This window comes from Triturus cristatus, chromosome 8, assembly GCF_964204655.1.
Source record: "Triturus cristatus chromosome 8, aTriCri1.1, whole genome shotgun sequence".
Classification (NCBI taxonomy): Eukaryota; Metazoa; Chordata; class Amphibia; order Caudata; family Salamandridae; genus Triturus; species Triturus cristatus.
In genome coordinates, this window is record NC_140591.1 from 1,419,845,194 (window position 1) to 1,420,133,551 (window position 288,358).

The 288,358-nt window shown below is 45.1% G+C and overlaps 1 protein-coding gene across 2 annotated transcripts; it reads right to left on the reverse strand.

The window, feature by feature from the left end:
* Positions 1-63,691: 63,691 nt before the first annotated feature.
* EED (embryonic ectoderm development) lies at positions 63,692-198,298 on the reverse strand. 2 transcript variants are annotated; one of them, XM_085623153.1, is made up of 13 exons: positions 198,114-198,298; positions 177,449-177,601; positions 175,774-175,866; positions 170,905-170,970; positions 169,088-169,213; positions 165,856-165,937; positions 162,510-162,601; positions 160,051-160,184; positions 159,377-159,457; positions 141,289-141,394; positions 133,069-133,227; positions 78,889-78,962; positions 63,692-63,987 (listed from the first exon to the last, which is right to left on the reverse strand). In XM_085623153.1, the coding sequence occupies exons 1-13, from the start codon at positions 198,219-198,221 to the stop codon at positions 63,861-63,863; spliced, it is 1,401 nt and encodes a 466-aa protein (XP_085479279.1). In that variant the 5' UTR covers positions 198,222-198,298; the 3' UTR covers positions 63,692-63,860. The 2 variants fall into 2 exon arrangements, with proteins under 2 accessions (XP_085479279.1, XP_085479280.1); XM_085623154.1 differs by having other exon boundaries at positions 177,511-177,601; positions 198,114-198,251.
* Between the last annotated feature and the right edge of the window lie 90,060 nt (positions 198,299-288,358).

Here is a 288,358-nt window from a genome sequence, read left to right on the forward strand (position 1 = left end):
ATTGACGAGGTAATATGGTTAAAGCTTCCATAGGTATTGTACATTTCTACTGTAGCCGTTTGGCCTAATCTGTTCCTTCCTAGGTCCAGGCATGCTTTTCGTTATGGTGCATGATTTAGCATAATCTCAGGAATGTTGTGGTGAAAAAAACTATATGTAACACCCAGGATGACACCATTATACTGCATCATAAAAACGAGATGTCTGCTTAGAGAAATAAACTATTGAGGGAGCAGAGAACAACTCGAATGATACGCAGTGCCAATGTAATTGAGCCAAATGCAAGCAGCATTTCTTTTATTGTCAGGATTGTGAATAAAGATTCACATTTGCAAATTGTGCCTGTCACAGGAAATAATCGCCTTTAATGGTTTATATGTTGTTTATGTAGAAATAATAGAGGTGTTTTGACATTTGACAAAATTAAAGTAGATTTCCTTAATAATAACATGAGGCAAGAGAATCCTTCCAACATGGCCCCCAAACGTTGACTAAGTGGTAAGACAAAACGCAGACAAGTTTTTCAGGATGTCAGATTTGGTTCACAAGATGTTGGAGTAAATCTTTTATGAAAGTTATATTAAGAGAACAATTTGGCAGCTGCTTGCTTCCCAAACCAGTTAATCTCTTTCCTCAGACTGCAGTCTCTGTTTGGATGCTGCGAAGAAGCTCTCAAGCAGAAGATGTGTTTCATGTTATCTTGGTTTGTAACATTGACCCCAAGACCCATGGTAGAATTGTTATGAATTATTTTTGGCACAGAGCTAAATGTGTGAACCTTCAGCAATTGGAACAATACTTTTAAACCCACGATATCTGATTTCATGAAGCACTTGTTTAAAATATAAAGTTATTTTAACTAAGCTGTCTGTACAAAAGTGAAATAAACAGGACAAGAAATTCCTGATGCTTCTAAAGCTTCATTTCTGTCTAATTAAGTTAGATAAGGAACAGCAACACATGTTTATTTTGTGAACATTATTTAGTTAGGATTTTTTTTTACAAGGTTCCAAAGGTCATAAATCTAGACATCTGGAAAAAGACTGGATGGACTTACAGATGAACTTTTTTAATTTGTGAAAGGATTGCAAACCTTAATTTATTGCATTTGGAAGGACAGTTAATGAACTTAAAGCCATTGGAGATATATTTAGAACTATTCTGTGCTGACTCTTGGAAATTTCCATTTGAGGAAAGAATTATTTTTTTAACAGATTTTGTGTTACAAACCTATTCTTTTCTCTCAAATATTCTTGGCATAGAGGTGTGTGTAAACACAATTACTGGCAATTTGAGTGTATTCAAATATGTTCACACATCACATGGGTATGTTTATTTGCAGAAGGACATATTTGATTAATAAAATAGAGAAGAGATAGAAGAGAAAATATATGTAAAGCCACAGGCATAGCAATGTTTCGAGTGAGAGAATTTTCCAAGTTACAGTACTACGCTTTAGTAAAATACTGTTCACTTATTTTAGATTTTCACTGAAGAGAGAGACTAGAAAATCAGCACTCCAGTGAGACATACATCTGAACCAGCTGTCTATTTTCTCCTCCAAATCCCCTTTTAGCCCCCGGGACTCCACCATGCCAACAGTGTATTCCTTTTGGGCGGTGGATTCGGGTAGGGCAAGTTGGAAGGTACGGCAGAGGGTGTGGCATCCCTACAAGACAGGTAGGAACATCTTAATTTGTGAAATTTAAACAGGCACTGATTAAATAACTTGAAAAGTCATTTTGCGTTAACTCATTTGTACAAGCAGAACATTCAGGTAAATTGTGAATGCAAAATGCATCTTTCTTTTATTATTTTTAGGTTTTCATAGAGGCATGGATGCCATTTGGGAGTAGTCAGTGGTTGCAGCTGTGACCTCTTCTACCTTGCTCCGTGCTACTCTGGGCACTTCTCTTGCGAGCCCTGGCCTCAGAGGGGGCAACATCGTTGCCTATTCTGAGGCCATGGGTCACAAAGGAAGCGTCAGGAGTAGCAGAGAGCAAGCTAGAGACCACAGCTGCAACCCCTGGCTACTCCCACATGACATCGATGCACAGAGGCAGAGGAAATGCTATAGAGAGTGAATATCAACTTCCTCTGCCTATCCTGTAGACTTCTTCCTGTGCTATGTCCAGCCCTTTGTAATTTTGAATTTGGATTTTGGAGGAAAACATCACGCTGTCTTTGTTTTCATCTCTGCTGCACCAACCACCCTTTTGAAGTTGAAACATTACTTTTTGGGAAAATCAAGTCAGTTCAGTGCACTGCTATTTACGTTCCTTTTTTGTTTTTTTTCATCGTGTTTGTTTGTTGCTGATGGCTTGAAGTTTAAGTTAGGGAGGGTGCAGATAGGCCCAAGTGAGATGAAGGGATAGTGGGTTTTTTTGGATGGTGGAGGGTGGAGGTAAGAACAGTTCCTCTTTTTCCTTGTGTTTTTTTTAGAATGTTGTCTATATTTGTCTTCTTACAGTGATATGTGTTACTTTTTGGGGCCTACTCTGCTGCCAGCCCTGAATATATATTTTCACATTCTCACTGCTTTTGGACTCGAGATTTTTTTTTTTTTTAGGGGCTAGTGGATGGCCTTATAGAAATCGCAACATTTTGGTTATTTTTGTCTGCATGTTCCTACTGGTTGCTAGGTTCAGGATGGCCCCAAGATACCAGGCCCATGTAGCCAGACATTTCCTTTAATCTTCCCCGGGTTCTTGCCCACCTTTTTGCATGAATTTGTATTTGTGTCAAATGGTTGATTATTGTTTTTTTCAATTTTTAAAAGAATTTTGCATGGCAGTTGTTGCCTTGTACTGTTTGTGTTTTGGGCATTTTAAGGTTTATTTTTCTTTTCTCACTGTTTCCATTAAGCTCTACTGTTATTAAATTTTTTCTTTGTTGGATCTCCTTTTCCATTGGTGTCGCTGCTTTACTGGTGGTGTACTGAGGCACATTAATAGGGCCAGTCAATCAAATTTTGGGTGAATAATAGTCCAATCCTTTCCTTCAAATCCTAAAAGCTTTTCCTGGTGGAGGGAGAGAAAGGGTTCCAGAAAGGGTAGGACAGCCATGCTCCCTTTATTTTCCATGCTTGCTTCTTTGCTGCTCATGCTTCATTTACCATTTTATGGCGCCAGTGCAGGTGTTGAAGTCGTAGGTGACCATTTTGTCTTTTCTCTCTATGCCGCCTTTGCTGGCCATGTGCTGAACAATGACCATTTTACGGAGTCAGTTTCTGTCTGTGTGTATGTGTGTGATGTCCATTTTGTTTTTGTTTTCCATGTCTCCTTCTTTGCTGGCCATGGGGGTGAATGAGCACCATTTTGTGGAGACAGTGTGTTTCTAATTATTAATCATTTAATAACACATTTACTATGAGCATTGACAATAAAAGCCCAGTTTTCCTGATATATTTCATTTTATTTGTGGCTAATTGTGGTAATTTATAGCACACAGTTGTTGGTTTTAATTTATATGTTACCTGCCTCCAAAAGGGCTCCCATTGGGCCTGGAGGTACACCATTTATTTTTATATTAACTTATTTCATTTATTTTGCTCGTTGTAGGGTAGGAGTAAGGTTGTTTAAGCGCTGTTCCGCAGCACACACATATGACAAGATGTTGAAAGACATAATTCCATAATGTGATGCTGCTCAGCCTCCGGGATGTGGGCTATAAAGCTGTGTAGTATGAATAATATGGCTGAGCTGCCGGCTCCAGGGTTGTAGGCGTATAGCTGTGTATTCCAGTGATTGTTTTATAATAATTTTTTTAAAAAACAACAACTCTGGAAAGGATACTTCCTCAACCAAGGTTTTTACCGGCTTGAATAACAACTGATGTTATATAGGCTCTCGTTCTGTCTAAGAGGCATTTATCCTGTTTAAAATAGTGATAATTATTGAACACTCATTATTTGTCCTGAAGAAGGTGATGAGAATTTTGACTTTCACCGAAACGCTGCGTCGACAGTCTCGATACAGATAGTTCTTAAAGAGTTTTCTTGGAACAACAGTTTTTATTAATATGTCATGTTCTTCTAAATAATGTTTGATAATTGAAAAAGATAAATAAATAAATAAATAAATACATTTTTTTTTTTTAAAAACGTATTTCATTTGTACCTTCTACCCACCTCCCATGGGGGCGCATTTGGCCCTAGGCGGACACCACGCATTTTTAAATCAATTAGTTCAATTTTGCCCGCCCCAGCCTCCCATAAGAACCCCAAGGGCCCCGAAGGGACACAGGGTATTTTGATATCAATGTATTCTAATTTTTCATGCAACCCTCCTCCATGCCACAGTCTCTCATAGGGGCCCCAGGGGCCATGGAGAGATAAAAGGTATTGTTTTTATTAATGTAATCAAGTTTGATACTACTGTTATAATGATGAAGGTGATTACATGTATTGCACTGACAAGAATTGCCAAGTCTCAATCTCTTCCTTCTTCATTTTTATTCCCTGCAAGCGCACAAATACATACTGACTAAGACAAGTCTGTGAATTAGCGGGCATGGGAGTCCAGAGACCTTTCTGTTAAGTACTTCTGCTCATGCTGCTGAACGATAGAGGGAGTAAAGAAGATGGCACAAAGGAAGGAGGTTCCTGCCAAGAAAGTCACAAGTGAGAAGTCTATCGCCACCACTAGCATTTGAGTCCTCATCCTTTTTTCAGTAACATGTCATACCTGCTGACCCTTCACTGGGCAGGAACAAGCTGGAAGGAGAATAATCCCTAGATCAACAATAGTACCACCATCACCAAGATTGAAGCTGATGTCTCTCAGCTGTGCGGTGACTGTAGTCATGGCTGCGAGAAGTGAATTTGAAATAGATTTTTCCTAGCGGCAAATCGAATCGTCTTCAGAGGAAACTCTACAGCAACCACGGTCTGCTACACCTTATCTTCCATAGGTAGGAGCAGCGCTGACAGGTGAGCTTGCTGCAGAGAACGATGTTATGACTTCTCTTCCATAAAACACATCATCTTCACTATCTCCTGCAAGGAAAATGAAGAGCAGTCCCCCATCTTCTTCAAGCCCCCTTCCGATGAACTTGATATGGATTGGACTCCAAACTAGACTTGCTATGAGACAAAGGAAGGTTTCCAAAAGCCTTGAAAATAAAGAAAATAATGAACCAGCGATTGTCTATGTGGAGAGTGCCCCAGAGGAAGTGCAGATCACCTCTATTAAACCTTCTCGGAGTCATGTAGTACCACCACCACCACCTGCTTCCATCTTTTCAAGAACCTAAAAACCTGCAGCAATCTCTATCAACTGCCTAGCACCACCTTAATAAGTTCTGCAGGCATAGGCTTGGTAAAAAAGCTCTCTTTGCCAGTATGATACTTTTTTACAATTAGGTCATGTACGAAGCACATTGCAGCATGCTCACTTTGCTGCAAACCAGTGCATTGTAGTAAGCCAGGTGGGCATTACGGTAGTGGGAAGCCACCTGCCTCATCTGAAAAATTAAACGGCAATCGTGTGGGAAGAGCACTTCCAAAAGATAGCTACTGGTTGGAGAGGAGAATATATTGAACTGATTGGAGGTGGTGATGAGGAGGAAGAAGCTGTCATCAGGCAAAGCAGCCCTGTGATAGTTGTACATAGTTTGCAGGAAACCTGTCCTAGGATGCTTGTTTCCAGTCCAGGGAGGACCTGGCTTGGCAGTTCGGGCTGCACTGTTCCCATGAGGCACAAGGTCAAGACTGATTTGCATATGGCTGGGTTCAAACTGGAATGGCATGGTGAGCAAAATAAAGATGGATTTAGACCCACATCTCTGTACTGGGGTGAATGTATGACATTCTGTCCATCAACTGTTGTTTTTGCATAGTTTGCAGTCATCAGCTGCAGCACCTTGTGCATGGTAAAAGGAAAAGAGAGATAAAATCACCACCAAGCAGCTTATCTGCTATCTTTAAAGCAGTTATGAAGGTATCCTCACAAGGAAAACAGTTACAACACTCCACTATCAAGTTTATGTTACTCAAGGAGTTACTGTACCAACAAACCAGTGAAAATATCAATTTTATGCAGTGGGAAGCTGGCCAAAATGTTCGCAATTGACCTCATATCTTTTTCTTTGGTGAAAGGAGAAGCTTTTCGGAATTTGTGTAGACCCTCTGGCCAAATTGGAAAGTTTCAAGCTGGGCCTATTTTTCCACTTTTTCTGTGGCCAGGTTTTGCAAATGGTTGGTGAAACAATGAAAGAAAGCGTTTTTTTACGTCAATCCACCGCATGACAGAAAAGTGGACCAACAGATTACATGTGCATCCCTAATGAGGATGTTTTTCAAAGCATTAGGGATAGAAACAGTTTCCATGTTCTCCATGAAGAAAATACACTAGCTGTCAATATTTTTGAAGAATTTCATACCAACCTATACAAATGGTTTCAGTCCACTGACAATGGCAGTAATATTGTAAAATACATTGCTGATGGGGACTACTTCAGAGTCTTATGTTTAGCACATTGCATCAACCTAATTCTTCTGCCCTTCCCCAAAACAGTAGTAGTCTACAACATACTGGTTACCTGTTGAAGGATTTGATCTAATTCCAGTCATTCTTTGAAAGCCCTGAAGCAGTGCAGGATCATCCTTGCCAACAGAGACTGTGCAAATGCCCTCATGCAGGAGATGCCAAACCATTGGAACTACACCTTCTACATGCTACAACACCTGTTTGAAGAGTACGGCTCTATCAGAGATTACGTGCTACAAAGGAGAGGGCATGCATCTGCCAAAGCCATGATGATGGAGATTGACAAATGGTGACTAGTGGAGAACCTGATCTACGTGCTAGTACTTTTTGATATTTTGACACATGAAATCAGCAAGGAGGACAGTACTATGAACCAAGCGATCCTGTTGTTTCACATGCTGCAAAAAGATTTACAAAAGGTGGTACAAACAATTACCAATGTCAACAAAGAAGCAGCTGCTTTGATCAATAGCTTAATTCTTCATGTGAACACAAACCAAAAGCCACAAAAAGAGAATATGTCCTCCAAAGAGTACATCTGTGCCACATACAAGATCCATTATACAAAAAAACACTACCCACTTTCATTCCTTCTTCAACAGTGAATGTCTCAATTTATTAGAACTGGATCTTCAGAAAAGCAGGTGACCTAGAAAATGAACAATTGTAAATTTGAGGCAATTGCAGAACTGAAGTGCTGTCTTCAATCTCCGGAGAGCGTAATGTTGGCCCAGAAACATGTCTCAACTACAGCAGCGTCACCCACCAGTGGAAACACCACCAACTGTTAGTACCAATTCTACAGCAACAACAGCTTTACTCTTGACCAAAGATCTGACTTGAAAACTTAATCTACATATTGAGAGGGTAAAACCTTAACCATTAGACCACAGGTTATTCTTTACTATGTTGGCTCAAAACATAACTATGACATTTGGCTCAAAAAAAGCAAGTTAATGCAGAGCGTTAGGTGGGTTTACACTATCTTATATCATTTACAGAATAGCAGGCAGAGAGTGAAAAGTTAGGTTGTTTTTCAACTTTGGGGCATGATATGCTTATTAAATATATTTAACCATAAATACAAAATGAAATTCTCATTTAAATTGAATATTGGAACGCTTTGTAATGGACCAGACACGTGACCATGAAGACACCATGACTTAAAAACTTACGTTTTCTTGTTCAAAGTCTAAGACTTTAACCAATAGGCCACAAGTGACTCTTTACTCTGGTGGAATAAAACATAACTGTAAGAAATTGGGTTATTAGTTGAGGGGGAAAGAGTCCCTACCTCAAGTAATTATCACAGTTCTTGTCAGGGTGAACTACTAAAGTCACTAAATAAACCTGAGCTCAACCCCTAGTAGCTATGGCACAGAGCATACAGGCAGTGTGTAAAGTATTTATGCAGTATTAAAACAGAAAATAACTCTGAATGAAAAACAATCAAAATCCCCAAATTAGAACAATAGAGTGAAATCTAATAAACAAAATGACACCAAAATGGCAAACATCCAATAAAAGGGAACGGATATATGTATTTTTAAAGCTTTAAGTAAAAACAGTGCCAAGAAACACAAAGTACCAATGATAGTCAATGGTCGTGGTGGAACAGGGTGCAAATAGAGGCTGTCCGTGATGGAGCATGGGTCAAATACACAAGCCAGGTTCGTCCTGGTTAAAGATTTTGCCTTCTAAATTAGGGGGCCAATTACGATGTTGTGTGGATAGCCTCCAATCGACAGTCGGATGCTCCTAGACCCTGTCCAAACTCATCCGCCCGACTTGGTCGGATTCTAATCTGCCAGACCGATTACGATGTACACGGTCCGAAGGAAAAATGTTTGGTCATTCCAAACCGGTTCCGACCGGCTCTCAGAGAATCCGTGTCGGTCGGAGCCTCATTGTACAGCTCTATGGACAGCGTTTCCGACCTAGCGATTATGATGTCGGATTCCAACTGCCTTTCCTAGTCAGACTGTCCAACACAAAAAAGGCTGTTGGAAACTGACTTTGGAGGCCCCTAGCAGGCTCCCCTTCATCCAGAGGCCTCCGGTTGGGGGCCAAGAGGGTATCCATGGGACCCCCCTGTAAAACCATGCACTGTGTGGCAGGCACCATGGGGTGCCTGTGACAGAGTGGAAGTTTTCTGCAAACATCCCTTTTCCCCATAGGAGCCAGTGTTGTCAGTTGAAACACAGGCTCCCATAGAAGTCAATCGGTCGTGCAGAACTGCAGATCACGAGTCGGTTGGGACCGATTCCGAGAAGGAATCGGGCGGAAAGATTCCACCCAACATCGTAATGAGCCCCTTAGTCTTTCAAGTCCCAATCCACTACAGGAGTACACGTCTAAAGCCCCTCCAGGACCTCAAGAGAGGAGTTTAGATACTCAGTTGCTGTCAGTCAGTCCTTTAGTCCTTTCCAGGTCCATTTGCTGCTGATCAGCTGGGCACTTGCAGCAAAGGCCTCATGTAGCTTGATGTATATACCTGTAGCTTGAATAGGAGATCAGCCTTATGCCCCATGGAGCCCACTGCTATATCCTGGGTAGGAGAGAGAGAGAGAGAGAGAGAGAGCAGGTCCAGGGCAGCTCTTCTCAGGTTGCAGACAACAGGCTCACTCCTCTTCCAATCTTCCTCCGGTCAAGGAGTGTTCTGAAGTGGGTGCCTGGTGATGGCACATTTATGCCTGGCATGAGCTAGTGGGTGGGAATGACGCTTGGTGATGCCCTAACCAATGGGGTAAAGGTTACCGGGCCTCACCCTACCCACTTTGGGTATTTCCAAGATTGCAGAAGTCTTCAACCACACTAAACTTGGGCTCGGAGGGCTTGGCTGTATGTAGAGAGTGTACTGTGGTACTATCCTAGTGTCCTCCCACATCTAACACAAAATGCCAGTTTTGGGTAGTCCCTCTACCCTGCCCAAACTCATAAACAGAAGTTTGGTAAACCAAAAAGTAGGGCTTTCAGCAACCAGATAGTGGATACACAAGAATTATTTTAGCATCTGGTTTCCTTCTTTCAAACTGTGCCCCAAGTGTTATATGTAAAATCCCAGCAGACAATGTAGGATGCTGTTTTTGCAATACACAACATAATGTAAAAACCTATAAATGAACTGTATGAAGTTAAGAAAATAGTTTAGAAAGCAAAAATTAAGCACATTTTTTGTAATTTTGAAGTTTCCTGGAAACAGATATTTTAATAGGATCGAAAGAAATCAGGACACTTACTTGGTGATGCACAAATGAAAAATATTCACAAAGTCCCTATTTCCACACGTTATCATTCGTGTGCTATATAATTTTAGTAGTAAAATTGTATGTCTGTACAAATTTAGTGGTCATTCAATGGAGAATGTATTGTCTGTAAAAGACAATGGCCTACCACACAATGCTTTAGTTACATACAAAAATTGCCCGCCTCATGTCTATTAAAGGTTGGTCACAAAAGTTTGTTTTTCTAAAAAGTGCGTCATGGTTCTAAAAGGTTTGGGAACCACTATCTAGAAGATTTAGGCAAGCTAAAGGTAACTTTTCTGTAATAAATAGACAAAATCTGATTTTAACATTACATTGGATTTTGTTAACTATTAAAAGATATTCTTAAAATATTTTTCTAGCTTCTACCAATCCGAAATTAGCATTATGAGGGACGACCATGTAATTCAGAGATTCCCTATGGAAGCAGCCAGCCTTGTTACAGTGAAAATTGTTTATATGCTTTTTCATTTTAAGGAGATGTGGAATATTAAACCTCTACATGCTGTACTTTTAAGCACCATGCATCCGTCGGACCGACATCATCTAGGAATGGAAACCGATCAACTAGTAGTCGGCGGTTCTATCCAACAAATTGGGATGCAACCGTCCATGAGGTGGTTGGAAACATCCATGTTTCCATTGTGGCTTGTGCTGCGGCCAGAAAATGGCCACAGAACAAGCCGCATTGGAAAAATTGATGTTTGCAAATATCCATGCCCTGTGTGACAATTTTTCCAATGCGGCTTGTTCTATGGCCATTTTCTGGCCGCAGCACAAGCCACAATGGAAAAATGGATGTTTCCAACCACCTCATGGACGGTTGCATCCCAATTTGTTGGATAGAACCGCCGACTACTAGTTGATCGGTTTCCATTCCTAGATGATGTCGGTCCGACGGGTGTCCGACCAGCATCGTAATCAGGGCCTAAGTGTTGAATTTTGAAAGTGTCTCCACAAAGGGTCTGCTGAGGATTTCGTATGGAGGGGGGAGAACTGTGGCTTGTTTCCAGGCATCTGGGTAGATGGCTGTGGTGATGGAGTCATTCAGGATTGAGTCGAGTGTTGTGCTGATGGGGTCCAGTCATTTGATAAAGAGATGGTGAGAGCAGGCGTCCAGGGGTGCTCTGGAGTGGATGGATTGCATGGTTGCTGCGGTTTGCTCTGTGGTGATGGCGGGCTTGGTGGAAAATGTGCTTTCCCGAGTGGCGGTGTAGATGGGCAGAAATGCTGCAAGGTGGAGGATTCCGTTTCAGGGTTGAAGTTGCATAGATGCTGGTGTTCTTGCTGGTGGAGAGTAGGTACAGTTTATTACAGAGGTCCTGAAAGGGAGTGATTCTTGTGAATCTTGCTGTTGCGGAGGTGAATTTTTCTACTATGGCAAAGGTTTCCTTTGCACTGTTGGTGCTATCTTCATTGCGGTCTGTGAGCGTGGAGCAATTGGTGGCTTTGATCTGCTGATGGTAGTGTTTGAGGGCAGATTTGTAGGTGCCCTTGTATTTGTCATTCTGGCTTTGTCTCTATTGAACATGGCTTGTTCAAAGTCAATCATTTTTGGGAGGCGCTAGTTGTTTGTTTTTTGTTTTACTAGCGTGAAGAGTTCATCATATGTTGTGCTTTATTTGGAAGTAGGAGATATATTACTGGCACATTTGGACTGTGGTATTGCACACATACATTTGTGACAATACTGGGAACAAGAATTTAATGTCTCATTCATCATTAAGGGGCCAATTACGATGTCAGGCGGAGGCCTTCCGACCGACTTGGTCGGTTCAGTTTCCGACCGCCTAATTACGATGTCGGCGGTCAGAAACTTACCCGATCGGTTTTTCCGTATCGGTTCAGACTGACTTGTGGAGTCCACGGACCGCACGGAACTGATCCATAATATTCTATGGAGGTTGTTTCTGACATCCGTATTACGTCGGTTTCTCACAGCCTTTCCAAGCCGGGCTTTCCGACACAAAAAGACTGTCGGAAAGAGACTTTGGGGAGCCCTAGCAGGGCCCCCTTGCCTCCACAGCCTCAGGTTGGGGTGGAGGGTGGGGGGTGGAGGGTGGGGGGGGGAGGGGGGGGAAATACCTGCACTGTTTTTAACACATTTTGGATTATATACTTACATTTTGGGGCCGATTACGATGCAGTCGTAAATGACCGCATCGTAATATGTTGATCGGATTCCTTTTCAACAGCCTCATTACGACAGAGGCAGTCGGAAAGGAATCCGAACAGTCATTACGACTGGCTTCCAACTGGCTCGGAGAGCCCATCCGCCATTTGGAATGTGGACAGTAATCCTTAGGGCAGCTCTTTTTCCGCACTAGGGATTACGAAGTCGGGTTTCGGTAGCCTTTCTGTGCCGGTCTTTCCGAAACAGAAAGGCGGTCGGAACTCGACTTTGGGGTCCCCAGCAAGGTCCCCTGGGGTGCATGGCCTCCGATTGGAGGCCGAAGGGGAACCCCCTGTTAATCCCTGCACCCCGTGGCAAGTACCTTGAATTGCCTGCCACCGGGTGCAGGAATGAACGTGCAGTTCATCAGCTCCTATACTTTGCAATGGGAGCATGCATTTTGGCCGGAATACATGCTCCCATTGTAAAGTATAGTAATGCGACAGAACAGTGTTCGGTCGCATCCTAATTAGTCGGTCAGGACCGCCGACCGGGTGTTGTTCGGTCCCATGACCGAGACGATGTCGGGCGGAGGAAACTCCGCCCGACATTGTAATAGGCTCCTATGTCTTTTCTTTTGGCGGGGTGGACTGTTCCCATGAGGCACAGGGTCAGACTGATTTGCATATGGCCATGTCTGAACTGGGGTGGCAGAGTGGGCTAAACAACGGTGATGGATTAAACCCAGATCAGTTGACTGGGGGTGAGTGCTTACAATGTTCAACACTCCGGCCATCATTTCCTTTGGTTTTTGCTTTGTTCGCCATAAGTTGGCAGGGTATGCTGAGACGCGAGTCCCTTGCTCACTTTGCCACTGGATTCAAGCAAGCCTGGCTGAAGACGGCTGAAATGCCAGAAACCGGTCCTAGGAAGCTGGTTTCCGGTCCAGGGAAGACATGGCTTGGCAGTTCGGGGTGGACTGTTCCCATGAGGCACAGGGTCAGACTGATTTGCATATGGCCATGTCTGAACTGGGGTGGCAGAGTGGGCTAAAGAACGGTGATGGATTAAACCCAGATCAGTTGACTGGGGGTGAGTGCTTGCAATGTTCAACACTCCGTCCATCATTTCCTTTGGTTTTTGTGTTGGTCCTTCTGTTTCCATAAGGTTTCTTTTTTCTCCTATTGTTTTTTTTAGTTTTTTCCAATTTTACTGCGGGAAAGAAACATTTTATTATTTAATTTGTTTAAAGTTAGTTTTTTTTGTTATATTTTTAATGGTTTATATTTTCATTAAAATTTGTTGTATTTATCTTGAAGAATTTATTTGTGTTATTACTAGAGTTTTATAATATATCATGATTATATTGTGGTCGTTTTTTTGTTCTTGGAATTTTCTTTTTAATTTTCTGTGTTTTTCTTATTTTTGTTAGCTTGCTTTAGTATTCTTTACTCTTGGTATCTTTTTTTCAGATTGATTTATAAAAGAATTATTAGTGTTTAATCTTCATAATTATTTTTTGAAAAGTGGGCTAGTTTAATTTTAACTTATATCACTTTCTACTTACTTTATATTTGTTGAGGTATTTTCTGTTGAGTTTGTTGCTATCGTTTTCTGTTGATGTTTGGTAGGGTACAGTGTCTCCTCAGATGGCTTCTTCTGGAGCAGTTTGGTGCATATTTTCTTTTTCTATTTATATTCTTCTTTAATTAAGAAGTTGTTTCTATGTACTGCCTGTTTTCTTTTTAATTTCATTGATTAAATGTTTTGTTAACATTCACTTTTACCTTATAAGGTGTTCCCTAAATAAGTGTTTTATTTATTTATTTAAATATGTATATATTCTTTATTTATTTGATTATAGTTGTATTTCCCATATATATTTTTGTTTGCAATATTTTTTGTTATCATTGTTTAGGTAGTGTCTCATTGGCTTTAATGTGGACTCAATATTGTTGGGTTTCCATAGATATGTTTTTGATATTTATGTGTTTCTATATTTTGTGTGTCAATATTTTCGTAGTCAATACTGTATTATTTTCGTTGAGTGTACTGAATGTCAATATTAAGGTTTCCAATATTTTCTGGAGTTTGACTTGCTAAGCTGGTAACCCAGCGCTCTGTGCAGTTACTGCAGCTACCACATCAGGAAGCAAAATGTTTGACTCAAGCATTTAGGACTACGAGTTGGCTCTGAGAACTGTACTGTAGTTCCAAGAGGTGTTTAAATATTCGATCGGAATAGGTGGGGGAAGCAACAGACAAGCTGGGTGGGGAGGATGAGCAACAATGAGAGCAATGAGGATTGGAATTTGAGGACGGAAGAAGCAAAGAGCAAAGAAGGCACTTGCATGGAGTGGGGATAGAAAAACATAGTTCGCTGAATGCAAGAAACAAAGTGGCCCAATCAAAAGAATGATAAAGTAGCTATGCTCCAGACCGTAGGCAAACACATAATGAGATGCAAAACCAAAAACTAAAAAGCTAGCAAATGAAATTAACAAGAAAGCAAACCAAAGGTAAGCAATGGGCTGTCTCAAAGCACACTGTAATTATTGGTATGGTACACAATGGCTCTTCAACAACTGACAGCCAAAAGCTGCCTATTGATACGACATAAAACATTGCTGAGCTTGATACCCAACTGTTTAGGGTGCAAAATGAAAACATGTCAGTTACATTTATTGAATGATTCAAGAGGAAACAGGATCTTAATGGTCATGCTAGCTGAGGGGCTGTTGGGAACTCATGCATGCTGTGTAGGGTTTGAAAAAATTAGCTTTAACAGATTGAAATAAGATCTCACACACAAATCCATTGGTGCTACATTATGCTACAAATCGCAAATGCAATTCAATCTAATTCATTAATGAACTTATATTGTAGTATTTATATCCCAAATAGGAATTCTAGAAAGTTGTGACATTTTTGCTTCCTGTTTCACATACAATTAACTACAATAATCACTGACCTAATAAACTGTCAACTATCTTTAAATGGCATACTCTCATTGCATTTGTGTTGCCACCGTTCTAATGCATAAACAAAGAATAAGAAAGTGATTCCATCAAATAGGATTACTATATGATTGGTGTATGAAGTGAGTGTCTAACACCTTGCTATTATAGGGATCCTGAATTATTTTTGGCATGGGTTATGGGTATGAGAGAACTCATTCCAATGAAAACAATGGTAGAACGTTTGTACTTATGGAATATGGAATTTTGTGATTGTGAATCAAGTAGCAGGCCAACCTATTTACATTTTTGTTATTTGATGTATGATTATGTATTTGTTTTTGTTTGTGAAGGAATGAGATGCATATATTAATTTGTATCAAGCATTTCCTGTCAGATGATTAATCTTACCTGTTTTGTGTCATACATTGTGGTATTTCACCCTAGTGGTGATAAGCCTTTAAATAGTGTTATTTTAAAGTTGTGGCATGTGGCCCTTTTAATGATCAAAATAATTTTCAAACTGATTTTCTGAACAATTTTTTTGGGCTGTTTTACTGCAGCCATGAGGAAGACCGCCCTGTTGATTTGGACAAACCGTGTTGGCTGTATCTTTTATCCTGCTGCAAATATGAAATAAAGGATATTTTTAAATACATACCGAGTGTTGTCGACTCGCGACACCTCAGGATAATGTTGAATCTTATGACTGGACCTTATTAATTTGTTATTGTACATGTGGTGAGCCCTTTACATTTTTTTTAATTTCATTTGTGCTTGGGTTTTTGTTATGGTTAACCCAGGCCAGTAGAGCACCCTCTCTTGAGGACCGTCTATGTGCAGCGACACATATCACTACTGTCCAAAATCATAGTTTTATGCAAACAATGATAACTTGGTGCAGAATATTCATCAATTCTGTAAAAGTTAAATATCATATATGGTCTATAGTATATCTTTACAACACTTACAGAATAGCATGTTTGGCTCCAGAGAGCAGCATTATGCTCTGCATAGGCCGCAGTTTCAAAACCACTGCAGTGACACATGAGACGGAAAAGTCCTTCACCACGTATGAAACTTTGTATTATGTATTATCTTAGTCACCCGTAAGTGTGTCTTGTAAGCCTACACATGCTTACTTAATATATAAAATAGGGACATACTAAATATTAAGGAAAAACATGTCGCCACAGTGAACAGTTGCCAAAAGCGGTTTGTCAAAGGGTAGGCCTGTCTACATTTTCCCTGAGCAGGGATGACTGTGAATTAAAATTACAATTTAATATCTTAGTCTGGGGAAATAGTAAATATGAAACTGTCACTAGGAGCAGGAAGGCTGTCAACAGTGATGACTTAGCATGGATTATCAAGTTTCAAGTTTATTTCATTATTGTTCGGTTAATTAAAACCATTGCAAAAAATTCAAACAAACAATGCAAGACAATTATAAAATTCAATATTAAATAAAACCATGCCTCAAATTACAATATCAGCTACAACAGATGTAAATAAGATATAATATGGCTGCTGAACAAATAGGTAAACAAAGTCAATCAATCAGGATTTATAAAGCGTGGCAAATCCCCCGTGAGGGTCTCAAGGCGCTGGAGTTGCTAGCTGCTTCGGAGAGAAAGTAGCAAAAAAAAACTAGACAAAAGCAGGAGAAAGCACGCAGAAAATCAGGAGAGAGGAAGGAGAAAGCAGTAAAAAATGAGGCAAAAGCAGAATAAAAGCACTCACAAAAACTGATGGAAAGGACAGAGACAGCAGTAAAAACGAGGCAAAAGCAGGAAAAAACGCTCAGAAAAACGGGGGAGGGTAAGGAAGGAGAAAGCAGTAAGAAAAACTAGGAAAAAGCAGGAGAAAGCAGTGTGGGATCAAATGATGCAGGATGACATCCTTTAAATGGACTTGAAGATTCTTACAGTGGTTGCTTTTTTCTCTTTGTGGGTGTGTTACCATGGCTGTTATGCATGGCAATATTTTCTCTGTCAGGAAGGCTTTGTCTATTTATGTATCTCGAACTGCCCCTTGAAATTGAATTATTCGCTGGGGATACTGAGAAGATTTCTCTTGGTTTAATGCACAGCAGAGTTTTTTTCAATAGTGCAACCGTGTCTGCTGTAGCTTCCGCAGCTGCTCCTTAAGTGCATGCCTTGATTACCCATTCATCCTGGTAAGGGAATATTTGGCAACCTTTTTTCCTGTGATGGGTAGCTACTGGTGTCATGCATTTGGTAAAGATCATGGGAGCAGTTTGGAGGCCGAAAGGGACTACTTTGAATTGATAATGACGATTGGCTAATTAGAATCTTAAGAATTTTCGATGTGTAGGGTAAATAGGACTATGAAAGTACGTGTCCTGTAGGTCCAGATGTTGAAATCTCGGTCTTAGAAATTGCAGAACGTCCTGCAGTGTTACCATACAAAAGGTTTGCTTTTCAAATCTTTGTCGAGGTTCTCTAATCTAATAATTGTCTCCACACTTCCTGCATTTTAGAAACCAGTTCTATTGCTCCCTTCTTTAGCATGAGGTCTATTTTCTTCTGTACAGATGCAGGTATTGATGCTTCATCTGGAGCGGCAGGGTCGTTGGAGGTTTTTCTACAAATTCTAGCGTGTGACCATAATTTATCTGGTCTAAAATTCAGTGGACTAATGTAATACTGGCCCAAGTGTTGTAATTGTGAGAGATTAGGCTGTCTACTGGGGCAACTCTGCATCTTATAAATTCAGTTAGTGTGTCATTTTCTTCTAGAACTCTCATTGCCTCTGCTGTGGTTTCCCTCTCTTTTACGAAGGGCTTATCGTCGATAAGCTGCTGAAGGTGGGGCTCCATATTGTTGCTGGGACAGTTATATATATTTTTTTTAAGTTCAAAAGATTTTTATTAGATAAATAAAGGTGTCGATACATAAGAAAACCTAAAACATAACATCAATATGAGAGGTGGAATAGAACATGACTGTGGAAATAAACATGAGATTGAGAGATAACAAATAATTGAGGCTATATAACAGAAGCAGTACTGAAGATAATATGCAGTAAAATGAATTATAAAAAATGCAAAGGAACAAAAAGGTCAATCAAGGAGGCTTAGAGACCTCTTGCTGAAAAGGAGGCAAATGAGATGAGCGCTTAGCACAGATATCAAGGTACAGGGTCACATGAAGCCAAAGATCATGTCGCTTTTTGGCCTGACTGCGGGGGTAAACAAAGACAGTATCTAGCCTGTGATTATGACATACATTGTACCACCATGCTCTAAAAGAAATATTAGCAAAATGTTTTCCAATTAACAGTAATTTGCTGGAATGCAACAGCTAGCAATAAGTCAACAATTTTCATATTAAAATCAATATCTGCCCAACAGGGAGAGAGACTCCCCAAAAAAATATTAACGAAGGAGAAGGGATATGGCATTAATTTGAGCCCAAACTTGTTTCCAAAAATTGTGCGTAGCAGTACAGGAAAAAAGCATGTGAAAAAGAGTAGCCTTAGGTGTCGAGCAGGACCAACAAAGGTCAGGGATTAAAGGAAACATCTTATTCAGCATATGAGGTGAAAAGAGAAGTCTGTTATAGATAAAAAAAAAAAGGGGTTGTGTGAGAGAAGCAGCCCTGGACGATTTGCGAAGTTTGGTCCACATTTTATCCCAAAGAGAGGTGGGCCAAGAGATGTCAAAATCAGACTCCCATTGTTCCTCTACCATGGATTTTGGCCTAGGTGTGAGAGTCTTGTGAAATGAGTTGTAAATTGAGGAGGCTGTGGGATGAGTACGCAGCAAGGAATGGAGGTGCAGAGTAGGATTGGGAGGGTCGGGTTGGGTGGGAGAGGTAGAGAATTGGGTATAGGTGGACATAACTGCGTTCTTAAGCGTGAGATACTTACGGGCAAAGGAGTGAGGGAGATTGAAATTTTGGCTAAGAACGGAGAAAGGTAAAAAATCAGAGCCAGAGAAGAGATGGGATACCCAGATCAAACCCTTTTGTCTCCAAGATTTCCAATAAAAGGGCTTGTGATCAATGAGGATACTATTATTATATCAAATGGTGGTATTGAGAAATTCGGCTACAGAGGAAGGAGGGCTTGGGGAAGTGGAAAGAAGAAGTTTGGTAGTGAACTTATGGATGGGAGTGGAAATAAACTGGGACTTACGAGAAAATGAGAGATACTCAGCGAAAGTAAAGGGGGATAAAGTAAGACGCTCAATAACAAGCCATAAGGGGGAAGATTCAGCAGGATCCCGCAACCAAAGGGAAGCTTGTCGCAGAAGGAATGCTTTATGATAAGTGTGAAAATCTGGAAAGTTGACCCCACCCTCTGGCTTGGGAAGTCGTAGTCTGAACAAGGACATACGCGCTTTTTTGCAAGACCAGAGGAAAGAAGAGAGAATAGTATTGATTTTCCTAAAAAATTTAGCTGGAATAGGAACTGGAATATTGGAGATAGTGTAAAGCACTATTGGGGAGAGCATCATTTTAATCGTGTCGAGGCGACCCCACCAGGAAAGGTAAAGCGGGTGCCATCTAGAAGTGAGGTCGGACAATTCTGGGTACACTTATTAAGGCATAACGAGACAGTATCGGGAAGGGAGGGGGTAATGTACAAACTCAGATATTTGATATGTGAGGGACTCCAAGTAAAATTGGACGCAGCAAAATCAGGTTTGAAGGTAAATTTTGTAATGGGTAGAATTTCACATTTGTTGTTGTTCAATTTATAACCAGAAATTTGGGAGTATTCATGAACTTCAGTTAGAAATGCGGGAATAGAGATGGCAGGATTGGACATAAAGAGTAGGATATCATCTGCATAAGCAGCAAGTTTGATGTTTGTTTGGGTGATTTGGAAACCATGCAAATTAGGATTTTGGCGGAGTTTTGAGAGAAAGGGTTCCAAGGCCAGATTAAAAAGGAAGGGGGAAAGGGGACAGCCCTGACGGACTCCTCTACCTAAGTTGAAGAAAGAAGAGACTAGGCCATTAGCACAAACCGCCGCTCTGGGACTGGAATACAGGAAAGAAACAAAGGAAATAAAATTAGGACCAAACCATCTGAGGGCGGAAAAAAGGAAAGTCCACTCTACTCTATCCAACGCTTTTTCTGCGTCCAAAGCAATTGCCGCTAGCGAATCCTGGAACCGTGAGGATTTGGACAGGACATTAAACAGAAGTCTAGTATTATCTGTGATAAAACGACCTTTGACAAATCCAGATTGTTCCGGGCCCAACAGTTCAGGAAGAAAGGGGTCTAATCTTATGGCAAGGGATTTAGCATATACCTTATAATCAATGTTAACCAAGGAGATTGGTCTATAATTCTTGCAATGCTGGGTGTTTTTTCCTTCTTTGGGTATAATACATATGTGGGCGTCTGAGAAAGTGCCAGAGGAAGTACCACTAAGAATAAAAGAATCACTATATATTGGCAGAGCTGGGCCGGCTTAAGGAAAGCTGGGGAAGATTTAGCAGGACTATTGACTGTATAAAGGTACGGTACATACAGTCGTGCAGAATGCCGCCTCGACCCGCTAAAAATGACAAGCCGAAAGGGAAGGAAAAGGCGAAGGAGCAAACAGAACTCAGCAAACACCCTTCAAAGGATCTAATCGAAGAAACAGTACTGAACGCTAAGGAGCCAGGGGCGATTCGGAAAGTGGCATCGCAGTTAAACAAAAAGACGATTGAGACGCGAGGGGGGGAAAGGAATGCTACTGTCGGAGCTACGGAGACGGGCAGTCAATCATGCAGCTTCAGCGAAGTAAGGAACAAGCCACCTCCGAGATATGCTGAGAAGGCTGAAAGAACCGACAAAGGTGACAAATCTAAACCCAAACCCAGAGAGACCCCTCTCAGGCAGCCTACCTTGACAGAAGCATTTTCCACTCGCCAAAGAGTAACAGGCGATCGAACGTCAAACGAAGGCGGCAGCGATAGATCCAGACCCAGGATGCGTCCTCGAGGACGCTGGAGGCACGTCAATTGCGGACGCTCCTGCTGCTAGGCAACAACAGCAGCAGCAGGCACAGCGGTCCGCAGGAGAATACGAGCGGGAGAGACTGCAGATCTAATTGGGCTTGGCCTCCCCTACAGGTTTTCCACCGCTATGCACTGAGCAGGGTCAGGGTCAGGCTCAGTCAGGGCTAATTCCAGGTGAGAGGGGAAATGCGGGCAATAAGGATACAGACATGTCGGGTGCCATTATGGTGCTTGAAGCAGAATTGCTAGCCTCCAAGGCCTCCAAACCCCCCCTAGAAAAACCCTGGCTACTTGGGGAAGCTCCGCTAGCCTGATAATAAAAGAGACAAAGAAACAGAAACTACCTGACCCCAGAGAGGAGGAGGAGGTGATGGAAAAGGGCGAGGTGGGCTCGAGCGAAGGAGAGAGATTTTTCTCTCACAATGAAGATTCGGACTCAGCACACCCAAGCGAGGAGCTCTCAGAGGACGAAGATGACGACGATGAAGCATCGCTTTCAGACTCCAGCTCCTCTGGGGGGGGTACAGGCACAGGTAAAGATTCGACTCTGCGGAAGAGGCAGTCAAAGCCAAAGTTAAGCAACCCACAGACTGGGGCATTGGGAGGTACTGAAAAGGGGCTGCTCTGGGACTACTCGGGCACTTCCCAGATGTATCAGGTTGAAGACATCACTGGGTCACCGAAACAATCTGCTTCTTTTGACATCCTGTTTAATACATTGAAACAGATGCAAGCAGAGGCTAGAGCTGTGAGTCGGAAGGCAAGACAGGATGCTAAAAAAATACAATCCTCATTAAGAAAGACAAATAAACTGTACGAGGACTTTTTGGGAAGAGTCACTGAGGTGGAAGAACGTACAAGCAAGCTTGAAGATGATCACAGCAATTGGCAAAACTTTAAATCGGTTCAAGAAAAGATGGCAGAGGACCTCCAATGGAAAATGGAGGATTTTGAAAATCGTCAAAGGCGTAACAACATCAGAATTTTGGGTGTGGCTGAGGGAGCGAAAGGGCAGGACATAAGACGCTATGTGATTAACTTACTCAAAGGGGCATTCCCGGAGTCTCAGTGGCAGTGGGACAGGGAAGTCCAGAGAGTGCATAGATTTCCTTTTACACTTAAAAAAGTGCAGGGGGCTGACGGTGGAGGTAACGCGGCTTTCCCACATGCCATTTTAGTATATTTAGGGAATTTTTTGTTAAGGCAAGAAATAATTGAGGGTGTTGGAAGGGTGTGGGAGGGGGGTTCCACCACACGGGCTAAAACTTGGGTACTTTTTGGTTTTGTTAAAGCACATTTTTTATTTATTTCTTGTTTTGTGTGGAATATGGCACATCCAGTTTAGTTGGTGTAGACAATCTCAAAGGAATGTAGGCTTTTGTAACTATGTTAACTACTGTTTGGCTGACTTTGAGTAAGAACTCTTTGATACCCCTTAATGCCCTGCAAAATCGCCTCAATTAATGTATGTGGTCTCAATGATCCTAGGAAAAGGGCGAAGGTTGCAGGGTGGCTGAGATCTTTACAGTTGGACCTGGTATGCCTCCAGGAGACGCATATTGAAGCATTACAGTTATACCTTTTGAAACAACTGGGATTCGATGTATTAGCGGCAAGTAAGCAAAATACTAGAACTAGGGGGGTAGCAATATTAGGGAGATGTAGTGATCTAGTGGTGTACAGGAAGAAGGAGGATCACTGGGGTAGGTGGGTCATGGTGGATTTATGTTTCAAGGGGACACGGTTTACATTAGTTACTATATATGGATCCACGGAAGATGATCCTGATGTCTGGCAATTTATGGACATGGAATTGCCGCAGTGGCCGGAACCGATTATTTGCTGTGGGGATTTTAATATTCATGGCCCAAGAAGCTCCTTTGCAGAACCTGGGGGGAGGTACTTAGGGAGAAAGAAAAAGTCACATAGAGCCCTTGCTGCTATGGTTCAACATAATTCCCTTGGGGATCCGTGGATGAAGTCTCATCCCTTCATAGACGGCAGTACCTTCTTTTCCGTACCACACAAAGTATTGGTCAGGTTGGATTATTTTTTAATCTCGAACTCTCTAATCCCTCACTCAAAAATAGGGAAACAACCCAGGATTATTTCCGACAACAGTCCGCTTGTTTTAACGCTAAATACCACTCAGATAAATGTCAGGAAAACCCAGTGGACTTTCGAGCGTATTTTATTAAAAGATGAGGCGTATCGGAGACATATGGAAGGCTGGATAATAAATTTTTGGGAAGATAATAGAGGTACGCCATCCCCCGGCGCAGTTTGGGATTGTTTTAAAGCTGTGGTTCGGGGGGAAACGATGAGTTTTGTATTGGCAAGACGAAAAAGGGAAAGAAGGCACCTGGAAGATATAAGGCTTAAGTTACTTACAGCAGAAGAAAATCTGGCTATAGCTATAACGCAGGGAATCCCACTCGACCCTTATATACTTAGATTAGCTACTCTGAAAGGAGATGCTATGGAGGGTATCATCTCGAAAGCCGCTGAGAAGTATCTTGCACATAAACAGGATACCTACGAGCTAAGCGAGAGAGTCGGGCATATTCTCGCTGTTAGAACCAGACAGCGAACAGCAATGGCTGATATTAAGGAGATTCAAGATCCTCGGGGAAATCTAAGCACTGATTCAGATCTCATTAGAGAAGTTTTCCACAAGTTTTACACTAAGCTTTATTCTTCGGAAGATATGAGGGACCCAATCGATCTAGGCAGGTACCTTAGCGACATTTTGGCTCCTGTCTTATTGTCAGATGATAGAGAGTTGTTAGACGCCCCCTTTCAGCTGGATGAGATTAGAGGTGCGCTGGAGAGTCTCCCCTCGGGAAAAGCTGCTGGGCCAGACCAAATCCTGGTGGAATTTTATAAATTGTTTCAAAATATCTTGCTCGCCGAGATGTTTTATATAATGCTACATACGCAACGGGGAGGCTCTCCTCCGGAGTCCTGGGGGGGGGGGCAGATATTATAGTTATCCCAAAAAAAGGGAAATCCCCGATACTCCCTGCCTCATATAGACCTATCACCCTTATGAACTCTGACGTTAAAATCTACTCGAAAATCCTTGCGACAAGGCTTGCAGGGTATATAGAGCAGCTTGTAAGCCCGTCACAACATGGCTTCATTCCAGGCAAGGGAACCACCCAACATATAAGGACAGTTATCACAATGTTTGATGCCGCAGGAACCCTGGGCGACACTATTGCAGCACTGTTTTTAGATGCCGAAAAAGCTTTCGATAGGGTCGCCTGGGAATATCTCTGGGCAGTTTTGAGATGGTGTGGTATAGGGGAAGGCTACATAACAGCTATCCAAGCTCTATACAAAGGACCAACAGCTAGAATTAGAGTGAACAGAGGGCACTCCGATGTAGTTAAAATTTTTAGGGGGACAAGACAGGGTTGTCCCTCATCCCCCCTCCTTTTTGCGTTATTTCTTGAACCCCTATTACGGCGATTGGAGAGAAATGGTGGGATCCCTCCAATGGTTCTGAACGGTAGAACAGTTAAAATTCTGGCGTATGCCGACGACGTGGCTATACTAACCCCCGACCCTGATTTGGCTATAATAGAGGTCAAACGTGAAGCTACTATGTTCGGGCAGTTTTCGGGTTATAGTTTGAATAAATTGAAGACCTTGATAGTTAAGAACAAACATGCCGTTTGTACCAACCCCAGGGTGGTAACGTCAGCTTCGTATTTAGGCATAGTAATAGTAGCTAACCTGGATGCTATCGTTGAGGTTAATATGACCCCTATTTTGGCCAAAGTAAAAATAGACTTGGATAGAGTTAATAATTTACATCTTTCTTTAGTAGGCATTACCAACGTGGTGAAAATGACGATCTTGCCAAAATTTCTCTATCTATTTAGCGCAATACCACTATTTTTTTAATCTAAATGGTTTAACACACTGGAGGGTATCTTAAATAGGTCCATATGGGCGCATGGAAAAACGGGCAGAGCTTATAGATTTATGTCTCTACCTAGAGAAAGAGGAGGATGGGGAGCCCCTGATTTCAGATTATACTATTTGGCAACTGCCCTTCAATACATGCAGGGTCTAATTGGAGGAGGGGGGATCCTACAGAAAACTACCTCCTCATCTACAGATGTTTATGCAATTTTGTTAGGTCAGGAGACAGAAAATTGTATATTACAATATACTGATTTTGGGCGTCTCAGAAGTAAACAGTTTAAGACTTTAGCCGCAGCTATTAAAGTATGGAATGCTTTTTTGAAAAAGATGGGGTTGGGCAGATTCAACAGATACATCAAACTATATAACAATAAGTCTTTTCCCTCTGAAATTTTTTCAGATTTAGTTATGGCTGCATGGGATCAAAAGGGAATTAAGCAAATTGGGGACTTAAGAGATTCAAGGGGAATAGTACAGTTTAGCACACTTGTAAATACATTTGATTTAAGCAATAGGGACTTCTTTAAATACTTACAGGTTAGGAGCTTTCTGGTTAATAGACAGGGTGGTTCAGTAGGGTATAAAATTAATGACCTTCTGGAGACTTTAACTACTGGTGGCGTACATACGATTAGATCTGCGTATGCGTTATTAGTTAAAACTAAAGTGGATGATTTGGATAAGCATAAACCTAAATGGGTGGAGAAACTCCAAGGAGAACTTGATGATTTTCAGGAGTCGTTGGATCTGGGCTGTACTATACTGTGTTCGGCTCCACTGCAATCCCAACACTATAAAACACTATTCTTATTGTACCATACGCCAGCCATAATTGCTAAATGGGGGGGCACGAATGGGATTAGCTGCCCTCGCTGTAGCTCAACTGATGCAGATTTAATTCATATGTTTGATACCTGCCCTCAATTATACACGCTAATTAAGGACATTGAGAGTTTCCTGGCTAGGGCACTGGGGATACAGATATCACTAACCCCCTTGTGGATATTGCTGGGAATTGGACATGATGAGAACAACAGTAATTTAGACAAAGAGTTTTTGTTCATGACTATGGCGGTGTATAGATTAACCTTAGCGAGGGCATGGCTCGATAAGACCCCTCCGTCTATGCAAATATGGTTGGCGAATCTAATTGCTACATTTAATTTGGAGAAACCCATATACGCTAGAAAGGGAAGAGCAGGGAGAGCTCGAGGTTTAAGAATTTGGGAACCATTAGCACGGTGGAGGGACGGGATTGGGTAGAGGGATTTTGTGCTGGAAATGGGATTATGGATCGTTAATTATGTTGAACAAGTCCTAATTATGTGTATGATATTTTTGTTGGAAAAAGTGCATTGTGGAATCATTAACCAACTGTTATAAAATGTGCGCAATTGAAAGTATAATAAAAAATATATTTAAAAAAAAAAAAGAATAAAAGAATCAATAAGAGAATGTAATCTGGGTAGTAGTAATTTAGAAAAGTGCAAGTAAAATTCAACTGTAAATCCGTCCGGACCCGGGGCTTTATCCTTCTTGAGTGACTGAAGTGCAGTGTGTAGTTCGGAGCTAGAGATGGGTAGTTCAAGAATGGATAAGTCAACAGGAAAATTGGGAGGTGCCTGAATGCTGGAGAAAAAGGTAGCGAGGGATTGGGCAGTAGGGTGAGTTTCAGAAGAGTAAAGCGTGGAGTAAAAACAGGAAAATTCCTCTAAAATATCAACATCTGTGTGCTTTAAAACAGAATTAACATCATAAACAGACTCAATGTTCAATTTATGTTGCTTGACTTTTAAATAATTGGCTAAAACCTTCCCCGCTTTGTTCTTACCCCCGTAGAATTTTGAACTAGATTTCAACAAATATAACGAAGCATCATCAGTGGATTGTTTGTTAAATTGCATCTTAGCTTCAATAAGAGTAGTCAAACTTTCCTGCGAATGGGAAGTATAGAAAGAATGCTCCAGTTTTTTAATCGTGAGGAGAAGATCACTAGCACGCTTGCGAGCAGTCTTACGCTTTCTAGCCACATGATCAATGATGAAACCCCTGGCTGCAGCCTTATAAGCGTCCCAAATGGCATGCTTGGGTAGAGTGGGTGTGTCATTAATGGCAAAAAAGTCTGTAGTAAATTCAACAAAGGAGGTGGTGAATTTGGGATCAAGAAGTAGAGTATTATTAAAGCGCCATCGTTTTGGCCCATTGGACTTGGGTAAGACATCAATGTTAACCAGTACAGGGGCGTGATCAGAGAACAAGATGGGGCCAATATCGGCGTGATTGTGGGACTGAGAGATATGATGGGAAAGAAAGATGTAATCAATACGGGATTGTGATTGGTGGGATGGGGAGTAAAAGGTAAACTCTTTAGTAGTAGGGTTACATAAACGCCAGGCATCAATGAGTTTGTGCTGGGATATTGCTTGAACAAACAGTTTATGAGACTTATTAGGGATATAAGATGCTTTGGAGTGTCTATCTAAAAAGGGATCAAGGGGTAGATTGCAATCTCCTGCCATAATAAAGTTGTCATCAACGTATTCAGAAATACGGGAAGCCATTGTGCGCCAAAAGGCAGGGTCACCACCAGTAGGTGCGTAAATGTTGAGAAGGGAGATGGGAATACCCTTCGAGGAAAGTTTGACATACAACCATCTACCTTCGGGGTCTGACTCAGAAGTCAAGAGCGAATGAGAGAGAGATTTGCAAATTAACACAGCCACACCATTTCTTTTACCATCACCAGGGGCAGAGAACACATCACCTACCCATCCCCTCTTGAGCTTAGCAGCTTCAATATCAGACAAATGGGTTTCTTGCAAGAAGGCAATGTCTACATTCAACTTGGCTAGATGAGAGAGAATTTTTTGCCTCTTAATAGGAGAATGAAGACCTTTAACGTTCCAAGAAACAATACTTACTGACATTAAGGATTATTAAAAGAGTAATGCAAAGAAAAATTAAAACATCGAGAGAAAGCCTCGCAAAAAATAAGAACGTAGGAAAAAGAAAGAAAGAAATAAGAATAGAGAAGAAATGGAATGGACAAGAGAAAGAAGAATAAAAGAAGACTAAGAGATGCCATAAAGATAGAGAAAAGCCAAGGTGTTAAAGAGATCGGTAAAAAGATAAAATGAAGTCCAGAGATATTGATAAGTAAGGTCCAGTGAAAGAGAAAAAAGAACATGCGCAAAAAGACCAATGAACAAGCAAGACAAGAGAGAAGAAGGCCAAAGGGAGAAGAACGTAAATATGAGCCAAAGGAGAAGTGAAGTAACAGGGGGATAGAATATATAAAGAGAAAGAAGCATGACCAAGGGAGCCAATAAGTGATGAGGAGAAAGAAGAAGAGAAAAAGAGAAGAAGAAAAAGGTAGCGGAAAAGGTACTGACACCAATAAACCTGAAAATATGAAGGGAAAAATCAAAGTAAGGAGAAACAAAACAAGAACAGACATGTCAAAAAAGGGATGAGGAATACTTACAAGGGGTAACTTAGGGAAGATACGATCAGGAACAGGGACAAGCAAGAACATACGTGGAGGCGGGGGAAGGGAGGTAGTGCCAACTGGAGAAGGCAGGACACTCTGGGTCAGTGAGACGTCCAACCAGAGGAACAGGACGGAACGCGGAACATTGATCTATGAAAGAAGAAAGGTAACAAGGTTAGGCGACGGCAAACGACAGGGGTACAAGACAAGCAATGAATGGGACGAACCAAGGAACCACAACGTCAATAACCAATACTACAATGGAAAGCATAAACTCATCAAGAGAATATGCAAGTTTAAGAACATTGAATTAGAAAAATCAGCAGACATAAGAAACTGGAACATCATAATACAACTTCAGAAAAAGTCACGGTGGGAGAGAAGAGGAAGGCCCAGAAAGCTCCATGTCAGCCTGGCCGCAAGAGTTCAGGAAACTCCGAAGTCGCGTAGGCTCCTCATATGTCATAGTCTTATTATTGTAGGTGTCTTTGAATAAGCAAGGGTGGAAGAGACCGTATCTGGCACCAATGGAGCGGAGGTCTGGTCTCATGTCCAAGAAGGCCTTACGACGATTTGCAGTGGCTCTGGCGTAATCCTGCGCAAAGAACAAAGTGGAACCCGACCATGTGAGACGAGGAGAGGCTCTGGCTGCTGAAAGAACTTTCAGCAGATCTGTGTATTTCAGAAAATACATTATTGCACCTCTGGGCTTCACTGGCGTGGATAGAGAGGAGGAAGCTCGTCGAAGCCTGTGGGCACGCTGGATATTGAGCGGGGTATCCTCGGGCAAGTGTAGAAGCTTAGGAAGAAAAGACTTGAAAAAATTGATGGGATCACTCCCCTCGCAGCCTTCCACCAGGCCGTAAAGTCGAAGATTGATGCGTCTGTTTCGATTTTCCAGGTCCTCCACCTGCTTCTGGAGAGAGGAGATCTGCGCATGCATATGGGTGACCTTGGCAGCAGAGTCCTGAAGCGAGGAGACATCACGCTCCACCGACGACATTCTTTCATCCATCAAAGCCCAATTGTCAGTAAGAACCTGCAACTTAGCATTGGTTTCTTCCATGAAAGGGCGCAAGGCCCGTATTTCTTCAAGGAGTAACTCCATCGAAATGGTCGAAGAGGACTTAGGAGGCGAAGGTGGATCTTTTTTTAACCTCTTAGGCGTCAGTTTTACTGAAGACTGTGAAGAGGCTTCCATTTTCGATGTCGTCTCACTGGTAGGGAGAGACTGAGAGGCTTCTAAATGAGCCAGTTCCGTGAAAAGCTTGAAGTTTTTAATATAATTGCGCTTTTGGACCTTGCTGGAACAGTCAGCCATCAACGCGTCTATGAAGTGCAGGTTCACAGAGAACACACTGCCAGACTGGAAACAAAAACAGGTACTTTGCGGGATCCAAAGAACGTGGAGAATAAAAGAGGAGCAAGTAAAAGGAGTTGGCAAGAAAAAATGCTAGGCCAGAGAAAAAAGGCGACGCAGACTGAGGTCCTAAAATGGCTGCCGGATTTGAGGAGAGCAAAAAATATCAATTAAGTCCATGAAAAAGCCATATTACTTGATAAAAAGTCACCTAGAGATGCAGGTCTGTGACATCTGTGTCGCTGGGAGTGCTGCAGATATTGCAGGTTCAACGAAGCAGCCGGGAATCCAATGCGCGATGAAACGCGCTGTTGAGGGGATCTCGAGCAGACAAACAAAATGGCGGCCGCGGCTGATGCAGAGCCGCGACCAGGATTGAAAAGGGCAGCAGAATTGAAAGCAAGTCCGCCGCAGTGTCAGAAGTGGGCTCAGGACACGCCCGGCACCTTCCAACAGCGAAGGCTTCCCTCCATTGTTCGCATGGGAAGCGCGAACCACCGGTGAGCTCTGGTACGACCGGAGCTCCTACGCCGATGCCGCCATCTTCCTCGGGCGCCTAGCCACACCCCCCTGGGACAGTAATATTAAAATTATGATGTACCATATTGTTGGTATCTATGCGGCTGATAAGCTCCTCTGTAGGAACACATGCCTCTTCCTCGAACCCCTCAAAAGGACTGCGGGTACCTTTGTTGTATGGCACACAGAGATTTTGCAGTTTCCGTGCCGGATTTGATGGATTGTAATACTTCATCAATCTGCTGACCAAATAAGGCTTCACCAGAATAAGACAAGTCAATAATTCTACTTGGCACTTCTGGTGTAAAGGAGGTTGCTTTTAGCCATCCTGGTCTTCTCAGTACAGGTGCTCCAGCCAGTTGTCTAAAACCTGTAGATAACATTTGTGGCAACGTCAATGATTACCAAAGAGGTTTCTTCTTCTTGCAACATTGCTTTTGCCTCTGATTTTCTATCCTCCGGCAGGTGGCCAAGATACTGATCTTTATCGGACCACATTTGATGATCATATTTTGCTAGAGAATTCAAGGCTCTTATAGCATTGGCAGCAGTTGCAGTAAGACGCTTTACAATATTGTTGAGCTTTTTACCTTTTCTATCTGGTGGAGCAGTCCACGGTGCTGATGGATTTCAAGACCTTCTCCAAGCAGCCTGTGTACCAACAGAATCTGCTCAAGGGTGACAGAGTAGACATCTTGGGATGTTATCTGGCGCTTTCAATTTTTTGTCCAATTGTGGGATTACTGCTGCAGTTATGGCTGGTGTTTTCATAATCTTAAAACCCTCTCCTGGGGGATTCCTTGAAATCATAAAGAAAACAATCATTTTGGTAAATCAAACCACTTTGATGCCCTTTCAATGGGATGATAAAAACCACCTATGTCGTCTGGTGGAGAATCCACTGCTGGATGAGTGGTGTCATCAGGGGTGGTAGCCGCATACTCTGGGTCTGAGTATAGAGGGGTGTCAGGTAACTGCCCCTCTTCTTGAGTATCATCCATGTTTGGTGATTGTGGTGGAATGGAATGCAGACAGTTGTGGCGAGGACACAAGTAAGCTTAAAGAACTGCGCTGATGAAGGAGGTGTAGTAGGCCTGGTCTGAAACCAGATGGTGCTGTAGGCATTGGCGATTGTCGCCTAGAACTAACGGCTGTGGGACACATTTATAATAATCTAACACTATAAGGCGTAGAACTTTTAACAAGCCCACTGGAATTTGCATAATCTCTTCTTGCTGATGCTGGAAAGGCTGCTCTGTAGGCTCTATACTATATTATCATCCCTCATATTGTACAAAAGACTGATAGGTGCATTCGCATATATTGGAAGTGAAAACCGTATACTCTTATTTCTCATCTTCTTTGTCAGAAACAGGATCTTTTATGTTTAACTGGGTTGGGCAATAAGCCAGGCCAAAAGGACCCACTTCATTTCCTTCTTCTGTGTCAAACAATTGTCTTGGTGGATAAGGGGACATATTAATAGAAGAAGTCCGATTTGGCATTAAAGTGCCTGCAATTACAGCTATTTCGGATTTGTTTGAAGTGATAATAGTCTTTGTTGATGGTATAGTTATCCTAAAAGTTTTGCTTGATTAGCTTTGGAATATGGGCTAGTCTGAGTAGGCATGATTGACTGCATTTTGTTTGATGGTTTTCTTGCTAACAATGTGGTCTTCGATGCTGTTTGCGTTGACTGAGTCGTCATTGCGGACTCCTTCGCTGTCAGGAATGTCATTGACAACCTTGTGGATGGTGTGGTGATGAAGTCCATTGTCGACGGGATTCTTTTCAACAGGGATCGTGTCTTCGTAAACTGTAAGGTTTGTTGTAGATAGTCATTAGCGCAGTCTTCATCGGCATTGCCTTCCACAGGGATAAAGATTCAGACTTTGTCACTGGTAAAGATGAAGAATGCAGATTCAATGGTTCTGTAGCTATTTCTTTCGTGTTGGAGGTGCTGATGATATTTGTGAACGTTTTATTGACAGGTTTTAGTCAGCCTTATGACTTAGTTCTGGAGAAAGCAGTGTCTTCTTTTGATATTTTTAAGGGCTTTTCTATGAGGTCCTCCCACAGATTTGTTCCTTGAAGAATGTCCAGAAAGGGAATGCCACCTTTTAAAAGGTTTTGAGGAGGTTCCCCTGAATGAGATAAAGATTATGACTTTTGCAGCCATAACAAAACTCTTGCCTCCCTGTCTTTTAATGTTTTAGTAGCAAATGCTCTGCAATTTTTTTTCATTCCTCATTATTAGTAATTCCTTAAAATATGATGAAAGTTGATCGAAAGAAATGGCCACTTATCTGACTACGCAAGCAGTGCTCACAGGGACTCCCTTCACACATGACATACGGTAGATATCTGAACTGGTTAGCCTGGGTGAGGAGCGGTGAATGCTGTGCTTTGCTCTGATTGGCTGAGCCTGGGTGTTTTATAAACAGATGGATAAGCTACTGTCTGAGTATGTTAAAGTTATCAGCGCCTTGAGACCCTCACTGGTGAGTAGCGCGCTCTATAAACCACTGATTGATTGGGTGTATTTTTAACAATGTACTGCTCACTATGTATACCATGCGACTCCAAGCTCTACTACGGGGATGATTCAAGTAAATGAACCTATGAAAGATCCAGTACTCCAGAACCATACCTTCTAGTATCCCCAGAGCATGTCAGACAACTTACAAAACAAGGAATGATGCTGGGGCGCTAGGTGGCACACATCCATGATGGCCGCACACCTGTGATGCTCCGGAGGCTCGGTGAGGAAATCCGCAAAATATCCATGTATCTACCAGTAATTTCAAACTGCTGATGTAACCTGCCTACACATCAGATTCTCCTGCCACGCTGGGCAAAAGGCCGCAACTCCTGGATGCACGGCTGTGCTTTGACGGGCGTGGAGGCGAGCACTTAAGCTGGAGCCCCAGATCGGCAGCTGCCTCTGCGCAAGTTCCCCAGCTCCCACGTGCTCCTAGGCCTGCGGATTCCCTAGATCAATCTGGGGCCTTCTACGGGGTGCCGTTCTCCTGCCTGCTTTGCTCGTTACTGGCTACGCTTGGGACCATCGACCTACCAGATACTGAGGTGAGCCACTCGCCTATTACGGGGTTCCAAGAACGGCGGGGACGACGGAGGCGGCGCCATCTCCCCCAGGCCTCCCCCTCTGGTAGCGCAACGCTTTGGCACACCAGACTAGCCAGAGACTTCTGACTCGTTGAAGCCGTACCTATTTGTCCCCTGTACGGACCCTGCACAATGTGTATAAGTGGGCCGGAGCTCCAAATTTCTTCCGCTACCTCTGACTGACACTGAACCTATCTATTGTGGAGCACCTCATACCCGAGTGTGCGGACTACAATTATGCTGGGAGGGCCCTGCAGCAAATATCCCTCTCTGCACAGGTGTCCCGTCAGTGGTGCCTTCTTTGGTACAGCCGCGCCATTTTGAAACTGGCCAGAACCTTAACTGAAACCCACACGGGCCTAGCCCAAGTGATTGGCGAGTCTACGCGGTTTTCACCCAATTTACGAAGACGTTTCCCCCGCGCTGACTGGACCGCGCTGTGCCCACCTGCCATCGATCGCCCGAGGCCCGTATGAGTCACTCGCCAATACGCCGTTGGGCCCCAGGGCGCAAAATCACCTGCAAGCTGCCCCTTACACTTGATGAAAAGGAACTAGTCCTCACGTGCCTATATACTTGGATACTGACACCCTTCTCTTGCCTGGCACCTCAATGGACTACTAGCCTGAGGCCTGACGTCTCCTCACATGAATGCCACACACTGCCAGTACCATTCAGCAGCTTACCCCTGGGAACCTTTCTACTGGTGGGCCTTGGTCTCGGGTGCTGTCCTCGTCTTGGCACACGTCCTGGCCCAGTCTCATCTTACTCCGCCTCTGACTCGCCGACAGGTATAAACGCTGCATCCTCCTATGGCCCAGTAGTCGCTGCTGTCTACTTGTGCAATTTTCCACATGGAAACACTACACGCTTCTTGGGAAGCCTGGAGATCCTAGTCCACGCCAACATCTCCCCACTGTCTTGGCGAGTGACGCAACGCTATGGGGAAGCCTGACAACCGGCAGCCCAGACGGACGTTTGAAGCTAAAAAAGCCGCGACACGTTCCAATTCAGTAGACTCTGAATCAGTCGACATGAATCAAAGTCAAACGTCCTCCCAACTTCCTGGTGACAACGTCAAGACACTTCTTTTGGCTGTCCAGCATAGTCTTTCGGACCTGTCCGGGAAGATGGATACAATGAACAATCGCCTTGACTTCCTAGTACACAAGGTTGATAAACACGATGGGCAGCTTAAGGAGGCCGAACGTCACATCTCTGAGACCGAAGATGCCACCTCTCAGTTGCAAGACCAGGTCAAAAACATGGACAAACTGTTAAGTCATAGCGGCTAACAATGAAGACATTGAAGCTCAAAGCCGCCGTAACAACATCAGTTTAGTAGGCATACTAGAAAGCACCAATACAGGACGTATGGAGGAATATGTTGAACGTCTCCTGAAAGGATCACTTGGTACAGCCTCCTTTTCCCCTCATCTTGTGGTGGAGCGTGCACACCTATCCTCGGGCCACGTCCCCCGCCAGGAGCCCCCCCCCCCGACCCATTATTGCCAGACTTCTTAATTATAGGGACCGAGACATTGCGCTACAGAAAGCCCGTGAGGTCAAACCGCTGCAATTTGAGGGCATTTCGTTCTCCATGTACCCTGATTTTACCCTTGCGGTTCAGGAGGCGCGCCAGAATTTTCTCCCTGCAAAGCAAAAAGTCCGCAAGGCCAACATAGAATATGCTCTTCTATACCCTGCGAAGCTCCGGATTCTTCACGAAGACAAAAATCATCTGTACAACTCAACAGCTTCCTGAAAGCAGCTTTGAAACGTTCATCGAGATGAGACCATGCTTCTAGATCTCCCTCGCCACCTGGCAGCTCACTGGCACCATGATGCCTTTGTTCTGATTCCTCAATTGACCGCGACAAGACATTGCGAGATGTGAACTTCCTGTTGGACTCTGTTCCCTCTTCCATGGTTCCTTCGTTATTGTGCTGCTAGAGGGCCCATTGTTACTGCTGACCGGTCCTGCACAGATAAGTGCCCTAGTGGCTTTGAATATTGTAAACGTTATCATGATATATTTCAAACTGAGTTTATGTACAACTGGTAGATATCTTTGATGCATCACTGAGCACCGCCCCCTCCCCCCCCCCCCATATTGCTCGGTTCCCCTGCCTGGTTTCTTACCCAGGGGGACTACACTGCAGTGATGTCAGGACATGGGAAGGGACTACTGCCCACTTGTCGCGCCCCCCATGGAAACTCCCCCTTGTATGTTTGTTTTTTAGGTTGTTGTTTGCTGGCACAATTTGCTATTTTCTCGGTCTTACTGGGCTCGGGGACAATTACTGGCACACTGGGAATCATTGGGTGGGTGGCTGTATACCGGCACGATTGGGGTGGTTTTGAGAATTGACATGTGTTTGTGTCCGCTCGACTGGGGTTTTTTCTTGCTGGAGGGTGGGAATGTTTCTTATTGTTTCGTCACATGTACGGTACATGTCTATCAACACGACAAATTTTGCATGAATAAAGGTAATACCTTTAAACAATCACATCCACATCAGCCCCTTTTCCTATGACAGCACAATCTGATCCCCTAAGCATCAAACTACTCACGTGGAATGTCAGGGGACTCCGTGAACCTTGTAAAAGGAGGTAAATCCTAGCGTATTTGGATTGTATTCACATTCAAATTGCTCTACTTCAGGAGACCCACATGGACCCCCGCCGCCCTTCGTGCTATGGCAGTAGATGGGCCTCCGCACGTACATTCTCATCCTATTTGACGTACTCTCCAGGTACGCTCATATTAGTTAAGAAAAATACACCATTTATACTAGGGGGCACATACAGCGACACGTCTGGCCGCAGGTGCATAATGTGGGGTACACTGGGCACGCAATCGGTTACCTATTGTGTGGAGCCTATTGGAAATAGGCTCCACACATGTGCTGTGGGGGGGAGATTTCAACACCCAGCCGCTGACCGGTCTAACCTCTTACTGCACCACTACACTAATGCGTGCAAGGCTCTCAGGGATACTTGAAAAATATGGACTTGTAGATGCATGGAGGTACACACACCCTACCGATAGAGAGGGCACGTTTTATACAGCGGGTCATGCCACATGGTCTCAACTGGATCTGTTCGCGCGGAACGACCCCCTCTCCCCCTCCTCTCCCGCCCTCTCTATCTATATCTCTATCTATATCTATCTCTATCTATATCTCTCTCTATCTATCTATATCTCTCTCTCTATCTATCTATATCTCTCTCTATCTATATCTCTATCTATATCTCTATCTATATCTCTCTCTCTATATCTCTCTCTCTATATCTCTCCCTCCCTCCCTCTCCCTCCCTCCCTCTCCCTCTCCCTCCCTCTCCCCCTCTCCCTCCCTCCCTCCCTCCCTCTCCATCCCTCTCCCTCCCTCCCTCTCTCTCTCCCTCCCTCTCTCTCTCTCCCCCTCTCTCTCCCCCTCTCTCTCCCTCCCTCTCTCCTCCCCCCCCCCCCCCCCGGATATGATCTGTTTCTCATTTGGCCCGTACGTACTCAGACCACGCTCCTGTGTGTCTTGAGATGGCTCCCCCCAACTATGTTGCCACCCCTCGTTGCTGTAGGTTACTGCCCGAAACATTGCTAGATACGGTATTTCAGGCTGAACTAGGGGAGGAGATCGCGGACTTCGTCAGAAACAAGGGCTCTGTAGAGCAGATGAGCACACTGTGGGAGGCCTTTAAAGTTACTGTTCGTGGCATAGGCATGTCCAAGAGTTTCGGAGTACTTTGTGACATCAGAAGGAATCTGCAACGTCTTGAGGGCGAGATTAAACGATTGGAAGCTGATATGTGTAACAATACTTCCGGCGCACACCGGGCTTTGCTCCGTGAAAAACTTAGATTACACGACCATTGCAGACCGTGAGGTGAAGTTCTGGGGCAAGTATCTCATTGCCCGCCGCTATGGGGAGGGTGCAAGACCCGGACGCGCCTTAGCTCATGTTATTAAGCAACCCCGTTTTTCTAATTATGTGGTTGATGATGAGCGCATACGACATAGGGACAGTCACTATATACTAAAAATATTCACCACTTTTTACGCGAATCTGTATAAATCACAATGTACTTCCCCTCAAAATGTTACCTCTTTCTTTGGCGACATTAATCTGGGCTGGTTGGGTGATGCCCAGCACGAATTCCTAGCCACGCCGTTTGAGGATGATGAGCTGCGGGAAGCTATCATGCAGATGAAGTCGGGGCAAAACTCCAGGATCTAATGGACTACCCATTGATTTTTAGAAATCCTACCTTGATCAGCTACTCCCAATACTGAAGGAGGTTTTTCTTGAAGCTCATGAGACACACGTTCTTCCTGCCTCAATGAGGGAGGCCCTCATCACGTCATTATTAAAGCCAGTCAAACCTACAGACCGTTGTGAATCGTACAGACCCCTTTCTCTTATAAACACAGACATTAAGATTCTTGCTAAATTATTGGCAAACTCGCCTGTGCCTCCTACTAGATAAACTGGTCCTTCCTGACCAGGCGGGCTTCATTCCTGGGAGAGCGACATCCCACAACCTTAGAACCTTATTCTCCATTTTACAAACGGTCGATCCCAAACTAGCGCTGGTGGCAGTCCTTTTAGACGCCTCCAAGGCTTTTGATTCAGTGGAGTGGGATTACCTCTTTACTGTCTTGCGGTGTATGGGACTTCCCATTGGCTTCCTTTCTTGGGTTCGATTGTTGTATACTTCACCGACGACAAGAGTTATAATCAACGGGCACAACTCACCCTCCTTCTCCCTATCCCGTGGCACTCGTCAGGGATGTCCCCTTTCCCCTATTCTCTTTGCCCTAGTGATGGAACCATTGGCAGCAAAGATTAGGCACCACTACAACCACGTAGGCCTTCGTTGCCTCCTGCATCCTATTCTCATCTCTCTTTATGCGGACGATGTCACCCTCTATATAAAAAACCCTCGTCAGAATTTAAATCCACTCATGTGTGAGTTTGTTAAATTTGGCAGCCACTCGGGTATTAATATCAACTGGACTAAATCACAAATATTTCCACTGACCAGTGCTGCCACTCCCTTTGAAACAGATTATCCCATTGTGTGGTGCGAGGATGAGGTTAAATACTTGGGGATTCGCGTTACAGCAGACCGGGATGAGCTTATGCGTCAACTACAGCTGTGCGATGGAACACGTCACTGGCTGTATTACTCGATGGATAGCGCTACCCTTAACTATGGCCAGTCGTATATCCCTCATAAAAATGGTTATAATTCCCAAATTTTTATATTTATTCCTCAACATTCCTTATGATCCTGGCCGCCACTTCTTTCGTATTCTCCGAACAGAACTGATTAGATTGGTATGGGGCGGTAAACAGCCACACATTCAATGGGACACGCTTGTGCGGCCTTATGCCCAGGGAGGTTTTGACATTCCGAATTATGAATTATACTACATAAGCGCACATGCACACTTCGCTCACTACTGGTTTCATTCACCTTGTTACACTCCTCATGTCGCCACTGAACATTGGCTTGCAGACCCTATTCCACTGAATGGCATTTTACTCTCCAGTGTTGAGCCTCGTGGGCGTAGCCTCACCTCTGTGGACTGCACACAAAAAGCCTGGGCTCACATCTTGGAACGCATGTCCAAATCCTGCCTCTATTCCCCTCTTCTCCCACTCACCTATCACCCAGACGTGACATTATTGCAAGAAGGCATTTTGAGGAAGATGGCACGCACACAGAATATTAAATCCTGGGGAGACCTATATATCAAAGGCAAGTTCCGCACTCTTCAGCAGATGTGTCACGATCCCCCTCCATCTACCATGGACACCTTTCTATATGCTCGCCTTCGTCATGGCATCCAGGCATGTCATTCTACATTCCCTTCTGAACCGAACACTTTGACGCCACTGCACCAAATTTTGCGCGCAGACTCCGCTTCACACTTGGTGTCTACACTTTATCATACCTTGTATGTAGATAATGATCACTTGGCCTGCGCCTCGTGCTAAATGGGAGGCAGAGCTAGACCAGGTCCTAACCAATGAACAGTGGAGGTACTGCTGCAAGCAGACGGAGAAGGTCTCCTCCAATAGCAGGCTCCGTGTCATACACTACAGATTTCTCCATCGCAGTTATTACACCCCGGTTAGGCTTCACAATTTCGGCTTGCGCGACTCTGATAGATGCGACAGATGTCAGGCAGAACATGCAGACTTTTTACACCTAGCGTGGGGATGTCCTGAGGTGCTTCGCTTTTGGCGCCTGGTCCTCACGGCCCTGGACTCTAGGACTTCCGCACCCATCTCCAGACCACCACTTCCCACACTCCTGGGATTTACTAAACATATCCCTGTCACGTATAGGAAATTCGTGTCCTTCTGTTTAGTGCTGGCTAAACGTCGAGTGGCCTGTAGTTGGGGCCGAGGCCGAGCGCCCAAGTTTAAAGAATGGCTAGGCGACATGATCCTTTGGCAAGATCAACTCTGTACATACGCTGAACTACTCCCCCATTCCTCACGCCCCCATGACATTTGGGGCTCGCTGCAATCATACCTGTTAGCACACCCTATCATTGCTACTGATGAGTCGTAAAGCCTACACGCTGGGTGCATTTAGACACGACATGTCCCCCTCTGGAAGGAGATCTGCGATATGTGTCCTCTCCCGTTTTTTGTCCTCTATATTCCAGGATGGTCCCCTCCTGACTCACTGTGTGTGCATATGATTATTGTAACAACTGTACAGGATACCCTGACATTGCTATTTACAATATCAATATATGTTTGTAATGTATTTTGATACTCATTGACATCCACTTGCCCTACTTGTTACTGCTCTCTATTTCATGTATGTCTTTTGATGCTGCTCATAACGTATTTGCATTCCTACTGTAGATGCTGCTGTACTGATTGCATCCTCCTGACAGAAGTTTTAATAAAAAATATTTTTTTTAACTAAACAAGGAATGCTGCTGAAGAATACGTTTAAGTTTCAAGACGAACAAGCCAGGCCTCGGGCCAAACTGCTCCAGTTTGTAGCTAATCAGATGGTAAAGGGAAGGACCCGCAAGACCTAAAACCCAATCACCTGGGCATCCTTGATCCATCAGCCTGCCCTCTAATCCCACAAGCCGGCCCTCTGAACCTACCAGCAAGACTTTCAAGCCTATAACCTACCCACCTAACAAAAAGAGACAACGCACAAGTTTCTTATAGGACCTACAAGAAGAACCTTGTGACCCAATCAGCTGGACCTCAGGCAGCAATCATGTGGGCTTTAGAACCAAACTAATGGATGTTAGGACTCACACGGCAGCCCCCAAGGACCCAATAGATGGGACTCAAGACCTATCACCCACACCTCAGGACCTTTACAGAGGACACTGCCTGAATTCCTCCTTAGATGTCACTGCACCCCTCACTTTCCCTTTTTCCTTCACATCCACACAGCATATTCTCTCTGTCAGACTCTGAAGACTTTTAAACACCAGTGGCCGATAATACACCCAATATGACTTCTACTTGTGCTCTTCTGACCATTAAACTATGTCCCAAACTGCAAATTATTTTTAATAGCCTTCCGCTCATGTTTTAGAACAATAGCCGAATGTACCTGAAAACAATAAGTCATAAAAGGAAAGCTCAGCTGTGTTGACTGATGATTTTAGTTGGGTGAAGGCAGTAATACATGCACCAAATGAGGAGGTAACTGAGCTTGAAATAAAAAGAAAATACAGAAAAAACATGCATTCTAAGAGGGAATGCAAGCATAAAGGTTGTGCTAATGTGTCAATCATAGGAGAAACTAAATGGCCAAGTATGCTCTAGAGACTAAGACATGGATGACTAATAATACATTGAAGAACTCCCTAAAGCTAGGGCAATTGAAGTCCAGAGATACAGTGTTAAGTATGGGAACCACCATGGTAGGAGGCAAGACACTGAAGCACTTTCATCAAGCAAGCTCTGGACTGCCAGGGGTAGGAGACATCCATGCCTGATAGGACGCATACTGACAACATTTGGATCCCTCCCTTTCCCATAGTATAGGCGATGCGGAGGTCACACTCTGAATACAGAGAACAGTTTCCTCGATTATATTCACACTAGGGCATGATTGACAGTAAAAGAAAAGCTCGACAAGAAAACTCTCCTGCAAATACACGTGCACTTACCGATGTGTTGTCATCAAGGCTGCTCTTCGCCAGAGCCCTTGAAACAGAGACAGCAAAAGAACATAGAAATCGGAGACCAGGGAAGCCAGGACTTCAACAGAGAAGGGAAAGAAAGGATTGGAGGAGAGACCACCTGCAACTGTATGCAATAGGTGATAGGCATTTTCCTATTAACACCTCTTCGATTACTGGAGAAATACATTTCAGAAGTAGACTAGATAAGGCACAGGAATAATTCTACCAATGAGGAAGAAGGTAAAACTTTAAAAAGAATGCCAACCTTAATGAGATTACAAGACTTAGTTATTTCCAAGTCTGCTACGATGAAGATGCTCTAGGAGTAACTACCTGAATCTTCTTAATTTTGGACTAAGAAGTTACTTTATCAGGAGTGCCTTAACTGCCTAAATACATTCTTCTAATAAACCTCTTAAAGACTATTTACATCTTTATTTGAGAAATCCCTTATTACAGTGGTTCACTGTAATGACCACTTGTGTACAGCATACAGAAGACCTACTATATGCAGACGCGAGTTTGACCATCCTTTGGCGTATTAGATGCTGCATGCAATCAACATGGCCTGGCAAGGCTGCTGGTCACACTAACCTTTCTCATTCCTGTTCTGTGCAACCACTAACTTCCCTTTGTCATCATATTCACTAAACAACTGTCCAGAGTAATGGTTGAGGGACTTCACAACTCAAAGATATAGAGTGAGTAAAAATTAGGTCTAGAATATGTCCTGCTAGGTGGGTTGGACCATGGACTTTCTGAAATAAGCCAATTATGGCTAAATCTGCCATTAGGTTGGGCAACATCCTCATCTTGGGAGTCTTCCTCATGATAGTTGTGGTCTCCCAATAATAGGAACTGTTGGGAAGCCAAGACATGGGTTGCAATAAAATCAATAAGATGTTGGCTCAACTTTTTTTCTGGTCCAGCTGGTCGAATAATAGAGCTCCTCTCCAACATTTCTGGGAGAGTTCCAGCTTAAATACACATATTTCTGCCCAATCTGCAAAGAGAGAATCTATGAGTGAAAGTATTAGAGTGTCCTTGAAAGCAATAGCTATGCTGCCCCATTTCCTTCCCACTCTGGTCAACCTGAACATGCAATAGTTATCAGGGAAAGCAAACGCTATAGCAGGTAGAGAGGCAGGCCTCAGCTGGGGTCCGTTGAGGAAACAGATATCAGGTGATAAGGAGTTAAAATCGATCGCATGTTTGGGCAGAGATCTTACATGGCACAGGAGGTTGTTAAAACTTTTGGTGCAGGCCTTAGAGAGGGAGGAATTAACGAGCATGAGACTTTTCATAAATAAACAATTCCACCCCACTGAGTCATGCTGCTCCTAGTATATCATAATTAAAGGCCAACAAATTAGAAGTAAATCAACAGCAAACTGTAACTTAAAGAAAATCAGAGAAAGGAGACCCCCTTCCTTAATTAGTATACATGAAAGTAAAAAAATATCAGAAATTAATAAACCAGATACAAAGTGTGTGTAATAACTGGAAATACAGTAAAGTGCGCTCTAAACAATATAGAAAATACCAGCATACTCAATCAAAAAAGCTTGTTAAAACTAATAAATAACAAAAAGCCAAATTGCAATATGAGGTCCTAAGTAGAGAAGGAAAAACCTCTGTAAACCTGAAACATCTGATCTACCAAGGTTTTCACCCAAGAGGAATCATTCCTGCAAATCATGTGTGAGAGAATGAATGTACAATTATCCCACATGTACTTCTAATTCCTCATCTTTATTCAGACCTGTGGGATGTTTAGACTAAGTCCAGAATAGATCTTGATTCCAATTGTCAAAATCATCTGACTTTGTTGCCACCACGCATGGTCCTACGTACCCCGTAAATTCCAAAGAATAGTAGCTTTAATACATCTTGTTGGTGTACCAGGCCAAAATGCCTTTCTACAGAGTAAATAGTGTCAGCATTCCTGATGGCTCTCTGCGTTTAAGAGGAAAATGCAGTTTGCTTCTTCCTATCACAGCGCATAGTGCAAGGGAGAAGGCATTTTATTGGCACAAATGTAGTACCACTCAAAAAACAGTTTCCCAAAAGGAAAATGTTACTTACCCCGCAAGCATCTGTTTGTAATATGTAGTGCTGTAGATTCACATGCTCTATATCCTCCTGCCATCTGGTGTTGGGTCTCGATGTGTGCAAGTTATTTTTGTTTGAAGAGGTTTTTTTTTTTTTTGAAAAACCTTTATTGACATTGCAAATAAAGACAAGTATGGGCCTACAACCCTCGGGGCCGGCCGCTAAGCAGTGAAAGTAACAGCAAGCAGATTCTAATCACATGCAGCACCTCGGGAAGCAGATTCTCCATGCTAGTATTCTCTTATCCACTGAACAGCCCAAGAGGGAAACCAGGATATAAAAGGTTTTCATTTTACAATAAAGGATAGAAGGATCAGGTGCCAATCAAGTTCTCAGCAGCGAAAAATGGCAGGCAGAATAGTGAACGTCAACAATAAATAGCAATCTATCAAGTCAATGGCGCTGAAACAGGAGGTTCAGGATGTGGAGGGATATCACGAGCCGTTTGCGCCTGCAGTCTCCTGCCCTAGGACCCATAAAACCCCACGGAAATGGGGCACAAATGAAAAACAATGATTGGCCACGAAGGAAACCTCCCGCACTGACCCCAGAAAAGAAAGACGAAGAAGAATAAGAGAAGAAAAAGAAGGCCATAGAAACAAAGTAAAGGACTATAGAAGCCCCTCCCCCAACCCCCCACCCTGCACCTCTGCAGATGACTACGGCCCCCCCCCCCCCGCAGCGTGCCTGTCGCCCCAGAACCAGACCCGAAATATAGAAGAAAGAGAAAAAGGGGAAAGAGAGGAAACCCCCCCTAACAGAAAAGGGGAGAGAGTAATAATAAACTGGAGGAGGGCCTTCAACCATGCCCCCGGCTTCTCCCTCCCGCACAATATCTTCCTCCCCAACGCAAACAGTAAACAGCAAAAGTTCGGCCATATCTAAGAGAAATGGGGAGCATTATTCACCGACTACACTATTAGTTACATCGTGAAAGCACACAACCCCCAAGCCCGCCCGCCTATTAAATGACAACCTCTGAAGGATCAGCCTTATCCTTGGCCACTCTTTGCGAATCCACCAATGCATACCCATCGACCCATTATAATGTCCAAGGTTACAAGGAAGAGGAGCGTCCAAAGAAGACCAGGAAGGGACACACACATGTGGGGAGGACGTTTCGGAACACCAACACAGTCATCGTCATGGAAGATCACCTTTCCCAGTACTGCCCCAGGGCCTGCGCCGCACACGAGGTCCAGGAAGGAGGAATCAGCCAGAGCAGGCGACTGTCGCGTGAAGATTGCCTGGATCGCCGGAGGCCGCGCGTGGGACAAAGTCACCACCTTCCGCTCAAGTCCAAAACCTCCGGAACAGACCGACCCCACAGCCAGCCGACCACACGCTGCCACAGTGTCCAAAGTTTCCATCTGTCCCTTATTCACAGAGGCGGTCACGGTACTTTCCTCCTGTGGAAGGTGAGACAGAGCCTTATGTACCTGGGGACAGGCCGACCGCAATTGTTCCGACGCTGACGCAATACCATCAAGCTTCCTCCCCAAAACCCGGGCGCCGTGAACCAGGGTGGAATGAAGGGCTCCGAGAGCATCGAGAAGGTCACCGTACCCCAGCACGGCCCCCCGCGCTCGCTCCGCTACGCTCCTCTGCGCCACACACTCCCAATCTTGCTGCGACCCAGTGTACAGGATGATAGAGTCCATCCTATCAAGATGGCCGCAGGGCAGGGCCACCCCGGATGGGGACCGGGTCTCAGGCACAAGCGCATCAAGTTCCATGTCACTGCAAACAAGGGTCCGGAGGCAGGCAAAAAGTGTATCCAGTGTGTGGTCACAGGTGACAGTCGTTCTCCCCCTGGGCCAGTGTCTGCGAAAACCGGGAGCAGCCCGCGCAAATCGGGACGAGCCACAGGCCGCGTCCGATCAGTTCACTGGCGAGGGTCCAGGCGATCGCCGATAACCCCTGGAATCGTCACCCCGGGTATGCACCCGTCACGCTATTCTCGGTGATAGGAGCGACCACAGCGAGATTCAGGCCAATATTCGCGCCGCTTCGGTATTCCGACTCCACCCGGTCACCAATGGCCGCTGTTGTTGAACTGCAGCCCGGCCATGTTGTCCACCCGAGGTCCCAGCTCCAGGGCCGCACAGGCCGCAAACTTCAAATGAACATTTCTCGGGCGGTACCGCCGCTAGAAGCTTCAGGATCACACGATCGGTTGCCGCTCTCAATCACCAACACGGGCACGTAGCGCAGGCTGAGGATCTCATGCAGGATATCTGTGCGGGATGCGGAGATTCACGGAGCCGGGAGCCTACGCTGCCATCCCGGTCGCCATCTTGGCTCCTCCCCCCTGAAGAGGTTTTTTGAGTCACAAGGTATTGCAAAGACTTCCATTGTTGGTAATGTGCATGGATCAAACCCACTGTCACATTGTTTACCTGTACAGCAGGTGAGGATCAATGCGGAGTGATGCAACATATAGAGAGATGCCCATGCAAGAGAGAAGATTATAGAAGAGTGATTACTGCAACAACCACAGGTGTCTAGGGAGGAGGGTGGGCAAATGTGAATCTACTGCACAACGTCACAAGCAGATGCTTACAGGGTAAGTAACATTTTCCGTTCAAGGCATGTTTGGCCGTAGATACACACGCTCTGCAAAGAATGGAAAAGTAGTCCTCCCCAAAAAGCAGTGGCTAGCCTGTGGCTATTGCGGAAAACTGAATGTATGGAGTACTGCCTGGCCAATGTTGGTTTATTGGTGGGCCAGCACATACACACTATTGTTTTGTGAAGGTGTGTGGTGTGGACCACATTGATGTTTCACAGAAGTCAGGTATGGGAATGTTTCCCAAGAAAGCCATAGAGGCCCTCTTTTTCCAGGCACCCTGGGCTCTAGGAGGAATAGACAAAGCCCTATTAGCTTTTGAGTCACATGTTTGAATACATTGGAGTATCCATCTGGCTCTGCCTGATTTAGGTAGAGCCTTTTATGAGATTTGGAAAATGCCACAAGAGTAGTTGCGCCGTTCTGAAAGGTTACGTCCATACTACATAAGGGCTCATTTTACATCTAAGTGTGGAGAGCCTGTTCTGCAACGGAGTCAGGGTGTGGAAAGAAAATGGAAAGTTCAATGTACTGGTTATAGTGGAACAGGGACACCACCTTTGGAAGTAATTTTGGGTCGGTGCAGGGCACAACCATATTTTAGTGTACTTGAAAGAAAGTCTCTTCTAGTGTTAATGCCTGGAACTCACAAGCCTTAGTGAAGGTATGGCAACGAGGAATGCCACTTTCCTAAAAAGGAAATTTAAAGAGGCAGGAGGGGTGGGGTTAAAACAGGGAACCAATAATTCGCAAGAGGACAGTATTGAGATTCCATGGCGTGCAGGGGAGGACCCCCTTGATAGCCTTAATGACTGGTATTTGGAAGATGGAGACGTGCTGCCTGTTCTGAAGATAGGTAGTCACTGTGGCTAAATGAAGGCAAATGGAAGTGAATGCCAAACAATACATCTGCAAGAGGAGTAGGTAGAAGACAATGACTTGGACCCTCGTTATCAAAGGGTTGATATGTTTGGCACCTTATCAGGCGCATGAGGTAGGCTTGCATGCTTCCTTCAGGATGCTCATGCATTCGGGTGGTAAGTTAAGGTACCCGAATTCTAAGAGCTCAGAAGCCAGATCACACGATTGAGCAGTTTGGGTCACTGATTTCTCCTTTGTTCTGTGGGGGAAGATCTGGCTTCTTGGGGAGCCTCTCATGTGGAATCACATAGTTCCAGTATGGTTGTGAACTGGGGCTGGCGGACCCAAATGGGGGCCACCAGGGTGAGGGATGCCTGCCGTAGCTTCCGAACCACAAACAGAAGTATGTGGAGATTCAGGAAAGTGTAGTCAAATATCCCTGACCCGTTCATCCATTGTGTTGCCTATGGACTGTGGGTCGGGGTACCTGGAGGCGAAGCTTGGGCATTTGATGTGAAGAGGTTAAACTGCCTGAACCCCCACTTCTGGAACTGGTGGAGGTTTTGCGGTTGGAGCTCACTCATGCCGCTTCCTTCCTGAAGAGAAGCACTGAGACTGCTTCCCTGAGCAGATTTAGTTCTTGGGAGTGAGTCTGCAGGGTAGTATGGTGGAAGGCATGGAAGTAAGCTCCAGACAGTAACCATGTTGGGTAATGAAACACCCACTGGTCGTAGGGGACGATCCGCCACATGAGTAAAGACCTTTATAGATGCCACTCAACAGACGGTGTGATCCGGGGGTGGAGAAAAGAGGCAATTCCAGGCTTAGTGGCGTTAGCAGAAACCACCCATGCCTCTACCTTTAGCATTTTTGCCCCGGCAGGATCCCCTAAAGTAGCCTCTAGGTGAAGGCTGCTGGGCCTGTGGGTGGTGTAAAACCGTGGAGCTTCTGGGAGGGGGGCTTAGAACTCCACAATAGGATGTGCTACGAAAGGATCCAGAGCTTGCAGGGCACCCATAGCCTGTCACCTCATTTTTTCAAGCATTTGGTCAACCTACAGTCCTAATGGGTGTTGGCTATCAAACAGCATGTCGAGCAGGTGTTGCTGGACATCAGGCTTGAAGCTGGAGATATGGAGCCAAGTGTGCCTACGGAGGAGTACACAAGAGTTAAGGCCCACATTGGCAGAGTTGGCGGTGTTGAGGGCACATCGAATGGTGGTGTTTGAGAGGAGTTTTCCCTCAGACTTACTTGTATCCCCTCTTTCTATGCTCATGTGAGAGTTAATGGAGGAGCACCTCCATTTCATCCCTGTGGGCACGGTCGTAATGGAAAAGCTGATTGACTGCAATGCAACGCTTTTGCCTGCAGTCTATTCGTTTGCTCTTATTCTGTAGAGGGGTGTCACCAGTGCCCTGCGATTTCGCTTGCTTGCACGTAGTGTGGAATGGGGGTAGCTGGACCCCAATGTAGATGGGTCAGTTGGGGACACTTTATTCTGTTTCTCCAACGGGCTGGTGATCCACCTGGTTCTGACTGTGTCTTGGACGATATCAGGGGCTAGTCGCAACATTCCTTTGAACACAAGCATGTATTGGATTGAGTGGTAGGTTGTGGAGCGGGTTTCAAAAAGGAAATACTCTTCAAGGGGGTCGACAAACATGTTGACCTTATCTTACGAAGCTGTCCTAGCTACCAGCTTGTGGTTAAATGTGTAGTCATCAGGGAATGAGGACCAGGCTGGATATAGATCAGGATCAGTTTCCACTGGGGGCTCCAGGTCATAGGAGTCCCAGGCTTCGTCATGTAGAGCTGTATCATGGTATCTCCCGTGTGCCCCTATGTCGGAGTTCAGTGACCCCGGAGGTGTATATGAGAGGGGGCCAGGTGGTGAATCAGGCAAGGATGAGGAATGCTATGGTCTAGGTGGAGATGAAGAGGGTGGTGGTAGCTCAATTTCCAGCATAGGTTTTGTTGGAATTGTAATGTTGGGGGTCTCCTCGAAACTCAACTGGCGTTTGTGGGCCTGTGGAACATTCACCAGTGGGTGGGTGAGGACGAGGCCTATGAGTGGGTGAATCACAATGTACCATTGCCGTGCTTCAATATAATTAGCAGTTTTTGTAAAATTGGTTCGACGGTTGTCAGCACCGAGGGATTCAGAGCCGGCGCTAAAGTCTTTAGGCCTGGGTTTGATTTCAGCTTCAAAGCAGTGGGTTTCGTCTTAGACGGGTGGGTTGGTGTCAAGGCTGGACTAAGCGGTGCAGAATGAGCCAGCTTCTATGGATTCTTCGGCACTGAGCAGAGGCTGCCCATTGCGCTGGAAGCAGAGGTTCAGTGCCAATCATGGCTCGAAGGCAGCGATGGCCCAAACATGGTCTGTGGGTCCAGAGCGGAAGGATGCCCTTACGCAGAAGGCTGGTCAACATGAGAATGCTGTCAAGGGGGATGGGGAACTGTACTCCCGACCATCTGCTCCGGAAGGTCTTCAATCTCCAGATCGGAGCCAGAAATGGCATTGGGCGAGAAAGCCTCATCAGCAGCCGTCGGCTGCGCATGTTGTTGTCTTGAGGTCCCGAGTGCTGAATAGATCTGGGGTGTCTGCTCCACTCCTACACGGCATCGATGCGATGGGGCAGATGGTCACAGCAGGTGTTTCTCGAGCCGAAGGCGTGGCAAGTGTCCCAGGAAGCCTCTTCATGCTCAGGTGAGAGGCTGAGGTTTCAGGGATATTTCACGTGACAGCGAGGACAGTGTCTGAAGGGCATCTGTTCCACCACAGTCAGGGTATTGTCGAGAACAGGAGGAGACGAGATGGGGTAGGCCACGCATATGCCTTGAACATACAGCTTGCTGCACTTGTCTTAACCAGTGACTGATAGTCTATGGCACACTTGTGAAGACATATTGGTACTGAGATGGAAGCACTGGCGCAACATACCACAGATGCTCCATTTAACCACCACAAGCCACCTTCATGTACTCTCCTCTCATCCATGCAGATCATTTACCCCCCCCCCCCCACCCCCACCCCCACACAATCCAGTCTTTCTACACACACTGACCATCACAGGGATACAAACTGACCATGTAGTCAAGGTCTTCCTTTATCACAACAGAATTCTCTCCACTTGTACACCTCCACCCCATTCACCAACTCATTTATTCATCCACCTGCTCAGTCAGTAGTTGACTCATCCACCAGTCAAATCACTAATTTGCCTGTTTACACAATCTGTCAACGTTATTCATGCACAATCTAACACTTCACCTGTTCGATAACCCACTTAAGCATCCATGGAGGCCCCCCCCCTCAACTCCAACATATCCACCCATATGCATTTATCCATGCATTCAAAGGATTGACTCAGCTAAAGTCAGCCAGTGAAAACTGGGGTGGACTGGAGTTCATTCTCCTCTCCCAGTAATGCCAACAATTCATATCGTAGAAACAAGGACTTCTGTGGAATATATCCCTCCTCTGAAAATCAGATATCAAAAGATTTGAAAAAACAAGGGTATAAAGTTATATAGAGGACAACTACTTTGCTGCTGTTCAATCAAGATACAAAAGCAGGTGCATCTGATGCAGACTTCAAAAGAAAGTTCTGCTACCATCTGGGAATGTTTTAGTTCGATTCCACTGCTCACCAAGTCTAACATTTTGCTCTTAAGAGTCTATGGCTGTACATAATATATATTGGATATTCATCCAATCCTCACCAAATTCTAACAGTAGCTAAACATAACTTTTTTCCCCCTGTGTTTTATACAGCACAAACTTGGCCCGAAGGTCTCAGAGCGCTTTACATTAGCACCAGTTGCGTAACACACACATTCACTTTGTTAGGCACGGGTAGATTAAGTGATTTGCCCAGAATCTCAAGATGTTAAGCGTCCCTGCCAAGACTCGAACCCAGTTACCCAGCTTCGAGGTCGACCGCTTGTAGGAAAGAGCCCCTTTTTGCATGGTTGCCCCCACTTTTTGCCTAATGTTGATGCTCTTTGACTAAGCATACCCTGGATTCCTGCTAACCAGGTAGCCAGGGCCTATGTTCTTTCCCTAAAACTGTACCTTTGCAACCCCAATTGGCAACTCTGGCCACATGCAAGTCCCTTGTAAAAGGTACCATAGGTACCAGGGGCACTGTGACCAGGGAAGGCCCATAAGGACTGCAGCACATTGCGCCATCCTTAGGGGCCCGGTACCTTAAAAAACATGCACTGCCCTTGCAGGCTCCATGTTTTGGTCGAGAGAACAGTGAAGTCTCGACATGGCACAAATACCTGTGAAGAAATTTGTAGAATTGTGACTTACGTAGATCAAAGTTGGCCTGTAGCTGTTAATTTCAATGTGGTGCCCCGTAATACATCCCAGAGGGTCGAGATCCCCACAAGGTCCCACCCCCGGAACCCCCTCAAGGCAGCCACTGAGCGGAGATGGGTACCCTGCCACAGGGGGGTCTGCTGGGTGAGTTTCCCATTCCAGCCCATCTGTCGGGTTTTAGCCCGCCAGAGTTGTATCACAACTCTCCCCGCCGGTGGCAAGAGCTCTAAGTGCGCAGAACAGTACAATAAGTGAAGGAGAGGGACCTGCTCCATCGCAGCGTGTTCAATTGAATAAGCCGGATCTGTGGGGGTGTTATACCACCATTCGTTCACTACAAGGATATGAGACGCTACATAGTAAGAGTAAATATCGGCAGCTGCAATTCCCCACAGTACGTAGATTGTGTATAGGTACGGAGTGCAACTCTAACTGTACCACCATTCCACAGAAAGTAATTTTGTATGGCTGCAACCTGTGCAAACCATGAGCGTGGAATAGGGTATGGGAAGTTCTGATGGCGGTATAAGATCCGAGGCAGTGACACCATCTTAGAAATGGCTGAGCGCCCGTATAGGAAAAGGGGGAGAGAAGACCATATTGCTGTTTCGCTGTTGAGGCTTGGCAATAGTGGGGTGATATTATGCGCCAAGGAGACTTTGGGGCACGGGGAGACATATGCAGAGATATTTGAAGCCATCCGCTGCTCGGGAAAGTTGCGAAGTCCAGGTATCCCGACCTTGATGTCCACATACTGGGAATAATATAGATTTGGCAGGATTTGTATGTAGGCCCGTAGTGCCTCCAAATATCTTGAGAATTTCCAAGAGGCGGGGCCCCGAATACCAGGGGTCAGTCATGAAAAAGAGGACGTCGTCTGCGTATAACGCTATGCGATCAGATCTCAACTGGGACCAGTCGAAACCTCGAAGCACCGGGTCACTCCTGACCCATGCCGCCAGGGGCTCAATTGCAAGGGCAAACAATAGTAGGGACAGGGGGCAGCCCGGTCGAGTACCCCTCTGGATAGGGAAGGAACAGGAGCGTGTCCTGCAATGCAGACCAGCGTAAAATCTGTGTATAATAAACGTATATATGCCAGGAAGCGTGGCCCCAAATTTATCGCCTCGAGCAATTGAAATAAATACACCCAGATCAAAGAGTCGAACACTGTCGATATCTGCAAGGAGCATGGCAGCTGGCCGTCCCAACGCCAGGGCCGCCACCATAACGTTATGAACTTGCAGAATATTACGACGGGTGGCACTTTGCGGCATGAAGCCCAACTGATCAGGGTGGATCAGGTCTGTGACATTTACGCAGGTGAGCTGCTAGAACGTTCCCCAACAATTTAGGTTAAAAATTTATGAGAGATGGGGCGGTAGGAGGAGGGGTCGTCTGGAGGACGGCTGGGCTGGAGGAATAGCACAATTTCTGCGTGCCACCAATCCACAGGCAGAGTAGCAAGTTCGGTGGCTTCCTGGATGGCTGCCAACAAATGAGGCCCCAAGATATGCATGTTCGGCCGCAGGAATTCCATGGGGAACCAGTTAGGCCCAGGGGCGCGGCCAGGGTGGAGCGCTTTGATGGCCCGGTCAGTTCATCCACTGTAATTGGGGCCTCTAGTTGCTCGCGGAGATGATCAGGGAGTCGTCGAGGCAGAATGTCTACGAGGAATTCCGCTATGAGTTCAGCCAAAATCTGTTTGTCTTGTATAAAGGATTGTAAATTGCCTCGCGAACTCCTCAGCAACACCCTCCAGTGTTGTGTGCAGGGGCCCATCTATGCCGCGAATGGCGGGTGTGATCGCCGGGGAAGTATCAGCCTGGCAGAGCCTATGGAGCATCTTGCTTGACTTATCGCCCCATTGATAAATCCGGTGATGAGACGCCTCCCAGATCTCCTTGGCCTCGCCCGTTAGATATTGCCTTAGTTTGTTGCGCCTGCAAAAGTTTCCAACAAATTATAGGGCTTGGGTCTGTATTAAGCTGGGAAGCCAAGGTTACCTGGCATGACTCCAGAACCTCTAGTTGCTCCTGTCATGTACGTTTTTCTTTAGTGCAGTAGTCAACTTCGGCACCGCGGATAGTCGGTTTAAGGGCTTCCCACAAGATATCCCGTGAAGGGGCAGAGGGGTAGTTATCTTCCAGATAGGTAGTGATCGCTGAGTGGAGCATATCCTGATATGCAGGCCTCCGAAAGGGGGGTTTCCATGAGCAAGTGTGAAACTGCATGGCGACTGGAGAGTGGTCGGAAATTCCACGGGGCAGATACGTCACATGTGAGAATCTATGAAGACACACCCGGGGGACAAAAAAATAGTCCAATCGGGATTGTGACCCATGTACTGTGGACAAGTATGTGAAGTTGTGTTCTGTGGGGTGGTATTCTCACCACACGTCAGCCCAACCCAGGGTGGAGACCAGTGTATAGAATTGTTTTGCCCAGTAATAGTAGGCCGCCCGAGCTGCGTTGTCTGTCCAGTGGCCCCATGGTATCGTTCCAGTCGCCCCCCAGCAAGGGCAAGCCCTCAGGTATGTCACCCCAGACTCCCAACAGCTTATCTATAAAGGCAGTCCCTGTGTGGGGGGGAGGTGGGGAGGAGGAGCATAGATACTGCCTTTGGTAACCTGTTCCCCGTACATTGTGCCTGTAACAAAGAGAAGGCTACCTCAATGATCGGCTGTGTGTGTTGTATGTTGAAACTGGTCCCTGCTAAGAATATCCACTCCCCTGGAACCTCTAGTAAACCCCGCATGATATACATGGTGAAAGCCAAAGCAGGAACCATTCCCACCCTAGAAACATGAACACGAGGGGTGCAAGAAGTCTGTGGCTTAGAAGTCCCACGACCTAGCCCCAAGCCCACCCAGAGGAACCATAACAATTAGAGTCTTGAACAATCTCAGCACCAATTAACTTGCAATTTGGTCGCATGTAAAGCTCCAAAAAGTTCAAGGTGGCCGCTCTGGACTCGCCGACATCCTGCCTGATCCTGAACCCTGTTGTTTCTTAGACTTAATTCGCCGTGGCTGTTGACTTCGTGAGCTGCGAGAAGAGTCCGAATCTACCACAGGTGGAGAGTTCGATCTAAGCTGGGGGCGCTCATCAGTCCAAGTAAAGACTGCCTCAGGAGTGTCGAAGAAGAATGACTTGGGAGTTGTATATCACACGCATACGCTGGGTATGCCAGCATATATTGCAGGTTCGGATCTCGAAGTCTGCGCTTTACCGCGGCGAAGGACTGGTATTGCTGTTGGACCAGTCGTGTGTAGTCTGGAAACCCCATAATGGATCGGGATTCGTGTCGGATGCAGTCTTTGTGAGTCCTGGCATAGCGTAGAATTGCATCTGTCGACATAGTTCAGGATTTTGGCAATGACTGGCCTGGGAGCCACGCCTGGGGGAGGCTTTTGTGTCAAAGCCCGATGAGCCCGTTCCACCACGAAGGCCGAGGAGCGGAGATCTTTCGGTATGATGTCTGTGAGCCACCTAGTGATAAAACTAGTCATTGACACGCCTTCGCAGCCCTCTGGCAGGCCCACAGAATGCAGGTTATTTTGTCTCGCTCGACCCTCCGCATCTTCCAACCTGGAGGCCAGTTCCTGCGACACCACCGTGAGTTTATTCACCTTTTTATGAAGGAGGACACCGTATCTTCTGTCGAGACTCTTGGTTCTGCTTCTGTGATTCGACCGACAGCCTTGTGGAGGTCTTGGCGTAGAAATGAGACCTCAGACCCCACCGCTCCAATCTTGGCATCTAGTGTGTCTCGGGCATTGTTGATCACCAGGAGGGCCGCATTGTCTGGGGCCGAGCAGTTCCCTTTGCCGCCTGTGGCACCTCCAGTGGGCACTGTGAATTGGTAGATGGTAACCTGATTGGGGCATACTCCCCCAGGATTATCCTTGCCCATCTTGAGTGGCAGCTTAGGGCAGGGGGAGAGGGGCTTAGCAGCGCAGGATCAGACGAGCGCCCAGGGATGGGCAGCCCCACTGTGAGAGGGGAGCAATAGGACCCACGTGCGTGCAATCCCAGGCCACAAGGCTATGCCGCTGAAGCACAGAGGGGTCTCTAGTCCAGTCAGGAGCGTGGATTCTGCACAGCAGCCGTGCCTTGGCTCCTCGGGCTATGGTGCCAGTCTCCAGGGAGTTCCACCACCTCCTCAACGGGGGCCACACCAAGAGTAATCGGCGTGTGGGTCAGAGATCATATCGGAGGTAGCATCTCAATCGTGAGATCCCGCCTGGCCACCGCCAGCCAAGTGAGATATCTAGTGGGGCCCTAGGCAGGTCGTCGTCCCTACGTAGCAGCGGCACACTCTTGGCCCTATCAGGGCGATGTGGGCCCTATCTCCAGGGGCACCCAGGCAAGGTTGTCCAGCAAGTAGATGCAATCCCCCAGAAACAGCAGGCGCCCCAGTCCTGCCCATGTGGCAGCACGGGGGGGGAGAAGAGAGCAGACGGTGCCAGTGGTGAAGAGACAGCGTGGGGATCGGTACCGGCCGGGCGCTTACCTCTTGAGGCTGCGATCAAGCCCCAGCACCTCCCAGTCCCGCTCTGGCATCAGCTAGGCACTTCATAGTCTGACCACGCTCACACATCTGAGCCCGGCTGGCCCCAACGGTATGTAACTGGTGTCGGCAGGACCGCGATGACTCCGGAAGCCATGTGGCGAGAGGGAATCCGGCTGCCATCTAGGGAAGGCTCCGCCGTACTTTCGGCCAGGCGCACGGAGAAAATGGCGGATCCCCAGTTGAGGGGGAGGGGTGGCGGCACCTCTTCACCAAGTCTGTGTTTGCTTTGGTGCTTTTCGCTGCCGGCTCAATGCGTCGGAAGCATGCCTCACCTCAGTCTCTCCCGTTCCCGAACCGAACTCAGCCTCGAGCGCTGCGGCCACGTCTCAGGCCGCGGCCAGGACGCCAGGGGTGAATCCAGTCCGCCCGCACTGGAGCGTCCTCGTCTGACTCGGCGAACCCAGATTATTTGGGGGTCCGCCCGTTCTTCGCAGTCGTGGGTACCCGCAGCCGCAGTTATTTTCTCCTCTGGGCAGGATTAAGATAGGATTCGAGCCAGATTTTGGCGTGGGTGTACAGATCCTGCTCAGGCTGCGACCACCATGATGGCTCACCAAGCCACGCCCCAGCTTTGTGCATTTTTAAATATTTTCCAGTCTTCAGGGGTCAAGATTTGCAGGGGCAAGGTTCAGGTAAGCACAGAATGCACCACCAGCACCCCAGGGGTGGCCGGGTGCAGAGGTCAAATGCATAGCAGGACCCAAAGCGTTTCAACGAAGACTGGGGGTGCTCGGAGCCGCACTCCTTGCAGGTAGGTAAATTGGTTGCAGGGGCCAAGGTTTGGAGGTTAGAGCAAGCCTGAGGGGCACAAGGCAGCACCAAACATACACCACCAGTGGCTCTGAGGTAGCCAGGTGCAAATACAGAGCTGGGCACCTAATGCTTTTCAATTGAGAACTTGGTTCAGACAAACAGGCTGTAGGTGTTGCACCGGAGGTTGCAGGAGGGAGACCTGAGACAGCAGAGACAGTGGTGTAGGGGGTTATAGAGGCACCACTAGTTCAGCTCACCAATGCACAGGGGGTTCAGATGCAAGGGTGTTCCAAGACATTGGATTATTCTTACTGGAGCCGATCAAGGGAAGCTGGAGCTGCTGGATTCAGGCTGCAGGCGTCATCATGGAGTCCAGGAGGGGTCAGCCAACGCTAGATTTGAGGTCAGGATCGCTGAGGAACCTGCTCTGGGTCTGTGGGCAACCGGGACACAGGCCGAAAGCATTGGGTGCAGAGTGGGCAGGACTCGCAGATCAGGAAGGAACTGGAGTCCTTTGTGTAGGTTTCTTGTGGACGGATCTCCTGTCCCAGGGGTCTCTGGAGTTTGTCGAAGAGCAGGAAGTCTTCCTCAGGATCGAGAAGTCGCTGGCTGCAGGGCAGGTGTCATCTTTGCAGGGTCTTGTAAGCTGGAGACAGGCCGTGAGGGCTGGAGCCAAGTCAGTAGTTGTCTTGATGCTTCGCTGCGACGCGTTTTCTTAGGTCAGCCGAACTAGTTTCGAGGTCTGGGGGAGCCAAGTAAATACTAAATTTAGCGGTGTTTTGTGAGAAAGTGCCATCTTTCTTGCATAATATGCCCCCACTATTTGCTGAATTGCTGAATGTACTTTGACTAAGTGTGCCCTGGACTCCTGCCAATCAGGTGCCCAGGGCCAATGTTCCTTCCCTAAAACTCAAATTGGCAAACCCTGGCCACATGTCAACCCCTGGCAAATGGCACCCTAGGTACCCAGGGCCTTGTGACCAGGGAAGGCCTCTAAGGGCTGCAGCACTTATTGTGCCACCCTTAGAGGCCCTGTAACCTAACACAAACACACTGCCCTTGCAGGCTGAGTGTCTGTGTACAAGACAAAATGGAGTTGACATGGCACAAATCCCTGTGTGCCATGCCCACAACATACACTGCCCTGGCATACATCAGCCACCCCTCTAGCTGGGTGCCCTATGCCAGTGGTGTGGGCACAGGAGCATGAGCACTGTGCCCCTTCATTACCCAGGACCATTCCTGGGCAATGTAAGTGCAGTGCTGCCATTTAAGAGTATATGGTGCTGGGAGCTCGTCAAACACGAACTCCACAGCACAATGATGGCTCCACTGAAGACTGAGAAGTTTGATGTCAAACTTCTCAGCACATTAAACCCGCACTGATGCCAGTGCAGGATTTAATGTACAATGCACGACAGAGGACATCTTAGAGATGCCCCCTGAACCTACCCTATAATCCACGTCTGGTCTGAGGGGCTGCCTAGGCTGCCACACAGCAGACATGTAGCTGGACCCCTGGGTAGAGAGCCATCCGCTCTCCTGGGCCTGCAACAATGCACATCCTGGGCAAGGTGCTAGGTCCCCTCCCCCAGGATGGGCAGGGGAAGCTTCAAGGGCATGCCGCCTTTGTGAGCTTCTCCAGGCCACTTGCTGTACTCAGCAACTGGCCCCTACCGGTTCTAAACCCCCACTCTGGTGGGAAAACTGGCCGGAAACCCCAAGGAAGGACAGGGGGTGTGCCAGCCTCTGCCAACCCCACCCCTCAGGTGGGGGAGGCGAGGTGAAACATTCCCGGGCTCTCGCCATCTTGAAGATGTGTAGCCCTGCCCAATCAGGACTAGGCCACTGCCCCCCCCTCCCACAGGAGAGTGGCAGGATAGGGGGTGTACCTACCGGCCTGTCGACCCTCGAACCTGCTAAATCCCGGCACCTCCTGTGGCCAGCAACCTCACAAACCCCAGAGGACCTGGCTACCTTGTGACTGAGCACCTGGGACTCCCACGAGCAGTGGCTCTGCTCAAAGCAAGTATCTAATCCCTGGCATCAGCCCTGAACCGCGAAACCTACACACTCTGCACCTGCCAAGCCTGGCCTGTGCTGGAGTGGACAAAGACCCCGAGGACGCCCCCCCAGCGACTGTGACCCCAAATCCGGCACCCAAGGACCCTCCTCGACGCTCCGGACGCCTGCAGCCTCAGATCCAGGGACCCCCCCCAGAGAGATTTCCCAACACCAAAAGGCACCCCTGCGGCCCCCTGTGCCAGACTCCTGGGCACCTACCTATCCTCCAACTACCCAACTTCTCGAAGTGGTGGTGGCACCTGAAGAATCTTCGTCCCCGAGCTTGCAGCCTTTGTTCCTCCTTGAGCTTTTCCATAGAAATCCATTGAGCGCCCGAAGGCTCAAAAGCACCCTGCACCCAGCCGGCCGAGTGGCCCTGGCAGTGCAACTTCTACTCCTACCTACTTCCCCATTTGCCCTGAGCAAGTGACCAGGAGCCCAGCTACCACAGCTGCGTGGCCTGCTAGTCAGCAGCCACCAACCAAGGGCCCCCTGCCTCCCATAGGAGAACATTGGGCCTAACGCTCTGCACACGGCTGCCCCTGGAGTCTATCCCCAGAATCTTAACTCTGCCAGTCAAGTACTTACCCAAAAGCCGATAACTCACTTTTCTTCCATAGGGTAACATTGACTGGTTTCTCTTGAAATTTCTTCTAAGTGTGGAGTTTCTAAACTTTAAAATATTCACCTAAAATCAACCGAGTAACGAAAACGGAAATACACACCTGCTATTAGGAGAGATGCCGTTGCTGGTTCTTGGTGCCCAGCACTGACCCTGAAAAGTACTAATGACCGTGCTTACCACTAACTCAATTTTCTCCCATAGGAAACCATTGACTGTTTTTCTGTGAAATTTCTTCTGTCGATTTTTGCAAACTACAAATATTCTTTAAAAATCGTACCAACTGTGAAAACGTAATTGCTTACCTGGTTTAGATAGATGTCCCAGTAGTGAGCCTAGAAGCCCAGCACTGGATTACAAAAAGTAACGAGAACATACTTTACCCGCAACTCAAATTTTCTTCCATAGGAAACCATTGACTGTTTTTCTGTGAAATTTCTTCAGTGTCGATTTTGCAAACTTATAATTATTCCTTAAAAATTGCCTGTATAACTTAAACGCAGTTTCTCAACTGCTTACAGGTGATACACTAGTGCTGGATCCATGATCCAACACTGATCTAGAAAAAGTAACCATAACCCCACTTACCTGCTAAGTGAATTTCCTTCCATAGGATAACATTGGTAATTTGATCAGAAAAAGTTTCTAAGTGTCAACTTTTAAAATAGCAAAATATTGCTTAAAAATCACAGCAGTAACTAAAACGTATTTACTCACTTGTTTCCAAGAACTGTCCCAGGACTGAATCTAGGATCCAGTCCTGGAGTTAAAAAAGTAATCCTGAAAGTAATCAATTGCATATAACTTAAAATTCCCATTGAGCTCAATGTATTATTGGGTTTGAAAATGTGTTGCCTATTGCAACAAACTAACTATTGCATTTCAAGTAATATGCCTCTTGCAAAGTATTTAACTAAAGCATCTCATTCTGAGAAAGTATATTTTGATACCTATTGTTGGTTCTAAAATAAAACAACCATATGTTTTTATACAAACCATTGGCCTAGAGTTCAATTATTGAGTGTGTGAGACCATTTGCTGACTGAGTGTGTACAACAAATGCTTTACACTGTCCTCTGATACTGCCTTACTGCTTGACCAAGCAACCACTTTAGAGAGTAAGGCTATATCTAACTTTAGCCTCTGCCAAACCTCTGGGGACTGTGGACTCTGTGCACACTGTACCTATTTGGGAACAGTATATACAGAGCCACTTTCCTACATGTTTTAGGAAAATAGCAGGTATGCCAATGGGCACCTTACCTGGGGTGAGTAGACCCTCCATCATGTCACCCTTGAAGATGGGGTTTCCCCATCTTCAAGATGGTGGGGACTGAAAGATGTGCTTCACCTTGCCTCCCCATCTTTAGGAGTGGAGTTGTCAGAGGTGGGCACACCTATTCTTCTAGGTTTTCCCACCCAAACTGTGGGTGTAAACCGTGGCCTGTTATCTGCTGCTAGGAGCATAGGCTGGGGGTCGCATTACAAAGGCAGCAGGCCTTTGAAGCTTCCCTCTCGAGCAATGTGCTCATCCTAGGGGGAAGAGGTTTAACACCTCCACCCAGGATGTGCATTGTTTGTGGTCCCAGAGAGCAGAGGCCCTCAACCCAGGGGTCAAGAAACAGGTCTGTACCACACCAGGGTTGGTAGGTTTTCAGGGGGAGCGTCAGAGGTGCCCTCTGGGTACATCGTTCAATAAATCCCACACTGGCATCAGTGTGGGTTTGAGAGTAGTAGTTTGGTACAAAACACTTCTGGGTTCAGAGATGCCATCATGGTGCTGGGGAACGAGAGTGGTCAAATTTCCAGCCCACGTACTCTATGGCTTCCCTGGCCAAGAATTACCTTAAATACTGTAGGGCATATCTGCTCATGCAACTATACACACACCTGTGGTATAGTGCAACCTGCATTGGGGCTGGAAAGCCTGTTAGAGGGCTGACTTATCTATAATTTAGGCAGTGCTAGTTGGCATGGCACACAGGCAGTGTGCCATGTCGACCTAGCCATTTTATCTGCAACAGGCCATGCATCCTGCAGTGGCAGTCTGTATGGCCTAGGTGAAGGGTCTCTTCAATCCCAAATGCCCTAGGCAACCGGGTACTATTTCCTTGTCCAATTGTGGAATAGTTTTTAGGGAAGACGTACAGACACAGGAGACTTGGTTGGGAGGGACCCTGTGCACTACAATCTAAACCACATCCTTTTCCAGGCAGACAGTGGAGGCTAACTCTTGAAACCTAGAAACTGCAAAAAGCGACTTAAAGGGATCTACGGTCCTCAGTTAATATGATTAACATTAAAGTGCAGGTCTAAAATTAGGAAAAGGCTAAACAAGTGCACCTCTAAAAGTAAAAATAACCAGCACCTAAACATCCCACCTGTCTTCTGGAAAAAATATCCTGTGGATAGACAATACCAAAGTGGAGCAGTTTGCCAGCAGAGCTGGTCGAGCGAATGGCCAAGCACTCCGTCTCACCACAAGTATCTCATACCAAGTGTGAAGCATGGTGGTTCAAGTGTGATGATTCAGGCAGCTGCATGAATTAGACACCTCACAATTCAGTCTATTGTGCATTTGTCCCTATATATTGGCACATTCTACAGAATATGAGATCTGTTCAACATCCAAGCTCAGCCAAAAAGTCGCTTCTGCAAAAGAGGCATGATCCAAAAACATGTAAATCTATGCCTGAATGGATGGAGAAATAAAAGATATTGAATTGGGCAGGTCAGTCACAACCTCAACCCCATTCAAATGCTGTGGCGGGGCCAAAAGAGAGATGTGCAAGTGCGCTAAACAGCACCAAGCTTAAACATTTGTAAGGTGGGGGCCAGAACTCCTCCCACACTATGAGAACAACACTTAAAGGAGCTCTTTAATTGGAGATGCCAAATGGGTTTTACACTTTTCCCTCTAGGTGCACTGTTTCCACACAAAGCTGCTGACTGTAGCCAGATGTTTGTTTAATAAATAAGATTAAATTGGTGTTTCATTGGCTACATGAAGTTAGATGCATCTACTGTTACGACTCAATTAAGAGCAGAAAGTCAAATGTCCTGATACGTACAACCACTGGTTGTCTAAATGGCTTTTTCTTTGTTTTAAATAGGTCACTTTGATTGAGATGACAGCTAAGCTGCAAAACACAAACTACGTATAGAACAGATTATGAAAAGGTGATGAGGGAGAGCTGGCATTTCAGTGAAAAGGCTATGCAGTACACCAATTTGATTAATAAAGTATTTAATAATTTAAAATTGACAAATTTCTTTCCTAGTGCACAATACAAACATTTTATGGACACATTACAACAAAGACCACAAAATTGAAGAGGAAAAAAGACATGAATGACCGATTTATGTCTGCTTACGACTGTAAGGTAGACTTAACTGTCCAATAAATATCATGATATAACATTACATACGACAAGCCACATTAAAGGAGGAGTTAATTAATTTTCAACACCAGACCGTAACTATTTGGAGCACAGGAAGATTTAGGCAAAAGTGGTGGTGAGGGGTTGTAGTAGGTCAACAACAATGAAAAATATTTATGCGCCCTACAGGTTTCGCAGCATATCGAATGACAAAACCGTTTTTGGGGAAGGGAGAAGGTCCGCAGTAGGTAGGCGTGAAGAATTACAAACTGGATTATGGGTTTTTCCAAGTTGAAAATAAATCCACAGAACACCCCATCTTCTTCTCTACATAAATATTTGATAAGGAAAGCAGTGAATTTTTTTTGGGGTGGTTAAGGTCGGCATTACCGATGAAGGGTGAGCAGATCAGGATATGTATTTTGGAAAATGGGTTGTAGCTACATTACAAACGATAAAACCACATAATGAATACAACTTTAAAGGTGCACAATAATAAACAAATTGCACCATTCATCTTAAAACAAGCAGCTACCCACATATTCAATCCTAATTAAGGGTACTGTAGAAACACACATTTAAAAACGGGCTTTCAAAATACTAATTGATTTGCCAGAGCTGTCTACTACACTAGGGGAGAGAGCAGTCACATTCAGAGAAATATTTACTTTACCCCCAGCAACACCATCAATCTAGATTTCATATCTAGACACTCTCTAGGAGAACTGTGGTGTATCTGCAAGTGTAGCTAGAGAAAGGGGTATGGTCTTCATCCCCACCCATGAAAAACAATCACATTCCTCTCTGGAGTAGCGAAAGGAAAAAGAAATGTCAGTGTTATAATCCCAGGGCCTACAATTGTGGAGAAAATGGAAGTGGGGGCACACTGTGGTCTAGTAGTACATGGAACCATGAGATTCCACAAGTTTGAAATGCGCAGAAAGTTAACCAAGGAAATTATCAGTGTACAATTATGTACTACAAATAATTGGAACAGACAATATACAAACAGTTACAAAAATATGTATTCTTTTTTATTAAAAGCACTAGACCCAAGGCAAGCACAGAGAATGTAAACATAGCTATGTTTAGCACCAGATATTGAACACCGGAAAATGAAAATGCAACTATGAGCAGGTGAAAAGATGAGCAAAATGTATTATCCTGGACTGGTCTTCATCGCAATCTGTCCCAACGCCAGATGGTGGCATCATCACAAACAGCTATTAGGATGCTACTGTCTCTGCTGAAACTAGTCTGTCGTATGGCAGCTATGCACTTCGGATGAGTAAGTGTTGTACACCTGCAAAGAAAGGAAGAGGCGGCCTATATGTTAGTGGATATAAAGTACAATTGAACAGAAAATCTGTATGAACGATTTAATTACAATTTAGAAACTATGGAAGGTCTATAATGAAGGCTTCCTTGCCATCTGATTTTTTATTTTGAATAGAAACAAAAAGGACAATATTAAAGGGAGGCTTCAAAAGTGTATTTGTGTCTCTCTGCCTGGCTTTAATGTGTTTACGCTACATGTGCTAGCAGATTAAACTGAGAATTAATAACTTTTATACATCACTTGCTATCACGGTTAGCCATTTCGTGACCCAGAAGAAAATAAGTTACTTATCTGTAAACTGTGGTTCTCAAGTATTTTTATCGTTCATAGATTCACATGCTTGAATAATTCTCCGTCGTTAAAGTGGGAGTCCCAGGGTACATAAAAAGCAGTAAGTAATTACTCTAACATTAAAGTTAGAGCAAAAACATTCACTTGAATATCCCGTCCTAGTCATTAGGTATGGTCCAAACTCCAGGCAATCAGGCAACAGTACCCTCTAGAACCCTTTCCACAGAGGCTCCAGGCTCTCAGATTTTCAAGCACAAGTGTAGTATAAACCTATTAAATAAACCAGGGGAGCCACTATAGGGAGTAGGGTGGGTCGCATGTAAATCTATGAAAGATATCAATATTGGAGAATCACAGTTTACAGGTAACTATTTTCTTCTCCAGTATTGAGGTATCTTTCATAGATTCACATGCTTGAATCCAAATAGATATCATTGTATCACAGGTGTGCATGTCCATAAAAAGAGATCTATAGTACACATGTATAAAATCGTGTACCCCACCAAGTGTATAATGAAGTCTTATATCACTTCTTCATACATCTATATACATCTATATACACACATATATATATATATATATATATATACACACAAATATATTTTAAAAAGGTATACACATACTTACATGCATATGTACAGAATAACTGACATCAATTATCATAATAGCAATTGTCAAACAAAGGAAGGTGGGAAGGATAGAGGCTTACCTTACTGAAAGATTACGTAGCACCGCCTGTCCTACAGCTGTATAAACATAACGTGCAGCTTCCAGACAGTAATGCTTGGTAGAAGTGTGCCTGCTGGATCAGGTTGCTGCTCTGCAAATCTGCTGAATAGGCACACTGGCAAAGCCGTTGAAGAAGAAACTGCTCTCGCAGAGTGAGCTTTCACTGTTGAAGGTAGAAGTTTGCCTGCTTACTGATGGCAAAACTGGATCGCAGAAGATATCCAACGTGCTACAGTCTGCTTAGTGACTGGATATACCTTCCTGATTTTACCATAAGCCACAAAAAGCTGATCAGCCTTCCGTATGCAGGCTGTTTTCTTCAAGTATAATTTTATACATCTTTTTAGATCAAGGGAATGAAAAGATCTTTCCGCTGGTGTCTGTGGTTTTGGGAAGAAAGTTTTCAATATGACTGGTTCATTTAAGTGAAAATCTGATGGGACCTTGGGGATAAAGGTGGGATTTGTCCGAAGTATAACAGTCTTTAGTAAATTGGAGGATAGGGTGACGAGTAGTGAAAGCATGTACGTCGCTTAATTGCCTGGCTGAAGTAAGCGCCAGCAGAAGAGAAGTTTTCCATGTAATGTATTTTAGGTCAGCCCTAAGGATAGGTTCAAAGAGGGTCTTCATAAGTTACGCTAGTACAATGTTGAGATGCCAAGGCGGAGGTGGACTCCTAATTGGAGGGAACATTCTAAACAATCATTTAAGAAATTGTGTTATTACTCTTGATGACCAAAGCGACTGACATCCACTATGCCGCAGAAATATGGAAATCGCGGCAAGGAAAACCTTAATAGAAGAATGAGAAGGGCCAGATTTAGCCAGCTGCAGGAAAAAAGGCAATAATTCTTCAGATGAAGACTGAATAGGGTGCACAACTGAGCTTGGCACCAATGGCAGAATCTCTTCCACTTGAGTTTGTAAGTCTTGATAGTGGAAGGCACTCTAGCATTGGCCTGGACTTCGACATTCAACAAGTATTAGGTCTGTGAACTTAGTGTTCAGGAGCCAAGCTGCTAATCGTAGAGATGTTGGGTCCGGATGGCAGACCTGGCCGCAATTCGTTGTCCACAAGCTCTGTAATGGGCATAACAACCTGGGTTTGCACTTAGATAGAAGCATAAGCTCTGTGAACCAGAACTGGCGAGACCACCTGGGTGCTATGAGTAGTATTTGGCAGAGTTCTTTCCTCATCTTCCGAAGGAATTGGAGGAAAAGTGTAAGCAAAAAATCTTTGACCAATTTATCGAAAACGCATTCCCGTACGATCCTTGTTGGGGTAGCCAGCTGGCGAAGAATTGCCATTTGCGGTTCAGACTGGTTGCAAATCGGTCCAACCTCGGTTTGCCCCACAACAGAGATGTGATCCAGCGTTGGTTGGTGGAGTTCCCATTCGTGGTTGGCTGTAATTGACCTGATCAAGGAATTTGAAGTGGACTTTCTTTTTAGGAGTAAAGTCGCCAATTTGTGGATCTTTTCCTGTCTTTCCTGCGAGGCAAAAGACTGACTGATCGGTGTTCAAGGTTACTCCTAAGAATGTTTTCACCTTTGAGGGAGTTAACTGAGAATTTGGGAAACTTATGGAGAGACCCAAGGATTGGGAGAGAGACTTTTTTTGTAGGACTGTTTGCCTCATAAAGGCGAAATCCTTCGCAGTGGCGATCGTCCAGATCGCCATTGCTGTTTATCCTGGCACTAGAACCCCTTTTGCTTAGACTCAGTTCTTTCCTAGGCTGCAAGGGGATATTGCGAGGTCATACGACCCATGTTGTCTCTGCTTATGCGGATGACCTTATTTTCTATATAAGAGACATGGACATGGATTTTGATCCAATGCCCTCCACCTACGAGTCTTTCCAGGAACTTTCTGGCCTAGCTATAAATGCAGCCAAGTCTTATGCCTATTTATTTGACGGCCCAGCGCGGAGTGGACAGTTAACTTTTGGACACTGGACCTTCCATATAGCACCAAAAACTTTCCGATATTTCGGAATACAGGTATACCGTGATGCAGCAGATCTCCTGGATGGCAATCTGACTCGCGCGGTCACTGCTCTTAAATCCCAGGTTACATTCTGGACCATGCTGCCTCTCTCGGTGGCGGGCCGTGTCGCCATAACTAAAATGGTGCTATTACCAAGGCTGCTTTACTATTTCACCAATCTGCCTATACTTGTGCCTATGGGGATCTTCAAATTGTTGAACTCTTTAATGATAGAGCTAATCTGGGGCACGGGACGCAGACAAATTAGCCTAGTGAAGCTACAATTGGGTACAAAAACAGGGGGGGCTGGGAGTGCCGGACTTACGGGCGTACTATTACGCTAGCCAACTGCAGTGGCTGGCGTATTGGTTAGCAGGACGTAACTTACAGGAATTGGATATGTCACAGCAGGATTGGGACAGAGGGGTTATCCACAGGCTCTTATTGCCCCAGGCCCCGATTCAGACATCGACGCCCCACCTCTTACGGATAGCGATCACTTACTGGAGGAACGCAGTGAGGTACAATGGTCGGACACCACCATATGCCCCTACCATCCCACTGCTGGGTATCCCCACACGATCGGGGCTGGTCACTAATCGTACTCTGCGGGCATGGGCCGACGCGGGCATTACTACCATAGGGGAGTTCTTCTCGGAGGGTGTCCTAATGTCACACAACTTGTGCGCGAGCATGGGGCCCCTGATCATAGTTCCCTCTAAACTGCACGGCTGAGCGGGCGCTCACACTTGCTTTTCTCTCCGCGCAGAGACCTACAAACACCACGCAATACAAAGCATTCCTCTGCACTTATAAAGTGATTCATTCGAGCCTTTGACCCCCGTAATGATTGAGCGACGCTGCTAGATGCATTTTTAAAGACGTGTTTTTGTCTTTAAAAGTGCTAATCGAGGAAGTTGAAACACAGTCAGTGAAGGGCAGTCCAGAAGCAGCAGGAGTGCATTCACTACAGCCCAAGAGTGCAATCTGAAGGATACATTGGGAAGTGAGGGAGTTCTCAAAATTAACACACTCTAGAAATTGGCACACACATTCGCTCTTCAGGTGTTAACCAGCAGTAACATTCCAGAGGCTGACGCTGTTCGTTTTAAAACTCACTAGCTGAAAGAACTGCGTATTTTCATTGCTTAAACCTCCCTGGTTTTAAAGGGCGACAGATAGAAATTGTGCAGCAGGTGCAGTGGTGCCAGGTACCAAGTCTGCAATGTACCATCTGGTAGCTCCTAAGTTAATGTGTGATTTAAACCTCCTGATTTTCACTGCTGCCGATTTTCATAGTTAAAAAAATAATCAGTAAAATTAATCTTCACAGTCCAACTACTTAGGTAATTCTGTTTTCCGGGTCATCTATCCAAAGTAATGGATAGGTTACAGAGAGGAGTACACATTACTATTTCCTTATAGTCAGGGCCACTGGAACTGTGGCCAGGAAAGACCAAATTGTGTGTTAGGGTGGACTAAATTATGCGGCAATAAAAGGCAAATTATGCTGCACAATACAGCACATTTTGTGATCCTTATTTTGGCATTTTTGCACAGGTTAACACTGTCTTGAAAAAGGGATCTCCATATCAGTACCAGTTCAACTCCCAAACACAGAGAGAAATAAACTGAAGAGGACCAGTCAACCTTTGCAAAGGGCCCTCTGCTGTGTGACAACGTGTGTCGCCGCATATATTTGTGCTATAAACATTTTTTTGCTAAACTCTGATCATGCAGCAGATGATGGAGTATGTGGCAAATGCGGAAAAATCTATAAATATGCAGAAAATGCTGCAACCGTAAAAATCGCATAATTCCATTGGCCCTGCTTATAGTCTGCAAATGCTTAGGAAAACTCCAAGTACCAGAATCCTTTGCAGTGTTCTTTCTGATTTCTAATGAAATTGATTACTGTGAGAGAGAGTCAAATGTTTCAATCACATTTCTAATTCTATAACTTTATGCACACTGGTTAGGAGCTTTTAAACACTGTACAGGTTATGGTGTGAAGCCAAGGGAATTGACTATTGACCGGATTCATTCACTGGGAAAAGTTATGTCTGATGCCATACGTCTGATCTGTTTATTATAGAAAGATATGACAAAGGCAGTAGGCCTAACTAGGTTATTGTGAAAGCATTTGTTAAAGCCAATAGGTCTATCCTGGGGATTTTTATAGTATTTACATGAAATTTCACAGAATACTGTAGACCAGAGTTTTGGTACTGGCAACTTACTCAAATAAACTGTGGGCATAGAAGATTTGCACTGAAATGATCCTTATTAGGCCCTATTCAGGGGGGGATTTTTTATTTTCTAGACAACTTTCATTTTGTATATATTTTCAATTTTACTAGTAGTGCACAGTACAGTTACCCTGTCTATTACAGCAATTAGCCAATGACAAATGCTATGGACCCGATTAGTTCATTGGGAAAAGTTATTTCATACGCCGTAGGTCTGATCCATCTCTTTTGAAAAGTTCTGACATAGGCTGTAGGCCTGGTTTATTTATTATGAAACACACCTGTTAAAGCCATTAGGCCTTTATGGGTGGTTTGGTATTGCCTCCTGTTAATGCCTGTAGAAGTAATTTGTTACATGAAATCACAGATTCATTTTTAGGCAAGACTTTCTGCTTATTACTCTTTGGACAAACAGAGGTACACAATTTGCACTGCAATAATTCTTTCTAGAATGTCTTCAGAAAGTTTAACAGACTTAGTGGTCTGCTAGAATCTTGTAATGAAAAACATATGCCACTGCTATATATACCACTACAGTCATTGACTGTCTTGCCCTGTGAGTGACATTTGTCTGACCACATGTGCACAGTCACCTGAAAATGAGTGCATTTTCAGTGCAATGGCACTGGTGGGCCAGTCCTTAACTTTGTTTCCATGATCTAGTTACATGGCTCTTTCATTTCTTTCCCTCTTCTCTTTATTTTCATGATTAAAGCTGCTTGCTTGCCGCTCTCTGTAGTGTACTGCAACATGTACAGCCACTGCATCTAAACCACCTGACCACAGTGGAAGAATATTGTCCATAGGGTTTTGTTGCTTTTAACATTGCAAAATGGTCAATATGCAACTATAAAATAATACACTATATACAGTACCATTGAAAGACGACCACCTGCTGCCTTGTTTAAGTTTGTTACTGCATGTATACGTGTCATTTTTAGGCGACATTACGTTTTCTTTTTTCTGTTTTTATGCTTTTAATGTTATGCTAATGTGGTTGTAAATGAGTGAATATAAGAGTTACTCAGTGATGAATAGATGCATGAGTGCAAGGACGAGTAACAAAATGCATGTATGACGACTTATTCTGTACCTAAACTCATCAATGACTAAGAAAGCACTTTATATATAAGCCAGACCTATTGACATGGTCCGTGCTTTTCAACCTTCCAGTGGTAGCTAGTCGATTTTCCTAGTTGCACATCTCGTCACTCGGTTGCGCACGCAAGCTAGAAACGTGTGCACGCAAACATTCTGTTGCCGCACATGAGGAAGAATAATTAGAGGGAACATTGCCCCTGATACACTGTTCCTACTACATGCGAAAATATCCAGATTTATTCGCACAACATGGACACCAGAGGGCACAGAACCTGCTACAAATGCGCTGCTTACCATGCAATGTCTAATGGGACATGGAGCACGCCTGACAAAATGGTTGACTTACGGGATCCGCACTGAAACAGCGATTTCGTTACAACCACTCCGTGACAAATGGGAAAGGGACGCAGGCCGTGCATTTACAGACAAGGAATGGGATGCCATTATAGCTTATCCCAAGAAGGTGTCGCGCAATCCCAAATTTAAATTCATCCAATTGATGTTGCTTCACAGAGCCTGACTCAGAGTAGACTGTGCGCTATGTTCCCAGGAACAAGAGACATGTCCGCGTTGTCAAGCACCCAACGCGGGACTGATACACATGGTAGGGGATTGTCCGAGACTGGGGCACTACTGGACGGCAGTATGCAAGATGCGCAATGACGCAATGGAATATTGTGTACTGGGACCCCGTGGGAAGCTGGGTAATCCTATTCATAGGTTTGCTAACCATGCGTTTCTCCTGGCTAAAAGGGCCATTACCACACGTTGGAAGGTCGCCAGGGCTCCATCCCTACAGGATTGGCATGCGGAGATGGTCAGGTGGGGTAGAGCGGAGGGGGCTGAATTACGAAGAGAGGAATATAGAGGCCTACGTAAAACACCGATATCTACGGATTGGAATGCAATGTTGGAGGAATACGCTGTGATTGACATTATCTTATTGAGGGATCATACTAACACCTGCCTGAGCTCCAGACAATGGGTAGCGACCGCACAGGTCCATAATAGTAATGTTTTTTTTTTTTTAACTATACAGGGTGCATACAGGAATAACTGTGGAGGATATGTACATGCAGGACCATGTTTTGGGCATGTGAACCTATTGCTATTGGGAAGTTTTGGCCGGGCTTGCGGGGAGAGGGAGGGGCGGGCAAGTTTGTTATGGTAGGATAGTTATAAATAGAGAGGATTGAATTTGTAAACCGAATATGATCGTCTTTTTTCTGATGAAGGCGAATGTGTTGCAAATTTACATATTGCTTTGCAGAACAGGACCTATTCCACAGTTTAAGAATTCTTGCAGTGCTATTTACAAACTCTCAGATTCTCAGGGATATGGTTGAGACCTGCTGCAGCTTTAATGTAACTGTATATGACAAGTGCCGCATACGAAAAATGTCAATGTCTCGCCTTTCCTTACGAGGATAATTGTTGTGAAAAGTCAATAAAAAGATTTTTTTTTTTAAATGAGGCAATCGTCCAGATAAGGGAAGATTTGAATTCCTGCTTGACGCAGGTGAGCCACCACCGATGCTAGAACCTTGGTGAACACTTGAGGCACTGACCAAAGGCCAAATGCTAGGACTCAAAATTGAAAATCCAGGACAGCCACTCCGAAGTGTAAGACTTTCCTGTGCCTGGGAAGGATAGGGATATGAAAATAGGCGTCCTGAAGGTCTAAGGTAGTCATGAAATCTTCCTGATTTACCAACTGAAGCACCTCCTGAAGTGAAGTTAGAAATTTGTTGACAACGAAGCTTCAAAATGGGACACCACTCTACCGACTTCTTTCTTATGAGGAAAAACCCTGAATAGAACCCTGTTCCTCGCTGTTCACCTGGTACCACTTCGAACGTTCCCTTTTTAGGTCGAGCTTAAGACAGCGCATGCACTGTCTGCAAGACTTGTTGTATCCTATTCTATGACTTGTGGCACATCCAGCGATTCTTATTGGCTGTCTGTGTCAATCAGAAATGCAGCTTTGTTATTGCTTGTATTTCAGTCCCTCCTTTGTGTGCTTAGCTTTGCCTCTGGCAATTTAACTTAGAGAGATATTTTGTTTGGCCATCACACTGTGCAGCGTGTGACAGCCCCTCCTCCCTTTACAGAGGAAGGGGCAAAACAAGGTATTTCAATGTTGTTCGAGCACTGCATACAGCTTCATCTCATGGGACTCAGGAAACATTACCAGTGTTTATTACTGTGGGCTGTTTGTGTGTTTATAATAAAGCATCCTTCTTTGTTTTCTGTTCCGTGCTTTTGTGCATCTATTATTATGTAATTGTCGAAATACAGAGGCGTTTCTTTTTACGTTCTACAGTTATGCAACATGGGCACGGGGCGATTAAATGATTGACCACATTAACAGGATGTTGGGCAACGCTGAGCCTCGAACACTGGTCCCCACGTCTGCAGTCGGCAGCTCTGATGCGCCGACTTATTGGAGCTTCGGCAGGGTAGAGCCAGGGCTGCTCTGTGAGCTTCGTTCAAATTCCAGGCACGCAATTCCCCTCACTTAAGGACGTACGACTCCAAGGCATAAAACCTGCTGTGACCCGCAGACATCTGGACACCCAGGAAGATAAAGTCTGGGGCTCTGCCCTTGGTTTATGAGGCCTGGCTCTGTTTATTTATAAGAAACTTCGACAGTTTGGGCTAATAAAATGGAGGGAGAGCTGAATACTAAATGGAGATTAGGCAACATTCCGTAGCACAGCTGGGGGTTATCTTCAAAATATACACCTACGAGATAAATAATTAATGCTTGTTTTTCATCGGCTGCCTTTAGGGGATTGTCCACTTTTTAAAGCTTTAAGCGTTATATGTGTGGTAGGCAAAGAAAATATCAGAACACAGGCACTCGCTTTTAACATTTTCAGAGCTTGCCCTCGAAAACCATTGAGAACCCATTCTAAATACATCACGGAAAAAGTGATCCCAGAACCTTTTAATTGTGTGGAGACTTTGCTTGAGGATATTCAAGGACAGGGCCTAGTCAGCTGGCGTTCTAACTCCACAAAGACAGTAGTAATGCAAACAGGATTTCCTGTTGTAAATCCCAAACCAACTAGCCTGCTATGCATGTAATATATTTGATGCAATGTGACAAAGATTAAAAACTTTTGCCTGCCTTTTCTAGAAGCATGCCTCATTTCCTGAGAATGAATACATGGAAGAGGGACTACAAGTGACCTTTTCATATGGGAACACATCACCTACTCATATTGCCGCAAATAAATATTGAGGTAAAAATGTATATAGAAAGCCTTATTTTTTGTTGCTCTCTTCAGTTGATTAGACCACACAGCCCGTTTCAGTTTGACATGTCTTTGAATTCGCTTTTGCTCAGTGAAACTGGCCACAAGGTGACCACAGAGAAAAATAAATAACTGGCAATGAATGTGGCAGAGTGTGCAGATGGCCTAACCTCCTGCCTTGAAGGGGAAATACCTCTCCAGTTGAGCCAGCCAGCCAAATAATAAAGTCATAATTCATTTGGTTGAACATCTTTTTTGGGAGTTTTCTATAGCGCAAACTCGACCGGGGAAGGGGGGGCCTCTGGGAGGGGAGTTCGGAGGAATCTTCACAAATTCCAAAGTGTGACCGTTAGAAAGTAGATCTAAAACCCATCTGTCTGTTATAGTAGACCATTCAGGGAGGAAAAAGGAAATTCTTCCACCAACTTTGACAGAATTGGTGAGAACTGTGGCCTGCATTGGGTGTTTGTCACTGCTTCTTGGAGTTTACCTGCCTCTGAAGGCAGTCTTTCCTCTGTAGTGTTTGTAGGATGCAGCAGGAGGTTGTATAAATGACTTCTGATTTTGTGATGGGTATCGGGATGGACCATAGTATGGCTGGTACTGGCTGTAACCTCCCCAAAAGGAAGACAAACCAAATCCTCTTGCCCCACGAAAAGGCTGCTTCCTGAACTGTGGAGTGCCAAGAGCCTTTGCAGTATCTGTGTCCTTCTTGATGGTTTGAACGGCTTGGATGTAGTGGCCAAATAGGGATTCGCCATCGTAAGGCATGTCAATTACCTTTGTTTGAACTTATCTGAAAGAAGTAGCCTTTAGCCAGCTCAGATTCCTCAGGATCGCTGCCCCAGCTAATTGACGGAATCCTGTAGAAGAAACATCCACTCCGCAGTCTATAATCTCAGCAAAGATCCTTTCTCCCTCTTGTAGAATCGTAAGCGCCTCTGCTTTGGATTCCTCAGGTGACACTTCTATAAACGGCGAAAAGTCTGACCACATTTGGCAGTCGTATCTACCCAGAATGGCAAGAGAGTTGGCCGCTCGAACAGTGGTTGCTGCCATGGTGGAATTTTTTTTACCCATGGAATCGAGACACCTCATCTCTAACAGGAGGGGCCGAAAGTGGAGAAGCAGGATTTCTGGCACGACGTTGACGCTTGTGAAATCACAGAATCCGGCTTGGGTAGTCTGATAAGGCAGGCAGTCGAATTATCAGAAGCTTTATATTTTCTCCCCAACTTGGGCAATACTGCCGGAATGTTCATGACTTTTAAGCCTTCTTCCCATATGAAGTCTACTACGGGAATAGAGCGAACCGGTCTCCGTTTGATCCTTGAAGTCGTATCGGAAACAATCAGCTTGTTTAATTACCATGGGGAGCTGAAATCTTTGCCGCTCTTCCCATAAGGGTATGGAAACCCCCCTATATCCTCAGGTGGAGAGGAAGGCGGAGGTGTCTGAATCTTAGTTATCCCATTCGTTGGGAAGGGATACCTCATCCAACTCCCCCTCTTCTCTCTACTCATCAGTTGTACTAACCTCCTGTTGCTGCAGGTAATGGAGAAACAGGAGGGGAAGATATAATTAATAAAGAAGGCTGCGTAATAGGAAGCTGGGGAACTGAGACACCGGCTCTGAAGGAAGGAATCTGCAGTAGTAATTCTCTACTATACGCTGCAAGTTACAGACTAGAGAAACAGGCATTTGGATTATTTGTTCCCTTTGTCTATCCTGGTTGGGGGCCTGAGGGTAATACACAGTCCTCATCTTCCTCCTCCTGACATTCAATGAGAAGGTCCAACAGACTGTGAGCCATCACAAACATACCATCATCTTCGGATTACTGTTCATTTGCTCCGCAATTGAAAATTCCCTCTGGAGGACAGGGAGATACTTTACTTGGGAGGGGGGGGGGGGGGAGGGGGGGGGGGGGAGTATGAATAGGCAATATTACTTCCTGTGAAGGTGTTCTTCCGCAGAAGTCCTGTATCATCCTTGGATGTGGTCAAATTCATTGATGGATCTAGCATAGACGAAGTCAAACCAACCACCGAGTATGTTGTAGATGACGTTTTTGTCGACAGTTCTTCCGTCGACGGTCTCCATGTTGATAAGGATCGTCTACGAGGTTCTACATCCAAAGTCTGTCTATCGTCAACGAGGATACCGTCGACGTGTCTACCATCGTCAAGGACGTCACCGAAAGACTTGTTTTTCAGAGCCGCTGATAGCCGAAGCGGCAATGAAGTTTACGTTGATGATGGTCCTGAAAGAATTTTTCTTTTTCAACTAAGCGGATAAAGTGGTCGTCAATGAAGGTCACACCCTCACAAAGACGAACGAGAAGATGCAGACAACATGATCATCTTAGCCTGAGGTGAAGAGAAAGTAGACGTCGGAGCAACGGAAGTTCTAGTCAACAAAGGGGTCGTCGTCGAAGGAGTATCTTCCTTATGAGGTAAAAATATCTCTGGAAGAGACCTTGACGCCTGCTTCATTTTTGAAGAGGTTTAAGAAGGCGTAGCGAGCATAGACTGACCCTTGAGAGGCGGATTCCTTTTTTAAAGATGAAGGCTGATCTTTAGGTTTTGAGGTGTGGTGATGCTTTTTTAACACCTTAGCAGCCTTAGGAGATACAGCTCCGCCTCACTAGCCCTTTTCTTAGAAGCTGTAGTTTTTAGTGTGGAATCACTTCTAATAAGAAACAGGAATGTCTTTAGTTTTAAGCTTCTGTAGCCACAGAAGACATCCTTCTCTATCTCTCATGGTCTTTTGAGAGAAAGTCGTGCAAATTTTACAGTCTCACCTGGTGATCAGGGTGAAGGCAGTAGATGCACTTCTTGCGGAAATCATCTGAATGAAGTCTGAGTTTCCCACAAGAGTCACAATGCCTAAAGAGAGATCTCTTAGAAGACGACATGTTGAACTGAAGATCTGAAGAAACCCAGAAGGCCAAGAGAAAGTACTGAGGAGAGCTCAGGGAGACTCCCTTCACATGACATGCTGTAGAAAATCTGAGAGCCCGGAGCCTCTGTGGAGAGTGTTCTACAGGGTACTGTCGGCTGGAGTTTGGACCATACCTAATAACTATGGAGGGATATTAATGTGAATGTTTTTTCTCTAATAACTTTAATGTTAAAGTAATTACTTACTACTTTTTATGTACCGTGGGCCTCCCACTTTGACGACTGGGAATGGTTCAAGCATGTGAATCTATGAACGATACCCCAATACTGGAGAAACAAATTAACTTTACATTTATGTGGATTCCAGATCTCTCCTCCACAACTGGTTGGTAATTGTGTACACTAGTAGACAGGACTGGAATTACCTCCTTTAAAAGAGGGCAACTCTACAAAGGATTCCATCACTTTAAAGGTTTTGTAGCGCTTCCTTAGCATACATGGGTTCCTGCCAATCACCCACTTATACATTATTCTCAGACATTCAAGGTGACAAATACTGGAAACGCAGCAAGCTTAGTTCTTCCTTACACTGTCAATGCGCTCTCTCCTACTCAGCAGCTATGAATCCAACTTTCAAGCTGGTAATCTCTGGAGGTGGGGGAAAAAGAGATAGAGAACCAGAGAGGGACAGCTGGTTTTCACCTTTCCAAGTGAAACTCCGTGCTCTATAAAGATCTAGTTTATGTAATGCTTCTTCAGTTGAGGAAGTATTAGGCTGCAATTTGAGAAAAAATAAATCCTTTTGGCAAAAGAATAATCTTTCATTAACTACTACTCACAGTTGCCAAGACATGTCAGCCTAGTCAACCTGTGTGAAGGAGATAAATGAGTGAGCTGCTATTAATAAAAAAGGAGAAATACAGGTTGCTAAATCGTACAAAACAAAAATAAGCAATCTGCTCAACATAATCTTGAGAAAGGGAGAAAGAAATCAAGAGATTTCAGAGTTTGTGCTTTAGATGTGGTGAATATGGGCATTTGGTCAATAACGAGGAATGTGATGGCTGGAAAGCTACTTGCAAAACGTGTGGGAGAAAGGTTCATGGAACAAAATGTTGTAGAAGAGGGAATTATAAGAATACATTTTTGTGCATTTGGGCAGACATCTTTGTTACTTAAGTTTGGTCCTTGGATACGGACTTAATACAATCCAAGTCGTGGATGTTAACTGTACAAAGCTACGGGACAAGTGAATCCTCTACAGGTCGCCTCATGGTTTTGGTCCCCGGAACAAGATTGCCATCATACACTTAGTGTGGTTAGGCTACTTGATTTCTACACTGATATTCTTTCACAGCCTTGAAAAAGTCATCGAAAACAACGAAACACGTGTCGGCTGTTTAGCAATATCAGACTGCACAAGTAAGTGAAGAATTTAATAAAGCAACTGGAACAATTGGTCTCTCGTAGTAACTTTACCAAGTGTGGATTTCGTTGCACAAATTTGGACCTGTGACACTTACCGCTTGGTGGTGCTCTGGACATTTAATATATATCTTTTGTATATCGGGGAGTTGTTTCCTATATACTGTACACCCTCTGGGCTACATGGTGTTATCTTTCCATTGAGCACACTACTGTTTGTTGGACTAATTTTTTTCCTGAATATTGTGTATGTGCTAGCATTTATTACAGGCCACTGTCACCGTCACATTTTTGTAGTTATCCTTTTACAAAAGCAGTATTTCTCCAAGAGCAAGTGGCCTCTACAGAGTCGAGAGTCTGGTAGCTTACCTGGCGTTCTGTCATTCTGGCATAACAAACACCTGTGCACTTCATGATGCATGCGTCGCTCCACTGCCTTTCCTAACTAAATGATTTTAGTCTTAACCGCAGTTCATCCTATGCTGCTGAGCCTTACTCTCTCCACATCACGCTTCAATGACCTGCAGGATCTCTGAGTCTTTCAGATAACGCCTGCATGCTACTGCATTAGTGGCTCATTACTAATACAGATAGGTTTTGTACTGGACACACTCAAGTCGCTCATGTTCAACTCTGACAGCATCAGGAGGCTAAGGTGCATTCATAAAGAACAATCCAAATAAACACATTTATTTTGAGCACCATGACACGCCAATGCTCTCCGGGTTTTAGTAATCCACATTATGTTAGCAAATGGGGTCTTCAATAGTCATATCTACCACAAAGCTTGTAGTACACAATACAATCACATGATCTGGTTATGTTGCAAGGCATCAATTCACTTACGGAACTATATCATATTATGAGCCAGTATATTGCTCTCAAACCTATGTAAAGGATAACGTTTGATCAGAACATACTTAGCTTTATGAGGGTCTTCTACTTCCAAGTCCCAAACATACAGTTTACCAACTTGATTTCCCAGCGCCAACATCTTTAAAAGAAAGAAAAAAAGTTTAAAAAATAGTTTTTATCCACTATAGCAGTCAATCAATGTACTAGATTTACAGACCTGGGAATTTTTTGTAATTTGGTAATAGCTCTCTTCACACAAAGGACATAAGCCTGACAACAATTACAGTCTTAAACCACCTGTGATAAAAAATATCAAACGATCTTGTCTTGAAAATGGATAAGAAAAGTATATGTACTGCAATCTAGGGAACACGTCTCATTAGATTGACAAGCAATAATTCAAAGGTTTTAGTTTAAGTCACATTTAAAGACCAAAGCAATACGCAGTATGCACTAGCATTGGAGGAAAATTTAAAAATCTTCCCCTTAACTGTACTGTATGATAAATTAGAACACCACTTTACATGTTACACAATCAGCTACCTACTATGCATTATCACAAAACCTGCCACCAAAACGAATATCCACTTTCCTAAAACAGGTAAGATGAACATTTCCAACTGTAAACTAAAGGCAAGGGAGGAGGATGGACAAAGTAACAAAACTAGTTACTTACCTGCAATAATAGTTTTGCAGCTTAGACTTCTAGATTCACATACTGTGCATATTCCGCCATCTAGTGGTTGGAGTAAGAAAGTGCTTTGCTTTTTTAGGTCTCGGCTGCGAAGGCTGCGCGTGCGCAGTCTCGCTCCGAGATTTAATGACTTGGGAGAAGGGGCTTGAACCCGCCCCTCTTCTGCCCTGTTCTCCATTGGCTGGCCTCGTAAATGCTGGCCAGCCATTGGAGAAGAGGTCCCGTTACTCCAATCATGCCCCGTCCTTTTCGGATCGGGGGGCGTGTTTTTTGCGAAAATTCTCAGGGAGGAGACAACAGCAAAACACGCCCCCGAATCCGAAAAGGAGGCTGCCTTTCTCCGAGGCATGTCTGCTCTGCCTCGGAGAAAGGCGGTCGTGTGCTCGTCCGCTCCCCCTTCGTCCGGTTGCTGCTCTGGTCTTCTCACCTCTCCAAGGGTCTTCTTGTTTCTCTCCTTATCAGTGCTGTAATCAGGACGAGGGCTCCCTCGGTGATGTTCAACTTGCAATGCTTCTGCAGCTGTTTGGCTTGATGGATTACAAGTAAAGAAAGCGCGGGTAACTCAGCAGGGTAGATTGTCTTTGCTACCGTGCACAAATCCTCTTAAAATTAAGGCTCGTGATTTTAGAAATAAATACGTTCCATATTTTCTTTGACGTAAAGATTCCTCCATTCCAGTTCTCTTGCCATGTGCAGTGGCGTGCACAAAGAGCTCCTTGCCTCTTGTTTTCATCTAAACATTAATAGCATTAAACGTGCCAAATTACCAGATATTTTCCCAATAGTTTCATTTTCGTTCCTAATTGTCCTGATTTATCGCGTTGATGCAGAGAACTGTTGTAAGACATACCAGTAACAGAAGACATTTCACATACACAGGTTTGAAACAAGATCTGTACAAAGCCTGCGCACCCGTGTAAGAAAGGTAGCGTTATATTATAGTTATCGGACAGTTAGTTATTGGTAGGGTGGGACCCGTGGCCGCTGTCAGTGCCGCGGGTGTAGTTATCAATGGTGTAGCAAGTGCAGTGGCACCGGCCCTGGCGCACACTCAAATGCAGTTGACTGTATTTGATCATCCTCTGTGTGTTCTGCTTTTTTTGGAGTGGGTGATGGGCGTAGGCATACATGCCAACATTTCAGAAAAGCAAAGTGGGAGAAAAATCGGGAGAATGGGACCTTGAATCGGGTTACTGTCATGTATGGGCTTTGGAAGTGTGCTGCTGCAGGATCGGACATTTGAAACGCAAATGCACGTTTTTTTCTTCATGGAGCGCAATGGCAGGCAGAGAGAGGGTGATGCAAGTGTTGTGCACTGGCCTGGCAGGTTGCTGGCAGTGCATACACCAACACTCTTCCCCCCCCTCCCCCCCCTCCCCCCTCCGTGTGTGGCAGCCTGGGCTGAAACAGCTTCCCAGGCACCCTCACAGCGCCCCCAGGTACTTCACAGGTCTTTTAAAGACCATTTGCTTGTTAACGAGCCTTTGTTGGTTTTTCACCCCTTCAAGAGCCCCTGCATCGCTGCTCTGACTATTGCTGGGAAGAATTAGCACCTTACACAATACCAAGCCGTGTCAGCTGAAACCCCGAGGAACCGGGTTTATGGATGCTTGAATCGGGAGGCGGAAGAATAGCTTTGAAATCGGTAGTCTCCCGCCTGAATCGGGAGGGTTGGCAGGTCTGCGTAGGGTCTATCTCAAATATTGTGTTTGCAAACTGTTGCAATGTGTTTATCTGGCAAAGTGCTTGATTCGATCAATTGACATATTCATTCACCTTTGAGGATAATACTTCCGTGTTGTTTTCAGTAACCAGGAGCTCCCTGTTATAACCGGTAAACACAGGCGCGCCCCTCGTGTTGTCTATTATTTTGCATAGCAATGCTGGGCCTGGACTCGGTTGTGGTGATCTGCTGCTAAAATGTGCACTGATAAAAAGGGGTGCTTTGAAGGTTTTGATTGTGTATTATTTGATTTCAAAGTATGCAAATGTGTTGCAGATAGCTACAATCTCTACAAAATATTTTCTAAATCAAATAAAACATTTTAGGACCAAAACTTCAAGAATGTTTTATTCCCTTTGAGGCAAAACAAATAAAGAAATAACTTTCGATAATATGGGCAAAGTTGGATATAGGCCCTAAATAAATGCTTCTGAAATTGCCGATGGACTGCATTAGCTCTGTCTCATGCATCTTTCACCAGACTTTCGCTGGGACTGCCTCACCCTCAGTGATAGGGCCTGGGCTGACCCTGGAAAGCACAGTGTAATCCCATAGAAAAGTAAATGTCTCAAAATGAACCCCCTGGGTCTCGATCAGCCTTTTCAAAATGACAAGAGCTTGGTATTGTTTTGCAAAGTCGAGAATTTTCAGGAAAGTGGTCTGTGTTTTCCTGCGCTCTCCGTATGTAGATGTATCTGTTGAACACAATGAGTACTGGAGCGGGGCCATTGAGAGGGAAACCCGCCAGGCGAGCACCCTTCACAGAAAATTGACCCCACTCGGCGATGCTTTGTTTTCAGTCCATGTGTGAACTTGCTCGCAGCTGACTGGGGGTACATGCAAATCGCCTCTAAATAGATAATGACTGCACAGCTCTCACCCGCAGCGGTGCAAATGGCTTCCCAGATTCCTCATTTTGGGGGGGGGGGGGGGGGGGGGGGGGCAGAACGCACTTTTGGGGGAAAAGTTTGAATTTTGTCTAGGCTAACATGTTGTCCGTAGTCCTTTCCATATTAAATAACGTAAACGTCATAAGTGGACCCGAAAGAGCATCCGTGTTTGATTATTACATAAATATATATTGCTTTCTCCCATTTGAAAATCTCACCTTTAGTAACTGTTTTCTCTGGAGGAGAAGCGCTGTAGATACAATCCCTTAGAGTTTGCTGCCGTGTGAAACTGTTCACAGCATTTTCACAAGTGCCAGTAGGAGTACTGTCCCTGGCTGTAGTTTTCAGAGGGCCGGTTCTGATTTATTTGGACAAACATTGACAGTGTTTTACTCTTTCCTTTATAAAAAAAAAAGCATTTACAATGCAATGGTCTCGGCATTGGTAAAGTTAGAGCTATTGGCATTGCTCATGACATTATTTTTGTTTATGTTTTTAAAACATTTAAAGAAACGGCATTGTTATTTACAATGTCAATAGCTTAATCACTCTCAAATGCGAGACCTATTGCATTTGCACCCACACACAGATTAAGCTATTGACATTGTAAATAACAATGCCGTTTCTTTACATGTTTTAAAAACATAAACAAAAATAATGTCATCAGCAATGCCAATAGCTCTGACTTTAACAATGCCAAGACCGTTGCATTGTAAATGCTTGTGCTCCTTTCCTGAGAGCAATTCACACCTCCCTGCAGGGTGACAGATGGGTCGTATCGCAGAAAGACCTACTAGAAACTTCCTAAAAGTGGCATTTTCAAGACCGTTCTTTAAAATCGAAGTTTACCATCAGATTGGATTTTACATTTTTATTCATTTAAGTCCTTGAATTGAGGATCTGCCTAGTCTCAAACCAAAGTTATACAGGATAAGTTGTAAGAATGTAACCCAGTGCTTTTCTATGGGAGAACCAGCCTTGTTGCAGTGAAAAAAGACTTGAGATTTTTAGCTGCCACAACATGTAACAAGCATTTACAATGCACCGGTCTCGGCATTGTTAAAGTTAGAGCTATTGGCATTGCTCATGACAATGCCGTTTCTTTAAATGTTTTAAAAACAAAAACAAACAAAAATAATGGCATGAGCAATGCCAATAGCTCTAACTTTACCAATGCCGAGACCATTGCATTGTAAATGCTTGTTCCCCCTTCTTTTGGATGGTTGTGAAACCTGATCCCCGTGGTCAGGCTACTATCCCCCAGGGTCCGGCCTGTAGTGTTGGAGATTTGGTCCCACCGAGGGCACCCACTTTGTACAGTTGGTGACCACGAGAGGAGCCTCAAGGCCCCTGCGGTCCCTGCCAGCTCTCTGCTTCCTTTAGGAGCCAGCATTGCTTTGACTGAGAGGGAGCTGCTAACATGCAGCTCCCTCTCTGTCAAAGTAATGGAGCTCCGCTTTGAGCAAGAGATCAAAATGATCTCGCTTGCTCAAAGTAAGCACAGTCTATGGCTTGGCGGGAGCAGTAAAGCTCCTGCCAATCCATCGCAAACAGCTATATCCCAGGGGTGGGCACCCCAGGACGTAACAGGAGTCGGCCCTGGGGGGGATGGCGGTTCCCAGGGCCACGTCTATCTCCAGGAGGAGGGCCGCACGATCCCCCCTCCTTGCTTAAATTTTGCCGCAGGGAGGAGCAGTCCCCGGGGCACTACCGTGCACCCCCTGCATTATTTACACAAAGCCCTGGGGAAGTGGCGGTCCCTAGGGCTTGGGATTCCAAGAGTCCCCCCATTTATAAAAACGTAAGCCCCAGAGAGGTAGTGGGCCCTGGGGCAGCGGGGAGGACATATGGGCCTCCCCTGCATTTACCTGAAATGATGCCCCGGAGAGGTGGTGGTCCCCAGGGCATTAGCAAGCCCCGGGAAGGGGGGGGGCATGTGACCTCTTGTAATATGCAAATGCCCCCGGGACCTGGCACACCTGTTGGCTAGTTCATAAAGTACAGGAGACTACACTTTGTTTTGTTTTTTATTTCAGGAAACATTTATCAAAATGCTGTTTTGACCCTGAGGGGGTCCTGTGGGATTCCCTCCCCCTACCCCCCAAAAAAGGCCCACAGGGTCAGGGTGGTTCTACCCTGGCCTCTTGGTTAAGTTTTTTTCCTGTGACTCGGTTCAACACTTCCTGGTTTGAAGTGTTGGCAGCCAATCAGATCTCAGCACGAGATAAGGAGGGTTCGGTGATCCTCCACTTCCCCAGATATACGACTGCAAATTTCCTTAAATGTCTCCGCAACTACTGAAATGGACGTACACTTGAACGGAAATAAACACCAAATTTGACGGGAAGGTAGATGTTGGTCCAGGGAAGTGCCTTTTGTGCTTAACAGTTCGGGCTGTAGCCGTGACTAAACTTCCTATGGGGGGAAACATGTTTAGGGACCCCCCACTCCCTTTTTCTCGGTCACCATGTGACAAATCACTCCGGACCTTTCAAGACAGCAGCTAAATGGAGCAGCAAACTAGTTTGGAAAATATCGCGAGGATTCGTCAAACAGCGCCAAAGTTATTGGCAAATGAAAAACGCTCATCCTATGGAAACTAGGTCCTAACTAGCGACTGCAAATGACGTATGATAAATTATTTTTAAAAAACGTAGGGGTTAAGGCTCCACAGTGCACATTATAGCTTGCTTTGCTCCACCTTTGGAGATGAAGTAGCCCCCAGTTCAAGCCCGACTCAAGTTTATGGAAAACTGATCCATTTCGGTCATCCGTGACCAGCTCACTATAGTATGCCCTTAAATGTCCCAGTATATACTTGGAATGGTTATCACAGGCTGAAGTAAACGTATAGTTTACCAGTCTGTTTTGCAGATTGAAGAATTTTTAGATTCACATTCTGTGCATTAGTCCGCCATCCACTGGCGGAGTCCGGAATTGTTTTTTTCTTACTATTTTTAGGTTGAGCCAAGGCAGCGCTTGCGCTGTCGCTTAGCGAACTATAGTAACTGCTTTGTGGAGTTCCAACTCCACCCATTGCTTGCCTTTGGTTTTCATTTGTCTATGTCAGTGTTCGTTAAAAATCCTCCTTGCTTGGTAGTGATCATTCCTGCCTCTGTCCCTCTTTTTTCTCTTCGATTTCTCCCATGCAGCAGGGACTAAGTACTGTCTCATTACGCTACAGTTCATCTGTTCTGTGTGGGACTATTTTATTCTTGGTTTCCTGCTCGGTTACTGTTTGCCTGCGTTCAACTTCAGCACCGTAGCAGATTTCATTTAAATATAGCTTTTCTCCCTACCTCCTTTAAATTCCAAACTTGTATTAGTACAACCTCTTGTGCCATGCCTCTTGCTTCATTGTTTATATATTTTTAGGTTTTTAGCAATTTGATAGCAATTGTCTGTTGGGCTATTTTTTAGTCTGATGTTTGTTTGGTTCTTTGTTTTAAGGAGGATTAGGCGTGCATTTTTTTTATGTCAGACAGAAGGTTTTGAAATTGTTTTACTGTATGTATTCTGAAAGGTAGTGTGTGTTTACATTTAATAACTTCTACAATCGCTCCTCTTTTCTTGTAAGGCCATTGCTTTATTAAGAATTGTCATGTGTTTACATTATTTTTTGTGAAGGCACAGGGTTACCAAGCCGGAGACTCGAACCTGGATTCCCCAGGTCCAAGGTCGACAGCTCTGGAGATTAAACCAAATCCCCAGCACTGTCAAATGCCACACAGAGCAGGTAAGTCCAACGCTTGTTTGAGCGTTTCCCGTGATTCGCCGCACTAAAATTAATTGTCGCACATTATAGCTCCTCTGTCTGCAGGTCGATGTGCTCTGCTCTCAGTTCAGCATTGTGCACTGCCGGAGCTAATCCGAAAAATATTGGTACATTCTGGGCACTGCAAGCCAGGCCCTCAGAGGAGGTTACTGTGGAAAATAAAAATCTATGAGACCTATATGTCCCCATGTGCCCCCCCTCAACGCCTATGTGCGCATGCATGTAGCCTATGCATTTCCCCTCCATGGCCTTTCCTATCATGTTACTTATGCTATAACGTGGCCTGTCATCATTCAGTTCCCCATGAGAGAAACGACAAATCTGTATTGAGGCCTACACGTTTTGCACCATGGTTTCCTGCACCACATACAAACCCGTGTTTGTGGCTCAGCTAGACTCGAACAGAGGTTTCAGACCTCGGACGTTCAGAAAAGCTGCAGCTGCGTATCCTTGGCCTTACACACTTGGGCCTCAGCCAGAAGGGCCCTGCCTAGACAGTATTGAGCACGGTTATCTGCTTACTCCTACAGAGCCGCATTCCTGCCTGGAGAAGGAGGGATCAGGAGGGATCAGCAAAGGAGAAAGCCTAGCCTTTCTGTCTCTCTTTGTGAGATTGCAAAGCTCACGTCAGAAAAAAGCCCATAGCCCCCATGTAAGGTCTCTGCAGTAAATGAAGAAATATATGCCACATCGGCTCTTGGTGATGAGCAACCTATGTCACAAATCAGTCCCTGCTCCAGACATCAGATATCAGATAAAACAAGATGTGCTGGTCGTCCTGACACTGAAGGCCTCACTCACTGAAGGCCTCACGGTTGCATAGCGACCCTCCCTACGTCAGTTACACGTCATGCTCGAGTTAAGCACAAGTAAGGCAAAGTTCCAGTACAATTCCAGCAGATCACGCAACCCCCTCCAGGTATCCACCCACCTATGACAAATTACCCATTATCATCAAGTGGACGCCCACATGGACGCCCACTTTCACACCTACTTACACGCCCACATGCTCTTATCTCACTCTCTTTTGCTCTTTTCGTTTCCGATGTATATATACTGTACTCTGTGAATAATTGTTTGAGAATACTTTTGAGTCCCTTCCAGATCCCTTGTGGTGATGGTAATATTCTCCCTTTGACTCGAGTTATTGGAATAAAGCCCTTTTTGAACCCGATACCACAGACTCAGCCTCTTGCTTTATGCAGGATCCTATTGATATTCTGAAATACATAGAGCGTAATATTTTATTTACGACATAATGGCGCCCGAACAGGGACAATTCTCTTTCCCCACACGCCGGAGATGAGGGTCCAGCTTTGCCCCCTTCCACAGCCGTGACAGACTTCAAGTACGTACGTCGCGGGTCTTCCCGCCAACTCCCTCAGGCCAGCGGAGGAGACGGACTGTGACCAGGCATCCATACGAGGCGGTGAGGAACGCAGATTGTCCTACCCAGAGCCCACCTGCGAGAGAGCTGTGTCCGAGGTTTTCGGAGATCCACCTAGGTTACGCCATTCCCCGCGCAGCGTCAAGTTCCGGAGGCCTCCGATGTCAAGCACAAGTTTCTAGTTTTCAAGTTTTCAAGTTCCGCTTCCCGGTGAGTTCTCTCATGGGGGTTGCAATCAAGATGGGTTTTTACTTGTGAGACCCATATTCAAGTTCAAGTGCATGCTTTACGAGTAGAGATCTCATAATGTTCAGGGTGCACCAAAATAACTGTATGAATGTTATTGTCATAGTCAGGTTCAGTTAGGTTTGATTGTGTCAGGTTTTATGTATGTTTTATTATAGTTTTTGTATTTACAGCGCTATTGTGATTCTTTTGTTTTCGGCTACATTCCATCATGCCGTTATTTTCGAAACTGCGTACAATATGTACCAGAAAAGGTGTACTAGAGGACCCAGTTAACATTCCTCCTAGGGACACACCTGGACATTTCATGTACTGTAAGCATGGTTTAGATGCCGTGTTGTTCTTGGAACTATGGGTAGATTACACGAAGGACTTAGAGACAAAATATAGATGGCCTATCACGGGAACGTGGGATTCGGAAAGCATTATGAAAGTAGAGGAAGAGATATGTAAGAGAAAATCTAGACCTGCTCAGAAAGATGCCATTGAGTTATGGCGCAAGGAGTCACATAGAAGAACAGAAAAAGAGTTCCACAAATTAGAGAGAAGCAAGCAAGAATCAGATAAAGCCAAAGAACAGAACTTGCGAGAGGAAGGGGAACGAGTACAAAGGGAGCAGACTGAAAGAAAAATGAATACAGTCGTCGCTGGTATTTACCCCGTCCTTTCGAAGGAACTGGCAAAAGTAACTGCAGTAGAAAGACCCAGTAGAGAGCCTCCGCCAGTACCCCGAAAAATAAGAACAGCATCCGACAGGTTTATTGACAACTATCTGGAGGAATCCCCACCAGCCTACGTGGACGGATCTTTCCCTGCACAGCCAACAGCAGAACAGCTCCAGGAGCTCGATGACGGTGGGGAGGGGGGATCCGGGACAGCGTCAGGAGGGGTGTCGACAGTAAGAGTAGACATCCCCGAATGTATATATGATCCAGACCCAGGGAAGGGCAAGATGCTTGTGTTTTCACTACGGCTTAGAAAAGCAGTCACAGATCTGGAAAAATTACCAGATATGGATAAGCATCTAAAGAAAATGTACACATTCATAAGAACAGGGGAAGGTCCTGAAAGCATAGCAGATGCTATACAAAATAGAAAAGTGGTTGTTAAGAATTACATCCTTCGCTTCCTAATTACTTGTCTGATCAGAGAAAAAGACTAAGGAAACGGGGATGTAGACCATCGCTATACTGGTTGGAGTGATCGCATAGATGCCGGTCAACATGATAAATCAGGACAGACAGACCACATGTTGACCAAAATCAGAAAAACAATAATAGCATCACACGAAGCAGGACCGCACGATAAAACTGCTTCATCATCTGATGATGAAGCAGGGGATCAAGATAAAATACAATATGTAGGCCATGCCCGGAGATTCGAGAAACCGAAAGGCCTGAATTACCGTAAACAGGAAACGGCTATAAAACAGATTTTCCCTTGAAAATCTGTTCCAAATCACCGACAAAGCGGTGAATGAATGGTTAGGTAATGAGCAGCCCCTAACGCCAACCGATCTCGAATTAGCACGATCAGCCACTCTGTGGGTATCCCAATACGATTTATATAATAATGATGTCGTTGCACAGACGTTTTTGAGCCTTCCACCGAATGAACAGCGCTTAGCTGGTGTTTACATGGTCCAGCATTTAATAACGTTATATGAAAGTCAGTACTCTGATCCTGGTATATTGTATAGGTTGCTGGACGACATAATACTAGACAGATGGATGAACTTGGGTACTGAACTGATTAATGTCATCTTGGACCAGCGACACAAATATATAGTATATGTAACTAGATCCCTGCTTCCCGTTCCACCGCAGGTTAAAGGACAGACCTACGACAAACTGAACCCCCTACGAGAGGTACATCCCGTAAAGGATACAAACAATGAACTGCAACGGGTGTATGTCTACACCCCTCTGTCAAAATTAGAGATACTGGAAATGAAAAAAATGTTGCCCTCACATGACAAAGACCCGGGGGGTTTTCACAGGGAATTAAAGGACATTCTCCGCTTAGGGGAATACACATATGCGGACGTTCTAAAGTTATTAAAGGTACTATTGCCTGCTGGTATTTACGAAAAACTTAAAGAAAAAGACTGGGAGGTGGGAGAGAGCAAGATTAGCTGGGATGTGTTACAAACAGAAGAAAATGCAAGAGGTCCGGGGGTTGGTCTGGGTCCCCGAGCTAAAGAATTGCCTGAACTCCTTGTACAAGTTCTACCAAGATTATTAATTACCAAAAAGGAAGACTGGGATGCCATTTCGGCTTGTAAACAGAAGCCAGACGAGGACACTAGCAACTTTTATTCTAGGTTTGAAAAATGTTTCACTATCAACAGTGGCCTTAAGCCCGGTAGTGATTCATATCCCCATCTGTTTGTGAGCAAATTAGTGGAAAACTCCTCGCCTGAGGTAAAGTATAGAGTACTGAAAGTTAAAAATACTTGGCAAGCTAACAGCCCTTCCCAAATGTTACAGATGTTACAGTACCACCAGAACAGAATTAGAGAAGAACATGACCAAGAAAAGAGACGCATGAAAGACACAAAGATGAAGATGCTGGTTGCCCAATCGACACCGTCAAACACGAATACTAACACGAACAAGAATAGCACAAAACAAAATGGTGTCATTTGTCATTATTGCAAGAAAGCAGGCCACTTCGTAAATGAGTGCGCAGTGCTGAAAAACAATATAGCGCTAGGTAAAACGAAGCCTCGTCAATATCCTCCCAAGCCCGAGCTACAACACAAATGTATGAACGCGCTCAAAATAATTATCCTGAATACCAGGCATATTCATGAAGCTGCCCAGAGAGGGAATTCGACTTGCCCCTCATTCCAGTTCCCGTGGACCAAGCGGGTCCCTATGTAAATGCACGGTTACTGGGACAAAATAAAAGGTTTTTGATTGACACTGGGGCCAGTAGAACTACCATTAGTCATTCCGAGGTGCCCGGGGCACCCCTCTCAGGCTCAAAGAGTGTATCCCTGGGATTTTCGGGTAGACCTATCGTTAATGAAGTTTCAGAACCAGTCTCCTTAGGGGTTGGTCCACTGATACACACTACGGACTTACTACTTACTAAATCATGTCCGGAAAACTTGCTTGGTATAAAGACATTAAAAGAACTAGGAGCAGTAATATGTTGTTCTCCGGAAGGAGTGCGACTGTATTTACGTGATTTTAAGGGACATTTTGTTATGAAGGAACTTGACGGCAGGCTTCGAGATGTACCACAGCACCTATGGGCACAAGGCCCAACGGACGTAGGTTACATGGACATTACACCACACCAGGTCACCATCAAGGACGGTGTAGTGTTACCACGGATCAGACAATATAAAATACCACCTGAGGCCGAAGTAGGTTTACTGAAAATAATAGACGACCTGATTGCACAAGGGGTGGTGATCGAGACTGATTCGAACATATGTAATTCACCGGTGCTTCCTATTCTCAAAAGAACAGACCCCAATATACCACCTGTATATAGATTGGTTGTGGACCTGCGAGAATTAAACAAATGTGTGGTACCACAGTACCCTGTGGTCCCGGACATTTCTTCGATATTGACTGCCATTGATGCGAGTGCTACATTCTTTACCGTAATAGATCTGAAGAACGCATTCTTTAGCATTCCGATACATCCGGACAGCCAATATCTTTTCGGTTTTAGTTTAAAAGGCCGCAGCTTCAGATTCACAAGAGCACCACAGGGCTTCACGGAAAGTCCTAGCATTTATAGCCAGGCTCTGAAAAGACAACTTGATCGTATTGATATGCCTAGCTCTACGGCACTGATCCAGTATGTCGATGACATTCTTATCACTGCCCGTTCTGACCATGATTGTGAGGATGCTTCCTTAATGGTTTTGCATTTCCTGGCTGACAAGGGGCACAAAGTGTCCCCTTCGAAGTTGCAATTCTGTGAAAAGCAAGTGGCGTACCTTGGGCACTTGCTCTCCAAGGAGGGTAGGAGACTAACACCTGAACGTATACAGTTGATTTCTGGTCTTTCACAGCCCACTACACAAAAGGAGGTACGTGCATTCATTGGCCTCACTTCATATTGCAGGCAGTGGATTCCCCAGTATGCTTACATAGCAAAGCCCCTAATACAGTTGACGACACAGGAGGCAGCCTCTACTAAAGTCCTCCCTTGGACACGAGAACATACTGTGGCATTTGAAGAACTAAAAAGAGCTTTATGTCAAGCACCAGTTTTAGCAATCCCTGATTACAAATCGTTTATGCTTTTTGTGACAGAACGGGATGGAACAGCACTTTCTGTCCTAACACAAGATCATGCAGGAAAACACAAGCCCTGTGCTTATTTTTCTAGTACATTAGACCCAGTAGCACAGGCGTTGCCTGCGTGCCTAAAATTAGTTGCAGCAACGGCCTTAGCCATAAGACAAAGTGACTCGATAGTGCTGGGCCACCCTTTGACAGTACAAGTACCACATGCAGTGGAGGTTCTCTTGAACCGGACACAAACACAACACCTGACTGTAGCTAGATTGACAGGCTATGAGCTGACGTTATTTCAACCACACAGAGATCAGACGATGCAACATACTGAATCCCGCTACCCTTTTGCCCGCCAGTACAGAAAGCGTTTCACCACACGACTGTGTTGAAGTAATACATACCGTGACGAAACCGAGACAAGACTTGACAGACGTCGCACTTCCAGACCCCGACCTAACACTATATGTTGACGGCTCATGCATGAGGACAGGGGCGGGAGAATTAGTGGCAGCATATGCAGTAACTACTGATACAGAAATAATAGAGACTAAAAGAATAGACATATTATCAGCACAAGCAGCAGAGCTCATCGCCCTAACACGAGCATGCATAAGAGCTGAGCACCTGAAAGTAAACATTTACACCGACTCGCAATATGCATATGGGGTAGTTCATGATTTTGGGATGCTCTGGCGAGAAAGAGGTTTCCTGACCTCTCATGGGGCCAAGATACAGCATGGCCCCCTTATTCAAACCCTACTGGAAGCGATACATTTACCAACAGCCATAGCTATCCTAAAATGTAAAGCACATACTAGAGCCACAGATACCATTTCTCAAGGCAATGATTTGGCAGACCGAACTGCTAAACAGACAGCTCAGACCCCATTAGACATGACAAAGTCACAGGTACCATCAGTGTCCAAAGCCATGACAGTTAGGGATCCTTCCAAGGATGTACAAGACATACAGACACATGCTACTATGGACGAATTAAAGAAATGGTCGGAACAAGGAGGGGTACTGACTGATCAGGGTTGGATGACAAAGGGCAAATCCACATGGTTTCTTCCTGATTCGATGGTACAAGTGATTATAAATACCACACATAGTCCTGCACACTTAGGAGAGAAAGCAATGATAGATAGCTTACAGAATATATGGTTCAACAAGCACCTGCGTGCAGCAGCGAAACAAAAGGTTAGAACATGTATGATCTGTTGCCAATTCAATCCAGGTAGAGGCATTCCGATGGAACAAGGTGGATTCCATCCACCTGACCACCCTTTTGAGGTCCTCCAAATGGATTATATCCAAATGGACAGATGTAGAGGACACAAATATGTCTTGGTAGTAGTATGTTCATTATCGAGGTGGACCGAAGCCTATCCAGTCCCTGATTATACTGCTGTAACTACCGCCAGACAATTAGTACGAGAGTTTTTCCCACGTTATGGATTACCGCGTGTCGTATATTCCGACAACGGTCAGCCCTTCTCCTCTGAACTCATGAAACAAGTGTCCCTTCTGTTAGGGTATACCTGGAAATTCCATTGTGTGCGACATCCTGAAGCAGCAGGCCTTGTAGAAAGACACAATCAGACATTGAAAATTAGACTAGCAAAGATTTGCGCAGACAAAAGGTGTAGATTGGATGGTAGCCCTACCGGTTGCCCTCTTTTACATGCGAATGGTAGCTCATTCTAGAACAGGCTTATCTCCCTATGAGGTGGTCTTCGGTAGACCACCAAATATGTGGGGCACTCCAATGCCTAAAAGAATTACCGATGTTGATAGTAACATACTGACAGATTACCTGGCTTCCTTGATGTCTGCACTACTCTCTTGTCGTTCACAGGTTGCCGCCGCTTTCCCTGACAACACCCAGGTCAAAGAATATTCAATCGCTCCTGGCGACTATGTCCTGATTCGGAACTTTGACAGATCAAGTCCTCTTGAGCCGAGGTGGAAAACACCGAAACTGGTGTTGCTAACAACAAGGACCGCCGTGAAAGTCGAGGGACGGAAAGGTTGGATCCACCTTCACCACTGCAAACGCTATTTCGGGAATGACTGTACTTTTAAACAAAACACTGACTGCTCGGATTTTGAGCCCCCTTTATTAGAAGAGACTCCGCAGCAGAAATATAAAGCGAAACTCAGATCCCATAAGTCAGAACCCGTTTGATCGATTAAGTCCACTAGGTGGTGAAGCGGTTGAACATGCGTTCTGGTTTGTATGAGATCTCAAACAAAGCGAACGAGAGAAAGAGCAGGATGAAAAACAAATACTGTAAATTATAACGTGGTAGATGTATAGTTACTTTGATCGTTCTATCTCTTCTATGTATCACGATAATATGTATCAGCTTAATACTACATGCTATTTTTCCTCCTATTGCCTCACTTTTACATTCCTCCACTAATGATGCCACAAAACACACGTTTAGTGATCTACCATCCCATGAATTATCGTATCGACTTGCTTTACGCAACAATACCTTTATTCAGATGCTGCACCATTCACATCAGGTTAGCAATGCTACAGACTGCTGGGTCTGTGGCCGACTTCCCCCATATCAGAAGGTAAAGGGAGTCTTGCCTCTTTTTCCTTTTCCGTTCTCCCATAATGGTTCTTGCGGAGCATGGTTTGCCTTAATGACATCCATCAACGGTAATGCCAAAGAATGTCAAGAGGAGGATTGTAGGGGCGAGTGGGTATGGGGTAACTTGAATAAAGTCATGAACAAAGCATGTTTCCCAGATGAAGAGGGTCTTCCCCAAATGAAAGGTACAGATCTAGAAAACGAAGAGTATCTGCAAGGAAATGCGACCCTCGATTTCATAGTGTTGAACGTAAAGCCCCAACACATGTCAGGTCCGCCCTCAATTACAGTCCTGCCAGTAAAAAGGAACCTGTGTGTCAGAAAAGAAGGCTCAGTACATTTGGGGCACAGTGAGTGTGATACTATAATGGTATTCAAAGATAAAGGAAAGTCCCATTTCAGAGCATCACGACACACCTACTTTATTTGTGGCCAGACAGCCTATGTGCAGCTGCCCTTGGACTGGGGTGGGACGTGCTACATATCATTTCTTCTACCACCCGTTTTCTTGGCCCCATCGAGCTATCATCAAGATCTTCGGCTCACTCTTGTCAGACACAGACGAGGGCTCGATGCTTCCGGCATTGACCAGACTGAGACAGCTTGGGAGCAATATACAGACTTCAATAAAGGTTTCTTTTTCTTCATAGGTCCCGTCCAGAATAGTAAACTTATTAGAAGGCTAACAAGGATTCTGGAAACCGTTGCTAATGTGACTGCATCGGCCCTGGGAAATCTAACCCAGGAACAGTATGCTATGAGACTGGTCGTTCTTCAGAATCGTCTTGTTCTTGACGTCATCCTGGCGGATAGGGGCGGGGCCTGTAGAGTCATCGGTTCTAGCTGTTGCGTTTTCATACCTAATAACGCACCGTCTGTATACAATGCAATAACAAGGCTCCACAAGATTGCCCAAAGCATACATCAAGACCCAGGCACGTGGACATGGTCCGGTTGGCTCTGGGGATTAATATCGGCTTGGGGATGGAAAGTGTTGACCGTCTGTGGGTTGATACTATTAATGATATTCAGTTGTTGCCTGTGTCTGCAGTGTGGCCCGGTCATTTGTGGCCTGTGTGCTACTGCATGTGTTCCACATCCCCATTTACAAAGCATTGAAAATGGGAAAATAATGCTACAAGAACAGATCGACTGTCTCATGAAAATAGACGTTACATAGGGGGTTCACTAGGGTACAAGGAGGGAATGTGGAAAATAAAAATCTATGAGACCTATATGTCCCCATGTGCCCCCCCTCAACGCCTATGTGCGCATGCATGTAACCTATGCATTTCCCCTCCATGGCCTTTCCTATCATGTTACTTATGCTATAACGTGGCCTGTCATCATTCAGTTCCCCATGAGAGAAACGACAAATCTGTATTGAGGCCTACACGTTTTGCACCATGGTTTCCTGCACCACATACAAACCCGTGTTTGTGGCTCAGCTAGACTCGAACAGAGGTTTCAGACCTCGGACGTTCAGAAAAGCTGCAGCTGCGTATCCTTGGCCTTACACACTTGGGCCTCAGCCAGAAGGGCCCTGCCTAGACAGTATTGAGCACGGTTATCTGCTTACTCCTACAGAGCCGCATTCCTGCCTGGAGAAGGAGGGATCAGCAAAGGAGAAAGCCTAGCCTTTCTGTCTCTCTTTGTGAGATTGCAAAGCTCACGTCAGAAAAAAGCCCATAGCCCCCATGTAAGGTCTCTGCAGTAAATGAAGAAATAGATGCCACATCGGCTCTTGGTGATGAGCAACCTATGTCACAAATCAGTCCCTGCTCCAGACATCAGATATCAGATAAAACAAGATGTGCTGGTCGTCCTGACACTGAAGGCCTCACTCACTGAAGGCCTCACGGTTGCATAGCGACCCTCCCTACGTCAGTTACACGTCATGCTCGAGTTAAGCACAAGTAAGGCAAAGTTCCAGTACAATTCCAGCAGATCTCGCAACCCCCTCCAGGTATCCACCCACCTATGACAAATTACCCATTATCATCAAGTGGACGCCCACATGGACGCCCACTTTCACACCTACTTACACGCCCACATGCTCTTATCTCACTCTCTTTTGCTCTTTTCGTTTCCGATGTATATATACTGTACTCTGTGAATAATTGTTTGGGAATACTTTTGAGTCCCTTCCAGATCCCTTGTGGTGATGGTAATATTCTCCCTTTGACTCGAGTTATTGGAATAAAGCCCTTTTTGAACCTGATACCACAGACTCAGCCTCTTGCTTTATGCATGATCCTATTGATATTCTGAAATACATAGAGCGTAATATTTTATTTACGACTGTGACCAAGCATCCATACGAGGCGGTGAGGAACGCAGATTGTCCTACCAAGAGGCCACCTGCGAGAGAGCTGTGTCCGAGGTTTTCGGAGATCCACCTAGGTTACGCCATTCCCCGCGCAGCGTCAAGTTCCGGAGGCCTCCGATGTCAAGCACAAGTTTCTAGTTTTCAAGTTTTCAAGTTCCGCTTCCCGGTGAGTTCTCTCATGGGGGTTGCAATCAAGATGGGTTTTTACTTGTGAGACCCATATTCAAGTTCAAGTGCATGCTTTACGAGTAGAGATCTCATAATGTTCAGGGTGCACCAAAATAACTGTATGAATGTTATTGTCATAGTCAGGTTCAGTTAGGTTTGATTGTGTCAGGTTTTATGTATGTTTGTTTTATTATAGTTTTTGTATTTACAGCGCTATTGTGATTCTTTTGTTTTCGGCTACATTCCATCATGCCGTTATTTTCGAAACTGCGTACAATATGTACCAGAAAAGGTGTACTAGAGGACCCAGTTAACATTCCTCCTAGGGACACACCTGGACATTTCATGTACTGTAAGCATGGTTTAGATGCCGTGTTGTTCGTGGAACTATGGGTAGATTACGGTTTCTCGTGGTCCGGGGGTTGGTCTGGGTCCCCGAGCTAAAGAATTGCCTGAACTCCTTGTACAAGTTCTACCAAGATTATTAATTACCAAAAAGGAAGACTGGGATGCCATTTCGGCTTGTAAACAGAAGCCAGACGAGGACACTAGCGACTTTTATTCTAGGTTTGAAAAATGTTTCACTATCAACAGTGGCCTTAAGCCCGGTAGTGATTCATATCCCCATCTGTTTGTTAGCAAATTAGTGGAAAACTCCTTGCTTGAGGTAAAGTATAGGGTACTGAAAGTTGAGAGTACTTGGCAAGCTAACAGCCCTTCCCAAATGTTACAGATGTTACAGTACGTAGATGACATTCTTATCACTGCCCGTTCTGACCATGATTGTGAGGATGCTTCGTTAATGGTTTTGCATTTCCTGGCTGACAAGGGGCACAAAGTGTCCCCTTCGAAGTTGCAATTCTGTGAAAAGCAAGTGGCGTACTGTTATGTCTGGTTATTACTTTATGTTACTATGTGTGTATGGTACTTTAAATGGGGAGATTCTATCGTATGTTCTAATGTTGCCATAGGAACATTATAGTGGTGTTCTTTGCCTGGCAGATGTATGCTGGCTCCTGAAGGGATACCAACGCTATTCCTATGCTCCTAATAAAACATCTGTAATCTGGAATAACAATCTCTCTTGTTGACTGGACTTATTCATCACAACACGTACCTTGGGCACTTGCTCTACAAGGAGGGTAGGAGACTAACACCTGAACGTATACAGTTGATTTCTGGTCTTTCACAGCCCACTACACAAAAGGAGGTACGTGCATTCATTGGCCTCACTTCATATTGCAGGCAGTGGATTCCCCAGTATGCTTACATAGCAAAGCCCCTAATACAGTTGACGACACAGGAGGCAGCCTCTACTAAAGTCCTCCCTTGGACACGAGAACATACTGTGGCATTTGAAGAACTAAAAAGAGCTTTATGTCAAGCACCAGTTTTAGCAATCCCTGATTACAACAAATCGTTTATGCTTTTTGTGACAGAACGGGATGGAACAGCACTTTCTGTCCTAACACAAGATCATGCAGGAAAACACAAGCCCTGTGCTTATTTTTCTAGTACATTAGACCCAGTAGCACAGGCGTTGCCTGCGTGCCTAAAATCAGTTGCAGCAACGGCCTTAGCCATAAGACAAAGTGACTCGATAGTGCTGGGCCACCCTTTGACAGTACAAGTACCACATGCAGTGGAGGTTCTCTTGAACCGGACACAAACACAACACCTGACTGTAGCTAGATTGACAGGCTATGAGCTGACGTTATTTCAACCACACATAGAGATCAGACGATGCAACATACTGAATCCCGCTACCCTTTTGCCCTCCAGTACAGAAAGCGTTTCACCACACGACTGTGTTGAAGTAATACATACCGTGACGAAACCGAGACAAGACTTGACAGACGTCGCACTTCCAGACCCCGACCTAACACTATATGTTGACGGCTCATGCATGGGGACAGGGGCGGGAGAATTAGTGGCAGCATATGCAGTAACTACTGATACAGAAATAATAGAGACTAAAAGAATAGACATATTATCAGCACAAGCAGCAGAGCTCATCGCCCTAACACGAGCATGCATAAGAGCGGAGCACCTGAAAGTAAACATTTACACCGACTCGCAATATGCATATGGGGTAGTTCATGATTTTGGGATGCTCTGGCGAGAAAGAGGTTTCCTGACCTCTCATGGGGCCAAGATACAGCATGGCCCCCTTATTCAAACCCTACTGGAAGCGATACATTTACCAACAGCCATAGCTATCCTAAAATGTAAAGCACATACTAGAGCCACAGATACCATTTCTCAAGGCAATGATTTGGCAGACCGAACTGCTAAACAGACAGCTCAGACCCCATTAGACAGGACAAAGTCACAGGTACCATCAGTGTCCAAAGCCATGACAGTTAGGGATCCTTCCAAGGATGTACAAGACATACAGACACATGCTACTATGGACGAATTAAAGAAATGGTCGGAACAAGGAGGGGTACTGACTGATCAGGGTTGGATGACAAAGGGCAAATCCACATGGTTTCTTCCTGATTCGATGGTACAAGTGATTATAAATACCACACATAGTCCTGCACACTTAGGAGAGAAAGCAATGATAGATAGCTTACAGAATATATGGTTCAACAAGCACCTGCGTGCAGCAGCGAAACAAAAGGTTAGAACATGTATGATCTGTTGCCAATTCAATCCAGGTAGAGGCATTCCGATGGAACAAGGTGGATTCCATCCACCTGACCACCCTTTTGAGGTCCTCCAAATGGATTATATCCAAATGGACAGATGTAGAGGACACAAATATGTCTTGGTAGTAGTATGTTCATTATCGAGGTGGACCGAAGCCTATCCAGTCCCTGATTATACTGCTGTAACTACCGCCAGACAATTAGTACGAGAGTTTTTCCCACGTTATGGATTACCGCGTGTCGTATATTCCGACAACGGTCAGCCCTTCTCCTCTGAACTCATGAAACAAGTGTCCCTTCTGTTAGGGTATACCTGGAAATTCCATTGTGTGCGACATCCTGAAGCAGCAGGCCTTGTAGAAAGACACAATCAGACATTGAAAATTAGACTAGCAAAGATTTGCGCAGACAAAAGGTGTAGATTGGATGGTAGCCCTACCGGTTGCCCTCTTTTACATGCGAATGGTAGCTCATTCTAGAACAGGCTTATCTCCCTATGAGGTGGTCTTCGGTAGACCACCAAATATGTGGGGCACTCCAATGCCTAAAAGAATTACCGATGTTGATAGTAACATACTGACAGATTACCTGGCTTCCTTGATGTCTGCACTACTCTCTTGTCGTTCACAGGTTGCCGCCGCTTTCCCTGACAACACCCAGGTCAAAGAATATTCAATCGCTCCTGGCGACTATGTCCTGATTCGGAACTTTGACAGATCAAGTCCTCTTGAGCCGAGGTGGAAAACACCGAAACTGGTGTTGCTAACAACAAGGACCGCCGTGAAAGTCGAGGGACGGAAAGGTTGGATCCACCTTCACCACTGCAAACGCTATTTCGGGAATGACTGTACTTTTAAACAAAACACTGACTGCTCGGATTTTGAGCCCCCTTTATTAGAAGAGACTCCGCAGCAGAAATATAAAGCGAAACTCAGATCCCATAAGTCAGAACCCGTTTGATCGATTAAGTCCACTAGGTGGTGAAGCGGTTGAACATGCGTTCTGGTTTGTATGAGATCTCAAACAAAGCGAACGAGAGAAAGAGCAGGATGAAAAACAAATACTGTAAATTATAACGTGGTAGATGTATAGTTACTTTGATCGTTCTATCTCTTCTATGTATCACGATAATATGTATCAGCTTAATACTACATGCTATTTTTCCTCCTATTGCCTCACTTTTACATTCCTCCACTAATGATGCCACAAAACACACGTTTAGTGATCTACCATCCCATGAATTATCGTATCGACTTGCTTTACGCAACAATACCTTTATTCAGATGCTGCACCATTCACATCAGGTTAGCAATGCTACAGACTGCTGGGTCTGTGGCCGACTTCCCCCATATCAGAAGGTAAAGGGAGTCTTGCCTCTTTTTCCTTTTCCGTTCTCCCATAATGGTTCTTGCGGAGCATGGTTTGCCTTAATGACATCCATCAACGGTAATGCCAAAGAATGTCAAGAGGAGGATTGTAGGGGCGAGTGGGTATGGGGTAACTTGAATAAAGTCATGAACAAAGCATGTTTCCCAGATGAAGAGGGTCTTCCCCAAATGAAAGGTACAGATCTAGAAAACGAAGAGTATCTGCAAGGAAATGCGACCCTCGATTTCATAGTGTTGAACGTAAAGCCCCAACACATGTCAGGTCCGCCCTCAATTACAGTCCTGCCAGTAAAAAGGAACCTGTGTGTCAGAAAAGAAGGCTCAGTACATTTGGGGCACAGTGAGTGTGATACTATAATGGTATTCAAAGATAAAGGAAAGTCCCATTTCAGAGCATCACGACACACCTACTTTATTTGTGGCCAGACAGCCTATGTGCAGCTGCCCTTGGACTGGGGTGGGACGTGCTACATATCATTTCTTCTACCACCCGTTTTCTTGGCCCCATCGAGCTATCATCAAGATCTTCGGCTCACTCTTGTCAGACACAGACGAGGGCTCGATGCTTCCGGCATTGACCAGACTGAGACAGCTTGGGAGCAATATACAGACTTCAATAAAGGTTTCTTTTTCTTCATAGGTCCCGTCCAGAATAGTAAACTTATTAGAAGGCTAACAAGGATTCTGGAAACCGTTGCTAATGTGACTGCATCGGCCCTGGGAAATCTAACCCAGGAACAGTATGCTATGAGACTGGTCGTTCTTCAGAATCGTCTTGTTCTTGACGTCATCCTGGCGGATAGGGGCGGGGCCTGTAGAGTCATCGGTTCTAGCTGTTGCGTTTTCATACCTAATAACGCACCGTCTGTATACAATGCAATAACAAGGCTCCACAAGATTGCCCAAAGCATACATCAAGACCCAGGCACGTGGACATGGTCCGGTTGGCTCTGGGGATTAATATCGGCTTGGGGATGGAAAGTGTTGACCGTCTGTGGGTTGATACTATTAATGATATTCAGTTGTTGCCTGTGTCTGCAGTGTGGCCCGGTCATTTGTGGCCTGTGTGCTACTGCATGTGTTCCACATCCCCATTTACAAAGCATTGAAAATGGGAAAATAATGCTACAAGAACAGATCGACTGTCTCATGAAAATAGACGTTACATAGGGGGTTCACTAGGGTACAAGGAGGGAATGTGGAAAATAAAAATCTATGAGACCTATATGTCCCCATGTGCCCCCCCTCAACGCCTATGTGCGCATGCATGTAACCTATGCATTTCCCCTCCATGGCCTTTCCTATCATGTTACTTATGCTATAACGTGGCCTGTCATCATTCAGTTCCCCATGAGAGAAACGACAAATCTGTATTGAGGCCTACACGTTTTGCACCATGGTTTCCTGCACCACATACAAACCCGTGTTTGTGGCTCAGCTAGACTCGAACAGAGGTTTCAGACCTCGGACGTTCAGAAAAGCTGCAGCTGCGTATCCTTGGCCTTACACACTTGGGCCTCAGCCAGAAGGGCCCTGCCTAGACAGTATTGAGCACGGTTATCTGCTTACTCCTACAGAGCCGCATTCCTGCCTGGAGAAGGAGGGATCAGCAAAGGAGAAAGCCTAGCCTTTCTGTCTCTCTTTGTGAGATTGCAAAGCTCACGTCAGAAAAAAGCCCATAGCCCCCATGTAAGGTCTCTGCAGTAAATGAAGAAATAGATGCCACATCGGCTCTTGGTGATGAGCAACCTATGTCACAAATCAGTCCCTGCTCCAGACATCAGATATCAGATAAAACAAGATGTGCTGGTCGTCCTGACACTGAAGGCCTCACTCACTGAAGGCCTCACGGTTGCATAGCGACCCTCCCTACGTCAGTTACACGTCATGCTCGAGTTAAGCACAAGTAAGGCAAAGTTCCAGTACAATTCCAGCAGATCTCGCAACCCCCTCCAGGTATCCACCCACCTATGACAAATTACCCATTATCATCAAGTGGACGCCCACATGGACGCCCACTTTCACACCTACTTACACGCCCACATGCTCTTATCTCACTCTCTTTTGCTCTTTTCGTTTCCGATGTATATATACTGTACTCTGTGAATAATTGTTTGGGAATACTTTTGAGTCCCTTCCAGATCCCTTGTGGTGATGGTAATATTCTCCCTTTGACTCGAGTTATTGGAATAAAGCCCTTTTTGAACCTGATACCACAGACTCAGCCTCTTGCTTTATGCATGATCCTATTGATATTCTGAAATACATAGAGCGTAATATTTTATTTACGACTGTGACCAAGCATCCATACGAGGCGGTGAGGAACGCAGATTGTCCTACCAAGAGGCCACCTGCGAGAGAGCTGTGTCCGAGGTTTTCGGAGATCCACCTAGGTTACGCCATTCCCCGCGCAGCGTCAAGTTCCGGAGGCCTCCGATGTCAAGCACAAGTTTCTAGTTTTCAAGTTTTCAAGTTCCGCTTCCCGGTGAGTTCTCTCATGGGGGTTGCAATCAAGATGGGTTTTTACTTGTGAGACCCATATTCAAGTTCAAGTGCATGCTTTACGAGTAGAGATCTCATAATGTTCAGGGTGCACCAAAATAACTGTATGAATGTTATTGTCATAGTCAGGTTCAGTTAGGTTTGATTGTGTCAGGTTTTATGTATGTTTGTTTTATTATAGTTTTTGTATTTACAGCGCTATTGTGATTCTTTTGTTTTCGGCTACATTCCATCATGCCGTTATTTTCGAAACTGCGTACAATATGTACCAGAAAAGGTGTACTAGAGGACCCAGTTAACATTCCTCCTAGGGACACACCTGGACATTTCATGTACTGTAAGCATGGTTTAGATGCCGTGTTGTTCGTGGAACTATGGGTAGATTACGGTTTCTCGTGGTCCGGGGGTTGGTCTGGGTCCCCGAGCTAAAGAATTGCCTGAACTCCTTGTACAAGTTCTACCAAGATTATTAATTACCAAAAAGGAAGACTGGGATGCCATTTCGGCTTGTAAACAGAAGCCAGACGAGGACACTAGCGACTTTTATTCTAGGTTTGAAAAATGTTTCACTATCAACAGTGGCCTTAAGCCCGGTAGTGATTCATATCCCCATCTGTTTGTTAGCAAATTAGTGGAAAACTCCTTGCTTGAGGTAAAGTATAGGGTACTGAAAGTTGAGAGTACTTGGCAAGCTAACAGCCCTTCCCAAATGTTACAGATGTTACAGTACGTAGATGACATTCTTATCACTGCCCGTTCTGACCATGATTGTGAGGATGCTTCGTTAATGGTTTTGCATTTCCTGGCTGACAAGGGGCACAAAGTGTCCCCTTCGAAGTTGCAATTCTGTGAAAAGCAAGTGGCGTACTGTTATGTCTGGTTATTACTTTATGTTACTATGTGTGTATGGTACTTTAAATGGGGAGATTCTATCGTATGTTCTAATGTTGCCATAGGAACATTATAGTGGTGTTCTTTGCCTGGCAGATGTATGCTGGCTCCTGAAGGGATACCAACGCTATTCCTATGCTCCTAATAAAACATCTGTAATCTGGAATAACAATCTCTCTTGTTGACTGGACTTATTCATCACAACACGTACCTTGGGCACTTGCTCTACAAGGAGGGTAGGAGACTAACACCTGAACGTATACAGTTGATTTCTGGTCTTTCACAGCCCACTACACAAAAGGAGGTACGTGCATTCATTGGCCTCACTTCATATTGCAGGCAGTGGATTCCCCAGTATGCTTACATAGCAAAGCCCCTAATACAGTTGACGACACAGGAGGCAGCCTCTACTAAAGTCCTCCCTTGGACACGAGAACATACTGTGGCATTTGAAGAACTAAAAAGAGCTTTATGTCAAGCACCAGTTTTAGCAATCCCTGATTACAACAAATCGTTTATGCTTTTTGTGACAGAACGGGATGGAACAGCACTTTCTGTCCTAACACAAGATCATGCAGGAAAACACAAGCCCTGTGCTTATTTTTCTAGTACATTAGACCCAGTAGCACAGGCGTTGCCTGCGTGCCTAAAATCAGTTGCAGCAACGGCCTTAGCCATAAGACAAAGTGACTCGATAGTGCTGGGCCACCCTTTGACAGTACAAGTACCACATGCAGTGGAGGTTCTCTTGAACCGGACACAAACACAACACCTGACTGTAGCTAGATTGACAGGCTATGAGCTGACGTTATTTCAACCACACATAGAGATCAGACGATGCAACATACTGAATCCCGCTACCCTTTTGCCCTCCAGTACAGAAAGCGTTTCACCACACGACTGTGTTGAAGTAATACATACCGTGACGAAACCGAGACAAGACTTGACAGACGTCGCACTTCCAGACCCCGACCTAACACTATATGTTGACGGCTCATGCATGGGGACAGGGGCGGGAGAATTAGTGGCAGCATATGCAGTAACTACTGATACAGAAATAATAGAGACTAAAAGAATAGACATATTATCAGCACAAGCAGCAGAGCTCATCGCCCTAACACGAGCATGCATAAGAGCGGAGCACCTGAAAGTAAACATTTACACCGACTCGCAATATGCATATGGGGTAGTTCATGATTTTGGGATGCTCTGGCGAGAAAGAGGTTTCCTGACCTCTCATGGGGCCAAGATACAGCATGGCCCCCTTATTCAAACCCTACTGGAAGCGATACATTTACCAACAGCCATAGCTATCCTAAAATGTAAAGCACATACTAGAGCCACAGATACCATTTCTCAAGGCAATGATTTGGCAGACCGAACTGCTAAACAGACAGCTCAGACCCCATTAGACAGGACAAAGTCACAGGTACCATCAGTGTCCAAAGCCATGACAGTTAGGGATCCTTCCAAGGATGTACAAGACATACAGACACATGCTACTATGGACGAATTAAAGAAATGGTCGGAACAAGGAGGGGTACTGACTGATCAGGGTTGGATGACAAAGGGCAAATCCACATGGTTTCTTCCTGATTCGATGGTACAAGTGATTATAAATACCACACATAGTCCTGCACACTTATGAGAGAAAGCAATGATAGATAGCTTACAGAATATATGGTTCAACAAGCACCTGCGTGCAGCAGCGAAACAAAAGGTTAGAACATGTATGATCTGTTGCCAATTCAATCCAGGTAGAGGCATTCCGATGGAACAAGTTGGATTCCATCCACCTGACCACCCTTTTGAGGTCCTCCAAATGGATTATATCCAAATGGACAGATGTAGAGGACACAAATATGTCTTGGTAGTAGTATGTTCATTATCGAGGTGGACCGAAGCCTATCCAGTCCCTGAAGTTGCCGGAAGCATCGAGCCCTACGGTTTCTCGAATCTCCGGGCATGGCCTACATATGGTTATGGAAACAGACCCTTGTTACAATATGCACGTTGTGGCTCATTGCTGTGATTGGGTCACACTGCACATGCAATTGGTATGGTCGTTTGACTATTTCCTGCCATGACAGGATGGCGTCATATGACCCCCCCCCCCCCCCCCCCGGAAGGAAACGTGATAATCCCAGCGATTCACAGCAGTCCTTTGAGTAGCATGCAACACTACTCAGGAGAACAAGATTTAGAGGTGAATCCTGCAGGACCGGTCGGAGCCCGGCCAAGACCCAACACCACCTGAAATGCGGGGTATTCATTGTAATGATGAGAGTTCGTTCCTCCTGGTGAGAAGATTGCGTTCTTTGGCTGAGTCACACAACGGCATCCTCGCCTGCATGCCCAACTGTAGCAGGGGCAGTCCGTGGGCTAGCGGATTATGTAAATCTTTTGTTCCATGAGTCTATTCCCCATTAGTCTTCGTTCCTCTTACCCCTCCCACCCACCCCCGTCTCTGCAATCTCGAACTAAAAAGCGCTATGAAGTGGCTATAACTGGCTGCTTTATAGTACTTTAAAAAAACTTCTTGTGATCCACACCCACCAGCCCCTGCCCTGTTCGCACATTGGGATGGTTCTATACTATTGATGCTCGTAGCAGGGGGTGCCTGTGCCCCACCCCCACTGCAGCTTACCCCCTCCTTGCTTCTTTTTGCAATTTTTACAGAGCGACAAATATTGTTTGTGCCCCAACCCCCTTTAGCTTTTACAAACTGGCAAGGAGCGAGGACTCGAGTGACTGGCTGTGCCCCAGCCAGACTGCTGTATCGTGTAATCTCAGCATTTAATTTCAGCCCCGTCATGCCTCTAGGTCATTTGTCTTTCTCCTTCTAATTGTGTCGGACAGTCTTATGTGGAGTTCTTCAGATTTCATTGCACTGGAACATTTTTTCCTGCATCGCTAATTTCTGCTCACAAGTCGTTCCTGAGAATGAATATTCACACTGCCTTTAATTTCAGCCAGTGCGATATGTCCAGTGTTATTTTTTTCCAGCTCTCCTTGAAGGAGTGTGGCGTCCCCTCCCCCACATTGCCTATAATGCGATTGAAGCCAGATTTTAAAAAAACCTCCTCGCCCCCTTCCAGGACCTCAATGCATGGATTGGTTTGATTGACTTTCAAGGGACCGACAGTCATGCTTTGTGCTGCACGTTACCAATGCAGACATGTCCTGCACTTTAGCATTGCAATTAGAAAAGCAGAACTACAAGACCAAAAATCCAAAGTTTTGGCTGTGGGACGGTGAGGATACGGGACAGTGATGATGGCAATCCTGAAGGTTTTAGTTTAGCCTTCTTTTTTGGAGGACTCCGCAGCTGCAAGTTGCTACTTGGCTCCTCATTTCATTTGGATACCACTCCAAAATGGATGTGTTCTATCTTGGAACAATTAATTACATAAAAAATAAATGGCATAATGATAGATTCGTGCACATGCATAACGATGCATGCTTGCATCCACTGTAGGTTATTTTTGCAGATATTCCTCCACATCAGAAACAAAAGCATTTAATTCTTGTTTTTCATTTAATGCTAAAAAACGTTCGGGCTAGATAAGAGAAAATAAAGGGCAACCACGTTATGTGAACGCATGTAGGTTTCTTTGCTTACAGAATTTCAAGAAAATGGGACAAATTATTTTCGCCACACCATTATCGCCATCCTGCTTAGCAGCATTTAGCCTGTTTAGAACCATCTTTATGTCCTTCTCCCATCACATACTGAAGTTCATTAGGTGTGGAGTGAAGGTGATGTGTTCAAGATTTCCTGACCGTAGGTATGGAACACATTTTGGCCCTTACACCAACACTCCTTAAATCAGAATTCTCACAAACAGTTTAGTTTTATTTTCTGGAAAGCTTTAAAGCAGTGTGCTGAAACTATCCGTATTCCTGTAATGGATCACATGGTGCGCTATGGAAAATTAAAAGGCACAGGCAATTAAACCAGACATCATCCTTGCTCTGGTATTTCCCACATTGTTTTACCTTCATACTGCCTGCTTTGGTGAATTTGTGGTTTTTTTGGCTTTAGGACTGCGCACAATTTACCTATGCTAACCACTACTAAAGTGTTTGTGTTGTCTCCTTTAAACATGGTAACATTGGCTTACACCTAATTGGCAGATTTAATCTACTTATAAGTCCCTAGAAAAGTGTTATTACCTTAATCCATGGCCTGCAGTTCTCATTGTACCACCCACTAAGGAAGCTTTGACTAAGGCCTGCTACTGCAGCCTTTAGTGCAGTTTTAAACTGCCATTTCAATCTAGCAAAATACATCTTTTGCCAGGCCTACACCTATCCTTTTTAATGCATATTAGTCACCCTAAGGTAGGCCATAAAGGGACATAGGGTAGTGGGCATTGTATTTAACAAGCATATGCAATAGGTCTCGCATTTTTGAGAGTTTGAGCTGTTGGATTGTACAAGACAATGCCTTTTATTTGTGTTCTCAAAACTGCAGGAGGTACATAAACACTCACTTTGTACTTATAGTCGTTGCTTTTGAGAAGCAAGGGTGGCAGTTTCTGCGCCTCTTACTTCCAGCCTTGCTTCTCATTAGCAAGGACTATAGGTTCAAAGTATGTGCTTAGGCACAGCTTCCAAAACATAAATAAAAGGCAGTGTCATTTACAATGCCAATAGCTCAAACTCTCGCAAATGTGAGACCTATTGCAATGCAAATGCTTGTGTGTTGTTGGAGGACAACGATATACCTCTATTTCGTTAACTTTGTGACGTCATTGTGCTTCCTCCAGAAGCTCCCACCTTTTTTCGCCATCTTCAGATTATTATTTTTTCCCTCTTTTTCTTTCCCTCCCTCTTTCTAATCTTCTTGGCGGATGGGTTCGAAATTCTTCAAGCTGCAAAACTACACTGACAGGTAAGAAACTATACCTGCATTGAGTTAGTTGCAGTCTTTACTACAGTGGTTGTTGGGTTGAAGATGAGCTTTGATTAGCAAATGTGTTGCAAGACCCTTTGTGACCCACGCACGTAGCAGTTAGCGTCGCCTGGTTCACCGAAGTACCGCCCACGAGATGAACTGCTGGGGAATGGTTGCCGCTCCGATGTGACTCCGACGACTGAGTCTTGAACGGGGGTCTCTTGAAGCTCGAGGCAGAAGTTGAAGCTGAAGGCCTCGTTCTTTATTTTTTTCCCAGTAGTCAGCGCCTGAACTCTGAGTAAAAGCTCGGGGAGGCACTCTGAGAAGCGAGGCTGCGGCTGCGCTGGCTACACAGTCGACGATATGCCGAGCTGTGGAGTGGAGGGAGTGAAGGGGCCCAGAGGAGAGGCGTGCCACCCTGCAGAGGTATCGTTCATGCCAGAGCAGTTGGAGTCCTAGGTGAGAGCTTTCACATTGTTACTGGTTGCTGTTTGCCATCTGCGGCTCCCTGCCCCTCTGAGCTCCTGGATCCCGTGTCTCAGCCAGTCTATCCACCTGCTTTGAAGCCTGGAAGCCTTCAGCCATTGCTCATTTCCAGCACCTCCAGCATTGAAAGCCTGCTCCGCAGCTCCACAGCTTCTATGCTACTGCCGCCTGCCTATCTGCCCTCATGCCTGTGCCTGTAACCCTGCCTGTAACTTTTCAACTCTTCTACTCAGTAAGCTCCTACCATCAGAGCTCCAACACCAGGCAGCGATAGCCCCATAGCTTCTGCGCTGTTGACGCCTGCCTTTTTGCCCTCTTGCCTCTAACCCTGCCTGCACCTTTTCAACTCAGTGAGCTTCTACCATTAGTACTCCAGCACCAGGCAGTGATAGTTCCAACGCTGCTCCTCTCACAGTTGCACGATTGGCAGAGTCGGTAATAACGGAGTGGGGGTGTGAAGAAGAAAGCGCAGCGGAGGAGAGCTGGGAAAATGCCTGTGGGGGTTCCTTTCACTGCCTGCTCAGTGTGCTCAGCGTGTTAAAGTCCAGAGTGGCGTCCCCCCCCCCCTTTCCCATGTCCCCCTCCCCCCCCGGAGCTCAGCCCCTGAGGAAAATTCCACAGAGCTGGAGCGTTGGAGTCCTGGAACAGTGGAGAGCTTTGGGTAATTGAGCATCCAGAACTCAGGCACTTAGGGCAGGCAAAAGGCAATAAAGAACTAAGAAAATGCGTGGCAAACAAAATAAAGTAGGCACCAGAAAGAACCTCCAGAGCAATCGGGTTACTCACTGCAAACACCATCACCTGCCTCTGGAGGAGTACGGAAGGGGCAAAGAAACGCACAGCAAAGAATGGAGTTAAAAGCAAAGGCATTGGCACTGGATGAAAAGGATAAGCAGTCCCAACTCTCGGATGAGGAGGATGATCACTCATCTAAATTTTATCCAAGCTCTCTAGCTAGAGGTGGAGAAGACAGAATTGGTGATGAGCCTAATAGGGGAGAGGACAACTTGCTTAGTCCTTAGCATTATCCTCTTTTTAGCAAGCATCCCTCCACACAGAGTAAGCCACAAAGCCTTCCACACTCTAGCGCTGAGAGCCTAAGATTTGAGGACCCAATGGACCGATTAGATCAGCATACATTACATCCTCAAAGAGGTCAGCCTGTGCCACCTGCTCGTGCAACCCATCTACAGGCAACCCATCTACAGCCTCAATCAGCAATCCGAGACACCTCTCTCAGAAACATCTTTCAGAAACACCGTATCTTAACACTTCATTCCTTCAAGTTGACCAAGTACGCTTACAGACAATTCAGGAAGGGACAAGCGATACGCAAACCAGGACTGATGTGTCAGTGTCTGAGTTCTCATCTGAGTCAGAACAAGATGCCTTATCAACTGCAGGTGAGGAAACAAGACATAAGACATTTTTCAATTAAAAAAAAATGCTTACAACCATCTTACACGAATTAAGAGACTTAAAAATTTCCCACGCACTTGAAATCTCACAATTGTATGATAAACTTTCTTCAGGCTTTGACAGTCTATCAAATGTCCCTAAAATAATCACAAGTGGAGAAACGTGTCTCGGCCTTAGAGGATAATTCCATGGGTATGCAAAAGGAGCTCCAAGTATTGAAAAAAAATAAACACCAGATGAAGCTAAAACTTCAAGATCTTGAGAATTAGAACAGACAATCTATTTTGCGCCTGATTGGAATACCAGAGGGTACAGAAAAGTCTGATATGGTAAAGTGGTCCGAGTCGCTTTTGAAAACGGTAATAGAGCTGCAAGGAGATCTTACAATCACCAGAGCACATGGAGTTCACACACAGAAATATCCACGGACAATCTTATTAAACTTCTCGGATTATAGAGTTAAGGAAAAAAAATTAAGTACAGCAATAGCAAAGAGAATTTTCCACTACCGAGAATCAATACTTCAAAATCTTTTCCGATATATCTACAGCCTCTGCTCATAGATGAAAGGACTTTATTAAAATGATTGACTCCTTTAAGGCTAAGGGAGCGCAAGCATCAATCGTCCAACAGTCTAAATTGAAAGTCCTGGCCAAAGAATTTTTTTTCGTTTTCACGGACTAATAGGATGCTCAAACCTTTTTGGAAGATCTGAGCGCCGTGTAAGAAAAGGGATTTTGCAGACATAAGTTGCCTTCTGATCTTAATAGAAAGTATTAGGAGAACTGTTAATAATAGGAAGGCAAGGGCGGTTACGAGGTGAATTAGGAGTTGCAAAAGGATGGACCAAGATGGCATCCAGGAAAAAAAAGGGAGCTACATGTCATATAAATAGAGGCACTAGGCAAGGGTGTCCTCTTTCTCCGATTTTATTTGCATTATTTGTTGAGCCACTTGCAATAGCAATTAGACAAAAAAAAAGCCCATATGGCCCGCTTCAAGGTATGACCAATATAAAACTTTACACCGACGATCTAGTCTTTTTTTTTTTTTTTTTTTAAAACCTTTATTTATGTCAGTCTGGAACACAGCTATTCAGCAGACATCCCGGAGGTTCGGCAGCCAATTAAGTACAACACATGGAAGTGTCCATAGCTCTGGTACAGGAAAAAACAAAGGTTCCGTTTTTTAAAACAACCTAAAATAAATAACACAAGCAAGGCAGTATACACAATAAACTCGTGCCAGTTCCCGATGGGGGCGCGGCCCCATTCCCAAAATCAGAACAAAGCCACCGGTCGGGTGGATGAGGGAGAAGCAGAGGCGCTAACATTCTAGCATATAGTCATCATGAAAACCCCAAGTTGGAAGTGAAGCTAGGGGGAAAGTTGCTCCTCTAACGGTTCAGTGGCCGGGGGCAGACATATCACCCCTATACTGGTTCCATCGTCCCCATATCTTATGCCATTTCTTAGGCCGCCCCCGGGCACTATACACCGTTTTCTCCCTAAACATGCTCCAGTCCATATTATCCATCCATGCTTCCATAGCAGGAGGTCTCTGAGAACCCCACAGTCGCGCGATATCACGCTTCGCCACCATATTTCCTAGGGTCACCCATTGAGTCTGCGCCGCGTCATAGTCAGTAGGACCCCAGACATTCAAAAGACAGCGCCGTGCCTCTGGCAGCAGTGCAATACCCGTGACCTCCTGCATCACAACATGAATTTGCTTCCAGAACTCCGCGATCACACCACATTCCCATATGATATGTAGGAAGGTGCCCACCATCCCACAGCCCCGCTTACATAAACCATCCTCGGAGAAACCCATATGAATCAGTCGGGGCCCTGTGACGTAGACTCTATGAAGTATCTTAAGCTGGACCAGGCTTAGTCGTACGGGGATCGCGACCTCCTTAGGAGAGGAGATGGCGTACTGCCAGTCCTCATCATCCAGTTCAAGGCCGTCCCTAGTCCACTGATCACGCACCCCTAGGAGGAGGTCAGTCCGGACATTAACAAGCTTCTTATAAATTAAGGAGATTGTACTCTCCGGCATATGGCCATCCAGGATCCGGTCCTCCAAGGGAGAGGACTCAGGCACCGTCTCCCCCTCGACGAGGACGGACCGCAGAGCATGGCGTACCTGTGCATACCGGAAATATTCCGTACCCTCCAGATCGTACTCCGTCCGTAGCTCGTCAAACGATTTAACTCGTCCCTTAGCCAGCAGGTCCCCCACCCTGGATATCCCGATCAGATCCCATTTCTCGAATCCCTTCGTGTGCCAAAGTTTCCCCAACATATTGGAGTCAAACAGCAGAGTAGCGAGGGTGAGCCTATCCTTCCAACCCAGCGAGTTCGTAACCGCCTTCCACACGTGCACCGCCACCTTGGTTGGCCCCGTGAGGGACCCATCCGTTGACCTGGAGTAGAGTGCTCTAAAGTAATTACCCCCGCGCAGCAACCAACGGTCCATAGCGAAGCCGGGGCTCAGCGCCGGACCGTAGACTCCATGGTTGATCGCACTCAACTGAGAGGCCCAATAGTATCTTCTAATGTCAGGAAGCGCGATACCCCCATCGTACCACGGAAGGGTCAGCTTTGCAATAGCTATACGCGGTCGGCCATCCCACTGCAACGAGCGCTGGAGGCTCTCTACCTCCCGAAAATAACTGGCCGGGACCAGCTCCAGGGTATTCTGCAGGGCATAGAGAAAACGGGGAAGAGACATCATTTTGAACAGCACGGCACGGCCAAGGAGGGAAAGCGGCAGTCGCCGCCAGCCCGCCACATCCCGCCGCATCAACGGAGGGAGCAGGGTTCTCTCATATCGAACAATTGGATCGGTGGAGATATAGATCCCTAGATACAAAAAGCCCTCCCGGGCGATCTGGATCGAGCAATTCCGCGGGAGGACAGGGACGTCTCCACTCAGGGCATACAGATACGACTTCCCCCAGTTGATGGTGAGACCAGAGTTCCTACCAAAAGAAGTCAAAATGTCACAGACTACTATGAGAGACTTCCTGGGTGAAGTGAGGTATAGCAAAATGTCGTCAGCATAAAGAGAAATGCGGTCCTCATGATCTGGTGCCCATCGGATCCCCCTTATGTCTGGGTGCCATCGTATCCAGGCCGCCAGCGGTTCAAGAGTGAGAGCAAACGACAACGGCGACAGGGGACAACCCTGCCTGGTGCCCCTCACCAGCTCGAACGGACGGGACGCCCTACCATTGACCGCGACTTTAGCCAAGGGTCCTTCATACAGTAGTCTCACCCAGCCAACAAAGCCAGGTCCAAAGCCGAATTTTGCAAGTGCAGCCCACAGATATGCCCACTCTACCGTGTCGAAAGCCATCGTGGCGTCAAGTGCAGCCACAATGGTCGACTCCCGCAGCGTCCCCGTCCTTGCGAGCACGCCGTGGATGCGCCCAAGGTTCAACACAGTGTTACGGTGCGGGATGAAACCGGATTGGTCCGGGTGGATCAGGTCCCCGATAACCCTGATCAAACGGTTGGCCAGTATTTTAGCGAGGATTTTCGGCTCGGCATTAAGTAGCGAAATCGGCCTATATGAGCTGCATTTATTCCTGGGCTTGCCATCTTTGTGTATGACCACAATTGTCGCCAGGCGTTGGTCGAATGGAAGGCATCCCGTCTCCCGCGCCTCTACAAACATAGCTCGCAGATGTGGAGCGATCTTGTCCGGCCGGAGTTTATAGAACTCAATTGGCAGGCCATTCGGGCCCGAGGCCTTGCCCGGGCGCAGTGAACGGATAGCACCCGCGACTTCGTCAGCTGTGATGTCACCATCTAGATCTTCCCTGTCTATGTCAGAGAGGCAAGGCAGAGCAAGATCGCGCAGAAGTTCACACGAGTCCTCCACCGGCCTGTCCGACACAGAGGTATAGACCGTGCGGAAATAATCTGCGAAGCACTGGACTATGCCATTCGGCTCAGTGACAATAACGCCACCCTCTGTTACTAGTTCCGGCACCACACGATTGACCCGCTCTTTTTTATCCAGCCACGCTATTAATTTCCCGGCCTTGTCCCAGACGTCGGACAGTCGCCCCTGCTGCTCCCTACTCAGGGCTTTGGCCGCATTCGTCACCAGGGCCTTATACTCCGACTGCTTAAGGCTCAATTTATGCAGCGCTGCTGCCGTGACCTCCTCCTCCAAAACCAACTCTAGAGCCGCTATCTCCGCCTCGATCTGAGCGACCTCCGCATCCCGCCGACGTTTGGCTGCCGCTATCAAGGAAAGGGCCTCTCCTCTCAGCACAGTTTTAAACGCTTCCCACAAAGACACCGCAGACGTGACCGAGCCTAGATTTTCCTGGAAATAGCGATCGACCGCCTTCAGCACCGCGCTACGAGTCTTAGGGTCACGGAGATACCAGGGGTTAATCGGAGCCACCCTGCCCCCCACTCCTCTACCAACATCCATACAGATCCACACCGGCGAATGGTCAGAAATACCCCTAGCCATGTGCCTAGCCTCGGACGCAAAGGAGGCGTGTGCAGCCAAGGTAAGCACATAATCAATTCTAGAGAGACTGCCATGCGCCCCGGAGTGGAAAGTGTACTGCCGCTGAGTGGGATGCAGCAGTCTCCAACAGTCGACCAGACCAAGGGTATCCACAAAGTCTGAAAGCCATTTCTGCGCCCCCCCAGAGCTTCTTGGCGGGTGTCTGTCAAGCAATCCGGAGCCAACCGCATTAAAGTCACCACCCACCACCAACATTCCCTCTGGGAGATCCAACAGAGCCCTCCCCAGGTCCGCAAATGTGGAGGGCTGCAGCGCAGGAGGGACATAAACCGACACCAGGACCAGCGTCCTGCCCTCCCACCTCCCCGCCACAGCCGCAAATTGCCCCCTATCATCAACAGTGGTGGAGTCAACCTCAAACGGCAGCGAGGCCCTGACAAGTATTCCAGCCCCTCTAGAGCCCGAGGAAAACCCAGAGTGTGCAACGAATTTGTAGCCCTTCCTGTTGAGTGCGTAGCACGTGTTACCTATCAAGTGCGTCTCTTGCAATAAAACTATATCAGGGGAGCATCGCTTCAGAAATTGCAGGACAATCCCTCGCTTAATACGATCCCCTAAGCCGTTAACATTCCAACTGAGTATCTTTAAGCCCCTACCCCCCCATCCCGAAATGTAAGGAGACCTCCACCCCCCCAAAAAACAACAACAACTACTTCAACAACCCCATTCCACCCCCCACCCTGCACCCCTGCGTAAGCTTAAAAAGCCCCCCCAACTTGCAGTGTGCCTGTCGCCCTATTCAAAGACTAATCTACAAAAAGAACCCCAGAGGAGGAAAAAGCTCCCTTCACACCCCCGCCGCCCCCCGGGCTACCACCCTCCCGGAGGAACCGAAGACTGAGTCACTGTCCTGAGCAAAATCAAAATGATCTAGCACCCGAGCCCTCGCTCTTGTTCATCACGGCCACCTTCTGCTCCACCGGCATGTTCCCCGCTAGTCAGTCGTTGGGGCAATGTGTCCAGCCAGTCTCCGACCATGTCCGGTGATTCAAAAAAGAAAGTCCGCTCTTCATACACCACACGCAACCTGGCCGGGAAGAGCATGGCGTACTTCAGTCCCATCTCTCTTAACCTTCTCTTAACCGCCAGGAAGCTTTGCCTTTGCTTCTGCACCACCTGGGTAAAGTCCGGATAAAAACTCACTGTGGTGTTCTGGAAAGTCATCGGGCCGGACACTCGTGATGCTTGTAGAATGGCGTCGCGGTCCCTGAAATTAAAGATCCTGGCGACAATCTGTCTCGGAGGGGCCCCCACCTTGGGCCTCCCACCAGGGACTCTGTGGGCCCGTTCAACAGTAAAGAACTTACTGAGGCCTTTGGGCGCCAGATGGTTTACCACCAAGTCCTCCACGAACAGGTCCACCGACTGTTCCTCCGAGTTTTCCGGGACCCCAATAATGCGCACGTTATTGCGCCGTGCCCGGCCTTCAAAGTCCTCCAGGCGTCGGGCAAAGAGGTAGTTTGCGGTCCTCAAGTTACGGACTTCCAGCTGCAGGTCAGAGACATCTCCCATGAGGCCAGAGGTTTTAAGGTCCAAGGACTGAACCCGCTCATTAGTTTTCCCCAGGTCTGCCCGAATCAAGTTGACGTCAATCGAGATTGTGTCCACTTTATGTGCCAGGGTCTCAAATTGCTGCCCGATAGAGGACTGCATCCCCTCGATGGCCCCCATGATATCCTGCAGGGTTAGTTCCGTGGCGGGGGGCAAACCATCTTTCAAGGCTTCCAGTGGCCGTCCAGATCCGCCCGGTGACCCCTTCTGCTGGGCATAACGATCCATGTTGTTGGTTTGGGGGTATCCTCCCCGCCTGGTATTCTTGGGCTTCTGTTTTTCGGCTTCTGATTTGGTCGACATCGTGATCTGCTGCGGAAACAGTCCCCTTGCCCATCCAGAGAAGACGACCATGCAACAAGTGACCGGCGCGACTCACTCCCAGGCCAGGGCGCGATGAAGACAGGAAAGCGATGACACCGTCCGCCCGACGGCTCGCCCCTCACACGGCCGCTGTTGTTCAATTAGTGCTCGGGCACTGTGCCAGCGCAAGCCCCGGGCATCTTCCGGGGAGTAGGCCGCAAACTTCCATGTAGCACAGCTTCGGCCTCCGGTGAGCGATTTCAGTCCGGACAGCGACGATCACCTCAGCAACGGCTCGCCTCCAATATTCCAGGTGTTAAGAACAGGATGCTTCACAGGATATTTGCCGGAGGGAGCGAGGGTCTCGGGAGCTCTGAGCTCACGCGGCCATCTTGATCACGCGCTAGGCTCCTCCATAGTCCTTTTTTTAAACTCAAAAACAGACACTCAGTTAGAAATCATGAAGATTTTCTCAAATTTTCAAGCAATAGGAGGTTACAAAATAAATTAGACTAAAACCGAGATTATACAGTGTAATTGCTCGGTTGACTCTCTACTGCTAGAATTTAGGCATGTATATAATACTCGCCCAAAGAGATACCTAGGGATCTTTTTTACGGAGAGAATTGAAGATCTATTCCACTTAAACTATACTCCGTAGCTGAAAAAGGTGAAAGGCCTGTTAACACCATGGAACCAGCTCCCACTATCAATAATGGGTTGAGTAGCATTAATTTGCATGTCTATTCCTCCACTTTTTAATTTTCTCTTTAGTGCTGCCCTGTGCCCATTACAAGCAGCCATTTTAAAGAGATAGATAGCATGTTTTCTTCTTTTGTATGGTCTAATAAGATACCGAGATTGGAACTTAGCACTTTAAGGTACCCTGTTGCAGAAGGAGGGCTGTCCCTTCTAAATATTAGGAATTACCATCAAGCGACTTTTGCACATCAGTTTTAGATTTTTTCTATTGGACCATCGGGAGGCAGACAATGTTTTTTTTGAAAAAGATCTTAAAGGAATATAATATTAATGATCCTACTAGAATAACCAAGTACCCTAAAGTACGCTACAAGACCCTCCAATGGACACAAACAAAAAACCCAATTTTTTACATTTTATAATATATTGAGATTTAATCATTCAACTAGATTGTCCCAGTTTTTCACAGGGGAAAGTAATTTATAGAGCCTAGTATTTTAAAGATGTGGGAAGAAAATGGATATCTTCAGATTTGGGATTTCACTACAGGAAATTGCTGGAAGTCATGGCCAGAGATCGAAATGGGGCCTTTACACTCTAAAAGAATATTGAAGTTGTCATTCATCAGAATAAAACCCTTGCTACAGAAATTTGATATTAAATACACATCCGTTTGAGCAAGTCTAAGTGAAGCCTTTGATTACCCGATCCAACGGAAGATTAGTGCCTGGGTTAAAATTGATGAAAATAACACGCTTTCGATATACGAAAAAATCCGGGATAGATGGTGGCGAAGGGAAGGGATGCAGGTCTCAAAATTAACATGGGGTAGAATAAATAAATTGAATGCATCAACACTCAGGAGGTGCAAACTTCAAACAAATGCAATTCTATTCAAAATGGTTGATCTATAGAACCCCTTCCTTTCTCCATAAGATATACCCACAGATTGAGGATAAGTGTTTCCATTGTGCAAAAGAGGGTGGTGGCACTAACCCTGGGCGGACAACGTTTGCGTAGTTTGTGCAAATTCGCGCTACGAGAACTGCACGTAGCACAGTGCAAAATCGCATAGCGGGCATTCTTTGCTCGCTCGCGGTCCTCAACGTCAAGTTGGCGACCGCGAGCGAGCAAAATGACATCCCGGCGGCACTTTCCTCATTCGCGATCAGCAACATAAAGTTGCCGATCGCGAGCTTGGAAAATTAACCTCTTCGCGAGATTCTCAACGTGGGGAGGTCAGGTTTCTCATTGAGTGGTCGCGTATGCTCGCGACTGCTCGCGATGAGAAACTACCAGTCCGCGTTGAGAAAGCTGCCGCTCAAGTAAAAATCTACTTGAGCGGCAGAAAACGACAGCTCGCACTGTGGAAGATGCCGTTTTCAATGATTGGACAGTGCGGACAAGCATCTGGCACTGTGCAATCATCGCGAACAGCGCTCTACGCGTACTGCGTTGTGCTACGCGCATCTCGCGTAGTGCAAAGTGCACTTCGCGTAGCGCTACTACGCAAACTACGCCCAGGGTTCGGTGGCACCTGGCTACATATTGTTTGGGAGTGTCCGAAGATCAGTAGTTTTTGGGAAGGAATAGAAAATTCTCCCAGAACTATGCTGGACTCCATCTCCCTAGATGTAGATATTGCAGTATCGCAGTTCTGGGATGCTCTCCTAACATTACAGCACAAGAAGAATGCCTCTATATTGCAGCACTGGCAGCAAGATCTTTAATTTTACAATGTTGGCGATCAGATAAGGTACCTTCTTTTCAAGCGTGGAGAGCGAAGTTAAGCAAAATCAGAGAACTGGAAAAAAAAATATGCAATAAGATCAGGCTCCATAAAAAAGTATGAGAAACCCTGGAGTTTATTGGGAACATAGGTTATAGTTAGGGTCAGTTTCAGAATGTTGGGTTGTGCTCATCTCCTAGGAGCGAAGGTATTTATTTCTGTATTAAATAATGCAGTAATTTCCTTACATTTGCTTTATCCTTCATAGGCCTATGCCTAATTGTCCAGCACGTCGCATTTTTCAGATAGTACTTCTCTTTTGTAACTGGGTGTTGAGACCGTTGAGATATGTTCATTCCTAAATATTTAGCACTTTTGAAGGTTTTTAGCTCTGTATCAAATAATGTATTTGTGAGTATTCTGATCATTTTGTATTATGCATTCGTAGTCAACAGTCCTGTAATTTTGTAATTTGCACGAACTCTCAAAAATAAAAAATAAATTTAAAAAAAAGTCAGTTTGTTCTACTTGTGCTTCATTGTTCATTTGAATGTCCACACAGTAATGTTTCGCAAATGTGTGCACTGATGACCTTGTTGCTGCCATACAAATGTCTTGCAGTGGGTTATCACCTAGGAAAGCTATAGTGGCTCCCTTCTTCCTCGCGGAGTGTGCACCAGGACTCACTTGTAGTGGCACACCGGTCTGTTTTGTGGCATAATTGTATTGTTTGTGCAATCCATCTTGCGATAGAGTTCTTTGCGACTGGTCTTCCTAGGAAAGGGTTTGCAAATGACACTAAGTTGCTTTGTCTTCCTGTGAGGCTTTGTCCTCAATATAGAAGATTACTGCTCTCCTTGCATCTAGGGCAGAGTTCATCAATCTGTGGGGCGCGCCCCCCCCCCCAGGGGGGCGCAACACCATCTCAGGGGGGGCGTGCGCACTCCACCCTAAAATCTTAACTGTGTTGGTCTTTATCTGTCTGGGTGAACTCCGGTAACAGAGGGTCGGAGGGGGGAGGGAGGGGGAGATAGAGAGGCACGACCGTGCCCTTTCTTTGTCATGTTAAGAGCTAATCAGCAATATTTTACAAGCAGTACTGCCCAGTGACGCCCACTTTGCATCTCATTAGAGATGCAAAGCGAGGCGTCGAGAAAAAGGGTACGAACATGCGCTAATGCATGTTAGCACCCACTTGTAAATAGGGCGATAGTTTTATCTCTGCTGTTTTGGCTTTTAAAGCCAAAAAAGCGGAGATAAGGCCCTTGTTGATTTGCCCCCAAGTTTGTTACAAGATAAGCACATTTATTTCTTCCACCCTGATCCCTGGTTAATGCCATAATAGCAATAGTTTTAGCTTATATCTGAAACCCTACGCTGGAGTCAATAACATGCTGAGTTACTTCAAGTGTCAGGGAATGGACCCTGAATTCAGACAAATCGCTCCTCTTTCTCGCCCTTCACTTTCATGCTCACCCTGCACTGACAGCGATCACAATGCACTCACACTGATCACCATGCACTCACACCATTCACCTGGCACTCACAATGCACTGGCGCTGTTCACCCTGTAACTCACCCTGCAGTCACACGTGCACACTACTCAACCTGCACTCATGGGACACTTCACTCACCTGTCCCCTCACTGCTCAATCTGGAATTTCACTTAAATAAGCCCAACACTAACCATACATTCATTCGTCCCACGATGCACTTACACCCTCGCCCAAATTCATATGGTCACCTCACTCACCCTGTAGTCCCTCCTCTTACCCTACTCTCACACTGTCGCATGGGTCACCGTGCACTCACGTGGGTACTCTTGCCACCCACACAGCGCAGAGGGTTAATGTGCCTGCTACAAAGATTGTGTACCATGCAGAGCAAAGAACTGAGTGTGAGTAAACAATGAGAAGTGATATAAAAAAAAAATGAAATGTTTGCCAGAAAGGTGCAATAGAGAGATGAGGTGCATTGTTGGTGAGTGGCAGTGAGGGAATTCATGGAAAAGGAGGAAATGGGGGAGGGGGCGCCAAAACAGACTGTTGCACTGTGTGCGACCAGTGCTAGGGCCAACCACTGCTGGGAGTGTTAGCCCCCACCTGAACTTTGGGTCTAGTTGTGCCCCTGTACACAAGTATGTCCTGTCGTGTCCATCAAGGTTTTCTTCCTAAACTACAAAAGGAAACATTTACATGCACTGCAATCCAACCATAAAAAAAAAGTTTATTTTAGATCACAAACCTGCAGTTTACTAAACACTCGTGTTGAACATTACTTGCCAGATATGGCCCATGATATGCACGTGGCGGTTGATTGTATAATGTACCAGATTGATGAAATTTCTGTTAGGTGGTGGGGGGACCCATCATCTAAAAAAATTCAGCTGGGGGGGGGGGGCTCAACCTACAAAAGTTTTGAAGACCTCTGATCTAGGGTGTGTAATGTTTTCAGAATGTCTGCTTGAATTTTTGAAGAAACTTGGTATAGGAAAGTAGGATCTGCTTTCATGGTTACCCCCACTCTTTGCTGGTGTTATTCTGTTTTTCTGACTAGTCTGACTGAGATCCTGCTAATCAGGGCCCCAGTCACTCTGCTCTCTCCCTAAATTTGACTATGGTAAGTACTTTAGGACCTTTCCAATTGGCTACTGGTTTACCCTTGTAAGTCCCTAGTATATGGTACTAAGGTACCCAGTGCGTAGGTACACCAGGGGGTCTCCCTGGGGCTGCGGCAGGACTTAGTGTATTGGGCTGGGGGTGCTTGCCAGTGCCACCAGACTGTTTGGAAGTGTCATTTGGTGCCCTCTTTGCATGCTCTAGTTGGTACCACTTCAGGGAGCCGTTGGCTCCTGCTCTGGTGCGAAACTTGTCAAAGGACATGGGAGTATCCTCCCCTCAGAGGGATCCTTGAATCGTCCCAACCCTTTCCCTGGAGTACTTAAGGGCTTACCTGTGGATGGCTCTTGAAATTAGTCATGGGACGAGATTCAGATCTGAAACCACTTCAACCGTCTGGGGGCACCTTAGATCTCGCTGGACTTTGCCTGGAACAGAGACTGCATCAAGGAATACTCCTGCTGCTCTTGGTCTCGCCGTTCTGCCAGTCTGTGCTTCATGTGCTGGCACCGCAACAAAGCTGACCGGTCTGCTGCTCCTGAGGTTCCACAGACTCCAAAAGGCTCAGCAACAGGTGGTGGTTCTGCAACTCCTGCGGCCTGCACTGTCTTCTCAGCAAGTTTGAGGCCAGTACCCCTTGTCGGAACCGCTGGAACAGAACCCCTCTGCACAGCATTGACTTTCCGTTGCCATGGCTTGTTGACTATCTTCCAGAGATCTTCGGGCTACAAGAAGCTCCAGCATCTCTTGCTATCAAGATCTTCGTTCTCACCACATTCTCTGCACAGTGGGCCTGCATCCTTGGTGAGCTGCTAGAGGTCCTGTCACTTCAGTGGGCTCCCCTGCTTGCTCGGGGCCTGCTCTGACTCACCTGGCTTTGGCGAGTCCCCTGGACCTTGCTTGTCCCAGCACTGCACGGTCTTCATTTACCACGACTGTCTCTGCTGCTAAGGCTGGTTAGTGCTCCATTCAGACACCGACCCCCTGGTTCTCGACTTCCGATGTGGGAAAGCTATTGAATGGCTTCTTGTCTTCCACAGCGTCGCCTAGTCCTCACAGCTGCAGCGGCAAGCTCACCGTCAACTCTCCTGCATTTACTGTCATTGGTCTTCCGTGCCTCCTGGTCACTCGAGGGTGGCATACACTGTCCCCTCTGCTTGCAGGCACTACTTTTCAAGAATCCATCCTTAGATTCCACTGGGCTTTCACCTTCTTCCCCAGCTGCATCTTCAGTGAAGTCCTCCATTGTGGTCTACGGTGGTTTCCATAGTCACGTCGCACCTATGCACCCGGATTCCCTGGTGTCTCCTGGTTCCTCAGGTATCCACGGGTGGGGCAACTCTCCAACCCTCCATCTACCACAGGTTTCTTCAGGGTCCACTGCAAAGGGTCCTCCTGTTTCGAAACTGCAACCGGACTTTCCAATTGACTTGCATGGAGTACACGCTGCGTTTCCACTCTGCACACAGAAGAGCTGGGGACTCAAGGCAAGTACTCAGGAACCCCACGGAGGCTGAGTCTTCTGGGTCAAGTCTGGACTTTGGGCACAGATAACATTCCACTTCTAGTATATGGTTTGGTCATCCCTTGGAGACCTATGTGTATTTGTGCTTACTTACCAGTTTCCTTTTGAAATTGTGTGTATTGTGTCGATATCTCCAGATAGGAGATTTACCAATGCGTTAGTGAGAGAGTTTAATAAATATAACTATTTATAACTACACGGTGTGGTTCTTTTTAATTTAACCTACTCTACAGGAGTAGTTCTGATAAAAGAAGCTGCTCAACACTCCTTCTGGACTAAGCTTGAAGGCTGCTCTCCACATCTACCATTTTGAGCATTCTATGGTTGTCTAAGACCACTTAAATCACCATAAAGGTTGTCTGGAAGCGTATGAAAATCTCCCTGACCAGTTTGACTGTGCATTCCCAACTGATTAGTGGCACTGTTGTCTGGAGGCAAAGAGATGGCCTTTTGCATTCTGGGGAGTCACGAAGAGATTTATTTATGGGGGTTTCCCATTTGTGAAATTTGCCAGTATTGATCGGTTCAGTTCCCACTTGAGACCATGAAGCTTGTCTGCTGAGTTTGTCTGCCTCTGTATTGTCTTTCCCCAGTAGGCCCATCACCCCCAAGTGTATCTTCCTTTGGATGGCCCAGTTCCAGATTTCTTGTGCTAGGTTTGACAGTTGCACTAAATGTGTCCCCCCTGTGTTGTTCTAAAGCATGGTGGTTGTATTGTCTGTTTGGATCAATATTGATTTTCCCCAGCTCTCTTTGAAAGGCTTTTAAGGCTAGGAAAAAACGGTCTTTAGTTCCAGGAAGTGGATGTATTGCACTGCATCTCGGTCCTGCCAGACCCTCCTGAACTTGAGATTGCTTGTGTGCGTGCACCAGATTCCTTCTGGGAGGCGTCCGTTATGGTCACTATCAGTAGGCTGTTTACATTTCCTTCCATGTAATATATATGTTTTGTTCCACCATGCCATTTCCTTCTCTACATTCTGCATGACAATCACTAGATCTTCCCAACTTCCCGACGACTGACCATTGGTTTTGCAACTATTCCATATGCAGCCTTGTGTGCAGTATTAGCGGGATACAGGATGCCAACATACCAACAGCTTCCCCACCGTCCTCACTGTCGGAGCTTGCCCCTTCTGGTAGAGTTGTGCCTCCTTCAGGAGTGCCTCTACTCTTTTCTCACTCAGGAAGGCCTTCTGTTCTATAGTACTTCGTTTCACTCCCAGGAAGAGCTGTTCCTGTTCTGGTGAGGACTTCGATGTGAATGGAGAACCCTAGTGAGCATAGTGTTATCACTTGTTGCATGTGCTGTCTGCATTTTTGGTATGAGCTTGCTCTTACCAGCCTGTCATTCAGGTGGGGTAGACATGTATGCTCTGTCTCTTTAAGTGTGCTGCTACTGTTGCTTGGCACTTCATGAATACTCTTGGTGGAGATTTTATGCCAAAGGCCAATACCATGAATTGGCAGAGTTCTTTCTTCACAATGCATCTGGGGAATCTTTTGTGACTTGCATTCATGGGCATACGACAGTAGGAGTCAAATCGATTGTGGCCATAAAATTTCCCACTTGAATTTCTGGTATTACCTCTTGTAGTCATTATGAACCTTTGTCTCTTTATGAACCCGTTTAGAAATCTGAGGTCCAGGATTGGTCCGAGTGACCCATCTACCTTTGGAATCAAGTAGTATGTTGAGTAGACCCCCTGGTTTCCTTCTCTTTTTGGGACTAGCTCTGTTGCTGTTGTCTTCGACTCCTCTACTTTCTTGAGTAGGAGTGTTGTCTCTAGCTGATAGTGTGCTTTTTTTCTTTGGGGTCCTACTTGGAGGTGCCTTTGTTAATTGTATGCAATATCTGAATTGTATTAGTTTTAACACCCACTTGTCTGTGGTGATTTTCTGCCATTCTTTTTAGAAACCTTTGTAATCTGCCTCTTACTGGTAGGAAGTGTAGGGGTTCTTCTGTCTGCACCCTTGTTGATACCCTCTTTCTGATCTTCCGGGTGCCCTCTGATTTATGTAAAGTTACTCGCTACTACTCTCTTGTGGTAGTCCTCTTCCTCGAGGACGTCCAAGAATAGTTGTGAGAAAGTGCCATCTTTCTTGCATGGTATGCCCCCACTTTTTGCTGAATTGCTGAATGTACTTTGAGTGTGCTCTGGTTCCCAGGGCCTATGTTCCTTCCCTAAAACCCAAATTGGCAAACCCTGGCCACATGTCAGCCCCTGGTAAATGGTACCCTAGGCACATTAAACCAGCACTGATGCCAGTGTGGGATTTAACGTCCAAAGCACTACAGAGGGCATCTTAGAGATACCCCCTGAAACCTAACCTACAATCCACATCTGGTCTGAGAGGCTGCAACACAGTAGACATGTTGCTGGACCCCTGGGTGGAGAGCCCCCTGCTCTCCTGGGCCTGCAACAATGCACATCCTGGGCGAGGTGCTAGGTCTCCTCCCCCAGGATGGGCAGGGGGCAGCTTCAAAGGCATGCCGCCTTTGTGAGCTTCTCCAGGCCACTTGCTGTACTCATTTTAAAAGGGTGTTTAGGACAAATGTAGGTTTTTTGTTGATAGTTGTGGAGAAAAATTCCAAAGTCAGCAGTTGCGATTTTAGCATAAGGGAAGTTTTTCATTGCAGTTGCATGAGATATTTGTGAATTTTATGTGAACAAGCAACTAGAAAAGTGCAGCCAACACGTGTTTCACCCAATTAAGTTGGCCATCCGGCCTGGGTCTTCCTCAGGGCGTAGGTAAATCAAGTGGACTCGTGTCCCGTTAGGTTGAAAATAGAAGAGTTTCTTGGTCATCTATTAGGTGCGTCGCCTATGCGGTCAGGTCCTGATCGGTCGGTTTGTACTCAGCAACTGGCCCCCACCGGTTCTGACCCCCACTCTGGCGGGAAGACTGGCCGGAAACACCAAGTAAGGACAGGGGATGTGCCAGCCTGCCAACCCCAACCCTCAGGTGGGGGAGGAGAGGTGAAGCACATCTCCGGGCTCTCGCCATCTTGAAGATGGAAAGCCCTGCCCAATCAGGAATAGGCTACTGCCCCCTCCCACAGGAGATTGGCAGGATAGGGGGTGTACCCACCCCAGAGCAGGGACCATTTGGTCCCTGCCCTTTACCTACCTGTAACCCCCCCTAAATCTAGTATTTAGGGGCACCCTGAACCTTCCTTAGATTCCAGATTCCGAAAAAGCAAAGAAGAGCAAGATGAAAGAAGATCTGCCATGCAGCTGCTAAGAAGAGGAAGACACCCTACAGGCCTGTCGACCCTCGAACCTGCTCCTGCTAAATCCCGGCACCTCTTGTGGCCAGCAACCTTACAAACCCCGGAGGACCTGGCTGCCTTGTGACTGAGCATCTGGGACTCCCATGAGCAGTGGCTCTGCTCAAAGCAAGTTCTAACCTCTGGCATCAGCCCGGAACCGCGAACCCTGCACACTCTGCACCCGCCAAGCCTGGCCTGTGCAGGAGTAACAAAGACCCCGAGGACATCCCCCCCTCCCCCCCCCGGCAACTGTGACCCCGAATCCAGCACCCAAGGACTCACCTCAACGCTCCTGACGCCTGCAGCCTCAGATTCAGGTACCCCCCCCCCCCCCCCCCCCCCCTAACCGCGATCAACAGAGGGTAATATTTCCAGACATCAAAAGGCACCCCGGCACCCTGCGGCCCCTGTGCCCAACTCCTGGGTACCTACCTATCCTACAACTATCCAACTTACATCTCGTAGTGGTGGTGGCACCTGAAGAATCTTCATCCCCAAGCTTGCAGCCTTTGTACGTCCTGGAGCTTTCCCATTGAAATCCATAGAGCGCCCAAAGGCTCAAAAGCACCCAGCCGCCCGAGTGCCATGGCAGTTTAACTTCTACTCCTACCTACTTCACCATTTGCCCTGAGCAAGTGACCAGGAGCCCAGCTCCCACAGCCGCGTGGCCTGCTAGTCAGCAGCCACCAACCAAGGCCCCCCCCTGCCTCCCATAGGATAACATTGGGCCTAACTCACTCTGCACCCGGCTGCCGCTGAGGGTGTAACAACTGTACTTACCTGACCCTGGGAGATCCCCGAGTCTGTGCCCAGAACCTTAACTCTGCAGGTCGAGTACTTATCCAAAAGCCGATAACCCAATTTTCTTCCATAGGGTAACATGGACTGGTTTCTTCTGAAATTTCTTTTAAGTGTGGAGTTTCTAAAACTTTAAATATTCACCTAAAATCAACCGAGTAACGAAAACGGAAATACTCCCCTGCTATTAGGAGAGATCCCAGAGCTGGATCTTGGTGCCCAGCACTGACCGTGAAAAGTACTCACAACCGTACTTACCATTAACCCAATTTTATTCCATAGGAAATCATTGACTGTTTTTCTGTGAAATTTCTTCTAAGTGTCGATTATTGCAAACTACAAATATTCTTTAAAAATCGTACCAACTGTGAAAACGTAATTACTTTCCTGTTTTAGATAGATGCCCCAGTGCTGAGCCTAGGAGCCCAGCACTGGATTACAAAAGTAACGAGAACATACTTCACCCGTAACTTGAATTTTCTCCCATAGGAAACCATTGTCTGCTTTTCTATGAAATTTCTTCTAAGTGTCAACTTTTAAAATAGCAAAATATTGTTTAAAAGTCACAGCAGTAACTTAACAGAATTTACTCACTTGTTTCCAAGAACTGTCCCAGGACTGAATCTAGGATCCAGTCCTGGAGTTAGGAAAGTAATCCTGAGAGTAATATATTGCAAATAACTTAAAGCTCCCATTGAGCTCAACATATTATTGTGTTTAAAATAGTGTTGCCTATTGCAAGCACTTGTAACTGTTTACAAAAGTCAATTGCATATTACAAACGTATTTAACTAAAGCATCTCATTCTGAGAAAGTATATTTTAATACCTATTGTTGGTTCTAAAATAAAACAACCATATCTTTTTAGGTCTCGCCTTGCTATCACGTAAGCGATCGCAAAGAGAGACTATAGAATACGGGTTTCAAAAGTGCTCCCAAAAAGCGGATTGCATGGCTAGCACGCGCACAATCACGCGCATCGTGCCGCCATGCAATCCGCCTTTTGGGAGCACTTCAAAGGGTCCGCGCTCCCCCGCCCCCAAGCGCGCGCCACGCTCCGCCGGGCTGGTTTTTCTTTTTTTTTTAAACTTCATGCGCGAGGCGCGCGTGCGTCCAATGTTTGTATATATAAACCATTGGCCTAGAGTTCAGTTTGAGCGTGTGAGACTATTTGCTGACTGAGTGTGTACAACAAATGCTTTACACTGTCCTCTGCTACTGCGTTACTGCTCAACCAAGCTACCACTTTTGAGAGTGAGGTTATATCTAACTTTAACCCCTGCCAAACCTCTGGGGACTGTGGACTATGTACACACTGTACCTATTTGGGAACAGTATATACAGAGCCACTTTCTCACAATAGTTGCTTGCCTTGCCGATACTGCCAGTTGTTGCCTTGCTGTTGTTGGCCTGACTGTTTGCCTCCCTCAAAGGACTGTTGGTAACTTTGGTGGTACGTTGCTGCCTGAAACGAACCCCCTTTCGATTGGCCTTCTTAATGGGACTGATCCCCTTTGCATGTTTCCTCTGAACTGCAGGGCTCCCATTGAGATTTTGCAGTTTTGTTGTCTTTTTTCAGTTGGTTCAGGGTATCATCAACTGCGCTTCCAAAGAGTCATTCTCCATTAAAAAGTGTACTTTGTAGGTTAGCTTGCACCTCTGGTTTGAACCCGGATATTCTTAGCCATGCATGTCGCCTTTCTGTGATCCCAATCATCATTTGTCTTCCAGCAGTCTCTGCTGCATCCAATGCCGATTTTAGGCATGTGTTAGAGATGTTTTTGCCATCTTACACCAGATGACATGCCCTTCTCTGATATTGTTCTGGCAGGTGCTTCACGAGTACGCCCATCTCCTCCCAATGGTGATAGGATGACGATTTAGCAACTCACTGAAATACATTCTCCACTGAATTGCTGCACTTCTTTCTACTTACCGTCCCATGAGGTCCATCCTCTTGCTCTCCTTCTCTGGAGGAGGACCTAAAGGTGCTTGGGATGCTGGCTCCCTTCCCGGCTGTGGATGTTATTATAGAGTCTGCTGGGATGGTCCCCTTTATGTAATCAGGTTCTTTGGAGGAATGTTTGTATTTGTTCTCTGCCCTGGTTTCCACCAACTTACATGTCGCTGGCTCTGTGAAGGCTGCTTTTCCGTGGTCCAAGACACTTGGGAGCATAGGTAGGAACTGGCTCCTTGGTTGAGTAGGTAAAAAACTTTCCAACGTGAAGTAGGATTGTGGTTTTTCCTCTTCCAGTTGTAACCCATACTGGTCAGCAGCTTTCTTTTTGATCACCTGGTTATATATGCCAATGTCATCAGGAGTGGACTGTCTGGAAGGGCAGGTGTCCACATCCCCCACCCCTCTGCAAAGTCTGAGTCTAGCTCTTGCCAGTCGAATTCCTGATACTCAAGCCTCAGAGTACTGCTGAACCCGTCTACCATCAAAGGTTCCCTCCTCCTGCTCTTCTTGAGATGACGTCCGAGGCGGCTCAATTTCCTGGAGGTCTGCCTCCATTTATTCTGTGGACGAATTGTTCGGTATGCAGTATTTAAGACTTGTCGAATGTCTTTCTTCCTCTACAAATTATTAGCCATTTCGGCCTCGAGCCATCTCCTCTTCTAGATCTCCACCTTGTGGTGTTGGCTGTCAAGCTCTTCATGCGGTCGTTTCGCCAACTTATCCTTAACGTACATTGCGCTCGTCGAGCTGTTGTGTTCGGATTTCGACCCCTCCTGTTTTGACGTTGTGGTGTACCGTCCTCTACCGCCCTTGGACATCTTGGATCTCTCAGGGGTCAGTACTGCTGCTGCGTCCTTCTCAAAAGATTCGAGGGAGTCTCCGTCTGAACTTCATTGCGGTCCCCGATGGTTTAGACATCGATGCAGTTTTAAAGGTTTTAGCCTCGGTTCTCCTGGTTTTAGCTACTTGCTTTAAGGACGCTGTGTCCTTAACCTCCATTTGACGCCTTCTTGGATTTCTTCGATGTCTAGGATTTGAACCTTGGCCTTTACATTCCCTTCTGTTCCCTCTGTGAAGTTTACCCTCTTGTCACTATTAAATCCCAAATCTCCCTGGGATGTATATTGGCCCTGCATGGTATGGTCGGCCACTCTGACATGGTCTCACCATCAGAGTCATCAGTGTGAAAACCGCACAGGCATTACAATCTTCACAGCAGTTGTCTACGTGAAGGCAGACCTAGTAGACTGGGTGTTGGGTCTTTCATGGCAAATTTGTGATGGTAGTTTTTGCAAAACTGGAATGGTGACTTCTCTATCACTGAGTACAGGGCATTTTCCATGCACTTAAGATGTTTAGTGTCAACAAAACCGAGGCTATCCTCCCTTTAAAAGCCACAGCTAAAAACACAAAGTAGCTGCCGGATAAAGGGATTGAATACCACAGTGTCCCATGGACTTCTGAAGGCAGCAACTAGACACTCCTAAGACTGATAAAATAATTTACTGCACACTAAAATCAAGTTTGCCAGAAATGACAAAATAAGAGCCACCTCACACTGCACGGCCTAAAAAGGGCCATTGCTTTTGCTGGCCAACTCTTTGCATACAACAATAAATGTTTTGGGCACCAGATTCACTGAAGTGCTGGTCTGTGGGTAAATAAGCATCAGGCTAACACACGAGTGACGTTTTTCAACAATGAAATCCAACTTGAGGAATATTTGGGTGCAACAGGTAAACCATGGAGAGGCTGGTGGCAGTTGACCAGACATGTTCTGTTCTACCCTTACGGATGACCTCAGCCCAATGGTCCCACAAGTCGATCCACGGCCTTAGGTGATACATCTTATAACCTTCCTGGATGCTCTTCACCGTGATGCACTTGTGTCTGAGTGCAGATTGGATTAATCTGCATCAGGAAAGTGAAATTTCCAGTCATCTACCTAGATTCCATTGCTTGTCCTAGGAGTAACAGTGCAACTATTCACTTAGTGAGACTGAGATAGCCCCTAGGAACAGAGAGGTATTTGTCAAAGGGCGCAAGGTAAATACAAGCAATCGTCCTAAAATGCAGATATATTCTCCATTTGGAGAAACGTTAGTCTTGGTCGAACAAAGCGCCAACTGGAAGGAAAGTCAACAGACAGCTTAAATGATCTTCTAGTTCCTATGAGAAAATTACAACAAGCGGGATCGCAGAGTTCATTCACATTATGGGTCCTTTATCCTATAAGAGAAACATCAAGGATAAGTTGAATCCAGAGGAGTCCTCAAAAGAAAACCATGCTTGATGTTTGTCCAGCTTATTCAACAGGTAAGGCATTCAGTTGCTGAAGACAATATGACAGAGTACTCAACCAGCTCCAAGGTGCATAGTCGCGGATAACTCAATAGCAGAGGTTACATGTACAGAAAATACGTAAATACCATCAAAAAGACTTCTAGGCCCAGAAGGCATTTCATTTTAATGACATGGCCAGACTTAAGAACTGATTTTATAGCAAGAGAATCACTGGGATAGTACAGTGCTGAAGGCAGCTCAGATATGCAAGCCACCTTTTGCGTACTTATCAGAAATATTTTAGTGCATCAGAAACCTCAAACTACAGAGCTTCAATGTCCGTTGCACAATAAGCTTTGAAAGAAATGCACCTCAGGAAAAATGTGATATTTTGGAGGATACTAAGTGCATTAACTACTTTGGAGCCTATTTCATTCTTTAATAACTGATCTTAAAAAGGAAAATGAAAAACACTGCTTTTACAAAATCAAATACAAGTGATTAAAATGGTGATGGAAAGAAGCACACGTGCTACGCTCTCTAGCTGCATTACCACAGACAATTTAAGTTACAGATTGCTGGTGGTTTCTAATACACAAAGTCAACAAATACAGCATCTCACCTTCTGCCAGAAATCCATGGAAAACCTCATATACCAAATATCACATTGACTGTAGTCAAATCGTCCAAGGATGGTCACATTTGACTCGCTGGATCTGATATTATCAATGTCATCGTCCATTTTTCCTGGCTTCCAGCATACAATGGCATTTTCACAAGACTGCAGAGGGAGCACAAGAGGAAAGATTGCTTTCTTTGTACATTTAAGTTGCACATCAGCAGTGTTCCATTCGTAACTATAGGTTTGGGTTTTGAAAAGAGGTTGGTATGATTTACCAACGGCTTTTCAAAGGGTCTCAATGTAAATCACTGACATTTCCTAAAACATTTGGCTTTGATACATATGAATGCATTTTTTCATTAAGTCAACATTTAACCCCATTTGCATTTTTTCATTTAGCCAACTACCATTTTTTAATCTTTAGACATATGTGAAAAATGTAGGCGAAATAAATCATATGCTACAAATATTTTCAAGTGTTTCATCTAAAATAAGTTAAGGCAATTTAGGACAGTGTAATCAATCAAATATAAAAGCAAATGAAAATAGTTTCTTTCCTTGGCCATGTACTGTACCTTAAGCAAAAGAAACAATTGAAGTACTTAAAATATGTTTTTATTTAATTTCATAACAGGGAAATAGTTTGTGGATGGCTCAGATTTCTGTAAGCAAAGGAGTTAAAGGCTGATGCAAACACCGGAGGATCAGCTATTCCATTTCCTGACACATATGAATACTAAGTTCATTGACACATTATTTTGTTGGATAGTGGTCCTAAACAAAGGCATCCCACGTTCGACAAGGGAATGCATCTGTTAACCTACATTTGCTTTATCAAGCTTGTTTTATTCTTTTTTCAGAGCCTGCGTGCACTGTACCTGCAAATCTATGTATCATGATCTATGTGTACTTATAATAAAATGATTTAAAAAAAATTAAGACATCTAATTTGCAAAGGATGCAACTCAATTTTATTATTGCCATGAACAAACAGCCTGAAACCATTAGCTGTTTCACACAGTCTGGGGGAGCATGTGTTCCCAGATAGTGGGCCGCTGACCTGGCAGCTTGATCAAACTGTTCCTATTAAAGCAGGGCCAAGATGAATTTGCGTAGGGTTGATTCCCAGTCTCAGTGTGCAAAACAAAAAGTTGGACTAAATACAGCAGGCATGATTGCCAGTGGCTGAGACATTTGAACATAATACACCCATCACCTTTTGTTTTCCTTTGCAAGGGGATCACTTTACCTTCTGCCCAGATAAAAGGCTCCCTTTTTGTGGCTAATGCAATATCCAAGCAGTAATCATTTTCTGAGGACCACATTTAGAAAGAGTTTTTAATGATGCCTCAAATTCTATTCTAGTACAATTTTTGTGCTTCCAACAGGGAAGTACAGAAGTAGAACCTGTGGGTAGTGTTTCCACTCATGAACTTGTAGGTACAGCCTCCTGAGGAAGTCTTCAAATTCTGTGTCCACTTCCGCAAAGTACTCCGCCAGCATGTGTATCCAGTGGTGAAGTGTACAATGCCAAATGCTTTTTGCTCACACAGACAGCTGCAGCAAGTGCAGGCTGCCTTAGAGAGAATACATGACAAAATTCACAAATGGGCTGCAAAAGAGGCAGCAACTGCTGGAATTTCTGAACTCTTGTCCTTCTGGGGTGAGCCTTGCTGGTGACTATGGAGTACGGCTCCCAGAAAGGGTTGAATCTGAAGGGGATAAAGGTGGGACTTGATGGCATCCAAACAGAAGAGGGAAATAGTGGCCTGGCTACGAGCGAGACACTGCCGTTTGTTTCCACCATTGATTAGGCAATCGTCTAAGTAAGTGAATATTTGAACGTCGCTCCTTCTGAGATGGGCTGCTACCACAGCAAGACATTTCGTGAATACTCTGGGTGCAGTGGTAACCCCAAATGACAACACTTTGAATTGATACGGTTGACTACTTAACAAGAAAAGCTTGCGGTGATAAGCAGGATGGATGGGTTTGTGAAAGTAGGTGGTGTCCTTGAGATTAAGAACCATCATGAAGTCGTCTAGACTTTTGTTGTTGCCCGACAACTGCGGTTTATTGAAAAATACTGCGCAATGCCTCAAACTGCTGCCTGCGGGCCCCCTGGGAATGTGTTACCGACCCCCTGGGGGTCCGCAGACCACAGTATGGGAACCACTGTTCTTGGGCATTCTGCCATGGTTTCCTACAGGGCTCTCAGTTGATGACAGATTAGTGGAGGTGAGCCACATTATGTGTAATCACAATGTTTTACAGCGTTAACTATTGTCTTCACCTCTTTATCCCAAATTCTGTTTGTAACTCAAAATTTAGACTGTATGAGTAAATGCGGAGCGGTGGTGTGGGGGTGTGTTTTTCAGTGGTTAAGACCATTAGAACCATGTCGGGTGCCCTCTATTCTGCTCCTATACATACAACTGTATTATATGACAAAATCCTTAAATCTTGCTCATCAAAAGATTTAACCACTCTGTCTAATAGGAAATGTGTTCTTAATATAGCCTTAAGTCTTTTGGGGCCATGACACCATGAAGAGAGAGAACTTGTATGCTAGAGGTTGACTGGAGACTGACGTTGGGATTTCAGGAGTGTTGAGACCACTAATGGTGGGCCCATGTGCTTGTTTTCCAAAGCCCATTCATCTGGAAAAAATATGAGTTTTCAACGTCTTTTTTTTTCAATAGTTTGTGTTCAGTGGTTAAGACAATTCCACCATGTGAGCCCAAGGCATTGTCTTGATTTCTAAACATTCCACAAGGTCATCCTGTTGGTGGAATGCTGACCACGTACAGATGCATTTACATTGGTTAGTGGGAAAGACGCAGAGAGACTGGGTTGAGAGGAGGAGTGGGTTGAGTTGGACAGGTGAGGAGAAAGATTACTAAAAAGGCTCACATATGTGGGACACTGATTATGCAATGAAGTGTGGGGGATTTGGGAGTTATGATGAGGGAACATATGGTATTAGGTACAAACATGTGTTGCATAGTCTCCTCATAAGGGTTTTTAGAGGAGTCTTCTCCTTCAAGGCTCTGGCGATAACTGTTAGCAGCTCTATTTCTCATCGATCCTACTAACTTAACACCCTCAAAGCCTCCTTTTATGAGAATGATGTCTCACCTTCGTCCATCAAAACTCTCGTTTTGGACACTCTCACCTCCCTACTCAACCAGTCTCAATGACCCCAGTCGTAAGGAACCCTACATTAGACCCAAATGAGTTTGCCAATTACCTGCCCGTCACTCAGTTACCATTCACCATCAAGATCATTGAAAAAGCATTCTCTTCAACTCCAGGATCTCAATAATAATTTCTTCCACAGCTACCAATCTGGCTTCTTAATCACACTTTAGCACAGAGATCTCCCAACTACACATGAAGATGGCCCATCCTTTTTAGGTTGAGCATTCGAGGCCGCATGTATATACTTTAGTATATATACTTTAGTATATATACTTAAATGTGAAGGTATTTTGTGGGCTCTGGAGATCAGCCCTAGGACTTGTCTGCTTCCGCTTAGGGACTTTTTTTCTGTTCAACTGCCTCTATTTAACTGTCTTAATAGAAAACGACCAGTAGAGGTCAGTAAAATACCAGAATCACTTTAGCATGCTCTAGATTCCAGTCCATTGAAATTGTCCTCCACGAGCACCCAGACAATATTTTTTTCAAATCGAGTATTTAAAGATGTATGACCACTGAAGGCCCTGCTTTTATATTAAAAACAGAGCTTTGGACTATACCATTTCCTGTTGAAAGGCAATATTTCTCTCCATGAGTTCCCATATCTGGTGTGTCACACAGTTTGGTGCTTACTTTCCCTCCATGTTAAAGAACAGTAGATGTTTCAGCACCCAGGCTAATGTGCTGCATAGCTAAATACATATAAGGTCCCAAAGGCGAGACTGATTGCATTGCAGATGCTGGTTAACATGGCTAGTCCTCAGCTGTCTTTGACAGTTGAACATCCCCCCCCCATCATACACACCCTGGTGACTCAACAGGGATTCTCCAGCATGTCCTTTGCTTGTTCTCCTCCTATTTTACCAACTGACCAGTTTGTTCATAAGGGTTCCTTCGTACCCCAAAAAATCCCCAACATCTGCAGTGCGCCCTACTGTCCCATACTTTCTCCTGTCATCTTCAACTTGTGTATGAAGACGCTTGGTGCTCTTCCCACAGATCACAGCATCAAGATTCACCAAAGTGCCTATTATACACAACTCTGCTTGAAAGTCTACTCTTAGTCAGACATCCAATGCCTCAAACATTGCCTAGACACCATCCAGGCAGGGGTGTCGGGCACCTACCTGAAGTTCAACTCAAGCAAGAAAGAGTTGCTGTTATTTGCCAAAAAGTACAACGAACAAGAGAGAACAAACCTGTCCTAATGACACGAACCTTGAGGTCTTCGAACAACAAACAAAAATTTTCCCTGAATGCCAAGTCACACGGATTCACCTAGGACACCCTCAAGCAATGCTTATTCTTGCCCAACACGTATTGCCTGGTGTCGGCTCTTCTTTGAAAAAGAGCAACTATTTCATCCTGAAAGCAACTTCAGAGCTGCTGTTCAAGCCCTAGTACTCTTGTGTCTGGATGGTGACAACATCCTCCTCCGTGGCCTTCCAGGCTCCACACTGGCACCTCTTACTATCCTACATGCTGCAGATGTCTCATCAAGGGCCCGACGAAATATGATCACATCCATCGTAATAGAACTTCATTGGCTCCCCTTGCGAGTCTGCACGGTCTTCAAACCAGCTCTAACCTTTACAAAGCCATGACGGCTAGTTCCCCTGTTTATCTTGCAAAGAAGCTCACCATCCCTGGTTGCTCTTGGCGCATCTGCAGCCTTTTCAGTCTATACACCAAGGATCTAGAACAGCTGCCCCATATTCATCAGGGCTGCCTCAACACTCATCCAATTTAAAAAGTAGCCTCATTAAAGAACACTAAATCGCAATGCATTAACTGTTCATAACCCTGCCCGTTTTAGTGCTCCACAGCCTTTTGGCTAGCTTCGTGCTGTAGAAATACCATAAACATACACACAGGCACAGTGAGATCTTGAAACTGAAGAGATACTAAGTCAATTATGATCTGAAGCCCATGCGCAAGTATGTACAAATATGGACCCAACCACAAAAAAAGAAAAAAAAAAAAACAAGAATATCAGAGCTTTATGCCTACTATTATGCATTTTTCCCCCACCAAGCGCTGCTCTTGAAAATCTAAACTGATAATCGGTTTCCAAGAATGTACTTGGTATAACTTAAAAGTTGATTGCCCTATGTCCGTTGCACCTGTGTAGGGTTAATGAAAATGCAGTGGCTGTAGATACAGATGCTCTGCATGCACCTGCCATATAGTGTTAGATTGGAACATTTGTAACTTTTTTCCGAAGAAGTCTTTTGAGTCACAAGATTTAGTGACTCCACCTATTTATTGGCTCTGTGTTCAACACCTCATAGCACTACTCATCGTTGTTCGAGGAACTTCGACTCCTACGGTCACTTCAACTTCTTCTAGTTAGATGCAGAAGCAACTAAGTTCACCCACAAACTGGGAAAATCTCCACCAAGCTCCCACTGAAGCGTCAGGAGACTACCAAGGAAGAGGAAGTTTTGTCCTTTGAGGAGCAAATTGCCTTGCAAACCCTACCTCAATGGAAAAAAAATATTATATTATATTATATATATATATATACACATACACATACGTACGTACGTACGTACAGGGGGACTAGCCCACTCCCTGCTCTACCGCCTCACTCTCCTACATCACTGCCTCTACCATAAATGTCCTCCACCTTCACTGGAGGGGTCACAACTTTCTTCCTATGGGGATGGCAGCTCATTGTACCCAGTGGTATCCTATTATGCCCCCTATGATCCTGAACCAAGCGACAACTTGTGGGTCTACTGATATGGATTCTCCTCAGAAGAAAGACCTTGAGCTCTAACCGGCGAAAACGTCCTCACCTGTTAACACCACCTTGTACCACCAGGCTATGCACAGATTGGCTACTTTTCATAAAGTAGATATGCACTTCGTCCAGAAGAGGACTTCCTGGTTGAAAAACTTTCAGAAACCCAACTCACCCACCAGTGACTACCCATACTGAAGGGGATGCTCATGACAGCATCTGAGACCTTCAAAGTCGGTCATGGCCTCGGTCATTATACCCGAGATTGACACATACAAACCCTCACCCAGTGACCCACCCTACATCCCCACACAATTGTGGTCCACACTGTGCGGAAATGTGCCAAGGCTGAGGTTACAAGTGACGCCACCATCTGAAAAAGAGGGTAAATGGATTGTGGCAGTACAATATGCCACACACTGACTAATTGCTAATTCCATTGGCCTTCTCACCAGACACAACAGGGACATTGGGAGGAGATGGTGGAACTCCTCCAACACCTCCCTAAGCAGTATAGACTGCATGGGTAAGAGCTGGTAGCTGAAGGCAAAATAATCTCAAACGCCACCATCCGCTGCACTCTTGGCACAGCTCACACTGCGGCCAGTGGTAATACCAGCATCCTGGTCAGGCATCATGACGTCAGGCATCATGACAACTCAGTTTCTCTGGCTTGAAGCCAGAGATCCAACAGCATCTGCTGAACCTACCGCTCAAGGTGAACACCTCTTTGGACCCAGTTAGACTAGGTGCTTGAAAAGCTGAAAAGGCACACGGACACAGCCAAGGTGATTGGGGTCCTTCAGATATCCACACCCGCACAGGTCACAGCATAGGGGAGAGAGCAGTAAAACCACCAGCAGTCAACATGGGGGCATTCAAGAGGAGGTTACAGAGGTAACAGCACCACTGAGAGGCTCGGCTAAAGGAACTGCTTTCTGCAAGCAGTGACTACCTTCCACTGCCCCGATCACACTACACCTGAATCTTCTGAATCCTGAGTTTGTGCTTCTCCAGACCAAGCACTCTTAAAAAATGCATACCAGTGTGGATGATGTGATTCCTACAACTTGTAGTCCCCCCTACCTTATGTAACATTTTCTATACACCGATTTACACATGCATGATTCATTGTATGTGTGATGAAAAGTGCTCTGAAATCCTACATTGGTATGAGAGGTGCTAGAAAATAAAAGAACTACATGCAACAAGGGCTAAGGAGAGATGAAAGGCACTGTTGGAGGGTAGTAGTGAGGGACTCAACGAAGAGCCCCAACAAAGATAGTTGTATCCTGGTGCACAGTAAGGTAATGGTTTACTATGCTCTAAAAGCCAATATAATTCAATATACAATGACAAATGTGTTGTAGAATGCACCATTTTCCCGAAATGTTCCTGGGGGAGAGCCCCCTAAGGCCTCCTTTGTAGTGGCCAGGCTCACTCGCTGCACTTGATATGCACTGTACTAGGGATGGTCTGATAACATTTGCCAGGGCAGCTTTGAGCTCCCAGTCCAGCCCTAGCAAGAGCCTCATACCGCAATATGAAACCAAACATTAAAAAGTAATTCGCTGAGATGCAGCACCAACCGTCCCATGAAAAATGTTAGATTTTTGCAAACTTTTTCAATATCAAATAATAAAATATTTAGTAATTCAAGTATTTGTTTGGTGTGCACTTGTTTGTGTATTTTTTTAATGAATTACTGCTTTAATGTTTGAAATTTAAAATTGGGCAAATTGCTTGTGGGTCCCCAACTTCCAGTAGTGACTCAATGAGGGTCTTCAGGAGTCAAAAGGTAGGGAACCACTACCCTAGCACTTACTGCCAATATGATGTACCCTGGCTAGATCCCACGTACCCATGATACGTTATGGAGTCTACTTTCATCTTCTGCTTGGTGTGATTCATGGGGTTCCATGAATATATCTACATACCTTTACACTAACAAAGTCACATTGATTTTGTGGCCGTGAGGCGCTGTAGTGAGAGGACTGGACCCAAGTGCCCCATAGCAGGGCAAGCTTCCGACACTTTGGATAATGAAAAAAGTAGATCAGTCTAGTCATTTATGTCACTGGCCTCATTAAAAGACTAAACAAACGTGTCAATCTGCAAATTCAGGGACAGCTTTGTGAAATAATGAACTGAGTATACGCACAAACTCAGCATTAGAACAACTTGTAATAGTTTGCACTCCATATAAAAAAATGCACTTCAGATGAAAATATGTCATAGTAAAACCGCTTAAAAACATTAAGGGAATACTAAACCTTTGACAAAATAAGGTCTCCAAGCCACCGCACGCAGTCCACGTAATTCCTGTGTATGTCTCGTGTGGAAAAATCAGGAAAGTGAATCTTTTGAGAAATAAATGGCCTGTAAAAAAAAATTACACAAGTTCTTTAGTTACCTCTACAGTCAGTGGCAATGACAATAAATAGACAATTCAGTATGCTCCATGTAGGAAAGATTACAAATGCAATGAGCCTCTTCATGCCAAGTGATGAGCTACATATGCTTGTGGAAAAAGAATAGATTCGCCTCATTCAATATCTTTTCAAAAGAAGGCCATGTTACATTTGTCGGTAATGGAGCAAAACCAGGGTACTTGGAATATCAGGATTAATGTGCTCCTTCCCGTGGATATGCACATTTTTTAACACCAGTGACCGTAATCTCGTCTTGTGTATGGACAAGCTCAAAGTAAATTTTTACCATCTTTCATACGAAACCTTACAATTACAATCCAGAATGGTGATAATTTATTTGGTTTTACTTTTGATATAGCACATGTAGTCCAGTTTGAGAGTAGGGTCAAAAGCCTCTTTCTAGAAATAAAAGTAAAAAGAATACTTTAGAGATGCACGGCTGAGTGTGCATGTTGTAAAAATGTTGAATGTGGAAGCAAGTAGAATGTGAGGATGCAATGAATGTTGACTGCTGTGTGCAGTTAACTGCAGATGGAAGAGAATGGAGATATAGCAGGAGCTATGAGGCTGTGACCTAAGGGTATGACATGAAACTGATAACTTGCCTCCTGCCAAGGGGCTCCTGATTTGTGTGTGAAGATCATGCCCTCCAACTATAACATTTCGGAAGAGCCATGCACTGCGATGGTATGCACAGACCAGCTTTAAAGATGGAGATGGAGTCGGCAAGGAAAAGTAATTAAAATCAGGCTGGAAGCATGTGGAATTCCTGACATCTTATTTTTAGAAACTGAGAACTGCTCTAGTCTAGATTGACAAGTTTTAGTTGCCAAGTCGTCAATATCAGTCAGTGGAAAGGAAACATCCATTAAAGCTTCAAATGATGTGGACTAATTATTCCCTACAGTTAGTACTTAACACATTGTTTTGGCTTGGGAGCCATTCTTAAGATTGGGATCTCTTCTCAAATATTTCCTATGGGTCCTCCGGTGTATGGCTGTGACCACAACTACATCTTGTTTTTTGCTGTATCCTCGTTGCGGTGGTCTCCCAATTTATTATGTGACTGGATGCAGATCCCACATTAGATCATTGGTTGATTATACAACAAGCTTTCAAGAAGGCAGTGACGAAAGGCTGAATTAATTATAATAAATAGAATTTCCCAAAACAGAAATTTGACACTAATCAATGCTGTAGATAATTTACAAACACCAAAAGGTACAGCCTAGTAGAGGCATCACTGTTAAGCAAAAAGCTCCAGCTTGTGCAAACAACCAGCGTACAACGTGTTTGTACTACTACATCATTTACAATTAAACTCACTGCAAAGCTGCAAGAGATACAAAACCAGAATGTTCCTGACCCTACAGAGGATAAACCAAGTAAAACCAACAATAAAAGTATTCCACTGGCTTCTGTTGAAGACAAGAATCAAGTTCATAGTTCTATGGTTCCTACACAAAGTTAACTTGGGTAAGAAAACTTCTAGAAACTGCCATCCTATTATGCATCATTTAGGATCTGGTTTCTGCAGCAGAGCCTCATCAGTCAGCTAGTTCTCAGGAAGTTGAAACTGTAGCACTAAGCCCAGCCCGGGATGGACCAAAAAAACTCAACAGTAGGCTGACATTTCACAGGTTGATTTCTCAACTCAAATCTATAAAGTTTTGGAAAATCGAAAACTTGCTTTAAGGTAGAAAAATTGTGATCTTTAATTATTAAATGTTTCTCTTCATTGTGCTTTAATTTTCCATGCTAATTTTGAAAACAGGATTGTCATTTATGATTTAATTACGAACATCATTTTGCTTTATTGGCAAAACTGTTTGAGGCGCTAAAGTCAGTTTACCTAACAGCATGAGTTCTTAATCTAGCTCCGACAACTACGTTTAGGTAATTATTTCTTTCAGGGGAAATTACGAATGGTACTACTTAGTTTTGGACTACAGACGTACTAACATTTATGTTTATTTTCTCTGTAATAAGTCATGCAGGTGTGAAGATATGCTCTTTAGGAGCTATCAGACCTAGTGTTGCTGTAGAAAAGTAGGATCTGCTTTCATGGTCACCCCCACTTTTTGCTGGTGTCATTATGTTTTCCTGACTAGTCTGACTGGGATCCTGATAATCAGGACTCCAGTCTGCGCTTCTTCCCTAAATTGGACATTGTGAGTTTCTAGGTACCCTCCAGATTGACTACTGGTGAACCACTTTAAGTCCCTAGTATATGGTACTAAGGTACCCAGGGTATAGGTACACCAGGGGTCTCCCATGAGCTGCAGCATGTATTAGCCACCCATGAGAGACCACTCAAATTGTGACTAGAGGCCTGCCATCGCAGACTGTGTAAGCTGGTGCTAGCACCACTTACGACAAAGGTTTTCCTAGATCTGAGGTCACTAGACTTAAAACCTGCAAGTCACCCCTAGGGCAGGCCTTTCAAACCTGAAGGCAGGGTGCTGGGTCTTAAGTGTGAGGGTGCCCCTCCAGAGTCCATTCACCTGGTTTGTAAGTGCAACAGCCATCACGATATAGCGTGGATATGCATCATTATGTGATGACCATCTCTAAACTGGCTGTAATGAACCCTGTCATGTTTGGTATCAAACATGTTTGAATCATACCCAAACACCATAATTGGTGACCACTATGTTTTTGTGCTAATTACATGCTCTATTCCGTAAGTAGTGTGTACTGTGTTTCTATCTCCGGGTAGAAGATCGTACAATTGTGTAAGTGAGTGTTTGTAATTCAATACATATTTGTATAACTACACTGTGAAATTATTTTTCACATAACCTATACGCAAGATTAAGAACTGGTAAAACAAGCTGATTTACACTCCTGGACTAAGCCTGAAGGCTGCTCTCCACAGCTACCACTTAGAGAGATTTCCATGGTTGTCTAAGACCACTAAAATCACCATACGGGTTGTCTGGATTAATGCAGGGTGCTACACTTACATAAGTGAGCACCATATACTAAGCCAAACGCAGTCAACCAATAAGAGCTAAGAATGTTTTAGCACGAGCAGAGAAGGTAACACTGGCTAGGTATTGTCGAGCGGGTCCTCAAGTGCAGCAGGTGAAACAGTGCTGTGAACGGAATTACAGCCCAGGTGAAAACCCCAAATAAAATGGGTTAAGGAAAGTACTGCTTCAGAGACCAGAAACAGACTCTAGAATTTGCTACACCTAGATTGGACTCAGACTACAAATATTTTCAAGCTAAAAACCTGACTAATTATTATCTGCTTAGGAAGCCAATTCAAAGTTCCTCGACATATGCATGCTCAAACCTTTTCACACTAATTTCTCTACTTGCGCTCCCTGTGCTCAAACCCCTAAACAGTCTTTCTACTAACCTTTTACTACCCAGAAAGCATCTTTCTGCCTTTAATGTGTGCAAATATACTCGGGCCATGTCACATTTAATGGACAGGGGCTTTCAGTCCCTAACCTAACACAGCAAAGACATACTGCAATATAGCAGTCGGAACCTTTTTCTCTCAATGTACAGACTAGCTTTTTAACTGTGGGCCGCGATAGTCAAAGCAATAAATAAAGATGCCTATAAATTCTGTGTTTAACTTCTCACATTTGCCAGTGATCCAAAGACAGAGATCAAATGTTAAGCGGTTTCATTCTTTTAACATAGCGATTAGTGTACTCTTTCCCTGACTGCAAAGTAAGTTGTTTTTAAAGCGAATGTGATAGCGTAGGATGTTGATTTTTTTTTTTTTTTACAATACCCAACAAAATGTAAATAACTGTAAATTAACTATACTGCATCCAGAAGTGAAGTACTTTTTTGTAATTCTGATGTATGTTCTGCCTGTAAATGGCAATGCACTACCACAAGATGATTTATTTACGTTCAAAAATCGCCTGTCTCATCCATTAAAGGTCGGTGGGTCGCAAAAGTTTTTTACTCCAAAAAATGGGTCGCGATTCTAAAAAGTTTGGGAATCATTGGCATAGATGCATATATGCTAGGTTATATTTCCTACACATTACAGCTAATATGAATAACTATTGTATCTTAGCTCATGCATTGAAAGCCATCTGTTGCATAGAAAAAAAAAATGCTAAATAACTGAAGGGCTTCTCTTTTTAGATGGGGCTTCCTTCTACTTCACATTAGTCCTGGACAAATAAGTTTACGTATTAAGTTGAATAAATGATTATGCAGTCTCGGCAATAGTTTTTCAAAAACAAGATTATGCAAATGAGTTAAGTACACTTGACTTTTGAAGGTTCTATGAACATTAAAATAAAAATTCTTCAGGGATGAAAAAAATTACAAATGTCTGAATATAATTAAAGTGATCTCCTGGATTTGGTAAACAAAGTTAATGATATTCTTTTTTAGGCAAGTTCTGGTGATAGCCAAAACCTTTTGATAAAATAAAAAAACAAGTACAATATACTTATTTAAAGAGGCTTTTAATCAGCTGTCTTTAACCATTGGTTTGTTGGCTTCATTCACATTTTGCTTCCGCCCACTGCAGAACACAGCACAGGGTCAGCCCACTTCAGCCACTGGATAACCTCACTTTCATGGACTACATGTTGTTCTTTCACAAGGAGTGCATCCACACAAAATGTAGTGTCTTTATTGTCAGTGTTTTTATTTTTGCTTTATTACTTTGGTGTTGCCTTTAAGTTTGAGGAGATAGCAGGAAGCTCCTACCAGCTCCCCTGGTTAATCACAAGGCACATTCCAGCTTTTTCAGTGGCTGTCTCCAGCTGATAGTGTTGTAAATTCCTTTTTATCAGACTGCTCCTATTTCACAACATACTAACATGTGTCCATATGAAACTCTTCATGAAGTAACATTTTTTTCAATATGCACACACTGAAGTGCATTTCTAACTGTGGCCCTGTGCATCATGCTGGTGTGTATTTTAATGGACTAGTTATATTGTGAACCATTTTAGTCTGTGTATCCTGCTTGTATGACTTTCCATATTGCTTTCCGTGCTCTTCTATATCGTGCTTATATAGACATGTAACTATTCTATTACTAGCTCTGCCGTTTTTCAATTTTCGATCCTATCTTAGCAACTGTCTATCCGCTCACCTGTCTGCCCAGCTACCAGTCTGTTGGTCAGTCCATCCATTCATCCACCCGACACAAGTCCGCTCCATCCATCCATCCATCCATGCCATCAATTGCTCCATCCGCCTGCTCGACCCTGAAGTTCGCTCCATCCATTGCTCAATCCCCCGACCCATAAGTCTGCTCCGCCCGACCCATAAGTCTGCTCCACCTGCCCGCGCCATCCATCCAGCCCGCGCCATCCCATCCAGCCCGGGGCATCCCATCCAGCACGAACCCAAAATCCCACATACCCAATCCCATCCAGCACGCCCACCACCTCCCTCCATCCAGCCCGCCCACCACCTCCCTCCATCCAGCCCGCCCACCACCTCCATCCAGCCCGCCCACCACCTCCCTCCATCCATCCAGCCCGCCCACCACCTCCCTCCATCCATCCAGCCCGCCCACCACCTCCCTCCATCCAGCCCGCCCACCACCTCCCTCCAGCCATCCATCCATCCATCCATCCCGCCCACCACCTCCCTCCATCCATCCATCCATCCATCCATCCATCCATCCCGCCCACCACCTCCCTCCATCCATCCATCCATCCCGCCCACCACCTCCCTCCATCCATCCATCCATCCATCCAGCCCGCCCACCACCTCCCTCCATCCAGCCCTCCCCATCCCCTCCATCCATCCATCCATCCATCCAGCCAGCCAGCCAGCCAGCCAGCCAGCCAGCCAGCCAGCCAGCCAGCCAGCCAGCCAGCCAGCCAGCCAGCCAGCCAGCCAGCCCTCCCCATCCCCTCCCTCCATCCATCCAGCCCGCCCCATCCCTCCATCCAGCCCGCCCCATCCCTCCATCCATCCAGCCCGCCCCATCCCTCCATCCATCCAGCCCGCCCCATCCCTCCATCCATCCAGCCAGCCCGCCCCATCCCTCCATCCATCCAGCCCGCCCCATCCCTCCATCCAGCCCGCCCCATCCCTCCATCCAGCCCGCCCCATCCCTCCATCCAGCCCGCCCCATCCCTCCATCCAGCCCGCCCCATCCAGCCCCATCCCTCCATCCAGCCCGCCCCATCCCTCCATCCAGCCCGCCCCATCCCTCCATCCCTCCATCCATCCATCCAGCCAGCCCCATCCCTCCATCCATCCAACCAGCCCACACCACCCCACCATCCAGCCCACCCCACCATCCATCCATCTATCCATCCAGCCGACCCCACCATCCATCCATCCCTCCCTCCATCCAGCCAGCCAGCCCACCCCACCATCCATCCATCCATCCATCCATCCCGCCCCACCCTCCATCCAGCCAGCCAGCCCCACCATCCGTCCCTCCATCCAGCCAGCCAGCCCCACCATCCGTCCCTCCATCCAGCCAGCCCGCCCGCCCCACCATCCCTCCATACAGCCGCCCAACCCCACCCTCCATCCATCCATCCATCCATCCATCCATCCATCCATCCATCCATCCATCCATCCATCCATCCATCCATCCATCCATCCGCCCGACCCTCCATCCATCCATCCATCCATCCATCCATCCATCCATCCATCCATCCATCCAGCCAGCCAGCCAGCCAGCCAGCCAGCCCCACCATCCATCCATCCATCCGCCTGACCCTCCATCCATCCATCCATCCATCCATCCAGCCCGCCCCTCCCACCCATCTATCAGTCTGTGCGCCCCTCCCACCCATCTATCAGTCTGTGCGCCCCTCCCCCCCATCAGTCTGTGCGCCCCTCCCCCCCCCATCAGTCTGTGCGCCCCTCCCCCCCCATCAGTCTGTGCGCCCCTCTCCCCCCATCAGTCTGTGCGCCCCTCCCCCCATCAGTCTGTGCGCCCCTCCCCCCCCATCTATCAGTCTGTGCGCCCCTCCCCCCCCATCTATCAGTCTGTGCGCCCCTCCCCCCCCATCAGTCTGTGCGCCCCTCCCCCCCCATCAGTCTGTGCGCCCCTCCCCCCCCCATCAGTCTGTGCGCCCCTCCCCCCCCATCAGTCTGTGCGCCCCTCCCCCCCCCATCAGTCTGTGCGCCCCTCCCCCCCCCATCAGTCTGTGCGCCCCTCCCCCCCATCAGTCTGTGCGCCCCTCCCCCCCATCAGTCTGTGCGCCCCTCCCCCCATCAGTCTGTGCGCCCCTCCCCCCCCATCAGTCTGTGCGCCCCTCCCCCCCCATCAGTCTGTGCGCCCCTCCCCCCATCAGTCTGTGCGCCCCTCCCCCCCATCTATCAGTCTGTGCGCCCCTCCCCCCCATCTATCAGTCTGTGCGCCCCTCCCCCCCCCATCAGTCTGTGCGCCCCTCCCCCCCCATCAGTCTGTGCGCCCCTCCCCCCCCATCAGTCTGTGCGCCCCTCCCCCCCATCAGTCTGTGCGCCCCTCCCCCCCATCAGTCTGTGCGCCCCTCCCCCCCATCAGTCTGTGCGCCCCTCCCCCCCATCAGTCTGTGCGCCCCTCCCCCCCATCAGTCTGTGCGCCCCTCCCCCCCATCAGTCTGTGCGCCCCTCCCCCCCCCATCAGTCTGTGCGCCCCTCCCCCCCCCATCAGTCTGTGCGCCCCTCCCCCCCCCCATCAGTCTGTGCGCCCCTCCCCCCCCATCAGTCTGTGCGCCCCTCCCCCCCATATCAGTCTGTGCGCCCCTCCCCCCCATCTATCAGTCTGTGCGCCCCTCCCCCCCATCTATCAGTCTGTGCGCCCCTCCCCCCCCATCTATCAGTCTGTGCGCCCCTCCCCCCCCATCAGTCTGTGCGCCCCTCCCCCCCCATCAGTCTGTGCGCCCCTCCCCCCCCATCAGTCTGTGCGCCCCTCCCCCCCATCAGTCTGTGCGCCCCTCCCCCCCCATCAGTCTGTGCGCCCCTCCCCCCCCCATCAGTCTGTGCGCCCCTCCCCCCCATCAGTCTGTGCGCCCTCCCCCCCCATCAGTCTGTGCGCCCCTCCCCCCCCCCATCAGTCTGTGCGCCCCTCCCCCCCCCATCAGTCTGTGCGCCCCTCCCCCCCCCATCAGTCTGTGCGCCCCTCCCCCCCCATCAGTCTGTGCGCCCCTCCCCCCCCCATCAGTCTGTGCGCCCCTCCCCCCCCATCAGTCTGTGCGCCCCTCCCCCCCATCAGTCTGTGTGCCCCTCCCCCCCCATCAGTCTGTGTGCCCCTCCCCCCCATCAGTCTGTGTGCCCGTCCCCCCCATCAGTCTGTGCGCCCCTCCCCCCCATCAGTCTGTGTGCCCCTCCCCCCCATCAGTCTGTGTGCCCCTCCCCCCCATCAGTCTGTGTGCCCCTCCCCCCCATCAGTCTGTGTGCCCCTCCCCCCCATCAGTGTGCGCCCATCCCCCCCCATCAGTCTGTGCGCCCCTCCCTCCCCCATCAGTCTGTGCGCCCCTCCCCCCATCAGTCTGTGCGCCCCTCCCCCCCCATCAGTCTGTGCGCCTGTTGGAAAGGCGTCCGCCGGAAGGGGGTTCGAGACACGTCTTGCCCACCCCTTTGACCCACCTCTCCCAAGTAAGCCGAACCAGGCGCGCACACCCTGATCTGCACTGTGAACAGAGGGACACCACACGTATTCTTTGTAGGACGATAAGTTCTTTTATCGATGATTTCCAGGGATCTTTATGACCCCAAAAGGCAAATAGTACAGCAGTGGCACGACGTACCACAAATCAGTCGTGGGGAATGGGGGTAGCGGGACAGTCTTTCAAGATAGTGTCTCTGCGAAATACCCGGCGGAAGCTCACAATCCTCGAGCTGGAGGGTGTCGTGTCTCTGGGCGATCTCTTATCGAGTCGTCCTCAAGGGGAGCGCCGCGAGTCTCTCAGCAGGCACAGGTGGTCGGGGTTCAGGAGCCGCGATTCCGTCCGCAGGGCTCAGATGGTTCAATAGCTGGGGGGCCGCGAGTCACTCAGCAGGCCTAGGTGGATCAGTGTTCGGGAGCCGCGACCTCGTCCGCAGGGCTCAGATGGTTCAATAGCAAGAGGCCGCGAGTCACTCAGCAGGCCCAGGTGACTTCAGCGTTCAGGAGCCGCGACAGCGTCAGCAGGCTCAGATGGTTCCAGGTCTTTTCTGTCCTTGTTCCTCCGGCACCCCTTGTTATACTCCGCTGGTTCTTTGAAGTCCGGAGTGCTCGCAGAGGGGGGACTGGGGTGACGGAGGGGGTTCGGCGGGATTTCCTGCCGCTCACTTCTTTGGTCTTTTCAGGTGGGTCTGGGAGGGACCCCAGACGCTCGGTAGGGGAGGCGCCTGCTCCCCAGGGGCCTGGTGGCCGATTGAGTCCTCCCGGGGAAGGCGACCCGAGGTGTGACTGGGCTGGCGCCTCAGGGTCTGGCTCGAGGGTTCCCGCTCCCTCGGTTGGGCATGCGTGGTAGGGTGTTGAGTCTGTCAGGTCTCGGGCCGGCCCGTGGATCGGGGGTGGCTGGGGCAGCCGGAGTCGGGGATGTCGTGTCTTGAGGGTGGTTGCAGGTTGGCGGGATGATTGAGAGGGCAACGCCGTGAGGCCGGTCTCACACGCGTCCCCCCCAGCTGAAAGGCGTGGAGAACTACCCATCCACTGGGGGGTTCTCCTCGCCGAAGCGGAAGAACCGGGACAGGCCGTCGGCGTTGGCATGATCCGTCCCGGGGCGATGTTCGACAGTGAAATCCATCCCTTGGAGAGAGATGGACCATCGTAGTAGCTTGGGGTTCTCCCCCCTCATCCGCATTAGCCACTGCAAGGGCCAGTGGTCCGTCTGTACTCGAAAATGGGTTCCGAACAAGTAGGGCCGCAGTTTCTTGAGGGCCCAGACTACGGCAAAGGCCTCTCGCTCTATAGTGCTCCAACGCTGCTCTCTCTGCAGCAGCCTTCGGCTGATGAAGGCTATGGGCTGATCAATGCCCTTGTCGTCGAACTGCGAGAGCACGGCCCCGATGCCATGTTCGGATGCGTCGGTCTGGACCACGAACTCTTGGGAGTAGTCGGGGGCCTCGAGTACGGGAGCGGTGCACATGGCGGTTTTCAAGGCGTCGAACGCCTGCTGGCACTGGGGGGTCCACTGCACCTTCTGCGGAAGCTTTTTGGAGGTCAACTCTGTGAGGGGCCCTGCGATACTACCATAATTTTTAATGAACCTCCGGTAGTACCCCGTAAGGCCCAGGAAGGCCCGAACCTCTGTCTGCGTGGTGGGGGGCTCCCAGGACTTGATGGCATCGATCTTCGGCTGGAGAGGGGCGACCTGGCCGCTGCCCACCTGATGCCCCAGGTAGACCACGGAGCCTTGTCCGAGCTGGCATTTGCTGGCTTTCACTGTCCGGCCCGCTTGGCGCAGGGCCATTAGTACTTGTCGGAGGTGCTGGAGATGCTCATGCCATTGAGAGCTGAATACGGCGATGTCGTCAAGGTACGCTGCGCTGAACTCCTCGAGTCCGGTCAGGACCTTGTTCACCAACCGCTGGAACGTGGCTGGGGCGTTTTTCATTCCGAACGGCATGACCCTGAAGCGGTAGTGGCCATCTGGCGTGGAGAAGGCAGAGCGCTCTTTCGCCCCTTCCGTGAGAGCAATCTGCCAGTACCCGCAGGTCAGGTCGAAAGTGCTGAGGAACTGGGCGGCCCCCAGGCGGTCGATGAGCTCGTCGGCTCGGGGAATAGGGTGAGCGTCTGCGCGGGTGACCGCATTGAGCCCCCGATAGTCTACACAGAATCTTAGTTCGGGAGCGACCCCTGGGGAGGCAGCCTTCGGGACCAGAACCACCGGGCTGGCCCAGGGGCTGTCGGAGGGCGCGATGACCCCTAGGTTGAGCATTTTCTGTACCTCGGTCTTGATGCAGGTGCGGACCCGGTCAGGCACCCGGTAGGCTCGGTGTCTCACAGGCGGGCAGTCGCCGGTGTCCACGTCGTGGACACACCAGTCGGTCACCCTTGGAATGAGGGAGAAAAAGGTCTGCGAATTGTCCGAGCAGCTGGCGGCAGTCGTCGGCCTGCTGGGGAGTGAGGGTGGCCGACAGTTTCCCACCCTCCACGGAACCGTCCAGTTCTTTTGTGCACAGGAGATCGGGCAGGGGTTCAGTGTCTTCCTCTGCCCCCTCATCGGTGGCCAGTAGCAAACTCAGTTCTGTCCTTACGAAGTGGGGCTTGAGACGGTTTACGTGGAGGACCCGGAGGGGGTTCCGTGGGGACTGTACGTCGACCAGATACGTGACCTGGCTCTTCCGTTCGACCACCTTGAATGGACCAGTCCATTTGTCTTGTAGGGCGCAGGGTCTCACCGGAGCCATGACCCAAACCTGCTGGCCCAGCTGGAACTCGACCAAGGTTGCGTTCTGGTCATACCAGCGCTTCATTTCTTCTTGGCTGGCCTCGAGGTTAGCCTCTGCAAGTTCCCTAAACTTCCTCGTCTGGTTGCGGAGCGCCAGGATGTAGCGGAACACATCTGGGGGTGTCCCCCGGTGGCTTGTCTCCCAGCCCTCTTTGACCAGGCTTAGGGGCCCTCGAACGGGATGTCCGTACAGCAGTTCGAAGGGGCTGAACCCCAGAGACTTTTGGGGAACCTCCCGGTACGCGAACAGGAGGCAAGGGAGGACGACGTCCCATTTCCGGCGCAGGGGCTCTTCGAGGCCCAGGATCATTCCCTTCAGAGTTCGGTTGAAGCGTTCCACCAGGCCGTTGCCCTGGGGGTGGTAGGGGGTCGTGAATTTATACGTGACTCCGCACTGCTGCCACAGGGACTTCATGTAGCGGGATATAAAGTTCGTGCCGCGATCACTCACAACCTCGCGGGGAAATCCGACCCGGGAGAAGATCCCCATGAGAGCCCGGCCCACCACGGGAGCAGTCACGGTGCGGAGGGGGATGGCCTCGGGGTAGCGGGTGGCATGGTCCACCAGGACGAGGATGAATCTGTGGCCCTGGGCGGTCTTCGGATCCAGGGGTCCCACGATGCCGACCCGCTCGAACGGGGTACTTACAACGGGGAACGGTTGTAAGGGAGCTTTGCGTTTTCCGCCACTCTTCCCACTGCCCTGGCACGTGAGGCAGAACTTGCAGTGTGCTTCTACATTCGCTCGCATCTTGGGCCAATAGAAGTGGGTCACCAATCGCTGGTATGTCTTGTCTTGGCCTAAGTGTCCTGCCAAGGGTACATCGTGGGCCAGGCCCAGGAGGAGGCTCCGGAACCGCAGGGGTACCACCAGTACTCGTGCTGCGCCTAGCTCGGCGGACTTTTGCTCGCTGTAGAGGAGGCCATTGTCCCAATAAACCCAATGGGTTCCGGTTTGATCACCGGCGACCTGGGCTTCGGCTTGTTGTCTAAGTCCCTCGAGGGAGGGGCAAGTGGTCTGTTCCTGGCAGAACTCTTCGCGGGAGGGCCCCCATTCGCAGTGCCACTGGGCCAACTCGGGCAGTTCTTCGGGTTCCATCGGGGCCTCTGGGGCGGAAGGTTCCGGTCCTTCCCCTGGGTTAGTGTCTCCTTCTTCCTCGGAAGGAGGGTTGTCTGCTTCTGGTAGGGGGTCCCTGTTCTCGGGGAAAGTGTTCGGTAAGAGGGCTTCACCGCCCTTGGAGGGGGCCACTCGTGCGGTCATGGAGCGCGTGGTGGCGCAGACCCATTCTGGTAGGCCCATCATCTCTAGGTGGGCTCTTCGTTCTACCTGCCCCCACGGGGAATTTTCCAGGTCGTTGCCCAGGAGGCAGTCTACGGGCTGCGAGGTCCGGACCGCTACCTTCAGTTCTCCGGAGACCCCTCCCCACTCGAAGGGCACCAGGGCCATCTGGCAGAGGCTCTCAGAATTGTCGGAGGATACGACCGGACAGAGGGCCCCGGCTAGGATCTGGTCTTCGGAAATTAGGCTGCGGTGGACCGCGGTGACACTCGCCCCGGTGTCGCGAAGGCCCTCGACTCGGTGGCCGTTGATAGTCACCTGCTGTCGGTATTTCTCTGTGTTGGCGGGCAAGGGTGTCCCAGGGACCATTTCTCGATCACCAAGGGAGACCAGGGCCATGGCCGCCGGTTCCCATTCCTCGGAGTCTTCCATTTCTTCCCCCAGAGCCACGGAGGCCATCTGCCGGGTCGTGGGGTTGGTCGTTGTGGTTCGCTGATACTGGGGGTCATTGGCGTAGTGTCCGGGCTGCTGGCAGCGGAAGCAGGTGATCCTAGCTCGTGGACCTGGTCGTCCTGGGGCTCCGGTGCTGGCTGGAGACTGGGCCGAACCCGCTGCTGGTGGGCTGCTGGGGGGGCTGGTGGAGGACCCCCCGGCAAAGTCTCTTGGTCGGCCGTGGTTCCCTCCGCCCCTGTGGCGGGGGGGACCCTGACTGTTGCGGCCGTAGTCCCCCACGGGGCCCCGGGTGGCCCGGGTGTTCACCCAACGATCAGCCTCAGCGGCCAGCTTCCGAGGGTCGGTGAGTTTACTGTCTAGGAGATGCTGGCGCAGTTCTATAAAGCAATTGGCCGCTAAATGTTCCCAGGCGATCAGATCGAACAGTTCTTCGAAGGTGGAGACCTTGCTGCCCTTGATCCACCCGTCCAAAGCTCGGCTGTAAAAGTTCACGTATTCGACCCACGTGGTGCCCGGTATCTTTTTGCAATCTCGGAACCGTTGTCGGTACATTTCGGGGGTGAGTCCGTACCGGCCCACGAGGGCTTCCTTCATGTGGCTGTAGGAGTTCATGACCGCGGAGGGCAGATCGAGCAGAGTGTCCCTTCCTTCGCTTAAGAACCGGCCCCATAGGCCAGCCCCCCAATCCTTCTGCGGGACTCGGTGAGAGGTCATGGCGACTTCGTAGGCTTTAAACCACTGCTGGATATCATAGTTCTTATAATACTCCTTGACCACATCCATGGGGATGTGAACTTTGGTTTCCCCGGCGGGAGCGGGCTGGGGATTCCCGGGCAGCTGTGACTTTTCGTGTCGAGCCCGCCACTCAATCTCCTTCAGGCCGCGTTCATGTTCTAGCTGGAGTTTCTTTTCGTCGTGCTCCTTTGGAGTCTCTTCTCTTCGAGTTCCCCTTGTAGCCGTAACTGCTCGACGGCTAACTTCTTCTCTGCCAGTTTTATCTCTCCCTCGATTTTTAGTTTTGCCAGTTCCAGTTCGTGGTTGCGGCTTCTCTCTCGGTCCGCTAGTTCCTCGGAGGACAGGTTCCCCTCTGGCCCGTTGTTTCTCGCCGGGGTGCTTGTTTGTTCATGGGTAGAGTCTCTTTCCGTTTGGGTCGGGGGCGCCCCCGTCTCGACCCAGGCTTTCAGTACTTTCTGGTAGTCTTCCTTTGTGCTCAGTCCGGTGGTAGCGATGCCAAGGTCTTTGCAAAACTGTTTTAGTTCTCTATGCGTGTAATAGTCCAATTGATCTTCTCGGAACGGTGAGCTTATTTCGGTACCTGTGGCACCCAGAGAGGTTTCTCCTTCCATTTCTGTTTTGGTAGTGCGTCAGTCGTTTACTGCACGCTCTCCTTCGGTGTCGGCTCGGATCCCGTCGTCTGCCACCAAATGTTCGAAAGGCGTCCGCCGGAAGGGGGTTCGAGACACGTCTTGCCCACCCCTTTGACCCACCTCTCCCAAGTAAGCCGAACCAGGCGCGCACACCCTGATCTGCACTGTGAACAGAGGGACACCACACGTATTCTTTGTAGGACGAGAAGTTCTTTTATCGATGATTTCCAGGGATCTTTATGACCCCAAAAGGCAAATAGTACAGCAGTGGCACGACGTACCACAAATCAGTCGTGGGGAATGGGGGTAGCGGGACAGTCTTTCAAGATAGTGTCTCTGCGAAATACCCTGCGGAAGCTCACAATCCTCGAGCTGGAGGGTGTCGTGTCTCTGGGCGATCTCTTATCGAGCCCCTCCCCCCCCCCCATCAGTCTGTGCGCCCCGCCCCCCCGATCTACCCGTCTGTGCCCCCCAACCATCTACTCCCCCCCCCCCCGATCTAGCGGTCCGTGCGCCCCTGCCCCCACCTAGCGGTCCGTGCGCCCCCGCCCCCGCCTAGCGGTCCGTGCGCCCCCGCCTAGCGGTCCGTGCGCCCCCGCCTAGCGGTCCGTGCGCCCCCGCCTAGCGGTCCGTGCGCCCCCGCCTAGCGGTCCGTGCGCCCCCGCCTAGCGGTCCGTGCGCCCCCGCCTAGCGGTCCGTGCGCCCCCGCCTAGCGGTCCGTGCGCCCCCGCCTAGCGGTCCGTGCGCCCCCGCCTAGCGGTCCGTGCGCCCCCGCCTAGCGGTCCGTGCGCCCCCGCCTAGCGGTCCGTGCGCCCCCGCCTAGCGGTCCGTGCGCCCCCGCCTAGCGGTCCGTGCGCCCCCGCCTAGCGGTCCGTGCGCCCCCGCCTAGCGGTCCGTGCGCCCCCGCCTAGCGGTCCGTGCGCCCCCGCCTAGCGGTCCGTGCGCCCCCGCCTAGCGGTCCGTGCGCCCCCGCCTAGCGGTCCGTGCGCCCCCGCCTAGCGGTCCGTGCGCCCCCGCCTAGCGGTCCGTGCGCCCCCGCCTAGCGGTCCGTGCGCCCCCGCCTAGCGGTCCGTGCGCCCCCGCCTAGCGGTCCGTGCGCCCCCGCCTAGCGGTCCGTGCGCCCCCACCTAGCGGTCCGTGCGCCCCCACCTAGCGGTCCGTGCGCCCCCACCTAGCGGTCCGTGCGCCCCCACCTAGCGGTCCGTGCGCCCCCGCCCCCACCTAGCGGTCCGTGCGCCCCCGCCTAGCGGTCCGTGCGCCCCCGCCTAGCGGTCCGTGCGCCCCCGCCTAGCGGTCCGTGCGCCCCCGCCTAGCGGTCCGTGCGCCCCCGCCTAGCGGTCCGTGCGCCCCCGCCTAGCGGTCCGTGCGCCCCCGCCTAGCGGTCCGTGCGCCCCCGCCTAGCGGTCCGTGCGCCCCCGCCTAGCGGTCCGTGCGCCCCCGCCTAGCGGTCCGTGCGCCCCCGCCTAGCGGTCCGTGCGCCCCCGCCTAGCGGTCCGTGCGCCCCCGCCTAGCGGTCCGTGCGCCCCCGCCTAGCGGTCCGTGCGCCCCCACCTAGCGGTCCGTGCGCCCCCACCTAGCGGTCCGTGCGCCCCCACCTAGCGGTCCGTGCGCCCCCACCTAGCGGTCCGTGCGCCCCCGCCCCCACCTAGCGGTCCGTGCGCCCCCGCCCCCACCTAGCGGTCCGTGCGCCCCCGCCCCCACCTAGCGGTCCGTGCGCCCCCGCCCCCACCTAGCGGTCCGTGCGCCCCCGCCCCCACCTAGCGGTCCGTGCGCCCCCGCCCCCACCTAGCGGTCCGTGCGCCCCTACCCATCGGTCTGTGCGCCCCTCCCCATCGGTCTGTGTGCCCCTCACCCCATCCCATCTGCCGGTCTGTGCCCATCCCATCAGCTGGTCTGTGTTGCTCCCCCCCCCCATCCACTGGTCTGTGTTGCTCCCCCCCCCATCCACTGGTCTGTGTTGCTCCCCCCCCCATCCACTGGTCTGTGTTGCTCCCCCCCCCCATTCACTGGTCTGTGTTGCTCCCCCCCCCATCCACTGGTCTGTGTTGCTCCCCCCCCCATCCACTGGTCTGTGTTGCTCCCCCCCCCATCCACTGGTCTGTGTTGCTCCCCCCCCCCATCCACTGGTCTGTGTTGCTCCCCCCCCCCATCCACTGGTCTGTGTTGCTCCCCCCCCCCCATCCACTGGTCTGTGTTGCTCCCCCCCCCCATCCACTGGTCTGTGTTGCTCCCCCCCCCATCCACTGGTCTGTGTTGCTCCCCCCCCCATCCACTGGTCTGTGTTGCTCCCCCCCCATCCACTGGTCTGTGTTGCTCCCCCCCCATCCACTGGTCTGTGTTGCCCCCCCCCATCCACTGGTCTGTGTGCCCCCTCCCATCCACTGGTCTGTGTGCCCTCCCATCCACTGGTCTGTGTGCCCTCCCATCCACTGGTCTGTGTGCCCTCCCATCCACTGGTCTGTGTGCCCTCCCATCCACTGGTCTGTGTGCCCTCCCATCCACTGGTCTGTGTGCCCTCCCATCCACTGGTCTGTGTGCCCTCCCATCCACTGGTCTGTGTGCCCTCCCATCCACTGGTCTGTGTGCCCTCCCATCCACTGGTCTGTGTGCCCTCCCATCCACTGGTCTGTGTGCCCTCCCATCCACTGGTCTGTGTGCCCTCCCATCCACCGATCTTCTCAGTCTGCCTGTTTATATACCATCAACCTGGCTGTGTGTATCTGTGTATTCAAACCTATGCATGTATTCAGGCAATTCTCTGTATCCATGCAACCATATCTATGTATGGAACCCTGGCTATCTATCTAGCCAGTTTACTTATTTATACAGACCTCTGTCTTTGCAAGCTTTCTTATCTATTTGTAATAAAGATTTACAAAAACAGAACATAAAAAAGCACTAGCCAAGGAAGCTGCCAGCCAACAGCCGATAAATTAGCTTTTTTGGTCTAGTGTTAACCAAGAACTTTTGATTGTACTAAAATTGTGCGTGTAACACAGTTAAATGACTTTTCAGCCAGACTTCATCCATTTGTAAGTTGGGTCATTGACATTTTTATACCACCCACTCCAGCATGCATTATGAAGCAATAAGTAAGTCCCCTTATGCCATTGGCTAACTTCACTGTGAGCCATGGCATGTTGCCCTTTCACAAGGAGTACATTCACAAAAAAAGTGGTTCTCTTCGGTGCTAGGGACTACAGCAGTAATAGGTGATTTTTGCAGATCAAAATATTTTAGAATTTAACCAATTCTTTTTTGGGATTGATAATGGCCCAGTAGCTCACCCAACAAAAACGATTGACAATTCGTCTTTTTTTGTTGTGGTTTTTGCAAAAGGCTGGCACCCAGCACCCGCCCTCTTAGCCTTGCCAATGCTTGTTTATTAACTCTCCATCCCACTTTTTACTGGGTTAAGCATTTGAGAGCTAATGATACTTAACCATGTTGTATAACACTTTAAAACTAACTGTTTGTGGTAATACATGCCTACTTGTTACCTGTTTGTTCTCTCTCCATCATCACAGTCCTTACTTTGTGAGGGCGAGTCCACCTCTGGAGATGGGCACTGGTTTGCACTCCTAAAAACATAAAGGAGAAGATTAGTACTTCCCCTAAGTACCAGATTGAATCCATCAGCCATCTACAATCAGCCACTCTATTGACCCGTCCTCAGATGAAAGACTGCCCTCACTGAGCATGGACAATTCCTCTCGGATGAGCTTCTTTAAATTTGGTTCCAAAGCCAATTTTCAGCAACATACCTTCTGGATTTTTGAAGGAGTGGGTTCTCTGAAAGGAAACTGAAATTTCAAAACATTTCTATACATCCGAGGTTGGGGATGCCCATGAGGCAACACTCGTGTACCTACAATCTGTGCCATTTTACTCTAGTACTGGAGCTTAACATATAGCCATTCAGTATGGTTTGTTTTCCTGCGGGGCTAGATTGTTTTGCTGGGCAACGTTTTGAAAAGGAAACCAGCTTCCAATTTGGTAGATGATGCCTTACGCTTGGGGCTAAGCTTTCAGGTTCGCACATCTGATTCGACCAAGGAAATTCTCTTCAATTATCTCCCAAGAAAATATCCTCTAAGACATTCTTTACACTCCTAGGACTTCAGGACCCGGGGGTCACCAACCAAGCATGAAATGCATGAATCTAGTCAATTACCTGTTAGTTTTGTTGGGATTAAATTCATACGAGTCCTTAATGGCGTTCGTCATTCTCTTGGAGTTGATCCTCCAGAGTTTGAGGGAGTGATCCATTCCACAGGACATTATTTTCTCTCCCAGAAGGTCGTAGTCCTAAATTAAAAAGAAAGAAACACTAGTATAGGCTACATATATATATCCATTACTGCATGTTTGTTCCAACCATTGGTAACTAACAAGACTCCTTTCAACTGAGCAGTTCAATGTAGCTTGTAGCGGCCCAACTGCTTTTAATGCTGGCAAACAAAGACTGGTTTAACCCCTTCGACGCTTATGACGGAACGGTTCCGTCATGCACGTCGGTTGGGCTGTGCTTATGACGGAACCATTCCGTCATGGCCCCGCCCGCGCTCAGAACCTTCAGCACTGCGCGGAAATCCGCGCAGCGCTGAAGGGGTTAAATAAGACTGTAAATGAAGAATTGCTGAGGATGGCAGAGCAGCCCAGAGAGGACAGCCTTAAAATACCAATTACCCAAATTAAACCCTTTCATTATTTTAAGATTTAGTTATCTCATGAACACACACTACCCCTGCCAAAGAGAAACAACTTTGCCTTGCACAGCAACAAAGTTCACACATTAGTAACGCCCAATGCAAGTGATGGATTGTTTTCATCCAAAAATAAAATAACTGATAAAAGGCATCCGATAATAGAGGGATCAAAATGTATCTCATAAGACAGGCGACTACAATTGTTGAACTCTGGTTTCTATCAAAGTCACATGCTTGAAATATTCCAAATCTTCAGGCTGGGGATTTTTATTAATGTTAAATCCGCAGGACCTGCATACAAGCATTCAACAGCAACCAAACTCATTTACACTTCATTTATTAGTCTCCCAGGCAGCCAATTGGTTTGGAGTTCTACTCTCCTTGTGACCACAAGCTCAGATTTTCATATCACTAAAGTGAGAGAAATTAAGAGATCTCATTTAAGGGAAATGAAAGTGCATGGCATGGGAATTTATAAAAGATAGCAAATGCAGGAGAAGTGCAGCTAAGTATTTCTCCAAAAAGGAATTGATCATCCTTTGGGCCACTGAAAATTTTCACTTTGACATGAGGCCAGGATGATATGCTGAACAAAACGCCGCAACAGCGCAGGAAATCTGTAACTGTAAGATGGTGTTCAGTATTTACTACTTTGGTGGTCTTCTATAGAAAGACATCTACTCCACTTTCTTGGTCTCCACACCGCCTTTCTTCAAGAAGCAGTTTAATGAATGGTGTAATATTGTGCCACAGCTTGTAACTAAATCTCCCTAGAAAGGTTAATGTACTTGACACATTCACAGTGGGGACTTCAAATGTGCTCATCTTACCTAGGGCAACCAGATACCAGCCTTCTCTATACTGTGGAACTGTAGCTGGTAGGATCATGGAGCAGTGGTAGACTGCAGTTGATCTGCCCCAGTGTGGATTATGTGCCACAAGGACTACAGATTTACCTCAATGACGAGGCACCAGTAGGATGAATCCAGTCTGCAGGTGATTATGCTGCCATGGGGGGGGGGGGGGGGGGGGGGAGTTGAAAGCACGAGTGCGGTAGGTGTTCTCAGGAGTGTAGCCCATACTTCCCAATGATAGGCTAGAATATCTCCCTGAATGGGGGGGTGGGTTAGTGGAGTAGGAGGAAACACCTGAACTGGGAGTTGGATTGTTGCTACTGAAGCGAGAGAGAAATGCCAGGCGCAAATCTGTGTAAAGTGGACCACTTTCCATCTTTTGTTTTTGTCTGCTATGTCAGAGTGATCGCCAGTGGCTGAGAATAATTTAAGCATATTACTTATCACTAATTTATATGTTGCTGTTGGAACACAACACACTTTTAAAAGTTGTGTTCAGTCTCACTCCAACCTCTTAAAACAGCTTGATTACAGATAGTTGAGAAATGTATACCAACCAAACATTTAAAAAGATAAAATTAAAATAAGTTGTTATTCATAGCTGGATGGTGCAGCACTACCAAAATCTAAATCCCTGCATTTGTATTTTGGTGATCAGGGTGACCAGCAATGCCCTGACCATGTTTAAAAGCCCAAGTTAGGCATCCTAACTTTAGGGTGGATTCTCGCCTGAACTTACATTAGTTTAAGAAATAAAACTTAGGTCTGCTAATTTACAACTCCTTAAAATGACTTTTCACATTAAAAGCAGAGTTCACTGTTACGCAAGGTCTACTGGAGACCGAATGCTTTTAGGAAGGCTGAAATTACTTAATACCTGAATCGCCTTGAAGAGATGGGCACTGACTTGTCCATCTTCTGAGAAGTATATAACAACACCTTTTTCAGATTATATACACCCGGAGATTTTGTGCTTCTAGTCCAGGACATTGGATCCCCAGGAATAATCCTTTAATGCACAAATTAAACGAGCAAATAACTAATGTATAAAGAACACTGCTTCAACTTACTGCACTTAAAACTTCATCTCTATGGCCTTCTACGCCTCCAAATATTGCAACAAGGTTATCTGTTTGGATATTCCACAATCTCAGTGCATGATCTAAAAAGAAAATATATTAATGGTAAACAGGATGAGAAACAAAGATTGGTTGTAATGCCGCATTTACTTAATCCCCCCCCCAAAAAGTTATACTAGTTACTCCAGTTATCACATCACAGAATGGTGGCACCAACAAGCCGATACATATTCACATTGGACCTGGTACTACACACAGATACACTTTCTGCTGCATGCTTCACCATTAGTTCTTAATCTTTCCAGCCGACAAGTTCATAACTCTGCAGCCAACTCGGGTCACTAGACAAAGGGAGTAAAGATACTGAAGAAAGCCTTGATAATTACTTACTGGTAAGTGATTGTTAAATATTGCCTTTGCTTTAATTAGTTTGATTACCACAGATAAGAGTGGTGGGGACAGTATAGATCAGAGTAATGTTTTCATAATGCAAAGGCAGTTTCTTTCCACAATTTAAAGGTCCTCAAAGGGGGAGTTAGAAGATTACAACTTGATATCTAACGCTGCATTGTCATACCAAATTCTAATATTCTGCATGGGCTTTCTTTAGCGCATTATGGCGTCTTGAGGTCACCTAAAAAGCACTAGGAGTTCCGGAGTTAGTTTTCATGTTACACGCAGAGCTGCCATCTGTGCGGGAGGGTGCACATGCTCTGCTACCCACATGCGGCCTAAGCAGCATATTGCTTGTAAGACATGAACGCTTCTGTTTTAATAAATGTAAAAAAATTAAAAAATGTAGTATGAAAACGGAAAAGGGAGAAAGGATCTCTAGAAAAACAAAACACTTGGACTAGTTACAGTTCACATTAAAAAGGTTCTATAAATGATTTCTTAATCACCATGATTGATCAAGACAAGCCTGTTGCTAGCCTGAAATACGAAATGGCTCCTCTCGATCCTCTTCCTGTAACCATCATCTTAGAAAGGGGCAGTAGGTTAGTGACTTTAGAATTCAGGGTTTTGCAGCAGCTTGAAAGTTGTTTTAAAGGGCATAATTTCTGATGTTTAGCTTTTTCCATGGACTTAAGTTCTTGAGTTTATTCGGGAGAAAAACGGTCTGTCACTGAAAACTGCAGTCTGCGGTTAGTGTCCTTCCATATCTGGTGCTTTGCTGCAGTTTTAAAAACTAAGAGTTTCTTGTTGCTCAAATGGGTATAATTTCTAATGTTTATCTGTTCACCTAGTCTTCATTGCCTGATTTTGCTTGCAAGAAAGTGTTAATCAGTCATTGAAATGTCACTCGTAATTAGACTTAAAATTACAAAAAAGTTACACAAGGCAATCTGAAACCATGGCAGCTATAGGCTTGTCACCTCAAGGGGGTGTCAATTATCCATAGATCACTGAACTGCTGATTGCCCGTGCGGTGGAAGAGTACCTGCGGTTCTCAGCAAGGTTGTGATTTTAATGAGGGGTAGACACGTGTGCTAATCTGGAGGCTACTCTAGCTCAACCTAGCCAGCCACCCTATATGCACAAACTGTGCTATTATGGTCCTGGACCTACTTGAAGCCATTTGGAGCTGGAAGATTAGAGAAGGCAATGATACAAAAGAATTTATCATGTATTACTGCAACAGTCATCGAACCATGTACGATACACTATTTTTTTTATTAATCTACCCTGGTCCCTTTCTCTCTACTCTAATTCCTTCATCCTTCACCTAGACTGATAACTCAGGAAGGCAATGATAATGACTGAGTTAGGATGCTAGCGATGGAAAATATTTATATAGGTTGCATTTTTCTCTCATCTTTCTTTTGCAGGCTTTGTTGGGTTGTTATTGATCACTGTAGCCATGTGTTGGTCCGATATACTAGACATTCAATATAAAGGATTTAAATATAAACAGGAAAATTTGGCCACATAGGGCAGGTCCCACAAAAATACAAGAAACAACAATATAGCTTACAGATTTCAAGAAAACAGTTAACAGATACTGCATTTCCCAAATCTATGATTGGTTTAGTCAGTGTTGGGTAATACTCCAAAAAGAAAAACGCTCACAGCAGCGCAAGGAAATAAAAGCAAAGGGTCATAATCCTTAAGCATAGTAGATCAGAAACCTAAATCAGATAATCTCCTGGTCCATTCAGAGTGCCTAGTTATTAAATCCTCACCTTTGTGCTCTGTGAAATTTCAGATCAATTCTCAAAACATAGTTCTTGATTTTATTGTTAATTTTACTGTTTATCAGCACACTACCATTTAGAAATTCAAGAAACAAAACAGGCTGAAATCAGCAACACATTCTACATTGATTTCAAGAATCTATTATGGCAAAGTGATCCCAGAGGAAATTCTAGCCATTGACTTCACATCTATCAGAGAAATAGTCCATGAAATAGCAAGGTTAAATCAGGGCAAAGTGAAATTAGACCACTATACATCCATTCTACTACTGTCATTGGCTTCCCCTGGAGGCCAGAAAAATTCAAAAACTACTGTGTAACTCACAAAGTGATTCACCTGAGAAGACTCCAATACTTAGCTACCCACTAAACACTCAGGCGGATTCAGATGTTCCATAAACAAAAACGCACTATTAATCCCACCCAACATCACAACAAGCACCGAACACACACACATATATATATATATACACACATACATACACATACATATACACACACATACATATCTTTATTTAAACAACTGGAAATGGTTTAGAATCAAACAAGGTATATTGGCAATAATACTGTTCAAAGTGAGGTTCCTAAGAAGAGGCAGTGCAATTTCAACTAACACCAAAGAAGTTAATTTGTTTGCAGAGTGCCTTTAATGCTCAAACACCACACTGAGAAAATGCTAGATAAAAATACGACAACTGCTTTGGAAATGACTCACCAAGAGGTTAATGGTTTGTTTGATTTACGAGTTTTGAGGCTCCACTATCAAGGCGTCGGGGAGAAAAACGGTACTCACTACTGTGCAACTACACATTACACACAAGTCACAGCGCCTAGATTTTTCTTCTTCACCCCCCTGCACATACTATCAGAACATGCAGGGTAAAACTACTTCTCAAGTGTTAGCTTCACCAAAGTGTCTCAATCCCTCTAACTAGGTTTGCTGGAAAGAACATAAAATAGAATAATGCTGTAATCATTCCATTTAGGTTGCATGATTTATTAATGTACCAGTTATTTAAAAGGAAGCCAATATCAGCACACTCCACTTCACATTCTTGGTTAACAGAATTCAAACTCTGGGAGATCAATTTTACAGAGCCAATGTTCCATTTTTGGGCAATGTCTAAAGGTGTGACCCTTACCTTTGCTTACAGAGAGGAGGAGATTCGGGTCTCGCGGATGGAATTTGAGTTCGTTAATGGCATTTCCATGGCCAACATAATGCTGAAACAATAGTGTCAAATGGTCAGAATTAATGCAGAGCCTACTGTTAGATATTATGGTTTGCTAACATTTAACTTATTGCTGGATCTAAAATCACTACAATGCCATCAACGAGTTCCGCATAAACTCACTATGGAATAAAACATTGCAGGTAATTGTGAGCGTGAAGTTACATTGTAAATTTAGTCAAACTACAGACCCATATAAATACGCAACATGTTACTCATGTACCTTCACATATGCCCACACGGACCCCATCCCTGTACCTGCTAGGTGCACTGAAAGGCAATGTGCAGTGGGAACAGTATTCAAGCTAAAACATTTAGCAGCTTTCAGTCACGCCTAGCAGCCACAGTTAAGAAGTCAGTTGGGTATATATTGTGGTCAGCACACTAGTACCAGTGAGCACTGTCCTCCAGCAGAATATTTTCTATTACACGTATTAAGACCTTAAAAAAAAAAAAAAAAAAAAAAAAAAAAAAAAAAAAAAAATCAAAAACGGAAAATGTAAACATTTGAACCCCACTGTAAATACCTCCATCAATAATCAATGGGCACTCTACATACCACAATCAAAGTGAGGACAGATTTTGGGAAGCTTCACATAGGTCCAACTTGCAGGACACAGACCTGGCCTAAATACACACCGTTAACAATAGAGAGATTTTGGCTAAGATTAGATGACGAGGTTTTAATATTGCATTCTCATTTTAGGTTTTGTGGTAAAGAAAGAAATGCATAGTGTTCCAAGAACGTTTCAGGGCCCCTGCTGCTACAGAAATACCCATTTTCTTAAGTGACAAATACAATTTCATCCATTGAGGGTTATCCCAAACGTCACTTGGAGGGTGGGATGTGCCCTCACTACCGCAATGCTACACGTACACTTTTATCATCAAAGTTTGCAGACAGATTGTCTTGCAAGTCTGGGGATCTCACAGCATTATGAACAGAGCAAAAAGCTCCATTCAATTACATCCACTGATAAATCATCTGCATGCACACTTCCCAACTGTGAACTTAAAAATAAAAAATACAAATATAACCATGCAACAATTTTATTTAGAGCAACTCTGAAAAAGCACAAAGAGCACTCTGTGTGCAGGCCAAATTCCAACATCTTTTTCTGTAACTCATTAAAAGATCAGCTGGGAGTCAAAAATTGAAACTTAATGGTGGGACAGTAAGCGGCAAAACAAAATCTCATTTGCCTAAGCACCAAGTCTATGGCGACAGTCACCGGTATATTTGCATTCACTAATTAAAAAGTAAAGCGGATGAAACAAAATACCAGCCAACAAATAATATGTGAACTACTCAATTTAGTTTGAATCTGTATTAGCAGCAGTATCAAAAGATAGAGAGCAGTATCCGCCCCAGACATTAAAAGCCAAATATTATCCAGCCAAAAGATTATACACTCAGCCTTTACATGAAAAGAAGCAACTATTGATTCATAAGTTTTCCAAAGCTATCAAGACCAAACTCAATCACTGCAGACTTGTTATGAGATTAATTGGAGAAAGGGCAAGCGTAGGGACAGCAGTATAAACTGGAAGAGTATGCGTGTAAAATTCCCTGTATCTCGATTCCGTGGGATATTTTCACCAGCCAGCATTAACAGAGTACTATAAATCTGCTCCACTCCATCACAGTATTTTCAATCTGATGCATAGTCTTCCCAGCCTCCTTGTTTCTTCTCCAGCTGAACCATTCCGCTGGATATCCCCTCCAAATTTTGTTCACTGCCATGTACAGCTGCCTCAGTGGCATGTTTACCCACTTTTAGCCCCCTGTTGGAGCGGTTACAGTTTGTGCGGTCTTCCGTCCAGGAAGGCCTTGTCTTGGGCACAGTTAAAGGTTATCATTCAATCGCATTGACTTTGAGGTTACCACATCAACCCTCATTGTTTAAGTCACCAACTGTGACATTCTCTTAAAGGTTTGCAACGTTTGTTCCCTTCTACTCCCGTCTGCATTCCCCAAAGGGACCTAAATTTGGTGCTAACGTTTCTCATGGGCTCCCCATTCGAGACCCTATATAGCTACTTCCTGCTGAGAAGCCTAACTCTTATGCCGGCCTTCTTGTGGAAACTACATTGACCAGGAGAGACAGTGAGCTTTAAGCTCCTTCTTAATCCTCCACATACCAGATTTACCCAAAACTTGTTCCCGGGACTAGTGCATCTTTCCTACCAAAGGTAGTGACCGATTTCCATGAAGGCAAATACACCGGGGTGCATTTTTTGCTCCATCTCATCCTTCCAAGAAAAAGGGACTCTCGATGCAAAAAGAGCTCTGTCCTTTTACAATGATCACACCAAAGACCACGGGGTGGATAATCAACGTTATCGGATTCACAGGAGCAAAAAAAGGCACGGCAGTGCAGAAGAGAACTCTCTCGATGGAGTGTACTCTGCATTAAAATCTGCTATGCACCAGCTAAGACGCAGCCATCTCAGGGATTGTTCCAATAGGGCCTAGGCCATTACTACTGCTTTAGCATGTGGGATACTGGCCCTGGACATCTTCCACGCTGCTATGTGGCCATCTCTCCACACATTCACAAAGCACTACGGTTTGGACAGTCAGGTATCTCGAGAGGGGCATTTAGCCCATTCGGTTTTCCTTGATTTTCTGGTTTGAGCCAGTTCGCAGACTCACCTCGGGAAGGTAAATTTTGAGTAACTATTCTAAGGTGACGAATCTGCAGTTAAACATCTCTATCAGAATAACAAATTACTTACTTTTAGGAATGCCTTTTCTGGTAGAGACAAACAGCAGATTCCACACCAACCTTTCCAACCTCCCGGTTCTATGAACCAGGCTCTTCAAACCAAACATCCTGTTACATTCTGCACACTGATCAAATAAATAAATAAATAGCTTCTAACGTGGCTCTGCGTTTTTGGTGCAGGAACACTTGCAAAAGAAAGTCATGTCAGTATGCTGGGGTGACGCCTATATAGGCACCTTGCACTTCACTTAGACGCCGAGACAATCAACACCACTTACTGGCAGACACAGGTACTGCTCAATATTTTCCCGATCCAGGCTGACGACAATCTATATTTAATGCAGCAATGTCACGAAAATCTTAGTTATGCGTACACTACGATACCCTTGTGGCATACCATAGCAGATGCTTACCTTTATACACTGCATAGTGATAGGATTTATTATCCTAATGATGCCCCTTGACCCAGCCACAGCAAGGAGCGGGTGACTGGTGTTACTGTCATATGTCCAGGCACAGGTGTAAAAGTTTTCATCTGCCTGTAGAGACACATAGTTAAGGGCATAACACAAATATATGCACATCACTGAGGGGCTGTCTTTCCTGAGTTGCATTTCTCTAAAACACCTTCCTAATCCATCACCTGTCCAGTCTCGCGACTTACTGCTCACATTTGTGAGGTTGCAAGCAGCTGTTAAAGCAACCACAGCATGGCGTGAACTTCATGGAAGCAAACCAGATAGACAACAGGCTGCTTGCAGTTGACTTGGGAGCATTTATCACACTGCTACCGCTCACCAGAACACACACAAACAAGTCCCCAAAGCTGACTGGTGTAGTTTTCCTAGAATTTAAGGACTATTGAAGCCTTTCCCTATACTATCCTGAACCTTCTGTTTGGGTCAAGGGCCACTGCCGAATAATGAGATATGTGGCAGCAGCCTTTCAGTTAATGCATAGCTTTTGTCGTCGCTTCCTGCGAGTTTTGACTCTACACTGGAAAGTAAGATCCAAGGTTCAGATTAACTGGAGGAGAGTAGGTGATACAAGATTGGTGGTGGGTAGCAGATCCCTACTGGTAAGTGCCTGGTCTGTGTTCCTAATCACTTAAAATACAACGCTTCACCAAATTGTATATTTATGTGTCCTGTCCCAGAATTTTCTAAGAGAATATAAACAGGATACACCAGTAAGTGTGACCAGATCAAATTAAAATTTTAGCTGTGGGGCAGTTCACTGTAAAAAGGTGTCCATTAAGACCTCAAATCTGACATCAATTGAACCTAGGCCTTCAGTGACCCAGAAGAATGTTTCAAAATACTATAAACTAGGGCCATGTAAACCTAGTGCAGCCCATTAAACACAAGCAAGGTGAAGATTCATCAGTCAAAATATCGCAGTGTCTGTATTCGTCCACTACAATTAAGTAATATGGTAGGAATGGGCTCAAAGAGGTGCTGCCTACAGGTGCTCACGGAAATTACACAAATAATCATGTGATTTACACAGCAGCTTATAGCAAAGAAAGTAGAGGGGAGTGCGAAAAGAGGAGAAGCTGTGCCAGTCTGCTGGGGAATAAATTAAACTTAAACAGCGATAATACTATAGATCGATAGCATAAAGTATCAATTCATTGCTACAGGTACCTCAGAAAAGGGAACAATTGTCTGCAGAAATTGTGTTTACCCCTAGCGATTTATAACTCCTAACCCACACTGGGTTTTACTAGACTAATACATATGAATAACCGTACGTAGCCGTCAATAAACCATTCCAAACAAGCTTTATTCGACGTATAGTCATAAAAGCACAATAAGAGTTATAGGATTATTACAATAAAAATGTCGTACATAATTTATAAAATAAGTTTCTTTGGGAAATATATAGTTACATACAACTTATATACCAACAATAAAAACAAATACATTTCTCATGGAACGATCTCCGTTTTAACAACTAACCAAACCTAGCACAAAAAACTCAATCCATGGAACACAGTAGATAAAATTTCATAATGGCTAGCTGTGCCCAAAGCTATAGAGAGCACTAGATGACTTTGGATAAATAAATATCCGTCAATACAATTATTTTTTTAAAAACGTTATGCTATCATTTGATCCGAGAAACTGATTGAAACAGTTAAATATCACTTTTTCCCTTAAGCATTTATTAACATCTTCCTCCAAATTCCCTCTACCGACGAGCAGACAACACTTTGAAAAAAGGATACGTCAGCGTCCACATAGGACTGTAGCAGGCGAATATCTCCCTGTGAATGGCACTCATACAACGTAACCTAGAAGAAAAAAAAATGGTTTGCTTCACATGACAATTCTCATTCTGCTGTAGTAGTGTGCATTTGCAACACTTGTCCCTTGCACTGCCAGCATATAGCAGAATGGTTTTCACACACACCAAATTAAAGTCAGCACCACCTAGGAACCAATACAATATGCAGATAAAGTTCAAACCTAGTGTAACGACCTACCACCTGAAAACACAGTAGGTTACTCTTTATAGCAATACTTCAATGTTATGGTAAGTACGATTCACAAACTGGTTTGCGCATCTGTTAAAAGTAGATTAGGCACTAAAGAACAGACGCAAATTAAATTGCTGCAGGAGATTGTACCAGCCAAGTAAAAGCTCAGGGATGCATCTGAGCAAGGGGAACTGAGGTATGCTTTGAACACTAGAGGCAGGAGTTTGTAAAGAGTGCTGGACTTGGGCAACGGTCATCCAATGTTGGCATGGTAGTAAGACAAGAGAATGGGCTGGAAGATTGAAATGGTGACAAAATGCATGATTTTATCCACCAGGTCCAATCAGTATTGCGGTACACTGACCAAGAGACTGCTCTTATTACAACTTGCTCATGGTTACGGTGTTAATTGACTTGGCCGTGAGGAAAGGGAGAGCAGGGCTAATTTAAGGGCGGTTTAAAAAGTGAAATTTCTCTCTAGTGGTGGAATAAGGTTAAGACTTGGGCTGTATTTTGTTATCAAAATAATTCTCATATTTCTGGCAGTGTGTGATGTTGAAAGCATGTCAACAAGCCAAATGAAGAGCTCATCAAGCAGACCCGAGACAGCACTTAAGGAGAACGTAGCAAAAGAGACAATTCCATTATCAGCTTCAACCTGGAAAAATATGAACTCGCAGATGGAGGTAGAGTAAACATTGAAAAGCAGGACTGAGGAACTGAGCAATAGGTCACGTCTACTGCTATGGGTGAAGGTGGAGAGTGGGATTAGCACTACGATACATAGGAGTAGTCCATAAGTAAGGTCTGAAACACTAAGGTTCAGAGCCAGCAGTGCCCATAGCAGTGTGTGTGATTAGTAGGGGATGCACTGTTGAATACTGCCGAAATCGAGGATGACAAAAGTGGAAGCAGTGAATGAGGAGAGAAGAGGAGATGAACCTAAAGAAAAATTACATCAGTCTCATGGAATCCAAATATTGTGGGGGCAGATTCAAGAGAAATGAGTGGCTCAACTAGTTTTTCACTTTGCGGGATAAAAGTGTGTGTGTGTGTGTGTGGGGGGGGGGGTGGGGGGGGTATGCCTATCCTATCATGTGTTTTATTAATCATTCAAGTAATACACAGAACTGTATATCATAACAATTTCCATTACAGAATGGAATTACATTAGACTATTTGTGACTTTAGAATATGTCTACAGCAATTTATTGCAGTTAAGTGTGGATGTGGCAGTCCAGCCAAGATGTGAAAACCATAAGGCGGAAGAGACATGCAGGCAAACATCAATACTGGATGGACAGATGTTCATGTCAAAGAAAATTAGTTTATAGAAATTGCAGTATTGAAACAGAATAGGCTACCTGAAGGCTGGGAGCCTGTGGCAATCTTTATATCTTTCATTCAAGAAGACCAAAGGATCATCATGACTTTTACACAACAAAGAGCAAAATGTCAGAAGACCCAGGTGAAAGACAGATAATTAAGAAGGTACTTAAAACATTGCAGCCGCTCCGTTGTGGCTTTCAGCAAGGTTAGAAGCACACAGAAAACGGCGTCTGAAATGCACAACTCCCAGTAGTGCTGGAACTACAGGGACAGGTAGTGCTGCAGCACTCCCTCATATCCAGGAGTCTGATGGAAAAGAAACAGAGCTTTGAATTATTGTCTTGCTCGATTTACTGTTTATAAAGACATGCGAGTAAGCTTAGTCTGATGAACGCATCCCAATTATTGGAATATGGAACACATGCTTTATTTTTACTTTCTCAATACAAAGATTAGAAATGTTGCAACTTATGACCCAGCAACACTTCCCAGACGACAGGAGAGCGGGAAGAGAGGAGAAGCATCAGAAGTTTTAGAATACACATATATAAACTTAAACATTTGCTTTCTTGGCAAACTAAACTTTGAATGCATTTCAAAATAGGAGCAGCGTGGGAACTACAAATCAAACATTGTTGCTCGAAAGAAATACATAGTAGGATGGGAAAGGTGTGCAAAGGTTTGGGTGGGGGATAGGAGTCAGATGGGGAGTGTGGGATAGGAGCGAGAAGAATGTTGCTTGGCACAGGTTAGCATTATCTGCCCCCCCTTGCAAAGGGGACGGGGATAGTAGAAATTAGGCAACAGGTCCAGGCAGCAGTGCAGCCCATTCCCGAAGCAAAAACACTGCCATATTTTCCAGCCTGTATAATCTGGTCCATTTTTCCCCACGGCCAGGGAATTCAGATGTGGGAAGAAAGGTAATCTTGTGATTCTTAATCAAGCAAAAACATCAAGATGATTGTCAGAGTGCTGAAACTTTTCAACCACTCGCCCCCAATCACAGATCTGGGTTTAATCCATTGTTCTTTTGCTCACCATTTAGACCAAGCCATATGCAGTTCGGACTGGACTGTTCCCATGAGGAAAAGGGTCAAGACTGATTTGCGTATGGCTGGGTCCAAACTGGAGTGGCGAAGTGAGCAAAAGAACAATGGTTTTAACCCAGATCGGTGACTGGGGGTGAGTGGTTGATTAATTCAGCATTCCGTCTATCATTTGTTGCGGCAACACAAGTCTTAATCGAGACATAAATTGCAAGGAGAATCTAAGTAAAATCATTGGTTCTGCCCTCCGGTTTTACAATTTGATTTAGTGCAGTGCTTTGATCTTCAAACATTGTGATTGAAAATGTTCACATTGCTTCAGACTACCACGTGTAATGGTATTTTTCAACTAATGGTTTTTATCTTTTTCCTATGTTAATCCACTGAATTACTGAACATGTTTGATTGCTGGTTAATAGTTTACTCTCGGTTCATCAGTGATATGGTTAGTTCTTAGTTGTAAATAGGTTAAAATAAATGGTGTCTTTTCAAGAAAGAAGTGCGGCCTACCATACTTGCTGTGCAATGGAGGCCCCACTTTCACCCCCTTGGGGTTGACCACCCATTGTAGTTTGCAATACTTACCAACCTCACAGGAATCACAGAGTCTTATGTGCATCTGCAGTGCATCAGGTGTCCTTCGGGTTCAGATGAATGGTGAACAGGCCACTATAGCTTTTTATTTGACCACCTTTTGATTATGTTTTTCGAACTACTAAAACAGGAGTTTGAGTAAAATAGCAACGGTGCTAATGCACAGGGATTTTTATCCCTCTGCAGGAGTCCACTGATATTTTACCCACCCTGGGACTGTCATGCCTCACATGGTAAACCTGGAAGGGAAACTTGTCACTGTGATATGGCATCCCTGTAGTAGCCAGTTTGTCATGTCACGAGGTTCCAATGGCAAACAAGCTGAGGCTTCGCTGCCAGGCACCCTGTGATTTTCCCGACTCTAAATGAGGCTTGGCATTGGAGTTTGAGAGGGAAGGAGCTCTAGCTCTGCCACACACCAAATAAGAGTCAAAGTAAAACAAATAAGTGCATACTTTAAGAACGAGATCAGGTAAAGGAAGGATATACTTTTTAATTTAATAAGTGTTTCAAGATAACAGCGATACTTAGATAGAGACTTATTAAAGAATAGAATTTAAATTAGTACTCTGTAATAAGTTCAGTCACACAACAAATATTAAATAAAGTTCCCAACTGCATCATAACTAGGTAATAGATAGCACAAAATGACATTAAGCAATTATTGCACATTTATCACGACTCACTTGAGAAATGGCACAGCTCTATGGGCTGGTCAGTAGGGGACATTGCAGAGTTCAGCTCTCTGGCCCACTGCAGGGGTTAATGCAAGCCTACAAAGTTAGCCAGACATTTTCACATACCAGCCTTGGTTAGTGGGCCACAGGGATAATTAAGAACCCGGGTGCTCAGCACGAGCTGTACTATGCAATTACTGCACTCTGACAACTATGCCTGGCTTTGTAGTATTACTAGTACAACTGACCATGCACCTAGTTGACAACCAGGTTAACAGTTGCTTAATTAAAACAAATCAATGCATTCTATTGGTTATATTATTAATTTGTGTTCAAAAGTGCCACCTGACCCAACACACCAGTCCTGCTATCATGGCATGGAGTGATAAGACAACCTTTATTGGTAAGCATGATACACTATAGTCCACAAAACTGGGCTGGTTGGCGTAATCAATTCAAAAAATATTTTGTATTATTGGCCTTGTCGTTATCTTCTGAAAATGCAGTTCCGTTAAATTTTATTGATAGATATTACTTCATTATAGAACATCAATATAGGACAACATAACCAATCTACACAGTTTTGTTTGTGGTGACTGGGACTCAAATTTAATGGACAACATCCTAAAAATGTAGGACAATACCCTGCCACAAGGTGTTTTAGCCACTTCCTTTTGAAGGTACTCTCCCAATTACGTTGATGGCCAGCACCCACACCATGAAAATTGTTCCTGCACCACTGACAACTTTTCTCTTTGTGCAGCCGGCTTGGGAAGAAGCTGATGCTATTCATTTAGCTCCAACCTCCAGGTGAGCATAAAAGCGATCAGCACCCACTGATGGCAAGATTTGGACTAGTGACAGAACGTTAACAGCAGAGTCAAAGCTTTTTTTAATGCTGCACTTCTAGTCAAGTGATCTTCCTGACACAAGCATTGAGTCACATTTCTAACTTACGGGGGGAAACTCACCCTGTTACTGCCTACAGTAGCAAACACAAGCGGGTCTCCTTCCTTGCTGTGCCAGTTAAACTGTACTCCGAATAAAGGCTGCCCATGGTCCTCCTGAAGAATAAACAAGAGAAAATAAAACTAGAGTACCACGCACATTTCACAGATCGAGGCAGTGCATTTTACTTGTACATGTTTTTCTTAGGCTTTCTTCTGCGCAAGTTCGATAAGCGGCACTATATGTAGATCTCTGTGTCAGAGGTCACATGTTGGTTATCTTGGTAGGGTCGATTGCTGCCAAACAAAAGCATCACATTCTGGTAAACACACAAGCAGTCTGAAACACTTCTGCTCACAATGGTTACGAATGTTGGAGATTCCTTCCATTTCACAAGCTGAAAAGCAGACCGTTGCAGTGGGGATTGAAAGCATCTTTGGCACTCACCATTGTGTAAGAGCACGAACTGCACAACTCCTCAGTATGCCCAACTGCCTTGAAATCATATATGCAGTGTCTCAAAAGCAAAGTTCTTAATAAAGACCAAAATACATTCTTGTAGCAAAAATGCCAACATTTTTCACTTTCAAACCTTAATTAATTTTTTTTGCAGTTTTACTTGCAAAAAAAGACACTTTAAGCAAATCACACAATACATTATGGGAAAGTTCTTTGTGCAAACCTCTAATGTACACAGCCTCCAGAACAGACCGCTCTTTACAGGTAGGGTTAATTATATTTATAATGCGAACAAGAACATGTGTTTTTAAGGTTGGCATTTTGCTTTTCTTGGAGTCACGGTCTTAAAAATATATAGTGATAAAGCAACTACATTTAAAGTTAAAGATATTCTTAAATACCTTGTTTTTTGCCATTTAGTTCAAAATGGCGTTTCCCTGATACTTGACCTCACTCATTCAATTAACTTCCCAGTTTTTCCACAACCCTCTACCCATTCTTCACTTAAAACGGAGGGCAATAGCCTGCAAAATGCAAACACTTTGAGCAGTACACAACACAATGACAACGGGAGTTCCAATGCTACCGTAGCATTTCATAATCATTCTTAATCCCTCGGGTGCGAAGCTGTAGTGCTTTTCAGGTGCAAAGGACGTGCCCAGCATGTCCCAGCACCCAACCATGAGGAAAGAGTTAGCGCCCCCCGTGCCTGCCCCCACCCAACACGCCCACACCAGGAATGGCAGCAGAAGCCCTACCACTGCCCCCCCCTGCCCTGGCGAGAGCATGACAGAGCGCACACAACACTGGTTAGCCGGGGATTTTTTTTGTGGTGGGGAGAGCGGCCCCTTGGGAAAGTTTTGCTACCCCAGCTTACCATGTCTTTGTATTCCTCCCCACCCCAGCTAGGATTCAGAGGGCATGCATTGTGTTTCAACTTATGGCAGGTCAATGGTTGCAATATGATTAGGTTTTATTTTACATTTCTTATATGATTGATAAGATGATTTGCGGTCATTTGTCTTTGTGGTCTGCTTTTGTTTTGCAACAGTTTTAATTAATGTAGCAATAGTATTTACTTACTTAGATTACATAAAATAAACAGTGAAGAAATGTAAAGGAAATATATTCCACAGGTATGTATTTGAAGCTGCTAGAGAAAAGAGGAATCGGTTTGAATTGGCTACCATGCAGGAACATTGTACAATATCCCACCTCACACACAGTATGCACACATACCTTAAGGCTGTTTACGCATCTGAAGGAATATTTACATTTCTTGGACTTCCATTTCCCCTTACCCCAACTCTTCCTGCCAGGTGCATTAGGGGTGTTGGTTGGGGTATCAGGTCGTTCAGTATTAGTGCCACTTTCTATGCTCAGAGCATCATCCTATAAAAAAATACAAGACATGAAAAGATGAATACTTGACAAATGTTTCAAGCTCTTTACTACCAGTTTATATAGAGAAATGGGCATTTCAAAGATAGAAAATGGCGAGCATCTCTTCAAACCAACAACTTTGTCTCTGAAAAACATTACAGTCAGATTGTGAACATTGTAATTTAAACAAGACTAATGCTCCTTTTATCACACACCTCTAAATGGAATAGCTGAACAGCTAGCGAGGCCTTCCACAGAGAGGGGAAACTCTAGGCTAGGGAACTGTCTGAAAGAATATGTAGTAAGAAAACCATTTAAGAGGCCATAGAAAAGTATAGCGAGAGTGGAGAATGAAATATTACATGACAAAACTTCAAGAGAAATGTGAGAAAGAAAACTAAGAGCAACAATGCAAACAGAGAGAAGTTAGAGGGCCCGGAGACCAACTAAAGACTTGGATATTTGAATAGAGGGTATCAAACACAAACCCAGCTATACTTAGGCAAAGTTTAGGATGCACTTTTCTGAAGCAACATAACAAAGAATGAACAATGTAAACACCTATGCAATGAATGCCATGCTGTAAGGCACCTTCTGACTTTTGAGGATCTCTACTAAATTGCTACAAGAAGCCTTTTCTCTACACGTCATTCAAAAATCCTACATTTGTGTTTCCCACGTCACTTTTCTTCTTCCACACCCTTTTAACTCTCTCCAGGACGTATTCCCTGGCATCACACTCACTCACCACTCACACAGAATACATCCATTCAACAGTAAACACTTTGGCCCTGTCAATATTTCGGCATCTTTGTACCTCCTTCACACCCTTTCACATGTAAGTCTAATTGGCACGAGCCAACTTTGCCCTGGACGCTCTGCAGAGAGGATAAGGATTGGATGATGGAGTACTCTAAAACATATTGATGGCCCACTGATGCGAGAAACTCACTGCCTTCTGCCTCACCTTCACCTCTCAATTATGTTCCATCAAACACGCATCCACAACCTGATCTAGATAAGGATACCTATGAGAGACCCAGGCAACAGCGTACATAGCACACGATTAATATGCAGTATATAAAACTGCAGGAAAACAATGTGCTGGCAAAAAGAAAAATTCCTAGGGAAACAATTTAGGTAAAAAGTGAAAACCAAACACAAGGGGTCATCCCTCAGCCTCCACGCTCTTCAACGCATATATGACCCTGCTGGCCAACATAGTCAGATCCTCACGGTCTCAACATAATTTCTTAGGCAGACAACATCCAACTCATCTTCTCACTCACCTACGACCCCAACCACGAACCAACTTCAGGATGGATGACAAACTTTGCTCACTGGATGAAGAGCTGCCTGCAGCTGAACACAAACAAGACTGAAGTACTGATCTTTGGCAACAGCAGCAACACATGGAACGACTTCTGGTGGCCATCAGACCTAGGACCTGCAACTCACTTCCTCCAACCATGCCAGAAACCTCAGAATCATCATGGACAAGCTCACCATGAAATTACAGTTCAAGGTCTTCTCCTCAGCCTGCTTCCTCACTCTGTGCATGCTATGTAAGATCTTGAAGTGGCTACCCCTACACACAAGACGCAACAGGAGACAAGCCCTAATCACGAACAGCTGGACCACGACAATGCAGTCTACAAAGAAATCGTCGTACACCTTCTACAGAGACTTCAGACCATACAGAATGTCGCAGTTAGATTCATTCTCAGCCTTCCACGACAACTCCACCGCAGGAAACTCCACTGGCTCCCCGTACAGAAGAGATACCTATTCAAGCTGCTGAACCACACACTAGGCTCTACACAACCAAGCACCCGCCTAAATTCCACCACCTGAACTTCCACCAACCATCAAGAAGACTACGCTCCGCCTCCCTTTCACTTGCCCATACTCCCTGCATTTACCGAAGCAGAAGTGGAGGGCGCTCCTTCTCCCACAACGCAGCAAAGACCTCAAACAAACTCCCCACGCCCCCACGCACCCGGATTCATTGGGTGGTTTGGGCAGCTTGGATAATTCTTCTAAACCAGGTCATGAAGGAGATTCCAGGTTCAGGCTCCTTGACATTAAATTCTGCCAATCAACTTAAACTTGCCAGGCGTAAGCTTCTTCAAACAATAGGACAAGCTTTTTTCCAGTTATTAGCAAAGCATATATTTCACAAAGTGAATCTTGTTGGCTTTTGTAGATTAAAGAGGTTTCCTGAAGCTGGACTCGAAGAGCAGGCACTACAAAAACAGAAGACCATGCATCACACGTTTAGTATTGGCAGGAATACAAAATTACCCCAAACCTGCCACCGCTACAAAAGTAACCTACAAATGTACTATACATATAGTGGCAATGCAAGTTTCATTAGAATGTGCAGAACAGTTATAGAACAAAAAGCTGTGCAAGTTTCCATTGAGCTTTCAAAGTTTTGCTGAAAAAATAGAATCCTTGATACACTGCTCCGTAACGAGGTAAATTGGCAGCAGTTTATCAGACAAGCTCTTTCCTTTGATGCCCAAGTTATCACAAAGGGGTTTCTGCTCTACATCTTTGCAAGTTCAGTGTAAGCCACACTTATTAGCACTCACAGCACTACTACCCTACACTTACTCTGTATGGCCCTGCCCTATAAGAAATACGATGGAAGACTACAATGATCCAGCAGCCATAACCTACCAGCTGTGACAGGGTCAGGAATGGCAGAAATCCAGAACATTCAGCAAAAACAATCATTCCTATACACAGAGCACTAAACAAAAACACTAAAATGATAGTGGAATTAGCACCAATGTTTGGGGTGGGTAACTGCACCAATGGGCATTTCATCAGGAAGAGGTTGTCGTGCATTTTCCGCCCACTGGATTTCAGTGAAATGCCCAACAAGTGGCATGGTTAACAGCATACTAAGCCAATCCTTCTACAAGTGAGTGAGCTTAGTTTATCTATAAAATTAAGAAATTGTGCCAGAGTCTGTGCACATCAGCAGCAGCGGTGTTCTTTTAATGAGCAGTTTTATACATTTAAACAAAAAAAAACTTCAAAAGACACTGTAAAAGAAATAGTGTTGCAGTGTCCACTACATCCTTTTACCAATTTGCATTTGGTTGGTCTATTGTAGGGACCACCACCCTGGATATGAGAGATGAATGAGGAGCACATGCTGGAAGGAGAGAAGGGTAATGCGTCCCTGGATTAGACAGACATGCTACTGTAAAATGAGTTGTTGGTGCGCTTTTCAGCTGCTGCATCACAAAATCTCCACATTTAATGCAATTCAAAAGGAAAACATGTCTCATTAAATTTGTGATTATTCAGTAAAATTTACATTAGTGTGTACCACAAGCTGGTAGTGCAAGAGGGCACTCAAGAGTGAAGAATCCAAACATTTGGACCTCTCATTTTAAAGTCCCTTATCTTGGGTTTTAAAATGCCTCCTAGTTAGTATTAATATGCATGATGATTTGTATGGTACTGTGGGACCTTTGCTTAATGGAAAGAGGTACTTAAGGGATAATAGCGAGAACACAAAGTAAACCCAATATCAAAGAATCTTTAGGGCATCGCTTAGAAGAGCATAGTAAAAGTACAACAATTTGAATGCATGTATGCTTGTGTTGAAGTCAGAGGGCAGGGACTTCTTGCAAGAGTCTGGAGCCACTGGGAAGTCAAGTTATTTATTTCAGATTAGGCACTCAGGTTACAGCAACAGGCGGTATGTTACGGTCAGGGCTTTCTCTTTCCTACCACTGTGGATCTCCCAGCTTACACATCACACATCAAAATTCTATGACACCATTCATTCTCAGCATTCAAGACACCAGCTCAGACATCCAGAGAATGGGGACTCTCAGAATACTACACAACCCTTTTTCTAACAAACAAAACAAATAACAGCAATTCCCTTGCATATAAAGTATATGCATAATCATTAACCACTCAATTTCCCAAATGTTTAGCTTACACATTCACCCAACGACCACCTGTTAAACTCTAATATTCACACAGTCAACAATTAACAGTCACAGAAACTGGGATTAAGAAATTTGACTTTTTACACCTCATGTCAAAGAAACGAGTAAACAACTATACAGTGACTACCACACAAAGGTATAAAGTGTGCAAGTCTTGCGATCCCCTTGGACATGAACACCATATCTGCACACTCAAGATGCGCCTCAACATTTATGCACACATGAAACTTAGTCGATTATGCCCAGTCAGAAGATAGCCACAGCACTCCGCCGTCTTTCTTCAGTAAAGGGTTTTGCCATCATCTCCAAGTCTACACATTCATGGCACAAAACAGAAACTTCAAGTAAAGGGTTTTGCCATCATCTCCAAGTCTACACATTCATGGCACAAGACAGAAACTTCAAGTAAAGGGTTTTGCCATCATCTCCAAGTCTACACATTCATGGCACAAAACAGAAACTTCAAGTAAAGGGTTTTGCCATCATCTCCAAGTCTACACATTCATGGCACAAGACAGAAACTTCAAGTAAAGGGTTTTGCCATCATCTCCAAGTCTACACATTCATGGCACAAAACAGAAACTTCAAGTGTAATCATACATCACCTCAATTAAAATGCCCTTGTCCAGACTGGAACACAAACATCTTCATCACAAACTCATTACACAATGTCCCCAAAAACCCATCTCACTTTACTAAACTACACTGTACAACAAACACTTTCCTTATCTTCAACAAGCAACACCCAGATAACCCATAAGAACAACACTACACCACCCCACGCAAACAAAAGTGCAGCCCAACAGTCCTCACCCCAGTCACACAAGCTGGCAAAACCAACATAACCAAGTGCAAGGTTGAAGGAAGCACTTAATCTGCACACACTGGAAAGTTCACCAGTAAAAAGGCTGGGGTGTCTTCCAATCGGAAACCAGCATTGAAAATGCAATAGGTCTCGCCTTTGATTAAGTTAAAGCCATTTGCTTTGCTAATGGTATTGTATAACAAAGCAAATGGCTTTAACTTAATAAAAGGCGAAACCTATTGCCTTTTTTTAGGCTTGTTTTTCTTTTTATAGGACTGTGGTCAAAAATGACACTCTGGTAGAAAAATAAACGGGTGACAGTTCCTTGGAAAGCGCGCCTCTGCTCAGGGCTCCCACCTCCCCTATGGGTGTCCCTACATGCTGCATGATAGGGGTCCACAGGTGACCTACAACCTTAATAAGGGGTCCACAGGTGACCTACAACCTTAATAAGGTAAGTGCTACAACGCCAGACCACGCCACCACGGTTATAAGAGCCCTCGCATTACTCTACTATACTGTATTTGCACACAGACAGCTCCAAGAAACGCCGATTTCCGGGTCGCCACATGGCATATAATTCCAGCGGGGGTGTTTATACACACAACTCTCTAGTGCCTCTACCTTTCTTGATTGTATTTCAGCGCACCTTGAAAAGTAAGTGTGTGTGTAGTAGTAGTGTGTGTGTAGTAGTGAGCACAAACTAAGACAAGAGCCTGTGTCCCAGAGCTGCTACCCTTGGCACCTGTTTTCCAGATACAAAGCTGTATTTAGCAAGGCTTAAGGCAGTAACATTTTGTGTACTGGTGAAGGTTTACCTCTCAGAGCATGCACCAGCAGTATCTCTGCATGCCTGGACGTTAATGGCTGCAAACGACATTCGAACCGTTCAGTGTACTCCTCTTATTGCAAAAGTATAGCAATTCATTCATTCCCAAGCGTGAACCGCTTCACATCGGCTCTGCCCGCGGGGCGTCCCTAACCCAATCACGCCGGCCCCTCCTTCAAACAAGAACTGTCCACAATCCCATAAAAGGCAGACACCGTGGTTCTTGTTGGCTGAAGTTAGTTTATATTTCGTGAGTTGATCTATCTGGGTGGTCCCAAATTAAGTGTCTGGTTGACGCTCTGTACGAATGTGAGGCGTTCGCCAGTCTTATTTAATGTGGCACAATTTGAAGAACTAGAGCTGCATTTATCGAGTCATTTGTTATAGTTCACTCTCACACATGCCAACATTTAAGAAGTAGAAAGCTGGGGATTAAAAAAATTGAAAGAATACATTTCCTTCCCCCTTTGACTTTTATTGAAGATGCTATTCTAGACCCGAGAAAGCCAAAATAAAGCCAGTTTTGCCTTCAGAAATCGGGGGGGTCTACCGCCCGATTCGGGTCTCTTGGCGTGTATACACTCCGTTTTAGTAGATGCTAAAAACAGCGCATTTTTCACTGAATTAACCCCTTCCATGCTGCGCAGATTCCGCCGCTGTGCTGACGGAATCTTGCGCGGGCGTGGTCATGACGGAACGGTTCCGTCATGAGCACAGCTCAACCGTGGCTCATGACGGAACCGTTCCGTCATGAGCACCGAAGGGGTTAAGGATCAAAAATCTGTTATTTTGGGTACACCCAGTGTTTAGCTGTCTGTTTACTTGCATCTGCGCTGCCTGGGTTCAGCCATGCATTCAGTCGCCTGCACGTGAAACGATTTTAGGACATTCTGTATTCAGTCCATTGTCCACGTATACTTTCGGTGCAGTTTAATACTTGTACACACACTAGAAATGTGTACTATTGGAATGTTTTTTTTTGCGTGAGTAGAACGCACTGAGGTATGCATATTAAAGTAGGCTTTTGACCCTGTCGATAATCAAATAACTTCTGGGGTGGGTGGATGGATTTCAAAATAATGAAATCACGTTGCACCCCTGAACGGAGCGCAGTGTGTAGCTGTAAGCAGCTACAATGACCGTTTTTTACAAGACATCCCCGAAAAGTCTCAAATCTTTAAAATAGTCTACCCAACCAGACACCCCAACACCAGGGCAATTCCGTTGCAAAATTACACACGGTGCTCTCATTAGGCGCCAAAAATAGAAGTAAACCACGGTCAAAACCAATGTTCCCTCTAATTTCTTTCCTCTGTGTGCGGCAGTGTAAGGTGTCTGTGCGCTGCAGCCAAGGCCATGTGCGCCAGGAACCAGGCCGCACCTGTGGGTGCGTCAACCAATTTTACCTCAATTTTTTTTTCTCTGTGTGCGGCAGTGTAAGGTCACCTTACAGGGAACAGTGGCTGGTTGGATAAATTCTTCAATTCCTGAGAGACATTAAAGAACTCAGTCACAGCTCTGAGAAAGAAGCAATGCACAAGGCCTGATCCTCTCTCACCCGCGTGGTGGCAATGTCCTACTCAACAGCTTCCATCACTCCGCATTCGCTCCATGGCAATGCAGCCAATGTGCCACCGCCCATCTCATCACAGGGTTAAATATAGAACACATCACAGCGAGAGTGATGAATCTACAAATGCTGTCCATCAAAAACTGCATCGACTTTAGGTCTTGAACCTACAAATCAGTAACAAGCCCACTGATTCACCTGCTTTAAAATCATGACATTGGAAGACTTCAGATCGAGAAACAAACTAAAGTCTTTTCTCATCTGTGATCACCTCATCTGGCATCGATAAGAACCTCCAAGCTCCTCTGTCTATGAGCCCAACTATGAAGAAACTCTGTCCCACTTAACTCTCTCCTTCCATCGTACACTCTGAATTGCTCCCTAGTCTCCACGTGAACTAAAATGGTTTCACTTTCCTATTACTATGTCATGCACTGTACTGGTTTTCAAGTTCTCTTCAATTTTTGGAGGACGCTTTCAGACATAAAATTGATACATATTATGTGGAGGCGAGGAGTAAGATGAGGTAGACAGTAAAATACCCAACTGCATAAATAAAGTTGAAGAGACCATCATATACAAGGGGAAACATTTCTATATACCAGGATTTGTTGAGAAGTAGCTCAGAATGTGTAATAAATGCCTAGAATGTCTTTGCCAAAGAAAAAAATTATAATGCAGTGGAATCAATAAGACAATACTTATTTGTAAAGGTAATGGAAACCCAAATTAATCTATCAACGAAAAGTTATTCTCTGAAAAACAAATTCTATTAATTCAAAAAAGTACACTCACATTTAGTAGTGGGTTCAATGAATATCATTGAACATCCAATTTTTTTTATATATATGAATCTTTGTATCTATATAAACATTATTAGAAAATTACTATCTATTTACATAGTGTTAAACACGACATAGAGAAGTGTGTACATACAACAAGTTATATGCATACAAAAAACTTACATATAAGTAATACAACAATATGTCTGTAAACAAACACAAAAGACAGGATCCTTCTAGCCCTGATTTTGAATGTGCTGCGAAAAAAAAGATCAGGACTGGGGGCCAAAGAGGACGTTGCACTACTGCCTACTTCGAAGTGTAGGCGGAGGTCTCCGGGCACAACCAAGCTGGTCCAGTCCTGATGAGGGCCCAATTAGATGGGCTGAAACGCATCGACTCGCTACAGAAAGAAGCCCTGCTTAAAATTGAATTTATTTACAAAGGATATATCGCAAACTCCAGGAAATAGTAGGATTTAATGATAAATACCTTAAGAGTTGCTGACTTAAGGGCGATCTGTATTTGTGTGGACTGCGAATCGTAATTTTGGGGCTTATAATCTTTTTTCGCAGCACATTCAAAACCAGGGCTAAAAGGATCCTGTCTTTTGTGTTTGTTTACAGACATTGTTGTATTACTTGTATGTAAGTTTTTTGTATGCATATAATTTGTTGTATGTACACCCTTCTCTATGTCGTGTTTAACACTATGTAAATAGATAGTAATTTTCTAATAATGTTTATATAGATACAAAGATTCGTATATATATAAAAAAAAAAAATTGGATGGTCAATGATATTCATTGAACCCACTACTAAATGTGAGTGTACTTTTTTGAATTAATAGAATTGGTTTTTCAGAGAATAACTTCTCTATGATGTATTAATTTGGGTTTCCATTACCTTAACAAATAAGTATTGTTTTATTGATTCAACTGCATTATCATTTTTAGGTCTCGCTTGACCCAGCGCATGCGCTGGTCTGGCGAGACTTATTGTGAGGGCTCCAAAAAGTGCTACCAGGCCAGCCTAGAGCTACAGTGTATGTGTGCGGGCGCGCGCGCCGAACTTTACCACGATTGCTTTCACTTTCGCAGCCGCTTTGACGTTTGATCGTGATCACTTTCATTTTCCCGGCCCCTTGGCATAGCCAATAGGTCTCGCTTTTGGGACCTTATAAGTATTTAGTTATGCAACTGTTGCATGGCTAAACACTTATAAGGTCCCAAAGGCGAGACCTATTGGCTACGCCAATGCTTGCTTTGGTCTTTCTAGCCCAGATGCAAGTGGATAATTAAGGCAAACCCCCTTTTTGAAAAGTAGAATGTCTTTGCAGCAAAAATTGTACCAAAATAATAACAAGCATTGGCAAAGCCAATATGTCTTGTTTTTACGGCCTCTTTGCCAAAACCTTTTAGCTTTGCTATACAGCAGCATCAAGATGCTGTGCAGGATAATAGAAAACTAAAAAAAAAAATGGAAGGTACTATTATGCAGTCATGCTATTTTGTAGGCAAATCTCAGATGGAATAGTAGATTTAAAAAAAAATAGAAAAGATGTAGCACAAAAGTGCTTTTAAGTTGGAAGGGGAGGAGGGGATAGCCTGGGGGAGCAGGAGTGTAGAGGGAAGCAATGGGGAGTGGTTGGGGAAGATATCACCTGTGGCAGAAGAACAAAAGTGTAGAAGCAAAGTGGTGGAGTAGCACAAGAAGATGCGTGAACCCGGTGGCCTACTTTCGGGAGGTGGAGAGCCTGCAGAGGAGACTGGTGTGGGACGGGCGGGCGCGTATTGCTCTTGCTAAGCTTACTCTCCCCTGGTACGACGGGGGCATCGCGCTTCCTGACATTCGCAGGTACTATTGGGCCTCGCAGCTATCGGCCATTAACCATGCCACGTATGCGCCTGGCTTGAATCCGGCGTATGAGATGGACAAGTTCCTGCTTCCCGGCGGGAACTATAACAGGGCACTTTACTCCCGCTCGGCTGGCCGGACCCTTACGGGTCCTACTAAGATTGCGGTGCGGACCTGGAGGGCTGCCACTGCGGCCACGGGCTGGAGTGAGCGACTAACATGTGCTACTCCTTTGTTTGCCTCCGACCGCCTGGGCAGCCTCTGGACTACGAAGGGGTTTGACCAGTGGGATACGATTGGTATCAGCAAAGTGGGAGACCTGTGGCATAAGGGCACGGTTAAGACTTTCGCGGCGCTCCAGGCCGAATACGAGCTTACGGACAGGGAGTTCTTCCGCTATGCCCAGGTTCGACACGCCCTGCTATCGGTCTTTGAGGAGGGGACCAAGATCCCGGTTTCCTCGCCCCTCGAGGACCGCATACTTGACGGACATGTCCCTGACAGTACCATTTCTTTAACTTATAAAAAACTGATTAATCATCGGGCTGACCTCTTTGTGCGCCTCCGGGAGGCTTGGATGGGGGATGGGGTGGAATTGGACGACGAGGACTGGCAGTCTGCACTGTCGTCCCCCAAGGAGGTCGCCATTCCGGCCCGTCTCCGGTTGGTACAGCTCAAGATTCTTCACCGGGTGTATGTGACGGGTCCTCGCTTGGTCTCGATGGGATTTTCCGACGACGGGCTCTGTAAGCGGGGTTGTGGGCTCAGCGCCACCTTTCTTCATATCCTGTGGGAGTGCCGCGAGGTGGCGGACTACTGGCGCCGGGTCCATACGATTATGGGACAGGTCACTGGGGTTGTGCTGCTGCCGGAGGTGCGTCGCTGTGTCCTGAATGTGTGGGAGCCCAATGATTACAGCGCGGCTCAGACTCGGTGGGCGGCCCTGGGGAACATGATTGCCAAGAGAGATATAGCGCAGCTTTGGGGCGCCCAACGGCCGCCCACCGTGTCAATATGGAAGGAGAATATGGACTGGTGTATGTTCAGGGAGAAGACTGTGTATGTGGCCCGTGGTAAGCCGGGGGCATGGGGTAGAATCTGGGGGCAATGGAATGCGTATCGCGGGGGTATTTGTACGCCCCCCCTGGTGGACACCGATATCGCCATGTCCCCCTGACCCTTGATGGTTCCTGGCACCTTTTGTAATAACTACATATGGACGTTCATCTTCCTTGACCCCCCCCCCCGTCCCCAGCCTCCCGGTACTCCTTCCTTTTGCCGACTGCTTAATGGTCTGCACTGAAGTTCCCCGGAGGAAGCCTGACCCGCACTGTTTGCCCTTATGCCTCGCCTTTTGTTTCTCTTTTAGTTTTTGTGTCTGTTGGACTTAAGTCTCCTGTTCCTTTAGACCTATCCGGAGCCACTAAAGATCTGCGCCCCGGGACTTGACTGCAGCCTTGATAAATGTATATTTCATTCTGTACCTAGCGGCCGGCCCTGGTGGTTGTAGGCCCGTGCTTGTAACCGAATTATTGCTCAATAAAATTTTTTTTTAAAAAAAAAAAAAAAAAAAAAAAAAAGAAGATGCGTGAAACACAGAGGGGGAGGAAACACATAGGCAAGAGAGGACAACATGGAACACAGTAGAATATGGAAGAGAAGTACATGAGGGAGTCAGCTGGAAAACACACGCACTCTCATGGAGTGCTAAACCAAAAAGAAAAATTCAGTTCCCGAAAAGTAGGTGGTTGAAGGTAGTAAAGATGCTATGTTGCAGGGGGAGGGAAAACAGGAAAGGAAGGTAAGACCACACAAGGAAATTAATAATGAGCAAGCTGATTGCGAAAATAAAGCCAACCAATGGGAAGGAGTGGGCAGCGTCTAAGACCACAGCAAGTTTACCATAGGTCTTTTCACAAACAGACAGATTGAGCTGTGTGGTAGGAGAGACACAAACAATCCCAGATCTGGCAAGAAAGCAAGGTCTGTAGATTTATAGTAGGCAGCCCTTATGTGCATTAAATACCTACTTTTCTGTGCATCCGCCCCCCCTCCGCAGTAGAGTCAGCTGAAAAGTAAAGCAATTGTAAAGCAATTGTGACATATTATACAACACATATGAGAGCGTGATGATATTTCAAACAAAGGTGTAGATCCAGATGCAAGGAGGAGGGATCCAAGTGAAACAGTAACATTCTCATAGTTTATGGGACCATCTGTGCTTATTTATGTGCATGCTGTTGTGGGTTTTGCCAAAGCTCTCCTTAGTGGTTTGATGGGCACACTAAATTCCTTGCGGTCTCCTCAAAAGCAGGCAGCCGTATTGGATCCCCGACAGTGTGGCGCTTGTCCGCGAGTCCAAGCGGAGAGCCTTGAAAAAGATGGCTGGCCATCTTATTAGCACTGGGTTCAGTGCTTAATTTGAGCTGGTGGTTTCCATTGTTGGCACCAGCACTTGTGACATTATGCCACAATGTGGCAGTGTCTGGCTAATTTAGAGATGAACACAACAACAGTTCATTATTAATTCAATATACGTTGTAAACTATTATTACCTGCCGCTCAAGTCATTCTTAAAGCTTTGGGGGCTTGTAATAGTCTGAATTGTCACACTTGTAGGAGGAGTGTGGTGGTTAGTAGTTGTGTTGTTACTATAATTGGCAGCATGGTAGGGGCAATGTGTGGTGCAAGCTGAAGTGGCCTCCTGACGAGAGCCCTGGCATTTTCCCCCCCACAAATTATCTTAAGCACTGGCTGGTTTTCTTGACCCAGCGAATAGTTAGTTACACACAATCCTACTTTGGGATAGCAATCATATATGCAAATTATTTCCAATGAAATGTATGCAAGGTACATTTTTCTCAGATGTTTTCATTGTGGATATTCTAAAATGCTGGCTGAATGGTACTATCTGGTGGCTCGATCAGCAGAACTCAACTTCGCATTAATGGGAATGTTTGAGCTAGAGCCCACCCTAGTGGAGGAGCCCCAGTACTTTATGGTCATGCATGGCTATGTTGAGAGGTATGAGTTATGTTACACAATTTTTTTACAACACACGTCCATCTAGGAGGTTAACAGTGGAGAGCGCTGTACATGTGATCCTTCTGTCCATGTTGGGTGAAGCAATTATGCCCTACATTTTACCCTACTCCATAAGTGTAGTTATAATGCAGCACAGTCAAAATAATTTCGAAAGCAGAATAGTTTTTAAAACAGAGAACAATATAATTTTTGCTTTTGTGAGGAAATGTGGGTGGCATTGAGGAATATATTACCCAAACTGAATGCAGGGTGGTGCTGTCGATAGAGCAGCAGTTGCACTGGGCACAGGACCTTAAGAGAACCACCTCACCCAAGTATGGCTTCCTTTTGCTACCAAACTGCGACTGTAAGAGACCTTTGTTTCTTACTTGTCTGAAGGCACCAGTGTTAGTTCACGGTCTTAAAACCCCAAGGTTTGACTCAACATTCATGTGAAGACAGGATGAAAGCCTGTGACTTTCTGGGCATGTTTAAGGGTGTCGAACCCTTCCCCTCCCACGGCCATTCCTGAAAAACGTCTCTTAAGTCTACAAGCTTGACGTGTTCTTTCAGGTGTTTCTAAAAGCACTCTGCATGCTTGTAGACTTGCTGCCTTTCATTTGTTAATAGGGCACAGCTACTGGGCAGATTGTGTGCCTTTGTTAAAGTAATCATTTTAATTGCAGCGCACACGGGCGCTGTGATTAACAGGATTACTTTTTTTTAAAAAGCACACAATATGCCCCAGAGCCAAGTCCTTTTAAACTAAAGAAATGCAGCAGGAGCCACTTGCTGACGAACTTCGGGTGGTCTCCCTGTGCCTTTCGCGCCACACGCATTTTAAAAGCGGCGGCACAAACTGTCCTCAGCTGAGTATGCGCGCTTCGCCTATTACACTGCGCACTCTGGGAGACATAGGTGCGCGGGTGCCCCGGCGCACACGTTACAGGGAACAGAGGTCAAAACTGAGCACTGCCTTTTTTGTTGTGGATCTCCGCACACAAAAATAACAAGTATAACAACTCGAGAATGAAGAGTGCAGGGCGAGGACAAGACTACCCCAGAACCTGCATAAAAAAAAAAAAAAAAAAAAAAAAAAAAAAAGTATAATCGAACGAGACTGAAGAATAAAATTATAGAATGCGAGGTTAGGGAAAACGTGCTTAGTGGCACGCCGCGAGTAAAAGATCCAATCCTGCTGGGCGTGGCCTAAAAACGGACAGGGTGGTAACCGGAAAGGACTTAAAACGCTCCTGGACAAGCAACAAAGTCCCTTCTTATTAATAACTGATGTCAAATGGCGCACACCAATCAGAATTGCGGGCGGAGCTCAGACATGACTTCTGGAATCGGATCGATTCCAAGAAGCCCTCGCACGGCGAGAGCAACTCATGAGCGCTGCTAACACCAGGCGAGACCTAAAAAGGTCAGCCACACAAGTATATGCATTTTTACAAATTATTGATGCAACAATCAAACACAACACCAGTCCAACAACACAACCATTTCCACCAGATCACATCAGCAGGTCAAGAAGTACTCCTCTATAACACACTAGAGTTACAACAAAATACTATTGGAACACAACACTGACCAACTCCAATATACACAAACTGAAGAAAATTTACCACGAAACAAATACAAAAATACTGTGCCTCAAGTACCAAAGATCGGTCAAATTTTCCTCTTCGAGAATGATGACTCGGTGAAAGTTGCGGCCATCACCCACAACACAGTAGAGTATTATTACACTAACCCACATTTTCACTCCCTGGCGTAATCCCCCTTGAGACCGTTCGCAGCACTAATTCTCTTCCTGACATCTGACCCAAGGCATACTCTGCCAGGAAACGTCTCAGGACAGGGTACTAACCTTCTCTAACTTACACAACGCAAGATCCTTCTCCATGCAACTCATTTTGACTGGGCACCATACTGCCCCAAATTTGCATTTAAACGCAGTACTTCTGCTTGCAAATGCTAGCCTTGGGGTACTGCTTTTCAGCAGTTGGAACCAATACACGTGTACTACGCATGTATCTCTCCAGACAAAGGCTACCCCTCCTCACATTTGTGATACTTGGACAGGCACGGGCGTCATGTATCCAGATAACACACAGATGGGTACTAAGTCCATTTCTCCAAACCGCTAACTACATTACAAAAGGAGTCTAAAGTAAATCACACAGTACTACCAAAACAACCTGCAGGTGAATTATTTAAACTTCCCAACCTTTCTTGCAGCAGTAAGCATCCAGCCCAACAAAACCATAAACAATTAACAAATAGTAGAAGTCAACATACAAAAACTTACTGTTGGACCCGGTGTTAGAATCCCATACCGCGGCCACAAACGTTAGGGATAGAAAGGGTCGCCTCTAGAGATAGCCCCCACTCTACCCCCTTGGTAGCTTGACACGAGCAGCCAGGCTTATCTTCAAGGCCAATGCGTAAAGTATTTGCGATTACACTCACAGAAACTCTATGATGACACCACGAAGACTCCACACGTGTTTCGTAGAAAAACAAGTATATGTTCATAAAAAGATATACTATGCGACCACACAATATTAAACCAACATATGTGTCGGGGTAATGCTCCCCCTGGCCAAATATTCTTGAGCTAAACAATCCTATGCAATCCTAATGTCGTAATAAGCAGTCCGTTATGCCTTAATCGGGTACTTCACAGCATAAGAATAATGCAGATTGTAATCCGGCTATCTGGCGATTTGTACTGTCACTAATGCAGTGCGTAATGCAACAACGTTGTAAACTGTTATACCCCCGTAATGCAATGCGTACGGTTCCCTTCAGATACTCTGTTAGGAAAAAGTAATAGAACGTGTAATACAGTTATCAGGCAGTTCTTTATGCTAAACTACTGTAATACGGAACACATATCAGGCAGTTCGGTATGCAACACTAATGCAATACGACAATCCAGCAGTTTGTGATGCAGGATTAAGACAAGGCGTAACATCTATCAGGCAGTTCGTTATGCAAACCTAGTGCAATGCGTAACACACCTATCAGGCAGTTCGTTGTGCAGAAATAAGGAGACGCGTCATACAGTCATCAGATACTCTGTTATGCAGAAATAATGCAATACGTAATTTACTCCAGCACCGTTTACGGTGCCTCCGGCGGTCTCTCCGCCACTCGTGCAGGCTTGCGGTTAGTCTCCGGCCACAGTTGCCCCCCACCCCACCCGGGTAAGATTAACACAGTGAAGGCAGCTTCACACTCCGGCCCTGCTGCTGCCACTCCTTTGGCGCACGGGCCGCAATCTGAGACGAAGCAGAGGCTTGCACTGTAGGACAGAGAAAGAGGCAAAGAGCGTCTACCTCCAAGCCCACGACCCAGGAGTCGACACACGTTACATGGGGGTGTGAACCCACTCTCCTCTCCTGGCGACTTGGGCCTCCGATGCAATCTCTCTGAATTTCCGGGCTATGGGAAGATCCCAGGCTGCACACTACACCCGCACTCAGTCAATGAGACTCACTGGAACTCCGAGTGCACGATAACCAGACAACTCCTCACGAGGGTCTCAGGCTGCACACAACACCTGCATGCAGCGTCGCTGAGACACACTTGATCTTCTGGTACCCATGATCACAGGGCACAACTTGCGCATGTCTCAGGCAGTAGAAAGCACACGCACTCCACGTCGCTTAGACACTTGATCTTCAGGTGCCCCCGATCACAGGGCACCTCTGGCAAGGGTCTCAGGCTGCAAAACAGCACACGCACACAGCGTCGCTGAGACACACTTGCCCTTCTGGTGTGCACGATCATGTGCCAATACACGCAAAAGTGTCAGGCAGCACCAAGCACACTGCGTCGCTGAGACTTTCTTGGCTTCCCGGTGCACACGATCACAGGACGATCCTCTAGAGGGACTCAGGCTGCACCACACACACACACTGCGTCGCTGAGTCTCATTTGGAACTCCAGGTGCCCAAGATCACAGGGCACAACTTACAAAGGTCTCAGGCTAGACAGAGCACACACACAGAGCGTATCAGTCTTCTCTGGAAACGTTTATGTTCCCGTGTTTCCAAACAGGGAGCCAGCTCACCTCAGGCCCTTGAGGTTAGTTACTTCAGGACACAGCAGCATCCCTTTAGCCTTTCCTTGGTTGAAACACCAAACTGCAGGCCAACCCCAAATCACACAGCAAGAGCAGTCCTATCCATCAGTCTCTTCAGTTGTTTCTTCCTTGGCAAAGGTCCTCTTGACCACGAAGTAGTTTCAGTCTTGTGCACACTTCATTCAGCCATTCTCCCACGGCTTAGGGGCTTCAGCGCACATAGTTATACCCCTTAATGGCATTGAAGTGTTTGTGTTAAGGGGGCACTCACCCCTGCTCAAACCAGTTCTGGGTGCCTCCCTACCAGCGACACCTTCTTCCTTTGATTAGTGGGGGTCTGGATTCTCAGTCACTCAGCAGGAGATGGGACAATTGTTTTATAGCACCTGCCCAGGCCTCTTCACCTCTAGGGCTACTCCACCCCTAAACTCCAGATGCATGTCAGCCTGTGCTGTCTCACCTCCTTCCCTGGGTCAAGACATTCCCCGGATCCTATCGCTTCCAAATCCAGCCAGTCAATACACAACCAGGCAGAGACACAAATGTTTAAAGCACAAAAACCCAGCCACTTCTGAAAGACTGGCTTACAAACACATAATGCAAAAACCATCTTCATAAAGAGATGTGTTATTGCAGGGTGAGTTCAGGCATACTAAACTTCACCTTTCCATTTTAAGCCTTTGGGAAGATAGGCTGGAAAACATTACACAGCCTTTCCATTCTATTCCAATGTGCAAGATGGCCTTTCAGCAGTGAAAACAAAATGGAAATTATTTCATTGCCAGGACATGGTTGTTACACACTTTGGTACATGTTCCACCTTTCACATGCACTGTACCCTGTCCAATGGGTACTCTAGACCTACCATAGCGGTGCCTGATGTGTATGGAAAGGGAAGGGCAGGGTCTGGTTAAGTGCGTGCACTTACCAGAACAACATGGCAGTTTAGAAAACTGCGCGCAGGCCCTGCAATGGCAGGCCCAAGTTCCCTTTATCAAGGCTACTTGTGTGGGTAGCACAATAAGTGCTGCAGGCCCACAAGTAGCATTTGCATTACTATCCCTGGCACACCTAGTGCATCTTACTATGGACTTCACTACAACATACCAATCATGGACAACCAATTACCATTACACTGTACACAGGGAGCACTTGCACTTTGACACTGTCTAGCAGTGGCAAAGTGTACAAAGCATCCAAGTTGGCAACACATGTCAGAAAAAAGGTCTAGGGGAAAAGCAAAAAGTTTAGGGAACTTTAGCCAAAAAGGGCCAAGTCCCACACTTACTAACCAAATACATGCATTAGCAGAAGGTGTATATGACACGACAATACGCAAGGATCACAACCTAATGCATCAGTTATTGGGACAAAAGGTTATTACTTAACAGAGGTACATAGAATAATAGTACATATAAGCCAAATAATCATGCTGACGAATCAATGGTAGGCTATAGTTTAACAGTTCAGTTGGATAAATGACAGGCAGACGATGTCTCAATTTAATGGCACAGTATATCCTCAAACAATAATTTCAATTGCTAAAGTCCTTGGATATAGGACTACTGTGCTTTCTAGATTAAACCATAGGCTTTGTGTAGTCTTTTTTTCAACATCTTCAGACCTGTCCCAATCAAATGTCGGCTAATCGCTCCCCTTCACGAAGTCTTAAGTCTACACAACCAGCGTCTAATATGATGGACAGATCTGGAAACAGACATGTGTGAGGCTCCTTCACAAGCAAGTTGCGCTGCCATACAAACAGAACTTCTTCTGGTGCTGACCAACTCAAAGAGGAAAGCCTCTATTTACCTGGTGCCGCGCATTGTCACAAGACCTCTTGATCATCTAGATCCAGCGCTAGCATGAGCAGTGTCATTTTTTTAGGGCACTCTACATTTGGTGCCATGAAATATGCAGATTGCACACACGAATCTTCAAAGGCATGGACTAGCCTTTGCCACAGCCATCCTAATTGTGAGAAAGCCTACTGCGCTCTCGCCACCGCTTCTCCTTATGTCACAATTTAATGCATTTCTGCTTGACGCTCCAAGGGTCATTTCAAAACTATGCTTACTGTAAGTAATAAGATATTCTACTTTCACCACAGCGTCGTCCATATATATTCATAGCTTTGCCCTTCTTAGGCCTATAAAGAGGGACCAGTCTTCTCAGTTTATAAATCCCCATAGCAGGCTCTCTATCCTTGCCAGACCTTCACCGCCCACCTCACTAGGCTTCTCCTTCCCAGTAGCTGAGCTGACACCACTTGATGGTGGAATAAAGTATGGACGGCATATCAAGCTAGTACTCCTTGGTCACAGGGCAATCCAATCCTTCTCACAACAACCTTCCCCACGAAGAATTGTAAAAATGTTTAAGTAGAGGGCCGGATCTTCATACAAGAGCAACTCAATTAAGATCTTTATTTCATGTCAGGCCCTTAGGTTACAGAAACAGAAGATATGTCCTCTCAGAACTTCATCCTTCATGTAACTGTCTCTTAGCTATACCCTCACATAACATACTAATACATCATTCACTCTCACCATTTCAGACACCAGCTTAGGCATTCAGGAAATGGGGAATCACATAATACTACTGATGGGTATCTGCCCTATGCCACAAGATCAATGTTGACTAGTGAAAGCCTTCTGCAAAGCGTAAATCCTTTAATGAAACTTTTCTATAAAGTATGAATTTACATCAGCGAGGTAAAATGTCGACATTGCTGATTAATACAATGCGCTACATAATTAGATTTTTGGTCCTCTGTCGTCCCGTCAAACTTCCCAAAACTGTTGCTTTTGGAAACATTAGGAAGTAGCACATTAAAAAAAAAAAAAAGAAGAAAACCACACAAACACTGCAACCCTGAACCATTTATTTTCCTCTCAAAGCTTCCGTCGGTCACGGGGGTGGTGTGGACGGGAGAACAACATGTTTAAATTTTATTTTTAATCAAGCATCATGGTACAACAATAGCTCGAACTAATTTGTCGGCCTGTGTAAACGGTCTTCCAAAATCTACGCTGGAAAGTCAACCATCCAACCAAGTCCTACACATCCCAACCACGAGCTCCGCTAAACCATACCTCGGTAATTAGTTTCGTACTTTTGCATGTAAAATATGTAGAAATGGATGCCACGAACCACGTAAAAGCTGCATTATTTCTCAGAAAAATGACGACCCCCCCCAGACCAGACAACTACAACCCTCAAGTGAACTAACGCAGGTGCATAAAATACACAGACTAGACATATCGGCTGCACACTCTGAAAGTGTGGCCCTCGGCAACATTGGATAGAAAATGAAACCACGGGACGTAAATTTGCAGGTTTTTCTGGCGTATATGTATAGTCTATACAACGCCCTTTCGCAAATTTCAGGTCAAACAATTGATCCTTAAAGCACAGATCATTTAGGTTTTGTTAAAAAGATACTCCTAGGAAGTCACAGGTTGGAAATCCACTTCCTCTCTACCAAACTTAGCAAAATTGGTACCTTAGTTAAAGTAACCCAGGTGCATTCGCCGGTCTTTATGTGTTAAAGACGCTGCCCTTGCCGGCGTTACTCACGTTATCGTCCCCGGATAGGTCGGGGTTGCTGTTTTCATCGCTGCTAAGCTTCTGCTTCTTGCCCGGCATCTCGCTGTTTCCCGCCAGAGCCGCCCCGCTCTCGGACATGTTCCGCTTCCTAGACTGCCTCCCAGACTCGGTTCAACCAATGGCGGCCATGCAGCCGCTGCTGCAAGCGCTAGCAGTCTATCGACACAGAAATAAGACAAGAAAAAAGAAAGAGCGACAGGTTGCAATAAATGCAGCGGCCATCTTTAAATACGAACGATTCCCGGATAAAACGTAATTATCTATGCCACATGGTAGCCGTCTTGCTTCTTTAATCTAAGGATAGATGATGAGTCGATTATATTTTTCATTAACAATACAACAGCCAATGATATTTCTTATTTAGCCATCTTCGAACTGTATACTATAATAAGCAGATGGAGTTATATATTAATGGAACAAAAGCTTCTTCATACTTTTTTGTAAAATATTGGCATACTTGTTGGCGAAGTTATTGCCATAACGTCTTGTAAACTGATAGTTCTTTGTATTAGTAACACTAGTAGATTTCACAGCTCCATTCAATACACAATAAACTGGTTTGTGTCTCGATTGAGCCCCTAACTGTCCTAAGGTGATTAGAACAATAAAGTAAAAAAAAAAAACAAGCATTTGCAATGCAATAGGTATCCCATTTACGAGAGTTTGAGCTTATGGCATTGTAAATGACAATGGGCCATATGTAGGTAGCCTAATACCGGTCAGTAACGGCCGATTTTCGGTAAATATACCGTTACCGACCGGTATTTAGGCTTTTGCTATGTAGGGGGAACATTTCAGGATTCGGTAATTTACCGAATCGGTAAAATTACCGAATCAGTCATTTTACCGATTCGGTAAATACCGAATCCTGAAATGAGATGTAGGTGACACTCAAATGAGTGATGTGTAGGGAAAATAATTCGGTATTTAGCACCAAATATATGTTGGTGCTAAATACCGAATTCATTGCAAAAAGCAATATTTTGCTGGACTACCAGTGCCATGTGGCAGACATACATGCCCTTAGGGCATGTATGTGCGCCACATGTGCACACATGCAGGAATCAGGGGTGCAACAGGGTGTCAATGTGACACCCTGCCACCCTTGAATGTGCTCCCCCCATTACTGAATCGGTATTTACCGATTCGGTAATGAGGCATACCTTCCCATTGATTCAATCAATGGGAAGGTATGCCTCATTACCGAATCGGTAAATACCGATTCGGTAATTACCGAATTTCTCCGATTCGGTAATATTTACCGAATGATTACCTACATATGAGTTACCACTTCTTAAATACCGAATCGGTAAAGTTCGGTATTTAAGAAGTGGTAACTTGTATAATACCTACATATGGCCCAATGCCTTTTATTTATGTGTTGTTTTTAAAACAGATAAATGAAAAAGGCATTCTCATTTACAATGCCATTAGCTTAAACTCTCGCACATGCGGGACCTATGCAAATGTGTAGCGTCGCGCTCTAGTCTTCACGTCCAACGTGATGACGTAGAGCGCAGTGGGCTTCTTAGATGCGAGCAGAGAGCGCGGAGCCCACGAGCGGAGCAGAGGTCTCCCGGCGCTCTCCTGAGAAGTGTATTGTAAAAGTATAAATTACCCTATACTTACCTGCAACAATTCAGGGTATGAGCTGTTCGTCCTCTATGTGACCCACACACTACAAATGGCGACAAGGGTCTGGACTCAACACGAAGAAGAGTGTAGTAGATTACTTCTCTACTATTCTCCACTGTATAGCTCTGTAGAATGTATCATGACATCATGGAATGCCTGGGTGTCTCTCTGTGCTTACAGTGGCAGTTGGTCAACTCAGGCTGAGGTGTTGGGAGCCTGTTCCTGGTGGGGCTATCTTTGTACCATCTATCTGTTGTACCTTTTATTTGGGGATGTCGTTTTTCTCCCAAGGATCCGTTTTTCTCCCAAGGATCAGGGTCTACACTCACCTTTGTTTACCAGGGTGCTTACCTTGTGGTGTACCCGTGTTTGGGGAGGTTGTGGGTGTGGCTCTTCTTTGTTGCATTGGTTTCATTCATCGAAGCCATGCTTCCCTAAGGGAGGGGGATGGGGCGTGTTGTAGTAAAGCAATGTTATTTGCAGTTTTAAGGTATTCAGTTTTCCTCCTTCTTATTGCATATCTGCTCATGCTAGTTGTTTTTCTGTTACCTCTTGTATTACACTGTTAGATATGTGCATCTCATTGTTGTACTTTCATGTTAATGTTATATTTGAGGTATCTTACATATCTTTCTCTTTATTTCTGTTGTTGTTCTCTAAGGAAGGAGGATATGTAGTAGATTACTTCTCTACTATTCTCCACTGTATAGCTCTGTAGAATGTATCATGACATCATGGAATGCCTGGGTGTCTCTCTGTGCTTACAGTGGCAGTTGGTCAACTCAGGCTGAGCTGTTGGGAGCCTGCTCCTGGTGGGGCTATCTTTGTACCATCTATCTACTCCTTCTATCCTGATCACCTTTGCTGGAACCAAGCCACTAATAAAGAAATATCCTACATGTACAGATGGACTCTGGCGCTGCTGCAAGCGCTAGCAGTCTATCGACACAGAAATAAGACAAGAAAAAAGAAAGAGCGACAGGTTGCAATAAATGCAGCGGCCATCTTTAAATACGAACGATTCCCGGATAAAACGTAATTATCTATGCCACATGGTAGCCGTCTTGCTTCTTTAATCTAAGGATAGATGATGAGTCGATTATATTTTTCATTTACAATACAACAGCCAATGATATTTCTTATTTAGCCATCTTCGAACTGTATACTATAATAAGCAGATGGAGTTATATATTAATGGAACAAAAGCTTCTTCATACTTTTTTGTAAAATATTGGCGTACTTGTTGGCGAAGTTATTGCCATAACGTCTTGTAAACTGATAGTTCTTTGTATTAGTAACACTAGTAGATTTCACAGCTCCATTCAATACACAATAAACTGGTTCGTGTCTCGATTGAGCCCCTAACTGTCCTAAGGTGATTAGAACAATAAAGTAAAAAAAAAAAAACAAGCATTTGCAATGCAATAGGTATCCCATTTACGAGAGTTTGAGCTTATGGCATTGTAAATGACAATGGGCCATATGTAGGTAGCCTAATACCGGTCAGTAACGGCTGATTTTCGGTAAATATATCGTTACCGACCGGTATTTAGGCTTTTGCTATGTAGGGGGAACATTTCAGGATTCGGTAATTTACCGAATCGGTAAAATTACCGAATCGGTAATTTTACCGATTCGGTAAATACCGAATCCTGAAATGAGATGTAGGTGACACTCAAATGAGTGATGTGTAGGGAAAATAATTCGGTATTTAGCACCAAATATATGTTGGTGCTAAATACCGAATTCATTGCAAAAAGCAATATTTTGCTGGACTACCAGTGCCATGTGGCAGACATACATGCCCTTAGGGCATGTATGTGCGCCACATGTGCACACATGCAGGAATCAGGGGTGCAACAGGGTGTCAATGTGACACCCTGCCACCCTTGAATGTGCTCCCCCCATTACCGAATCGGTATTTACCGATTCTGTAATGAGGCATACCTTCCCATTGATTCAATCAATGGGAAGGTATGCCTCATTACCGAATCGGTAAATACCGATTCGGTAATTACCGAATTTCTCCGATTCGGTAATATTTACCGAATGATTACCTACATATGAGTTACCACTTCTTAAATACCGAATCGGTAAAGTTCGGTATTTAAGAAGTGGTAACTTGTATGCTACCTACATATGGCCCAATGCCTTTTATTTATGTGTTGTTTTTAAAACAGATAAATGAAAAAGGCATTCTCATTTACAATGCCATTAGCTTAAACTCTCGCACATGCGGGACCTATGCAAATGTGTAGCGTCGCGCTCTAGTCTTCACGTCCAACGTGATGACGTAGAGCGCAGTGGCCATCTTAGATGCGAGCAGAGAGCGCGGAGCTCACGAGCGGAGCAGAGGTCTCCCGGCGCTCTCCTGAGAAGTGTATTGTAAAAGTATAAATGACCCTATACTTACCTGCAACAATTCAGGGTATGAGCTGTTCGTCCTCTATGTGACCCACACACTACAAATAGCGACAAGGGTCTGGACTCAACACGAAGAAGAGTGTAGTAGATTACTTCTCTACTATTCTCCACTGTATAGCTCTGTAGAATGTATCATGACATCATGGAATGCCTGGGTGTCTCTCTGTGCTTACAGTGGCAGTTGGTCAACTCAGGCTGAGCTGTTGGGAGCCTGTTCCTGGTGGGGCTATCTTTGTACCATCTATCTGTTGTACCTTTTATTTGGGGATGTCGTTTTTCTCCCAAGGATCCGTTTTTCTCCCAAGGATCAGTGTCTACACTCACCTTTGTTTACCAGGGTGCTTACCTTGTGGTGTACCCGTGTTTGGGGAGGTTGTGGGTGTGGCTCTTCTTTGTTGCATTGGTTTCATTCATCGAAGCCATGCTTCCCTAAGGGAGGGGGATGGGGCGTGTTGTAGTAAAGCAATGTTATTTGCAGTTTTAAGGTATTCAGTTTTCCTCCTTCTTATTGCATATCTGCTAATGCTAGTTGTTTTTCTGTTACCTCTTGTATTACACTGTTAGATATGTGCATCTCATTGTTGTACTTTCATGTTAATGTTATATTTGAGGTATCTTACATATCTTTCTCTTTATTTCTGTTGTCGTTCTCTAAGGAAGGAGGATGTGTAGTAGATTACTTCTCTACTATTCTCCACTGTATAGCTCTGTAGAATGTATCATGACATCATGGAATGCCTGGGTGTCTCTCTGTGCTTACAGTGGCAGTTGGTCAACTGAGGCTGAGCTGTTGGGAGCCTGCTCCTGGTGGGGCTATCTTTGTACCATCTATCTACTCCTTCTATCCTGATCACCTTTGCTGGAACCAAGCCACTAATAAAGAAATATCCTACATGTACAGATGGACTCTGTATCTTCATTTACAACAAAGAGCTAAGAGGAAAGTGAACCGGGAGCTACACGTGGCCACGTGCACCTGGAGAGCAGCAACCGACCAATAATAGGTACGCACTAAGGGAGAGCGCGGCAGAGGGGACGCCAAGCATCAGAGGGCAGCCACCCACGCAAAGACGCACACCGTACTCGGCAGGTGCGTCCAAGCTCACTATAGCAAGGGGGTCTGCCCACGTGGCACGGAGGGTCGGCAAAATAGACCACAAACCAACCCCAGAAGCATGCTAAGACGCAGAAAGGAGTAGGCACGGCAGGTACCATACTGCCCACAGAAGAGGAGAGCAGAGGGGTCCAGAAAAGAGCATTGAAGCGCAGAGGCAAGGCTCCCCAATTCAAAGAAGAGAGAAAAAATGCTTGGGGCCCTGGCGGAGCAAGCAGAGCACAGCAAAGGGGGTGGATCGGCGTCGCAACTTAGCCCCCCACGCCTGCACAGACAAAGCGCGCCAGGCAGTCCGAGGGGAGAAGAAGAGTCCCCATGGAGAAGAGCAGAAATGTGCGCCCAAACGTCCTCGCTCACAACACCGATTCCCTACTTACCCAAACCGGGGGATCCCTCGATGAAGTGGGAAGATTGGAGGGAATACCTTATGAACTATCTAGAAGCCCTAGAGGATGAGAATGGTGAAGCATTTCCCAGCAAAAGAAGGAAGAGGATATTGCTTCATAACCTAGGTCCGGAAGGCATCAGAGTATTCCAGAATATAGTTCCTACTCCAAGGCAAGCAGCGGATGACGACGTGTTCCAGCACGCGATAGATGATTTGATAAAACACTACAGGCCAGTGGTGTGCACGTCTATTGACAGATACAACTTCCAACAACGGAAACAAGCAGTGGGAGAGTCCATAGATGAATACGTAGCAGTGTTGAAGAAATTGGCAGTCACCTGTAAGTTCGGGACATTACACAATGAATTAATCAAAGATCAAATAGTCATGCACACCACTAAGTCGATGATCCAGGACAAGCTGTGGGTCAATGGAGAGGCGACCCTGAAGGAAGTTATAGCCATGGTGAAGAAAGCGGAGCTATCGAAAAGATGTGCGGAAGCAGCGAAATTAGAGACAGCCTCCAGGCCCATGGTGAACAAATTCACGGAAGCAGAACCACCAGAATGAGGCAAGGGAGCAACAGGGGACACGAGGACACAGACCAAATGGTCGTCCAGACCAGCACCGGCGAAGAAACCTGGGAACGAAGGCAAGAACACGTGCTACAAGTGCGGCAGTCTGTCTCACCCAGCGTATGGTAAGCGGTGTCCAGCCTTCAAGGCCAAATGCATGTTTTGTGGGATAGTAGGGCATTACGAAAAAGTGTGTCACCGCAAGCAAAAAAGAGCGGCAGTCGAGTATGTCGCACAAGAGGCAGAACAGGAAGGAGAAAGTGAAGAAGATGAAGACAGCGTGTTGTGATTAGACGAACACATACTAGGGATCAACTGCAACTGCTCTAAGAAACCCCAATGCGACCTAGTGATAGGAGGAATACCAATACAGATGGTAGCAGATTCCGGATCCCCCTACACCATAATACAACAAACGGTGTGGGACGAACACTTCAAAGACCACCTGGGGCACCACCTGGAACCCCCGGACATTCGTCCAGTCACATTCACAGGAGACCCCATTCCCATGGTAGGATACCGCAGTCTGAAATTCGAATTCAAGGAACAGAGTGCAAGGTGCAAACTATACGTGGCAGAGAAAGGTCCCTCGGTCCTAGGGTGGATCGACCAAGGAGACCTGGGAATACAGTTGAACCCCGGTGGCACCACACAGGTCCTGATGACCAGCGACGACCAACGACCAGACGTCGGAAAACTGAAGGAAGAATTTTCCACCGTGTTCGGAGGCAAGGTTGGCAAATTGACTAAATTCACGCACAAGATTGATCTCAAGGCAGATGCGAAACCGGCGTGCCACAAAGTGAGAAATATCCCACTGGCGATCAGAGAAAAGGTACAACAGGAATTACGCAGACTAGAAGAAAACGGCATAATAGAACCGATAACCGATAACAAGTGCTGAGTGGTTGGCACCGTTGGTGGTAGCAATGAAGCCAAACGGCAAAGTACGCCTGTGTGTGGACCTGAGGGAGTTGAACAAAAACATAATAGTAAAAAAATTCCCACTACCTAGGATAGACGAGATGCTGGCAAAGACCAAGGGTGTGAAATGGTTCTCGACCATCGATCTCACCTCAGCCTACCATCAGATAGCCCTACACCATACATGCCGGAAATTGACATCATTCATAACCCCCTTCGGGTGCTATCAGTTTCGGAGGATGCCATTTGGACTGGCCACGGCAGCAGCCGTATTTCAGAAACTTATGCACAAGTTGTTCAAAGAAGTAGAAGGAGTGCAGTACTTCCAAGACAACATCCTGGTAATGGGCATGAACAAAGCAGACCATGATGCCAAGTTGTCCAAAGTCCTACAAGTCTTGGAACGCAATAGACTCACGGCAGAATGGGACAAGTGTTGGTTTGGAATGACATCAGTCACATACTTGGGTCATGAGATCAGCGACCAAGGCATCACACCGAAACAGTCCATCGTCAAAGCGATATGTGAAGCACCACCCCCAAGGACCAAGGAAGAAGTCAGGTAATTCCTTGTCATGGCCGAGTTTTACAGCAAATTCGTACGGCACTTCGCCACCAAGACACACCACTTGCGACAACTCCTACGGGACAAGACAAACTTCGAGTGGACGAAGGAAACACAAGAAGAATTCCAAAGGATTAAAGCGGACATCAGCACAGCGGTACCTCTGTGCGGATATGATCAGCAAGCCAGATCAGTATTGACGACGGATGCGAGTGAAAGGGGCCTAGGAGCGGTCCTAATGCAGGAGACAAAGGGAGGAGAACTGGCCACCCTCAGCTTTACATCCAGATCGTTGTCGCCCACGGAACAGAAGTACAGTGTAATAGAAAAGGAGATGTTGGCGGTAGTCTGGGCCATGGAAAAGTTCCGCCAGTTCCTATGGGGCACGAGGTTCAGGCTAAGAACAGACCATAAGCCTCTGGTCAAAGTCCTCACGTCATCGGGACATGCGAATGCAACCACCCGCATCGCGAAGATGACATTGAAATGATTAGACTATAGGTATGATGTGGAACACATCCCGGGACAAAAGAATAAAGTAGCTGATTATCTCAGTCGAGCATCAGCCATGGAGGAAGCTCCGCGCAGTTTCGAGGATGAGGATACCAAGGTGGCATTCATGGAAGATCACGAACGAGTGATAAGCGAACAGGAGTGGAAGGAAGCGTATGAGACTGACTCAGACATAGGAGCGGTCAAGCAATTCATACTAAGAGGATGGCCAGAGAAGAGGCACGTGGAGGCAGCGCTCAGGAAATTCTTCGAAGTAAGAGAGGTATTATCAGTTTGTGACCGAGGGATCTTCCTGCGGAGAGGAGAAAGGTAGTTCCTCCCAACAAGTTGGTCCCACATTTACTTGTTCTCATTCACGAAGGTCACCTGGGCATTGTGAAGACAAAACTCAGGCCGAAACAGATGTACTGGTGGCCGGCGATGGATAGCCAGATAGAAAGGAATGTGCGGGAGTGCGAACAATGCCAAAGAGCAGACAAGTCCCAAAGCCTGATGCGACCACCCTTAGGAAAATTTGACAACCGTGATAACCCATGGGAGGATCTGTCGATAGACATATTGGGTCCGATATTGGATGGTCAGGGAATCCAGAAATATGTGGTAGTACTCGTAGACCGGTACTCCAAGTGGCCAGAGGTGGACATACAGGAAGACATGAACACTGACAAAATATTAAAGTTTCTAACTGCCATTTTCCTTAGAGAAGGTATTCCATGCTCCCTCCTAAGTGACAATGGGCCTCAGTTCATGTCGGACAAGTGGAACGCGTACATGGGAGGGAATGGTATAAAGGTCAAACACACATCCGTATACCATCCTGCAGGGAACGGCCTAGCCGAGAGGTTCAATAGAGTCATTATGGGTTCGATACAGTCGGCGATTGGAGCCGGGAAGGACTGGGAAAAAGAATTAAAGAGCATGTTAAGGGCATATAGGATTACCCCGACCAGCACAGGATACAGCCCTTTCCAGATCCTAAGAGGTCGAGACCTATTCACGAAAGACAATGTAGCTTGGAAGGAGCGCACTATCATGAGCAAGTGGTCTCCAGCAATAGTGCACCACAATCTAGAAAAAGCGCAAAGAATATATACGGAACACTTCAACAGAAGATGAAATGTCAAGGAGACGGAGTTAGAGAGAGGAGAGTGGGTTTGAGTCAAACTAGCCCAGTTAAGAAGGAAAGGTGACAGCAAGTTCAACGCACCCATGCAAGTGGAAGAGGTTTACAACCGAGCAGCCCTACTGAGCGATGGGAAAGTTTGGTCTCAGGACAGGATGTTTAAATGCAACAAGATTCTGCGATGGAATGAAAGAGAAAGAGGACAGACAGTGACTCCCCTGACTCAAGATACTGAAGCCAATCCGGTGGGAGAAGGCACAGGAAACACTAGAGAAAGAGAGAGAGGGGAAGAAGTAGAGATGGGGAGTGATCCAGGTGCCTTGGAACTCTCGGAAAATAACAGTGGATCACCTCGTAGAGGAGTTCCCCTGAGTACAGAACGTAGTGGAGTGAGAAAATCCCAAGAAGTTGCCGTATACACTTCCAGTACCCTGGTGAGACGCACCCGCACCGGAAGAGCTGTGGTAAGACTGTTGAAGTACAGAGACTTTGAGATGGGAGACGGGAATGAGCCCACCAGCAGGTAGACTGTTAGACTTTATCACATTTGTGAAATGTATATCCTTAAAGAAGGGAGATATGTAGCGTCGCGCTCTAGTCTTCACGTCCAACGTGATGACGTAGAGCGCGGCGGCCATCTTAGATGCGAGCAGAGAGTGCGGAGCCCGCGCGCGGAGCAGAGGTCTACCGGCGCTCTCCTGAGAAGTGTATTGTACAAGTATAAATAAACCTATACTTACCTGCAACAATTCAGGGTATGAGCTGTTCTTCCTCTATGTGACCCACACACTACAAAATGCGTTCATGCTATACATTTATTTTAAAGTATTAGGTGAGAGCATGTCCTGTCTGCAACAGCAGACAGGACAAAGCTCTTTGAGAAAATAGTGCTCGGAGGCTGTAATTAAAATCTACCGAATAACAACTTTTGCAACGGGATGTCGCCATGGGAGGTTACAAAATGAGACAAGGCGATACTAAGGAGGGACTACTAAGTCTTTTGACCAATGAACAGCCACAGTTTACAGTGCACAATGACGCAAGCCAATGAAAAATATGGGCGGAGAGTCCCTACTTGAACACAGCATGCCTCGCAGAGCAGCACATGCGCTGCCCCGGCACGACCTAAAAATTACTGCACATGCAAACACTAAATCATCACGCAGTTAATTGTGTGTCCCCTTCAACAATTGTGCCTCTGTCTGTAGGAGAGATATTGGCAATAAAAGAAAGTGCTCTATGAGAGAGACACAAGTCTTGACACTTTTTGTTATTTTATATTGATTTGTATAGTGCACTAATCACTCAAGTGGGTATCTAGGCGCTTACTAAACTAAACAGACATGGTGTGACTTGGTCTAGCGGCTTCCCTGCTTACCTTTTATCCAGAAGAGCTTGCATTACTGTAACCACTTTATCACTTCACCCCTTGAAGCATAAGCGCTACACACGGAACACACAACAAAATCTGGATGGCTGACTGAGAAACTCTCCTACAGGTCATACCAGTCTGTGAAGTGACCAGGTTGTAAAGGTACCCAAACCCCGACTGCACTCCAGGGCTATAACGTCAGTGCAGCGCTATACTGATATCTTTAACATGGCATAGCCCCTCCATGGGAAGCACCACCCAATTGATAAGAGAAATCGACAAAAGAGGCTTTCTACCAGAATACAGTGGGTAGAAAATTGTAATGCAAAAATATTGTGGCCTACACATTGAGTACAAAAACATTATGAACGCAAATATGTATTGGTAACAACATTTAATTTTTTTGTTCAAGAAATACCTACAGACCTTCCTCTTCTCCGTACATCTATCACTCCCCCGACCCTCCCTCTCCTACCAACCAATCTAGCAACCAACCTACCTTCCTTGGAGAATGGTCTAAGTCCCTCGTGTGACTTCTTCAGCTTTGGTACATGCCTCCCTCTGAACCTCTCAAATTCCACCATTTGGGTCTGGATATAAGCAGCTTTAGCTGTCTGGGATATCTCATGTCAATTCAAAACAGCACAATTGGAAGAAGAGGAAGAGAGTTTGTGGTCAGGCCCCTTGAGACAGGGATTTTCATGTTCTTTTCAGGGTTTGCTGCTGCTTGAATGAGCTGACAATCAAAGTCACAGCATTGAATGGATGGTTACAATGTACGATTTGAGTAGTTTGAGTGATGGGGCAGCAAATAGTCCTTTTGTTAGATTGCAGATGCGATTTACCACATAGCTTGGCTTGTAAATGAAAGCCAGTTTATGTATTTTCTGTGCTGCCATATTGCTTTTTATGTCTGTTTGTGCTTAGGAAGTGCATGCTGCTTGGATGCCCCAGCCTTTTGGAAAGAGAATATTATCAAACCACATTTGTGGTTTTGTTTGTTTTACTTTGCGGTGATGATTTACAGCTTTTATTTATTCCCACGCTAAAGGCGAGCACGCATAAAGGCTTTCTTAAACATGCAAGAAAACGGTGGCTCTTTTTCAAAAGCATCTACTATCACTATACTTTCAAATAAATAAATATAAAGATGCTAGGGTTGTGCAATGTACACTCTATTTCATTCACTAACACTCAGGCAGAGGTTCAGGCTTTTACAAGGGCAGCTACTTGGAAAGCATTCCATACAAATACATAAAGTTTGAAAGTGGAATCACTGGATGCAAATGAAAACAAGCAGTGCTGACACCACCCACAGATAGAATGCTTCCATGTTGCAGAGCACTGTGGCCTCTGCAATGGCAGTGTTTGGAGTGATACATTCCAATATACAACGCTGCCCCTCAAGTTGGCACAGTGTACCTGGCCCACCTTCTCCAATCAATGACGTTCCTCCAGGAGGCACACTTCAGAATGGAAGTTTCGCCAGCAGCGTTGGTTCTTCTGACAAGCAATGTGGGAACTATGTGTCCATTTAACAGTGGTTTTATTCTCCTACAGGAAAATGAGCTGCCGACCCTGCAAAGATGTGACGATTTCCCACTGCAATGGGTGGAGCCACTCACTGTCTGTCGGTGACTGCAGGGGGAGGGGGGGGGGGGCGGCATGTAGCCAGGTTAAATCACACCTGATATCAGGAGCTCAGGCAAGAGACATGAATGAATGGAACATCTCTAAAGCGCACTGCCACTTTTATGCGAGCATCCTGGCGCTATACTAAGAAGCACTGATACACCTTGTCAAGGTACTTGAACAGATCAATTACATTAGTGCATATGTTATGCCCACATCTGAGATGCTCAGTGGAAACACTAGGTACCAATGAATGGTGCAATCAACATTGGAGCGAATCAGTGTCCCCAGGCACCCCCTACAAATTTGGGAGTTAAGGCGCTAGATGGTTGCAGTAATGTAGCCAGTGTGTAATGCGCCCTACAAAAAAGAAGGAAATGGGCCCCTGGATAATGTAGAAATGATAAAATACAGCGATAAATTAGAGTTTAGAGGGCCACTCTGGGCCCCGGTACCACAGCACCTGCAGCACCAATTGAAGCTACGCCCCTGGATGCGAGAACTCCTCTCTCCACTCCGAGTTCTGTGCACAATTCTGCGAAGCACAGGGTACAGGTCGCAAACCTGCACTTCGGAATCAGTCGCCCCCAGACAGCCAGCAGCAGATTAAAAGCACTCAGAGCGGTTGGGAAATTAGATTTTCGGTGTGACAGCTGAGGATGGACGGCCGCACATTTATCTTGTTCAGAAGCATTTCTCACGAGTGCGATGTTCGCTTAGGAGTGGGGGTCTGCTGGCGGGGGGCAGAGAGGGAGTCCGGCAGGATTCCCCGGGAGTGTGTGGGCAGTGGGTACAAAGATTGCGCTGGGAGGAATGCCAATGCAAATCCCTTGGGAATAGTTGGCGAGACTGCTCAGTGGGTTAGGCGCGCACTGCTGCCATTGAGGAATAATGTTTGAATCCGAGGAGGTGCAACTCAGTCCTTCATCCTGCCAGGCAAGATAACATCTGTACTATTCAGTTGGCCAGTTGTAAGATCTTTTATCTGCAGAGCCAATAACCACTAAAACACAGCAGCTCACACCAACGCCACATACACTACACAACACTGAAAATCACAGTTACTGCAAAAATCAAAAGAACATCAAGCCCTTCGATCCAATGTGACTGATATATAAATTGTCCTCTCACTCAGCGCCACGCATCTTACATGTACATAGGTGCTAAGTTTAGCAGGTCCTTGAGTGACATGTTAGGCCAGGCCCGGTTTTCCTTGCGATTCTGCGACTTGTAGTCTCATTTAACCATGTATAAAACCAAGACTAAATGGCCCAGAATTATTATTTTGTTGTGTTCTGAAGCGCTAGCTAGACCCGAAGGTATCGGAGCGCTTTACAGTCCTAAGGAAAACAACAGAACTGGCAGAACTAGTCGCTCATGGACCTGTGAAAACTTGCCAGCTATACAGGTATTATAATTTTAGGCAAAGCTCTTTAGGCCTGTTCAGTCTCGAGCTGCTAATCCAGCCCTCGTTTTATTTTATTCTTCGCATTCACTTCATTGTTTTCATACTAAACTTCAAGTCCCAGAGTGCTAAGCGGTTTATCTTGACACCTGGGTTGGGTCGGGCCTCTAGACGTATCTTCTAGCCCCCTGCGGTAAGGCGTTGCCAAGACTTAGGGACATGTAGTGTAGAACACAGAGGCAGGTTTCACGCAAGAATCAGCCGCATTCCACAAGCCCTTGTCGCGCTGCCTGTAACGCGGGGACCCCAGTCTCCTGCTATTTACTTCGCACGGGGGTAGAGGCGATAACAGTTCTGCTCTAAATCCCACCCGAGATTTGGATTCAAGACATACGGGTCGCACATCGATTTCTGCAGCAGGTGCGTGGAAAACTAGAGGTATTTCACTCTGGGAGCTGCTTTATATAGCGCCTCACGGCTTTCGGCGCTAGTCACGCTCCGACATTTGGAAAGTTATTAGCGACTTAAGGTTTTCAAGATTTGTGTACAAAGTGCTTGGAGCACCCGAGCTCAAATTCTACATGTTTGTGTAAAATTATTTGAAAAAGCGTCACGCAGAGGGTCAAAAGGTACTGAACTAGCTGTGCATTCCACCCTCGCACACACCTCTAAACGTGCATGAACCACCTGAGCTGTTACTCCACACCCAGCCCAACACATGTGAAACATAGCGCCTCGCAGGTATTACCCGAGGAAGGTGAGGGGTTCGCCGGTCTCCTTGTTCCATGCCGAGGGGCAACTCATGGTCACTAGTTCCCCATCTCCTGCCCCCGAACCTACGGGTCCCCTGCTCTAGAACCCACACTTCGGCTTTCCGCTCTGGAGTAGGCACTCTGTGTCCAAGTGTTGGAACCCAGCCTCCGTGTCTCTGCCCTGCCGCATGCACCCTGTATCTAGGCGCTGGAACCCACACTCCGGATTTCCGCCCTGCAGCACGCACCCAGTATCTAGGCGCTAGAGATGCCTGTGGGGAGGAGGACATGCTTGCAGTCGTGTGAGGGGGCTCCAGCATTTACTTCCCCCAAAAGTGTGAGAGGCATCGAGGGCAGGAATGAAACTGATCCAAAGGGGGCAGCTCGAGGAGCCAGGTGCGTTTACTTACAGGAAGATTCAGTTCCGAACATGGCTGCATCACCCCGTGTGCACTGCAGTGTGAGGGGTTAGCTCTCCTCACACTGCGTCGCCTGCTGGAAGCTCCTAGGGCACCCGGCACAATGAGGCTGCAGTAGCGCCTGCACCCGCTCTCATCGCTGTCCTGAATTCCCTCCCTGACCCTTGTAGTCACCAGGCTCGCCCTGGAACACACAACAAGAGGTGACGCTATGACCGAAAGGCTCTGCGCATGCTCACATCGCACAAGCGCTCGCCATGACGTATTTGCTTGGCTTCTGCCAAAAGGTTTCTTGTCTTTATGGGGCCATGTGTTTGGCCCCATAAAGATAAGAAATCTTTTGCGACCAACGCAAAGCAAGCGAGTCCGTCCAAATGGAAAGCCAAGCAAATACGTCACGGACACATCTTTTCCAATGGCTGGCCACCGTTTAGCATAAACGGTGACGCCAGCCAATGGAAAAGAGGGGTGGGGCTTAATGCCCCTTACAGAAAATGCCACATCTCATTAAATCTCGCCAGCAAGACTGTGCATGCGCGCAGCCTATGCCAGGCGAGACCTAAAAAGAAGGCTTCCCAGGTACTGTGTCAGCGAAAGTTAAAGCGGGGCGGCATATGGGATGGTTATTATTGTTGTACATCTCTGTACAAAGTTTCTCAATGTAATCTGACGTAGTTTTTAGCCCGGCAAACCAATACTATAATTGGAAATGTTAATTTTTAATTAACTTTAAGGTAAGAGGTTAGTATTTTTACTGACTTTTGTCAATTCCTTTCTCTGAGACGCGGTAGCAGACAAGCACTTTAGCGCTGGTCACAATTGAAGCTCCAGCCCACTTAATGTACTGTAGTTTCTGACGTAAAAGAACTGAGGGGCATATTAACAAGAAACGGGGAAAATTAACGCTAAGGGCGCTTAGCGTTAATTTTTTTAACGCCCGCTATCGCTGGATAATATCGCCTGGTTATCGCGTTATTAACAACGCTAACCGCCTAGGCGATAAAAAATCCAGTGATAGCGGCATTTTGGGAGGTTATCGCTGGTAATGCAGCGATAAAACTACAAGGATAGGGATATCCTTGTTGATAGCCCATGGTGGATTTAGCCATGTAATCCACCTCCCATTGGATTACATGGCTAAATCTGAAAATTAGCAGACGTAAAAAATCAGCGTTAACCGTGGTTAGAGCTGCTTTTTTTGTCTCTAACAGGGTTAGCGTGAAGCTTGATAATAGGAGAAATGTCGCTTAGTGACATTTCTCCTATTATTTTGCTCTGGAACGCCCACTTTGCATCTCATTAGCGATGCAAAGGGAAGCGTAGTGAAAAAGGGTGCTAACATGCGATTTTGCATGTTAGCACCCTGTTGTTGATAGGGCGATATTTTTATCTCCGCTTCTTTGGCTTTTAACGCCAAACAAAGCGGAGATAAAGCCCTTGTTAATATGCCCCCACAATTCCAAGTAGGATTGGCACCTTTCCCAGAAGAAATACCTGCCGTTTGTTCATGTCTTGAAAAGTTAAAGTAGTTTGGACTTCTCCCGACAGTCAGATAATAACCAGCAGTCAGTCACTCACGAACATCATTGCCCTTGAATTTTAATATTAAATGTGCCAATTTATTTGGCCTAAAAAGCAGATTCTGGCATCTGACATTAAGTCAAACGTTAATTACTTTAAACAAAGCTGATGCAGCGGAAGCGTTGGGGGATTTTTGTCAGCTCGCTTATCCGCACCAACCACTATATACTAAACGTAAACATAACTTCTAAGGACGGGCCCATAAGTCCTTATCACACAGTTTAGCAACATCAAACGACCTCCAATGAATCTTTGGTAGAGCTAAAAGGGACTAAATAATGAAAGACGGAATGCTATTTCTCCACGAGGACCTACAATGAAGAAATACACTAAACATTGGTAATTACAATCATTATCCAAGTAACTCAATAAAAGACAAACACTATTCTTTTCTATTAGTTTTCTTGCTATTTCATTAAACGAATGGTCTAATACAAAATATAAATTAGAATGTCATTATTCAGTTTATAAAGCACAAGACAGATTCACAATAATTGCAATTCTTTCATGAAACATCAGAACGTCAGGTAAAGAGGAGTGAGAGAGAAAACATCAGCGAAACATTTGTTCACTTACAAAATAGAAAATACTAATGCCAGCGTGCAATTAGTCTGAAATGCTAACCCCACGGCCGTTAGGGAATAGCGAGAGTAGCACCATCAGCCGACGATGTGCAAAGTCTCTAGAAAGTCTTTTAGGATCAGCAGGTATTGCCAGAGAATCAGGAATCAGCACGACATGCAGCAACACGAACGCAGGGCAGGTCACCATTCATGTGAACGAGCCGAAGAACACTTTCCCACAGGAATCTTTGTAGTATGCTACTTCCTTTCTTCTGCAAAAATGTTGCATTCTCTCTCTTCAGCAAGTCACTCTATTGGTTATTCATATCCTGACAGTAGGTTTACTACTATTTTCTAAACACTCTTTGTCTGAATATTGTAAATTTCCAAGACAGGAAAAGGAAAAGAACTTGGTTACAAATGTACCTAGAATATTATAAGAGTTACATTCGTCATCTACATCCCTCGCCTAGACACGACAGAAACCTAGAAGACCTTCAGAAACAGGCTAAATACCTACACTCTAAGCATTTGTAACATTTTGAAGGTCAGGAGCACGGGAAGTACATCCTCTGTCAAATCCAAGGCCTACATTATTCTAGCAAAACAGAGAAATATTTCTAAAAACCTACACCATTTTCACGAAGAAAAAAGCTGTTTCTTTTTGTCGTTTATTTTTCTGCAGTTAGGAAAACATAATAACATTCAGTTAGCAATATTCTCATTATTTCAGCTAAGAAAATCAACTATTGTGCCTTGTGCACATTTCTCATGTTATACACTCTTGTGTTATATCAGTAGTTTTGCGTGTGTTATTAAAATACATGCATTAGAGTGGATTTCATCGACCAGACTTTATTTTAAAAAAATCGTGCTATATCAATGCTGTGTTAAAACACAACAACCAGGTCTATTACTACGCCAAAATGTATACTTCAGTGTTGGTTCAGAAAAGTAATAATTATTACAATTACACTGCGTTCTGGTCCATAAAACGTATGCCATTTTAAGAATGTATTGTTTAGTGATGCAGACCTCACAAAAACTGTGTCTCGCATGTTGGGGCCTACCCGTGGCTCACTCGGCCTCAACCACTCTAGAGCAGCACACTGGACACAATGCTCTCAGTGCATGGAAAGAACACGAGTAATCTTTACCCCAATTATTTATACCCTCGGCCGTGGCACACCCTGAGGTTTGCATGCACTACATCCTAGTGTCCTGGTCATACCGTAGTGACCGGGTGGCTCACTACATCCTCTTCCCACTTTATTCTAAATAATTAGGTCTCAGTTCACACACAAAATCCTTCAGTCTCTGGTTCGGTTGAGAATTAGGAAGCAGATTCTACCGTTAGCTTCTCAAGACCTCATGACTTCGCTGCTGTCATTCGACAGCTGGTCCATCACTTTCTCCCTTCTTGGTGGACTAAAGCAGTTCTCCACAGCTTCATTGTTTTTGCCGCCTTCTCTCAGATCACCACCCTCCACATCATTCCTCCTGGTAGGGGCATCCACCTTCTTGAACCACAATACATTCATAGTCACTGTTTCTTCTCCTTGTCTCGCTTTCACCATCATGTCCACCACCGTTTTCACCTTCCACGTTCCCAACTCATACAGGGTGCAAAACTTCCACCCTGGATGGCGGTCTCTCAGAAGTACAAAGTCCCCAGGAGCTAAATCCCTCACATGGGCTCCTAGACCGACTCGCTTTGTCATTGTTGCTCTTTCTCCGACCTCGAGTGCCATCAGGGTCATAGTCTTGTGGGTACCAGTCATAGTGTACAGGAATGGTATCCCGCTGATGTCCTTTCATCATCATCGCCTATGACAAGCATTTCGTGGTGCAGTGAGAAGTGTCCCTGTATTCTCTTAAGAAATTGGTGAGGGCCATCTCAGAACTGGACCCTTCATGGACAGGAATTCTCAGAGCCTTGTTCAAGGTCCGCATAAATCGTTCCACATCCCCATTTGCGCTTGGGCACTGGGGAGTGATGCGTCAGTGCTTTATCCCAAAATGCAGCATCTGCTCCGTAAATTCATTTCCTTGAAAGGGCGGGCAGCTGTCCATTCTGATCTCCTCTGGAAGTCCAAATAGTGCTAGGACCTTGTTGAGAGCGGCACTTACATTGTGGAAAGCATTTGACTTCCCCAGTTCCACAAAAGGGTACTTGGTATGGCTATCCACAAGTACTATTTTTAAGTGCCCATCCAGAAAACTGCCAAAATCCAGGCTGACTTTCTTCCAGGGAGCGTTGCACCTCTTTTCTGTGATCACTGGCGCTGGGGCTTCAGGACTGCTAGTTATCTGGCACGACTTGCACCTTTGAACCAGCTCATCCACTACTGATTCCATTCCAGGTATGGGAACCAGACCTTTTCCTTGAGACAGCTTTGGTCTTGACTGCCCCTTGATGTCCTCCGTGCACCAACTTTGCCATGTGATGGACCATTTCTTCCGGAACACTATGCGGCGTTCTCTCAGCACCAATCCCTTGGAGGTAGAGCAGAGTTTGTGCCTAACTCTCCACAGCTGTCAGGCATTCTTCGTTTGGGCCACCCTGGTTCGCATCTTGAAGAAACAGAATCCAGGTCCAATTTTGTATAGTCTCCACAACCTTCATCAGCATGGTGTCTCTGATCGTTGCCTGATTGATTTCCTAAAGACTCAAAGCCCTTGGGCATGCCCCTTCTGTCACCAACCTCATGTATTCTTCGGTTGACCTTGTTGTTTCATCTGCCACTGGCAGGTTCCTAGAGAGAAAATCAGCCGTTTTTTGGGAGTCTTGCCTGTAGACCACTCCAAATTGATATTGATGCAATTTTATCGCCCATCGCTCAATTCTGGAGACAGGAGGAGGTGCAGAGCCTTTGATAAGATGTGCCAGTGGTTGGTGGTCGTTTATTTCCCAGAAAAGTCGTCCACACAGGTATAAATGAAAATATACACTTGCTCGTTTGATGGATAGAGCTTCGCGCTCGAGCTGGGTGTACCTTGACTCCGGTGTGGTGAGCACCCTGCTTGCGAATGCCAGGAGTGCCCACCTACCTGGCTACACCTCTTGTGTCAGTATCATGCCTATTCCCACTGGGCTGGCATCTACAAGGAGCTCATTCTTTTGCTTAGGGTCAAAATAAGCCTTTGTGGCCTTACACAGTAGTGTTTAATTCTTCCTTGGGCCCCTAGGCCCACCGAGCATCTCCTCTCACCAGGGCACTGAGTGGCTCTGCAATCCTCGCTAGGTTATGGATGAACCTGCCACAGTAGGTCACCATCGCCACAAAGCTGCAAATTTCTGTGGCATTAGGGGGTGCAGGAGCCTGCTGAATGGCCTGAGACTTCCTGGGGTCAACTTAGATGCCCTCCTTGGTAAACGTTCTGGATCACCTTCACTACCGACAATACTCCAAAACTGAGGCTTTTGTACCTGCGCAAACAAAGATGTGTCAAAAATGTTGTCATGTATCGACTGATCTCATCCAACTGGAGTTGGTGGTAGCCAGCGTTTAGATCAAGCTTTGAAAATTACCAAGCACCATAGAGATCAGCCATAATATCATCCATTGTTGGTGTGATTTTCTTTTCACGTTAGATAGCTTTATTTGGGAGGTGCATGTCAACACAGATTTTGCCAGGATGCCTGGGTTTATCAGCAATGACCATGGGCGATACCTTTAGTGTGGACCCAGAGACTTTCTGAATAACATCCAGCCTTTCCAATTTCTCAAGATCCCTTTCAACCAAAGGCCACAGGTGAAAAGGCACCATCCTGTGTATGAGGGCTACAGGTTTGACGCACTTTCAATACCTCTCTCAGTGGCAGAGGTGTCTGCTTCCCAAAGGTGTAGATCTTGTTGTTGAGGGCACCAGCACAGGGCTTGGATCAAGACGGCGGTATTAATGATAACACATCACATTCACTGATGCCCTAGTGCCAGTTAGAGCATTGATTGGCGTGCTTGCAGTCTCCACCGTGCATGTGGGCTGTGGCCGTTACTGCCTTTTCAGGTGGTCTGTGAACAATCCCAGAAACACATCTTCCTCCTCTTAGGTTACCTCCTTCTGCACACATGGTGACCATTTGCACTGGGAGCTGTTGTTCTGAAGCTCATCTTTAATCCCGGAGAGGAGCCACACTGACTTCATTAGCAATGTGTGCCCTCTTGCCCAATGTGTCGTCAGGCCTCCCCTGCAGATCTTGGGAAAGAGGTTGAGCTTGTCACATCTGGAACATGTTTTCCCTTGCGCTAGACAGGTTTCCAGTGGGTACTCATACCACCCACAGTTCCTGCAGCGGTCTTTTGTGGAGGGTATTGGTTGTTTTGCTTGGGTAGCTCTCGGCTTGGTCATGACCGCATCAACCATTTCCATTTTGATGATGGGCATTTTGCAACTGCCTTGGCCAGGAGTGAGTGCCACAATCATTTCAGCCGCTCTTGCTGCAGATAGGTCATGTGAGCATGCTAATATGAGGATATCTTCTAGGCTGATGTTGGATTGTCATGCAGTGTCTTCGACCAGCACTCTTGAATGATCTGTGCACGGAATACTTTCAGCTGATCATCTGCCATGCAAGAGCTGGTCAATTCTCGGAGCCGGGCATAAAAAGTGTCGATCGATTCCCCTTTCCTCTGCATACTTGTCTTAGTTTGAACCACTTAAAATCTCCTCCTTGCCAGATATTGTGTTGTGGCCTACCCGTGGTTCACAAAGCCCCAACCACTCTAAAGCAGCACACTGGACACAATGATTCAGTGTGGGGAAAGACCATGAGCGGTCTTCACCCCATTTATTTATACCCTTAGCTGTACTCAGCCCTGAGGGTTGCATGCACTACATCCGGGTGTCCCGGTCATAACGTAGTAGCCTGGTGGCTCACTGATTCACCCATAATTTAGCACTCATTTAAAAAATAGATATAAAGACGTAGACTTGCCACTAGTGAGGTATTCGGGAGTACAGGTTTCAAACTCCTCCAGAATGACATAGCCATAACTCACCCTCCAAGATGAAGTGTCAGCACAAGTGGATAAATGCGCGGGAGCAGAGTGTTAAATTGACCCTACTCCAAGTTTCACAGGGCATGGAATATGCTTGTCAGAACAAAAAGACAAAATACTGGCTAATACATTGCCATTATTTATAAATTACGGGCACCAGCTTCAGGGTTGAAATTACTGGTGGTGCCAGTATAATATTGGCCAGGTGACCACCCTATTTCCTAGTGGACCAATCGATTTCCAAATACAGTATATGCAAGATAACAGATCTGGTGTTGCATCAATGATCAAACATATATACTTGGTGCCTGATCCAGGTGCATATAATTTTATTTTCAATATTTGTCAACTGTACATCTGCAAATAAAATAAAGAAAATGCCCTGTGCTCAATTATCAATCAAACAAGGAGGGACTGAAGGGCTTTTTTTGAGAGAAAAGAGGTTCAGCATACATATCCAAATGTGTCGTAGTGATTAAGACGAAGGAGAGAGATATATGTCAGACAGCACCCAAGTGTGTGCTGTTCTGGAAAGTTTAGGAGGAAAGGAATTCCTCCTGTCGGAACTAGGGCCCTCACACACCCAGCCAGCTAGGTGTCATGCTTCATCATATGGGCCTGCTCCTCGTCGGGTCGGCGTTGCAATACCCGACGGGCACCCATAGAGGGGCTCTTTAGCGGAGATCTTTTTTTCCTTGCCGTGCTCAATTATAACATGGTGAACTGCAGTGAAATAGTGCAATGGTGTGTATAATACAAGAAGGCACTAGGCTTTTGAGAATTTGTCCAATTCAAGGGTCTCGGACATTCAGACACCTAGGCAAGTTGTTTGTTTTTGGTTCACACTTCTGTTAATGTCAACGGCATTTCGACCTCTTGGGAATTGAATGTCATCATATGGACTACAGTATGAATGCAGAATTAGAGCTATACACTGGGAACGATCTGGAGAAGTAAATTCAGAGATGAAGCTGAAATTTAATAAATCGCTGTAGACTGGGTCGGAGTCAAAAGTTAAGGCTTACTGCAATGGAACTTGGGTCAGACACAAGGACCAGGTTTTCTCCAGTGTAAAGGTTATCTTCTGACTTAAAACTTTTTTGGATTAAAAGTTGTTGTTGACAAAATGTAGGTGGAGCATGCTGAATCCGAAACAGGGCTCGATGACAGCGGGTTGCTGAAGAGCGGGGTCCCAGTGCGGTCGGCAGGACGGCCTCTACAGAGACGGTTTGCTGCTTGGCATAAGTCACAACAAAATCCTCTACATTTGAACTTAGAAACCTTTCTGGAAGTGAGATCTTCAGCAGAGCAAACCAGCAAGTTGAATCAGATTTAAATCTCAACCTCAAAGGCGTCAACTCGGCTGTGGTCCCAGTCTCCCTGAAGTTTTCTGGTGGAAAAGTTGGTAAAAAGTTTCGAAGTCCTCGCTTTTGCAGTTTTGTCAGGAGGGGTACACTCTTAACACCAGCCAAGGTCCATGGACACCAATTTGGAGTTATGACTCGCCCCAACAGAGGCCAGAAGTAGGGTCCAGGGCAGGTCCTGTAGGAACTGGTCAGCTGGGCAGTAGCATGGAGAGAGGTTTCTGGAATCCAACTGACCATTGGTGTCACTTCTAGGGTCCTAGGTTCAAGGCATGCAGCCCCAGCAGTCTTTAATGAAAGTGAACAGGCCTCCCTCTAGACAACTGGGAAATAGAAAAATCAGATAACAGCGCAGCACAGTTGTGAAAAATCATCAATAAGTCCAGAATTAATTGTGCCTCTGGCCCCAATGGTTTACCTCAGGCATTATTGAAATCAAGTTCAAACATCTGGTCCACATAGTTGTCACCACTTTATAGCTATGTCATAGCTGCCGAAGCAATACCAGACTCTTGGAGAGGCTCGACCATCCATCTGATCAAGGGAGGCAAATAAAGTCAGCCGTGCAATAATCGCCTAATAGATTTGCTGGACAATGAAGCAAAGTATTACCTAATCCTTTTACTTGAAGAAGTAAATAGCTGGGCTGACAAGAGGCGGATAATACCACTAAATCAGACAGAATTCTGTCAAGGAACTGGACAAACTCTAAATTGATGGTGCTATGCCTTCTAATGGAACAATCTTTTCATAACCATTCCTGCTATATTTCTACTTTGTCAACTTCAAAACCACTTTTGACCGGGTTCCCCAAGATAATCTCTGTAGAAAGCTCAGAACCTTGGGAATTCCATCAAAGCTGCTAAGAGCAATCTGTACACAGATAAATGGGTCAGAATTAAACTAGGAGATAGTTCACATTTATTGAGGAAAATTCCAACTTTGATTGGTCTGAAACAGGTGTGCATTTTAGCATACATGCTCCTCAGTTTGTACATCTCAAAGTTTATCAGTGCTAACTCACAAAAACTAGGGGGGAAACAGACATCAAACCTACTTTACTTGGATGACAATGTCATGTTCAGAAAAGCAAAAATAGGACTTCAAAGGTTAATCAGCAAGTTACATGATTACATTACACAAAATAAATTGGAGATTAACCTCAACAAAGGCAAAGTAGTAATTCTAGGTAATAAAAATGGGAGTCTGGTCGATTAATGACAAAGACAAGCAGGGAACGAGAACAGTCACTGGAGAGACAGAGCACTTACCTTAAGTCATGTCACAAAATTAGATCTTCAAACTGTGGTATATGAGACGAGCTACTATGGCAAGAAGTACCCACCCTTACAAACCACCCAGTGCAAATTTAAGAAAGCTGTGAATAAGAGGATCATGATCATAAGCAGTCTCGAGGACAAAAACAAAACTGCACGAGTGCTCACATGCATGGACTATAATAAACACCTACACAGAACTGAAGATCCAAAGCTATTTAACAATCAACGACTCAAAATTTGTATTGAATTATTAAAGCGTTTACAACCCCAGACAGGAGATTTCTTCAGTTTTGCTAGATAAGACAAGTTTTTGTCGCAGCTTTTCAGGCTGTCATCGAGCCCTTGGTGTTTTACCAATCTTCTACGAATAATGATGGAATTTCTGAAATTCAGGGTCCTCTGGTTGATCATTTATCTGGACATCACCCTGTTGATAAATCAGTGCCCACAGCAGTTGAGGTGCAAGTTGAACACAACTATTGCGTTGTTGCAGGATCTGGGCTTTGTGATCAACCCAGAAAAGTCAGACTTATTTTCCAATTGCTCCATGAGTTTCTTAGTTTTTGTGATAGATCCTGAAGGTCTTCAGGATCAAGAAAGAGCAAAGTAGCGACCTTCTAAGGAACTGTGTGTCATGACTGTTGAGGTCGGGCAAGCTGAAAATGAAATGTACGGCAGGACCACGTTCAAGAGAATTTGACTCTTGCAAGAACGCTGGCCATGTTTTGGGATGCAGCAGAACAAAGACCATGTTTGCCTGATCCTTAACACCTGTTATTGCATTTTTCTTACCTGTTCATGAAGACGTTCTTTGCTGGATCCTGCCCGCATTGGTCTCCTGATTCTTCGCACTGCACCCTCAGCGGCAGCCCACCATTTTTTGCCTTGGGGAAGTCATCAGAGTTACAACTGCGCCTGTAGCAGTCACATCTGGATATTCGAGAAGATCTGTAAGACAAAAACACAGATTTCACCAACAGATGTATGTCAGCTATTTAATGGTAATGTGAACTTGGGCTGCAATATAAAAGTATTTAGGGGCACATGCATCAAGCATCCAATTTGCGATTCCTAAATTGCGATTTTTAAGTAATCGCTATTTGAGATGCGCAAAAGCCTATGCATCCAAAAATTTGATATTTTTTTGCGATTCGGTAAAAATCGCAATCGCTAATAGCGATTACGTATTACCGAATCAGAAAAAGCAAATCTGCAAATACAGAATCACAAATAGCGATTGTCTCAAATTGGTGCAGTTTGATGACATCACCATCCAGGAAGTGAGTCTGGGATTGCTCACACCTGTTCATTGAGAGAGGCAGAGGAGGAGGAGGCAGACTCTTGGAGCTGAGCAGAAACAAGCTTTACTGTGAGCTGAATCTGTGGTATTACACCAGTATGGCTTCTGCAACTGAGGACAAGAAAGCTGAAAGGTGCAAGAGAAAGCTGAAATTCAGTGATAAAGAACTTGAAATCCCCATTGAGGAAGTCGTGCAGAGCCATGAAAAACTGTTTGGCAAGCAATCACTGCAGGTCCTAGAGTCTGAAATGGAAGATTTGGCTTGGGATTCAATCAAAGGTCAATGCAGTGGGGGTCTCACAGCGCTCAATATCTGACCTGCGCAAGCGCTTGTATGACCTGCGTAGTCGTGCTAAAGAAAGGGTGGCTGCAAGACTTGCCGATGCCATAAAAACTGGAGGAAGAACATCTACAGAACGTGCCAACACAACCCTGGAGGACTTGGTGGAGTCAACACTTCAGCCGGAAGTAGTTGTTGACATCATACAGATTGACACCTCTGAACAGGCTAATACCTCACAAGGCAAGATCAATTCAAAATAACAGATCCTGCTTAGTGTAGAAAATCTGAATCCAGTCCACATTTTACTTGCAACACCCAAATACATTATGGTAGCAGCAGACAGAAAAATCTAAGTGAAAGGCAAGGAGGGATCAAAACAGAATTAGTGCATCAGAGTACAGCAAGCAAGTGATTAAACAAGACTTTGTGAATAACTAAATAACTTTATTAACCACTGCCATGCGCAATGTGACATACATGTACACCAAATAACAACCTGAACTTGCACTGTTTAACATCAGAGATGCAGCTGCACAGGAGACTGACGTTGGTGATATCCATGACACACACGAACATGAAGCACAGTCAGAAGACGAAACAGAAGTGGCAGCATCATCACCGATACTTGCACCCACTAGACGCAGGACCAAAGTGCCACCTCTGCCAGATTTGTAAAGTGAGGGGGAGAGCCAATCTGACACTCCAACACCATAGGCAAGCCATACACCAACAACAATATCAGAGGTACCAATGCGACGCAGATCTGTACATTTCTGTAGGCGAAGGCCAAGGGCACTCGTGGCAGCTGCAGGAGATGATGGGTCTGCTGACTGGGGTGAGCTGGAGGGACATGTGCTCAAGGTCCAGTGCCTACAATGTAAAAACATGCGGTTAATGCAGGCCAAACTTGGAACATTGGCAACCAACATTGGGGAAATCCGGGACAGCATGAGGGAGCTCACCACTGCTGTTGTGGAAGGACAGAGGGCCACCAATGTTAACTTTGCTAATGTCACCAAAGCAATGCATGACTTGTGCAGGGTGATTCAGAATGACCATGCATCCCAACGTAAAAAGGCATCACAATTTGATGGGGCGCCTAGATGGTTACACCAGGACTATCAATCAGCTGAGCAAAACCACAGCTCAGCTGCCCCGTCGTGCAGTAGGGATGCAAGTGGAGATGAGCCATTGCTGTGGGGATGTGGCCAGGGGCCTTATCCAGGTCACCAATGCAGTGGAGCAACTCCAGACTGCTGCAGTTGGTGGCAGCAACGTTCTGGGAGGAGGAGAGAGGGAGGAGGCCTCTAGCCTCAGTAGCCTACTGGCAATGGTTACAACAACCAGGAGGCACAGTACTCGGAGCACCACTGGTACCGAAGGCTCCACAAGGGATGTGGCAGTGTGGAAATGTACCTTTTATGGGGCACACTGGTGCAGGGTCACCCTCTCGTCTACAGGTTCCAAAGACTAACAAAAAGAGATCGGCACTGGAGTTGAAAACAAATAACAAGTTTATTAATCACTCATGAGCGGGACCACGTCCACACAACGTTCTCAAGTGCTGCAAGAGGTATTACACTGAATTCACAAACCATCGTCCCTTTTTTACTGGTTTTCTGCAATGTAAGTATGTGGACAGAAATGGAAAGAACAAGTTTAGAAATAGATATCAGCAAACAAGGGCATATGGATAACCACTTGGTCAGCAAATAGGGAGGGGGAGCAGGAATGCTTATGGCAGCAGTAAACAGGCAGCAGATGACATCTAAGACCAGGTGCACTGGCAGCTACAAACCCCCAGCACGTACATTGCTTAGCCATGTCAGGAGGTCGACTAAGATAGATTATACAAGCAGAGTGTAAAGGCAAACAGCAGAGTATGAAATAATTACGAAGGAAACTAAATGGACACCACAGTCGAAATGGTTGTTGCTTATGCTAATGTAATTAATTACACGTTTCCACAGACGACCCTTTTAGCATAAGCTAAGACGTTTTCTTATGCTTTTAAAGGGGTACGATAAACATTATGTATGTCAATTAGCATCACATCACAGATTTCTCGTTCCATTGCTGAACGGGCATTTACATGTTGGACATTCGTTTTAGATGGTAAACAAGTAGCACAAGTGGAAATACAGAGGGAACAGAGCATTGGCCCACATTGAATACATAAACAAGAGAAGAGAATTGCAATAATTATGAATAAAGCCGACAATACTTTCAGACCCCATACAGAAAATATGCTTCAGAACAATCCAGTCCAAGTCCATGTACCTGAGTCTTGATGTATCTCAGTGGCTATTTTATGCATTTTGGAAATGGCATCATAGACAGAAGGGGCATGATCAGGGATGAACACGCAGCAGCTACTCCTGATAATGCAACATGCTCCACCACGATCAGCCAGAATAACATCTAGAACAAGTCTATTCTGCAAAGCAACCATGCAGATCGATGCTTGTTCTTCTGTCAAGTTCCCTAAGGCTGCAGTTGTCTGATTGATCACTGCTTCCATTGCACGGGTGAGGCGACGGACCAGCTTACTGTTCTTGACTGGGCCAACAAAGAAGAAGAATCCTTTGTTAAAGTCTGTATATTGTTCCCATGTGGTCTCTGTGTGGTCGACTACAGAGACATCGATTGCACGTTTTCCCCTACTACCAGCATGGTGATCAAACAATTGCAATCTTGATGGTAGGTTGGGGGAGCTAAAAACACAGGTGGTAGAAGGAAGGCTATGTAACAGGTACCAGACCAGCCTAGAGGTAGGAAGTAGTATACCTTAGTTCCACAAACAAAATAACTGTGACGTGATGCAAGGAAGGTGCTTCGGCTTCTCATAGACATCTGCAACACTGTAGTACAGTTACTGTGGCCCACTGGCACATCGCCTGTACTCTGTACACAAAGGGGGCCAGTGGTCATGGCAACAGAGATAATAGGGGGTCCATTTCCTTGCCGACCTAGAATTTGGATACACATAGTTTGTTGCTGCACTTCCTTTACTGTATTCTTCCATTTCTAAAGCAGTCAGTTTTGCTTGTGGGTCCCCCATCTTCGTTGGGGTAACAGGCTTTGTTCAGTTTGGTGTTGAGGTCACCCACATCCAATGTTTCTGATCGATTAAATACTTTAGAGGCATATAGAAGTTTGAACCAAGCTGGGTATGAGCCATTGTGAGAGAATGGCAGCGGTGACAACGGGATTCCTTTTATGTTCTGATGAGGAGGAATCTTGCCACAAACCCAACAGTTAGTAGCATTGCTTTGCTGGTGTGTCTGATGCAACATTTGAAGAAATGAATTGTTTCTCAGATTTTGCCGGTATCCCTGTTCCTGTTCCTGTTGCAGCAAATCAAAATGATGGTGCTCTTTTGCAGCAAGTGATGTAACAGTAATATTAGGTGAGGAGGCTCCAGGCATTACTTCCTCCACTACCCACATTACAGTAGCGATGATGGCAGCAGTCAAAGTCATACCAAGGATGCAGATTGTACAGCCGTTGCACGTCGTCACAGCGATCTCCTTCTTCTTAGGCAAGCTCTTTTTCATCAGCAAACAACAAGATAGATGATGCCCTAAGGTCCTGTGCAGGTGTTGGTTTCTTCACTAACGTTGAGACGAGTAGTGACTAAAAGGCTACCCCCCTTTGTAGTCGGTCTTTAACCACCCAGGACAGTGGCTCAAATAGTCTCTTTCTGTGATGAAGTGTCCTTCGGGTGACGCAGCTCGTCCTCTCTCAGTCGTGGTGATCTGTCAGCACAGCTGGGCTTACAAGGGCATGCGGAACCTTTCGACAATGGGTGGCATGTACTCAGTTCTTCTGGTTGGTCACTCGCACTGCAATTCTGGTAGCCAGGAGGACCTGCTGTGGTCCATGCCACCGAAGTGCCAAGGAACTTGTCTGTTGAAACGATTTTGTTAGCACGAAATCGCCAGGTCGCAGATCGTGACCCTCACCCTGTGACCTGTCTGGAAGAGCTTCCCACACCTACTGATAAATAGAAGACAAGCTGTCAGTTAACTGGGACAAATAATCACTCATCAACATGTGAGGAACATCATGTATAGGGCAAGACTTATGGATCCCCCAAATATTCATGGGCCTGCCAAAAACGATCTCATGTGACATAAGGCCATATCGTGTATGTGGTATCGATCTGATAGCGAACCCTGTCGATGTTATCATTGTGCCGGACAGGGGAGCCCTATAAACCAATCTTTTAGACAGAGCACTACGGGTAGCCCCTATATCAACTAGAAACTGATCAGTAGATCCCAAGACATTTGCATCAACATAAGGACCCATTTGATCTACTGGCACCTCAACCGGTCCCTTACCCCATCCTAGGCATTCCTATGCGTAATCGGAATCTGGAAGTGCATTAGCAGAATAATCAGACATTTGATATTGATTTCGTCTATCAAAGTATTAGAGTAATTTGGTCCTTGTTCAACTGCCTCAAACCTGGGACGAGTTCCTGCACCTCCCCTATTTCCTGAATTCCCTGGGCGTCCTCTCATACTACCCCTTCCTTGCTGGTACTGCTGACCTTGCAAAAGAGGGCACTCAGAACGCCAAAGCCCAGTCTTTTTACAATAAGCACACTGATCAGGTGACAAATTTGCTCGAGGAAGACGGGGCACTCCAGGTGTATACATTGCACGTCCGCCTCTTCCATCTCCCCTAAATGGTGGACCATATACTTGGGCCAACATAACTTTTGTTTATAAGTCTTTAACCTTCTTATCCTCCCTGCCTTTCGCTTCCTATTCCTGTCGTTCATAATATTGGGCCATAGTCAGAAGGGAAACTGGGGAAGACGTGGTCCAAGAACTCTCACTAGCCTTTAAGCTACTAGCTATCTCCGGTAACATATTAGCAACAAATTTGTCAACAAACAAATGCTTACCCGTATCATCGGCCAATGACTGGCCACTAAAATCATGGAATGTCTCTTCAAATCTTGAAAAGGAATCAGAAACTAACTCATCCTTTTTCTGTTTACAGGACGCTAACGTAGTCCGATCTATTTTCTTAGGGGGTATGAGGGTCTTCAACTTAGTCACAATAGCTTTAGGAAGATCTAATATCTCCTTCTGAGGTTTCTGCGCAGGCTCTCTTTCCACATCTATTTCTTCTAAATGTTCCCAGGTATTTTACGTTTTGGTCTCCACATATCAGGGGGCAAAATAAGCCCAAAGAACATATCAATAGCTGGCAAGGTCATAGTGCAGGAGCTAATGGCTCCTTCCACCTCCTCATAGAAGGCGGCGGGATTTTTCCGGGGGTCGGGCAAAGCAGCCTTAAGAGCCATAACATCTGCTCTACTCCAAAGAGTGTAAACCCAATTATATATAAAATATTCCTTTGCATCATCCGAAGTTTTATCATCATTTGTTCCCGCACCCTTCGGAGGAACATACAGGGGTGCAGCTTCATGCATTGGTTCTATAGTAATTTCACAACTACTGGGTTTGTTCGTATCCACCAAAGCACCTACTTTCTTTGTCTGAGATTGAACTGTTTCTACAACTTTATTTTTTCTAGCTAGTTCTTGCTCCTTTCGTAAACGTAATGTTTCATTTCATAATTTAACTATTCGCCTAATTGTATCAGGTATATCTGAAAAAATGTAAGTCTCATCTACCAACCGCTTATAATGAACATTTAGATCAGCTGGTTCTGTTTCATCAGAAATATGCCGCCAACCATATATTACCTCCCAACAGGATTTTTCTACAAAATAAAATTGCTCTATATCTTTCCACTGTTGAACTATAGCTATGAGGATCAATGCAGTGGTACTCCGACAAGCTTCCTCTCTAGCAGCGGTTTTTAATTAATTTTTTTCTGTTTTAGTCAAAGTAGTGCGAGTCTGCCACCCACCTTGCTTATCTTTATCTTTTTCTTCTGAAGACAAATGCTCCTCGTCAGAAGCCTCACCCTCAGGGGCACTTGGAGTGGGAAATTTATATGGGGGGGGGGGGGGGGGTCAATCTAATAAAATAGAATCATCATGAGGTTTATTAAGTATTGGATAAATAGGGCGTCTAATAGGGTACTGGCCATTTACCTCTAATCGACGTTCTCTATCTTCTTTTTCTATTTTTTCTTTCATTTCTTTATTTTTTTAATTCTAATGCTTTTTATGTATTGTTTTCCGCTGCTCTTTTTCTGCTATAGCTTCTGCTCTCTTCGCTCTCTCTCGCACATCTTTTATTCCACATACGTACACAATCAAACATATCCTATCTACTTTTTCTTTTAAATAAACACTGGTCTACATCTTGAACCTTTTTAGAATCGAATGACCCATTCACTGGCCATTGTAAATCGGACTCTTTCTTTGTGTATTTGTTCCACAACGAACCGTACATTATGGGAGGAATACCATATTTAATATACATCTCTCTATTTGGGGTCCTTTCTGGAGGAGCCGGCTGACTTTGCTCTAAATTTTTCTTGGCACCACAAGAGCGGCAACACCACTTACGGAGTGTGCCGAGAACAGGAATGTTTTCACAAATATATGTAAAATATTACTACTCCAAACAAATATTCCAAAAGGAGAAAAATCTCCACATTACCTGCCTTCAGTCTTTGCAAAGTTTGAATTCCAAACAAAAAAAGCCAAACCAAGCAAATCGAGAGTGCTGCTTCAGTGACCTTGCCAGACAAAAGTCTCCAACTCCCACCTGCCGATCTCTGGTCGACATAATGATCAGTGCAAATAGTACGCTAAAGAAAGCCACAGTTGAGACCGGCCACCACCTGGAGGGTCAAATCAGGAAAACGGGAAAAGTCACATCGGCCTGCAAAGACAAGGGTCTCCTCATGCAGTGCGCATCCTCAGTAATATTTCAATCCTCTGTCAAGACCACTCCTTTGGATGGCCACGTCTCCGATGGGGCCCCACGTGCTGGGCGCCAACTGTGGAAATTTACCTTTTTAGGGGTACACTGGTGCAGGGTCACCCTCTTGTCCACGGGTTCCAAAAACTAACAAAAAGACATCGGAACTGGAGTTGAAATTAAATAACAAGTTTATTAATCACTCATGAGTGGGACCACGTCCACACAACACTCTCAAGTGCTGCAGGAGGTAGTACACTGAATTCACAAACCATCGTCCCTTTTATACCGTTTTTCTGCAATGTAAGCATGTGGACAGAAATGGAAAGAACAAGTTTAGAAATAGCTATCAGCAAACAAGAGCAGACGGATAACCACTTGGTCAGCAAATAGGGAGGGGGAGCAAGAATGCTTATGGCAGCAGTAAACAGTCAACAGATGATATCTAAGACCAGGTGCACTGGCAGCTACAAACCCACAGCACGTACATAGCTTAGCCATGTCACGAGGTCAACTAAAACAGATGACACAAGCAGAGTGAAAAGGTAAACAGCAGAGTACGAAAGAATTATGAAGGAAACGAAATGGACACCAGTCAAAATGGCTGTCGCTTATGCTAACGTAAAATATTACACGTTTCCACAGCAGAGCCAAGTGAAAGGCCCCCGGGATTGCGTGGCTGCAAAAAGTGATTTGTGTGACACTTACAAATCTAGTGAGCTAACCAGTAGCCTGATCATTGCCTGGACTGCCATTTAAGTACCATTGCAATGTCATGTTTTCCTTTTTTTTTACAACACTTGTTTGCACCTGATATGTGTGCATTAACACTACCACATTTTGTTTAAAGAAACAGTGGAGCATGTAGTCTCATCATTACTCACCTTAAAAAAAATGCTGCGTGATTTCTGCACATCTCAAGGAGACGTCTGTGTATGCCACTGTGTCTGAAGATGTAGGAATCGTGTACTCCCAGGGTAACTAGCCACTATGTCTGTGATGATGTTTTTGGAATAGCAGATGACTTGTATGTTCAATGAATGGTATGATTTTCTGTTCCTATAAATGTACTCATTCCCTGAGGTGGGACAAATGGCTACATGCGTCCCATCAATGCAACCAATTATGTGGGGGAAATGGGCTACCTGATAGAACTCAAATTTGGTTTGCTGCAATTCCTGTGGTGTTTTGGGGAACCTTATGTAGTGGTGAATCATCTGCAACATGGCGTCAAGGAATGAGTTGAAAAAGCATGATAGGGGACTTTGGGAGACACCTCCAGCTGCAGCTATTACTCCCTGGAAGCTACCTGACGCTAGGAGGTGCAGGGAACATAGGACCTGCACAAGAGTGGGGATGGCATGTGTCCTGCGAGTCTGACGCTGCAGTAGTGGATCTAATTCAGCTATGAGATCATAGATTATGCTTGTACTCAACCTATATTTGTCATACATCTCTTTCTCTGTCTGCCCTAACAATGTAACCCGCACTCTGAAAATGCGCTCCTGTATCTTCCTTCTTCTCTGTGCTGCTGCTCGTAGTCTCATCCTCCTCGCCATGACGTTCAGCGCTGCCATTGTGAAACATTCTGATGCCTCTGGGACTGTTTAAGTAGTTTTTAAAATGATTACCACCTGATTTGTTCACTTTGAAATGGTTACCACATGGTTTCAATTGTTTTTATTTAAGAAATGCAATTTGCGATTTCCAGCAGAATCGTAATTTGTGAATTTTTCTTCAATAGGGTTTGTGCTTATCAATTTGCGATTACCTATTACAGAATCGCACGTTTCGATTCAGTATTTAGGTAATCGCAAAAAATTGCGAATTTACGGACGATTCCGCAAATTTGCTTCATGCATTGCATATGGCTATTTTGTGGTCGCAAACGGCCAATTTTACTGATTCGCAACGTTTGCGATCGCCAAACAGCTTGATGCATGTGCCCCTTAATACTTACCGTCCTGCAGTCCCTTTATGCTTTTCTGCAACGGGGCATATTAAGAAATTAAAATGACAAACATAAGATAGCAAGTGAAGAAGTTGTTTTTATGAATTTACAGGCTTCTGTTGCTCACTATTACAAGGCACCTTTAAAGGATGTAAACCAAACTGAATTATTTTAAAAACTTGGCCACCAGACCTATGTTTTGACCTTCATTCGTTTTTTTAAACTATTTTGAAAACAGTGGAGTTTCTTAAATTGTTGAGGAATAAGTATTTATTCCTGAATGTAAAATTGGTATAATAATTTCTGCGTCATAGATCAATTAATAAGGAAAGGGCTCTATTGAGAAGTTCTTAAAAGGAACAGATAATTCAGTGTACTGAGGAATAAGTGCAGAACCTTTTTTTTTGTTTGCTTAGACCATAGGTCTTCAAACCTTTTTACACTGAGCCCCCCTAAATAAAATATCTTGAAGTCAGGCCCCCTCCAAAATGTTATGGCAAGTATTGTAGGAGCGTGAAGGGCAGGGCTGAGCGCAGGGGCCGGGTAATATACTTTTACAACAATGACTTACATATTCACAGTGCTTTCTGTCACATGCTAGAACCTTGTAGCAATATAAACAAGTCATTATTCCCAGTGCCAACTAGTATTTAATTCTGTGAACCTCTGTTCACACACACAGCTGTAGTGATTGCATTAGCGAACTTACGTTTCATGGTAAAAGAGTACATTGCCCACTGATTAGCTTAGCTTGCGTTTATTTTTCATTTACAGTTTCTGCACTTTATTTTGCAGGCAATTGCCTGAACCTGAAAAAACAACAAAATATTTACAGACTACTTTGTTCTTTTTAGCCACTTTTTTGACTCTTGACTACATCACTGATCCTGCCCCAGGGCACTTAGGATCTTAGTTCACACACTTTATTTATGTACATGAAGACAGCTTGGAAAAGCCTCATGCTTCCCGGCCATCTTCCTTTACATAGTTGCAGACGCATTTGTGACCCCGGGGAATACAGCCATGGACACGCAGGAGAGCACGCCACACAGAGCGAAGCCATAGACATTTTATTTAAACATTAACACTATCCAAAAATTGAGGATTTTAACCTCCCTAATGTTAAAGAGGGATTTAGCAGGTAAGACCGGCAATGGATGGTGTGGTAACCTGGCTTTAGAAAAACGGATGTTAGCATTTAGTTTTAAAGGATTAAAACACATATTTGCTTTTTCTTTTACATGATCACCCCCCACTACAACCGAGGACCCCAAATAGAAGCTATAGAAGGGACACCTATGTGGAGAGTGGCCTCGCAGACCAAGGGACGGCTCTCTTTCTTTTTCTCAAGAATCCCATTCCCCTTTCCTCTGGGAAATGGCTACGGTTGAAGCGTAGAATTGTGCTTGGACTGTGGCAGTTTCTAGAAGGTGTGGGGAGCGGTCTTCTTTGAATTTATCACTTCTACAGGATCACTCATCAACCTATCACATTAGTGCTCGGTTGTAGCACTGTAGCTCTCTCTCAAGCGGCTGGTCAGAAATGTGGGACTGCTTTCATCCTCCATTCAGGCATTATTCCTGGGTCCCTTGCATTATAGGGCCCTGTAGAGGTTCAAGGCCTTTAATCTAAGGAGAGAATTAACCTCTTTGGAGTGGATAACATTGTCACAAGAAGTCAGGATAGCGATCCATTTGTGGGTAGATCGCATGGAGGCTTAGAATGGGAGATCAATTTTCGGCACAGCTCCAGATCTGATCATAGAGTCAAATGTCAGCCATTGGGGCTAGGTATCCAGGTGTGGCAAGATCTCCATAGACGGCAGATGGATGGAGAGGGAACTGTATTGCACTTTTAATTGGCTGGAACTAATGATGGGATTGTTTGAGATCAAATCATTGACGAAGGACAGAATGTTGCGCTTTATCATTCTGAAGACGGAGAACATGGCCATATTCGGATACGTCACCTGGTGGGGGGGAGACGGGGGGGGGGGGCACGGCTCATTCTTTAAAAAAAAAATGTAATTCTTTATTTCATCCCAACAAATTATGTTTTTCTTTGTCAATACAATACAAGAATAACAAAGACTGCTTCCAACCCACCCTTCTCGACCCACCCCCTACCCTTGAATTGGATCCAAAATTTAAAACATAGCAAAAAAAAAGACATCAACAGAAACACAGCAAGAGAGAACAGGAAGATAAATCAAATATTGTTGTTATTCCGCTACCCTTTTGATCCATTGTTTTACTGGTGCCTAAATTTCCCTGCCCCTTTTCATAGCATTGCCTCCCCTACGTTCGTAGACTGCTATTTTAGAGCGATACATTGCTAAGAGTCTCCCCAACCATTGTTGCCCAGATGGAGGTTCGGGATCCAGCCAAGCTGTGGCCAGACAAATTCTAAGAACGGTCATAGTTATAAACAAAAAGCTATGGTGTCGCCAAGAGATTCCCATATCACTTACCCCGAGGACCAATAGGCTAGGAGAAAGAAGAACGCGGAAACCTAACTGAGCTTCAAGTAGTTTGCCAACATCTTCTTTCAAGTTTTCAAGCTTGGGGCACTTTGTAAACAGGTGAGTGAGATCTGCAGCGAAACTGCCACACCGCGGACAGCAAGTGCCAGTAGACTCCCCATTTGACAATCTTCGCCGGGGTGAAGTAGAGAATAAACCAGGTTTTGTAGCATTGTATCTGTAAGTTAGCAGCAATGAATGATATCTGAGCAAGATAAAAGGAGTCCTCACATTCTCCCGTCCCAATTTGTAAGAGTTCTGACCAACGAGCCGTGTGTTTCATGATGTCGTCCCCCATTTCCTTGTTTAATAATTTATACAAGGTAGGTAAAGAGGGTGGAGATTTTAACAATACATCCACAAGTACCACACAAGTAAAACCCGCGCTGTTCCCTAATGTTTTAGCCAAAAAATCCCTAACTTGCAGGTACTTAAAGAAGTGGGTATTACTAATGCCTGATTTGTCCTTGATTGTATCGAAGGGGAGAATCCCTCATTCATCTACCAGATTGCCAATCACCCTCAGCCCCTCTGATCCCACTGTTTCATGGATCCATCTGTGAAGATGTCAGGGAGTTAAACATTATCATATAAAGGAGTGTATCTATTTACCCGACCCAGACCGAATTTCTTCCGGACAGTTGTCCATACCTTAAACGCGCCCATCAAAACCTTAAATCTGACCCTTTTTAAATAAACATATTCAATCTGTCGCAAGAGACGACCCCTAGCCTCAATACCCTATACTAATTCATATATAGACACAGAATCCCCCCCCTCGGAACCAGTTCCCGCAGATGTTAAGAGTGTCGCCATTTGCTGTAGCATCGATGCCCAATAATACAATTGAAAGTTAGGGATACACCTCCCTCGATCTCTTGGAAGAGTCAAACATTTTAAGGCGCTTCGGTGGTGTTGTCCGGCCCATAGCAACCAAGATGTCATCTGATTTAGGAATTTAAACAAACAGCTTTCTGCTTCTAGTGGGATGGCCCTAAAAAAGTACAAGATTCTAGGGAGAAATATCATTTTAATCGCATTGCTTCTCCCTATCAATGTAACCTTAAGATTATTCATTCGAGAATAGTCAGCTATAAACGTCCGTAATAATGGACCTAAATTTAAATCAACAATGTTCCCCACATCCGCTGTTATATCTTCCCCAAGATATTTTGCCTTTGGAGCTACCCAAAAATCATCAAACTGGACAAAGCTATTTATCACAGCTTGAGTTTTAATTTGATTAAGTAGGTATTCGGAAAACCATCCAAAACTGGTAGCTTCCCTTTCAATTTCTCCCAGGGCATCAGCAGGGTTGTGGGTGGTAATGGCCAAGTCATCCGCGTAAGCGAGGATTCTAGTGTCTCCCCCTTTGTTATGCATTGCTGCAATACTGTTATTATGCTCTATCTTTCTAATTAGGGGGTCATTATACAACGCAAATAGTAAGGGCGAACAAGGACACCTTTGTCGAGTTCCGCGGCATATCATAATCGGTTCGGACATATTCCCATTACGACCACCCGAGCAACAGAGTTTCGATACATTGTCTGAATTACCTTGATAAAGTTGCCTCCTAAGCCATTTCTATCCAGTATAGCCCATAAGAAAGGCCAGGAGACCCAAGAAAAGGCTTTCTATGCATCTAGCAAGAATAAAGCCAGGGTCTCCGGCATTCTTTGAGGCGTCGAACAAAGCGATTGTCCGCTGAATATGATCAGTCGTATTACGGCCCGGAACAAAGCCATGATGGGCAGGAGATACCAACCTCTTAATCACTCTAGCTAAGCGAGTAGCCAATATTTTGGCATAGATTTTTATATCGCTGTTAATCAATGTGATGGGTCGATAAGAGCCTAACTCCTTAATGGGCTTGTCGTTTTTTGGAAATAACGCTATATTGGCCGACCTCCAAGAATCCGGGGCCTCCCCACCTGATTGGGCACTCGTAAAGATTTGTCTCAAAATCACATTTAACCCCAGGTAAAAGATTTGATCAAATTCCCCCGGGATTGAGTCAGTTCCCGACGCTTTCCCTGTTGGTAAAGAATTGACCGCCCCCCTTACTTCATCCTCTGAGATTGGAGCCTGAAGAACCTCTAGCTTCTCTGAAGTTGGCCCTCCAAAAGATAAATCCATAAGATATTCCGCCAATTATCTCTTCTCAAAGCGGGTATTTTCCGTGTATAGATGTTGGTAAAACCTCTGGAATGACGAGCGGATAGCTGAGGGATCAGAAATTGAACCAAGGATAGGATACTTTATTTCTGAGATATCTCCCTGAACAATCCTCTCCCTTGTGCTTCGAGCTAATAGCTGTCCCACCCTTTCATTATTCTCATAAAGTTTACTGCGCCAGGCCATATATTTTCCAGCTGCCTTTTTGGCCGAGAGATCAATTATTGCAGATTTCCCCACTGCGCCTCTGGCTTGTGCTTTATCGAGATCCCCTCCCAGCGTAATAGTCGTAATTAATTGATCTTCGGCTTTTGTTAATTTCCTGTATGAATCCTGTTCTAATGTCTTGGTCTTTCTCTGCTCCGCCCAGCCATAACTAGAATCTTCCCCCTTATACCTGCCTTGAGAGAGTCCCACACGATATCTGGTCGAGCACTCACTTGATTTTTCATAATAAATCTGTGAATTCAAGTCTTCATGTGCTGAATATATCCACTATCAGAGAGCAGTGCCCCATCAAAAGTCCAACGTGAAGAGGTGGAGGATCAGCCTTTGTGATTATTTTGAGAACAAGTGTATTATGGTCGGACATAACTCTAGGGTACTTATAAATCTGTCCTTTCTGTGCAATTGCTGGAGATACAAAAAAATAATCTAGTCTATCATGAACTCGATGAGGGTTGGAAAAAAAGTTTAGCCGGGGTCTCTGGCTTTTTGTGTAACCCAAATATCCAGGAGTCCATGAAGCGAGCATAAAAGAGCGACAAACTTGAATACCTTAGGCTTACGACCTTGGTATGAGCTTTCCCCAAGATGACCTCATTGAGGTTTTATATTAATATTAAAATCTCCGCAAATTACTAGGGGTAGCAGCCATCTAAGTACTAAGCTATACACAGAACATATTGTAAATGAGCATGCATTCATACAACATTGGCCGATGGCCCATCTCCCCATTTTGTCTGAGATCATGCGCGGAAACTTGGCTCTCCCTTTCCGCGCCATAATGGCTACCCCCCGTGTTCATGTCCCTTGGGAGGTACTGATAATTAATTGATAGCCAGCCAGTTCTGCGACCTTCTGACGGCTCGCTTCTATATGGGTCTCCTGGAGACACACAATATCTGCCTTTAGATACTGAATATCCTCATTAATTCTGCATTTCTTCTGGGGGTTATTAAAACCGCAAATATTAACAGAGGCAATCCTTACCTTGCCCTTACCCATTTATCCCCATGTAGTGCTAATGTTCCCGTTCTCTATGTCCAAAAATGCCGTCCCTTTAAAAACTAAAAATGTGATTATGGATCAAACCCTCCCCTCCCCCTGAACCAGGCAAAATAGGTCCAAAGACCCTTGTGATGCCTCCTGCATCCTGCTGTCGCCCAATGTCACCCATCCCCCCTTAAAAACAAAACAGAGAGAAATTACTAGAAAACTACATGAAATCTTAACAGTTGGGAATCGGACAGATGCTCTCTATTTCCCTTCACCCGATATTTCCTGCAAATACTCTTGAGCCTGGATTTCTGATTTGAACACTCTGAGCACCCCGCTGTGTATAACCTTCAGGCGTGCAGGGCTCATTAAGTACACTTCGCAGCCTATTTTCTGAAAGGGAGTGATTAGCTGCCTAAGCTGCCACCTTCTCTCCACTGTTGTATGGCAGAAATCTGGCCTGACAAAGAAAGTATGCCCCTCTGCTGAACGTCTGGCTTCAGGTTGGGCCAAATCAAAGACTGCTTGTCTCAACAGAAAATTGCCCCAAAAAATCAAGATGGCCCTGGTTTTATCATTTTGGTCACCCTGTCCCCTTCTTTTCTTCAACATAAGAGGGAATCGGTGCACTCTCTGCACTTCCGAGTCCCAGTCCCAATGATTTAGTTCCGGAAGAGCCCCCTTCAGTAGCCGCAGGACGAACCCTCGAATGTCCTCTTCCGCATTTTCTGCTATGCCAAGCAGCCTCAGATTGTTTCGCCGCTGGCGATTCTCCAAATCCTCAAGCTTCCACATTACGTCAGTCATTCTGGCCTCATTTGCAGTTGCTTGTTGCCCACTGGTCTCGGCACCCGCCTCCAGCACCGCTCTCCGTTCTTCCAGCGTCGTGGTCCGTTCCGTGATCTCAGAACAAGATTTATTGACTTTTCTTATGGCCCCCTGCAATTTCTTTGTGGCCATGTGTGCTCTTTTATGTTCTTGTCGAGCTTCAGTTTTAATTTGTTTAAGGGTAAAGTAAATCAATCCCATTGAAGGAGAGGACTCGGAGGCAGCATTTGATCCGGAGAATAACTTAGCTGCCTCAAGCTGGATACCATCTTCTCCTAGCTCTTTAGCCTCTGATTCCAAATCGATCCCTGAATAGTCCCATTTCATCTGGCCGGAACGACCAAAATCTGATTCATCCCCCTTAGCTTGAGGAGCATTTCCGCCAGTGCTTCTCCACTTTTTTAATGCGGAAATCAGTTTCTGAGTAATTGGTTCAGTCTTAGAGCTATCTGAGTCCTCTCTAGAATTATCAAGATCTGTCTCCCCAACTCGCTGTCATTAGAGATTTCAGAGTCATCAGTAAGAGAGTAGAACTTGTCCCCCTCAGGAGATTCCACTGTTTTTAAGTCGGTCATAATAGTATTAGACTCTGTAAGTGTAAAGGGTCCCCCCAAGTCCAGTTTCCCTTCTTGTCTCCCTGGAGAAACTTGTTGTAAACCTGTTATATCAGCCCCCCCGGCCGTACAGTCACCCAGCAGCAAGCTAGAAGCACTCATCCCATCATCAGCGTGTTCAGAGTTAGTCAGAGCCAGAGTCCAATTACTCATGCTTTAGAGCCTTACCTGTTCATCTTTCTGTGCCTTGCTGTTAGCCCCTTCTTTGGCAGTTACTTTCTTGCTGCCGGGTGGTCCGTGTCCCAAGAACATCCCTGGAACCGTCAGCTGCCTGGATTTCCCTGCTCCCATGTCTGACTTCTAACACTGGTCTCCTCCTCCTCCTCCTCCTTCTCACTGCTCGCCGGGGTGTAGCGTCTTTGCCATTGCGGCTGGCGTCTTCCAGGAAGGAAGCAGACCTTGTGGGTCCCCAGTCACAGCCGTTGCCCGCTCTCCGCCCGGTCCTTGGGGACCTTAGCTCAGTTCTTAATTTGTGCCGGTGCTTTCCGGTGCTAAGCACCGGCACTTATTTCTCAGGGCTGGGTCTATAGACTTGAGAGCCATGGGTATGCTAGTGTTGCAGGTGCCGACTTTTAAATTGTGAAATTTTTGAGTTGCCTGGGCCTTGATCGGAGTTGGTCAGCTGCAGAGAAAGAGTGAAGCGGTGAGCGGGGCTGTGGTCGGAGGCAGATTCAACTCTACAGGGAGATGCAGGCTTCGGTGCGAATGGAACAGGCAGGCCTCGATGCGAAAGGAACAGGCAGGCCTTGGCACGAATTGACTTCCGGGGCACTCCTGGCAACATGAGAGCTGATTGGGTGTCCCCATCCAAGCCCCCGGCCATGGCGCGAAGGAATCTTTCAGAATACTGAGAAGGAGAAGCTGAGTTCAACGAGAAGACAGGACATGGAGCAAGCAGAGCAAGTGGCAGCAGAGGAAACCGTTGTGAATCCCCTAAACGTCCTGTGAGCAAACGAGCGCTGGATAAAAGGTCAGTGCAGTTGGAGGTGAGAGATTTCAGACAAGCAGTGTTAGTACCAGAAGATGGATACGCCTGCAGAACTTAAAAACATCTGATGATCAGTCTTCTTGATAAAATGGGGAACATGTTAAAATTATATACATCTTCAGTTTTCTTCAAGGTGACACATGGAAACGTCTTTGCTAACAAACGTGCAGATTGCTGCTGGGGCTTATTTATGGTATGAAAATATATACGATTGTGATTAGCACAGAGTCAAGTGCCATATTTTGTGTAAGAATTAGGAAAAATGTTGCAAAGTAATTTGTGTACACTTTCATACAATTACAGTAATGCAATTAAAATGGTGCCAGCTATGGAGGCGAGGCAGATATGAGTGAATCATTGGTTTCATCGTCTGATTCCTGGAGTCTGCAGAAGTGCCTTGTGGCTCTCCATTCATAATCAGCCTCACGATTTACGCGCCCATTAACAGTTCTGTGTCACAATCAGCAAGCCCTGACACAACACAATGCAATGCATGATATGACACTCTTGTAATTAAATGCCACTCCGGGGAAGAGATAAGCGGGGACAATGAATCCGTGAAAAGCCAAATGTTCTCCGATGGGCTCTTTTCCTTTGTGATCATGTACATATGTTTTAAAGTCTACTTTTGAAATATCTGATCAGCCATAACAAACTAAGACAAAAAATGTATGGCATCACTCAGCAATTGCATATGAAATCCTTTCTAGCGTGGCACACCAGAGAGAATATGCTTTTTAGAGATTCAGCAAGCAACACTAAATAAATGCATTTCACTTAATTAAGGAGAGAAGGCTGCCAGAACAAGGACCATGGTTTAGGATTGTGAAGTTAAGACATCTGTAATGCAATTCCTCCACACTCTTCACTAAGTTCGCTGGCCTGTCATTCTTTCAGTGTTTGCTTTAAAGTAATAAATTCCAAAGTATAAATCATTAAGGGCCTATATTAGCTCTCCCTACATCCAGTGGTCTCTCTGTATATGTGTTAGCCTGTCTTCTTATCTATAAGGCCTTGCGTCAGCTTAATTGTTTGTTGCTATGCCTCCAGGTCTGTGTCCTTGTCCGTTGTAGGTAGAGCCTTCAAAACAGTGCGCGCGCTGTTGTAAGGCATATTGTGGGCTTTTTAAGAACATAAAGGAGCTTATAGCCCTCCCATTGATTGTCACTGATTGGCTTTCCTGCCATTCTCTATTGCTTGCTTCTTATTCGATGGTTTTCCTTTTCCATCTTGTGTCTGCCCCTCCCAAGAACCCTGCCAATTTACTTGCATCCTTCCGAGTGCTTAATTTGTGCCGCTGGTGTCCCACAAGGAAGCCTAGGGTCTCGAGTTGGGTAGAGCCAACCCTGGTCCCCCCCTTCTTTTAAAAAAAATTGTGGAAGAGAGGAAGATAAACTCAGAAAGGGAAAGCTTACAGCGCTTCCATCTCTGACCCCGCAGGGTTTGGTATCTGCCCCCAACCAATTAGTCTGGCGATAATTATAACTCTCGGGATTTCTGGAGGAAAGGAAGTAAGTAAACCAATAAAAGGTATCAAGATCACCACCTCTCTATGCTACTTCTTTAAGGTTTAGTCCAAAAAGGAAGCAGCACATAACTCCATATCCACTTAGTCCTCTCCTAGTGGAGCAGAGTCACAAGAAAGCTACACCAGAACTGTGGAGGGGGCAGGGGAAAAGGGGGATCTCCCTCGGTATCTGCTTTTCTTCCCCCATTCACACCTCACTCCTTTGCTTCTCTCCATTCTTCCTTCACTTTCTGCCCTTTGTCCGCGTTTCCCCTCATTAACTGCTTTTAATTTTTCATCTTTCATTTCCACTCTCCTTTCACATGCTCCCCGCTGTCTCTTCTTCCCTTGCCTTTCTCCTCTTTCCACTTTTCATTCTCATCATGTTTCATTCCAATCTTGCACTCCCAATCTCTGCTTTCCCCACTTCTTTCCACATTCTTTGTCTACCTTTACATCTTTGTATCTATCCTTGTCTTCAGACCTCTCCTTCTTCCTCCCTTTCCCTTTTATGTTTTTCCTTCTTGTACATATCTTTATATCCATTCCAGGAATCTGTGTTTGATTTCAGGGTCATACATTTAAATCTTGTTGTGGCCACTCAGTCTTTCATCTTTCTGGGGTCGATAAAATGAGTGCCCTTGAGCTGGATAGCAACATTTTTAATTTGGTGTCAAGGCTTCCTCTGCTGAATATGTGCTTTACAAACATACATGGTGTGTTAAGGACACAGAAATATATTTTAATCTTTTGTTTTTCAATTTCTTTGCAATATTACACTGTCATTATTCCCACTGTCCCTGCTTCATCCAGTACCTTTTCAAACTCACATCCATTCCCTTGACCTCCTTTCTTTCCTTCGTCCCATCTTTTTCCTTTTTCTCATCCTCCGCACCTCCAGCCATACCTCCTTTCTTCTTTCCATTCTTGTTTCCATAGATCCTCATTCATTCCCCATACTTCCTCCCTTGGTGCATTTTTTCCTCCATTTATTCCTTACTTTCTTTTTTTCCCCCTTCTCCTTCTTTAGTTTGTTCCTTTCTTATCCTCAACCCTTCCTTCTGCTGTTCTTCCTCCTTTTCTTTCTTCTTTCTATTCTTCCATTACACATTGTTCACTTCTATTCTCGCACTATTCCTTAATTTCTTCCTTGCACTTTCTTTTCTTATTTTATATCCTTCTTTCACCCATTACTTGTTTCCTCACTCCAGTACTCTCCTTTGCGCCTGCATTTGTTGCTGCCTTCTTTAATGTATTCCTTCCTTCATCCCTTCCTTTCTTTTAAACAGTGCAGTGCAAGCACATTCTCTTTAGTTTGCAAAACTGCTTCAAGTCCTCAAATGGCCTTTCCTAGCTGCATTTCGAGATTTACACACATTTTTAAGTTGTTGTCATAGGCTTCCTATATGTTATATTATGTTATGTCATATTGATTTGTATAGTGAACTAATCACTCAAGAGGGTATCCAGATGCTTGGGCAGGTATGTATGTGCAAGGCCGCCGAGGTGCTTATGTGAAGAGCCAGGGCTTCAGCTTCTTGCGGAACTCAAGAAGTGAGGAGGTAGCTCTGATGTGTTGAGGCGTGTGGGTGGAGCCAATAAATGAAGTGGGTGGAGCCACTGGAGTAAGTGGTAGGAGCCGGGGAGTGGGCGTGGCCTCCTAAAAAAATGGGAGCACCTGCACTTAATATTTTACAAATTAAGCACTGCCTTAGCTGTTTTCTGAGGCATCCTCCACCAGAACGAGTGGACACCCGCGTTGATAAAGAACTTGCGAAGAGTGTCCGTCACCAGGTATGTAAAACGTCTCGTAATCTGCCCGATTCCTGTTCCGAAGGTGCGTTTCTTAGTAACTAGTGGCCAGATGTAGGTAAAATCCAAATTGCGATTCCTTAATTGCGATTTTTACCTAATCGCAATTAAGAAATCACAAAATCCGATATAGTTACAAATTCGGTAAAAATTTGCGATTCGGTAATATTTCTTAAAAAGCGAATTTGCAAATACCGAATCGGTATTACCGATTCGGTATTTGTGAATTCGCAGATTATCGAATCTGCCATTCAGGTGCAGCCTGATGACATCACAACCAGGAAGTGACCACACCCATGCTGTTTCTCAGTGCCTGAAGCTGTGGAAGAGGCAGGGAGCAGGACCGCACACCCAGGAGCTGCACAGCAATCACCAAGCAGACACCAAATTCAACAATGGACACACAGTAGAAGGGAAAGGAGCAGGCAGAGAGGAAGACGAAACACAAATTTAGTGAGAAGGAATTGGAGGTTTTAATTGAGGAGGCGGTAAAGACCCACGACCACTTGTTTGGGAAGAAATCCCTGCATGTTCCTGAATCCACCAGAAGAAAGATATGGCTAGAAATCCAACAAAAAATCAATGCCATTGGTGTCACCCAGTGCTCCATTGACGAGCTAAAGAAGCGCTGGTATGACCTCCGCAAACGTGCCAAGGAGAGGGTGGCTGAGAGGCTCAAACAAGCGAAACAGACAGGTGGCGGAACATCCACTGTGCCAGAGCCAACACCCCTGGAGACGTGGACAGCTCAGCCAGAGGAACCAACAGACAAGGTAAGATGCATGCACAGCATGGTGTTTCCCCTCCCAACCCATTCCCCAATTCCCAATCCCCACTGAGCAAGTATGAATCCCACTACAGTCTATGATTTGCTGACAACCATCAATGCATCTTGGGAGATGTAGTCCTAATTAACACATAGCATACCAGTGAGTCCAATGAACCCAAGTGCATGTGACCCACATCAGTAAATAAGCAAGCTGGGGACTGTTAGTTACAATGGCATTCATGTAATTTAATGAAACACAAATGCTGCAAGGCAAGTCAGTAAATTGACATTCTGTACCCATAGGCGAACATACACCCCAGACTGCTGCGAGGGAGTCAGAAGAGGCACCTAGGGGACAAGACAATCAGGATGAGGAGACACTGTCAGCCGCAAATGTCCCACCACCACCACCGAGACCCAGGAGGTACACAGTGGGTAGCCTTCAGGAGATAGTGGGGTCAGAGGATGAGAGCACGGGAGCCACAGAGACCATGCAGGAAGAGGCAGAACAGACTCCAGAGACACAGACACCCATGGGGCGTTGACATACAAGTGCCCGACGACGCAGACCAAGGGCACACAGTCCAGATACACAGGGTGAAGGGCCCAGTGTATTTGCAGGTCTGAAGGGAAACATGTTGAAGGTGCAGCGGCTGCAAGGTAAAACAATGTGGTCAATGCAACGCCAGATGGTGGACATGAACAGACACATGAGGGACATGGAGGAGGGCATAAATGCTCTAAATAACACTGTTGAAGAGGGCATGCGGGACATGGCCGATGCTGTAAGGCTGTTGTGCAGCAAAATGGACATGGGGCAAGGTGCAGGGACAAACAGCGCATGGAAGGGTATACAGAGGCGGTGAACCGCCTATGCAATGCCACCTCTGTCCTTAGCAGACGCTCAGTGGCCATGCAGTTGGAAATGGCCCACTGCAGCCGGGACGTCGCAAGGGGTTTAGTTACTGTCACCACTGCGTTGGAAGTGCTCCAGACAACACACATCGCTGCCACAGGGTCTGGGAATGGTGGTGAAAGTGAGGAGGTAACAAGCCGCAGCAGCATCACTCCACCAATTCCAGAGTCTAGGAGGCGCAGTGCAGTGCAAGGCAAAGTCCAGCCGCAGGACAGTCCTCTAGGGAGGGCAGTGCCCAATGTGAGCGGAGCAGTGCTGTGCGTGGCCACAGCAAATTAAAACATGCTGCAGCTGACATTGGGAGATGGGTGAAGTAACCCATGTGACCGGATCATGAGGGATGGCAATGAGCATGCAGTCTATCAATACCATGCTGGGATTGTGAAGGCACTGAGATGCCAATATGGTGCGGCGGTGTGCATTACTATTGCCTGTTGTAAGGTCAATAAAATACCGTTACACAATTGCAATTACTTGCTTTGTCTCATTACTCATTCAGAAATAGTTGCTTGTGATCTCAGTCCATCTGTGTCTCCCATCTGGTACTGTTACGACACCTGCTGCGCGGTGCAGTGGCTGTGGACATTCCTCATCCTCATACTCTGATTCAGTGAGTTCCACGGGTGTTCCCTTCTTTGTGGCCAGGTTATGTAGCATGGCACATGTTGATATTATTTTGCAGCAGATCAGAGGGCGGTACTGCCGTGCACCTCCACTTTTGTGGAGGCAGCGGAACCTACTTTTCAGGAGTCCAAATGTACGCTCCATCACACTTCACATTGATTTATGGGCCACATTATATCTCCTCTCACTTGGTGTAGATGGGTTGAGGTATGGAGTCAGGATAAATGCCCGCACCGCATATGTGCTATCACCTAAGTGGTAAAGGAACAAACATTATTCACAGTCAGCAACAGATTAATCCAAGGTATACATCACAGTGTGTCACTTTGATTTACCTAGCAGGTATCCTTTTCCACATTCACCCCCAGCCAGGCGTGTATAGATCCCACTGTTCCTGAAAATGTAGGAGTCATGCATGCCCCCAGGAAGATTTGCTACAATATCAGTGATGATGTGAGACGCATTACAAATGACCTGTACGTTGATTGAATGTGTTGATTTGTGGTTCCGATATATGTACTCTGTAGTGGTGGGGGGGCAGATTGGAATATGTGTCCCATCGATGCACCTTATGACATGTGGGAACTGGGCCTTCTGATAAAAATCCATCTTTGTCTTCTGCAGTTCCGTATGTGTGCTGGGGAACCGGATATAGTGGTGCATTCTTTGAATCATGGCATCCAGTAATGTGTTGAAGAAGCGTGACAGGCAACTTTGAGAGACACCACCAGCCACAGCTATGAACTCCGGTAACTACCTGATGCAAGTAGGTACAGGCAACAGAGGACCTGTACATGTGGTGGTATTGCGTGCGCCCTTGGTGTCTGGTGCTCCAGGATTGGGTGCAGTTCACGTATCAGGTCTAGGATGGTGGTGGGATGAAGCCTGTACCTCTCATGGATTTCTGCCTCTGTGAGTTGGAACAGTGTAATGTGCACTCTGTATACGCGTTCTTGTCGTCTCCAGATCCTCTGTGCTGCTGCTTGCATCCGCATCCGCCTTGCAATGACATAGAGGGCCACCATTGTGTTCACACAGATGCATTCTGGGGCTGTTTATATGCTGTGCATCTGTTTACCACCTGCTTTGAGTCAGTGTTAATTTGCGACTCCTAAATAGCGATTTTTCAAAAATTCGCTATTTGCGACTTTTTGGTACATTGATTTGCGATTTTGTTTAGCGATTCCTTATTTAGCGAATCGCAAAATAGGGAGTCGGTGTGGCATATTCGCTAAATAAGGAATCGCTAACTGTTTTCCTTTAATATTAGCGATTCTTGATTTTGCGAATCGCTTTTTCTGTATCTACATTTCACATGGGTCATTTGCGATCGCAAACGTAGAAATTCTGCAAATTTCTGCGTTTGCGATCGCAAATTGTCTACCTACATCTGGCTCTTAATCCTTACATCTTTAACCTACGAGGGGGGAGCGGCACACACAGTAGTCACACAGCTGCCATCTTGCCCCGGAGCTCCTTCTAAAGGTTTCTTTCCCGAGATGGCCTCTGCAGTGAACCAGGGACGGTTTATTCTAAGGGGTTGGCAGAGTTGGTGAAAGACCTCTTGCATTTTCTCCTGGAATGCCAGATTTCACTGATAGCGGTGTGTCTTCCACGTCCCAAAAATGTAATTGCGATTGGAACTCCACATTCATTTAGGACCAAGCAATCAGTTTCTGGACCACAGGGTCTTTGCTGCTCTTATGCAGAGATGGGTATCTTATGAGATTAATTTCTTTATGTCCAAGGTAAATAATCAACTGCTGGTATAATTCAGCTTGTGCCCAGATCCCAGGGCCAAAGCAGTGAACATGTACCTACAGAATTGAGTAAGACCTCCGAGTAATGTCTTTCCTCGTTTGTAGTTAAAGTCAGGGTTTCTGCTCAGACGAGACTGTTCATTTTGATACTGTAAGCAGGGGTTAAATCATGGCAATGGGCATAGAAAAAGAACATGAAAAAGCTGTATTGGAAATATTTTCTGAAGGTGTAATATCGAGTAGTAAACATGATAAACCTGAAGTCATCTTGCCCACAAATGATGCCAGAAGCAAATGTTATAGAGTATAAAAGTGCCGAAGTCCAAAATGGTGAAATGGTGGTAGAGCACATCACCTCAAAAAGTAGGTAGATTTGAAATATGTACCTGGAGGTCCAAGAATACTTTTAATGCAGAGTTGTGAAAATCAAAATCCTGTGGGGCGAAACGAATGGGTGAATAGCAATACAGTGGCATCAGAAAAAATGCAAACAATTCTAATCAAATTTGCAAATATAGACAGAGGCCAACTATTAGATGAAATATCAAAATTAGGACAAGAGTTAAAAATTAGAAGGATCAGCAAATGCTTGAAACTTTTGAAAAAGAAATTAGATTACAATTGGCAGAAAAAAGTCAATAATTAAACAGAAAAAACGGTAAGGTGTTTGAGAGACAAAATAGATTCTGAATCTGGACAGGTGTATACATTTGCCAAAGGTTTGTGCCTCTATCCTCTATGTAAAGAACAAAATCTTGAGATGAATTTACTTCAACAAGAATCTACAACAACTGAGTTAAGCTTTGATGTCAGCCATGGGCCTGAAATTGATCGGAAAAAAAGGCTGTTCAAAGTCTGATAATTTGAAAAAAAATCGGATTTTTTTTTAGGAATTCAGATTACTGTGGTTAGGAAAGACAATAGATTAAAAGAAGCAATGGTAAAAAAGAGGAAAAGATGCATGAAACGACAACAAGAAAGTCGGGGAACTGGGGCAATCAAAGACTTGCCAATGCAGAACAAGGGAAAAGAAGGACTAAACCCAACATATGATGATAAAATGGTGATCAGTTTGTCTCCTAGAAAATTGAATGTGGCTGAATTACAATGCTAAATCTGGAATTATCTTATTGTCCTGACACCACATTTCATACTCACAAACTAGATTTGATGTTTATAACTTCATACGTAGATTGATTTTTTAAATAAAACTTATTAGCTTTTAACATATGACCAACAACTCAACACAAGGCATCATTGTATATGGCCCAGCAGTTACAACTTGAGTTGTATCAATAAAGAGAACACAGACTTGATACCGCAGCAGTAATAACCAGGTGGGGGCAGCTCTCCCACCCAACGAGAAAAGCCCAATTATCACTCAGGGACATTTGTATCTTTCTCCCAGCAGGACAAAATCTTTTAGAATTTTCGTGGGCAACCCCTCGCCTTAGACACTTTCTTATGCTAATGGACATTGGTCCATTCTCCTCTTCCTCCTCCACTTGCACAGTGTGGGTGGATCCGGACGTCTCCAGTTCTTAGCAGTCTCATGCTTGGCTATCAGGAAACCAGTTCCCACCTAGGTTATCAATCCTCTTCCCCTTCCCATCCATCCAAAATCCCCAGTACTGCAAGGTCCATCAGTATTTCATGACCCACCACTCTCTCCAGACCTCTGTGTATCCCTGTCCAATAACTGGGCAGGACTAAATGATATGCACAAATCAGTACATTGTGTGCAGAGTAGCATGGGAACCCTACCTATGTATCGTTGCCTGGAGGAATGGAAGTATAGTCTATGCAGGTATTTAAATTGAACCAACCTGAGGCAAACAGGGATAGCTAAAACTCATGGTGTCATTTTTGCCTCAGTACTTTCTTCATCTTCCAACTCCCCCATGTCTGTGTCCTATTTCATCCGCAGGTCCAGGAAAGGGTCGGGTGTAATAACTATCAAGGACCTATGGACTGTGGAAATATGGATTTTTCTGGTCAGTTATGTCCCCTATCTTGGACCCCAACGGTTCTATGTGCATGTTACAAGTACATGTATGTTCCCTCCAGTTCCAGTTATGAAGACGCAAACACATGTGCGTCCACCATCAACATGTCCTCTGTCAGATCCGCCATGAATAGGCCGGATATTCCATTCCTAAGTATGAAAAGCCACCGGCTTTATATGGTTCACCTATGCCATTTTACAGTCCAGGCAAGTAGGCCCTGATTCTGTCGTCAAACTCTTCTTGCCTTCTGCCTCTGAAAACTCCAGTCTGAGCCTGCATCTGTGACCATGAACTTTGTCTCATTCTCTGCGCGGCTCACGAAGCCTGACATCAGCTTGCTGCCTGCCAAGAACTGTATTTCACCTTCGAGTTATCTGCTTCACCCCTTAGCCGATGCATTCCTGTCTAGTAGTTTAAATAAACATTCTTCCAGCTACCGAGCAAAGGCTCGGCTTCTCTGTCTTTATGCAAGTAATTCATAGTCCTGTTACCATGGAATATTCCTACCCCCTCGCATTTAGTGTAGACACTTAGACGCTTGTACACGCACGCACAGTCAGTATAGAATAGATTCTGTCCGAGAGTCCTTCTTTTGTGGATAACATAGTTCTTTAAACATAGGATGTTAGATATGATTTGGGATTAGGTTGACTTGACCCCCCAGACTTTTCGTCTCCACATGTAGAGCTAAATGTCAAGTCCCCTTCACCCCCTAGTTGCACGTCAATCACACGTCATGCTGCTGCGCGCGCATCTATGCCAAGTATTATCTTATAGATCCACCTATATATGACATCATAACCAATTATGTTCCTTTTTACTCCTTATTACACCCATTTTCGGTTACGCAGGTGAATCGTCATTTTCCTTATCAATTGTTACGCCTACTGCATTCGCTTCATTGTAATGTATGTACTATAAAAGTCATTTCTTGTCAATAAAGTATGTACTTCACTTCCTGAACCTCCGTGGTGATGGAACTTGGAGCAACCGATTATAATCGTTCATTGGAATAAAGCCCATTCCGAACCTCTAATACCACGGATTCTGCCTCTCATTTTACTGAGCTATTTTATTATGTTTCCGTATCAAATTAAGTCCCGGTAAAGGAATTTTATTTACCACATGAATGGCGCCCGAATAGGGACACTTTCTCATCTCACGCGCCGGCGGTGAGTTGCAGGCCCGGTCTCCTGCCACAGCTGGACGGACAATAACGCGTACCAGCAGGATTTCCTGTATCTCCCTCCGGTCAAGCGGGGGCGACTGAGGCTGCGATCAACACCCAGACGAGGCGGTGAGAAGTGCGAAGTATCCCGACCAGAGCCTAGCTGAGAGAGCAAGATCCGAGGTATACAGAGGCCCACCAGTTCGAAGTCGAGTCCAGTTTCCGACGAGTCGAGTCGAGTCCAGTCCGGTCCAAGTTCAGTTTCCGAGGCCTTCCGTTTCCGAAGCTACCCGGTGAGTACCATTACTGGGGAGGCATTTCTGACGTGCACATAGGTTGTGCCGGTCAAGACGGGTTTGGGTACACAAATCCGGTCTGCACTGTTTTAGCAGTGTATATGTACTGTATATGTACTGTTTAGCAGTATATCAAGTATTCCGAAGTATCTAGTTATTGTCAAAGAATTATGCTTGGTGATTAGTTATGCAGACGATCATCATTGTTGGTTATTTTAAAGGTTAAAAAATGTTTAATGTTTAATGTTTAATGTGTTAAAACGTCCTGCATATTGTGGTATGAATGGTTGTTCATTATTGTGCTTTTGTACTAAGTGTGTTCAAGATTAAGTATCAGATCAGTTCTCAATATGCCGCTCTTTTCGAAACTAAGACAGATCACTACAAGAAAAGGGGTACTCGAAGAAGCCGTTCCTATTCCTCCTAGGGACACTCCAGGGTACTTCATGTATCATAAACATGGCTTAGACGCTATATTATTTCTTGATTTATGGGTAGACTACACCAAGGAATTACCAGAAAGTCAGAGGTGGCCCACAGCGGGAACCTGGGATGCAGAGTGCATCATGAAAGTCGAAGAAGAGTTATGGAAAAGGAAAGTCAGACAGTCACAGAAAGATGCCGTTGAGTTATGGCGTAAAGAATCTCATAGACGTACAGAAAAAGCACGTAGACAGGAGGAGAAGAGTAAAGAGAATTCCAATAAAGTTCGAGAAAATCTATTAATTGAGGAAGGTATCCGAGTGAAATCAGAACAAGTAGACAGACAAAGAAATGCTCTTATGAATGGTATGTATCCCCTTCTGGCCGAAGGATTACCTAAAGCTACTCCAGAAACACCGAAAGACTTGCCGCCCCCATTATTCCCAATAAAGGTACATCCTAAGGGGCATCCTAGAACCGCAGAAGATGTTTTTCTTTCCTCATATTTAGATGACGCAGCTCCCGAGTATGCTAATTCCGCCCCACATAGACCGCCTATCAGGGAGGTTCAACGCCAAGACCCAGTACCCGTATCCCTACAGCAACAGATCGTGTCACAAGTTCCGACAAGCACATCTGTTTCTACATCTGTTCCTACAGCTGCTTCTATAGCTGTGTCCACACCTATAGTTGCTGTGTCACGTTCAACGAATCCTTTCACACCCGACACCCCAGATGGGGCTGCGGGAGGTGTTAGTAACATTTTTTCTACGCCACCCAGAATAAATAAACTTACTTTTCAAGAGTCAGCACATTCACGTACCCCCAAACTCATAAATGCCCGTACGCTTAAGGAACTTCTTATAGATTGCAGATATGACCCTGTGCCCGGCAAAGAGGACGAAATGACCCTGGCATCATTGCGTATCAGACGAGCCGCAGTGTACTTAGGGAAGTTACCAGGAATGACTGCGCATCTAGATAAAATATACCATTTTGTCCAAACAGGGCGAGATCCAGAATGTATTAACAGAGCTATGGAATACCAGAAAGTGGAGATACAGGGGGAACTGTTACGTTTCCTCATAAATTGTGTGATCAGAAATGAAGACCGACCGGGGGTAGACCCGGAAGCAATGCAAATTCTTACCAGATGGAGCCAGAATATATCAGAAGGTAGACATGATAAACAAAATTGTATAATAGCCATGTGCCGAAAGATCCGTAAAGAAATAGAACGCCTACACGAAGAAAGATTAGCGGTAGACGAGTTCGAACAAAACGAGGAGGAAGGGTCAGGACTGCCCGCAGGACAGTCAGACACCATAGCCTATGTAGGTAAAGGAAGATCTTGTAATAGTAATAGATGTCCTATTGACCCGATACGTCCGATATGTCCAGACAATAACAGGAATTTCCAAATACCTATAATTAACATCAGGTCTAACGAGCATTCGTTCCAAGCCGCCGACAAACTACTCCGAGAACGAAGGGGTTATCATTTCCTCGATTCTATGGATGAACAAGATTTAGCTAGGGCAGCTGTCCATTGGGTTGACAGTCCCGGAAAATATAGTGATGATACAGTAGCACGCACATTTTTGAATCTCACCCCAGATGAACAGCGTTTAGCTGGGATTTATATGATTCAACAACTCCTTATACTATATCAGAGTCAGCATTCGGACCCTGGTCCCTTACCTGATATATTGACTGAATTACTCATGAATAGATGGAGAGGTTCAGGTACTAAATTAATTAAAGAAATTCTAGAATCAAGAAAGCAGTATATTCTTTTTGTATGTTCAGACCGTGTCTCATTGCCCATCAAGGAAAGAACCACGTATTACATGGATAGACAGAATCCCTTACGAGAAGTGCACCCAATAAAGGGCGAGGACAACGAGTTTAAGCGCGTATTTGTATATACGCCCATATCAAAAATAGAATTGTTAGAAATGAAGAAAGTGGTACCCAGTCATGACAAAGATCCAGCGGGTTTTCACCGAGAAATTAAAGACATGTTACTCATGGGAGAGTATACCTATCCCGACATTATGACAATATTAAAGGTATTGATGCCTGCTGGCATTTATGAGAAACTCAGGGAAAAAGAGTGGGAGGTAGGAGACCAAAAGATAGAATGGTCAGTATTAGAAGCAGAAGAAAAGGCCCGAACTGCAGGAGCAGGACTTGGGGATAAAACTAAAGCACTACCAGGTTTATTAGTACAGGTACTGCCACGTTTATTAACTACGAAAAAGGAAGATTGGGGTACAATTTCAGCCTGTAAACAGAAGCAAGATGAAGACACTAGTGATTACTATGCCCGATTTGAAAAATGTTTTGGTATAAATAGTGGCCTAAAAGCAAGTAGTGAATCATACCCACATCTGTTTGTAACAAAATTAGTAGAAAATGCTCTGCCCCAAGTAAAGAATAGAGTATTAAAATTCGAGAGTACCTGGCAAGGTAATACCCCATCACAAATGTTACAAATGTTACAGTACCATCACAATAGAATTAGAGAGGAACAAGAACATGAACACAGACGCATGAAAGACACGAAAATGAAAATGTTAGTTTCTCAGACAGTCCCAGCTGAAGGACATAAAAAGGGTATGACACATTCCGGTGATTCAGCCGGACCTGTAAAAGGGACATGCAATTATTGTAAAAAGCCAGGTCATTACGTACACGATTGTCCAGTTTTGAAACATAATATCGCCATAGGTAAAACACAAGAAAGACCACGGCCACCTAGACAGGACCAGAATGAACAAGGAGCTCCGCAGCATGCACAGTCCATGCCAGCTTCACAACAGTCTATACAGTTTGTGCCAGCTGCACCAGCGCTGCCTGTTGCTGCCACACAAACCACGACACGACAACTGTACCAGACCGCACAGTACGACTATCCTGATTATCAGCGATACGCATGAACAAGCCTAGAGAGGGAAGTTGACTTACCCCTTATCGAGATCCCTGTAGATCAAGAAGGACCTTATGTACATAGTGAATTATTAGGCCAAGACAGAAAATTTTTACTCGATACAGGGGCAAGTCGAACAACCATAAAACGTAGTGAAGTTCCAGGGGCACCCCTCTCAGGCTCACAGAATATCTCCCTTGGTTTTTCAGGAAAACCTATTGTTAATGACGTATCACAGCCTCTCCCACTTACGATAGGACCTTTGACCCGAACTACAGATTTATTACTTACTAAATCATGTCCAGAAAATCTGTTAGGAATAAAAACACTGAAAGCTCTAGGAGCTATAATATGTTGTTCTCCGGAAGGAGTAAGGTTGTTTTTACGTGATTTTAAAGGTCATTATGTGTCTAGAGACATGGATCCCCGACTGCAGACTTTACCTACACATCTATGGGCACAAGGCCCTACTGATGTTGGATGCATGAATATTACACCATATCGAGTCACATTAAAGGCAGGAGTGGTGCTACCACGAATGCGACAATACAAGTTACCACCAGATGCTGTAGTGGCTTTGCTACAAATCATTGACGAGCTCATTACCCAAGGAGTAGTTGTAGAAACAGACTCCAATGTATGTAATTCACCGATAATTCCGATTCTTAAACGAACAGATCCAAAGGCCCCGCCAGTATATCGATTGGTTATTGATCTGCGCGAATTAAACAAGTGCATTGTGCCACAATTCCCTGTGGTCCCTGATATCTCGTCATTATTGACAGCCATTGATTCCGAAGCAACATTCTTTACTGTAATTGATCTTAAAAACGCCTTTTTCAGCGTCCCAATAGATCCGGAAAGCCAATATTTGTTCGGATTTAGTTTAAATGGACGTAGCTTTAAATTCTCACGCGCACCTCAAGGATTTACAGAAAGCCCCAGCATCTATAGCCAAGCACTGAAACGAGAACTCGACAGTATCCACATGCCAGTTAACACTGCCTTGCTTCAATATGTCGATGATCTGTTGATCACCGCTAGAAGCGAACCCGAATGTGAGAAAGCATCACTGACAGTTTTACAATTTCTAGCTGAAAAGGGACACAAGGTGTCCCCTTCTAAGCTGCAATTCTGTGTCCAGCGAGTTATTTATCTTGGACACTCGCTGTCCAAGGAGGGAAGGCAGCTTACACCCGACCGCATTCAGTTAATAGCTAACATGCAAATACCCAAGACACAAAAGGAGGTGCGGGCTTTCATAGGCCTCACGTCATATTGCAGGCAGTGGATCCCTCAGTACGCATTTCTAGCAAAACCACTCATTCAGTTGACAACACAGGAGGCAGCCACATCGACTGTTCTCCCTTGGACTCAGGAACATACACAAGCTTTTGAAAGCCTAAAGAAAGCTTTATGTCAAGCACCTGTTTTAGCAACGCCATGTTACAAAAAACAGTTTACACTCTTTGTTACAGAACGCGAAGGTACTGCCTTGTCAGTACTCACACAGGAACAAGCAGGAGCACACAAACCATGTGCTTATTTTTCTAGTACATTAGATCCCGTAGCTCAGGCTTTGCCTGCATGCCTAAAATCAGTGGCAGCGACAGCTTTAGCAATCAGACAAAGCGATGCCATAGTGTTAGGACATCCATTGACAGTTCAAGTACCACATGCAGTAGAGGTTCTTGTAAATAGAACGCAAACACAACACTTGACTATAGCGCGACTTACAGGGTACGAACTTACATTGTTTCAGCCACACATAGAAATCAGACGCTGTAACACATTGAATCCTGCCACACTTTTGCCAGTAATCGGAACAGACCCACTAGCCCATGACTGTATTGAAGTTATTACAATAACGACGAAACCTAGACAAGACTTAACCGATGTCCCATTGTCAGATCCAGACCTGACATTGTATGTAGATGGTTCATGTATGAGAACAAATACAGGAGAGTTGGTGGCTGCTTACGCAGTCACAACAGATACTGAAGTCATTGAAACTAATCGTATAAATACTTTGTCAGCTCAAGCCGCAGAGCTTATTGCTCTGACACAAGCCTGTATTCAAGCCACAAATAAAAAAGTCAACATATACACTGATTCACGTTATGCATTCGGAGTTGTACATGACTTCGGCGTGCTATGGCGAGAGAGAGGTTACTTAACTTCCCACGGTGCCCACATTCAGCACGGACCCCTCATTCATGCCTTATTAGATGCAATACATCTACCTACTGCAATATCAATTATGAAATGTAAGGCTCATACGAAGGTTATTGATATCATTTCTCAAGGCAATGATCTAGCCGACAGAACAGCTAAACAGACTGCTCAAACCCAAACATCCGACATGACAAAGACAATAGTCCCGATGCCGACACATTGTATGACAGTTAAAGATCCTACTTTTGACGTAATTGACATACAGACACATGCTACACCAGACGAAATAAAGAAATGGACTGAATTAGGAGGGATCCAAACGGACCAAGGATGGATAATGAAGGAAAAGTCTGTGTGGTTCCTTCCTGATTCAATGGTCCAAGTTATAGTTAACACTATACATAGTCCAGCACATCTAGGAGAAAAAGCTATGCTAGACAGCATTCAACACATTTGGTTCAATAAACATTTACGAGCAGCAGCCAAACAAAAGGTCCGTACCTGTATGATCTGTTGCCAGTTCAACCCAGGAAAAAGTGTTCCCGTAGAACAAGGTGGATTTCATCCTCCTAATCACCCTTTTGAAGTACTCCAGATGGATTATATCCAGATGGAACGATGTCGAGGATTCAAATATGTTCTCGTAGTTGTCTGCGCTCTGTCCCGCTGGACGGAGGCATACCCGGTTTCAGATTACACTGCCCCGACTACTGCCAAACAGTTGGTTCGAGAATTCTTCCCACGATACGGTTTACCACGTGTTGTTCACTCAGATAACGGCCAGCCGTTCTCATCCGAATTAATGAAACATGTTTCACTTTTGTTAGGTTATCAGTGGAAATTCCACTGTGTCCGACACCCCGAAGCAGCAGGTCTCGTAGAAAGACATAATCAGATACTGAAAATCAGATTGTCCAAAATATGCAGAGAGAAAGGTGTCGACTGGGTAGTAGCGTTACCAGTTGCGCTCTTCTACATGAGAATGGTAGCACACTCTCGAACAGGGCTATCCCCGTATGAGGTGATCTTCGGCAGACCACCAAATATGTGGGGGACGCCTATACCACGCAAAATAACTGATATTGACTGTAATATGCTGACAGATTACTTGGCTTCCTTGATGTCTGCACTACAATCTTGTCGTTCACAGGTAGCTGCAGCCTTTCCCGACAACACTGAGGTGAAACCCCATGACGTAGTTCCGGGGGACCTCGTCCTTGTGAGAAATTTCGACCGAAAGACTCAGCTGGAGCCCAGGTGGAAGACACCCCAGCTGGTCCTGCTGACCACAAGGACAGCCGTGAAGATCGAGGGCAAGAAAGGATGGGTGCATTCAAGTCATATCAAGAAATTTCATGGACTTCCTTCAGATGTAAACAGCCCACCTCGTGTGTCCTCACCAATTGACTCAAAACTACCTCTGGCTGAGGCCGACAGTAAAAAACTCTATAAACTAAAATTAAGGCCTAGGCCGTCGGACGATTTGATTGTTTAAGTCCTCTCCTAGGTGAAGCGGTTGAATCTGTCTCCGACATGTATCGCCTAGACCTGAATCATGGACAGTCGCGAAAAATGATGAAACGACAGGCGTATTGTAAATCACTGCGTAGCCATTGCATAGTGACATTATTAATCTTGTTTTTCTTAAGTCTTTTAATAATTACTGCAAGTATATTGTTGCACATATATTACCCTATTGCCAGAAACGTTTACAATGTTACTGCTGAACATTCTTTTAGTGACTTACCCCCGCATGAATTGTCTTATAGACTTGCGCTGCGCAATAACACTTTCATTAGTATGTTACATCATTCCCATCAGACTAGTAATGCAACTAATTGTTGGGTGTGTGGCCGGCTCCCTCCCTATCAGAATTATGAAGGAGTCCTGCCTTTCTTTCCACATCCGTTTACACATAATGGCTCCTGTGGAGCATGGTTTAGTTTAATCAATTCCATAGACTCAGATACAGCCGTTTACCAAGACCAGTGGGTATGGGGAAATCTGAACCTAGTTTTATTCAAAGTCTGTTACCCTGACAAGGAGGGTCGCCCCAAAGGAACAGGAACTGATCTAGAAAATGAAGTATATGGATTAGGTAACTTTACTCCTAATCTCATGGTTCTAAATGTCGAATCCGAAGTTGAACTAGTTTTACCAACCATGTCAGTATTCCCAGCGAAAGGTGAATTGTGTGTAAGAAAAGTTGGTTCCATACATATGGGCCATAGTAAATGCACTACTACAGTAGAATTCAGTGATCAAGGCAAATCTTCATTTAGAGCTTATCGCCACTCCTACTTTATATGTGGTCAGACTGCCTATATGCGTCTACCTCTAGATTGGGATGGTACCTGCTACATTGCATTCCTTTTGCCACCTGTTTTCCTAGCTCCTCCTGATTATTATAGAAATATTCATTTAGTACACAACAGAGAGCGGAGAGATCTCCCAATTGTCGATTACACTGAAACAGCATGGGAAAAATACACAGATTTCAATAAAGGCATCTTTCCCTATATAGGTACTGTTACTAATAGTAAGCTGATACGTAGATTAACTAGAACCCTTGAAGCGGTAGTGAATGAAACTATTTCCGCCTTAGGCAATTTAACAGAAGAGCAGTCTGCTATGCGGATTGTTGTGCTTCAAAATCGTCTTGTCCTTGACGTCATCCTGGCTGATAGGGGCGGAGCTTGTAGGGTCATCGGATCAAGCTGCTGCGTATTCATACCAGAAAATTCGCCATCTGTATATAAAGCTATAACTCGCCTTCATAAGATTGTAAGCCAGATACACCAGAACCCAGGCACTTGGACTTGGTCCGGTTGGTTTTGGAGTGTGATATCAGCCTGGGGATGGAGAGTTCTATCCTTCCTAGGTATTGGCCTTCTCATACTATTCAGTTGCTGTCTATGTCTACAATGTGGACCAGCGATCTGTGGCCTGTGTGCCACATCGTGTATTCCACCACCAAGAATTCATTCGTCACGGAAGAAGAAAGAAGAACAAATGATGCTATATGAACAGATCAATGGATTAATGAAGATTGATATCTCTTGACGGGCAAGTAGGGGACAAGGAGGGAATGTGGAAATATGGATTTTTCTGGTCAGTTATGTCCCCTATCTTGGACCCCAACGGTTCTATGTGCATGTTACAAGTACATGTATGTTCCCTCCAGTTCCAGTTATGAAGACGCAAACACATGTGCGTCCACCATCAACATGTCCTCTGTCAGATCCGCCATGAATAGGCCGGATATTCCATTCCTAAGTATGAAAAGCCACCGGCTTTATATGGTTCACCTATGCCATTTTACAGTCCAGGCAAGTAGGCCCTGATTCTGTCGTCAAACTCTTCTTGCCTTCTGCCTCTGAAAACTCCAGTCTGAGCCTGCATCTGTGACCATGAACTTTGTCTCATTCTCTGCGCGGCTCACGAAGCCTGACATCAGCTTGCTGCCTGCCAAGAACTGTATTTCACCTTCGAGTTATCTGCTTCACCCCTTAGCCGATGCATTCCTGTCTAGTAGTTTAAATAAACATTCTTCCAGCTACCGAGCAAAGGCTCGGCTTCTCTGTCTTTATGCAAGTAATTCATAGTCCTGTTACCATGGAATATTCCTACCCCCTCGCATTTAGTGTAGACACTTAGACGCTTGTACACGCACGCACAGTCAGTATAGAATAGATTCTGTCCGAGAGTCCTTCTTTTGTGGATAACATAGTTCTTTAAACATAGGATGTTAGATATGATTTGGGATTAGGTTGACTTGACCCCCCAGACTTTTCGTCTCCACATGTAGAGCTAAATGTCAAGTCCCCTTCACCCCCTAGTTGCACGTCAATCACACGTCATGCTGCTGCACGCGCATCTATGCCAAGTATTATCTTATAGATCCACCTATATATGACATCATAACCAATTATGTTCCTTTTTACTCCTTATTACACCCATTTTCGGTTACGCAGGTGAATCGTCATTTTCCTTATCAATTGTTACGCCTACTGCATTCGCTTCATTGTAATGTATGTACTATAAAAGTCATTTCTTGTCAATAAAGTATGTACTTCACTTCCTGAACCTCCGTGGTGATGGAACTTGGAGCAACCGATTATAATCGTTCATTGGAATAAAGCCCATTCCGAACCTCTAATACCACGGATTCTGCCTCTCATTTTACTGAGCTATTTTATTATGTTTCCGTATCAAATTAAGTCCCGGTAAAGGAATTTTATTTACCACATGACCCTTAAAATACTTTTTACCCAATTGTTCTATAGTTGTTTGGCCTCTTATGGTTAGAATTCAGGAATATATCATAAACATTCCACATAGCATCCCAACGAATGTTGAATTTAAAGGTACCTCGTAGATTGAAATTTTTGAAACTCTTTACATTAGGTCAACCCAAAGGGGTAAAAGAAAATTGTAGGAAGCTGGCGCTGTAAATACTATACCAAAGTGAGGTATGGTGTGCACAGAGGCCAGTGGATCCCCAAAGGTAGGCAGAGGTAAAGTTAGATAGCACCTCACTCTCTATCTGTGGTATTGTGGTCGAGCAGTAAGGCAGTATCAGAGGACAGTGTTAAGCATTTGTTGTACACACTCAGTCAGCAAATGAATTCACACACTCAAAGACTGAGCTTCAGACCAATTGTTTTTGTATAAAAATATTCTTTTAGTTATTTTATTTTCTAGAACCAAGCAAGCCTGGCACAGGTATGTTGATAAATACTTTGCAGTAAATATACAGTTTGAAATGCAATTGCAAATGTACCTTAAAGTGGTTACAGTTTGAACTACTGGTAATGCAATACTGTGGAATGCTATACATATACTTTGTATCGATCTTGCAATGAAAATTACAGGTAAGTAACTTTTACATTACTTTTGAGATTACTTTTGAGATTACTTTTTCTACTCAGTGTTATATGCCCAGATATCACACTGGGACATTTCCTAGAGTAAAGGTAAGTAAAATCAGTTTTGCATAATTGGTTATTTTTCAGGTTTCCATACAAATCAAATCCACACAATATCTTTCAGAGAAAAACAGTCAATTGATTCCTATGAAGAGAAATGAAGTTAACGTTTACCAGGTAAGTAATCGGTCTTTGGAGTTGAGCTTCTGGGATTAGTACAAGGGTTCCCCCAGGGCCAAGGATGCACTCTCGTTACACCCTCAGCGGCACTAGGGTGGCCGGGTGCAGAGTGCTGAGGCCCAATGTTATCCAATCGGGGATAGGGGGCCTCCGGTTGGTGGCTGCTGGCAAGCAGGCCACTGGGATGTAGGAGCAAAGCTCCTGGACTTTAGCTCAGGGCAAATGGGGAAACAAAATAGCACCAAAGGTGCACCCTCAGCGGCACTAGGGCGGCAGGGTGCAGGATGCTGTTTCGACATCGGGCGCCCTGTTGGTTTCAATGGGGAACCTCCGGTTGGCAAAGGCACTGCAGGCTCGGGGACGAAGGTCTTCTGGGTACGACCACCACTTCGAGAGGTATGTTGGGAAGTTAGGGGTTGGTTAGGCACTGTCGGTTTTGGCACACAAGGCAGCGGGGTTCGGGTGCGGGGGTGCCTTTTGGGGTCGGATCTTCTTACCAGCTCCTGGTCGCGGTTGGGGGACCTTCTGGATTTAGGCTGCAGGCGCGGACTGGAGGCATGAGGCAGGTCAGGGGACGCCGGATCTAGGGTCAGAATCGCCGGGGTGACTTCCTTGTGGTGTTTACCCATTTGAGCTCGGGACGTGGACGGCGGGGGAAGAGTGGGGCGGATCCGCGGTGTCCGGCTGGAGCCAGAGGTTGCAGATGAACACATCCGGTGTTCACGGGAGACAGAGTCTTTGTAGTTGAAGGCAGGGTTTTCGAGTTTGCTGGCTGAAGGACACATCGGGATTTCGCAGGAGCAGGTTTGAGGGGGAGACAGGCTGGTTGGGCTGGGGCCAAGTCAGTGGGCGTCTTCCTCTTGTTAGCTGCTGCACGGCTGTTCGGTCCTTCTTCTTTTTATTGTTGCAGGTTCTTGCCTGAGGAAGCAAGGTTCATGGGTGCCACTAAATACTAGATTTAGGGGCATTACAGGTAGGTAAAAGGCAAGGACCAAGGGGACCCTTCCTTGGGGTGGGTACACCCCCTATTATGCCACCCTCCAGTGGGCGGGGGCATTAGCCTGTCCCTGGTTGGCTGAGTCCCCCCATCTTCAAGATGGTGTGGACTGAGAATTGTGCTTCACCTCGCCTCCCCCACCTGAGTGGTGGAGTTGGCATAGGTGGGCAAAACTCTCTTCCTCACTTGTTTTTCCCGTCGGTTCTCTCACCCAAAGTGGGGGTCAGAACAAGCGGGGACCAGTTTCTAAGAGCAGCAAGTGGCCTGGGGAAGCTCACAAAGGCGGCAAGCCTCTGTAGCTTCCCCTTCGTGAACCCTGCCCATCTTGGGGGAGGAGGCTTGGCACCTTGTCCCAGGATGTGCATTGTTTCAGGCCCCAGAGAGCAGCCGGCTCTCGACACAGGAATCCAGAAACATGTCTGGTGGTGGCAGCTGAAAGCAGCCACTCAGTCTGGACACTAGTAGTAGGTTAGTTTTCAGGGGGCAGCTCTAAGATGCCCTCTGTGTGCATTTTTCATTAAATCCCACACAGGCATCAGTGTGGGTTTAATGTGCTGAGAGGTTTGATACCAAACTTCTCAGTTTTCAGTGTAGCCATTATGGTGCTGTGGAGTTCGTAATGACAAACTCCCAGCACCATATACTCATAATGGCAGCACTGCACTTACAATGTCTAAGGATGGACTTATACACTGTAGGGGTACAGGGCTCATGCACCTGTACCCTCACCACTGGTATAGTGCACCCAGCTAGAGGGCTGACTGATCTATGCCAGGGCAGTGGGTTGTAGGCATGGCACACAGTTATGTGTGCCATGTCAACTGTTCACTTTGTTCTGCACCAAGACATGCAGCCTGCAAAGGCAGTGTGTGAGTGTCAGGGTAAAGGACCTCTAAGTGTGGCACAATAAGTGCTGCAGCCCTTACAGGCCTTCTCTGGTCACAGTGCCCTGGGTACCTGTGGTACCATTTACCAGGGGGTGACCTGTGGCCTGAAATGCCAATTGGGTTTAGGCTTCAATGCAGTATTTAGGAAAGAACATAGGCCCTGGGTACCTGATTAGCAGGAGCCCAGGGCACACTCAGTCAGAGTGCATCAGCAATTCAGCAAAAAGTGGGGGTAACCATGTAGCAAGAGGGCACTTTCTCACAAAAACCATACGCCAAATCAGGGGGTCGAATTAAGACGCCCTTTTCATCTAACAACACTTCTAAAGGAGACAAATGATGACATAGATTACAGTTCTGAGATTGATACTGATGAGAAAACATTTACTAGAGAGTGCCAGTATCCATTTCAAAGCTCATTCTACATATGTACCCCAGTTGCCTTTTGATTCTACAGACACATTTAACAACTTGGTGATGAATGATCTCAAAAATCTAAATATTAAGCTATATCAGTGCAGTCCAGAGTCCAATCAGAGAGGCAACAAGTTTCATACTGTAATGAAATCATTAAAAAATATCCCCTCTACAATCTGCAGCATTCAACACAGTATCTCATTCTATCCTTCTGACCAAGCTACAGGAAATTGGCATTGGAGGAAAGGCCCTAGAGTGGTGCAGATCCTAACTGACTGTTAGGTCGCAGGCAGTTTTCCTACCACCATATATGTCCAAGTTTAGGACCTTGAACAAAAGGGGTCCTCAGGGTTTATCACTTAGACCTGCATTCTTTAATATCTATATCTGTCCACAATTGAGACTCATAAAATCCTTTCGGTCTCCGGTGTATGAATTACAATACCGAGCTGCTGTGAATCAAACATTCCAATCTACCATAATCACTACCACCTGATTTTTGGCCCAGTAGCCGGACAAGAATTCCAACTGCTGCTAACATGTTAAAAAATCTAGGGAATTATTTGGAACATGAACTTTCCCTGGCCACCCACATAAAACATTCTATCGAAGTGTTTTTTCCTCCTTAAACGGCTCAGAAAGATCTTACACTTTCTTATGGTTATCTTGGTTATATCAGCATTTTACATAAGGATGGTTTGTCCCTCTTCTCTGAGGTCAAGACCTGTCTAACTTTATAATTATTCAGAAATGCTTCTGGGAAATTTAAGATGGGGTCTACCAGAAAACATTTTCATTTTTGACAGCTGTTTGCACCAACAGATATGGGGCACTACTATGGCTACATGTTTGACCCCCAGCTACGCACATTTGCATAGGGGCTGGCAGAAGTAGCAAATATTTGTGACTTATAAAACTATCAGGACAAGATATATTGACAACCTATTTTTTACTTGGAGAGGGGAAGAGGAGCAAATAGCTATTTCTGTGGATATGCAGAACAATACTGACCTACATTTGGCATGTATTTATCAAATGAGCAGGAAAAGTGTTTAAAAACATAATAATAATAATAATAAAGCATTTTATAAAGTGCCTGGTTACACCCAACCATGAGTCCCCGCTCTAAGACCTGACCTGAACAGAAAATAAGGGGAGGCTCACTGAGAGAAATTTCAGCTGACTTAAACAGCCAAGTTGCAATTCCTATACAAAAGGTCTTTCAGCTGGTTCAGCTCTCAGGTGCATTGGGAGGGGGTTCCATATCTTAGCCACCAAATGGCTAAAGGAATGGGCCCCTAGCATGACATTCTGCACCCGAGGTACCCTCACTAGGTTGGCCCTGGAAGATCTTAAGTTACGTGAGGGTAAGTAGGGATGCACCATAGAGAGCAAATATTTGGGGCCATTGCCCTTTAGAATGTTGTGTCAGGAGCACATAGCCTTGTAGATGATTCTTTTTTCCACTGGCAACCAGTGGAGAGAAATGAGCGTGCTCGAGATCGACATCCTTCTAGGACATTTCAGGACTAAGCAAATTGCTGCATTTTGTATCCGTTGAAGTTTCTGCAGGCTTCCTTTAGCAGCCCCAAGATATAGAACATTGCAGTCATCTATTTGAGAGGTTACTACGGCGTGCAAAATGGTTTTCCTGGCCGCTATATGGGGAAGGTCCAGGGTCTTCCTCAGGATTTTAAGGATCCCAAAGCATTTACCTGCTACACTATTTATATGACTTTTGAATGACAGTTTAAGGTCAAACCATACACTCAGATTTTTTGTTTTAGCATTGGGGATGGGAGTCTGACCCAGGATATCCGGCCAGCAGGCGGATATCTAGATGGAAGGAGGATTTGCTGACTAGCAGTACCTCCTTTTTGTTACCATTCAGCTTAAGACAGCTGCTTGTCATCCAAGAGGCTAGTTCTTCTAGACACTAAGTGAACTGTGATGCAGCAGCACCCCCCTCTTGAGAAAATGTAACAATAAGCTGCATATCATCAGCATATGACACAATTTTCACGTTGGGCCTTTTCATGATCTCCGCTAAGGGGCAGATGTAAAGATTAAATAAAGTAGGGCTGAGGATCAAGCCCTGAGGTACGCCTTGAGACAAAGATATAGTATCCAACATGAACGGTCTTTGGGCAACTTGAAAACTGCAGGATTGGAGAAAAGAGGCCATCCATCGCAGTGCAATTCCTCCTACACCGCACTGCATGAACCTCTGGAGAAGTAGGCCATACGATATGGTGTGGAAGGCTGTACTGAGATCTAGCAGTACCAGGGTAGCAGTTTGCCCTCTTTCTGCATACGGCCTTAAAGTTTCCGTGGCAAGTAATAGTGCTGACTCAGTAGAATGTGAGGTCATGAAACCAGATTGAGATGGATGTAGCAGATCATTAGATTCAATAAAGCTTGTTAGTTGGAGGTTCACATGTTTTCCGCTTATTTTCGCAAAAAAAGGAAGAAGCGAAATGGGTCTGAGATTTTCTAGTTGCATGGGATCAGCTGTATGTTTTTTCCATATGGTGGAGCACAACAGCATGCTTCCATTTTTGGAGGGACCTCACCTTATAGGAATGACATAGAGATGAGCTGCTGTAGGCGGGGGAGAATAACATTAATCCCTTAGGAATTTTGGTGACGCTGGATCTAGACGAGATCCTAATTTAATTTGCGTAGAGAGTCCTTTTAATTTCATGTGAGGGGGAACAGTGAATTTAGTAAGGCCATTTGCAGTAGCCAATTCTTCCAGAGGGGTTCCTAGGCACCTGCAATTTCGAGCCTCAGCAGGTAAGGGGTTGTAGATTGTAGCTACTTTCACAGCAAAAAAGTAGGCAATCTTGTTGCAACTTTCATTTTTTGGAATATCCTTTGGAAGTGGTTGATAATCAAAATTATAAAAAAAAAATTGAAAATCTACATCAGGAAACCATTTATTACACACTATGAGTTTTCACCTTAAACCCCAAAATTAGAATATTCACCTCAGTAAATTTGTAAGAACTTATCGTAAAACTGAAGAAAAGATTGAACTGCAAGAGAAGATCATGGTGAAATGGTATGAAGATAGGGGATGTTCACTGTAAGTTTTAAAGGAGGCTAGAAAGAAAACTGAATGCAGAAGCAGGGAAAAATTACTATTTGGCGTAAAAAAAAACCAAATTCAAAAATGAAAAATGTAAGGTTTATCACCATATTCAGCATTGAATATAGACAGATTTGTCATATATTATACAAACATTGAAAAGTAGTTAAAAGTTACCCTATTATGGGGAAATTAGTATCTAGGAAATCCTCTCTGATATTCAGGAAAAGTAAAATCAATACAGAATATGCTAGTAAGAAGAGAATACACAACTAAAATTGAGAAAAAACATCTTTCTCATCCAATGAATAGTTTTTGAACCTATGGTAAATCCAAAAGACGTAAATATGAATGGATTTGCCAGTTCTTCACCCATCCATTAAAAGGGAAACCAATGAGAATCACTAAATTCGTTGGGCCCGATTCACAGAACAAACTTAAGACAAAATCCTAAACTTAGTACCATTTTGGTATTCGCAGAATGCACTTACTACTTCTGGTATTCACAGAATGAACTTACTACTTTTTCGATTCACAGAATAAACTTACTACTTTTGCTATTCACAGAATGGATTTACGACTACTAAACTTACGTCCGCACTCGGGCCGGAAATTCTGGCCCGGAGGCGGAGCTTCCGGCCCGGAGGCGGAGCTTCCGGCCCGAAGGTGGGGATTCCGGCCAGTGGCGGAGATTTAGCCATGGCCAAAATCTCCACCTGTGGTCCGGAAGCTCCGCCTCCGGCCCGGAAACCCCGCCTCCGGCCCGGAAACCCCGCCTCCGGGCCGGAAGCTCCGCCTCCGGGCCAGAAGCTCCGCCTCCGGGCCGGAATTTCCGGCCCGAGTGCGGACGTAAGTTTAGTAGTCGTAAATCCATTCTGTGAATAGCAAAAGTAGTAAGTTTATTCTGTGAATCGAAAAAGTAGTAAGTTCATTCTGTGAATACCAGAAGTAGTAAGTGCATTCTGTGAATACCAAAATGGTACTAAGTTTAGGATTTTGTCTTAAGTTTGTTCTGTGAATCGGGCCCGTTAACTTTAAAACTTCATGTGTTGTCTATGCTTTGGAATGCACATGTAATAAAATGTACATTGGGCGTACAAAATTACTGGTACACAAAAGAATTCTGCAACATTAAAGAGCAACTCCAAATAAGGACACCTCATATTCATATTTTTTAATTTGTTTTAGAAAAGCATGATAGCAGGATTGAAGATTTGAAATATTTTGCTATAGATGTGGTGAAATGGAGTGAAAAATTTGGTGACAGAGAACAAACTCTAAGATGTCTGGAATCAAAATTGAGAGTCAGACTTAATACCGTGAACCTATAGGTTTAAACACGGTTGAAGAACGAAATGTTTTTCAATGAGAGTAATTAATAACTTTATTTAAAATTAATTGTGTTTTTTCTATTAGGTTCTGTTATTAAAGTGAGCATATTCTTTCTTCCTTGCATCTTTTTATTGTATTTTGTTTCCTCATTTTTAGTTGTGGATCCGAATGCATGAAGTATTGAATTGGGAGAACATTGAATAAATACTTTGAAAATGTTTTAAAAGATCTTGTTGCCATCAAGTACCATGTTTAATGTATGCAGCTAACTGAGGCTTTCCTAACTATATCGGGTAATCTTTTTCTATTTATTTTTCAATCACGTAGTCATGTTTTGATATGGACTAAAAATGTGCACTTGAACGGGATGTATTCCAAGTTTGTTTATCTAAGATTGAATTAAGGTGTCAATAAATACTTACACAGCATATACTTTGCTAAATTGTAAATTAACATTTCTCCCTCTTCACATCAATATGGTCAATCTCATTCAGTTTGAATCATAACTGATGGTTATCAATATGAACTCTAATGACAAATTAAGATATATTCCCTAAACATTAAGGATCATTACAAAATGATCGCCTTTAAGTCAATATCAAAGGTCAATGTTAGAAATAATGAAATTACCTTTAGAATTTTTTTATATCTAAAATATATTTGAGGTTCGATATTAATTCCTATCACATTATGGGACAAAATATTATAGCTTTGAAGGATCTTGTTAATAATGGTGTCCATCCTGGCAATAATGATTACTGATGTTTCTTCTCACAAAATATTATATTTGAGACATATGTAAGATAAAAGGAGTTAAAAAGTAATATGTTATTACCATATTGTGATTTATACAGTGTATAAGGTTGAATAATTTGCAAATCATGTATTTCTGGGGGCATATTATAGTGCTGTATTTCAGGAATTGATCGTTTTAATATGGCAGACATAAATTAAAGTTGGATCCAATTGACTTATGACTGCCCACCATGGCAATGTAATGACAAGGTTTTAAAGTCTGTATGGAATGGTAACCAATATGAGCAAGGCTGATGTACCAGCCGAAACATGTCCTCTTCTTTTTGCCATGTGAACCCAAATGAGTGGATTGACTATTCAGCATAATCTAGCAGTGACAGTTTCTGTCTGCGTGAGTGTTACAATCTTATTTTGAATTCAGTTATACAGGAATGGCGAGCCTGTGCTTTTTGCACCAGCTATGTTAAGTTGCCTCCTAGAAGTCACTACCTTTGGCAGTGTGGATATATTCTGCGCGCAAATTGCCAACAACTGCACACAAGTTGCCAACAACAGTTACAAACCTGAATCGACACCTTAATGAGACTTTTTATTCTGAGGATTTCCTTGTTCATTGCAATTCACAGTTGGTTAGACACTATATTTAGCACTTAACTTAAAAGAACAATGGACTGAATGCTCTTTTTTTTAACATATTGCTGCTGTAATGTGTGTTACAGGAGAAAGGATTTTACTCTCTCAACAAGGCGATTAAAGCTAAGCTGATCAGAAATATTTATAAACTCAAAGGGTACAGGGACAATCTATGAAAACCACAAATTTCAACGGTGGGATAAAGTAAGTTCCTTATAGATTTAATACATAATGGGCCTCCACTTGGACTAGTTCTAAATATCGAGGTTACATGTTCTCCTTTTTAAGACAGGCAAATACATCATGCTGAAATATAGGATGCACAAATGAGCTGCAATAAATGATTGCACTATTTCTTTGGGGTAAAACATTTGGTTGTTCATTAACTTGTATACAGGCATCTGAACATATAGGTCACATCCTCTACTGGTTCAGAAATATATTCTCCAAAACCCCTTGTGCAACCTGGATTCCGGTAGCTCTTACCACTACTTCATAGTTCATGTAAATGTCTAAGAATGTGTATTGAGGTTATTTATAAATATCTAATTTTACAATAAAATATGAAGTCTTCACTACATATTGGTGATTTCTAACAGCTTCACTTTGAATTCTTCCCTATAACTGTGATGTCATTATGAGTCAATGTACAAAGAAAAAATCCACACTTTTGTTACCTTTACATTAAGGTTATACCCTTCTTTCAGTCATCCCTGACAATCTTCTAATGTAATTTCAGGCAAATTAGGGTATGCCTTTATTACCGCAATGCTGCTTAATAGGTGGAATCCTGCAGTTCACCTGAAAAACTAGTTCTCTCAGTGTCTTTCTCACTAAGGAAGGGCGATTAGTTCTTGAAACCCAGGAACCTGGGTCTCCTCGCACAAAAAAGGCTGAGAGAATAACTCTTAAATTATAAATTACCAGAGGGATTATCTGTACAAAGGCTTCTGTCAGGATTACCTGTAAATTCTGTTGCTTCTTGCCTCAGCCCTCACTCAGTGTCTCCTCTAACTCTTATTTTTGCAATCTGATACTACCGCTATCTCACACTCTCTTATACTCACTCCCAGCATTCTATTGATGTTGTTGAGGCACGTCAGCATCGGCTATCACTAGAATTGTCTGCACAACATCACAAACATAAAAATACACAAATAAGGAATAAACACCTTGGAGTTTGCAATTCCCTTTGGGTAGACAATCTACCTCTTCAAAAAGGCTGTACAGACAAAATAACACTGACACACACTGAGGTAGCATTACCACTTCAACTGTGGCGCTTATTCTCTTGCAAAACATTAGACTTGGTACCATACCAACACAGGGGCTACATCTATGGGCCATGTTATCAAACATTCCCAATAAACCTGACATTATAGCATAGGAGTCAAGAAGTTAGATAATTGGTAAAAAATTTGTTGCCAATAAAATAAATTAAATTTCTACTCATAATAATCCCAGCTTATACAAGGGCCTCTAGCTCCCAGCTGTCTGCATGAGCCACCGACCTGGCATTCAACGGGTCCACGTTTCTAATCCTCTCCATAGATTCTCGCGAGGTGAAAGCAGTTTCCTTAGTAATAGGCATGCCGCCAAATGTGTTTTATTTCGTGAGCATTATCCTCCCTTGTTTTTCTACCCTGAGCATGTAAACACCTTGTAATGTATGTGTTCCAAGGTCATATGTGGCATGACGCCAAACTACTGCTTCACAAAGATGTCAACCGTTTATATTTGTTGCACGAATTCTCATTGATTTTCCTTTGCTTTTATTCGGTTTTGATTGTACCCTGCTAATTTCGATTTACATATGAAAATATATTTATAAATTGACTAGAAGATATTTCTGTGTGTGTTCTGTTGTTTTGATCTTCTGCGCATTCATTGCACAAGTTATTCAATTTATTTTATTGTTGGTTCAGGATTTGCTAACAGTGAACTATCAAAGAATTGTTTTAAATATAACTCATAAGAAATTATATTTCCTGAATAAAATCCCTTGTTGGCACACTTTACCTGATATTTCCAGAATTGCCCAAGCCTCCAAGGGTGTATTGGGTTGTCCCACTTTACCATTACATCCCACTTGTAGCATTTAATTTACAGGCACCGGGTATACTAGGGATTTATACATAAATTAAATGTGTCAATTGGGAGTAAATCAATTTTAGCTTGTTTAAGGGACAAAGCACAAACACTTACCACTGGTGTGCAGGGTATAAAATGTAGAGAGTCCCAAAGCTAACAAAACCATGTTCAGCAGAAAAATAGGAGGTGAAGAAAAAGATTCTGATGGGGCATACCATGCCAAGGATGTTAGCTCTAACATCCACCAAACCACTATTGAATGCTAGGGGCCCGCACCTAAGCAATTTCTATGATTTACAACTTTAGAAAATACATACAACTACAGAAACTATTATATTTCAAACTAATGCACAAATTCACTAACAAAAATATGTACAAAAATCGGAATTTTAATGGAAAGATTGAAGGTTTTTTTTTAGTTTGGGATTTAATTCTAAAACACAAAGCGATATGGACTACTCTAGCTGAACTAGTACATCAGTTTGTCTCCTAAAGAACCTACAAGCCAAAGTAAGGATACCAACATCATTTCTAGCCTCCAGTTTAATATTTCTTCACATTTACAAAGTCTATTAAATTTTAAATTGTGCTTTTCTTTTTGTGAAAAAATGAATCTCCTAATGTTACTTAATTATCTTAACAGTTGGAGACCTCCTGAGTAATTGTCATGGACCCCCCAGGGTTCCCCGGACCACATGTTAAGAACCACTGCTCTAACTGAAATACTAATGCGCCTCATGCTGATTTGTCTTCACTATAAAAAGTTTCAGAAACCAAAATGAAGCAAACTAATGTGTGAATACGCAGCCCCAAAGAAATGTTTTATCTGCTGACGGACTTTGACATTTCAGATAAGTTATGCGACAGAGATTTGTATTGCTTACATTCTGCCAAATGGATGGCTTGAAGCACTGTCAGATTGTGTACCTTCACACTATGGTCTGGAGGATTCCACCATGGACTAAGTCTCTTTTCCTGGACGTCTAAAGTGGGTTATTAGTAGAGCAGCAACATCTTCATGCAGTGAAAAGCTTGAACATTGAAAAAAAAGCACTACAATCCGCCTCATGAGCCCAAGAAGGAACTGGAGAAACGGATATACCCAACTGAAAATGGCTAAACACAACCAATCAAGGGTGGAGATAATTTGAAAGGATGTGGGGTCATTGCACACTTACTGTGAGCTAGAGTAAACAAAGGATGGTGGTTGGCTGAAACTGAGGGATGGAAGTATTGGCTTGGCTATATATGTGGATTTTGTTAATCTATGAAATATGGAAGAAGGATAATAATTTATTGTTCATAATAATGGCCTACGTGAGTTACTTAGAAACTATTGTGATCACCCAATTGGTTATGATTCTTGTTTTGTATGTAACTGTAGATTCTGATCGGATGAGCATATAAAACACGGTTATATTTATTTAAAAGAGTAGGAACACAGTTGCCTCTCCTTTCTACAGGCTGTGGTATTTTTGCTCCATTTAAGGAAAGTCATCTTTCGTTATGGTACAGCTACTGTAAAGTTATTGTTTACTTGTTGAATCATGACTATCAAATCCTCAAAAGGACCTTCATAACTTCCACAGGGCACTAACGAAATAGTGGTAACCGTAAATACAATTGTCCTACAGATTGACACAAGAACAGTGGATAACATGAGAAAAAGGACACGGAGAAATAAAAAAAATAGTTAACTTATACAAACAGATGTTTGAGAAAATGCAAATCCCTCTATTCAAGTCAGCAAATGACGCCCTTAACACATTTTATGTTCTAAGAGGCCACCGATTTCCTAATATATATTTATGGCTATGGCTGGCAGTTTATTAGTTTTTGGAGCCTTGAATTCAATCTTCACATGGTGGCTTCACCTTACACTCCTGTACTAAAAACAATAAAAAAAAAATATAAATCATAAATACACATTATATTCATTTACAAACGAAGTAATCCACAACCATTGAGTTTAGGAGCAGACCCAATATCATTGCTAAAGTTGTCCTAATAAAGTGAGTGCTGAAATCAGCTGAATCCACGGTGTGGGCAGGTAAGAGAAGTAGGGTCCTGCTGGCGGTGTTCAAAAGAAATCGAGATGAGGAGGGTTGGTAGGGGCTGATATGGGACTTTACTATTTTGTGGCTCAACTCCAGTATGAAGCGATGTGGTGTAGAAACATGGGCAATTGGGAAAAAAGATTCCTTAGTGGAATAATTGCGATATCAACATTACCGTAATTCTTAATGAGGGATTGAGCCAATCCGATAGAGTCCAGCAAATTGTGCGACAGGTATTGTTGCCTGGGAGTCTGGGGATAGAAGGGTATTGACTAGAGCTCTCTATTTCCCTTAAGGTGGCTGCTGCCCTTTATGACAATAAGTCATACCATGTCTTTGGTGCAATGGGTGTTCCATGGTTGGAGATTTGTTCCCCACAGATAAATTAATTACGTTTGACGAGGCATGCAAGACTTTTAACATAAGAAGGGAACAATTCTTATAGTTTGCCAAGTTGGCTAATACTGCTAGAGAAACATGGAAGGTATTTCTGGATGCCACACAACACAGTCGTACACTTGACACTGTGTTGGAGATGACCATGCTCGTCACTTGACTTCACAGAAATACAAAGGCATTAAAGGCCGACAGACAGAGACCCCTTTTAAAATTCAGACAGAGATGGGGTGTGGATTTACCTGAGCTGTTGTCCAATAAGAAGTGGGTAAATGCGTGTGCATTAGTGCGACATATAGCAAGTAATGCTTGGTTTAAACTGACGCATTTCCGTTTCCTGCACTGCACATACCTCCCCCGGACAGGCTCACAAAATTTACCCAGATCAATCCCCAGCTTGTGTATGATGTACCAAGGCCAACAACACATTCAAACATATTACATGAGCATGTGGTCCTGTCTCCACCTATTGGGAGGAGGTAGTGACAAACTTGAGATGGACATTGTCCATTCCAATAGAGATCATGATGAAGCATTGCCTGTTGACTCTCATACCACAGTGAACGGAAGGGAAACTACAGTATACATTTGCTCCCTCATTCTCCTGCTTAGTAGAATGGTGATACTGTGAAGGTCAGCAAGACTCCTCATGTATTTAGACTGGCTGAGGGACATGAGAGAATGGGCCTTAGCAGAGGAAAGACTCAAGTGCATACAGTTGACAAAGTAACATGGGATTCAACACTATGGGGGAAATGTTACATGTGCTCTTACACCCGGGGGATGACGACGGGGTAGCATCTGTATTAATTAGAAATGTGGGTTAGCATGATCCTCTCTTTTCAGCAGGCCTCCACTTTTTTAAAAACAAAAATGCAATATTGATACATTTCCATGAAGCCGGTATATTGGATCCGTGATCTATGCCTGTGAAAGTTGGTAAAAGAATAAGAGCTAATTGACCTAAAACTTCCTTATAAAATTAAACAGGAATGCAACCGTCTCCAGCAGCTTTCCTAGGTGGTAAAGATGATATGGCAGACCTAACATCTTCTAGGAAAATATCAGCATCCAATAAGTTAGTTTTGTGATTTATTCAGCTGTGACATATTAATTATTTTTAAGTAATACTCTATCACGTCAGAAGGACATACTGAGCCCTCACCATATAGCAGTTGATAAAAGATCATGAACTGTTGGAATATATCTTCTGGTTGAGCGACAGTGCCCCCTGACTTTCAATGATCCAGGATATAATATTTTTAATTCTCTTTCTCTTTACTCTTGTAAGACAGGGCTTTACCAATGGATTCATCATATTTATAATCTGGTCCCTTGCATACTTTATAAGCAGTTGCAGCTTTTTCTTTTATCGAATGACCAATTTTACTTCTGCATTCAACCACTTGCCGATTTTTTTTTTTTTTTTGTGGATCTTTGTTTGAAATTAATCTAGCATGCTCAATTTCAATTAATTGGTCTGAATATGTTTTTCCTCTTCTATCCTGTTTCGTTTTGAGACAAACATAATTGCAACCCCACTGACATATACTTGGTGAGTGTCCCAGACTATACTGATAGGAGCAGTTACCATTTTGGCAGTCAAAAACCCATGTAGGGAGGTTAGCATTTTATGTGGTGCCAGTGCCTCATCCATACGAAAATAGTGAAGACAAAAGAGTAATAAATGTTGCCAGGTTCATCGTTTGTCAGTGTTCACCAGACATCCATCAGGCCATGAACTTTAATCAAGGCTTATATTGCTCTGTGAGTCCTTAACATCTGGGGTAAGGCAAGACGATTCATAAAGTCAATATTATATTTCAACATGCAATTGACATCGACAATGATTAACTCCCTTGGTCAAGCTGTCAATTCAAAGGCTGGCATATAAAAAATTGAGGATATATGAGCCAGGGACAGGGGATGAGAAGAGACCTTGGACTTCTCCCAGCCTTGGAGTCGCTATAAAAGAGGGGGGGGGGGGGTGGGGGTGAGGCTCCCACCCCATTCCTGGATGTACTTTCCTGATATAGCTTGTTAATACTGTAACTTGTGTCAAAAATGTAAATTCACTACGTGTAATGTAGATGTCCTCTAATGCTGGCCACCTTTGTGTCAATAAAACTGTTAAAAAAAGATAGTCCTAATTAGGGCCGAAATGACATATTTGTTATATAGCACATGCTCCATCTCTAGTTAGGCTTTAACCAATCGCCCAAATAGGTCAGTGGCTGTCTCGATCACTTTTACCAAACCAGTACTTAGAGACAAGATGGCCACTTCCCAGACTGATATTTGTTGTGATCTACATACAACTAGATTATAATCCAACTGCACAATCATTATAAACGATATGTGTCTCCAGAAAGCAGAAAATATGTGGTTTGCACATCCTAACATCCTCTTTAACTAACCGTCATTTTAAGGTGCCATTTAAACCAAGCCATGTAACTATAAATTCTTAGCAAAGTGCCTCCATCAGGTTCGTTTTCCTTTGTTTTTGCCATTTTTCAACAAGGGTACAAACTTATTTTGCCATTTTCTCCTTTTTAGTGCAAATATACCCACCCCAAGGAGATCCCACCCTCACCTGCAGACCCTCCTGCTTGGCCGTTTCCCACCCCAAAACACAGTTAACAAGCACTGGCATAGCCAATAGGTGTCGCTTTTGGGGCCTTATAAGTATTTAGTTATGCAGCACAATATCCTTGGTGCAACAACATTAACTATTGCATGGTTAAACACTTATAAGGCCCCAAAGGCGAGACCTATCGGCTATGCTGGTCAAGATGTTGTCATCTTCCTTGCGCCCTTCTCTTGCATGCTCTGGTTATCTGAGCCTGAGCACCAGACCAGGCATGGGGGTGTGCGGGGGTGGGAAGGAGAGAGAGAGAGAGAGAGAGAGAGAGAATGTTTGGAATCTTTGCATTTGGTGGTGTGAACAATTGACTCCTGGGATAGTACGGCTCTTCCTTTGCTGGAGCGGGTAGTACAAAATGTTGTATACCCCCCCATTCTGCATGTTTTTATTAATCTGAATAATCAACTAATAGTAATCTTATTAATTTGTTTGCAGTGAAAGACTTATCAATTATATTAACAAAAGAATTACACATGGGAATTGCACTTTGCCTGGCTAAACTAATTGTATACTAACGTATGTACGCATATTAATAGTAGAATATTAGAATATTGCATGATATATGTTGCTTTTGTGATTTAATTGCAAGTTGCGTATCATTGAGTGAGTATAAACGCTTTGGATGTTGCTAGTCTGCTAGATAATTACTTACACATGAGGATATTAGTGAGGGTTTAACATTTTATTAGCCATTTCCATGTTTTAATTACGTTTTTGTGTTTGTTTTGGTTAAGTTGACCATTTCGGCCTAATCCAAGATGGCTGAACGAGACGTTTAACGTGACTGCTCCTGACACATGAGGTTCTGGGTGAAGTGCGCATGTGTCACTGCCAGCAACAATGGCCTAGTCCTGACCCCAGGAGAAGATGTTCTTATCAAGGACACTCTGGGAGCTTCGCCAACGACAATACAAAGACTGTCTTCAAAGCGAAACCAGCAACTTACTGCGATGACTTCATTTTGCGGACTATGTGAGAACTTTAACGGACGACCCCGAGTCCACCAATGAGAACTTTCCAAAACCCCGATCTTGATACATTTTGACATTCATTTCATTATAAAAGTAGGTAGGGAATTGAACTAAAAAAAACTCTTCTTCTTTGACGAACTCGATTTCCTGACGTTATGCTGACAGAGAGGACAGTGACACTGCTGGACAGCTGTTATCCTGAATCTTTGAGAGACTGAATTGCGGCCTAACTTTGATGAATTTTAAAGGTTTTTCCACAACTTGACTGACTTAGAGGACGACTATTAGCCAGATTTGGTAAATATGATGTTCTGCGGTTTTGATGATGATTTATAACAATTTGCAATTTTATTAGATAAACAATATTTGATTAATTGATAAATGTGTTGTGTCGATTATTTGAAGAAGAAAACTAGGATAAAGAGTAGTGTATAGATAAGTGAATGGTTTCGCTAAATTACAAAACAACTAAATGATTCATCTCCTATTGAGGGGAATATCACAAGGTTGGAGTCAACGCATTTAGGGTTAGGTAAAGATATTCCTTTCATGTCAGCGTTTGGAAGCTTATTCCTCTAGGGAAGCAGATCAATGAAGTAGGAGTGTTGGTGTCATGGGCCCCACCAATGAATGTTTTTGAGTGAATTTGCTATTGTGGTATTTCGTCTGTGACGAAGGGGGGAATTTGATGTTCCACGCTGCAACAGTTTTTCTGGTAGAAGAGTTATGGTTTTTATTGTTTTGGTTTGGTGATTATTGCTTGTAAATTGCTTATTGATTATTGGTTATTGATATTGGTTTATGTACTAACACTCTATGTGAGTCGTGTTGGGTTTTATGTTTTTTGCACGGCTTCTGGGATGTAGGAAGTCGGAAGTTTGTAACGGTTCCGTAGTAGAGCAGAGGTAAGCGCTGCTCTCGGGGAAAAACGGAATTGTTGTTGCCCTGTAGGTACACAGGGAGAAACGTGTAACGATTGAAGTTGCACGACGCATTGTCTGGGTTCGATTCGGTGACATCGTCGTGTGTTGCCATTAGAGACATTTTTCTGTGTGAGAGAAGTGTGTATGATAGCGAAGGTCACCTGTGAAATTTTGGTCTTAGGTACCAGGAGTCCAAATGGCATTCCGATAACGCTTATCACTGGAAAGGTAACAGGTGTTCTCTGAGCTTGCTAGAAGGATAAAGTAGAGGGAAGCGCTGCTTTGTTAACGTATGTCATAATTCTGTAGTAGGACAGACTTCGCTGTTCTCGGGAAAGACAGGATTCTGTGCGAATATACTACATTTTCTCGTATGAAAGTGCGTGAATGTGAAGGCATTCGGGTTAATTGTGAAACTCTAGTTTTATTTCTCAGGAGCATTGGGTCTCCAACTATGTGTCTTAATTCTGGAGAAACGGTTAGCTAATGCTTGTTAGAAGGGTAAGGTAGAGGGATGTGCTACTTTATCAACGAAAGTAATGATTCCGTAGTAGGGCAGAGGTAAGCGCTGCTCTCGGGAAAGACGGAATTCTCGTGAGAAAGGTCTATTGCTATTCCTTGGTTAGCGAAGCGGACAATGGTGGTGTTTTTATGTTGTTACTAACAGAATTGTAAATTTTAAACAAAAACAAAACTTACCGAGTGGATTTTGTAAAGGAGGTGTAGACAGGAGCAGAAGCTGCGGCAGCGGCTGCTGACGTTAGAACGACCGTGCTGGGATTGGACAGACGGTCAGAAACGTCAAACGCTTCGGATTGGTGCGTTAGTGTGCGCCGCACTAGAAGTGGAGAAGTACAGGGTGACGTAGATGCTCCGTATTGGTGCGTTAGTGTGAGTCGTGCTGGGATTGGAGAATTGTAAAGGTGACATAGACGCTCCGTATTGGTGCGTTAGTGTGAGTCGCACTACGATTGGACAGAATAATGGTACAGTTGAAAGGAGGGACTAGTGATATACGAAAGACAGGAAAATGTATTACGATCCACCAGAAAAGGAGAAAAAGTCTTGGTTTGGTAGAATGAAAAAGTGGTTTAAAAAGGACAAACCGATTGTAACTAGGGAAGGACAGTTACTTCCTCCACCGAAAACCCCTGCATCCTTTATGGTTGCGAAATATGGATATCATACCTGCATTTGGTTAGATAATTGGGTCAAGTATACCGAAAAGGACGGAGTGTTGGCTTTTCCAGAACATGGTTCATTTAATTTGGTAGTTTTGAGAAATTTGAGAGAGAGAATGATTAATTTAGAACCAAGACCTAGACCGACCCAATTTGAAGCATTGACGGAGTAGGAAGATGAGATGCATGACCGAGAAAGACAGAGAAATGGTAGAGGATATAGGTACATGTTTGGTAGGTCATACGGACATGAGACGCATGATGATCAAATGAGAAGGTGGCGGAATGCGAGTATGACTGAGGGTTTGTTTCCCGTAAGAACTGCTGGAGAGAATGAAGGAAGAAAGTGTGTAGAAAAGAGGCATAATGTAGAACCGAGAGGGTATGGAGTGAATGAATCAGAAGATGATGTTCTTGATGACATGTTCTATAAAAATCCACCTCCATATCGACCAGAACCAGAAATATTAACCCCAAGTGCTCCAGTGAAAGAAACAGTATGAATCATAAAATCGGAACCAGAGTTCCAAGATTTGGGAAGAAACAATTCCATTAGAGAGTTAGAGAAGAAGTCCGGAGGTAAAGTAAACGATGAAAATTCAGCAGAACTAGCAAAAACGACCCTAGAATTAACAGAGAAAATAAGAGAATTGACTAAAAATCTGGAAGCGGTAACCGTTCCAGTGACGATAGGTCCAGTAATGCCTATTTTTGATAAACAGAAAGATAGTGAACATTGTTTGACGGTTCCTTATAAAAGTAATAAACAGGTTGAACAACCAAGAATGAGTCAGAATGAGAGTCCATGGAGACAGACTATGAGTATGATTGAACCGAATTTTTCAAATAACCCGTTTGTAGGTCAAAACTGTGCAGAAAGGCGTATGACAATAGTGGACTCAATATCAGAAACACAAAAGGATTTTGGACAAGGAAATGTAGAGAAGCCAGTAGGACCCTCTACAGAGGAATTAAGTGAATGGTTGAGAAGCTTGCAGAAGAAAGACAAAGAATCTCAGTCAATAGATGTGGCCAAACTACGAATGGTACTGGAAGAATTAATAGTAGGAACTATCCCTACGGAAAAATTAAAAACTTACCAAGATGAGGAGTTGTTATTTCTGTGTAAAAGTGTAACATGGAGAGCAAAAAGTCTTCATGAAAGATTAGAAGAAGTGGCAAATGAAATGGGTATTGATATTGAAAAGGTAAAAGCACTACAAAAACCCTATTGAGTAGATTTCACTGAAAAAGACATTGAAAACATGAATACCACAGGACGAATAGGTCAGATTAAGGAGATAATTATTTTGTTGAGAAAATGGGGAGATGTGGACAAATGGAAGAGTAGATGGTATCGTAAACGAGATGAAGTTTTAGATAAAACTTTTTCAGCTTTCCCTGTCAGAGAGAAAGAGAAGGTTGTGACAGAATGCCCTATGAGAGAGATTCCAGGAGGAGGATATGTACATGTCCCATGGACAAGACAGGATATTTTGTCATTTACGAATGACTTCCCTCGACTACGTGAAAAACCTGTCGAGTGGGACAGACAGGTGGACAGATTTGTAAAATTATCCAAAGTATTGTGGATTGATCTAAATAGCTTGTTTGACATAATACTACCAGCAGATCTATGGACAGAGTGTAAAATCATGATAAATTGTCCGACACAGGAATACCCAAGGGATCCAAAAACAGGGGCTCCAGACCCCGAGGTCATGAAGAAATATGAGCAGGTTATGGCATTTTTGAAAAACAAGGTACCTCCTACAGAGACAGACTGGGTAAAAATTGACAGAACACATCAGGAAAGCAAAGAATCGGTACATGCCTATTATGAGAGGTTAATCTTGGCCTTTAAACAATTTAGTGGAGATGAAAATCTAAGTGAAAAGGATTTGAGTCATTTTGTATACAGATTTGTATATGGTCTTCGTCCAGAAATTAGTGAGATGATAAAGCAGGCAACCGTAGATTGGCAAAATAAGAAAATAGATGAAGTACTGAGACATGCTAAATATTTCAGTGATGAGATTGAAGCAAAACAGCGAAAATTTAAAGAAAAGGCTATGTGGGCACAAGTAAAGGTAGCAGAGAGACAGGAAGCTCAATTAGCATAACAAGCTGGGTCAAGACAAAAATTTTATCCTGGGAAAAATAAAGGAAATATCGAGGAAGCTAAAAAGAAATTTCCGTGTCATAATTGCGGTAGGATAGGGCATTGGAAATCTGAGTGTAAATTTCCTCAGAGTACCAACGATGAAAATGCATCATTGAATCCACAGGTGCAGAATGAGGTGAGTGGTCAACAGCAGCGGCAACAGCAGGTTGTAACACAACAGAATCAGGTGCCAAAACCACCTTTTCCACAGAACAAAAATTGCCAGAAGTATAGTAAAGAGAATGGATTCTACAACGAAGAACAGGTAAATAAGCAGCCACGCGCTAGCGCTGCTTCGCAGTATTGGCTGCAACGCGATGAAAGCGATTCAGAAGAGGGTTATTGACGGTGCCGAAGGGAGGAAGAAGAGTGCGTGCTTGGCGCAACTCTAGAAGTAGACCAGACAGGCCCATTTGTAGATGGAAAAGTTAATAATTAAAATATTACTTTCCTAGTTGATACTGGTGCTACTCGATCAACTGTTAGATCAGCTGATGTCAGGAATCTTCCTCTCTCGGATGAAACGATCCAAGTAGTTGGTGTATCCAACAGATAGAGTAAAACTTACCTTACAGAACCAGTGAAAGTTAGTATAGGGAAATTCTCTGAAATGCACCGGTTTGTCGTGTGCGACACCAGTCCTGTGAACTTGTTAGGTAGAGATTTATTGTGCAAGATGAACTGCACTATATTTTGTACTCCAGATGGAATAGCCTTTGAAACACCAGATGATGATGTGCTGTATAAAATGACAATGGCAAACAGGGAGAAAGAGGTTACAGGAACCTATGCTGTATTTAACCCTGACCAATTACCAAAAGAATTAAAACAATCTGTTAAAGCAGAAGTGTGGGATTTCACAGGAGAAGACGTAGGATTGATGAGAAATGTAGACCCAGTAAAAATAACAGTAAAAGAAGGGGTAAGTTACCCAAATGTCCCACAATATAAATTGACACCTGAAATAATTGAAGGAGTTACTCCTGTGATTGAGAAAATGATAAAACAAGGAATTTTGAGAGAAATAATGAGTAGCCCATGTATTTCACCAATAATGGGACTGAAAAATCCTAGTGGGAAGTTCACGATAGTGCAAGATCTGAGAAAGATAAACAAAATTGTTGTACCATGTTGTCCCATTGTACGGAATCCATCTGTGATTTTATATCAGATCCCTCATGAGGCAGAATGGTATACAGTGATTGATCTGTGCCATGCTTTCTTTTCCATCCCTTTGCATCATGACAGCCAGCAGATTTTTCCATTTCGTTTCGGTGAGCGTATTTTGGCGTGGTGCCGAATTCCACAGGGGTATACAGAAACCTCCTCAATATTTAATCAGCTATTGATGAAGTCTTTGGAAAGTCTAGAAATGCCTGAAAATTCTGTATTGGTTCAATACATCGATGACCTGCTTGTGGCATCGAAAACTCGTGAAGCTTGCGAGATAGACACAGTAGCCTTGCTGAATCACTTAGCAGATGGAGGACTAAAGGTGTCGCCATCGAAATTACAATTTTGTAATAAGGAAGTACAATATCTAGGACATAACATTGAAAAAGGACTGAGAAGAATAACCATAGACAGAATCAGGATCATAAAGAGAATGAGTCCACCGATGACCCAAAGAGAAGTGAGAATGTTTCTGGGAATGGTTGGATATTGTCGTCAGTGGATTAGCAATTTCTCATTGCTTGCAAAACCTTTAGTACGATTAACAAGAAGTGATGTGAGAGATCCAATTGATTTGAACAAAGAGGAATTGACAGCATTCAAAAGATTGAGAGAAGGATTGTGTGAAGCACCTGCATTAGGAATGCCTGATTATGAGAAGGAGTTTGAGTTGTATTGCAGTGAGAGAAATGAATGTGCACTCTCTGTTCTAGTACAGAAGCATAGAAAACTGAGGAAACCAATTGCATATGTTTCATCCATGTTGGACCCAGTAGCTGTAGCCCTTCCTGGGGGTTTGTAAGCAGTAGCTGCTACATGTCGAAGTTTGGAACAGAGTGAGGGAATTGTGATGGGTTATCCTGTGAAAGTGTTTGTACCACATGATGTGGCGATCCTTTTAACAAGGAGTCGTACTCAGTATATGACACACAGTCGGCTGACTAAGTATGAAAAGGTCATATTGGGTGCAACGAATGTGAGTCTTGTGAGATGTGTGAATGTGAATCCTTCAACACTGTTGCCAGATGTAGAGAATGAGGAAGTAAGAGATGAAGCAGATCATGACTGTTTGGATGTACTTGATTTCTGTACAAAACCACGACCTGACATAAAAGATGAACCCTTACCAGAAAGTGATTATGTCATGTTCGTTGATGGATCTTGTTTGAGGACAGATGATGGAGTGCTGAGTGCAGCATATGCGGTATGTACAGTTGCAGCAGTAATGGACGTATTCTATTTGAAAGGGGTAAGATCAGCCCAAGTTGCTGAACTTGTTGCCTTGACAAGAGCATGCAAAATTGGGAAATGTGTGAGAGTGACTGTGATAACTGATAGCCAGTATGGCTATGGGGTAGTCCATGACTTCGGCCAAAATTCCTAACTTCGAGTGGAACTCCCATTAAGAATGCTGAAGTGGTTGGAAAGTTGCTTGAGGCGATACAGCTGCCTAGGCAATTGGCTGTTGTAAAATGTGCTGCCCATAGTTGCAGTGGTGATTATATTACCACTGGTAACAAATTCGCAAATGACATGGCGCAATACTGTGCACGAAATCAGAATTCAATCAATCTGGCAAAGGAAAAGGAGTTGATTTCTTGTTTCCCAATGTTTACTAACACTGTGGGAACATGGGAAGAAGTAAGACAATTGCAGGAAGAAGCAGGAGAGGAAGAAATAAAACAGTGGGTAAAAGCAGGATGTGCACCAAGAGAGAAAGATCATGTGTGGGTCTATCGAGATGGAAGACCAGTTATGCCTGATAGCATGATGTCTGCCATGGCACGGATGTATCATGGACAGGGACACATAGGGAGAGACGCTATGATTAGGTCCTTTAAACAGACTTGGTATAACGCAAAATTCAGACTTGTAGCAGAAAGTCTTTGTCAGAGATGTCTAATTTGTCAGCAATACAATCCAGGAAGAAAGACAGTGATGAGTCTAGGAACAATAGGTCGAGAAGGAGGGCCTTTTACCAGAATGCAGATGGATTTCATTGAAATGCCTCCCTGCAACAGGTTGAGGTATGTTTTGGTCATGGTATGTCTATTTTCCAGGTGGGTAGAGGCGTTTCCAACAAGAAGAAATGATGGAATGACAGTGGCAAAATCACTTTTGAAGGAATTTATTCCTAGATTTGGGTTCTCAGTGACAATTGAATCAGACCGAGGAGGACATTTCCATAATGAGATCATAAAACTGATATGTGAAGCATTGAATGTACGACAAAAACTGCATTGTGCCTATCGACCAGAGGCTTCTGGTGCAGTAGAACAAATGAATGGTACTATCAAAAACAGGATAGGGAAAATGTGTTTAGCCACAGGTATGAAATGGCCTGATGTCTTGCCTCTAGTACTCATGACTATTAGATCAATTCCAGACAGAACTACAGGGTTGAGTCCACATGAAATCATCATGGGACGAGCCATGCGTCATATTTTTATACCAGTCAACAAGCTGATGACTATAACTGATGACATGGTGTTGGAATACTGTAAAAGCCTGGCTGACGCAGTTTATTCTGTGTTTCATCAGGTTGGAGCGGATGCCACCACTCTTGAAAAGAAGCCAGCCCATTATCTAAGCCCAGGGGACTGGGTAAGGATAAAAGTCCACAGAAGAAGAAACTGTTTGGTTCCCAGGTGGGGAAAACCAAGACAAGTCATCTTGACCACAACAACAGCTGTGAAGTGTGCTGGATTGAAGAACTGGATCCATGCAAGCCATACTTTGAGAATTCCAAATCCAGTCGACAGCAAAGAAAAGGAGTATTGTGACGAATCCGAATCCAGTACTGAGTCGGATGACGGAGAGCCAAAAGACAAAGAAAACCCTGAAAGGGGGTAAACAGAGCTGAGTTTAACTTTTGTCCCCAGAAGTAATTCCCTGAGGAGAAGGTTACAGATTTCTGATACCAGCTCAGACTCAGAGACAGAACAAAGAGCACACTCTTCCAGGAAAGAACAAAGAGAAGGACAGTGGAGAGATAATAAAAGAGATTCATGAGAAAGAAGTGCCAGATGAAAGATTGAGAGAAATTCCACCTGAAATAACACACTTAGATGAACAGGTGCCAGATACAGAGAGAGAGGGAAAGATTATTGCGGAAGACCCCCGAGGAGGTGTAGGGAACTCCAACATCCAGTTAGAAGCAGGGACAAGTACTCAGCAGGAAGATTGCGTGCCAGAGATTCGAGGAGGGACAGAAGTAGGGAAAACAAAAGAAGTGGTGGAAAAAGAAACTGTTGAGAGTAAAAAGCAAGTTGAAACAGAGTCAGAGGAAAGCGAAGATGAAGTACCAGAAGGCCGAGTTCTGAGAAAGAGAGCTTGGAGGACTGAAAAGAACGATAAAGGGAGTAAATTGAAAAGAGCGGCAAAAGACGATGTTTGGCTGAATGAAATAAAAGATTGAGATATCGATTGACACGTGTAAATTCGCCAAGGGCTGAACAGGTGAATGAAGTGACGAGTCAGGAGAAATCTAAGGAAGAAGAAACAATTGTGGTTAAAGAAAGCAAAAGAACAAGGAAACCTAACCAGAAATATAAATCACCGGAATGGACATATGTGGCCCTGCCTGAAGTAAAAGAAGAGGCGGATAGCCAAGGAAATCCAGAGGTGGTTGTA

What these genes read in the sequence shown, in the direction of transcription:
- EED (XM_085623153.1), bottom strand. Translation starts at nt 198,221, where the DNA reads ATGTCCGAGAGCGGGGCGGCTCTGGCGGGAAACAGCGAGATGCCGGGC. An exon ending in CCTCCTCTCTGTAAGCAAAG is followed by an intron (nt 162,602 to 165,855) that starts GTAAGGGTCACA and finishes TTTTCTTTTTAG; the next exon opens with ATCATGCACTGAGATTGTGG. An exon ending in GAAGACCCTCATAAAGCTAA is followed by an intron (nt 63,988 to 78,888) that starts GTATGTTCTGAT and finishes CTTTCTTTGCAG; the next exon opens with GTGTACAACACTTACTCATC.